This window comes from Saimiri boliviensis, chromosome 15 (assembly GCF_048565385.1).
Source record: "Saimiri boliviensis isolate mSaiBol1 chromosome 15, mSaiBol1.pri, whole genome shotgun sequence".
Lineage (NCBI taxonomy): Eukaryota > Metazoa > Chordata > Mammalia > Primates > Cebidae > Saimiri > Saimiri boliviensis.
The window spans coordinates 32,106,285-32,354,398 of NC_133463.1; the positions used below are offsets into that span (position 1 = coordinate 32,106,285).

Sequence of the window (248,114 nt, forward strand, 5' to 3'; positions counted from 1 at the left end):
AGGGTTGCAACGGGCCTCAGTAATTTTCGTAAAGGCGAATGCGACGGGTTCTAGTTGTGACTCAAAGTTTATCTCCGGTGCTTTCAATTTCCCGGTTCCCATTTCTGAGACTTCCCCGCACCTGGGTCCTCTCCGCAGATGCTCCCGCTGTCCTGCAGGGGGCACGAGCGTCCCGCCCGCTTCCTGGACGATGGCTGCGTGCAGTGAGATCCAGCCTTGCTCCCCTTCTCAGGGCTAGCTCCGGATACACAGAGCCTAGTTAATGCTTTTCATGTCCCCGCTAGAGGCGTTGTTAACCCCATCTTACATTTACCTCCGTTCTGTGATGTTCTTGTATTTTCCATTAACAAATGATTAAGGCCGGGCGCGGTGGCTCAAGCCTGTAATCCCAGCACTTTGGGAGGCCAAGGCGGGTGGATCACGAGGTCAAGAGATTGAGACCATCCTGGTCAACACGGTGAAACCCCGTCTCTACTAAAAATACAAAAAATTAGCTGGGCATGGTGGTGTGTGCCTGTAATCCCAGCTACTCAGGAGGCTGAGGCAGGAGAATTGCTTGAACCCAGGAGGCGGAGGTTGCGGTGAGCCGAGATCGTGCCATTGCACTCCAGCCTGGGTAACAAGAGCGAAACTCCGTCTCAAAAAAAAAAAAAAAAAAAAAAACAAATGATTAAAACTGAAAAAAGGTACACTCACAGATCGTGACCTGATTAAGAGTGCAAGCTCGCCGGGCGCGGTGGCTCAAGCCTGTAATCCCAGCACTTTGGGAGGCCGAGGCGGGTGGATCACGAGGTCGAAAGATCGAGACCATCCTGGTCAACATGGTGAAACCCCGTCTCTACTAAAAATACAAAAAAACTAGCTGGGCGTGGTGGTGCATGCCTGTAATCCCAGCTACTCAGGAGGCTGAGGCAGGAGAATTGCCTGAACCCAGGAGGCGGAGGTTGCGGTGAGCCGAGATCGTGCCATTGCACTCCAGCCTGGGTAACAAGAGCGAAACTCCGTCTCAAAAAAAAAAAAAAAAAAAAAAAAAAAAAGAGTGCAAGCTCTAGAGTTCACCTTCTAATACTTTGGATGGGCTATTTAACCTCTCTGAATCTTAGTTTCTACATTTTTTCTTTTCTTTTTTTTTTTGAGACAGTTCGCTCTTGTTACCCAGGCTGGAGTACAATGGCGCGATCTCGGCTCACCGCAACCTCCGCCCCCTGGGTTCAGGCAATTCTCCTGCCTCAGCCTCCTGAGTAGCTGGGATTACAGGCGTGCGCCACCATGTCCAGCTAATTTTTGTATTTTTAGTAGAGACGGGGTTTCACCATGTTGACCAGGATGGTCTTGATCTCTTGACCTCGTGATCCACCCGCCTCGGCCTCCCAAAGTGCTGGGATTACAGGCTTGAGCCACCGCGCCTGGCCAGTTTCCACATTTGTAAAGCAGGGATAATGCCTGATTTTAGGGTTGATTAAAGAATTGAAGCAGAGCTAAAGGGTAACGCAGGTAAATGAGATAATACAGGTAAGCTGCAGCTGCTGCTGCTTCTAAACGAAGTTCCAAAAAAAAAAAAAGTCGCCCAGGCTGAAGTGCAATGACCCGATCTCGGCTCACCATAACCTCCGCCTCTCGGGTTCCAGTGATTCTCCTGCCTCAGTCTCCCAAGTAGCTGGGATTACAGACATGCACCACCACGCCTAGCTAATTTTTGTGTTTTCAGTAGAGAGGGGGCTTCCCCATGTTGGTCAGGCTGTTCTCAAACAGTGTTACAGCACTGAACTCCCCGTTTCAGAGTGCATACTTAAATACTTGAAGGTTTACAGAGATCTTGAAGGTTTTTAAATCAAATTTAAAGATCCTCTCTTAGAGGGAGTCATAGTTTAAGACTTCAACAACATTGGAGGGGTCTCATGACCTCAAGCTTCCAGCCAGGGACTCTTGTCCCTTTGATGCAGGGCAGGTGAGCCCCAAATTGGAGCTTAGCCCCAGAGAGTTCTTTGCTTTGTCCAGGAAAGAATTCAAGAGTCAGCCAGTGGTAGAAGAGAAGAGCATTATTGAAGCGGCAGTGTTCCGCCTCTGTGACTGCCCCTGCAGAGCACGGCTGCCCCACAGGTAGTGCGCTGACCACAGCAGCTCAGGGCACTTCTACAGGCATATTTATACCTCCTTGTAATTGCATGAAGGTTAAGGGGAAGTTTATGCAGAAATTTCCAGGAAAAGGGTAGTAACTTCTGGGTCATCAGGTCATTACCATGGAATGGGGTGGCAATGCCCAGGTGTTGCCATGGCAATGGTAAACTGACATGGCACAATGTTTTGTTTTTTTTTTTTTGAGACGGAGTTTCGCTCTTGTTACCCAGGCTGGAGTGCAATGGCACGATCTCGGCTCACCGCAACCTCCGCCTCCTGGGTTCAGGCAATTCTCCTGCCTCAGCCTCCTGAGTAGCTGGGATTACAGGCACGTGCCACCATGCCCAGCTAATTTTTTTTGTATTTTTAGTAGAGACGGGGTTTCACCATGTTGACCAGGATGGTCTCGATCTCTCGACCTCGTGATCCACCCGCCTCGGCCTCCCAAAGTGCTGGGATTACCGGCTTGAGCCACCACGCCCGGCCTTTTTTTTTTTTTTTAAGACGGGTTTTCATCATGTTGGTCAGGCTGGTCTTGAAATCCCGACCTCTGGTGATCTGCCCGCCTTGGCCTCCAAAGTGCTTGGATTACAGGCGTGAGCCACCACACCCAGCCTTCTTTTTTTTTTTTTTTTTTTTTCTTTTTTTTCTTCTTTTTTTCTTTTTTTTTTTTTAATTGCATTTTAGGTTTTGGGGTACATATGAAGAACATGCAAGATTGTTGCATAGGTACACACATGGCAGTGTGATTTGCTGCCTTCCTCCCCATCACTTATATCTGGCATTTCTCCCCATGCTATCTCTCCTGTCCCACCCCTGTTTCCCCCCAACAGACCCCAGTGTGCAATGCTCCCCTCCCTGTGTCCATGTGTTCTCATTGTTCAACACCCGCCTATGAGTGAGAACATGCAGTGTTTGATTTTCTGTTCTTGTGTCAGTTTGCTGAGAATGATGGTTTCCAGATTCATCCATGTACCTACAAAGGACACGAACTCATCATTTTTATGGCTGCATAGTATTCAATGGTGTATATGTGCCACATTTTCCCTGTCCAGTCTATCATGGATGGGCATTTGGGTTGGTTCCACGTCTTTGCTATTGTAAACGTGCTGCAATGAACATCCATGGACATGGCACACTGTTAAGCATGTCTTATGGAAAGCTGCTGCCACCCCATCCCTGTTTTAGGGAGTCCTCAATTTGGTCCAGTGTCCAAACCCTGCCTCCAGAGTTACGTTTCACCTCCTACCTCACCTTTGAGCAGTGTGTCCTCAGGGTGGTCTGTCAGAAGACCCTGAAAATCACCAGCTTCTTCTGCTCTGATGCAAAACACATATTCTGTGAAGTCTAGAATCCTAGCTGTGGCCAAGTTTGCTTGCCCAGATCTGGATGACACACCTTTCCCTGTCAGTGTGTGGCAATCCTGGTGTGGGCTGAGTGTTCTTGAAAGGTGTCCCAGAATGTCCAAAAGCCAAGGCTTCTTCAACTTGCTGTGTCTTAGGCTTTCAGAAATAAGAGGCAAAGAAAATATTTACAATTTCTATTTAAAAAGCAATACACTTGGAAAGATACCATCAGGAAAGTGGAATGACAACCCACAGACTGGGAGAAAATATGTGCAAATCATATGTCTGATAAGGGACTCACATCCAGAATATGTAAAGAACTCTTGCAACCCAACAATAAAACAGTGAGTAAAGCATTTGAGTTGGCCAGGTGCGGTGGCTCAGACCTGTAATCCCAGCACTCTAGGAGGCAGAAGTGGGCGGATCACCTGAGGTCAGGAATGCGAGACCAGCCTGGCCAATATGGTAAAACCCCATCTCTATAATTTTTGTATAAAAATACAAAAATTAGCCTGATGTGATGGCAGGCACTATAATCCCAGCTATTTGGGAGCCTGAGGCAGGAAAATTGCTTGAACCCGGGGGACAGATGTATGTATCCAAGGTATGTATCCATGAGAAAGAAGAAACATGTGCCCACACAAAGACTAGAATGTTTAGAGCAGCAGTATCCACAGTAGCCGAAAAGTAGAAACCAAGGTCTACCACCTGGTGAATAGACAAACAAAATGTGACATACTCATTGTAACTGTTTCACATGGCTGCTGTTACAAATTACCACTAACTTGGTGGTTTAAAACAACAGAACCTGGCCAGGTGCAGTGACTTATGCCAGTAATCTGAGCACTTTGGGAGGCTGAGGTGGGAGAGTTCAGGAGTTCAAAACACACCTGGGCAACATAGTGAGACTTCTGTCTCTACAAAAAAAATAAAAATAAAAAATAAGCCAAGCATGGTGGTGTGCGTCTGTAATCCTGGCTCTGCAGGAGACTGGGGTGGGAAGATTGCTTGAGCTCAAGAGGTTGAGGCTGCAGTGAGCAGACTCGCACCACTGCACTCAGGTGGGCAACAACGTGAGACCCTGTCTCAAAAAAATTTAAAAAAATTTAAAAAAGAATGAGAACATGAGAAGAGACTGTGGTCATTCAGGCTCGGGTATTTAGCAGACATTTTCTTGAACAAAGTGAACCTGCCATGTCACTTCATGGAAAGGAACTGATGGCATTTGTGGCCAAAAATAACATCCTTTTTTTTTTTTTTTTTTTTTTAGTCAAAGTTTCGCTCTTGTCACTCAGGCTGGGGTGCAACGGTGTGATCTCCACTCGCTACAACCTCCTCCTCCTGGGTTCAAGCGATTCTCCAGCCTCAGCCTCTTGAGTAGTTGGGAATTACAGGCACACCACCACCACACCTGGCTAATTTTTGTATTTTTAGGAGAGACGGGGTTTTGCCATGTTGCCCAGGCTGGTCTCAAACTCCTAACGTCAGTTGATCTGCCTCCCTCGGCCTCCCAAAGTGCTGGGATTACAGGCATGCGCCACTGCGACTGGCTAACATTCAAATTTTTTTTTTTTTTTTTTTTTTTGAGACAGAGTTTCGCTCTTGTTACCCAGGCTGGAGTGCAATGGCGCGATCTTGGCTCACCGCAACCTCCGTCTCCTGGGTTCAGGCAATTCTCCTGCCTCAGCCTCCTGAGTAGCTGGGATTATAGGCATGCACCACCACGCCCAGCTAATGTTTTGTATTTTTAGTAGAGACGGGGTTTCACCATGTTGACCAGGATGGTCTCGATCTCTTGACCTCGTGATCCACCCGCCTCGGCCTCCCAAAGTGCTGGGATTACAGGCTTGAGCCACCGCGCCCGGCAACATTCAAATTTTTAAGTAAAAATTTGAATTTTAGAAAACTGTAAACTTGGGAGCTTCCCAATACTTGACAAGACCTTTTGGATGACATCAATGGTGATATTAAGAAACCTTGTATATTTAAATGTGTCAACTTTCAGAAGATCATCACAACTTAATAAAGCAATCAATATTTTCCTAATATATAGCTAAAAGATTTATTTAAATTGCAAGACAAGACAAGCATAGTAGCTCATACCTGTAATCCCAACACTTCAGGAGGCTAAGGCGAGATGATCACTTGAGCCAGGAGTTAGAGACCACAGTGAGCTGTGATCATGCTACTGTACTCCAGCCTGGGTGACAGAGCAAGACCCTGTCTCTTAAAAGTAAATCAATAAAAAATTTCAGCCGGGTGAGGTGGCTTACATCTGTAATCCCAGCACTTTGGGAGGCTGAGGAAGGCAGGATAACTTGAGGTCAGGAATTCAAAACCAGCCTGGCCAACATGGTGAAACCCCGTCTCTACTAAAAATACAAAAGTTAGCCAAGGTGTGGCGGTGGGTGCCTGTAATCCCAGCTACTCAGGAAGGCTGAGGCACGAACCCTCCTTGCTTGAACCCAGGAGGTGAAGGTTGTAGTGAGCCGAGATTGAGCCACTGCACTCCAGCCTGGGTGACAGAGCAAGACTCTGACTCAAAAAAAATTTTTTAAAAGACAGATTGATGGATTGTAATGGAATGGAATTTGAAAAGTTAACTGATGATTTCAGATTTCAAATTGAAACTAATCTTTAAAAAACCACCACTTTCTCAGATTGTGGTATAATATTGAAGAAGAAAATCCACAATTATCTGAAAAGATTTTAAATACTTCTTTTTTTAACTAGTCTACATGAGCAATGCCACTCTTCTCATTTTTTTTTTTTTTTTTTTTTTTGAGACGGAGTTTCACTCTTGTTACCCAGGCTGGAGTGCAATGGCGCGATCTCGGCTCACCGCAACCTCTGCCCCCTGGGTTCAGCAATTCTCCTGCCTCAGCCTCCTGAGTAGCTAGGATTACAGGCACGCACCACCATGCCTAGCTAACTTTGTTGACCAGGATGGTCTTGATCTCTTGACCTCGTGATCCACCCGCCTCGGCCTCCCAAAGTGCTGGGATTACAGGCTTGAGCCACCGCGCCCGGCCCACTCTTCTGATTTTTAAAATGAAAGTAGTTCTTTTGTATAAAATTGTATTTGTCCTTATGGAATAGAATTGTTTTCATTTTTATATGATTTTTGTGTTGTTTTAATTATTCCAAAAACTAATGTGGTAAATGTTATAAACAAAGACTCTTTGGGGTGCTTAACAATGTTTCAGTGTAAAGGGGTCCTGAGACTTAAAAGTTTGATAAACTATTTTATTGAAGCACGCACATCAAAATCCTTCTGTGTTTGGCTCTGAGAGAGAAGGAGGAAGGAGGATAGAACGGGGTGGGCTAGGGAGGGGGAGGGGAGAGGTGAATGGGAGAGGGAGTAGAGGTGAGGAGGGGGTCACAGGTACTTCAACTTTATCTGTATTTTTTTTTTTTTTTCTTTTTTGAGATGGAGTCTTGCTCTGTCACCCAGGCTGGAGTACAGTGGTACAATCTCGGCTCACTGTAACCTCTGCCTCCCCAGTTCAATCAATTCTCCTGCCTCAGTTTCTGTAGTAGCTGGGATTACAGGTGCCTACCACACGCCCAGCTAATTTTTATATTTTTAGTAGAGACAGGGATTCACTATGTTGGCCAGGCTGGTATCGAACTCCTGACCTCAAGTGATCCACCCGCCTGGTCCCTGATTCATCCACCTCCCAAAGTGCTGGGATTACAGGCGTGAGCCACCATGCCTGGCCTGTGTTTTTTGAGATGGTCTCTCTCTGTTGCCCAGGGTGGAGTGCTGTGGCATTTAGCTCACTGCATCCTTGACATATTGGGTTCAAGTGATCATTCTGCCTCAGCCTCTTGAGCAGCTGGGACCACAGATGAACACCATCCTCCCAGCTAATTTATTTATTTTTTGCAGACACAGGGTCTTGCTTTGTTGCCCAAGTTGTTCTGGAGCTCCTGGGCTCAAGGGATCCTCCCACCTTGGCCTCCCAAAGTGCCAGGATTACAGGCATAAGCCACTGTGCCCAGCCCTATATTGATGTTTTTAAAGTCCCTGATATCTCCTCAAAACCCATGAAAAATTCTACGGGCTTACAGAAACAAACTATTATGGAACATTTGTTATATACCGTGACCCAAATTAGATCCTTTATACCCTCATTTCCTCATTTGATCTTTCGGCATCCTAGAAAGTAGGCGTTATGAGGCCACCTTACAGCTGAAGAAGCTGAGGATCAGAGAAGTTTTTTCTGTGGATTTACAACTATTTAAAAAACAGGCCAGGTGCGGTGGCTCACACCTATAATCCCAGCATTTGGGAGGCGGAGGTGGTCAGGCATTTGAGACCAGCCTGGCCAATAGGGTGAAAAACCCACCTCTACTAAAAATATAAAAAAATTAGCCGGCCGGGCGCGGTGGCTCAAGCCTGTAATCCCAGCACTTTGGGAGGCCGAGGCGGGTGGATCACGAGGTCGAGAGATCGAGACCATCCCGGTCAACATGGTGAAACCCCGTCTCTACTAAAAATACTAAAAATTAGCTGGGCATGGTGGTGCGTGCCTGTAATCCCAGCTACTCAGGAGGCTGAGGCAGGAGAATTGCTTGAACCCAGGAGGCGGAGGTTGCAGTGAGCCGAGATCGCGCCATTGCACTCCAGCCTGGGTAACAAGAGCGAAACTCCGTCTCAAAAAAAAAAAAAAAAAAAAAAAAAAAAAAATTAGCCAGGCCTGGTGGCGGGCACCTGTAATCCTAACTACTCAGGAGGCTGAGACAGGAGAATCGCTTGAACCCAGGAGGCCAATGTTGCAGTGAGCCGAGATCATGCCCAACTATACTACAGCCTGGGTGACAGAGCAAGACCCTGTCTCAGGGAAAAAAGAAAAAAGAAAAAAAGGAAGTCTCTGCTCTTGTTTGCAGCTGATCTAGGGGCACAATGGTTTTAGCACACACAAAAAAATTGGAATCCATGCATAGTTTTTTCACAATACGTATGTTTCATGAAATTTTTGAAGACCCCTTGTATCTACAATGAAATATTTTTCAGCCTCGAGAAAGAAGAAAATCCTGTGATCTTACAACAGAGATGAACTTTGATGACATGACATTAAGTGAAATAAGCCAGTCACAGACACACACACAAATCAATCAACAAACAAACAGCACACAAATTTGATGGAACTTTTATTATCATTGCACCGAATCTATAGATGAATTTGAGGATACAGTAATGTATTTGAGAATACATTATCTAACAGCAGAATAGAAGCAAATACTCCTTATCTAACAGCAGAATAAGTAGCTTCCTCAAAGTATCCCGGAGAATGAATCTTAGAAGCAGGGTTTGGTCGCTGATTTGAACTTCATTAAATTGAACCACTGCTATGGTCGGAATGTTTGTGTTCCCCCCAAATTCATGTGTTGAGAATTAACCCCCAAGGTTAGGAGGAGGGGCCTTTAGGAAGTGATTAGATCATGAGGGCAAGATCATACGTGGAGGACCTGTGATGTCACTGCACTCCAGCCTGGGTGACAGAGCAAGATTCCATCTCAAAAAAAAAAAAAAGAAAAAAGAAAGAAAGAAAATAATAAAAGTGTCATTGAAAAACATGAAGGATCTAAATAAATGGACAGAAAAATTCTGCTCCTAGAGGGGGAGTCTCATTACTGTATTCTCAAATTTAGCTACAGATTCGGTGCAGTGGTAATAAAAGTTCCATCAAATTTGTATGCTGTTTGTTTATTTATTTACTATTGTTTTAAGACAGAGTCTTGCTCTGTTGCCCAGGCTGGAGTGCAGTGGCATGATCTCAGCCCAGTACAACCTCCGCCTCCCAGGTTCAAGCAATTCTCCTGCCTCAGCCTCCCAAGTAGCAGGGACTAACTACCACGCCCAACTAATTTTTGTATTTTCAGTAGAGATGGGTTTTTACCATGTTTGCCAGGCTAGTATCAAACTCCTGACCTCAAGCCGGGCGCGGTGGCTCACGCCTGTAATCCCAGCACTTTGGGAGGCCGAGGCAGGTGGATCACGAGGTCAAGAGATCGAGACCATCCTGGTCAACATGATGAAACCCCGTCTCTATTAAAAATACAAAAAATTAGCTGGGCATGGTGGCGCGTGCCTGTAATCCCAGCTCCTCAGGAGGCTGAGGCAGGAGAATTGCCTGAACCCAGGAGGCGGAGGTTGCGGTGAGCCGAGATCGCGCCATTGCACTCCAGCCTGGGTAACAAGAGGCAACTCCGTCTCAAAAAAAAAAAAAAAAAAAACTCCTGACCTCAGGTGATCCACCCTCCTTGGCCTCCCAAAGTGCCGGGATTACAGGCAAGAGCCACTGTGCCCAGCCAGGGTTTTTTGTTTGTTTTTAAAAATAGTTGTAAATACATGAAAAAAATTTAAGAACGGTGTAAAGAACTCTCATATACCCTTCACCCAAATGTCTCAGTTGTTAATATTTTACCATACTTCCTCTTACCCTCTCTCCACAACAGCTCCCCACTTCCTTGTATACTGGGTAGGGCTAACTGTCTTAGTCCATTTTGTGCTGCTATGACAAAATACCTGAGACTAGGTAATTTCTAAAGAAAAGAAATTTACTTCTCACATTTCTGGAGGCTAGGAAGTCCGAGATCAAGGTTTGGCCTCTGGTTCTAAGCTGTCAGCTTGTTGCTGTGTCCTACAGAGAGGAGGACTGCTATGTCCTCACATAGCAGAAAGGCAGAAGAGCAAGGGAGAATGAACCACTGCTGCCAGCCCTTTTTAACAGCAGCACTAATCCTCTATGAGGGCAGAGTCCTCAGGACCTAAGCACCTCCCAGAAGGCCTCACCTCTCAAAACTGTTGCATAAGAATAATTAAGTTTCTGGTCAGGTGTGGTGGCTCACGCCTGTAATCCCAGCACTTTAGGAGGCCGAGGTGGGTGGATCACCTGAGGTCAGGAGTTCAAGACCAGCCTGGCCATCATGGTGAAACCCCATCTTTAAAAAATAATAATAATAATTAAGTTTCCAACACATGAATTTTGGAGGGGGCAAAAACATTAAAACCACAGTACCAACTGTGTCCATTTTAAAACTGGAAGTCCTGCATTCTGGTGACTCTCTCAGTGTGGGCACAGGCTAACCCCAGGCACGCCACCTGTGCAATCACACCCCCCACCTCATCCTCAGCTGCTTGGATACCGCATGCTGACATCTCCACATGGAGAAGAAGATGGAAAGGGAAGCTTGTAGTTAATTATCAATTAGTCAAACGGCCTGAAAAATGTCACAAGGCCTGAAAGGTTCTAGAGTGCTTAACTTTAGAGCAAGGAAAAATTCACAAATGCGGTGGTAGCAGATTTAGTAACATCATAGGAATAAGTGAAAACTCTGGCAAACCCTTTTGTAGTGATGATTATGTATTCACAGAGCCCCTGGCAAAGTTCATATGCTGTCTGTGTTTACCAATTACCACCAAGTAGAAATTTATGTTTTATGTTGATCATAAACCACAGTATCTAGTCCTGTTCTCCTCCTTCACGATAGTTTCAAATGTTTGATTTTACACCCTCCCTGCTTCCTTGTTATTCTGGTTGTTTACAGACTCATCCCCTTTGAAATCTGGGTCTCTACAAAGTACAGCAAACTAGATGAGCTACATCAAAAAAATAAAAATTAAAAAGCAGAGACATGGCCGGGCGCAGTGGCTCACGCCTGTAATCCCAGCACTTTGGAAGGCCGAGGTAGGTGGATCACGAGGTCAAGAGATCGAGACCATCCTGGTCAACATAGTGAAACCCCGTCTCTACTTAAAATACAAAAAATTAGCTGGGCATGGTGGTGCGTGCCTGTAATCCCAGCTACTCAGGAGGCTGAGGCAGGAGAATTGCCTGAGCCCAGGAGGCGGAGGTTGCAGTGAGCCGAGATCGTGCCATTGCACTCCAGCCTGGGTAACAAGAGCGAAACTCCATCTCAAAAAAAAAAAAAAAGAAAAGAAAAAAAAGAAAAAGCAGAGACATTACCATTATACAGCCCAAAGATGAAAATTATTTTCAGCAAGGGCCTCTGAAAATCACATAAATAAATAATAAACTTAGGACGAGCACTCTGGCTCATGCCTATAATCCCAGGACTTTGTGGGGGCTGAGGTGGGCGGATCACCTGAGGTCAGCAGTTTGAGACTAGCCTGGCCAACATAGTGAAACTCCATTTCTATTAAAAATTGAAAGGCCAGGCGCGGTGGCTGAAGCCTGTAATCCCAGCACTTTGGGAGGCCGAGGCGGGTGGATCACGAGGTCAAGAGATCGAGACCATCCTGGTCAACATGGTGAAACCCCGTCTCTACTAAAAATACCAAAAAATTAGCTGGGCATAGTGGTACATGCCTGTAATCCAAGCTACTCAGGAGGCTGAGGCAGGAGAATTACCTGAACCCAGGAGGCAGAGGTTTCGGTGAGCCGAGATCACACCATTGCACTCCAGCCTGGGTAACAAGAGCGAAACTCTGTCTCAAAAAAAATAAAAATAAGGCCGGGCGCGGTGGCTCACGCCTATAATCCCAGCACTTTGGGAGGCCGAGGCGGGTGGACCACGAGGTCAAGAGATTGAGACCATCCTGGTCAACATGGTGAAACCCCATCTCTACTAAACATACAAAAAATTAGCCAAGCACCGTGGCACGCGCCTGTAGTCCCAGCTACTCGGGAGGCTGAGGCAGGAGAATTGCCTGAACCCAGGAGGCGGAGGTTGCGGTAAGCCGAGATCGCGCCATTGCACTCCAGCCTGGGTAACAAGAGCGAGACTCCGTCTCAAAAAAAAAATAATAAAAATAAAAATAAAATAAAATAAAATAAAATAATTAGCTGGGCAAGGTGGTGCAGGCCTGTAATCCCAGTTCCTTGGGAGGCTGATGCAGGAGAATCACTTGAACCCAGTAGGTAGAGATTGCAGTGAGCTGAGATTACACCACCACACTCCAGCTTGGGTGACAAAGTAAGATTCCCTCTCGAAACAAACACAAAACTTGAAATCGATTCATTTCTTTGGCATTTCTTTAAAAAAATTAAAAAAAACATGCGGGCCAGTTATGGTGGCTCACACCTGTAATCCCAGCACTTTGGGAGGCCAAGGCAGCGGATCATGAGATCAGGAGTTCAAAATCAGCCTGGCCAACATGGTGAAAACCTGTCTCTACTAAAAATATAAAAGTTAGCTGGGCATGGTGGTGCATGCCTGAAAGCCCAGCTACTTGGGAGGCTGAGGCAGGAGAATTGCTTGAACTGGGACCCAGGAGGCAGAGGTTACAGTGAGCCAAGACTGCACCACTGAACTCCAGCCTGGGCTATAGAGCGAGACCCCATCTCAAATATATACATATGTGTGTGTGTATATATATATGTATATAATACAATTCAGATATAAACGTATAATTTAAAACTTTATTCAATTAAATATTTTTGAGGGAGGAAGAAACTAGCTGATGGATTCTGCTGCCATCTTGTGGCCATTGGGAATAGTGTCCATATCTACAAGTAGTACAGGCTAGCTGGAATCACCTCTTCCTTATACTTCCCAGTATGGAAGAAGGAATATGACGTGAAGCCCGTGATTGGAAGTAACTAATTCTTTGTACAAGCTATCCTGCAACACCTAACTGAATTACATCTTCTTAGGTACTTCCAAAAACAGATCTTTCAAGAGGTAATAAGTCAAGTCCTATCAAACTTGACTTTTCTCTGCGGTCTTCACTACCCCTTTGGGCAGGTAGGCACCCTGCTGTATGCGGCCACGGAGCTGTGCATCCCTGTCATGGCTGTCATCTCACCTCCTTGCAGTTACCTGTTGAACAGTCTCACTTCCCTGGTAGATGCCAAGCTCTTGGAGGTGGGGGTGGAGGTGGGGAGAGCAGGATGGTGGTTATATCGTTTACCTAGCACAGCCTCTAGTACATAGCAGGCACCCAGTAAATATTTGCTAAACAAATAAATTTTTTTTTTTTTGAGACGGAGTTTTACTCTTGTTACCCAGGCTGGAGTGCAATGGCGCGATCTCGGCTCACCGCAACCTCCGCCTCCTGGGTTCAGGCAATTCTCCTGCCTCAGCCTCCTGAGTAGCTGGGATTACAGGCACATGCCACCATGCCCAGCTAATTTTTTGTATTTTTAGTAGAGACGGGGTTTCACCATGTTGACCAGGATGGTCTCGATCTCTTGACCTCGTGATCCACCTGCCTCGGCCTCCCAAAGTGCTGGGATTACAGGCGTGAGCCACCGCCCCTGGCCCACAAATAAATATTTTATTGAGCACAAAGCACCTGCATTTCACGTGTATGCAAATGCTTCTTTATGAACCAGATCTATAAACCTTTATTTAATCTTTGCTTTGTCTAACCTAAAGCATTGTTTTTTGTTTTTTGGTTTTTTTTTGTTTGTTTTTGTTTTTTGTTTTTGTTTTTTTTTTGAGACGGAGTTTCGCCCTTGTTACCCAGGCTGGAGTGCAATGGCGCGATCTCGGCTCACCGCAACCTCCGCCTCCTGGGCTCAGGCAATTCTCCTGCCTCAGCCTCCTGAGTAGCTGGGATTACAGGCACGTGCCACCATGCCCAGCTAATTTTTTGCACTTTTAGTAGAGACGGGGTTTCACCATGTTGACCAGGATGGTCTCGATCTCTCGACCTCGTGATCCACCCGCCTTGGCCTCCCAAAGTGCTGGGATTACAGGCTTGAGCCACCGCGCCCGGCTTTTTTTTTTTTTTTTTTTTTTTTTTTTGAGACGGAGTTTCGCTCTTGTTACCCAGGCTGTAGTGCAATGGCGCAATCTCGGCTCACTGCAACCTCCGCCTCCTGGGTTCAGGCAATTCTCCTGCCTCAGCCTCCTGAGTAGCTGGGATTACAGGCACGTGCCACCATGCCCAGCTGATTTTTTGTATTTTTAATAGAGATGGGGTTTCACCATATTGACCAGGATGGTCTCGATCTCTTGACCTCGTGATCCACCCGCCTCGGCCTCCCAAAGTGCTGGGATTACAGGCTTGAGCCACCGTGCCCGGCCTAACCTAAAGCATTGTTAACCTGTTCTTAAGATATTTATGACTCACTGCTATGTTCTAGGTTTTATAACCAGCAATGAACTTAAAGTTGTTGGGGCTCAGAAGGTGATACCCCAAAATGAAGGCCCCAGAGACACAAGTTTCTCTCTGACCCTCTTCTGCCCTCCTGACTCTGGACGGTCATTCTCTCCTAAGGCTCTCCATAGAAACCAGAACCCCTTTTCCCTGGAGCCAGTCATGAAACCTAATACTATTACTTTAACTTCAACCCCCACCCGCTCTTCTGTGTAAACACTGGTCATAAAAAAGTCTCTGAGCTACTTTGGTTTTGGGGTTTTTTTTGTTTGTTTGCTTGTGGTTTTTTGAGATAGGGTCTCAGTCTGTCACCCAGGCTGGAGTGCAGTGGTGCAATTTCGGCTCACTGCAACCTCCGCCTCCCAGGTTCCAGGGACTGTCCTGCCTCATTCTCCCTAGTAGCTGAGACTACAGGCATGTACCACCACGCTTGGATAATTTTTGCATTTTTAGTAAAGACGGGGTTTCACCATGTTGGCCAGGCTGGTCTTGAACTCCTGAACTCAGGTGATCTGTGCACCTCAGCCTCCCAAAGTGCCCAGCTAGTTTGTTTGATTATAGGTCATAAGACCCCCATTTCAGAGAGGGTCCTGCCCCATCCCCAGAAGGAAGGAATGCTGCCCTGAGAGGCCAAGAAGAATCCAGACAGAGAGGCCTTGCTGGGTGTCCCCACTCAGTCTATTATGGTTAGGTCATACTTTTTTTGTTCAATGACATCTCTACATGGTTGTTCATAATTTGTTGAACCTAAGCATACAATGGACAGGTTCCTCGGTATCTTTGGGTCTTCATTCTGAAGGCTCTCATGTCACAAAAAGCTATGATCTAATAAACTTATATGCCTTTTCTTCTATCTACCTGCCTTCTGTTGGTTTATTTTCAGCGAACCTTCAGAGGACGAAGCGGAAGTTTTGCTTTACCCCTACAAGCTCTTCCAAGCAGCGTCCATGTCTATACATCTGTCTTTGTGTTATCCTTCCAACACGTTGCTGAATGGATAACCGAATGCAGGCCTTATTTACCTAAAGATAGGAACAGGCACGTCCTTATTGCCATGATACAGCCAGAGCAGAGGTCATTCTGCTTTCATCTGGCAACTACCTGCCACCTTCCTTTATAACCCTCTGTGCAGCGATTGCTGTATTTTGGAAGTTGTCCCTTCTAAATCTCACGTTGAATTGTAATCCCCCATGTTGGAGATGGGGCCTGGTGGGAGGTGACTGGATCATGGGGGTCAATTTCTCATGAGTGGTTTAGCACCATCATCTTGGTGCTGTCCTTGCAATACTGAGTGAGTGCTCTTGAGACCTGATTGTTTAAAAGTGTGTGGTACTTGAGGCACAGTGAATCATGCCTGTAATTCCAGCACTTTGGGAGGCCAAGGAGAGTGGATCATTTGAGGTCAAGAGTTGGAGTCCTGGACAACATGGTGAAACCCTGTCTCTACTAAAAATATAAAAATTAGCCAGGTGTGGTGCTGAATGCCTGTAATTCCAGCTACTCAGGAGGCTGAGGCAGGAGAATTGCTTGAACCCAGAAGGCAGTGAGCTGAGACTGCACCACTGCACCCCAGCCTGGATGACAGAGTGAGACTCCATCTTAAAAAAAAGAAAAGAAAAAAAAAAGAAAAAGAAAAAGAAAAACCGTAACTCAATGTGTTGATTTAGAAGTTGCCAGAAACTGACACAAGTCCTTTTTATACTTCTTTGGGAGCCATACCAGCTCGTCTGGAGGCAAGGCTGCAGAGAATAAGGAAGAGCATCTGCACACATTGCTTTCTCCACAAGTTCCTGCAGCAACAAGGACCATCACAGGGCAAAATGCGGCAGGCTGAGGGGTGGCAATTGGCTGCAGTGCCCCATCTGCCCCCAGCCATGGCACACTCCAACTTCTTATTGTTCAGGGGCAGAGTTCTTCCACGTAGCTACACATGCAACCTATACTATGAGAGCAAAATGCGGGGATTAAGGTAAGAGTCTCCAGACTATCCTAAGAAACTAAAAGCCCAGTTGCTAGAATCGCTCGGACCCTGCAGCACCGACTGTAACCAAAGGCCACACCCCTTCTGCCAACGTGTAAGGAGCCCAGCTCTTGGCTCTAACTAGGAATAAAGACTTGCTCTTTTGCTGTCTCCATCTGTGCAGAGAATAGAAGCTGGTCACCCTGCCATACTCTAGCAGTTCAGAGGTTGCTGACTCCCAAGGGAGAGGCGGAGACCGTCCCCTGACCCAAAGGCAGGGAGCCCATTGGCTGGCCAGCAGTCTTGATCACATGAAGTAAAGGCCCAGAGACTAAGGTCAGCTTGTGGGGGGCACTGGGCCCGGAAGAGCACAAGGACTAGGGGCCAGAAGTAGCCAATTATAAGCAGAGGAACTGACTCTGCAGAGAAAACGGAGCCCACCTGTGGAGAAGCAGAGAGAAGAAACCAAGTTTGGCTCCCGTGAGAGTGAGAGAGGAGCTAGCTGTCTGAAGATGTTTTTAGTGCCCATTTCAGGTCTATCTCTGGGCACAGAATTAATGAGATTTTCAGCAGTGTTGTGCCCCCCTGTATTTCTTGTCCTCAGTTTCCTTTTCCTGCCCATGATGGTTTCTGTTCGTTGTAATCCCTAAAACTTGAGTGCACCTCATTGCTGCCCGTTCTGGGTGTGGGTTACATCTCCCGTCCGTGAGGATGCTTTTCCCTGTAGTATCTCAGTTGTCCGTGTCTGCAAGGCACCCACAGTACAGTGCTGCAGCCCACAGTGCACCCTGGGTGAGGCGTCTCAACCACAGAATGGCATTGCCTGAGGACCGTGAAGCCTTCCTTGCTTTTTTTTTTTTTTTTTGAGACGGAGTTTCGCTCTTGTTGCCCAGGCTGGAGTGCAATGGCACGATCTCGGCTCACCGCAACCTCCACTTCCTGGGTTCAAACAATTCTCCTGCCTCAGCCTCCTGAGTAGCTGGGATTACAGGCACACGCCACCATGCCCAGCTAATTTTTTGTATTTTTAGAGAGACAGGGTTTCACTATGTTGACCAGGATGGTCTCGATCTCTTGACCTCGTGATCCACCCGCCTCGGCCTCCCAAAGTGCTGGGATTACAGGCTTGAGCCACCGCGCCCGGCCTCTTCCTTGCTTTCAAGAGGTCAGCTTTCTTACTGTCCCTTGCTCACCGTATTGCTGCCATATGATTTCAGCATCTTAGTGCTGATATAATAAACTCAATTCAATGGTGTCAATATTACAACAATGACATTCCCATCAATATGTACTAGAATGTATTAGAATGCTTAACTTCGATCAAGGAAAAAATTTATCATAGAATTTATGATTCCACCATAGAAAGAGAAAGACATTTCCTTGCTGGTTGGTAAAGTCAACCATGGCCAAGGGTGGTTTATGTCTCATATACAGCCTTTCAGAAGAAATGAAGGGATTTAAAGCTGCGTTACCTAGAGTGTGGAGCGTAATCCAGCAGCATTGCCCCGGGTGTGCTGGGGTCTCTGTAATATGCCAACAGTGCTGCCTTCTCCCTAAATCGACACAGTGAAAAAGACTGAGATACCCTGGTTGTCTAGACCATGCCTTCTCAAAGGGAACAAGATCATCCCCAACGAGGTGAAAACTGCTTCCTGGAAGGGTGCAGAATTCATACTCGCAAACTTGTCTTCTTCTTCCCCTCAAGGCGACTTTTTAGACATTCTTTCTGTAATGGCCTCCTCCAAGAAAATTTAATACTGCAGATATACCGTATATCTATTTATGCACAATTTGAAAATCTGAATTAAAACCTTAAAAGACAATCATACTCTTTTTTGCCTCAATCATTCCATTTCTAGGAACTTATTTTAAAGAGGTTATTATTAATTGAGATGGAGCCTTGCTCTGTCACCGAGGCTGGAGTGCAGTGGCACGATCTCTGATCAATGCAACCTCTGGCCTCTTGGGTTCAAGCAATTCTCATAACTCAGCCACCTGAGTAGCTGGGACTACAGGCACACACCACTGCCAGGCCTAAAGAGGTGATTTTTTTTTTTTTTTTTTGGAGACAAAGTTTCGCCCTTGTTGCCCAGGCTGAAGTGTAATGGCATGATCTCGGCTCACTGAAACCTCCACCTCCCAGGTTCAGGTGCTGGGTGCCTGTAATCCCAGCACCACACCTGGCTAAATTTTGGATTTTTAGTAGAGATGGGGTTTCACCATGTTGGCCAGGCTGGTCTCGAACTCATGACCTCAAGTGATCCACCCACCTTGGCCTCCCAAATTGCTGGGATTCGAAGCATGAGCCACCTCGTCTGGCCGACAGAGCTTTTCCGAACTGAATGTACTCTGCATTGGTAGGTATTATACAACTAAATGGAAGGAGAATTACCTGTTGCAGGACAGTTCTCCGGATGGCCTTGGACTAACCCAGTTCTTTCTTCTTTCTTGCTTATACTTCTCAGTAATAACCAGGTTGGGCTCAGTGGCTCACACACCTGTAATCCCAGAATTTTGGGAGGCTGAGGCAAGAGGATCACTTGAGCCCTGGAGTTTCAGACCAGCCTGGGTGACATTGTGAGATCTCTATCTCTAGAGAAAATAAAAAATTAGCTGGGCATAGTGGTGTGCATCTGTAGCCCCAGCTACGTGGGAGGCTGAGGCAGGTAGGTGGCTTAAGCCCAGGAGTTTGAGGCTGCAGCGAGCCTTCATGCACCACTGCACTCTAGCCTGGGTAACAGAGCAGGATCTTGTCCCCCACCCAAAAAAAAAAAAAAAAAGTTGAATACAGTGGCTCATGCCTATAATCCCAAGACTGGGAAGCTGAGGCGGGCAGATCACAAGGTTAGGAGATGGAGACTAACCTGGCCAACGTGGTGAAACCCCGTCTCTAATAAAAATACAAAATTTAGCAGGACATGCTGGCACACACCTATAATCTCAGGTACTCAGGAGGTTGAGGCAGGAGAATTGCTTGAACCCGGGAGGCGAAGGTTGCAGTGAGCCAAGATCATGCCACTGCACTCCAGTCTGGGCAACAGAGCAAGACTCCCTCTCGGGAAAAAAAAAAAAATCTGTGGAGTGGTGGTCATCTACATAGACCACTGGCATTGGCTCTTGGTATCAATGAGCCACGGGGTTTCTCTGTGTAACTGCACTTTATTGTAGGTTTGTACAGCTGAGACTTTTCTTCTTTTCTTTTCTTTTCTTATTGAGAGAGTGTCTCGCTTCGTCGCCCAGGCTGGAGTGCTGTGGTGCGATCTTGGCTCACTGCAACGTCCGCCTCTTGGGTTCAGGCAATTCTCTTGTCTCAGCCTCCTGAGTAACAGCTGAGACTTTTCTACTTTATTGTGTTTCCTGCAAGTGTTTCCAATGGATGAATTTTAACAAGGTTGGTAAGAGTGGCTAAGAGGGCCTGTAAATCTACATCCAAATGAGAGAAGACGTTACAAATGTGTTAGTAAGACAAAAACAGGGCTCACCTAGGCTTGACATAAAAGAAATTTAAAATACTCATACCAATAGCAATTAAAAGTTCTACTGATTATGCATGTTCCTTAATTGTTTGCTTTAACTGGGGAGGGAAAGTGCAGGAAAAGTTAGGAATTGTTCACTAAGTTCACTTTTTAAATTAAAGGAACACATATTTGCCCTTGTAAAATAACAAATGTGTGAGAAATGTTTACAAGGTTCACTTCCTCCCCCACCCAGCTTCTAAAAATGCTTTTATTAAAACAAGCCAGAGTGAAAAGAAAACAAAACCAAAAACAGTGTTCGGGACATGCAACAACTTGAGATAAGGAGGGACTAGATGAACAGCACAGACTCTCTTCCTGTTCTTTAGAGCAGAATGTCCTACAATACTCCGGCCCAGTGATCACATGCGCCTGGGGCATAAAATCCAGGGCAGACGGCTTTCCAGGGTCCCCCAGCTGTTGTGAAAGGGAGGCACGCACAGACAAGACTTCATCCACCCTGGGCAGCCTTCCTGAGCTTCTGTTATCCTGGCTGCTATGTCAGTAATAGACCTACTGCATGGAACCTGTGTGCATGTGTTCGGTCTTCTCAGACTCTCGCAAGTGACAGAAACTGGTATAACAACTTGTGCAGTGGGTGAGATGGTTAGTTTTCCCCTGTTACTTGGCAGAAGGTTGGTTTGAAAGGTAGGAGCTAGTGGGTAGAAAGAATAGTTGACTGGCATCACTCCAATCCACTGGGTCTCAAAGTATTGTTCCTGAACCAGCAGCATCAGCATTATCGGAGAACCTGCTAGAAATGCACATTTTCAGATACTACCTCAGACCTACTGAATCAGAAATTCTGGGGTCAAAGCCCAACCAGCTGAGGTGCATCAAGCCCTCCAGGTGGTTCCTCGTGCATGCTCATGTTTAGTGCACATTAGAATCACCTGGGGAGCTTTTACAGCTCAGCTGGCTCAGCCACACCCAAAACCAATTAAGTCAGAATCTCAGCAAGTGGAACACGGCTATCAGTATTTTTGTTTTAATTTCCCGGGATTCCATTGTGTAGCCAAAGTACAGAGCCGGTGTTGAGTCTAATTTTATTTTTATTTTATTTTTTGGGTTTTTTTTTGGGTTTTTTTTTTTTTGACATGGAGTTTTGCTCTTGTTACCCAGGCTGGAGTGCAATGGCACGATCTCGGCTCACCGCAACCTCCGCCTCCTGGGTTCAGGCAATTCTCCTGCCTCAGCCTCCCGAGGAGCTGGGATTACAGGCATGCGCCACCATGCCCAGCTAAGTTTTTTTTTTTTTTTTTGTATTTTTAGTAGAGACGGGGTTTCACCATGTTGACCAGGATGGTCTTGATCTCTTGACCTCGTGATCCGCCCGCCTCGGCCTCCCAAAGTGCTGGGATTACAGGCTTGAGCCACCGCGCCCGGTCGATTTTTTTTTTTTTTTTTTTTGAGACAAAGTCTCACTCTGTCACCCAAACTGGAGTGCAAGTGGCACAATCTTGGCTCACTGCGACCACCACCTCCCAGGTTCAAGCGATTCTCTTACTTCAGCCTTCTGAGTAGCTGGGATTACAGGCTCCTGCCACCACGCTGGCTGATGTTTGTGTTTTTAGTAGAGACGGTGTTTCACCTTGTTGGCCAGGCTAGTCTCAGTGATCCGCCTTCCCCAGTCTCCTAAAGTGCTGGGATTATAGGCACAAGTCATCACGCCTGGCCCATTTTATTTTCTGACTCAGGTTTCTTTTCTACTGTCTTTCCTCATTACTAACAGTGGCTAGAAATGAAAACGGAAGTATACTTTTATTATGTGTTTATTGCTTAAATCTGATGTTCAAATATTTATAGTCATATAAAATAAAGGCTTTTGCTACTTTGAAAATTTTATTTCCTTTAGTTGGGTATGGTGTTGTGTGTCTGTTGTCCTAGTTACTCGCAAGGCTGAGGTGGGAAGATTTCTGGAGTCCAGAAGTTAGTGGTTACAGTGAGCTCTAATCATGCCACTGCATTCTGGCCTGGGTGACAGATCAAGACCCCATCTTAAAAAAAAAAAATTATTTCCTCCACAGCAATGTGAATGTACTATATATATATGTATATATATATATATATATATATATATATATACGCACTATATATATATATATTACTCTAGAATATGCTGTAGAAAATGGCCCTTCTGAGCACGGGGCCCTGTGTGGCTGCACAGGTCTCATACCCATGAAGCTGGCCCTGGCTGGGACCCTGCCAGCTGAAGCAAGGGAGATGGCTCTGGGGCTTGGGGCCTGACTCAGAGGCTCTGGTTCGAGGGGCGCCCACATCCTGTCTCTCCCCCAGCGACATCTCCATCCTGCTCCTCCTCAACCTCCACACTTCATCTCCGGGCAACCACTGATCTGCTGTATACCACAATAGGTGAGTTTACATTTTCTAGAACTTTATATAATTTATGTTGTATGTACACTTTGGTTTTTTTCACATAGTACAATTATTTTGAGATTCATTCATGTAGTTATCAATAGTTTATTCTTTTTTATTGAGTGGTATTCCACTATACAGATAAAATACAATTTGTTTATTCTGAACTTATATATTTTTCTGTTTTCTTTTTTTTTTTTTTTTTTTTTTGAGATGGAGTTTCGCTCTTGTTACCCAGGCTGGAGTGCAATGGCGCAATCTCGGCTCACCGCAACCTCCGTCTCCTGGGTTCAGGCAATTCTCCTGCCTCAGCCTCCTGAGTAGCTGGGATTACAGCACGTGCCACCATGCCCAGCTAATTTTTTGTATCTTTAGTAGAGACAGGGTTTCACCATGTTGACCAGGATGGTCTCGATCTCTCGACCTCGTGATCCACCCGCCTCGGCCTCCCAAAGTGCTGGGATTACAGGCTTGAGCCACCGCGCCCGGCTATTTTTCTGTTTTCTGAGTTAAAATGTCTTTTTCTTAGAGAATGGTGTTTTGGGCCAGGCGAGGTGGCTCACAGCTGTAATCCCAGCACTTTGGGAGGCTGAGTTGGGGGCATCATCTGAGGTCGGGAGTTCAAAACCAGCCTGACCAACATGATGAAACCCTGTCTTTACTAAAAACACAAAATTAGCCGGGCGTAGTGTCGCGTGCCTGTAATCCCAGCTACTCGGGAGGCTGAGGCAGGAGAATCGCTTGAACCCAGGAGGTGGAGGTTGTGGTAAGCTGAGATTTCACCATTGCACTCGAGCCTGGGCAACAAGAGCGAAAAATCCATCTCAAAAAAAAAAAAAAAAGAAAGAAAGAAAATGTTGTTTTTAATAAATGATGGTTACCTTTCTTTTTTTTTTTTTTTTTTTTGAGGCGGAGTTTTGCTCTTGTTACCCAGGCTGGAGTGCAATGGCGCGATCTTGGCTCACCACAACCTCCGCCTCCTGGGTTCAGGCAATTCTCCCGCCTCAGCCTCCTGAGTAGCTGGGATTACAGGCACGCGCCACCATACCCAGCTAATGCTTTGTATTTTTAGTAGAGATGGGGTTTCACCACGTTGACCAGGATGGTCTCGATCTCTTGACCTCATGATCCACCCACCTCGGCCTCCCAAAGTGCTGGGATTACAGGCTTGAGCCACCGCGCCCGGCCTCGATGGTTACCTTTCTAGTGTCCTCATGTACCAAAAGAAAAAGGCTGGGCACAGTGCTGGAGCCTGTAATCCTGGCTATCTGGAAGGCTGAGGTGGGCGATCACTTGAGGCCAGGAGTTTAAGAACAGGCTGGGTGACACAGTGAGACCCCCCCAACTCCATCTTTAAAAAAAGTGGTGCGCGCCTATAGTCTCAGCTACCCTGGAGGTTGAGACAGGAGGATTGTTTAAGCCCAGGAGTCTACGGCTGATTGTACCACTGCAGCCTGGGAGATAGAACAAGATCTCACCTCTTAAAAAAATAAACAAAAAGCTGGCAACCTAATGTCGATCCCCCAGATACATATATTTTAGAAATATAAGGATCTGCAAAATCCAGAAGTCTAGAAAGAACTACCCAGTGACTTCCCATTTATAGACTCAGTCTCTTTTTTTCCGGCAAGTGGTGTACGGGAAGGCACATAACCTGGGCCTGGCAAAGCGCTGTACTTTTACTGGGGCTATTATGAGAGATGTTCCCTCCTCTTCTGGAATTTGGAGCTGCCAGCAGACACTTCGCTGTGGTGTGCAGAATGCCTGCTGACCATGATGCCAGGTGAAGGTAACGATCTGAGACGCGGAGGGAGGCACAAGGAGTCATGGTAGCACTCACCGAGTGACCCTCCGGATTCATCCCTTCCTGCACCCATCAACAATTCAGAATTCCCTATTGCAAAAGCAAGCACAATCCTTTTTTGTTCAAGATAATTTGAGCCAACTTTTTGTCACTTGCAACCAAAGGTCCTGACTAGTAAATCTGTTCATATACATCAATGTAGCACTGGTAAGGTAGAAATATACACAGGAGAAAACATGGCTCTTAGAATAGGTTCTCTCATGTGGTGAGGAGGAAAAGCTCTGTACTTTTCTTCCATCACTTTTCGGAAGCTGTAGTGACTCCCATTCCTGTGCTAATTCACCTGTTGCCCTTCACAGAACTATTAAAATCCAGCCTTCAAGTCCTTATCTGAGAACAGTGATACAGGTTACCTCCGATAAGCACATGCCCCAGTAGTCTTATTCCAACATTATGAGGGCGGCTTGGCATAAGGATCCACCACCTCCAGTAACAGAGAAGAGGAAGAAACCAAACTTCTGCTTTGTATTTACGTTTTAACTCTATCAATGGCTTATTTTAACTTGCAGTGGTGTGATGTCAGCTCACTGCAGCCTCAACCTCCTGAAAAGAAACACCTTTCTTTTCAGTACAGCCATCCCAAAACAAAACATGCAAATTCTCAGACGGCAACTGTGTCAAGGCCCAACTCCGGCTGCAGAGCATTCAGGGAGGGTGCATTGGCACTACAACCCCCTTTCCCATGCCAGAAACGTCATGATCATTTACAAACACCAGCATCAGCCGTAAGTCAACGTGCTGTTTGGCTGCAGATGACAACTGTATTTTAAAGGCCAGAGCAGCAAAAAAAGCACCAGAAATAGAGGAAGCTTCCTTCTCAGAAACTCCTACTCATCCTTCAGATGTCAGCCCCAGAGCTCCTTCCTCAGGGACTCTTTCTTATCCCAAAGTCCAAAGTCATATCCCCCCCACCCTCAACCTTTTCTTTTCTTTTCTTTTTTGTTTTTTTGTTTGAGATGGAGTCTCACTCTGTCAGCCAGGCTAGAGTGTAGTGGTGTGATCTTGGCTCACTGCCTCCCTGGTTCAAGCAATTCTCCTTGCCTCAGCCTCCTGAGTAGCTATTACAGGCGCCTGCCACCACGCCTGGCTAATTTTTGTATTTTTAGTAGAGACGCTTTTGCTTTGTTAGCCAGGCTGTTCTCGAACTCCTGACCTCAGGTGGTCCACCCACCTTGGCCTCCCAAAGTGCTGGGTTTACAGGTATGAGCCATTGCACATGGCCAGTCACGTCCCCTGATTACACTTACATAGAATCCTGCATTTACTCCATTACATTAACCCATTTACGCCTAGTGCTCCATTATTGGAATGCTAAGCACATGGGAGTTACTTATATCCTACTGCTCAAGGTCATTGCCAACGTCTGATTGCAAAAATTAAAAATATTGCAACCTCCAGCATAAGTGGGTTAATGATGGTTTTTACTCACATTTTTATTTGTATCATTGGTTTTGTATTCCTCTTCCCTGTCACCTCCCCTTAGATCATGAGCTCCGAACCCAGTTACTTGCAGTCTTTCACTCCCCAGTGTCCCAGCACCCAGGGACACAGCAGGTGCATAGTCATTAAGGAAAAACACACTTTCCTTCCGGCTTTGCTGTTGTCCTAAAAAGGATCTTCCAGCCTTTGACGCATGTGCCTGGCCATGGGTGTGGCCTTGGCATTCACACATTTCTCAATGCCAGTCTTCAGAGTAGTTTTTCATGGGAGAGCAGAACTTTTTGTTTTGCTCTAGCAGCAGTAGTCCTTTTATAAATCAGTTCTCAGCTCCCAACACATCTTTCTTCATGTTCCACGCTTTCCAACTCTGAAACCCACAGGCAAGGCCAAGTGTTTGGAAGACAGGACGTTTGCCACTTCTTGGCACCTTTGCTCCAGACGAGTTTAAGTGCCCATACGTACCCAAGACCCACTTCAGATGGCCAGCAGGCAGCCCCTGGATGCCCTGCAGCCCAGTGTCGCCAGAGCCCACCCTCTGCACCACTCTCAGTGCCAAAGAAGCTCCAAGGACCCATGCCTTGGGCTCCCTCCCTTCACCTTGGTGCCCCCTCCCTTCACCTTGGTGCCCTAGTTTCCTCCCCGCACCATCCTTGAGAAGCATTAGCCTTGAGGGTAGCCTTAGGTTTCAGACAAAATGAGGGCCCCAGGTGAAATGTTTTTGTTCAAGAGCTGTGTTTTGTAGCAAGGCACTTCTCCTTTTATTTTATTTTATTTTTTTGAGACAGAGTTTCGCTCTTGTTACCCAGGCTGGAGTGCAATGGCGCGATCTCGGCTCACCACAACCTCCGCCTCCTGGGTTCAAGCAATTCTCCTGCCTCAGCCTCCCGAGTAGCTGGGATTACAGGCACGCACCACCATGCCCAGCTAATTTTTGTATTTTTAGTAGAGACAGGGTTTCACCTTGTTGACCAGGATGGTCTTGATCTCTTGACCTCGTGATCCACCCGCCTCGGCCTCCCAAAGTGCTGGGATTACAGGCTTGAGCCACCGCGCCCAGCTTATTTTTTATTTATCTATTTATTTTTTTGAGATGAAGTCTTACTCTGTTGCCCAGGCTGGAGTGCAGTGGCATGATCTCTGCTCACTGCAATCTCCGCCTCCTGGGTTCAAGTGATCCTCCTGCCTCTGCCTCCCGAGTAGCTGAGAGTACAGACGTGTGGCACCATGCCCGGCTAACTTTTGTATTTTTAGTAGAGACGAGGTTTTGACATGTTGCCCAGGCTGGTCTCCAACTCCTGACCTCAAATGATCTACCTGTCTTAGCCTCCCAAAGTTCTGGGATTACAGGCGCAAGCCACTGTACCTGGCCTCAAGACACTCCTTTGGTGACAGGCCTGAAGTCTGTGGCTACAGGGCTGTGAGGAGACCCCTGCACCACCTGAAAGCCAACTCAGCCCACAGGCTGGTCAGGATAGAGATGGACAAGGCATCAATGACAAGAAATGTAGGGGAGAAAAAGTAGTATCTTTTCCTCACCCACGGTAAGGGACATGGCCAAGGTTCATAAAACTTTAAGAATGCTAATTTAAGGGAATCATATATTTGCTTCCCACAAACCCCATTGCCCCTGCAGTTCTAGGTACAATAGAGTTGGTCTTGGAGAAGACCACTCAACCAGGAGAGGCTGGGAGAGGGTTGCAATGACGGCCCACCCAAGAGCTGAGAGTTCCCAACCCTTCAGCCAGAGGCAGAGCCCAGCAGAACTGGGACAGGGATGCCTCGCTCCGTTTGTATGTGTAGCTGTGCCCCCAAACTTTCTGTTGCAAAATTCATTTGCATCTGCCCCCATAAAATCAGAAACAAGTATGTAAATATCAGTGCCTCTGAGTGAGACCTAAAGAAAGGGAGACCCTGTGTCTTTAAAAACAAACAAGCTGGGCGCGGTGGCTCAAGCCTGTAATCCCAGCACTTTGGGAGGCCGAGGCGGGTGGATGACGAGGTCAAGAGATCGAAACCATTTTGGTCAACAAGGTGAAACCCCGTCTCTACTAAAAATACAAAAAATTGGCCGGGTGCGGCGGCTCAAGCCTGTAATCCCAGCACTTTGGGAGGCCGAGGCGGGTGGATCACAAGGTCAAGAGATCGAGACCATCCTGGTCAACATGGTGAAACCCCGTCTCTACTAAAAATACAAAAAAGTAGCTGGGCATGGTGGCATATGCCTGTAATCCCAGCTACTCAGGAGGCTGAGGCAGGAGAATTGCATGAACCCAGGAGGCCAAGGTTGCGGTGAGCCGAGATCGTGCCATTGCACTCCAGCCTGGGTAACAAGAGCGAAATTCCGTCTCAAAAAAAAAAAAAAATAAATACAAAAAATTAGCTGGGCATGGTGGCGCGTGGCTGTAATCCCCAGCTACTTGGGAGGCTGAGGCAGGAGAATTGCCTGAACCCAGGAGGCGGAGGTTGCGGTGAGCCGAGATCGTGCCATTGCACTCCAGCCTGGGTAACAAGAGCGAAACTCCGTCTCAAAAAAAAAAAAAACAGCAACAAATTGGGAAAGAATACTTACAAAACACGTATCTGATAAAGGACTTTATATCCAAAATATATAAAGAACTTGTAAAACTCAACAATAAGAAAACAACAAAATAGATACCTCACCAAGGAACCTATACAGAGCAAATATGCATACAAAAAATATGCTCAACATCATGTCATTAGGCAATTGTCAATTAAAGTCACAATGTCACCACACATATTAGAATGCCAATTCAAAACTGATATCATCAAATGCTGACAAGGATATAAAGCAACAGAACTTTCAGTCACTGCTGGAGGGAATGCAAGATGGTGCAGCCATTTTGGAAGAGAGCTTGGCAGTTTCTTATTAAACTAAACTTATTACCATACATCCAGCAATTGCACTGCATGGGGTAGAAAACTTATGTCCACAAAAACCCTGCATGTATTTATGACAGCTAAACTTGGAAGCAACCATGATGTCCCTGAATAAATAAACACCTACATACCCATATGATGGAATGTTATTCAGCAGTAACAAGAAATGAGCCAACAAGCCAGGAAAAGACGTGAAGGAGCCTGAAATGCATATTGCTAGTGAAAGAAGCCAATCTGAAAAGGCTGCATACTGCATGATTCCTAATAGCTGACATTCTGAAAAGGCAAAACCACAGAGACAGTAAAAAGGTCAGTGGTTGCCAGGGATTCCGGGGAAGGGAGGAAGAGATGCATAAGGAGAGCACACAGGATTTGTAGGGCAGTAAAACTGCTTAGTCTCTGATGTTGTGATGGCAGACATGTGCCATTATGCATTTGTCAAAACCCACAGAACAGTACACCACAGAGTGAACCGTATGTAACTACAGTCTTTCATTTATCAATTTGCCTGAATTGTAACAAATGTGCCACACCAGTGCAAGGTGTTGAGCTAGAGGAAACTGTGTATATAGGGGGAGGAGAGGAGGAGTGTATGGAAATTTTCTGTATGTTTTGTTCCATTTTTCTGTAAACCTAAAACTGATCTTTTAAAAAAGACAAAATAAAGACATTCCCAAATAAAGAAACATGGAGGAAATTCATTGCTTATAGATTCACCTTTTAAAAATTACTAAAAGAAAACAAATAAAAAAGAGAAAAAAAAATTACTAAAAGAAGTTCTTGGCCGGGCGTGGTGGCTCAAGCCTGCAATCCCAGCACTTTGGGAGGCCAAGGCGGGTGGATCACGAGGTCGAGAGATCGAGACCATCCTGGTCAACATGGTGAAACCCCGTCTCTACTAAAAATACAAAAAATTAGCTGGGCATGGTGGTGTGTGCCTGTAATCCCAGCTACTCAGGAGGCTGAGGCAGGAGAATTGCCTGAACCCAGGAGGCGGAGGTTGCGGTGAGCCGAGATCGCGCCATTGCACTCCAGCCTGGGTAACAAGAGCGAAACTCCGTCTCCAAAAAAAAAGAAGTTCTTGTGGCTGAAAATAAGTGATCCCAGACAATGATTAGAATTCATTGAAAAAAAAACAAAGAGTATTGATAAAAGTAATTATTTAATTATAAAAGATAATATAGACACATATTGCTTCTCTGAACTGATTTTTAAAAATAACCTAAATAATCTGCATATAATTATATTGTTGAACTTATAGATCCATATAATACATATTTGACATGACAGCACAAAGGAGATAAGTGGAAAGCAAAGCTGTATTGGAGTAAGACAATGACACCCGATTGTATCTTGAATCCATGGGAATAAAAAGAACCAATCATGGTAAATAAATACTATATATATTTTTATAGTTTATATAGACTATATAAATACTATATACTTTTGTTCTCTCAATTTAAGACATAAAATTATCTAAAGTAGTAAGTATATTTATTGTAGGGTTTATAACACATATTCATGTAATATGTATAAAAATAATAGTATCAAAGGGGGAAGAGGGAATAGAGCTTTTTACAACGAATGCTTCTTTATCTCACTGAAATTAAGTTAGTATAAATCTGCTTAGTATGATAGCTGGGTACAGTGGCTCACACGTGTAATTCCAGCACTCTGGGAGGCAGAGGCAGGCAGATCACTGGAGCCCAGGAATTTGAGACCAGCCTGGGCAGCATGGAGAAACCCCATCTCTACAAAAATTATGTGGGTGTGGTGGTGCCTTCCTGTAATCCCAGCTACTTGGGAGGCTGAGGGAGGAGGATGGATTGAATTAAGCCTGGGAGGTGAGAGCTGCAAGTGAGCCACGATCACGCCACTGCACTGCAGCCTGGGCAACAGAGCAATATCCTATCTCAAAACAAGCAAACAAACAAAAGAATTATATGATCAGCCCTAAAGTAACCACTACAAAAAAAAAAAAATTAGAAAGAAAGTAAAATAGCCAACTACATCAAAAACATTAAGTGTGAATGAAGTGCCTGGGAGGTGGAGACTGCAGTTAGCTGGGATTGTGCCACTGCACTCCAGCCTGGTGACAGAGCAACACCTTGTCTCAAAAAAAAAAAAAAAAAGTGAATGAATTAAATAATGCAACCAAGACTAAAAGCATTTGTGCTTCAAGGACACTATCGAAAAAGTTAAGAGAACCACTGAATGGAAGGAAGTATTTCCATATCACATATTTGATCTTACACTTAACATCTCAATAAAAACACCACCCAACTTAAAAATGGGCAAAGAATATGAATAGACATTGCTCCAAAGAAGATATACAGATGGTCAATAAGTACATGAAAAGGTGCTCAACATAATTAGCTATGATGGAAATGCAAATTAAAATTATAGTAAGAAACAGCTGCATTCACTGGGATAGCTATAATCAAGAAAATAGTAACTATTGGCAAGGATGTGGAGAAATCAGAATCCTCATTCCTTGTTGAGGGGAATTGTAAAATGGTGCAGCCATTTTGGAAACCAGTCTGGTGGTTAAAGTTAACCACAGTTACCATATGACCCAGCAATTTAACTCCTAGATATATACCCAAGAGAAACAAACATATGCCTCCCACAAAAACTTGTATACAGGCCGGGTGCGGTGGCTCAAGCCTGTAATCCCAGCACTTTGGGAGGCCAAGGCGGGTGGATCACGAGGTCGAGAGATCGAGACCATCCTGGTCAACATGGTGAAACCCCGTCTCTACTAAAGGTGCAAAAAATTAGCTGGGCATGGTGGCGCACGCCTGTAATCCCAGCTACTCAGGAGGCTGAGGCAGGAGAATTGCCTGAACCCAGGAGGCGGAGGTTGCTGTGAGCTGAGATCGCGCCATTGCACTCCAGCCTGGGTAACAAGAGCGAAACTCCGTCTCAAAAAAAAAAAAAAAAAAAACAAAAAAAACTTGTATACAGATAATCCTATCAGATTATTCAAAATAACTAAAAAGTAGAACACAAATGTCTATCAATTAATGAATGGATAAATAAAATGTGGTACATACAGACAATGGAATGTTATCTGGCATTAAAAGGGAATGAATGATATATGGAAAAACATGGATAAACCTTAAAAAGATGCCAGGTGAAAGAAGCATATTGTATGATTCAATTTATATGAAAAGTCCAAATAAAGAAACAGAAAGTAGATGAGTAGTGGTTGCCTAGGGCTGGGGAGGACAGAATGGCTGGGGTTGACAGCCAGAAGGGTATGAGGTTTGAGTAATAAAAATGTCTTAACATTTTTGAATTGTATATTTTATTTCTATTTATTTAGTTTTTGAGACAGGGTCTCCCTCTGTCATCCAAGCTGGAGTGTGGTGATGTGATCACAGTTCACTGCAACCTCCACCTCCCTGACTCAAGTGATCCTCCTGCCTCAACCTCCCACATAGCTGGGACTACAGGTGTGGGCCACCACGTTCAAATTTTTTGTAGAGATGGAGTTTCTCTGTGTTGCCCAGGCTGGTTTCAACTCCTGGGCTCAAGCAATCTGTCCAATTTAGCCTCCCAAAGTGTTGGGATTAAAGGCATGAGCCACCACACCTGGCTGAATTATACATTTTAAGTGGGTGAACTCTATGGTACATGAATTATATCTCAGTAAAGGTGTCATCAAAAAAGTTCATGTATAAATAAAACTTAAAATTCTGAAAATACTTTATTATGGAAACAAAGTAAACAGGGTAATTAAGCATGAAATAATTTCATTCTTGATAAAAGTATACTGATTATTACAAAATTTGAAGTGTTAGTTTATAACCCACATTTTTTAAAGAATTTGTCTCTGCTGAAATGAACTTTCATCCTTTGCAAAGATGCAACTTTACAGGAGGAACATATTTAATCTAAATACACACTGTCATAGATAAGACTCAGAGGATAGTATATATAAAGCTAACTGTACTCATCTGTATTAAATAGCTATACAAAGCCACTCACTTAAAACATGAAAGAGTTGTTTATGAGACATTTCAAACTATAAGTTTGGAATTCTTGTTCCTTTGTGATACCATTATTCTACTAAATACAGGTAGTGGTTAGAAGTACAGTGTACCTCTTATAGAACAACACATAGGATTAGATATGCCAAGATTAAGATGTTGCACATTTTAGGAAACTTAGAAATAATTCAAAGATGCTTTTATGGTAAACTCAGCAAATTTGGTTCCAAAATGTCTTTTATTATGAAAAACAAGTATAATGTTTAGAAGTTAATGTACAGAAAATAGTTGTCATATATATTCCTTTACAATTTTCACACCTAAGTTTATTTAAAGTGTTAATCCTACACATTAAAAAACAAATAGGAAATTGCTAAATTTTACTTGCAACTTTTTGTACCTATAATTTTGATACACATTGGCAACTAAAACAATTAGTAAATAGCAACAATAGAGACTACATTTTTTTTTAATTGAGCAAATGAAAGGAGAATATACTGAGATGTAAATCAGGAAGTAGTTATTGGCTTTACAAAAAGTTTTTAAATATACAGATTAATTAATAACATATACCCTTTAAATAGCAAAGCATTTAAAATAAATTTACCCCCCCCAAAAAAACGTACATATTTAAAAAAAAACCTGTCAGTTGTATAAAGAGAGGCACTACTTTTATCCATAAAAAGCATAAAAATTTTTTACCGGTTCAAAAATAGAAGCTCAAAACTGATTTCTGAGACACAAAACAATACAATGGCTATTCACAGTGCTCTTCAAGAAATTAAATCTATCTTTTTCAAAGCATGTTTTTCAGTCTCAATTTATAACACACTTGGACTTCCATTTCTGCTTTTCCTTAAATCAATCTGGACTGTGTAGAAGAATGCCATAACATGAAGCTATTAGCAATCTGGGTTAATGTTCTACCAAAAAAACCCTGTCTATATACACAGAAAGTAATGAAGAAAAAAGTTAGTGTTGAAGTACAATGCATACTCCTTAGGTTCTAAAATCTACCAGTTTAACAGAAAGCACCAAGGTACAGATGCCAAAGTTAGAAAAAATACAAAGCAGCTCAGAATCAATATCATATATGTTATTCAAGGTAATTTTATGTTAGATTGTTTGTATGGCATTTGGGAGGCTAAATTAATTTAGGAGGCTAGAAATCCCATTGCTACTTTTAACTAAGATTTGCTTATTACTTTTCTGTGCTTATTGATGAGAAAACATTACTAAAATTTTCTTATGGAAAATGAGGAAACATATAATAATTTTTTGAAAATAAAAAGTAAACTTAGAAATAAATTCAGGCACTTATATCAGTGGGTTTGCAATACCAAGGGCAAAGAACATTTTTTATTTCTTCAAGAAATTCCTTCCACCCAAAATCCATAAACTCTTCTCCTCTCATAGTAGATCTTAATCGTCAAACCTAAGAACCGTTAAGTTACCGAAGTGGAATTACTTGTAGAATTGTGAATCATTTGTTCACTCTACAAATAAGTGAAGAAATAAATTAAATGCTTCCCACTTAAAGTTGTCTAGTACTACTGTTTTAACTGCAGTTAAAACAAAAGCAAATAGGCTGGGCATGGTGGCTCACGCCTGTAATCCTAGCACTTTGGGAGGCCAAAGCAAGTGGATCACAAGGTCAGGAGATGGAGACCATCCTGGCCAACATGGTGAAACCCCGTCTCTACTAAAAATGTAAAAATTAGCCAGGCATGGTAGCGGGCACATATAGTCCCAGCTACTTGGGAGGCTGACGCGGGAGAATTGTTTGAACCTGGGAGGTAGAGGTTGTGGAGGCTGCAGTGAGCTGAGATCACACCACTGCACTCCAACCTGGCGACAGAGAGAGACTCCATCTCAAAAAAAAAAAAAAAAAAAAAATCCCAGAAGCAAATAAACTCATCTGTCATATTCAATATTGTCATTTCCATAATGAAGCTTACTTTTCCTTTTCAAATGATGCTAGATGAAAAATTCATTATTTAAAACATCCCATTAACAATTTTTCCAGATCAATTTTATTTAAGAAATAAGTGGACAGAAAGAAGCAAAAGCAGCTTACTAATATGTCAAACAAAACACAAGCACCAAACCTAATTCAGCACAGGTGATCTTGATATAAATCAATAAAAATTCAAGTAAATATTTCACACTACATAAAAAGTAGGGGGTTCTATTTCCCCTTCAAAATACGGAAGATGATTTTTAAATTACATTGTTTCACATGCTCTCATCACAAGTACTACCATGTAACTATTCACTGTGTGCTTAGGTAACTATGGTAATATTTTCAGAAGTCTTGCAGCAAAATACTAGTGACTCACTACTCAGATGTACACAGTCAACCTGAAGTACACTACCTACAACTACCTTAATATAGTTAAAAAATTAGGTTAAAAAAAAAAGAAAAAAAATTAGGTATAAGAGTGAAATGAAAACCACTGAAACTAATCTATCAGATATATGACATCATCATCAAACAATTCTTCTTTTTTTTTTTTATCATCAAACAATTCTTAAGCTCCAAAAGAGCAAAGCATCCGAGAGTCTAAGAATGCATGTACTTTTACAACATACGTATAACAGAAAATAAAGACAATGGAAAAATGCTCCCTTCTAATGTAGTGTACTTTTACAACGTAACAGAAAATAAAGACAATGGGGAAATGCTCCCTTCTAATGTAGTAATTTAGAGTACCGAAAATGCAAGTTTTGCAGCACTCTAATAAGTAAGAATTATGAAAATCTGTTCACTGAACAGGAGTAAAAGAAAAAATTAAACATGTATCCCACCTTATTAAAATGACACATCTATAGGCTACATCTATCCTGAATCTCGTTATGAGGACGAATTAACTTTTTAAAAGTTTATCTTAATAAATGATTAAAAATATGAAAATACTTAAAGGAACATAGCATTTAGACTGTGAAACTGTGTTGCAAATTTTATTATAACTTTTTCTTGATGTTGAAGACTGCATTAGTTCCATAAATAGCATTGCTGCCGGGCACGGTGGCTCAAGCCTGTAATCCCAGCACTTTGGGAGGCCGAGGCGGGTGGATCACAAGGTCGGGAGATCAAGACCATCCTGGTCAACATGGTGAAACCCCGTCTCTACTGAAGATACAAAAAATTAGCTGGGCATGGTGGCACGTGCTGTAATCCCAGCTACTCAGGAGGCTGAGGCAGGAGAATTGCTTGAACCCAGGAGGCGGAGGTTGCGGTGAGCCGAGATCGCGCCATTGCACTCCAGCCTGGGTAACAAGAGCGAAACTCCGTCTCAAAAAAAATAGCATTGCTTATGTTTTATAATATATCTGTACGCAGAAGCATGTTTAACAGCAACTGCATGTATCTCCAGAAATTGTTGCTCATTTCAGAACACATATTTTTATTCTGATAAGGATTTAATGTTTTACTTAGTACTTCAGTAGAAAACATGTGAACAGATTGTATACCCCATATCAGTATTTAAAAAAAAAAAAAACCCGAACAACATTCTTTTAAATGTCCATTTAAAAAAATATATTATAGGTAACAGTTATTGTTTTATCATGATTAAATTGATATCGAATTAATAGGCATAAGTGAGAAAACTAATCACTTACTATCATTTAAAAATGCAATAACATCATGCATTATGTATTACTAAGTAAGTGCTCACTTATATAAGCAGCAGATGATAACAGTACCATGAAAATTCTAGATATATCTTTATGTATATCCTTGAAAATCACTTTCTTTTATATAATTTCTATTTTAATTTAAATGCCACATATCTTCAGCTAACATTTAAATTACTTTTATTGTAAAACTTTAGTTGTTATACATCATAAAACACCTTCAGAAACTTGCCTGAAGGTAGGAATAATTCCTTCCTCCTACTAAATAATTATATCACATTAAGTATTTATTTATTAAATGCTATGTTTGAGAAATCTATTCTGACCTTGAACATATTCAAATTCAAGATCAATATTGTAATAGAATGAAGATTTTATGGGGAAAATGTTGCAATCAGTAAAAGTGTTAAAGAGCATTTAACAGTAAGGAAGACACCTGTCTGGAATATTGCAGAGTGGTAGATACCACATTTAATCAAAGGACAGTAATGCTTGATATTCTATTTCCCACAGAACTCTGGATCCAGTTAACAGCAGAATGGGGAAAGAAGCAGCAATATTTCAAATGTCCATACTCTGATCTGCAAAAGACACCGACTAGGTAGAAGAAAATTGCATTTTACTTCAGGTAGTCTTTGAAATGAAGGCTCTGTTATTTTTCAAGACTGGAAGGATATCACAGTGTTGATTTTATATACAAAGTAGGATCTATTCCAGTATACTCTAGTGAAATAATTCACATATGGAGAATAGTTAATTTTGACCTCATGACAAAATCGCCCATATTTTGAGTAGGTTAGCTTGTCACCTTCTTCACAAACCATCTATTAAAAGATATAAAACATAATATTAAAAAGCTTATTAAACTTATAGCAGAAATGCAATCAATGTACAAATGACTGTATTTATATGAAAAAACACATTACTGATAAACACTGTCTATACAACATTGTCTATACAACATCTCACTGTTGGCAAACAGAAGCCTCTTCATAAGTGAGTCACCATGCACACTATACTCCTGAACTTCCCATTGACATTGAAAAATCAGTATAAAATGTTTTTTTTAAAAGATTTATTTTAAAATATTTAATCCTAAAATTTAGAACACAATGTTTCCATAATCCATTATCAATGCTGTGAAGAACCTTATCATGAAACCTAACAAGGCTGAGAAATGGACATATTATATTCCCAAATACATTCAAACTCCTGTCTTTTGTAGAATTGACTCACAATTATTGAGTAAGCAAGAAAACTTTTGTGACTTATTGCAGACCTTTACACTTTTATCAAATGACGTTCACTAAGATAGCTTAGTTAGCTTGAAGGATTTTTATTTAAAAAAAAAATTAGGTAATATTTTAATGCCTATGAAAGATTCCAGATAGCCAACTTTAAAAGGATAGATTAGCTTAAGTCCATTCTAGGCATGACGTGAAAGAAGTAAGCTGATCCTCAAAACAGAGCAGAAAGGTGGGTAGCCAGAGCAGAACAGAAAGGCTCCAGATAGCAGATAGTAATATAGTAGCAATTACTGAAACTGTACCAAGGCTTCATACAATTCCATTTTGTCAACAATAAACCAAAGATCACAGCCACTAAGTACCAACAGTGAAATTCAAAATGCATGCAGCATAAAACAGGGTAAGTTTATATTACAAGATTAAGGGGTCATGAAGAAAAGAAAGGTGGAAATCACAAAAACTAATTTCTTAACTCCAAACTGATCTTGGATAAGATAAAAAGCTATGATTATTTAGGAAAAGACAGAAAAAATCTTGGCTGCAACCTGAATAGTATACACATTACCACTTACAATGACTTGCTAAACTTTTCCTATGATCTCTCACTCCCAACTTTCTCAGGAGTCAAGAATTCATTCCAGCCAACACTAAGACTCAGATACACAAACTGCCTTCACTGGAAGGCCATGGCCGGGGGAGAGGGAATACACACACACACACACACACACACACACACACACACACACGCCACTCTTCAGTCTACTTGTAGAAAAGACAGCTTGGTAAAATAGCTGAAATCAATGCAGAAATTAAGATACAGCTAAGTCCTAACAACTAACATGGCTCTTAAGACCCATGTTTTTTGTGGATAATAGGGTCTGTGTTAATTTAGTATGCAATTTTTCTAGATAGACATGAATCAAATTACAAAAAAAAATCCAAACATAAGAATATAACAAGATAACCAGTTGCTCTTTAGATTATAATAAAATAAAATCATCATCAAATCAAATTATGCCATCTTTTATGAATGCTGAAACTTACATAAGTACAAGCAATGAATAAGGAATTCAGGTATTGATATATTATTATATTATTATTATTTTTTGCAAAAATGCCCAGCTTTTCTTTTGTATGTTGAAAAAAATACTTCAAACTACTTTTAATAAGCTCTCGCCGGGTGCGGTGGCTCAAGCCTGTAATCCCAGCACTTTGGGAGGCCGAGGCGGGTGGATCACAAGGTCAAGAGATTGAGACCATCCTGGTCAACATGGTGAAACCCTGTCTCTACTAAAAATACAAAAAAGTAGCTGGGCATGGTGGCACATGCCTGTAATCCAAGCTACTCAGGAGGCTGAGGCAGGAGAATTGCCTGAACCCAGGAGGCGGAGGTTGCGGTGAGCCGAGATCGCGCCATTGCACTCCAGCCTGGGTAACAAGAGCGAAACTCCGTCTCAAAAAAAAAAAAAAAAAAAAAAAGCTCTTCCCATTATTACATAATTCAATTATATTCTTAGTTAAGTTCCAAAAATAAAGTTTAAAGTTTACAAGTTTAAATAAAGTCATTTTTCTAAAACAAAAAAAAATTTCCAAATGGTTACTTACGTGGCCATTTGCAATGTCTAATAAATCTTTAACCCTACAGCCTCTCACGGTTCCCACCTCATTGCAGATAGCATCCTCTACAATTAGGTAATTAGCTTTGTAAGATGTCAGTATTTTATAAATATCCTCAGCAGATCGCTTTGAATAGATTTGGTAGATCTGAAAGAATACAATTAAAATAAATTTTAAAGGACATTTAAAACTTCTGTAAATTGAAACTATACATCAAGCATATACTATGTTCTCAGTACTATTATGAAAAATAAAGATATTTATTTTATAAATATAAATATTCACATATATATTTATCAAAACTCATGTCTTGATTATTTGGTGCTTTTTATTATAATTCTGCTGAACTTCTTAGATAATAAGCTCTGGATCTTATTAGATAATAAAGCTTTTCAGTTTTTCTGAAATGTTAATATTGGATCAACTCTTGTTATCCTTCAAAAAACAATAAAATCTCAAATATTAGGACCAAGTATCATATACAATTTGGCCTGAAAATACTAAGATTTGAAATCTAGAATGAGTTAGATTCCAATCTATTTGCAGAACACCCAGTAGCTGCCTCCTACCTGTCACCGTTGCTGCCGATCTAGTACCTTCAGTTCCCATGTCCACTGACATGCTAGGAATACCCACCCTCAACATTCTGTGGCACACAGAAGGCTAATACACCAAGAGGAAGTATCTCCCTCATTTCATCATTTCACTACACGAAATAAGTTTCAGTAGGAATGGTTCTATCCTATCCAGCCTATACCTATTGATGGTTACTTACAATTTTATTTATTTTTAAGTGTTAAGAAACTAAAACATACTGTTGGGGCATTAAAAAAAAACAAAACAGCCGGGCGTGGTGGCTCAAGCCTGTAATCCCAGCACTTTGGGAGGCCGAGGCGGGTGGATCACAAGGTCGAGAGTTCGAGACCATCCTGGTCAACATAGTGAAACCCCGTTTCTACTAAAAATACAAAAAACTAGCTGGGCGTGGTGGCGCGTGCCTGTAATCCAAGCTACTCAGGAGGCTGAGGCAGGAGAATTGCCTGAACCCAGGAGGCGGAGGTTGCGGTGAGCCGAGATCGCGCCATTGCACTCCAGCCTGGGTAACGAGAGCGAAACTCTGTCTCAAAAAAAAAAAAAAAAAAACAACACAAAAAAACAAAAAAACACTTCTATGCAATTGCAGTAACATTATTGATAGCCTAGAGCACAGTTTCTCAACCTTGGCACTATTCACATTTTAGGCCACATAATTCTTTGTTGGGACAGGAGGGAGGCTGTTCTCTGCAATGTAGATCAGCAACCCTGGTCTCTACCTACAAGATGCCCATGGAACCCCTCCTCCTGTTAGGACATTGCAACAACCAAAAATGTCTCCAGACATTGCCAAATGTCCCCTGGTGGGATAATTGTCCCAGGTTAAATCACTGGCCTAGGGGATTATACAAAGATTAGCCACATATTATTAATTAGAGACTCCACCTAATTTAAATAATATGGTTGGCCAGGTGCAGTGGCTCACACCTGTAATCCCCACACCTGTAATCCCAGGGCTTTGGGAGGCCCAGGCAGGCAGATCACTTGAGGTCAGGAGTTCGAGACCAGCCTGGCCAACACGGCAAAACCCCATCTCTACTAAAAATACAAAAATTAGCCAGGTGTGGTGGCACGTACTGGTAGTCTCAGCTACTTGGGAGTCTGAGGGAGGAGAGTCGCTTAAACCTGAGAGATGGAGGTTGCAGTGAGCCAGAGATCATGCCACTGCATTCCAGCCTTTATGAAATTCTGGAAAATTGAAAAACAGAATATTGGGAACTCAGGTTCAGTCCATCATTGCTTTCAGATATGAAGCTGCCATTTAAATCCATACCATACCAGACTGAGACTCCATTTAAAGAAAAGAAAAAAGAAAAGAAAGAAAGAGGGGGAGAGAGAAAGAGAAAGAGAGAAAAAGAAAAGAAGATAAGAAAGAGAGATAGAAAGAGAGAAAGAAAGAGGGAAGGAAGGAAGGAAGGGAGGGAGGGAAGGGGGAGGGGAGGAAGGGAGGGAAGGAAGGAGCCAGGCGTGGTGGCTCACACCTGTAATACTAGCACTTTGGGAGGCCGAGGCAGGTGGATTGCCTGGGCTTAGGAGTTCAAGACCAGCCTTGGTCATATGGTGAAACCCCATCTCTACTAAAATAAAAAAAAATTAGCCAGGCATGACAGTGTGCACTTATAGTCCAGGCTACTTGGGAGGCTGAGGTGGGAGAATTGTTTGAACCTGGGAGGCTGAGGTTGCAGTAAGCTGAGATTGCACCACTGCACTCTAGCCTGGGTTACAGAGCGAGATTGTCTCCAAAAAAATAAAAAAATAGGCCGGGCACAGCGGCTCAAGCCTGTAATCCCAGCACTTTGGGAGGCCAAGGCGGGTGGATCACGAGGTCAAGTGATCGAGACCATCCTGGTCAACATGGTGAAATCCCGTCTCTACTAAAAATACAAAAAAATTAGCTGGACATGGTGGCACGTGCCTGTAATCCCAGCTACTCAGGAGGCTGAGGCAGGAGAATTGCCTGAACCCAGGAGGCGGAGGTTGAGGTGAGCCGAGATCGCGCCATTGCACTCCAGCCTGGGTAACAAGAGTGAAACTCTGTCTCAAAAAAAAAAAAAATAAATAAAAAATAATAAATAATAAATGATAGTCTCATTTATGAAATTCAGTTTAGACTTTAGTTTAACAATAAATTTACTCATACCTGCTATGTACTATATACCACAGAGAAAAACCGTGGTTACTATTCTCATAGACAAGTTACATAAAACTCTAAAGTGTTTACAATTTAATTAGAACCTAACTAGAATTCTGACCTAATTACAAGTAATTCTGAAATTCTGTATTAGAAAAAGACCAATCAGCCGGGCGCGGTGGCTCAAGCCTGTAATCCCAGTACTTTGGGAGGCCGAGGCGGGTGGATCACGAGGTCGAGAGATCGAGACCATCCTGGTCAACATGGTGAAACCCCGTCTCTACTAAAAATACAAAAAACTAGCTGGGCGTGGTGGCGCATGCCTGTAATCCCAGCTACTCAGGAGGCTGAGGCAGGAGAATTGCCTGAACCCAGGAGGCGGAGGTTGCGGTGAGCCGAGATCACGCCATTGCACTCCAGCCTGGGTAACAAGAGCGAAACTCCGTCTCAAAAAAAAAAAAAAAAAAAAGAAAAAGACCAATCAAAGAAAACAAAGTCACAGAGTTTGCTGTTTTATAACCACAAAAAAATAAAATTCAGGAATATGCTCTCTATATTCTGCCTAAGCAACTCTATCTTTTGGAAGCACAGCAAATACGATATCAGAGATGGCTGCTGTTTCTCAAGGAAATCATTCTCAGGTCCTCCCTTGCCTGCTTCAATCTGTTCTTTCTGCCATGACCATAATTAACTCTCCAAAGCAGATCTAACCATTCCACTGCCAGGCTTACTAAAAGTCATGTCTCTTTTTTTTTTTTTTTTTGAGATGGAGTTTCGCTCTTGTTACCCAGACTGGAGTGCAATGGCACGATCTCGGCTCACCGCAACCTCCGCCTCCTGGGTTCAGGCAATTCTCCTGCCTCAGCCTCCTGAGTAGCTGGGATTACAGGCATGCACCACCATGCCCAGCTAATTTTTTGTATTTTTAGTAGAGACGGGGTTTCACCATGTTGACCAGGTTGGTCTCGATCTCTCGACCTCGTGATCCACCCACCTCGGCCTCCCAAAGTGCTGGGATTACAGGCTTGAGCCACCGCGCCCGGCCCAAAAGTCATGTCTCTTAACTGCCTCAAGGATAAGTCTAAATTTTTCAGCATGACATTCCAGGTCCGTCAGAATTTGGCCTTATTTTATTTTCTAGTTTCAAGGCTACAAATTCCTTGGTTCATGTTACTTTTTTAGCCTGGAATAATATACATTTCTTTTCCAAACAAGTTTCTAATCATCCTTCAAAGCCCAGATCAAGGGACTGGTATGATAACTTCTTCGATTTTTGTAGGCAGAATTGTTTGATTGTTCCTGCTTTTTTACTCTTCTTTGTATCTTGTGTGTGTCCATGGGTATGTGTGTGCATGTAACTACAACTTAATAGTACAGAATAATAACATAATAGCTAACTTTAAAATTTTACTATGTTTCAAGCATTATACATAATCTCATTTAATTCTCCTAAGTAGAAGGTGAGAACTATTTTTCTCACCTAATTTCCAGTTTTAGTAACTTGCTCAGGGTCACAAAGCTAACACACAGCAGAGCTAGCATTTGGGTTCAGGTACTCTAATTCCTGAGTCTGCTTTCTTAATTTCTATATTGCTGTTATTTCTTCCTTAACTTAGAATATGCTTAAAAACTTTATGAAATTCTCTAAAATGGAAAAACAGAATATTGGGAACTCAGGTTCGGTTGATCATTGCTTTCAGGTATGAAGTTACCATTTAAATCCATACAAACATCCAAAATAATATATGATCTAAACTGTAATTAGATATCATTCTAATGTTACACTGAGTCAACAGTCCACTTATTAAAAAAATAAATTTGTGTTTTAAAAGCCGTATTAAAACTTCAGCTAAGAAAAACAGTACAGTACCAAGACATTCATTGACAGTCTTCTTTCAGAAATTTTTTTTTTTTTTTTTTTTTTTTTTTTTTTTGAGACGGAGTTTCGCCCTTGTTACCCAGGCTGGAGTGCAATGACGCGATCTCGGCTCACCGCAACCTCCGCCTCCCGGGGTCAGGCAATTCTCCTGCCTCAGCCTCCTGAGTAGCTGGGATTACAGGCACGCGCCACCATGCCCAGCTAATTTTTTGCACTTTTAGTAGAGACGGGGTTTCACCATGTTGACCAGGATGGTCTCGATCTCTCGACCTCGTGATCCACCCGCCTCGGCCTCCCAAAGTGCTGGGATTACAGGCTTGAGCCACCGTGCCCGGCCCGCCAACTAACATTCTTTTAAAAATACTGTTCTCAATTAAATTTCTGAAAGAAGGCGCCGGGCGCGGTGGCTCAAGCCTGTAATCCCAGCACTTTGGGAGGCCGAGGCGGGTGGATCACGAGGTCGAGAGATTGAGACCATCCTGTTCAACATGGTGAAACCCCATCTCTACTGAAAGAAAATACAAAAAATTAGCTGGGCATGGTGGCGTGTGCCTGTAACCCCAGCTACTCAGGAGGCTGAGGCAGGAGAATTGCCTGAACCCAGGAGGCGGAGGTTGCGGTGAGCCGAGATCGCGCCATTGCATTCCAGCCTGGGTAACAAGAGCAAAACTGTTTCAAAAAAAAAAAAAAAGAATATTAGTTGGCTGTGGTGGTGTACGCCTGTAATCCCAGTTACTCGGGGGCATAGGCAGGAGAATTGCTTGAACCTAGGTAGCGGAGGTTATAGTGAGGCGAGATTGGGCCACTGTACTCCAGCCTGGGTGAATTAAAAGAATGTTAGCTGGCCATGGTGGCGCACGCTTGTAATCCTAGCTACTCAGGAGGCTGAGGTAGGAGAATCACTTGAACCCAGGAAGCAGAGGTTGCAGTGAGCTGACACTGCACCACTGTACTCCAGCCTGGGTGAAGCATTACACATTGGTCCCCTGATACTTTGTGGAAAATTATGTATTTTTCCTAGAAATATATCAATACTGTTCATAAAACAAAACTTAATATTTTAATTTTGCATCTCCTCTTAGTTGGATGTATTAATTATACAGGTTTTTTAAAATGGAAGTTAATTAACTCTTCTAAAATTCTTTGGACTTTTCTAGCTACATAGAAGCATATGTATACTTGCAGACTATGCTAAAATACAAACTGCTGGAAAACAGATCCAAATGTAGAATTCAAAATGTCTTACATTTTCATTTCTCTTGAGAAGATCATCATCATTGTAAAGAGGCAAACTTGTCACCATCCATCCAGTGCACAATTTAATTGCACCCATTAACTGTGGACTCCCGGCAAACACAGCTGCAACTGGAGCTTGCCTTCTGCAAAGAATCATAAAGATTTACACACTGAAAAGGTAAGTATACTATTTAGATCATTGATCTTTATCAACTCTGAAATACCAGACAACTTACAATGTTTATACATTTAAATTTCAATGCCAGTTTTCACTTCATTTATGGATTCATTTAAAAAAATTGGGCACTTAACTATGCCCCAGGCACTTGTACTGAAAATACAGAAACTTTTCTAAAAAGAGGGAGCAGGGGGAAGACAATAAGCAGTAAACATATATATTGGGTGATAATATGATGATTAAAAATACTGAAGAGTAAGGGGATAGAAACAAGAATATATTATTTTAGATAAGGTAGCTAGTTCTTTTTTTTAAATTTAATTTAATTTATTTTTTTAATTAAGATGGGGGTTTCACCATGTTGGCCAGGCTGGTCTTGAACTCCCAACCTCAGGTGACCCACCCACTTTGCCCTCCAAAGTGCTTGGATTACAGGTGTGAGCCACCATGCCCGGACAGGTGGCTAGTTCAGTGGTGACACTATGAATTCTCGACTCCATCTTTTGCAAATATTAACCACCTAGAACCCAACTCCTTCCAAATCCATCTTTCCTCCCACTCCTTCTCTGTCTTTACCCATATGTCTGTCTCCAGACATAACATGTAGGACTTCTCTACTCTGAATCATTATTCAAAGTCCCAGACAGATGCTATTTGCAAGGCAGGAAACCTAAAAGCAGGTCCCAAAGGGTTGATCTAATATATTCACTTATTTATTCACTGTCCGCATTTAACATTATGCTCCCACCTCTATGTGCTAGAGATAGTGCCAGGCTATCGAAATAAAGAGATGGCATATGGCCACTCTCCTCAATAGTGAGGAAACAGATACAAAACACAGTAATTATATGACAGTAACGCACATGTTCAGTATGTAATTGTTTGGGCCTTTGCTATCCTTGAAAATATATGGCAAATCATACAGAGATGCAACTTCCTCTTTTGTTAAGGACAACACAAGGCAGTGTTCCACAATAGCAAACAGAATTCACAAAAAGTATTAGTGGGCAATAGTTAAGGTTGATCTAAAGAAAACTATTTTTATAAAATAGAAGGTATGTTATAGTAACAAGACATTATACTAAACCTATTCTTATTTTTCTTTTTTTTTTTTGAGACGGAGTTTCACTCTTGTTACCCAGCCTGGAGTGCAATGGCGCGATCTCGGCTCACCGCAACCTCCACCTCCTGGGTTCAAGCAATTCTCCTGCCTCAGCCTCCTGAGTAGCTGGGACTACATGGGTGCGCCATCATGCCCAGCTAATTTTTGTATTTTTAGTAGAGACGGGGTTTCACCTTCTTGACCAGGATGGTCTGGATCTCTTGACCTCATGATCCACCCACCTCAGCCTCCCAAAGTACTGGGATTATAGGCGTGAGCCACCGCGCCCGGCCCAACCTATTCTTATTTCTATAAACCTATTTTAAATTTCTAGAAACACTTTTTGTCTTTTTTTCCCATATTTTTCTGGTCTTTTTTGATAGTATTTCAACACTTTTTCATGTTTTCTTGTCTTCTTTTATGTCTTTAATAAATTTCAATGTAGTTATTTCATAGTATCCATCCATGGAACAGACTGGTTACAAAAATAGCCACAATGATTCCTCTCCCTATGGTCATGTTCTTGGAGGGAACTGGTCTTAATCATGTGACTTGCTTTGGCCAATAGGACAACAGTAAGCACTGTATAAGCAGTGACTTAAAACATGCTTGACACTGAGATTTGCCCTCTCTTGCTGCTCTTGGGAATTCTATGAATACCACCTTGTGAACAAGCCCAAGGTAACCTGCTAGATGGTAAGACACAGAGGCCCAAGTCAGTTTGATCCCCCCAGCTGACACTTAGCCAACCCTAGACTTGTGACAGAGGCCATGCCAGAGTATCCAGTCCCAGTGGAACTGGCTCAGACCCAAAGATTCCTCCCCAGCACCCCAACTCTGCTAATTCTCAAGATGATGTGGAATAACAAATGCTTATTGTTTGTAAGCCACAAAGTTTTGTGGCACTCTGTTACATAGCAAATTCTAAACAACACAAATTTTATTATCAGAAATAGCTAGAGGTCTGCTTCTGCTGTTTATCACAAGATGTACTGAACTGTTTATGTGTTTTAAAATTTCAGAGCTTACCTGCATGAAACTTTACTTATGGAATCCTGCATAACATGGGTTGAGGCTGTGTCAACCATTCCAGACCAACCCCAAACTACTTTTAATGCTAATTTCTTAATTGGAGGTTTCTTAGACAAATATAATTTCAAATTACATTAGACAAGTATAATTTAAAACTATAAACCTACATGAATTCAGATCCATTGCTATAAATTGAGAAGGGAGATTTTTTTTTGACCAAGAGATGAAGGTAAGAGAGACATGCTTTCTTATCTTCTTTCCCTACCACTGGGTATTTTACTATTCCACCCTTTCACTAATGTGGTATTTTGCTATTCTATCCTTTCACTGCCAGTGTAGCTTTTTGAGGGTCCCTCAGTTACATATGTGTGTGTTGGGGGAGTTCTCAATTCCAATTCCCTGCTTCCATAAGCCTAAGATCACATCTCCTATCCTGTGTGGGCATTAAAATCTAAAACCCCTGGTTATCAAGACTAGTAATCCATTGCTAATTCACCTCTAACACAGGGCAAAATAAGCATCCTCTTGACTACCTAAATAAAAAGATAAGTGTTCTTTTTTATCCCATATTTCTAAGTGTTTGACAATGGGAGTTTCAAATCTCATATTGATCAATTCTACATTTTCAAGCCCATGGAGATGAGCAGAAAATTAGAATCACAAAGTCCAACCAAAACCTAAATATCCCAAAAACTCCTGAGTTTTATGAGAAAAATTTGGTATTAATTTATTATTAAAGTATTAATTTATTATTTCCCCTGATTTCAGTAGATAGCATGCAGTGATTAACAGCTTAACAACAGTCTTGGGCACTTCAATCCTTACTTTATCCAGGTCATAAGTTCCACTGTGTCTGGGTCATAGAATTCCTGTAGTTCCATTAATTCTGTCATTAATCTTGGGAAAAACTAAAATTCAAAAAAAAAAAAAAAAAAAAAATCCCCAAAAGGTGTATGTCAGTAATTAGAAAGTTTAAAACTGTTCCACAGTATTTCAAAAGACTAATCGACTAACTTAAGGCAAATGATATTACAACATTGTTCACATGGAAAAAATGTCATGATGGATCTCTTTGCTTTCCTTCAATAGCCTGCTTATTTTTCTCAATCCAAATCATCTATTTTATGGTTAATTCACTGTTTTGACTCAATAAATAATTTTATCCTTATCAAACAATGATAAGTTGATCATCAATTGTATCAGGCACACACATACTAAATACATACATACATACATACATAGATTTTCAGGTCCAATAATTTGCAAAATTTAGATCATTTTGCAGATGATAAAGTTTTAGTGACTAAAACTTTAGTCACTAAAACTTTACTAATACCAAAATATTAATTCCTATTTACTCAGCAATTTCCTTTGCCAATTATAGATTGAATTAACACTAGCATTAGACTACAGAAAATTACATCAGGTGGCATTCTAGAAATGTTTTACCTCTACTACAATGTTCTCAATGACAAAAAAATTAAGCATTACTAAGAATATTACATTTTATTTTGTTACGATAGTGCCTCAACATGTTTTCTACCCACACATATAAATTTATCACTACCTTTGTAGATAATATACATTTTGTTAATATAAAAGTCTAACTTTTTTTTACCTCTTTCCATAAGCTGAGACCTATTATAGTGGGCACAGCCATGCTCAGAATAAGAGCCTAAAATATTAAAGCAAAAAGGATTACAGATAAATACATGTCAGAATACACACTGACTCTATGACCAATCATATATCTCTACAGTTATACAAATTTCAAAGAAACTGAAGTGAACATGGAACCTAGTTCACAGAATGAGTTGGGTGAAAACTAAAGAGTTCCAAAGATATTAAGTTGGAAGTAAAGTGAGACATAAACATTACTATAAAAATTTAAGGCAGAACATTAAAAAGGTAATGCTAATAATATTTCAACTAGCAAGTCAATATTTGAAAAATTTGCCAGAAATTTATGTTATACAGATCTTACAAAGGATAGCACATTACCACATGAAAAGCTAACAACAAAAAAGACAATGAATTAACACAAGAAAAATAGCTAATATACATCAGTCCACTAGTCTTTTAAAATAAGAATGCATAAATTCTCCTTGAAATAAGATTGGCAAAACACAACATGACTATTATTAAAGATAATGTATCATCTTCCTGCTATAATAAAACCTGTTCTTCCTATTGTCCCATGTCTTTTAGTGACCCTATGATCCAGTCATACCAACCAAAAACCTAGGAAACATCCAAGGTATCTCCCTCTTCCTCATTTGCCCATACTTAATCAATCCGTGAGACTTACTGATATTCTAACTACTTTTATTCATTCCAATCTGGCATAGTATTAATCGAATGGGCTTTGAACTCAGAAAAACCTGGGTGTGGCTGGGTATGGTCGTTCACACCTATAATCCCAGAATTTAAGGGGTCAAGGTGGGAGGATTGCTTGAGTCCAGGAGTTTGAGACCAGATTGGGCAATATAGTGAGACCCTGTCTCTAAAAAAAATAACTAAAGCAAAATTAAATTAGGCATGGTGGGTATGCCTGAAGTCCCAACTACTTGGGAGGATGCGGCAGGAGGATTGCTTAAGGCCAGTTGTTTAAGTCTGCAGTGAACCATGACTGTGCCACTGCACTCCAGCCTGGGAGAAACAGTGAGACCCTGTCTCAAAAAAAAGAGAAAAGAAAATCTTGGCCATGAATCCTGGTTTCCATACTTATAAGCTCGATAATCTCAAGCAAGTTATTTAACCAATTAAAGCCTTGGTTTCTTTTTATAAAACAGAAAATCTAGGGTTGAATAGCATGTGAAATGCTTCAAATAGTACCTGACACAGTGAGCATTCAATAAATTGAAGCTTCAATTACTTCTATCCACTCTGGCCTCCTCTGTGACTGAAGTCTGTTTCCCGTAGGACTATCCTTCACAGAATTGTAAGAGTGAGCAAATAAAAAATGAAAGTCTGACTCTCTCACTTTCCACGAGGCATACATGTCCCAACACCTTCCCGGTGCCGACAGCATGAGAGGCAGGTCTGCAGCATGACACTCAGGGCCTCCATGGCCTCACCTTCCTTCACTTCTCCAGTCTCATTTCTTGACCACCCCTACCTACCTCACACTTTATGCGCCAAGAAAACGAAATATATTGTGCTTTTTTCCCCCAGTCCCTTTGATTACATCATATTTTTTGCCTACCTCTGTGGCTATTCCTGCTACCATGAATACCCTTTCTTTCACCTTTATTTACTTAATAACGAAATATCTTTTCAATCTCAGATTGGAAAGCCTTATTTCAATACCCCCAACAACAAGAACAAAAAGAATTAAGTAGCCCTTCTCTATGTTCTAATAGCACCCTATGAAAACTTCTTTTTGTTTTTTAGGAGACAGGACAGGAACAGAAGGAAGAGCAGGCAAGCTGGATAAAGTGGAAGGGGAGGGAGCAGCAGAGAGAGGGCCAAATTCTTATTATCTGTTTTTAGGCCCAGAGATTATAATCCACTTGATGAAATTAACTATGCTATAATTATCTTTGTATTCCAAACACCTAGCAGGCGGAATATTCCATTCACATAGAAAATATACCATTGTTCTAAATCAAACCAAGAAAGATTATAAAAATTAATTCTTGATGATCTCCCACATTACTGATTCACTTATATTTTTACCTTCGTTAAGTTGTATGCATTGAAATGCATTACTTTGATAATCATAATTTTTTTTTTTTTTTTTTAGACAGAGCCTTGCTCTGTTGCCCAGGCTGGATTGTACTGGTATGATTTCAGCTCACTGCAACCTCCGACTCTTGGGTTCAAGTGATTCTTGATTCTCAGCCTCTTGCATAGCTGAGACTACAGGCATGTACCACTACACCCAGCAATTTTTTTTTTTTTTTTTAATATTTTAAGTAGAGACAGGGTTTTATCATGTTGGTCAGGCTGGTCTCAAACTCCTGGCCTCAAGTGATCCACCCACTTCTGTCTCCCAAAGTGCTGGGATTACAGGCGTGAGCCACTGTGCCCCGCCCAGAAATTATTTTTAAAAATGTTTTGCACAGGATCAGTTTTTCCTCCTGTAAGTCATAATGTAATTTATTCATGTTATTTTAATAGTTTTAATGTAGTTTTCATTTATTACCATTTGATTTTATATAATTAGAAGAGAAAAAAATACTTAACACAAAATAATAACTCACCAACAATATTGGGTGTACAGTTCTTAATCGAAGCCACTTGAAAAGTGTCATCCAAAGTTCAGGAGAACATACACCAAATGCTGCTAACATGCACACATAAGGAATCCAGATGTACTTCAAGCTAGAAAACACAAAAGGAGTCATATATGAGACATCCTGTGAATATCATTATGACCTAATTTTTCTTCTCTGAGCTTTCCTACCACCCACAAAAATACCAAAATGTTAAGGAACAATAAAAAAGCTTAGCCTCTGATTTTCAGCAACAGATTGTTATCCGGTTTTTTTTAAAATCAAGGAGACTTGGGAACAAATGAGGATAAAATAAAAGCATTAATACTGATGAGGAGGCAGCAAAATTGTATTCTTGGAGAGAGGATAAGCTATTAGAGCATTTCAGAAGGCAATTTGGTGGACTGGGAGCGCCTGTAATCCTAACACTTTGGGAGGTGGAGGCAGGTAGATCACTTGAAGCCAGGCGTTTGGGACCAGCTGGGCAATACAGTGAAACCAACACTACAAAAATTAGCCAGGCATAGTGACACATGCCTGTGGTCCCAGCTACTTGGGAGGCTGAGGCAGGAGGATCACCTAAGCCTGGAAGGCAGAAGTTGCAGTGAGCCAAGATCGCACCACTGTACTCCAGGGCTTGGGCGACAGAGCAAGACTCTCTCTCTCTTTTTTTTTTTTTTTTGAGACGGAGTTTCGCTCTTGTTACCCAGGCTGGAGTGCAATGGCGCGATCTCGGCTCACTGCAACCTCCGCCTCCTGGGTTCAGGCAATTCTCCTGCCTCAACCTCCCGAGTAGCTGGGATTACAGGCACGCCCCACCATGCCCAGCTAATTTTTTGTATTTTTAGTAGAGACGGGGTTTCACTATGTTGACCAGGATGGTCTCGATCTCTTGACCTCGTGATCCACCTGTCTCGGCCTCCCAAAGTGCTGGGATTACAGGCTTGAGCCACCGCACCCGGCAATATCTGTATTTTTAGTAGAGATGGGGTTTCACCATGTTGGCCAGGTTGGTCGCAAACTCCTGACCTTAAGTGATCCACCCACCACAGCCTCCCAAAGTGCTGGGATTACAGGCATGGGCCACCATGCCTGGCCACACACAAGGGTTTTAACTACAGCATTTTGTTTTAATACCAAGAAAATTAAAAAAAAAAATTTTGTGTTCTTCAATAGGTATTCATTACATAATTATTGAAAAACAAAAAAGCAAAATGCAAAACTTCATCTCCAGTGTTACCCTAATTTTTGCTTTTTATTTTTTTAAATGTAGATATATGGCACAAGGAAAAATAACACCTGAGGCTGGCTGCAGTGGCTCACGCCTGTAATCTCAGCACTTTGGGAGGCTAAGATGGGCAGATCACTTAAGTTAGGAGTTTGAGACCGGCCTGGCCAATAAGGTGAAACCCTGTCTACACTAAAAATACAAAAATTTGGTGTGGTGGCTCTCGCCTGTAAACCCAGCACTTTGGGAGGCCGAGGTGGGTGCATCACCTGAGGTCAGGAGTTTGAGACCAGCCTGGCCAACATGGCAAAACCCAATCTCTACTAAAAATGTAAAAAAATTAGCCAGTTGTGGTGGTGCATGCCAGTAATCCCAGTCACTCGGGAGAGACTGAGGCAGGGGGATTGCTTGAACCCCAGGAGGTGGAGGTTGCAGTGAGCTCAGAACATGACACTGCATTTCAGCCTGGGCAACAGCGTGAGGCTCCATCTCAAACAAACAACAAAACAAAAAACAAAATATGGAAAGATACTGCTAACAGTAGTAGTCTCTGAGGAGTAGAAAGGTAGAATGGAGCGATTTTTATTTTTTACTTCTATTTCTCTATTATTAGGGATTGTTATACTCTGCATATAGTACTTTTAAGATTTTTTAAAAATAAAAATTTAAAAATTGAGCTTTTAAATTAAAAGGATTAGAAATCCAGGTGTACAGAAAAAATTAACTTGTATTATTAGAAGAAAATACATTACTTTATGTTGTAGATTATAAAGAAAACAAAAGGAGCCCATCTCTGTAGGAGATGCTAACTGCTAAAAATGGAAAAGAAAAGAGTTTAGAAAAATTAATAGATATCAGTGCTTAGTAAAGATTATCAAGTAAAAATAACATTTCAAGGGACAACTTTTGTAATGAATACTAAGGAGAACAACCAGACTCTTTCATGATATATTCCCTGGTGTCAAACTTAGAAGAGACTGGAAGAATCTGGGGCCAGAGCATAAATGTAAACCACTGTGGTTTTATAAAACAGCAAAAGACCCAAGTTTGCCTGGGTGGGAGCCTTGGGCCATGTGGGATCAGTTCAACCTCTGAAGGGCTGAAGACTAAGGTCAGCCACACAGGTGGTCAATCATGTATATATGACTGAGCCCCAATACAAACCCTAAACACAAAGCATGGGTGAGCTTCCCTGATTGACAGTACTCCGTGTGTACTGTCACACATCGTTCCTGAGAGAAAATCAGGATTCCACTGGGAGAGAACAAATGGTAGTTCTGTGCTTTGGTATTTCCTGGACCTTGTCCTATGGGTGTCTTTGCTCTGCTAATTTTAATATGTATCCTTTCACTGTAACAAACTGTAACTTGACTATAGTAATTTTTCTTCCTATTTCCCCCACAAATAAGACTTTTTATTTGCTACTATTCTAAGTCTGAACTTTAAACAGATTATTGGACTGGTGGTTCATATCCATCAGCTCATTCAACTTTAGCACCTGTCTCGTCCCCAGTGGCTTTTCCAGAACTACTGCCTTCACCATGAAGTTCCATGAGTTTTCCCAATTCAAACTTGGGCTTCTTCAGCATTTTTACTTTTCTAACGAAGACATCATGGAGAGGATAAATAGATTGGCAAGCCTTTTCTATGTCTTTTCTAATGCTGTCTGGAATCAATATATTGACCACTTCTTTCAAGTCATTTGTCTGCACCTCTAGGGTCATGATTTCCACCATCTTCTTCCAGATTTGGCGGACCTGTTGGTGCTGAGCATAAGAGGTCTTCCCTAACTGATTGTTGCATTTTTTAGTAAAACCAACACAGAACAGACGAAGTAAGTAACCATTGGTAGTCTTGACATCAACATGAGCTTCAATCATTGTCTGCCATTTTTTGACCATGGAACACAGTCTGTCACGGGTAAGATCCATGCCATGGAAGTTAATCAGGCAGTTTTTGCCCTGAACATCTTGGGTAATCAGCTTGAATTTCTTAAATGCAACTTCATCATTCTGCAAATCAAAAAGACTAACTTCAGACACTCGACCCTTGAGGCCATCAGATGCAATTTTGGTTCCTTGGGTCCTGGTGACTAGTGTCTTTCCAATATTTTTTACATTGAACATAGCAGGTGCTTTCACATCATACCAATCTTTCTTAGAAAATGGATCAACCACTTTCTTCTTCACTTCCTTTTTGCCGCCTTTTGTAAGGCGCTTGTTCTTGCCAACTGCCATGGTGCTGCTCAGAGAGCCAAAAGGCGACTATAGTAACCTTCCTAAGTTCTGTGAGTCCTTGTTAGTTATTGAGCCTGAGGTGGTTTGGGGGACTCCTAAACTTGCAGTTGGTGACAGAAGTAAGGATGGTCTCAGGAATTTCTGAAAACTGCATTTACCCACCTAGACTGTGTGCTTCTGAGGGAGGGGGATCCTATCATACATTTTTTTTTTTTTTTTTTTTTTTGAGACGGAGTTTCGCCCTTGTTACCCAGGCTGGAGTGCAATGGCGCGATCTCGGCTCACCACAACCTCCGCCTCCCGGGTTCAGGCAATTCTCCTGCCCCAGCCTCCTGAGTAGCTGGGATTACAGGCACACGCCACCATGCCCAGCTCATTTTTTGTATTTTTAGTAGAGACGGGGTTTCACCATGTTGACCAGGATGGTCTCGATCTCTTGACCTCGTGATCCACCCGCCTCGGGTTCCCAAAGTGCTGGGATTACAGGCTTGAGCCACCACGCCCGGCCTATCATACATATTTTTATATTTCCCACTATTACTAAAAGAGTATGAAGAAACTAGGCTGGGTGTGGTGGCTCACTGGTGGCCTGTAATCCCAGCACTTTGGGAGGCTGAGGCAGGTGGATCACAAGGTCAGGAGTTCGAGATCAGCCTGGCCAATATGGTAAAACCCCATCTCTACTAAAAAATACAAAAATTAGCCGGGCGTGGTAGTGTGTGCCTGTAGTCCCAGCTACTTGGGAGGCTGAGGCAGGAGAATCGTTGGAACCTGGGAGGCAGACGTTGCAGTGACACGAGATCACACTAATGTACTCCAGCCTGGTGACAGAGTGAGCCTGCATCTCAAAAAGAAAAAAACCAAAAAAGTGTATGAAAAAACTAAAACCTTCTGCTGAGTTGATGCATTTTAATAAAGTTTATTAACAAGAGGGAATGATTTTCTATAGAAGCAGGAAGTTTAAAAACTAAAGACTTAAAAATAAATAGTGCAAGATGTTTGAAGGTTAAAACTCCCTAAACAATTATTACACAACTTATCATTTGCCATTGAAAGACAATAAAAGAAACGAAGTAAAGGATAAAAGGGAAAACTCCAAAGGCCTCAACAAAGTCTACCACACGCTCACTGTGCTTCAGCCATACTGAGCTCCTCTTCCTCCCACCAACGATGCGCCATGATCCTTCCTGGGCATAAGTTATTCCCTCTACCTGCAGTCCTCTTGCCTCTTTTTTCACCTCGTCCACTCCTACTTACCCTTCAGGTCTCAGGTACTTTTTCCTTCGAGAACCTTTCTGACCTCTTTAAGTCAAATTCTGTTTTCTATGTTCTCACAGCACCATGTACCTCTCCTTCACTTACCAAAGTTGTAATTTTATTTTTGTATGATTAACATCTGTGACTTCCATTAGGCCATAAGTTAAATAAGGTTAGAGACTGTATGTTCTATTATTGCTTACCAAGGTACCTTCAGCACCTAGCATAATACCTAGAACTTGGAATACATTCAATAGTTGTTTGTTTTTTTTAATTTTTTTTTTTTTTTTTTTAAAGACAGGGTTTCACCATATTGGTCAGGCTGGTCTTGAACTCCCAACCTCAGGTGATCTGCCCACCTTGGCCTCCAAAGTGCTTGGATTACAGGTCTGAACCACTGTGCCCGGCCAATAGTTTTTTTTTAACAAATGAATGAAGAAGTAAATGTCAGTTCATTGTACTATAAACACCTTGTAAACTCCAGATAAATTAAGAAAGTATAAGTATATAGGTTTTGAGTTTTTATAAAGTTTTAAAATATATTCTTGGATTTATCTACTTATTACCATTAAAAAGAACAATCTTTGTTTTCTTTTGGCCTTTTTTTTTTTTTTTGAGACAGGGTCTTGCCCTGTTGCTCAGGCTAGAGTACAGAGGCACAATTTCAGCTCATTGCAACCTTGACCTCCCAGGTTCAAGAGCTGCTGCCACCTCAGCCTCCCCAGTACCTGGGACCACAGATGCATGGCACCACACCCAGCTAATTTTTGTATTTTTAGAAGAGATGAAATCTCACCATGTTGGTCACGCTGGTCTCAAACTCCTGACCTCAGGCGATCCACCTGCTTTAGCCTCCCAAAATGCTGGGATTAGAGGTGTAAGCTACCTCGCCTGGCCGACAATCTTTGTAAAAACAAAGGGATCAAATAAAGAACACTTACCCTTCTATAACCATTGCAAGAGAACCCAATAAAATAGTGTGAATTACATGATAAATTATTTCTGGTCTTTCTCCAATTCGTCCATCTTCAAGAGTAACAGTTTCCTTCAGGGACTTACCACTACAAAAAGAAAATCTATTTTTTAATACATTGAAAATATATTTTTGAAAAACCAAAGATACATTGTTTATCATCTTTGAAGGACATACCTAAAGTTTTATATTTCATCATAACAAAAAATATAAGTGATCCTTAAAATTTGAAAGTATGTTCTGGTAGTTAAATACCTATCATATATCTCTTAAGTTGCTGCAAATGGCTTTTAGAACCTGAAGACAACAAACTCTATAAAGACTAAACATGAGCCGGGCGCGGTGGCTCAAGCCTGTAATCCCAGCACTTTGGGAGGCCGAGGCGGGTGGATCACGAGGTCAAGAGATCGAGACCATCCTGGTCAACATGGTGAAACCCCGTCTCTACTAAAAATACAAAAAATTAGCTGGGCATGGTGGCGCGTGCCTGTAATCCCAGCTACTCAGGAGGCTGAGGCAGGAGAATTGCCTGAACCCAGGAGGCAGAGGTTGCAGTGAGCCGAGATCGCGCCATTGCACTCCAGCCTGGGTAATGAGAGCGAAACTCCGTCTCAAAAAAAAAAAAAAAAAAAAAAAAAAAAAGACTAAACATGAATTTTCAGAATAATAATAAACGGCTAGGAGCAGTGACTCATGCCTGTAATCCCAGCACTTTGGGAGGACAAGGTGTGCGGATCACTTGAAGTCAGGAGTTAAAGACCAGCCTGGCCAACATGATGAAACCCCATCTGTACTAAAAATACAAAAATTAGCAGGGTGTAGTGGTGCATGCCTGTAGTCCCAGCTACTTTGGAGGCTGAGGCAGGAGAATCGCTTGAACCAGGGAAGCAGAGATTGCAGTGAGCCGAGATTGTGCCACTGCACTCTAGCCTAGCGACAGCGTAAGACTATCTCAAAAAAAAAAAAAAAAAAAAAAAAAAAAATTTGTAGTTTCTTCTTCCAAGATCAATTATGACTCAACTAGCAATTGCTAATATAGTTAAATCATAATTTGAGTAACTAAATTCTCAAAATGAAACAATTATACACAACTTCTTTTCAAACATGATAAAAACATCAAAGGCCAGTCAAACTTTGTAGATTTTTCTTGCCCCCCCTTTTTTTTTTTAAAGAGATGGGTGTCTCACTATGTTGCCCAGGCTGGTCTTGAACTCCTGGCCTCAAGCAATCCTCCTGTGTCAGCCTCTCAAATTGGTGGAATTATAGGCATGAGCCACTGCACCTGGCCTCAAACTTTATAATTTGAAATTACTTATACTGCTAACTTCATTTAAGTTAAATAGAAGAAATTATTCTTATATTAAGTAAAAATCTGTATAAATTAGTCAATCAGTCTGTAAAACTTTAACTGATTATTTAAATATCAGTTATATATTAAGTCTCTATATTAAATCTGGACATTACCTATTTAGATGTATGATAACTAAGTTTAAATTTTTCTGGTTAACACATCTTTTTTTTTTTTTTTTTTTTTTTTTGAGACGGAGTTTCGCTCCTGTTACCCAGGCTGGAGTGCAATGGCGCGATCTCGGCTCACCGCAACCTCCGCCCCCTGGGTTCAGGCAATTCTCCTGCCTCAGCCTCCTGAGTAGCTGGAATTACAGGCACGTGCCACCATGCCCAGCTAATTTTTTGTATTTTTAGTAGAGACGGGGTTTCACTATGTTGACCAGGATGGTCTCGATCTCTTGACCTCGTGATCCACCCGCCTCGGCCTCCCAAAGTGCTGGGATTACAGGCTTGAGCCACCGCACCCGGCCAACACATCTTTTTTTTCTTTTTTGAGATGGAGTCTTGCTCTGTCGCCCAGGCTGGAGTGCAGTGGCGCCACTGCAACCTCTGCATCCTGGGTTCAAGCAATTCTCCTCCCTCAGTCTCCTGAGGAGCTCGGATTACAGGCGTGTGCCACCACACCCAGCTAATTTTTGTATTTTTAGTAGAGACGGGGTTTCAACATATTGGCCAGGCTTGTCTCGAACTCCTGACTCGTGATCTGCCCGCCTTGGCCTCCCAAAGTGCTGGGATTACAGGCATGAGCCACTGCACCTGGTCAACACATCTTATAATGATACTTTCCATGTCAAAAAAAAAAAAAAAAAAAAGAGAATGGAATTAGAAGCTCTAAAACAAATATTAAAAAATTGAAAAAATATTAAAAATAAATATTTTATATATTTCCATAATGTATGTTAGGAATATGATTGATTCTCATAGTTACTTACTTAATTCTCCTAAAAATAACTTGCAACATAGAAAGTAAACAAATAATCAACACTAGAATATAGAAAGGTAATAAAGAAGACTGTGTCAATCGCAGAAAAAAATCTTGAGATGGTGCCTGCAGGGATTCTTGACAGAGGAGCCAATTCATTGTAAAATTCCTATAGAAGACAAAAAGCATGATATTAAATTCACAGACATTTTAAAGTTCTGAACACAGAAGTATTTTTTTAATATCAGTAAAAACTAAGAAAAAACACATTTCCTACACTCATTTACTTATAACAGCAAGGTACTATCCTTTATAAAATAAGCTAATAGCTGGGTGAGGTGGCTCATGCCTGTAATCTCAGCACTTTGGGAGGCCGAGGGGATCGTATCACGAGGTCAAGAGATCGAGACCATCCTGGCCAACATGATGAAACCCTGTCTCCACTAAAAATATAAAAATTAGCTGGACATGGTGGCATGTGCCTGTAGTCCCAGCTACTCGGGAGGCTGAGGCAGGAGAATTGCTTGAACCTGGGAGGCAGATGTTGCAGTGAGCCAAGATTGCACCGCTGCACTCCAGCCTAGTGACAGAGCGAGACTCTGTCTCAAATTAAAAAAAAAAAAAGATAATAGTATTGTATTAGTAAATGAAGCATGTGCTCTCACCAAAACTGCTCTAATAAATGTAAAACTGCTGCTTTTTATTAGCAAGTAATGTGACTATCTCTAAAGCCCAATATAGTTTTTACGGAATTTTCATTTCTATCTTTATCTAGAAGACAATAAACAATTCAGCCAGCTAACCTCTACAAATGCATTGTCGAATATGGTAGCTATTAGAGACATGCAGTTATTACACAGTTAAAATGCAGCCAATTCAAATTGAGACATACTTTACAATCTACCCAGGATTTCAAAGAAAAAGCAAAATAAGAATTTGAAAAACAAAACATCTTAATAATTTTTACACTGCTTACAAGTATTTTTATATATTAGAGAAAATACATTAAAATTAATTTCACTTGTTTCTTTGTATTTTTTTAAAATATGGCTACTAGAAAATTACAATTACCTAAGTGGTTCACATTATATTATTATTGGATAGACCTACTCTGTAATGGCCAATGTAACTCAACCAGGATCCATTTAAAAAAGAGATATCTACTTATTAAGATAAATCATAAAATTTGAAATGTGAACCTTTTGAGCAGCAATGAATCAGGATAAATATTTTTCCCACCCTAAGTATGATCTACAAGACTCCTGGTTGTATGTATGTTTCTCTGCATCCTCATTTCTCATCCATCTCCAAGCTCCAATCCTGAATCCCTAGCAGTGGGGAAGGATGTTAGAGATGGAGTGATGTTCAGAAATGCTCACTGATGGACTGAGAATGTCTACTTCAAATCACTGCGTTTACAACGAAATGTTAAGGTTTAACAATGTGGCAAACACATTCTATGTGTGTGTGTGTGTGTGTGTGTGTATGTGTTGTTTTTTTTTTTTTTTGAGACGTAGTTTCGCTCTTGTTACCCAGGCTGGAGTGCAATGGACCGATCTCGGCTCACCGCAACCTCCGCCTCCTGGGCTCAGGCAATTCTCCTGCCTCAGCCTCCTGAGTAGCTGGGATTACAGGCACGCACCACCATGCCCAGCTAGTTTTTTTGTATTTTTAGTAGAGACGGGGTTTCACCATGTTGACCAGGATGGTCTCGATCTCTTGACCTCATGATCCACCCGCCTCGGCCTCCCAAAGTGCTGGGATTACAGGCTTGAGCCACCGCGCCCGGCCCGTTTTTTTTTTAAGACAGGGACTCACTGTCGCCCAGGCTGGGGGTGCAGTGGCACGATCTTGGCTTACTACAGCCTCCACCTCCCACTCCCAGGCTCAGGTGGTCCTTTCACCTCAGCACCTGAATAGCTGGTACCACAGATGTGGATCACCACACCCAGCTAAATTTTGTTTGTTTGTTTGTTTTTGTAGAGATGGGGTTTTGCCACAACCCTGGCTGGCTTCAAACTCCTGGACTCAAGTGGTCACGATCCGCCGGGCACGGTGGCTCAAGCCTGTAATCCCAGCACTTTGGGAGGCTGAGGCGGGTGGATCACGAGGTCAAGAGATCAAGACCATCCTGGTCAACATGGTGAAACCCCGTCTCTACTAAAAATACAAAAAGTTAGCTGGGCATGGTGGTGCGTGCCTGTAATCCCAGCTACTCAGGAGGCTGAGGCAGGAGAATTGCCTGAACCCAGGAGGCGGAGGTTGTGGTGAGCCGAGATCACGCCATTGCACTCCAGCCTGGGTAACAAGAGCAAAAAAGCTCCGTCTCAAAAAAAAAAAAAAAAAAAGTGGTCATGATCCACCCACCTCAGCCTCCCAAAGTTCTGGGATTATAGATGTGAGCCACCATGCCCGGCCATTGAGTATTTTTTATCTTTATTGTCTAAGTCGTATAGATTTAAGTAAACTTACTTAATCTAAAACTTACTTAGTCATATTTAGTCCAAATTTTACTTCAAGGAATTTCAGCATGTGCCCATTTTCTTTGTGTGGGACAAACATCTAGAAGAGAAAAATACCAGTTAACAAAGAAATATTAGCTATGCTTAACTGCACATGCTTCTGCCAAACTAGAGACAGAAAACATAGCAAGACTACAAAACAAAAATATGAATAAATAATAAATGGTATGACTATGAAGCAAGGAGATTAACTAACATAAATCAATCACATGACCTTATACTGAAGCATAAACTACAACTACAAAGGGGTAGTAAAAACATTTCTTAGCTGGGCGCGGTGGCTCAAGCCTGTAATCCCAGCACTTTGAGAGGCTGAGTTAGGTGGATCACGAGGTCAAGAGATCAAGACCACCCTTGGTCAACATGGTGAAACCCCGTCTCTACTAAAAATACAAAAAATTAGCTGGGCATGGTGGCGCGTGCCTGTAATCCCAGCTACTCAGGAGGCTGAGGCAGGAGAATTGCCTGAACCCAGGAGGCGGAGGTTGCGGTGAGCCGAGATCGCGCCATTGCACTCCAGCGTGGGTAACAAGAGCGAAACTCCGTCTTAAAAAAAAAAAAAAAATTTCTTTTCTTTTTTTTTTTTTTTTTGAGATGGAGTTTCACTCTTGTTGCCCAGGGTGGAGTGCAATGGCAAGATATCCATTCACTGCAACCTCCACCTCCCAGGTTCAAGCGATTCTCCTGCCTCAGCCTCCCAAGTAGCTGAGATTACAGGCATGCGCCACTATGCCCAGCTAATTTTTTGTATTTTTAGTAGAGATGGGTTTCACCATGTTGGTCAGGCTGGTCTTGAACTCCTGACCTCAGGTGATCAAGAACGTTTCAACCTTATCCCACTAGGTTCAAGTAACTCTCCCACTTTTCTAAACATTTTTCATTTGTCTCACTTTATTCCATATATTGCTTAAGGTTAACTAGGTAATGATGAAATTTTTAACTTAATGAAAACTATGCATTCCCTTTTTCTCTTTGACTATATACAGAAAAGAATCAGAATCCTACTTTCTCACCCAATATGCTAGTTACCATTGTTAACTCAAAATTATACTGTTCAAACTCTATTACTGTGCTATCTCATTATTCTCATTAAAAGTTAGTCCAATATATTTCATTATTCATTTTGTTTTACTATATGAATCTCAGAGAGTTACTTACCTTCATTACAATATTCAATGTTATTGTCAGAGTACACACCAAGTAAAAATTAATCACTTTTATTATTTTAGCTACAAAACTTCCTTTCTTCACATTCAGCTGTGGAGAAAAAAATCATATGAACAAAAAAGTGAGGTGCTAACAAATTAACATTAAAAAGTAATCATAAGAATGGCTGAGCACGGCGGCTCAAGCCTGTAATCCCAGCACTTTAGGAGGCTGAGACAGGTGGATCACTTGAGGTCAGGAGTTCAAGACTAGCCTGGCCAATATGGTGAAGCCCCATCTCCACTAAAAATACAAAAACTAGCTGGGCGTAGTGACACATGCTTGTAATCCCAGCTACTTGGGAGGCTGAGACAGGAGAATCACTTGAACCCAGGAGGCAAAGGTTGCAGTAAGCTGAGATCACACCACTGCACTCCAGCCTAGGCAACAGAGCGAGACTCCATCTCAGGAAAAAAAAAAAAAAAAAAAAAATCAAAATAAGAACAATAAAAAGAAAATTCTAATTACCTGAAGGCACTTAGCAACCATTAAGGCTGCCACTAAACTTAATAAAGGAGATACCAACAAAGCCGGATTTTCAAACTGCAGTAAATATCCCAGAAAGAGAGAAAATACGTAGATTTTATAAACTTCATAAACCTGTCATGACAAAAATAAATGAGAATAAGTTATATTTTATCATACATGTTTTCATTTAGATTTAACTATAATTACACAGTAAATGCTCTACTATAATTTAGGAAAGTATTGTGCAAATGTTCAATTAATATTTTTAATGTTGGCTGGGTGTGATGACTCATGTCTGTAATCCCAGCACTTTGGGAGGCCAAGGTGGGTAGATCACTTGAAGTCAGGAGTTCTTGACCAGCTTGGCCAACATGGTAAAACCCCATCTCCACTTAAAAAAAAAAAAAAAAGTCGGCCGGGCGCAGTGCCTCAAGCCTGTAATACTAGCACTTTGGGAGGCCAAAGCGGGTGGATCACAAGGTCAAGAGATCGAGACCATCCTGGTCAACATGGTGAAACCCCATCTCTACTAAAGATACAAAAATTAGCTGGGCATGGTAGCGTGTGCCTGTAATCCCAGCTACTCAGGAGACTGAGGCAGGAGAATTGCCTGAACCCAGGAGGCGGAGGTTGCGGTGAGCCAAGATTGTGCCATTTCACTCCAGCCTGGGTAACAAGAGCGAAACTCCCGTCTTAAAAAAAAAAAAAAAAATTAGCTGGGCATGGTGGTAGGTGCCTGTAATCCCAGCTATTCAGGAGGCTGAGGCATGAGAATCACTTGAACTCACTTGGTAGGTGGAGGTTGCAGTGAGATAGGATTGCACTACTGCACTCCAGCCTGAGTGACAGAGCAAGACTCTGTCTCAGAAAATATATATACACACACACATATATATACATATATATATATACACACGAACATACATACATATACACATATGTATACATATACATACACAGACATAAATATGTATTTATTTTAATGTTATAGTGTATAATGAATTTATCACTGTTTTCTTAAAACTTTCTGGAAACAACATAAAGAGCTTTAAAATCATCAGTGTCTAAATCAGACTTGAAGAACCCTCTTAATTTCACTTAGTTTGCCCTATTATTAAAATTCATCTATGCAACCTCAAATTACATAAATCAAAAATCATAATTTTTAGCAGCAGCTCCCAAAACCTACCCAGTGAAAATATACTGCCATGAAAGGAACCATTGGAGAAAAGTATTGTTTTTGGTCTAACTAGTGAGCATAACAAAGTTAAATGCAATGTTTTAATAGAATATCTCCCAGAAAGTAGTTATATGCTAAAAAACAGGCCAGGCTCAGTCGCTCACATCTATTAATCCCAGCACATTGGGAGGCAGAGGCAGGAGGATGGCCTGAGCCCAGGAGTTTTAAACCAGCTTGGGCAACATGGCAAAACCCCATCTCTAGGAAAAACAGAAAAATCAGCCAGGGCTGGGTGAGGTGGCTCATGCCTATAATCCCAGCACTGTGGGAGGCCAAGGAGGATGGATCATTTGAGGCCAGGATGTCAAGACCAGCCTGGTCAATGTGGTAAAACCCCGTTTGTACTAAAAATCCAAAAAAAAATTACATGGTGGTGCATGCCTGTAATCCCAGCTACTCAGGAGGTTGAGGCAAGAAAATTGCATCACTGCACTCAGGCTGGGTGACAGCAAGACTGTATCTCAAAAAGAAGAAAGAAAGAAAAATCAGATGGGCATGGTAGCACTCACGTACTTGTAGTCCCAGGTACTAGGAGGCTGAGGTGGGAGGATCACTTAAGCCTGGGAGGTGAAAGTTGCAGTGAGCCATGATTGAGCCACTGCACTCCAGCCTGGGTGACAGAGCAGGACCCTGTCTCCAAAAAAGTAAAAATACATAAAAATAAAATGAAATTAAAAAAACAACAACAGCAGCAAAAAGGAAAAAAATAAAGTCACTAATAGCCAGAGCCACTTGAATAAAAGATACCTCACTCTTACAAGTCTACAAGTTAGAACAGTAGCTACCCTTGGGGGTTGAAGCAATGACTGGGAGAGACAGCATGATGGGGTCTTCTGGGAGTTGGTACTGACCTATTCTCTTTTTTTCTTTTGTTAGAGGTGGAGTGTGCTCACACTGGCCAAGTGATCCTTCCACTTCAGCCCCCACCTCATCTGGCTAATTTTTTGAATTTTTTGTAGAGATAGGGTCTCACTGTGTTGCCCAGGCTGGACTTGAATTCCTGGGCTCAAGCAAGCCTCCCGCTTTGGCCTCCCGAGTAGCTGGGCTCAAGCAATCCTCCTGCTTTGGCCTCCCAAGTAGCTGGGACTACAGGTGTGTGCCACCACAGCTAGCTTATGTTCTATTCTTGATTTGGGCTCTGATTCTATAGATGCATACCAGTTACTAAATAACTCTCTCAACTCCAAACTCCCCTTTCTGTGCCCTGCCTGGAAATGCTGGGCCTGGGACTCTGCAATCTGTATTTCTGCTTTTTCTGTTGGTTCCCTATGAAGCTCTGCCAATAGAAAATGCTAGAGGGAGCGTGCAAGTCTGGAGGAGGAAGGAGCCTGCTCCCTCCTCTTGCTTCCTGATGGTTTGAGGTTTCTGTGATTTCACCTTGGGGATGCTTCTTCACCCCAACATAGCAATTGCTTCCTATGGAAGCACTGAATGCAGCTGCAGTTTTTCCAACACTTGAAGAGCCAGCTTCATTACATCTTCTAGCCCAAGAAACCCAAGACCAGCTAGCCACAGCCACATCCTCAGAGGCCTGGGTCCTAATTCTGAAGGGCTTTACTTTTGAGCAAAGCTGGTATTTCTGAGTTCAAAAGTCTGAGTATCAGCTCTGTGAGGTCCCTAAGTTCTAATAGTTTCGTATTTTTCCCTAGCTAACTGCTTTCTGTAGCTGTGATTTCTATGAAACTTTCAGATTCTTATTATCCTTTCATTTAGCAAGTTAATGACTTTATACTTGGTTAACAATTTATGTTAACTTCTCTTTGTCCAAATAGCTTTTTTTTTAATTTTAATTTTTATTATTATTATTTTTTATTGCATTTTAGGTTTTGGGGTACATGTGAAGAACATGCAAGATTGTTGCATAGGTATACATGTGGCAGTGTGATTTGCTGCCTTCCTCCCCCTCACCCATATCTGGCATTTCTCCCTATGCCATCCCCTGCCAACTCCCCACCCCCCGCTGCCAAATAGCTTAAATGTTGGAACGCACAGGGGTTCTGAACCATATGAGTGTATGGATGAAGAAAAGAGGTTTTAAGATACAATGCTATAAATACATGTAACTGTGAATTTAAAATCATCATTTCAATATGCCATAATACCTTGTCACTTTGCTCCAGGGAGAAGATATCTAGCAGGAACAGAGACACTGCTTGAAGAAACAGGAGATAGTGGCTGTACTCCCACATCATCATAAATGTGTAGGTTGAAGCACTCATCAACAAGTAGCAAAACCTCTAGGGAAAACAAATGAAAGAAACTAAATATCAGTAGCTTTATTATTATAGAAGTCTATGAGACTGTTGCCTCAAAGTTGCAGCTCTGTTACTGGTTCAACTTTAAGTTATATAACTCTTGAAACTTTGTTTTTAAATCTCATAATTATTATTAAATCCTTACAAAAACAACAAGATTTCATATAAGGCACCTGAGAGAAATCAAGCACTTGTCCTTCAATACTCAACATCATATTGAGAATTTCAGGAAAACAAAAGGGAAGAAAAAGAAAATTCAATATAATTTTTATTCCAAAAGAAGTAAAGTAACAACTGTAAGAAAGTGGTGGCATTTACCAGACTTGGCTGGTGAGCTTTTGTTATCGTAGGGCAACTCCTTTTGTTGTGGAAATAACATTTCATTTCCATGGTGCTTCAAGTTTTAATAATTTCATATTTCTCCCTTTGTTCCCCCAGTCCTATCGGTGGTCATTGCTTTCTGTAGTTGTGATCTCTATGACACTTTTAGGCTCTTATTAACCTTTCATTTAGCAAGTTAATGACTTTATACTTGGTTAACAATTGATGTTAACTTCTCTCTGTACAAATAACTTAAATGTTGATACTCATCAGGGTTCAGAACTTATTTTCCTAAGAACTTCATTTAAATAGTCTGTTTATATCTCAGCCTATTCCACAGCCCATGTCTTTGCTTTTCTTATTTCCTGTACACAGAAGTGTTATCTTTCCCCAGTGCCTATACTGTCAACCATATTAAACTTTCAGCTGTTTTCCTCTGCTAAATACTAAACACAAGGGATGTCCTTGACCTTACCGAATATCTGCCTGGCTAAGTCAATTCTATCCTTCCAGATGTCATCTCCCATGTGATCCCTTAGCCAGTTACCAAGTCTGTGACAAATCTCATAACAAATTCAACAACAGCCTCTCCTTCTTCCATGGACCTACTTTTAAATTCTGGATCCTTCCACTGGCTGCAGTGTCAAGTGACCTTGTTAAGAACAGTGAAGGAGAAGGACAATAAAGGTCAGTCAAGAAACCTAAGATAAGAACTGTACTCTTTAAAACTAAGTCTTTCATAATCAGCTAACTATACTCAAGGATAAATTCCAGAGTCAGAAATACCTCAGCCATCAGCAGATAAAAGATTTTTCCAAGGCCGGGCGCGGTGGCTCAAGCCTGTAATCCCAGCACTTTGGGAGACCGAGGCGGGTGGATCACGAGGTCAAGAGATCGAGACCATCCTGGTCAACAAGGTGAAACCCCGTCTCTACTAAAAATACAAAAAATTAGCTGGGCATGGTGGCGTGTGCCTGTAATCCCAGCTACTCAGGAGGCTGAGGCAGGAGAATTGCCTGAACCCAGGAGGCAGAGGTTGCGGTGAGCCGAGATCGCGCCATTGCACTCCAGCCTGGGTAACAAAAGTGAAACTCCGTCTCAAAAAAAAAAAAAGATTTTTCCAGCATCCTGAATAAGATTAAGACCAGAGCCCGGTGCAGTGGCTCAAGCCTATAATCCCAGCACTTTGGGAGGCCAAGGCAGGTGGATCACGAGGTCAAGAGATTGAGACCATCCTGGTCAACATGGTGAAACCCCATCTCTACTAAAAATCCAAAAAAATTAGCTGGGCATGGTGGCGCGTGCCTGTGATCCCAGCTACTCAGGAGGCTGAGGCAGGAGAATTGCCTGAACCCAGGAGGCGGAGGTTGAGGTGAGCCAAGATCATGCCATTGCACTCCAGCCTGGGTAACAAGAGCGAAACTCCGTCTCAAAAAAAAAAAAAAAAAAAGATTAAGACCAGAGAACCAAATGTTAAGAGATGGCAAACTTCCACCTGTTGGTCAAATAACACCCACCGCAAAGATCAGAAGGGCTCTGACAGAACACGTAAGCTTCTGCTCTTCCTGTCACCATAGCTATGCACAGGGCAAGGGTTCTGGAAACCCTCTAATGCGGAACAACCAGAACTAATAACCAGGCTGAACACCATCAACCGCAGAGAAACCAGTTCCAGAAGGCAATAAAGGTCCAAATCTAGACCCACCCTAATTAACGTACTGGGCATTTGGAGATTACTTCTGAGATTCTGGGGGAAAGTTACAATATACTAAAACAAATGGTTAATTCCAAGGGTTTACTCTCCAACTACTCTAAGAACACACAGTAAAAATGTCTTAAAGATAGAACTGTGTGTCAAACACAACCTGGACAATTAGCAAAATTATTCTTTTCCCTGAACATTTTCAAAGTTCTGTGCAGTCTTATCTGCCCCTTACCTTGCTCACAGTGCCTCACAGGGCTTCATTTTCACTGTGCCTGTAGTGTGAACTTTTTTACACATAGGATTTAAGTGATACATCAAATAGGTTTCAGTAATCAACCACAGATGTCTCTGGATGACTCCAGATAACTGCACACAAGATTGATCTGAACTTGCATATCCTGATGCAACAGGGACCACAAGATCTAGCCTCAAGAATAGGAAGCAAAATACAAAATATGTGATTAAAAAAAAGTACATGTCAGCCAGGCATGGTGGCTCATGTCTATAATCTCAGCACTCTGGGAGGCCAAGGCAGGCAGATCACTTGAGGCCAGGAGTTCAAGACCAGGCTGGCCAACATGGTAAACTCCATCTCTACTAAAAGTACAAAAATTAGCCTTGCATGGTGATGTGTGCCTGTAGTCCCAGCTACTAGGGAGGCTGAGGCAGGAGAATCACTTGAACCTGGGAGGTGGAGGTTGCAGTCAGCCGAGACCGTGCCACTGTACTCCAGCCTGAGCAACAGAGCAAGAGACTCCCTCTCAAAGAAAAAGGAAAAAAAATACATGTTGCTAAAATACTACTCAGTGGTGACAAGGAGCAAAGTATTGACACACGTCAATAACTCACAGGGATGTCAAGGGTATTATCAGGCTAAGTGAAAAAAGCTAATCTTAAAAGGTTACATACTACATGATTTGATTCCGTTTATATAACCTTTCTTTCTTCTTTTTCTTTTTTAAGATGGAGTCGCCCTCTGTGGCCCAGGCTGGAGTGCAAGGGTGCAATCTCGGCTCACTGCAACCTCCACCTCCTGGGTTCAAGTCAATCTCTTGCCTCAGTCTCCAGAGTAGTTGGGATTACAGGTGTGCACCACCATGCCTGGCTAATTTTTGTATTTTTAGTAGAGATGGTTTTCACCATGTTGGTCAGGCTGGTCTCGAACTCCTGACATCGTGATCTACCAAACTTGGCAGTACATGTAAAACCAGGTGAAATCTGAAAAAAGTCACTGCCTGAATAAACAGTATTATATCAAAGTCAATTTCTTCACTTTGACAAGGTATCTTGACTATGCAAGATATTACTGGGGAAAGCTGAGTGAGGGGTACATGGGAATTCTCTATACTATTTTTACAACTTACTGTGAATCTTAAACTAATTCAAACTAAAAGAATAGACTTAGAGGGGAGGGAAGGAAGGGAAGTAAACATAACTGAAAGATTAGGCAATTCTACTTCTTAAAAAGTTGAGTTGTTAGCTAAAGACTTAAGAAAACACCCTAGCTAACTTTGTTTTCTTTTCCTCCTGTATATATTTATAGAATCCTTAATATTATTACCTTTTCTTTTTTTTTTGAGACGGAGTCTCACTCTGTCACCAGGCTGGAGAGCAGTGACATGATCTCGGCTTACTGCAACCTCTGCCTCCCGGGTTCCAGTGATTCTCTTGCCTCAGCCTTCCAAGTAGCTGGGACTATAGGCATTTGCCACCATGCCCAGCTAATTTTTGTATTTTTAGTAGAGATGGAGTTTCACTGTGTTGGCCAGGATGGTCTCCATCTCTAAACCTCGAGATCCACCCGCCTCGGCCTCTCAAAGTGCTGGAATTACAGGTGTGAGCCACCGCACCTGGCCTCTTCTTACTCTTTAATATTTTCAAATAGGTATTTTGTTCTGGTTGTGTACTCTTGACTCTATTGATGAGTGACTAGTTTTTTTTTTTTTTTTTTTTTTTTTGAGACGGAGTTTCGCTCTTGTTACCCAAGCTGGAGTGCAATGGCGCCATCTCGGCTCACCGCAACCTCCACCTCCTGGGTTCAGGCAATTCTCCTGCCTCAGCCTTCTGAGTAGCTGGGATTACAGGCACGTGCCACCATGCCCAGCTAATTTTTTGTATCTTTAGTAGAGACGGGGTTTCAACATGTTGACCAGGATGGTCTCGATCTCTTGACCTCGTGATCTACCCGCCTCAGCCTCCCAAAGTGCTGGGATTACAGGCTTGAGCCACCGCGCCCGGCTGGAGTGACTAGTTATAAACATATAATTGATAAATACAATTTTCCCACTTAATATTAAGAGGGAAAATGGAGTGGGGGGTGGGGAGGGATACTGTGGAGTATTTTCAAAGTAGAAAAAAAATAATCATGGTTAAATTTAAAAAGAGAAACAAAGCGTAACCTAAAATAAAATAATAAGCTATTCTTGGATCCTTTCAAAGGTTCTGGGTCCTTGGTAATAATAGTGAACAGGAGGGAAATTATACTTTTCACTGTAGCTTCATTTGCATGAACAGTTTTTTTAACCATGTATATAATATGTATATATTACTTTTTTAATTTAAAAAAGTTAGAATAAAAAATTAGAAAGAACAAATGCATAACATAACATGACAATGAAAAAATATTGAGAAAAGTAATAAAATGGTATAAAAGCACTGTTTACAAAGATTTTCTTTTAAAATAAATAAGAACAATGACTTTATTAAAAGATACTTAAACTTTTTTTTTTAGGCAACATAAAGTTTACTTTAGTTTAAAATAAAGGTAAATATAGCCTGTAATCCCACAACTTTGGGAAGCTGGGGAGAGTAGACTGCTTGAGGCCAGGAGTTCCAGACCAGCCTGGGCAAAATGGCAAAAACCCTGTCTCTACAAAAAATATAAAAATTAGCTGGGCATGGTGGCACATGACTATAGTCCCAGCTACTCAGGAGGCTGAAGTGGGAGGATCACTTGACCCTGGGGGTCAAAAATGTAGTAAGCCTACATCATGCCACTGTACTTCAGCCTGGGTGACAGAGTGAGTCCATGTCTCAAAGAAATAAGCAAAAAGGTAAATATAAAGAAGCTTAGGCAGTTCACTTTGCTATACCAAACTTACCAAACTTTTTTTTTTTGAGATGGACTCTTAACTCTGTTACCCAGACTAGAGTATAGTGGCATGATCTTGGTTCACTGCAATCTCCACCTCTGGGTTTAAGCAATCCTCCCACAGCCTCTCAAGTATCTGGGAGTACAGGTGTGGCCACCACATCTGCTAATTTTTGTATTTTTAGTAGAGACAGGTTTCGCCATGTTGGCCAGGCTGGTCTCAAACTCCTGACCTCAGGTGATCTGCCCGCCTCAGCTTCCCAAAGTACTGGGTAATATTACAGGTGTGAGCCACCATGCCCAGCCTATACCAGACTCTTTTACTTAACAATTGAAGAACTATTCTTCCCTAAGAGACAGCTGTACAATCAAACGAAATATTCAATCATAGGCTCCCTGACTATTACAGAAATACACTCTTGGCCAAGCACAGTGGAATTCCAGCACTTTGGGAAGCCGAGGTGGGCAGGTGATTTGAGGTTAGGGGTTGGAGACCAGCCTGGCCAACACGGTGAAACCCCATCTCTACTAAAAATACAAAAATTAGCCTGGCATGGTGCTGGGCCCCTGTAATCCCAGCTACTTGGGAGGTTGAGGCAGGAGAATTGCTTGAGCCTGGGAGGTGGAGGTTGCAGTGAGCAGAGATTGTGGATGACAGAGTGAGAATTTGTCTAAAACAACAACAAAGAAAAATAAAATATACTCTTTTTTTTTTGAGACGGAGTTTTGCTCTTGTTACCCAGGCTGGAATGCAATGGCGTGATTTCAGCTCACCGCAACCTCTGCCTCCTGGGTTCAGGCAATTCTCCTGCCTCAGCCTCCTGAGTAGCTGGGATTAGAGATTACAGGCACGCGCCACCATGCCCAGCTAATTTTTATATTTTTAGTAGAGATGGGGTTTCACCATGTTGACCAGGATAGTCTCGATCTCCCGACCTCATGATCCACCCGCCTCGGCCTCCCAAAGTGCTGGGATTACAGGCTTGAGCCACTGCGCCCAGCCCGAAAATATACTCTTATTTAGAAAGATCTGTATACAAATACAACATAAAGGAAAATCACAAAGCTGAAATGTCTTCACGTTATTTTACGCAAAAAAAGGAAATGCTAGTTACAAAAATGAAATAATAAAGTTTGGTATACTCATGACATTTGTCACCACTGAAAGGAGAAAAGAATAGTATATTTTTTCAGAGATTTTTCATAAAGGATCCACAAGTACATCCTGTTTCCTGGACAATCAGGTTTAATAAGCTCTGTTCACTTTTTCTAGCCAGGAATTCTTTTTTTTTTTTTTTTTTTTTTGAGACAGAGTCTTGATTTGTCGCCAGGTGCCAGGCTGGAGTGCAGTGGCGGAATCTCGGCTCACTGCAATATCCACCTCCTGGGTCAAGCAATTATCCTGCTTCAGCCTCTGGAGTAGCTGGGACTACAGGCGTGAGCCACCACACCCAGCTAATTTTTTTTTGTTTTTTGTTTTTTGAGTAGAGATGGGGTTTCACCATGTTGGCCAGGATTGGTCTCGCTCTCTTGACCTTGTGATCCACCCGCCTCGGCCTCCCAAAGTGCTGGGATTACAGGCTGAGCCACTGCACCTGGCCTCTAGCCAGGAATTCTTTTTTTCCTTAAAGATGGGTTTCACCATGTTGGTCAGGCTGGTCTTGAACTCCTGACCTCAGGTGATCCATCTGCCTTGGCCTCCAAAGTGCTTGGATTATAGGCATGGGCTACCACGCCCAGCCTAGCCAGGAATTCTTAACCCAAGATAAGAAGACTATCAAAGGACTGTTACAATTTAGTCAATTTCAATATAACTGGTTGCCTCTATAGTCATTTAATGCATTTTAAATCATTATTCTTTTTCTTTTTGGAGACAGGGTCTCATTCTGTCACCCAGGATAGAAGGCAGTGGCACGATCTCAGCTCACTGCAACCTCTGCCTCCCAGGTTCAAATGATCCTCCTGCCTCAGCCTCCTGAGTAGCTGGGATTACAGGCGTGTGCCACCACGCCTAGCTAATTTTTGAATTTTTATTAGAGACGAGGTGTCACGATGTTGGCCAGGCTGGTCTCAAACTCCTGACCCCAAGTGACCTGCTCACCTCAGCTTCCCACAGTGCTGGGATTACAGGCATGAGCCACTGGGCCTGACCTAAAATCATTATTCTGGGCCAGACTCCTAAGGCTTCTTCCAACTGCCAAAAGGGTTGTGGCAATAACAATAATAATAACAACGTAAGAATCTAAACTACCAGAGAAGTCTCCTGAATTTTTTACCAACCTACCTATACTTCATCACAGAATACACGAGAAGAAATAGAATATGCAGTGCTGCCATCCAAGTTAACACTGCTGTCATTTGTGGTTGCTCTTTACATCTTCCTTCATATATCTTTAAATTATGGCAACTGAAGGCCAGCAATGTTCCAGGAGTCCAAGAAGTGATAAAATAATAGTTGGACAGATTTTAAAAATAAGATATTCTTCATATAGTTGTCAAGTAACTGCATTAAAATAATAAAACATCTCCTTCCTCCTAATTTACTGGTTTTTTTTTTTGTGTGTGTGTGTGTGTGTGAGACAGAGTTTCGCTCTTGTTACCCAGGCTGGAGTGCAATGGCGCAATCTTGGCTCACCGCAACCTCCGCCTCCTGGGTTCAAGCAATTCTCCTACCTCAGCCTCCTGAGTAGCTGGGATTACAGGCACGCGCCACCATGCCCAGCTAATTTTTTGTATTTTTAGTAGAGACGGGGTTTCACCATGTTGACCAGGATGGTCTTGATCTCTCGACCTCGTGATCCACCCGCCTCGGCCTCCCAAAGTGCTGGGATTACAGGCTTGAGCCACCGCGCCCGGCTAATTTACTGTTAATCAGATTACAGAGTAATAGTTTTGTAAGAAAACTACTGGCTGGGTGCGGTGGCTCACGCCTGTAAAACCAGTGCTTAGGGACGTCAAGGTGGGAGGATCACGAGGTCAGGAGTTCGAGACCAGCCTAGCCAACTTGGTGAAACTCCATCTCTACTAAAAATACAAAAAGTAGCTGGGTATAGTCAGGGGCATCTGTAATCCCAGCTACTTGGGAGGCTGAGGCAGGATAATCGCTTGAACCCAGAAGGCAGATGTTGTAGTGAGCTGAGATCACAACATTGCACTCTAGCCTGGTGACAGAGCAAGACTGTCTCAGGGGAAAAAAAAGAAAAAAAGAAAACTATACCTTTATTATGTAGTAACCAGGCTTCATTGAATATCATTCAATTCTTACTATGACTAAAACTTATTTGCTATTATATACCACATTTGCAATACAATAGAATTAGCTGCAATGGATAAAACAGATTTGTATCTTACCTCTCCATAAGTATTTAAGTTGCTTTTTAAATAGCCTGTGAGTGCAGCAACTTGGCATGCAAAATATGGTAGTGCCCAGTTTTCTCTTAAAGGAATGGAGTATTCAATTCTTGTTGTATCTACCCTAAAATAAACCACAGATGAACAGTAAAAATAAGACATCATATTTGTGTTATACTATACTTTTCAGAGTACTTTAACACAAATCTCATAGTTCTCCATAACAATCCTATGAGGTAGGCATAGCCAGATTCACCATTGTCTTTCTTTTTTTGAGACAGACTCTTGCACTGTCCCCAGGCTGGAGTGCAATGGTGTGATCCTCTGCTCACTGCAATCTCTGCCTCCCAGGTTCGAACAATTCTCCTCATTCTCCTGCTTAGTCTCCAGAGTAGCTGGGATTACAGGCGCATGCCACCATGTCTGGCTAATTTTTGTATTTTTAGTAGACGGGATTTCACTATGTTGGCCAGGCTGGTCTCAAACTCCTGACCTCAGTTTATCCACCTGCCTCAACCTCCCAAAGTGCTGGGATTACAGGCATAAGCCACCGTGCCCAGCTTAGATCCACCAGTGTCTATACAGCATCTTTGAGAAAATTAATAGTGTCTCACCACACGCCTCCACCCCCACCAAGAAGCTGCAGAGCTACTGTGCACTACTTGATGAACAGATGGGCCTCTGTGAGAGTTTGAAAAAGGCATGCCGCCAGGCGTGGTGACTCACGCCTGTAATCCAGCACTTTGGAGGCCAAGGCAGGTGGATCACCTGAGGTTGGGAGTTCAAGACCAGCCTGACCAACATGGTGAAACCCCATCTTAAAAAAAAAAAAAAAGAAAAAGAAGGCCGGGCGCGGTGGCTCAAGCCTGTAATCCCAGCACTTTGGGAGGCCGAGGCGGGTGGATCACGAGGTCGAGAGATCAAGACCATCCTGGTCAACATGGTGAAACCCCGTCTCTACTAAAAAAATACAAAAAATTAGCTGGGCATGGTGGCACGTGCCTGTAATCCCAGCTACTCAGGAGGCTGAGGCAGGAGAATTGCCTGAACCCAGGAGGCAGAGGTTGCGGTGAGCGGAGATCGCGCCATTGCACTCCAGCCTGGGCAACAAGAGCGAAACTCCGTCTCAAAAAAAAAAAAAAAAAAAAAAAATTCTTTGGCCGGGCGCGGTGGCTCAAGCCTGTAATCCCAGCACTTTGGGAGGCCGAGGCGGGTGGATCACGAGGTCGAGAGATCGAGACCATCCTGGTCAACATGGTGAAACCCCGTCTCTACTAAAAATACAAAAAACTAGCTGGACATGGTGGCGCGTGCCTGTAATCCCAGCTACTTAGGAGGCTGAGGCAGGAGAATTGCCTGAACCCAGGAGGCGGAGGTTGCGGTGAGCCGAGATCGCGCCATTGCACTCCAGCCTGGGTAACAAGAGCAAAACTCCGTCTCAAAAAAAAAAAAAAAAAAAAAAAAAAAAGCATGCCTTCTCTGGGCAGACCCCATGCTAAAGTACACAGCTTGTTGCACAGAGTACCCCGAGTGTCAGCCCCACTCTCCCTTCCCTTAACCAGAAGGTTACCCTGGCTACCCTGGCTACCTTCACTAGCTACCCTTCCCTGGCTACCCTTCACTAGAGCACAATCTGCACCACATAACTAGCAGCCTGACAGATCCCAAGTTCTTATCCCCCTTTACAAAAGGAATATGATGTTCAGAAATGTAGTGTAACTTAATCAAGGCTATCTAGCCAGTAGGTGGCATAACTGGGATTAAAATACTTATCTTCAGATATCTAATTCAATTATCTTTTCAGTCAGCAAGTTCCCCAGAATTAATATCACAGTCTTTTATGTGATATATTTAGAAACTTTTGAAAATTTCCAGAAGCTGGCCAGGCGCGTTGGCTCACACCTGTAATCCCAGCACTTTGGGAAGCTAAGGTGGGTGGATCACGAGGTCAAGAGATCGAGACCATCCTGGTCTACATGGTGAAACCCCGTCTCTACTAAAAATGCAAAAAATTAGCTGGGCATGGTGGCGCGTGCCTGTAATCCCAGCTACTAAGGAGGCTGAGGCGGGAGAATTGCCTGAACCCAGGAGGCGGAGGTTGAGGTGAGCCGAGATCGCGCCATTGCACTCCAGCCTGGGTCACAAGAGTGAAACTCCGTCTCAAAAAAAAAATAAAAAAGAAAATTCCCAGAATCAGAAATACAGTAATGTCAGGCCGAGTGCGGTGGCTCACGCTTGTAATCCCAGCACTTTGGGAGGCCAAGGCAAGTGTATCACCTAAGTTCAGGAGTTCAAGATCAGTCTGGCCAACATGGTGAAACCCCATCTCTAATAACAACACAAAAATTAGCCAGGTGTGGTGGCACACACCTGTAGTATCAGCTACTTGGGAGGCTGAGGCAGGAGAATTGCTTGAACCTGGGAGGCAGAGGTTGCAGTGAGCAGAGGATCGTGCTACTGCACTCCAGCCTGGATGACACAGCAAGACTCCATCTCAAAAAAAATAAATAAAAGGCACAGAAATATAGGAATGTCTTTGTAGGTTCCTCCTAAATTTCTCCTCAGTCAATATTCATTAAGAGTCTATTGTGTCCTGTGCACATCCTCATGCCACAGGGGGACTACCTCTCCAGCAATGACTGAATTTGGCTCTTACATTCAATAGCTATTTTCCACACAAAAATAAAGGTGCTATTGTTTTTTTGAAAATTTATGAAAATTGCTGCTTAACTTTCCTAAGTAATAATGATGGACATGCTTCCACATTAACTTACTTCCCTTAATGGCCAAGTAACACACTCCTGCATGCTGGTATCAGAGTTAGTAATTATATTTCCAATTACACCAATCATGAACCACTGAATTGTTTGCGAATAATCAAAATTACGAATGTTACATCCTCACAGACCAAGAAGATAAAGTTTCAACAGCAGTAAATCCAACTAGGCTTGGCATGTTATCACAGCCAAAGGAAATGAACGCACGCTTCAAAATGCCATGAAAACAAAGGAACGAAACATTTTTGAGGAAACGACTAAGGAGAAATTACATTTTTCCTTATATAATAGGAGCACACATAATAAATCCTAAAAATCACTTTTACTCATCTCTTTTTCTAGTCTCAGACCTCTAAATACTATTAACTTTTTTCTATTCCCTCCCCAATTGCTGGAGTGCAGTGACATGATCCACGGCTCACTGCAGCCTTGACCTCCCAGGCTCAGATGATCCTCCCGCCTCAGTAACCACCCAGTAACTGGGATTACAGGCACGTGCCACCACACACAGCTAATTTTTTGCATTTAGTAGAGCCAGTGTTTCACGACGTTTTCCAGGTTGGTCTCACACTCCTGGGTTCAAACAGTTCACCTGCCTTGGCTTCCCAAAGTGCTGGAGTTACAGGTGTGAGCTACTGTGCCTAGTAGCACAATGTACTTTCTTTTTTTTTTTTTTTTTTTTTTTTTTTGAGACGGAGTTTCGCTCTTGTTACCCAGGCTGGAGTGCAATGGCGCGATCTCGGCTCACCGCAACCTCCGCCTCCTGGGCTCAGGCAATTCTCCTGCCTCAGCCTCCTAAGTAGCTGGGATTACAGGCACGCACCACCATGCCCAGCTAACTTTTTGTATTTTTAGTAGAGACGGGGTTTCACCTTGTTGACCAGGATGGTCTCGATCTCTCGACCTCGTGATCCACCCGCCTCGGCCTCCCAAAGTGCTGGGATTACAGGCTTGAGCCACCGCGCCCGGCCGCACAATGTACTTTCTAATGCCAAGTCATCTACAGCCCTCTCTGTGATTCTTCAAAATTATATTTTGACCTATTTTCTGTTTAGCACAGCAGTTCAGTAGCTAAGCAAAACAAAAGAATTTCCTAGGAAGAAAGCGATAAAAATAGGGTGAAAAATAATTATACTTTAACATTTTTGTTCCTGTTGATATGTATAACAATACTAATCACTAAAAATACAAATCACTAAAAATAATTGAGGATCTCCATTGCCCTACAATTCATTCAAGTATTTGTCCCTTATGTAAATATTTTACAGAATCAAAACTCAGTGAATTTATATTCTGCTTTTTAAACTTAAATGTATTTTGCATGTTCTCCTTTCTTCATACTTACAGTGTTTTGCAAAATATTTTATTACAAAAGCTGTGTTTGTTAAAGAAATATTATAAAATGTATATAAACAAAAAGAAGAAAAACTTATAACACCTATAATATCATCCATTCAGAGGCCAACATTGTTAAATCTTCTGCCATAGCTTAGCTAGTACAGTATGATGAGGAAAAGAAACACAAGGAATCAAATTGAAAAGGAAAGTAAAACTTGTTTTTTTGCAGAAGATACATGTACATAGAAAACCCAAAAGAATCTTAAAAAAATACAAAAACTAATAAATGAATTTAGCGAGGCTATGGGCTACAAGGTTTCTTTTAAGACAGAGTCTTGCTCTGTTGCCCAGGCTGGAGTGCAGTGGCATGATCTCGGCTCATTGCAATTTCCAACACCCTGGTTCAAGTGATTCTCCTGCCTCAGCCTCTGGAGTAGCTGGGACCACAGGCGTGTGCAACCATGCCCAGCTAATTTTCTGTATTTTTAGTAAAGATAAGGTTTCACCATGTTAGCCAGGATGGTCTCGATTTCCTGATCTCATGATCTGCCTGCCTTGGCCTCCCAAAGTGCTGCGATTAGAGACATGAGCTACCATGCCTGGCCTGTTTTTGTTGTTCTGAAACAGAGTTTCACTCTTATTGCGCAGGCTGGAGTGTAACTGCACAATCTCAGCTCACTGCAACCTCTGCCTCCTGGTTCAAGTGGTTCTCTTGACTTGGCCTCCTAAGTAGCTGAGATTACAGGCACGCACCACCATACCCAGCGAATTTTGTATTTTTAGTAGAGACAGGGTTTCACCATGTTGGTCAGGCTAGTCTTGAATTCCTGACCTCAGATGATCTACCCGCCTCGGCCTCCCAAAGTGCTGGGATTACAAGCATGAGCCACTGTACCCGGTTAACTGTGGGATACAGGGTTAATATACACCAATCAATTGTTTTTCTATAAACTATCAATGAATATTAAAATTACCATTTATAACAACATCAAAAAGATGAAATTTCTATGAAAAAATATTTTAAAAGATGGGTAAATCTCTACACTAAAAACGACAAACTTGGGCTGGGTGCAGTGGCTCACACCTATAATCCTAACACTTTGGAAGGCCTAGGTGGGCAAACTGCTTGAGCCCAGGAGTTCAGATCAGCTGGTCAACATGGCAAAACCCTGTCTCTACCAAAAATATGAAAATTAGCCGGGCGTGGTGGCTCCCGTGGTGCCAGCTAGGAAGGAGGGTGAGCGGGAGGATGGTTTGAACCCAGGTCGAGGCTGCAGTGAGCCAAGGTTATGCCACTGCACTCCCACTCCAGCCTGGGTGACAGAGAGAGACCCTTGTCTCAAAAGAAAAAAAGAGGGGCTGGGCATGGTGGCTCAAGCCTGTAATCCCAGTACTTTGGGAGGCCAAGGCGGGTGAATCACGAGGTCAAGAGATCGAGACCATCCTGGTCAACATGGTGAAACCCTGTCTCTACTAAAAATACAAAACATTAGCTGGGCATGGTGGCGCGTGCCTGTAATCCCAGCTACTCAGGAGGCTGAGGCAGGAGAATTGCCTGAACTCAGGAGGCGGAGGTTGCGGTGAGCCGAGATCGCGCCATTGCACTCCAGCCTGGGTAACAAGAGTGAAACTCCGTCTCAAAAAAAAAAAAAAAAAGGCCGGGCACAGTGGCTCACGCCTGTAATTCCAGCACTTTGGGAGGCCGAGGCGGGTGGATCACGAAGTCAAGAGATCAAGACCATCCTGGTCAACATGGTGAAACCCCGTCTCTACTAAAAATACAAAAAATTAGCTGGGCATGGTGGTGCATGCCTGTAATCCCAGCTACTCAGGAGGCTGAGGCAGGAGAATTGCCTGAACCCGGGAGGCGGAGGTTGCAGTGCGCCGAGATTGCGCCATTGCACTCCAGCCTGGGTAACAAGAGCGAAACTCCGTCTCAAAAAAAAAAAAAAGAAAGAAAAAGAAAAAAGAAAGAAAGAAAGAAAAAGAAAAAGATAAAGCTACAAAAATGCTGAGAGAAAGAAATCCTAAATACATGAAGTGACATGTCAGATATATCATGTGTTATATACCACAGAATGGAAGACTCAATATTGTTAACATATCCATTCTCCCCAGTTTAATTTTTTTCATGACGTCTTTATCAAAATTTGAGCAAGTTTTTTTTTTTTTTTTTTCATGGTAAGGACTGCTTTATTGGAGGCAGTTAGTACGAGTCAATAAATATTGATCCCCTAAGAACGGCTCAGTTATTTATCAGATTACTGGTCATAAAGAGCGGAATGAAACTGAACCAAATGATTGCTGTGATGACTGAAGTCAATCCTGCTTCTTGGGAAATGAAGCCACAGCCAGTTGATATATGGCATATGCTGTTCCACCAACTGTAAGAATCATAGTGGCTCTATACAGGATGACATCAACTATCCCACCCTTTAGATACACTGGAATTCCATCGTCCTCCTGGAACAGCTTTTGTTTCTCTGCAACTCTATTTTTAAAATGCATGCGGGAAGTAGTGCTTATTGTCCTCTGCCCAATCTGACGAAGAGCCAGCAGATTCCGCAGCATCTTGGCTCAGTTACTGACCACCAACCGCGACAACTGAACACCAGGAACGAAAAATCCTGAGCAAGTTTTTAAAAAGGAAATTTAAAAGCTGATTCTAAAATTTACATGGAAGAACTAAAGATCTACAATAGCCAAAATAATGTAGACAAAGAAGAACACATTTAGAGTCTTAAACAATCTAATTTTGACTTACAAAAAAGCAACAGTTATCAATAAAGTATGGTATTGGAGTTAGAATATACAAATCAATAGGACAAAATGACCAGTCTAGAAATAAACCCACACATATATATAGTTAGCTTATTTTTACTCAAAGTGCTAAGTAAAAACACTAGTAAGAAGAAAGTCTTGCCAGGCACAGTGGCTCACGCCTGTAATCCCAGCACTTTGGGAGACCAAGGAGGGCTGATTATGAGGTCAAGAGATTGAGACCATCCTGGCCAACATGGTGAAACTCTGTCTCTAACCCTGTCTCTACGTAAAAAAAAAAAAAAAAAGAAAAATTGGCTGGGCATCATGGTGCGCACCTGTAGTCCCAGCTACATGGGAGGCTGAGGCAGGAGAATCAATTGAACCCGGGGTGTAGAAGTTGCAGTGAGCTGAGATCGTGCCACTGCACTCCAGCCTGGGCAACAAGAGCTAAACTCTGTCTCAAAAAAAAAAAAAAAAGAAAAGTCTTTTAAAAAATAATGCTGTAACAACTGGACATGTACATGAAAAAGAAAAGAATCTCAACCATTATCTCACATCATATATAAAAATTAAAATAGATCATATACCTAAATCTAAAAGCCAAAACCATAAAGTTTATTGATGAAAACATAGGAAAACATTACAATGTCTTTCCAGTAAAGAAAGTCTTCATGCCTGTAATCCTAGCATTTTGGGAGGCTGAGGTAGACCGCTTAAGCCCAAGAGTTTGAGACCAGCCTAGGCAACATAGTGAGAACATATCTCCACAAAAAATAGAAAAATTAGGCCGGGCGCGGTGGCTCAAGCCTGTAATCCCAGCACTTTGGGAGGCCGAGGCGGGTGGATCACGAGGTCGAGAGATCGAGACCATCCTGTTCAACATGGTGAAACCCCGTCTCTACTAAAAATACAAAAAATTAGCTGGGCGTGGTGGCGCGTGCCTGTAATCCCAGCTACTCAGGAGGCTGAGGCAAGAGAATTGCCTGAGCCCAGGAGGCGGAGGTTGCGGTGAGCCGAGATCGCGCCATTGCACTCCAGCCTGGGTAACAAGAGCGAAACTCCGTCTCAAAAAAAAAAAAAAAAAGAAAAAAAGAAAAATTAGCCAGGCATGGTGGCACATGTCTGTAGTCCCAGCTACTTGGAAGGCTGCGTGACAGGATCCCTTGAGAATGGGAGGTAAAGACTACAGTGAGCCATGACCACACTACTGCACTCTAGCCTTTCTCAAAAACAAAACAAAACTAACAAACAAACAAAAAACAAAACAAAACAAAAAACCCAGAAAAGAAAAAAAGAAGATTTCTTGGACAGGATACTAGAAGTACTAACCTTAAAAGAAACAGCGAGCCATAGCCTACGAAAAAATATTCACAGTACACATATCAGACAAAAGGCTATTATCTAGAATAATAAAGAACTCTGACAAATAAACAAAAGATAAATCTAAGCTTTAGGGCAAAATACTTAGACATTTCACAAAATACATGAATGACCAATAAACACATGAAAAGGTACTCAATATCAGTAATCAAAAGACAATAATATAGACCACACGGAACTCTCAAACAATTCTGATAGAAAAGTAAAATGGTACAACCACTTTAGAAAACAGTTTGGGCCGGGCGCGGTGGCTCAAGCTTGTAATCCCAGCACTTTGGGAGGCCGAAGCAAGTGGATCACGAGGTCAAGAGATCGAGACCATTCTGGTCAACATGGTGAAACCCCGTCTCTACTAAAAATACAAAAAATTAGCTGGGCATGGTGGCACGTGCCTGTAATCCCAGCTACTAAGGAGGCTGAGGCAGGAGAATTGCCTGAACCCAGGAGGCGGAGGTTGCGGTGAGCCGAGATCGCGCCATTGCACTCCAGCCTGGGTAACAAGAGCGAAACTCCGACTCAAAAAAAAAAAAAAAAAGAAAACAGTTTGGCAGTATACTTATTCACGTATACATTCAAAGAAGATAGGTTTGCATACACACACACACACACACACACACACACATGCAAAAACATGATCACATGTGAGAATCAAATGAAACAAAAGCTGCAAGGAAGTTAGCAGTGCCTAGAACCTAGTAAACATTCAGTATTATAATAAATCTTAGCTCTTTTCTGATTCTCTAACAGTTTTTTACTTACCAATATATTATGAACATCTATCCAAGATATACATGTCAATAAACATACCTCAAGAACATTTAATGATCATGACACACCATCATGTAATTTATAAACTAATTTCCTATTGTTATACACTTATGTTGTTGCCAACTTTGTCTATTACAAATAATTTTTAAAATTTGAATCAGGCCAGGCAATGCGGCACATGCCTGTAATCCCAGCACTTTGGGAGGCCAAGGCACGTGGATCACTTGAGGCCAGGAGTTCAAGACAATCTGGCTAACATGATAAAACCTCATCTCAGCTAAAAATACAAAAATTAGCTGGCTGTGGTGGTGCACGCCTGCAGGCACGAAAATCTCTTGAACCCAGGAGGTGGAGGTTGCAGTGGGCTGAGACTGCACCATTGAATTACAGCCTGGGTGAGAGCAAGACTCTGTCAAAAACAAACAAACATGGAACAATATTTTTATATAGTAATTATTGATTTCATTGTTTAAGCTCATTAATTCATCTAAAATTTATCTTAATATGTGTGCAATGAGGATTCACTTTCCAGATTTGGTTGTCCCAATATCATTTAATGAACATGCCTTCTAAAGCAGCAGCCCCCAACCTTTTTGGCACCAGGGACTGGTTTTGTGGAAGACAATCCAAGGATGAGGGGTGATATGCTTTGGCTGTGTTCCCACCCAAATCTCATCTTGAATGTAGCTCCCACAATTCCCAAGTGCTGTGGGAGGGAGCCGGTAGGAGATAATTGCATCATGGGAGCAGGTCTTTCCTGTGCTATTTTCATGACAGTTAGTAAGTCTTACAAGATCTGATGGTTTTATAAAGAGGAGTTTCTCTGCACGAGCTCTCTTCTTTTGTCTGCCACCATGTGAGATATGCCTTTCACCTTCTGCCAAGATTGTAGGGCCTCCCAGCCACATGGTACTAAGTCCATTAAACCTCTTTCTCTTGTAAATTTCCCAGTCTTGGGCATTTCTTTATCAGCAGTGTGAAAACAGACTAATACTAATGCAGAAGGGTTGGGAGAGATGGTTTGGGGATGAAACTGTTCTACCTCAAATCATCAGGCATTAGATTCTCATAAGGAGCACACAACCTAGATCTCTCATATGCGCAGTTCACAATAGGGTTTGTGCTCCTATGAGAATCTAAGTGTCCAATGATCTGACAAAAGGCAGAGCTCAGGCAGTAATGCAAGCAATGGGGAGTGGCAGTAAATACACATAAAGCTTCAGTCATCGCCACTGTCACCACTGCTACCACCACTCACCTCCTGCTGTGAGGCCAGGTTCCTAACAGGCTTACTGAGAGGTACTGGTCTGTGGCCTGGGAGTTGGGAATCCCTGTTCTAAAGATCACCTATTTTCATATAATATTATCCATAAAACTTTTTTGAAAGTTAACTTTCTAAAAGACCAATAAGAAATTCATATATCATATGGTAGGAAGTGGGGCAGAAGGACCCCAATAACTATTCCATTAGCCCAGGACCAGGAAGCTGAACTCAGTAGTTCCTTCCCAAAGGTTTACCTACCATGCCTATCCAACCCATATATTAGTGCAGTCAATTTTTTTTTTTTTTTTTTTTTGAGACGGAGTTTCGCTCTTCTTAGCCAGGTTGGAGTGCAATGGCGCAATCTCGGCTCACCGCCACCTCCGCCTCCTGGGTTCAGGCAATTCTCCTGCCTCAGCCTCCTGAGTAGCTGGGATTATAGGCACGTGCCACCAATACAGCTCATTTTTTTGTATTTTTTAGTAGAGATGGGGTTTCACCATGTTGACTAGGATGGTCTCGATCTTTTGACCTTGTGATCCACCCACCTCAGCCTCCCAAAGTGCTGGGATTACAGGTGTGAGCCACCGCACCCGGCTGCAGTCAAATTTTTTAAATTCTGCACTAGAAACATAAGGTAGGTGTCTAGAATACAGATGGAAGAATCCTCCAGTGTCTGTTGCACAAACTGAGTAGGAGCTCTGCCAGCCACTCCCTACACCCACAAGTGACATCAGGGACAAGCCCCTCCTTTACCACCTCCCTCAACACCTTTGCTGCTCACTCTCTTCCCCTCACTATGCTTGGTTGGAGTGAGAACCAGAAGGCTAACAGTGGGAGGTGACAAACTCAAATGAAACCCACTTTTTTTCCTGCAGTGGCTGAGTCTAGCAGACTGTAGCACAAACTAACAGTTCCAAAAAGTAATTAGATCAATTTTGGAGTCAACAGACCTGCTGATACATTCACAGGGATCTGCAACTTTTCTTTTAATTTCGTGTTTTCATTTTAATGATGTTTAGAAACATCCTAGTATAAACATTACGCATCACATGGATGACCCCCATGGAACTCTCTACTGCCGAAGGACTTCAGTGCTCAATTTTGTGTGGTGTGTTAACATCTAGCTGGCAACATGTTACCACTTTAATTGGTTTAGGATAATCAGAAAAAAGAAACACAGTCTTTTTCTTTCCTTTTCTTTTTTGAGACAGTCTTGCTCTGTCACCTAGGCTGGAGTGCAGTGGTGTGATCTTGGCTCACTGCAACATCCTTCTCCTGGGTGCAAGCAATTCTCCTGCCTCAGCCTCTCAAGTAGCTGGGATTACAGGCACCCGCCACCACACCTGGCTACATAGTCTTAATAATAAATGATATATTGCCAAATAAAAACTAAACAATTACACAGGCACAGTGGCTCATGCCTGTAATCCCAACACTTTGGGAGGCTAAGGTAGGCAGATGGCTTGAGCCCAGGAGTTAAAGACCAGCCTAAGCAACATGGCAAGACCCTACCTTTACTAAAAAACAAAACAAAAATTAGCAGGGTGTGATGTACACCTGTGGTCCCAGCTACTAGGGATGCTGAAGTAGGAGGATCACCTGAGCCTACGGAGGCTGACGCTGCAGTGAGCTGTGATCACGCCACTGCACTTCAGCCTAAGTGATGGAGTAAGACCATCTCAAAAAAACCAAAACAACAACAACAAAAATCAGTTTTCTGATAACTATCGTAAAAAAATATATATATTGTTTGTAGTAGACCAAACAGCCAAAATAATGAGAACTGAGTCATTCACAGCACCCAGTTGTAGAGGTGTGTCACAGTTGCAGGAACCTGCTGACTTTGTATCTAAAAAAGAAAGAATAACCTGTTGCTGCACTGGTATCACATTTACACTGAGGGTTAGCAATTTGGTTTCAGTAAAATATCACTCTCACAGAAATTAGTATTTTCAAGTAATATTTTACTGGTAAATTAGTTTCAATTTTACAGCATATTTAAGTATAAGGAGCTTTACCTAGGTTTATGTTTTATATTTAAGTAGCCTCGTAATTCAAATTATTTAAGTCAACACATGAATCCATGAGAATGACTTAAGTTTTAAATACATATAACTGAAGTTTGAGAAACATGAAGTTAGATGACATATGTCAAATAGTCTGGCATGTCAGTATGCAATATGTGAAAGCAGAAAACCACCTACACAATGCCAATATAATGGCTGCATATTCCCTGGTACTGATGTATTACAACTAACCTGATCATTCTCATTTTTAAAATATTATTATAGCCGGGCGCAGTGGCTCAAGCCTGTAATCCCAGCACTTTGGGAGGCCGAGGCGGGTGGATCACAAGGTCGAGAGATCGAGACCATCCTGGTCAACATGGTGAAACCCTGTCTCTACTAAAAATACAAAAAACTAGCTGGGCGTGGTGGTGCGTGCCTGTAATCCCAGCTACTTAGGAGGCTGAGGCAGGAGAATTGCCTGAGCCCGGGAGGCGGAGGTTGCGGTGAGCCGAGATCGCGCCATTGCACTCCAGCCTGGGTAACGAGAGCGAAACTCCGTCTCAAAAAAAAAAAGAAAAAGAAAAAAGAAAGCAATCCTTTTATTTTTATCTATTTATTTATTTATTTATTTTTTTGAGATGGAGTTTCGCTCTTGTTACCCAGGCTGGAGTGCAATGGCGCGATCTCGGCTCACCGCAACCTCCGCCGCCTGGGTTCAGGCAATTCTCCTGCCTCAACCTCCTGAGTAGCTGGGATTACAGGCACGCGCCACCACGCCCAGCTAATTTTTTGTATTTTTAGTAGAGATGGGGTTTCACCATGTTGACCGGGATGGTCCAGATCTCTCGACCTCATGATCCACCCGCCTCAGCCTCCCAAAGTGCTGGGATTACAGGCTTGAGCCACCGTGTCCGGCTATTTATTTATTTTGAGATAGACTCTCGCTCTGTCACCCTGGCTGGAGTGCAGTGGCATGATCTCAGCTCACTGCAGCCTTCAACTCTCAAGTTCAAGCAATTCTCCTGCCTCAGCCTCCCAAGTATCTGGGACTACAAGTGCCCGTCACCACATCTGGCTAATTTTTGTATTTTTAGTGGAGATGGGGTTTCCCCATGTTGGCCAGGCTGGTCTTGAACTCCTGACCTCAAGTGATCCACCCACCTCAACCTCCCAAAGTGCTCGGATTACAGGCATGAGCCACCACACCCAGCCAAGAAAGCAATCCTTTCAGAAAGTCTATATTTTAGACACTATAATAATCATTTGCATTAATTATCATTTCATTCATTAATTCATTTATTTTTGAGACAGGGTCTCTCTGTGTCATCCAGGTTGCAGTGTAGTGGTACAGTCAACAGCTCACTGAAGTCTCAGGTTTAACTGATCCTCCTGCCCAACTTCCCCAGTAGCTGGGATTACAGGCACATACCATCAAGCCTGGCTATTTTTTTTTTTTTTTTTTTTTTCAGTAGTGATGATGAGGTCTCACTATGTTGCCCAGACTGGTCTCAAACTCCAGGCCTCATGTGATCTTCCCACCTGGGCCTCCCAAAGTATGAGAATTATAGGTGTGAACCACTGCACCTAGCCCCATTTCACCGTAAAATATAAGACTTTTGGTGGGGCATGGTGGCTCATGCCTGTAATCTCAGCACTTTGGGAGGCCAAGGCGGGCAGATTACCTGAAATCAGGAGTTTGAGACCAGCCTGGCCAACACAGTGAAACCCTGACTCTACCAAAAAATATAAAAGTTAGCCAGGCATGGTGGCATGTGTCTGTAGTTCCAGCTACTGGGGAGGCTGAGGCAGGAGAATTGATTGAACCTAAGAGGCAAGGTTGCAGTGAGCCAAGATCACACCACTGCACTCCAGCCTGGACAACAGAGTAAGACCCTCCCTCAATAATAAAAGTAAAAATATAAATAAATAAAATATAAGACTTTCTAAACCTAGTCTATGAGTACTACTATAACTTTGTCTTTCTAAAAATAAATCCTAATAGAATTCTAGAAAAGTACACAGCAACTCAAAATATTCTCTAACAGGCACTTTCTGATGTAACAAAAAATCATCTTGTCCTCCTAGTTGCCAGACTGGATTTTCTAATTTCATTCTAGACTAAAAGGAACCAAAGCTACAATGAGAAATGGCTATTTACAAATCTTCTGCAGCGAACGTGCAAACCTACTCACCTTATTGGCCCAGAAAACAAGGAAGTTTTCAAAAATTAACAAAGCTAGGCCGGGCGCGGTGGCTCAAGCCTGTAATCCCAGCACTTTGGGAGGCCGAGGCGGGTGGATCACGAGGTCGAGAGATAGAGACCATCCTGGTCAACATGGTGAAACCCCATCTCTACTAAAAATACAAAAAATTAGCTGGGCATGGCGGCACGTGCCTGTAATCCCAGCTACTCAGGAGGCTGAGGCAGGAGAATTGCCTGAACCCAGGAGGCGGAGGTTGCGGTGAGCCGAGATCGCGCCATTGCACTCCAGCCTGGGTAACAAGAGCGAAACTCCGTCTCAAAAAAAAAAAAAAAAAAAAAAAAGTTGTGTCAAAAGAACTCAGGAGCCAGCCTGACAGATACTTCTATTAACCAAAGTTGTGACAATTTGAGCAACAAAAGAACATTGATCATAATGGACTGAATCAATGAAATCAATTAAAATGAATCACTGAATCAATAAAAATCCATAAGTACAGAAAGATACTAGAAAAGAGAACACAAGAAAAAAAGGTTTTTGTCACTATCTGAGAAAGCTATTAAACTCTTATTTACAAATAGGTAAACTGAAATTAAGCATTTGTCCTCACTTTATAATAGTGACTAAATTTGAACGTAACCAGAAAGCCCTGGTTAATGAGGAAAACTTCTGCTTTTGAAGAATGAAGAACGTAGCTAATGAAAATAGAAAAATTTAATTTTATAAACCCTAATAAAATTACTACTTTAAGGCAAAGGTTATAAACTGGTGTTACAACTGTTGGGTAAATGCTTAATAGTAAAAAAGACATTCATTTGGTGCTAAAAAACACCACAAAGATTATTCTCCAGTTATTAGAGAAAAACGTAACTATTCAATGGAGAGATCAGACTGCCATTCTCCCAAATCAGTAGTCAATCTCAGCTTCACTAGGGGCTAAGCAATTAAATATAACTTCTATGGTCACGGAACATGAAAAACATATAATCTACCATATATTTCAACCAGAATTGTTTATCTTGAACCCAACAAGCCTCTACATATAAATTCCAGATTACAGAAACAAAGGAGATAAAGGTAAATGCTAAATGGCACTACAGGATGCAACAAGACTTAGTCTCTCCAATAAGCCATTACCACAGAAACGGGGACTAGGTTAGATTCACAGAGTATTAACGAACCTAACAACCAGATGCACTATGTAGTCCTGGATTAAACCATGGTTTGGATAAATCCACTATATAGAGTATTTTGGGCCAGGCGCGGTGGCTCATGCCTGTAATCCCAACACTTTGGGAGGTCGAGGTGGTCGGATGATGAGGTCAGGAGATCAAGACCATCCTGGCTAACACGGTGAAACCCCATCTTTACTAAAAATACAAAAAATTAGACAGGCCTGGTGGCACGTGCCTGTAGTCCCAGTTACTCGGGAGGCTAAGACGGTAGAGTTATTTGATCCTAGGAGGTAGAGGTCACAGTGAGTTGAGATTGCACTACTGTACTACAGCCAGGGCAACAGAGCAAGATTCCTTCTCAAAACAAAACAAAACAAAACATATATATATATATATATATATACATATATATATATATATACATATATACACGTATATATGTATATATATATATATATAGGGGTCAACCAGGAACACCAAAAACTGGAAAAAGGTTTGGGTATTAGATAAGATAAAAAGTTCCTGAGGCCGGGCGCGGTGGCTCAAGCCTGTAATCCCAGCACTTTGGGAGGCCGAGGCGGGTGGATCACGAGGTCAAGAGATCGAGACCATCCTGGTCAACATGGTGAAACCCCATCTCTACTAAAAATACAAAAAATTAGCTGGGCATGGTGGCGCATGCCTGTAATCCCAGCTACTCAGGAGGCTGAGGCAGGAGAATTGCCTGAACCCAGGAGGCAGAGGTTGCGGTGAGCCGAGATCGTGCCATTGCACTCCAGCCTGGATAACAAGAGTGAAACTCTGCCTCACAAAAAAAAAAAAAAAAAAAAAGTTACTGAAATGGAAAGGCAGTGATTAATACAGAAAGCAGCATAAAAAAACAGTATTGTAAATATATCTGATTTTGGTAAAAAATACATATACAAATACATAGATACATACACACACACATTCACCTAGAACAAGACCCAAAATTCAGATTCTAAGGATTAAGATGAATACAGAAAAGATCCAAAAAAAAATGCTAGTATATTATGTCTCAATTTTTGCATGTAGTGGCATAAAACAACACAAATTTATTATCTGACAAAGGCCAGCAGATTATGGCTGGATGCTCTGCTCAGTATCCTTAAGCTAAAATCAAGGCATCGGCCAGGGCTACAGTTTCCATCAGGGGCTTGTAGTCCTCTTACAATCTCATTGACTATTAGCAGAATTCATTTCCTCCTTGCTTCATGTCTGCAATGGTGCGGAAAATCCTTCTCATACTTCATATCTCTCTGACCTCTCCTTCTACACAGGCTGGAGAAAGCACTTTGCTTTTAAGGGCTCACGTCGTAAGACTAGGCCCACAGGGTAATCTTTCCCATCTGTCAAATGTGCTAGGTAACATATCATAATCATGGGAATGACATCTCATCATATTGATAGGTTCTGGAGATTAGAGTGTGGAATCTTGGGGAGGGGAGGCATTTTCAGAATTCTGACTACTACAGCCACAAAAAGTTTTTAAAAATCAATTAAAACAGCTTTCATACCTGTTAATAATGAACCATGCAACAGTAAGCATTCCTGCTAGCCATGTTCCACTCATAAGCCAACTTGTAACAAATAAAGCAGTAACATATATTCCTTGCAATCCAAAAACAATGCCAATATAGAAATACACTGGCTCAATAATCTCCTATGTGAAAAAAACAGAAAAAGAACAATATAGTAAGATGGCAATAAATCATCTGAGGATTCATGAATACATGAGAAAATAAATATTAGGGTCAAAAGAAAAATACATACATTGCTACCAGTGGCTTGATATAAAATGCTAGCAATAAGTTCCGGATATAGAGACATTTGCTGCACTGCATTTATAGTCTTCAGAGATACAGTTTTGTTATTGTGTGTCAGTTCATAAACACCTAAAGACAGAAAGATTTTTCTCCAGATTATTTACTCTGCTTTACAATAATTAAACAAACATATTCATTACTCATTAAATATTTAATATTGTTATTGGCCGGGCACGGTTGCTCAAGCCTATAATCCTAGCAGTTTGGGAGGCTGAGGTGGGTGGATCACCTGAAGCCAGGAGTTCAAGATCAGCCTGGCCATCATGGTGAAACCCCATCTTAAAAAAACAAATTAAAAAAAAAAAAAAAAATATATATATATATATATATATATATATAGAGAGAGAGAGAGAGAGAGAGAGAGAGAGTTATCAAAAAGATTCCAAATAGAATACCCTATGCTGCATTTTTCCAATTTTTAAAAATTTAGCACAATAAAAAGAAATATCTATATTCTGAGACAAATCCCCATATTGAAATGTCCCAGTATAGTAAAACAGAGGTTACTAGAGGCTGAGAAGAGTAGAGGGGAGGGGAGGATAGGGAGAGTTTGGTGAATAGATACAAAATTACAGCTAGATAGGAAGAATAACTTCTAGTGTTCTGTAGTACTATAGAATCAATATGGTTAACAACAATTTAGTGTATCTTTTCAAAAAGCTGAGAGTTGATTTTGGATGCTCATAACACAAAGAAGTGATATATGTCCATGTGATGGATATGCTAACTACCATGATTTGATCATTACACATTGTGTACAATATCAAAACATCACTTCTCATAAATATGTACAATTATTACATGTCAAGTAAAAATGAAAGGAGGAAGAAAGGTTCTAATAGAGAAGAACAATGTTTTATTTAAGAAAAATATTGTTATTAGGGCTGGGCACTGTGGCTCACGCCTAAAATCCTAGCACTTTGGGAGGCCAAGGCGGGTGGATCATGAGGTCAAGAGATTGAGACCAGCCTGGCCAACATGGTGAAACCCCGTCTCTACTAAGAATACAAAAATTAGCCAGGCATGGTAGTATGTACCTGTAATCCCAGCTTCTCAGGAGGCTGAGGCAGGAGAATTGCTTGAACCCAGGAGGCGGAGGTTGCAGTGAGCCGAGATCACGCCACTGCACTCCAGCCTGGGCAACAGAGCAGGACTCCGTCTCGGAAAAAAAACAAAAAAAAGAAAAATATTGTTATTAAAAATATAACTGTGATTATCATACCTCTTTCAAATGAAGGTGCCTTTAACATATCTTTATAATAGGAGTAATAAATGGCACTGTCACCCTGAAATGTGATTTCCCGTTCAAGCTCCTAAAAGAAAATGAAATGATTATTTAAAATTTAAGTTTTTTTGTTTTTTAAGAGATGGAGTCGCTCTCTGTTACCTAGGCTGGAGTGCAGAGGCACAATCAAGACTCACTGGAACTTCAAATGATCCTCCCACCTCAGCCTACCCAATAGCTAGGACCATAGGTACATAAAGGGCGTATTTTTGTGTTTTTTTTGTTTTTTGTTTTTTTTGAGACAGAGTTTCGCTCTTATTACCCAGGCTGGAGTGCAATGGCATGATCTCGGCTCACTGCAACCTCCGCCTCCTGGGATCAGGCAATTCTCCTGCCTCAGCCTCCTGAGTAGCTGGGATTACAGGCACATGCCACCATGCCCAGCTAATTTTTTTTGTATTTTTAGTAGAGATGGGGTTTCACCATGTTGACCAGGATGGTCTCGATCTCCTGACCTCGTGATCCACCCGCCTCGGCCTCCCAAAGTGCTGGGATTACAGGCGTGAGCCACCGCGCCTGGCTTATTTTTGTTTTAATGAAGGGAGTCTCAACGTTGCCCAGGCTGGATTATTTAAAGTTTTAAATTTTGGCCTCTGGCCCAGTGTGGTGGCTCACACCTGTAATTCCAGCACTTTGGGAGGCCATGGCGGGCAAAACACTTTAGGTCAGGAGTTTGAGACCAGCCTGGTCAACATGGTGAAACCCTGTCTCTACTAAAAATAACAAAATTAGCCAGGCATGATGGTGCACGCCTATAATCCCAGCTACTCGGGAGGCTGGAGAATCGCTTGAACCTGGGAGCCAGAGGTTGCAGTGAGCCCAGATCGCACCACTGAACTCTAGCCTGGGCCACAAAGTGAGACTCTGTCTCAAAAAATAATAATAAAATAAATTTCAGCCTCAAACTTCTGTTTCCCTCCTCACTTTCTACATTAACATGTTAATAATATTTATCCTTTTATTCAAAGACATGTTTGAATTTTCCTTAATTACTAGTGGCCCCATTAATGAGGAACTTAATTTTTTTAAGTAATCTGGCAATAATTTTAATGAAACACTTGAGGCTTAAAATGAATTGTAAATCACAAGCCATCAAATTTAAAGAAAATCTAGAAGGAAAACCTGAAGACATGCCCTAAGAATAGCAAGAATAGTGAAACGGGCAATAACAAATGACAGTTGAAGTGTTAGAAATCCATAAAAAGACAAGTTTAAGGAGAAAGTCATATTTTCTATTACTGTTCCACATCTCTATGTATCCAGAACATCAAGTCTTTAGTCCACTGCAAGAGCAGCAGACACTTAATCAGTGCTCTTCAAATGAACTTCCAGAGGTACAGCAAATCTTAAAATTCCTACAATCAGGCTAATTAGAACTAAGAATATAATAGTAAAAATAACATTAGGAGGCCTTGTCCTTTTTAGACTGAATCAAAATTTTATGAATCTATAATCTTTTAAAATCAAATGAATTATTTTTATGCATATGTATCAAGTAACACAAAAACAAAATATATTATTAGAGTACTTTCCACAAAGTTTTGCATAATATGTATTAAGTAATACAAAAACAAAATATATTATCAGTTAGAGCAATTTTCACAAAGTTTGATCAATAGAACTTCCTAAAATGTTAATAGATGTTAACAAAAAAGAATTCTTCGGTTAAATAAGTTTTGAGAAAGACTGGATGAAGCAAAGTTAAATTATAAGACCTTTCAGAGTTTCAGTATATCTTATACATTGTGAATCTCCAAGAGGAAGGCTTTCCTGATCTATTTTTCCCCACCTTTAGCTTGCTATGATCTGAATGTATATGTCCCCTAAGAAGATATTTGGAAGTGGGATATCTGGGAGGTGATTAGGGTCATGAGGGCAGTTCCCTTGTGAATGGGATTAATGTCCTTATAAAAGAGGCTCCACAGAGATCACTTGCTCCTTCCGCCATGTGAGGATACAGCAAGATGATCTCTGCTATAAACCAGGAAGCAAGCCCTCACCAGATACCAAATCTGCCCATGCCTTGATCTTGGACTTCTCACTCTCCAGAACTGTGAGAAATAAATTTCTGTTGTTTATAAGCCACTCAGCTTATGGTACCTGGTTATAGCAGTCTGAATTAACTAAGAGCTTACTGACCTAAATAAATTACTTAAAATTTTTTTTTATGAATGCAAACATTTGTTTTTAACATTTCAAAGAGCCGGGCGCGGTGGCTCAAGCCTGTAATCCCAGCACTTTGGGAGGCTGAGGCGGGTGGATCACGAGGTCAAGAGATCGAGACCATCCTGGTCAACATGGTGAAACCCCGTCTCTACTAAAAATACAAAAAATTAGCTGGGCATGGTGGTGCGTGCCTGTAATCCCAGCTACTCAGGAGGCTGAGGCAGGAGAATTGCCTGAACCCAGGAGGCGGAGGTTGCGGTGAGCCAAGATCGCGCCATTGCACTCCAGCCTGGGTAACAAGAGCGAAACTCCGTCTCAAAAAAAAAAAAAACATTTCAAAGATGTAAACTCTCAACCAGCGCTTCTCAAATCTACCAGGTATATGAAACATCTGGAGACCTTATTAAAATGTAGATTCTGATTTTAAAGTGGGGTCTGAGAGTCTATGATTCTGAAAAGGCTCTCAGGTTCTGCCAATGCTCCTGGCCCATATACAAAGCTTTGTAAAACAAAGTTCTTGATGAAGGCCTTCCAATTTTCAAAGCTTTGATTATTCTCAGTTCTGCCTACAACATAATCACCTGAAAGTATGTATCCACATATTGATCATAGCCTGTCCCTCTGCCCCTACCTAAGAATCTAAGAGGGAGCTTACCTTTGAAAGCTCCTTAGATGATTCTATCATACATCCATTGTTGAGACCTGCAGTTAGTCAATCTGCATAACATTTTCAGGGAAATAATATATGCTACAGTAATAGCTAAATCAAGACAGACATAGTAATTACTCAGTTAAATGTCTTGATGGCATTAATTAAATGAGTTTAAAACAGTCAGCTTTACTAAAAAATAAGAACAACAAAAAACTCAGTGTAGGCTCACAAATTTAAAAACCCTACAAAGCCAAGAGGACTTTGCAAACAAACTTGTTCCAACGTCAAATTAGGAAATTATGAATACAACTATAGTGACTGAAGAATCTGGAAATATAAATGATTTAAAATCAAACACTAAACACAGTAATATGAGGCAACATTTTAATTAATACTACATGATGCCTGCTAATCACTTTCAACCCCCTCAAAAACATTCAAATCATGTGACCTAAAAATTAAAAGATTTAAATACTGAGACTTCCACAGATTGTTTCTGAAATGTGAACTACCTACCAAAACTATGAAAAGGCTGACTAAACTCCATAAAATGTCACTGTCATCAAAAGTCCCTGATAAATTAATTGCACAAAGGGGAGCATCCTCATAGTTTTATTCTATGAAATATACTATGAAGTATTTTAAGGTTGATACTGTAACTATAATCTCGAAAGAGCATTTTGTTTCTAATAGCCATAAGTAAGACAGCACTTGTCATACTTATCATACATATATTCTGGTTCCCTGGGAAAATAACTTTCATATGCTCAAAATTCATTCTTCTTACCTGCCTGTTGGAAAACCAGAATTTCCGTTCATGGTATGCTGATAAGTAGAGAGCATACATCATACCACTAGTAACTGCTGCAAGACAGCCAATGAAAATCTTTGCAAAGCGTTGAAATAATACATCTGAAAAAAACATATTAAAAGTAATCAAAAGGTAGTATGTACCCTTGATATGATGTAATTAAAAATGGCATTCTACCTCTATGGTCTTTGTCCCCAAAACCCACAACTCAAGTCTAATTGTGAGAAAAGCGTCAGATAAATTCCAATAGAGGGGCATCCTACAAATATATCTTTCAAACTGTGAAGGTCATCAAAAACAAGAGCTTGAGAAAGTATCAAAGGCAAGAGGAGCTTAACAGAGATGACAACTAAGTGTCATGTGGTATCTTGGATGGGATCCTAGGACAGAAAAAAGACATTAGGGGCCAGGCACAGGGACACTTTGGGAGGCCAAGGCAGGTGGATCACTTGAGGTAGGAGTTTGAGACCAGGCTGGCCAACATGGTAAAACTAAAATACAAAAATGAGCTGGGTGTGGTGGCACACACCTGTAATCCCAGCTACTAGGGAGGCTGAGGCACTTGAACCTGGGAGGTGGAGGTTGAAGTAAGCCGAGATAATACCACTGCACTCCAGCCTGGGGACAGAGTAAGATTCCATCTCAAAAAAAAAAAAAAAAAAGGACATTAGGTGAAAACTAAGGAAATCTGAATATCTGAATAACATGATCTTAAGTTAATAATGCATCAATATAGCTTCATTAATTGTTTAACAAATGTACCACACTAATGTAAAATGTTAATAAGGGAAACACCATGTGTGGGAGAAGGTAATACAGGAACTCTGAATATCTGCTCAACTCTTCTGCAAATCTAAAATTATTTTAAAAATTAAAGTCTATATTCTGCAGGAGGAAAAAGTTCTAAGATCTGTGTCACAACATAAATATACTTAATACAGTACACTTAAAAATGGTTAGGATGAGGCTAAGTGTGGTGGCTCTTGCCTATAACCCCAGCACTTCCGGAGGCCGGCAGACTGCTTGAGCTCATAAGTTCGAAACCAGACTGGGTAACACAGTAAAATCATGTCTCATCAAAAAATACAAAAAATTAGCCAGTGTGGTGGTAGGTGCCTGTAATCCCAGCTACTTGAGAGGCTGAAGGAAGAGAATTGCTTTAGCTCAGGAGGCAGAGGTTGCAGTGAGCCAAGATCGCACCCCTGCACTCCATCCTGGGCAACACAGCCAGACCTTGTCTTGAAAAAAAAAAATGTTAGAGAGGGAGTGCTGGTAAAGAAATAAAAATTTTAAAAAATTAAAATGTTAAGATGGTGCAAAAATTAGTCTATTAATATTAAACCATAATCAAAAGGAATGTATATCCCAATACCTAAAAAAAGTACATGTTCATTCAGAAATTTTTTTTCTTTCATGATTTTTTTTTCCTTTATTGAAGACTAACTTACTATAAACCTAAAGCCATTTAAAATGTACAACTCGGCCGGGCGCGGTGGCTCAAGCCTGTAATCCCAGCACTTTGGGAGGCCGAGGCGGGTGGATCACAAGGTCAAGAGATCGAGATCATCCTGGTCAATATGGTGAAACCCCGTCTCTACTAAAAATACAAAAGATTAGCTGGGCACGGTGGCGCGTGCCTGTAATCCCAGCTCCTCGGGAGGCAGAGGCAGGAGAATTGCCTGAACCCAGGAGGCGGAGGTTGCGGTGAGCTGAGATCGCGCCATTGCACTCCAGCCTGGGTAACAAGAGTGAAACTCCGTCTCAAAAAATAAAAAATAAAAAATAAAAAATAAAAAAAAAAATAGGCCGGGCACAATGGCTCAAGCCTGTAATCCCAGCACTTTGGGAGGCCGAGGCGGGTGGATCACGAAGTCAAGAGATTGAGACCATCCTGGTCAACACGGTGAAACCCCGTCTCTACTAAAAAATACAAAATATTAGCTGGGCATGGTGGCCTGTGCCTGTAATCCCAGCTGCTCAGGAGGCTGAGGCAGGAGAATTGCCTGAACCCAGGAGGCGGAGGTTGAGGTGAGCCGAGATCGCGCCATTGCACTCCAGCCTGGGTAACAAGAGCGAAACTCCATCTCAAAAAAATAAATAAATAAAAATAAATAAATAAATAAATGTACAACTCAATAAATTTTGATTATTATGTTTTAAAAGATCACATACAATTGTTACATATGGAAACAAACTACTTCTTTTTTAAATTTTATTTTATTTTTGTAGAGACAGGCTTTTTGCTATGCTGCCCAGGCTGGTCTTGAACCCCTGGTCTCAAGTGATCTTTCCACTTTAGCCTCCTAAATTGCTGAGATTACAGGCATGAGCCACTGCATCCAGACTGTAACAACTTTTTTTTTTTTTTTAATTTGAGACGGAGTTTCATTCTTTTTTTTTTTCTTTTTGAGATGGAGTTTCGCTCTTGTTACCCAGGCTGGAGTGCAATGGCACGATCTCGGCTCACCGCAACCTCCACCTCCTGGGTTCAGGCAATTCTCCTGCCTCAGCCTCCTGAGTAGCTGGGATTACAGGCACACGCCACCAGGCCCAGCTAATGTTTTGTATTTTTAGTAGAGACAGGGTTTCACCATGTTGACCAGGATGGTCTCAATATCTTGACCTCGTGATCCACCCGCCTCAGTCTCCCAAGGTGCTGGGATTACAGGCTTGAGCCACCGTGCCTGGCTTGTAACTACTTCTTAATGAAATAACATAAGACACATTTGGATTTTATATACACAAGGTGAGTCAGTCCTGCTACAGGTATTGAATATAATAAGCATAATAAATAAAATAAGGGACTAAAGGCTTAAAACCCAGTGTTCTGTTACTGAATGACAATAAAAATCAACTTTTTTTTTTTTTAACTGAACTAAAATTTTGGTTATTTTCATAACATTTTATAATACATGATAGTTTGTATAGCATGTTGCAATTGTGTTGTTATGCAAACTAGTATTAAATGGAGTAACTAATTGAATATCAATAAATTAGTAAGAATTATATTCTGCCGGGCGCAGTGGCTCAAGCCTGTAATCCCAGCACTTTGGGAGGCCGAGGCGGGTGGATCACGAGGTCAAGAGATCGAGACCATCCTGGTCAACATGGTGAAACCCCATCTCTACTAAAAATACAAAAAAATTAGCTGGGCATGGTGGTGCGTGCCTGTAATCCCAGCTACTCAGGAAGCTGAGGCAGGAGAATTGCCTGAACCCAGGAGGCGGAGGCTGCGGTGAGCCGAGATCGTGCCATTGCACTCCAGCCTGGGTAACAAGAGTGAAATTCTGTCTCAAAAAAAAAGAAAAAAAAAAAAAAAAGAATTATATTCTAGGCCGGACGCAGTGGCTCATGCCTATAATCCCAGCACTTTGGGACGCCGAGGCTGGTGGATCATAAGGTCAAGAGATCGAGACCATCCTGGTCAACATGGTGAAACCCCGTCTCTACTAAAAATACAAAAAACTAGCTGGGCGTGGTGGCGCATGCCTGTAATCCCAGCTACTCAGGAGGCTGAGGCAGGAGAATTGCCTGAGCCCAGGAGGCGGAGGTTGCGGTGAGCCGAGATCGCGCCATTGCACTCCAGCCTGGGTAACAAGAGCGAAACTCCGTCTCAAAAAAAAAAAAAAAAAAAAAAAAAAAAGAGATCGAGACCATCTTGGTCAACAAGGTGAAACCCCATCTCTACTAAAAATACAAAAATTAGCTGGGCGTGGTGGTGCACGCCTGTAGTCCCAGCTACTTGAGAGGCTGAGGCAGGAATTGCTTGAACCCAGGAGACGGAGGTTGCGGTGAGCCAAGATTGTGCCATTGCACTCCAGTCTGGGTAACGACAGCGAAACTCCGTCTCAAAAAAAAGAAAAAAAGTATATTCTAAATGTTTGAAAAACTATATGCAATAACTCCAATATTAGCATCAATATTATAGAAGTGTGGGGTTTGTTTTGAGACGGAGTTTTGCTCTTGTTGCCCAGGCTAGAGCACAATCATGTAATCTTGGCTCACAGCAACCTCCACCTCCCAGGTTCAAGCAATTCTGTCTCAGCCTCCCAAGTAGCTGGGATTACAGGCATGTACAACCATACCTGGTTAATTTTGTATTTTTAGTAGAGATGGGCCTGGCCAAGATGACCACAGGTGTTCCGTCCCCCTTGACATCCCAAAGGCATTGGTTGCAGGGAGCTGAGGTCGTGCCACTGCACTCCAGCCTGGGTAACAGAGCAAGGCTCTGTATAAAAAAAAAAAAAAAAAATACATACATACATACAAACGGAAATAAATCATAGCTGTAAATACAACTACATTCTGAAATTTGTGAGCCCTTCTAGCTAATAATCAAACAAGGGGGTGGTCTTAGGAACCCCTGACACAAAACAGATAACCTGTCTTTTTAGTTCATAGATCTCTGGATTAGCATGAGTCATAGCTGGCCCTGATGTAGATAAGCCCTTGGGATCAAGATTAAGGCTGTGACTACATAAAGGCAGAGTCTTACTTAGGGTGTGGGCAGAAGTAAATGTATTTTGTCTGAGAGAGGGAAATATTTATGATCACAAGGACAGGGTATGGTAAACTATATTATTATTCACAACTATTTTCTCCTTCCCTGTAAAAAGGTTATACATCTCTGCCCATTACCATGTGACCTGGAACACTTCCCTATAGTCAAAGCATACTTCTCACCCCATCATCTGGATTGACCATATAACTTGCCTGGGCCAACAGAAGGTGCATACAAGTGACAGTGTTTTCCAGGTCAGCAGAACCTTTAAGAGGTATTGCATGATTCTGCCGGTTCTCTTCCTGTGTCACAGAAATATGTTTCCCAAATAGGGGTTGTTCCTTCACAACACATAAAACTACGACAGCCAAATTGGAGACACAACATGTAATATTAGAAATAAATGTTTGTCAGGCCAGGCATGGTGGCTGACGCCTATAATCCAAGCACTTTGGAGGCCAAGGTAGGTGGATCACCTGAGGTCGGGAGTTCAAGACCAGCCTGGCCAACATGGTGAAACCCTGACTTAAAAAAAAAAATAGGCCGGGCGTGGTGGCTCAAGCCTGTAATCCCAGCACTGTGGGAGGCCAAGACGGGTGGATCATGAGGTCAAGAGATCGAGACCATCCTGGTCAACATGGTAAAACCTCGTCTCTACTAAAAATACAAAAAATTAGCTGGGCATGGTGGCGCATGCCTATAATCCCAGCTACTCAGGAGGCTGAGGCAGGAGAATTGCCTGAACCCAGGAGGCGGAGGTTGCAGCGAGCCGAGATCGCACCATTGCACTCCAGCCTGGGTAACAAGAGCAAAACTCCTTCTCAATAAATAAATAAATAAAATTAAAAATAAATTTAAAATTTTTAAAAATTAGAAATAAATAAATAAATAAATAAATTTTTGTCATAAGCCAGTGAGATTTGGGGGTTGTCCTCCAGCAAAACGTAGTGAAACCTGATCATATACTTAATCTCAAAATATGTATATTTAAAATATTAATATATACTTTCTATCATAATTATTTTTGTAGTAGCACAAAAACTCCAAGTCTATCCAACTTACGTTTTGGAGCTCTTTCAGGAATTGGAATGTCATTGATTTCCTCTTCTTTGGCAGATTCCTTTTCTGATGACTTTGGCTTTTTTCTTTGGCGCAGCTCTACAGGTGGTCCTTAAAATATTTAAGACATTATTGCAATGTGTGTATAAAACTGTTCTAATTTGTATGCTGAGTCAATTAACCTTTATTATTCTGAAGCAAAAGTACCACTGAGACCTATTAGTACTAAAGACAACCTTGTTAAAACATAATTATTTTGGCACCCCTGCAAAATTTTCTTTTGTCTAAAAAAAAGACAATTTAGGTTCCACCCCCCACCATCTATGTTTTGACAATCCTTTTAGTAAACCAATGAGCTCTTCTCCCGAGATGATGCTATTTTCCAATTTGGGGGTCAAGGTGTTATTTAGCTCATATTTATAGTTACCTGAAAGTATCAAATGCATAATTGACGGTTTAACTATTTTTTAAAAATCAAAACATAGAATACATTCATCAAAAACTATACTTCTTTTGTTAAATAATCATGAAAGTTCTGCAAATTTCAGTGCTGTGGTATCATCAGCATTGTATAATCTTACAGATTTAAGTATTAGAAAAAAGGCGAGCCGGGCGCGGTGGCTCAAGCCTGTAATCCCAGCACTTTGGGAGGCCGAGGCGGGTGGATCACGAGGTCAAGAGATCGAGAACATCCTGGTCAACATGGTGAAACCCCGTCTCTACTAAAAATACAAAAAAATTAGCTGGGCATGGTGGCACGTGCCTGTAATCCCAGCTACTCAGGAGGCTGAGGCAGGAGAATTGCCTGAACCCAGGAGGCGGAGTTTGCGGTGAGCCGAGATCGCGCCATTGCACTCCAGCCTGGGTAACAAGAGCGAAACTCCGTCTCAAAAAAAAAAAAAAAAGAAAAAAGGCTGAGCCTATAAAGATATATATATGAGAAGCTCTCAGAATAATTTCCTAGGATTAGACTATCTGTCTCTTCTAGCTCCAATTTTAGAAAATGTGATATGTGATGCAGAAGTTATCTCCAAACTAGTAAACTATACTCTAAGTTAAACAGGAATGTACTATGTACAATTTATACTTTTTCTTCCTAGAATTAATCATCTTGTGGGACAGATTACTGTAAGTAGAGAGTGTTCCTCCCAAGTTATAAAGTGGTACAATAATTTATCTTTCTCGGCCGGGCGCGGTGGCTCAAGCCTGTAATCCCAGCACTTTGGGAGGCCGAGGCAGGTGGATCACGAGGTCGAGAGATCGAGACCATCCTGGTCAACATGGTGAAACCCCGTCTCTACTAAAAATACAAAAAATTAGCTGGGCATGGTGGCACGTGCCTGTAATCTCAGCTACTCAGGAGGCTGAGGCAGGAGAATTGCCTGAACCCAGGAGGCGGAGGTTGCGGTGAGCCGAGATCGCGCCATTGCACTCCAGCCTGGGTAACAAGAGCGAAACTCCGTCTCAAAAAAAAAAAAAAAAAAAAAATTTATCTTTCTCATGGAAGTGGAAGACAGTTTTCTCTTTTCTCTTAGTAATAACTTCAGGCTATGAAATGTGAAAATAAATATAGAAGTCAAAGAAGGAGCCAGGTGTGGTGGCTCACGCCTGTCATCCCACCACTTTGGGAGGCCAACGCAGGTGGATCACGAGGTCAGGAGCTGGAAACCACCCTGGCTAACATGGTTGAAACCGTCTCTATTAAAATTACAAAAAATTAGCCAGGCATGGTGGCACGCGCCTGTAGTCCCAGCTCCTCGGGAGGCTGAGGCAGAAGAATCACTTGAACCCAGGAGGTGGAGTTTGCAGTAAACCAAGATCACACTGCACTCCTGCCTCAGCGACAGAGCAAGACTCATCTCAAAAAAAAAAAAAAAAAAAAAAAGTCAAAGAAGGTAAAATGAATCAGCTGCTGCTGATCAGATGGAGGTTCTCCAGCTTTACTGGAAAATGAATAAAATAAACATATTTTAAAATAGCTTCATAACAAACTTGCATGTTCACTAAAATATCTCTAAACACTGGCATAGTGAGAAAAAAAAGCTGTACATTTAGTGGATTCAGACTGATGAGTCTAATGTTTACCCATTTCTTTTCTTTCTTTTTTTTTTTTTTTTGAGACGGAGTTTCACTCTTGTTACCCAGGCTGGAGTGCAATGGCACAATCTCGGCTCACCGCAACCTCCGCCTCCTGGGTTCAGGCAATTCTCCTGCCTCAGCCTCCTGAGTAGCTGGGATTACAGGCACGCGCCACCATGCCCAGCTAATTTTTTGTATTTTTAGTAGAGACGGGGTTTCACCATGTTGACCAGGATGGTCTCGATCTCTTGACCTCATGATCCACCTGCCTTGGCATCCCAAAGTGCTGGGATTACAGGCTTGAGCCACCGCGCCCAGCCCATGTTTACGCATTTCTATACTACCATTAATTCTGTAGTCACGTTAAGTAGTGAAATCAATGAATATATTTTGAAATGACATTATTAGGCTGGGTAGGGTGGCTCACACCTGTAATCCCAGCACTTTGGGAGGCCAAGGTGGATGGAGCACCTGAGGTCAGGAGTTCGAGACCAGCCTGGCCAACATGGTGAAACCCTGTCTCTACTAAAAATACAAAAGTTAGCCAGGCATGGTGGTGTGCTCCTGTAATCCCAGCTACTTGTAAAGCAAGAGAATCATGTGAACCCAGTAGGCAGAGGTTGTAGTGAGTCAAGATCAAGCCACTGCACTCCAGCCTGGGTGACATAGGGAGACTTCATCTCCAAAACAAAACAAAACAAAACATGACATTATTAGAAAAACATACTCCAGACTTTATTTCTGCATATAAATCTAGGTCAATTAGTAAATATTACTATATGTTTTCCTCATTATGTCTCTTTAAACTTCCCCTGCTCTGGGTTAAAGTTAGAAGCAATAAACAAGAATATTTATGCAAAATCAAATAGTCTTCAAAAGCAAATTATTATTTTTAATTTTATTTTAAAAGAATACAAGAGGAAAACATAACCACAAGAAGTTTACTTACTAGGTATATTGCATGATTAATCACATAATAGCATTGGACTTTAAAACATTTAATTGGGTCATTTCAGAAATTAAACTAACAAATCTATTGAGATAGTAAACAAATATACTGTATGTGACCAATGAGCTAGGTAATGGGTTTTTTCCATTAGAGTCTAAAAATACACACTTAAAGATAAATTGGGAGGGGAATAGTCATATAAAACGTGTTCTTGCAAAAAACAATCATTTTCTTTTTTAAGAATGTTCTTATAAAAAAATCATTCAGGCATGGCAGCTCACACCTATATAATCCCAGCACTTTGGGAGGCGGGTGGATCACGAAGTCAAGAGATTGAGACCATCCTGGTCAACATGGTAAAACCCCATCTCTACTAAAAATACAAAAATTAGCTGGGCATGGTGGCACACGCCTGTAGTCCCAGCTACTCGGGAGGCTGAGGCAGGAGAATTGCTTGAACCCAGGAGGCGGAGGTTGCAGTGAGCCAAGATCGCACCATTGCACTCCAGCCTGGGTAACAAGAGTGAAACTCCATCTCAAAAAAAGAAAAAATAGGCCGGGCGCGGTGGCTCAAGCCTGTAATCCCAGCACTTTGGGAGGCCGAGGCGGGTGGATCACGAGGTCAAGAGATCGAGACCATCCTGGTCAACATGGTGAAACCCCGTCTCTACTAAAAATACTGAAAATTAGCTGGGCATGGTGGCGTGTCCCTGTCATCCCAGCTACTCGGGAGGCTGAGGCAGGAGAATTGCCTGAACCCAGGAGGCAGAGGTTGCGGTGAGCCGAGATCGCGCCATTGCACTCCAGCCTGGGCAACAAGAGCGAAACTCTGTCTCAAAAAAATAAAATAAAATAAAAATTCGCTTTGTAAGACTCTAATTAAACATGTTATCTTTGTGCCTATAAATACCTTTTATTTATAAAAGTACAACTTACACAAAAGTTTGCATAGATTTTCAAGTAAATCATGAAGTATACAAATCTCAACAATCATCTCTCAATAATTTATATTAGCAATGATCAAGGACCATACAAACAGGTAATCTATAAAAGACCTACAATATTATATTGTCCCGATTCTAAGATGTCATACATTTGAAGATATTACTTAATAGGTTATTCAAGGGGTTAAAAACAAAACAAAACAAAACACTGTCATATTGAATGCATACACTAATTTTAAAACATATCAATTTTAGTGGCATTGAATTGTAAGACCAAAAAGTACAACTTGAGCCGGGCGCGGTGGCTCACGCCTATAATCCCAGCACTTTGTGGGGCCAAGGAGGGAGGGTGGATCACGAGGTCAAGAGATCGAGACCATCCTGGTCAACATAGTGAAACCCGTCTCTACTTAAAATACAAAAAATTAGCTGGGCGTGGTGGCACATGCCTGTAATCCCAGCTACTCAGGAGGCTGAGGCAGGAGAATTGCCTGAACCCAGGAGGCGGAGGTTGAGGTGAGCCAAGATCGTGCCATTGTACTCCAGCCTGGGTAACAAGATTGAAACTCCATCTCAAAAAAAAAGTACAACTTGATAAATTCAGTATTTATTTTAGCTCATCTCTTCAACCTTATCCCTAAAGATAACTTTTCATATAATTTCATAATGGAAAAACAAAGCCAACATCTCTAGGTGGAAAAATGGCAAAGGTCAAAGAACTAGACAAATGAGATTATTAGTTCTGACAGGAAAGCTCTATGATGTCATTCAAGTTTCCTTTTGACTATCTTTTTTTTTTTTTTTTTTTTTTTTGAGACAGAATTTCACTCTTGTTGCCCAGGCTGGAGTGCAGTGGCTTGGCTCACTGCCAACTGCTGCCTCCCTGGTTCAAGCGATTCTCTTGCCTCAGCCTCCCGACTAGCTGGGGTTACTGGTGCCCACCACAACGTCCAGCTAATTTTTTGTATTTTTAGTAGAGATGGGGTTTCACCACGTTAGCCAGGCTGGTCTCATGATTTCGCCCGCCTTAGCCTCCCAAAGTCCTGGGATTACAAGCATGAGCCACCTCGTCCGGCTGCTCCTTTTCACTATATTTTTAGCATCGTAAAGAAAAAGTCAAACTAAATGAAGGTGATTACACATCAACAACAACAAAAAAAGTCACCTGCTATTTCAGACCTCAGTCCAGTGATCTTCATATGAAATAGTAGGGCTACAAAAAGGCTTTCAAATATCCTTCCAGGCTATACATACCAATGTTAATACTGCTCTACTCAAGGTTGTCACTTCTTTCTTTGCTATAACACTGCTTTCAGAAAGCATAAATATAAACACCCTGCCCCTCTGCTGCATCAAGGAAGACATTTTTTAAAAGACCAGATGCCCAGACTATTTATTTGGACAATTAAGAGAATCCAAGCAAATGTGAATGGTAAGCAAGATGGGTCATGGAAAACACCTGGATACAAGTAAAATATACAGACTGTTTGGTCTAATTTTAACACAGCGAATACAAGATAATAGGAATTTTGTGGGGGAAGCAGAGAGTGGCAAATAAACATAAAACACTCTGAATGCCTGGCACAAAGACAGGTTTGCTATATGTATTATTATTACTAGCATTATAATAAATAAAATTTAATTACTCATCTGCTATTATATCCTTGCATCTAACAGAGTATGAACACAAATATTTAGGGAATTAATGTGTTAAATAAAGCAATATTTTAATAAAGTGCATTAATTGTCCCATATAAGATGTATTTAACTGCTTTTGACTTATATATAATTCTACAACCAAAAATCATTTATCATTTCATTTATTTACTTATTTTTTGAGATGGAGTCTCACTTCGTGGCCCAGGCTGGAGTGCAATGATGTGATTTCGGCTCACTGCAACCTCCGCCTCCTGGATTCAAGTGATTCTTCCACCTCAGCCTCTCAAGTAGCTGGGGGTACACTACACTACACTACTAGTAGTAGCTGGCCACTACACCCGGCTAATTTTTGTTTTTTGAGTTGGAGTCTCGCACTGTCGATAGGTTGGAATGTGATCTCGGCTCAATGCAACCTCCACCTCCTGGATTTAAGCGATTCTCCTGCCTTAGCCTTCCAAGTAGCTGGGACTACAGGAGCGTACCACCACGCCTAGCTAATTTTTCTATTTTTTTTTTTTTTTTTTTTTTAGTAGAGATGGGGTTTCACCATGTTGGTCAGGATGGTCTGGATCCCTTGACCTCGTGATCCGCCCACCTCAGCCACCCAAAGTGCTGGGATACACGCATGAGTTACCGTGCCCAGTCAATTATCGTATTTTTTTTTTTTTTTTTTTTTTTTTGAGACGGAGTTTCGCTCTTGTTACCCGGGCTGGAGTGCAATGGTGCCATCTCGGCTCACCTCAACCTCCGCCTCCTGGGCTCAGGCAATTCTCCTGCCTCAGCCTCCTGAGTAGCTGGGATTACAGGCACGTGCCACCACGCCCAGCTAATTTTTTGTATTTTAAGTAGAGACGGGGTTTCACTATGTTGACGAGGATGGTCTTGATCTCTTCACCTCGTGATCCACCTGCCTCAGCCTCCCAAAGTGCTGGGATTACAGGCTTGAGCCACCGCGCCCGGTTCAATTTTCGTATTTTTAAGAGAGACGGAGTTACACTGTGTTAGCCAGACTGGTCTCGAACTCCTAACCTCAAGTGATCCACTTACCTTGGCCTCCCAAAGTGCTGGAATTACAGACAAGAGCCACCGTGCCCGGCCCATTTAACATTTTATATCACATAAGTAAAACTTACAAAACGGTACAATCTTTTAAAATTGGCTCCACATCATATCTGCTTAAGTACAACCACAGTCTAAAATAATTTTTCATTTTGCTTGATGTATTAAAGACTTTCAGTATTAGCCGGGCGCGGTGGCTCAAGCCTGTAATCCCAGCACTTAGGGAGGCTGAGGCGGGTGGATCACAAGGTCAAGAGAGCGAGACCATCTTGGTCAACATGGTGAAACCCCATCTCTACTAAAAATACAAAAAATTAGCTGGGCATGGTGGCGCATGCCTGTAATCCCAGCTACTCAGGAGGCTGAGGCAGGAGAATTGCCTGAACCCAGGAGGCGGAGGTTGCGGTGAGCCAAGATCATGCCATTGCACTCCAGCCTGGGTAACAAAAGCGAAACTCCATCTCAAAAAAAAAAAAAAAAAAGACTTTCAGTATTGCAGTATTTATTTTTTTATACAGTGTTAACTTTTTAATGCTTTCACTTAATCATGAATGTGCTCATAGGAACATACAAGCTAGAGTATCAATCTATCCCCATAAATTTGCAATGAGTCAGAAAAGAAAAACATATTAAGAAATGTTGCCAGGCCGAGCGCGGTGGCTCACGCCTGTAATCCCAGCACTTTGGGAGGCCGAGGCGGGTGGATCACGAGGTCGAGAGATCGAGACCATCCTGGTCAACATGGTGAAACCCCGTCTCTACTAAAAATATAAAAAATTAGCTGGGCATGGTGGCACATGCCTGTAATCCCAGCTACTCAGGAGGCTGAGGCAGGAGAATTGCCTGAGCCCAGGAGGCGGAGGTTGCGGTGAGCCGAGATCGCGCCATTGCACTCCAGCCTGGGTAACAAGAGCGAAACTCCGTCTCAAAAAAAAAAAAAGACATGTTGCGAATGATAATATACTGTAAATACAGACAGAACCAAGGAAACAAATGGAATTACATTCTGTCCCACTACAAACAGCTTTGGTTTTGAAGCTGTTTTTAGTTAGAATGTCTTAAATTCAGACCAGCTTTAACACTGAAAACTCAAGAGGAGGCAAATATGAATCAAACCTGCATAAGGACAGGTCAGCAAGTCACAGGGCAGTAAACACTTCCTATGCTTAATGTTCAAAAACTGCTTTCCGTGAATTCTTTAAACTCCTTCCTCATACTCTTGGTTCAAAAAGGCCAGCGTCTAAATTAGATCAATTTACTATCAGATCTACAGCTCCACTCATCAGATACAAAGCTGTGTTTTCCACTAGAATGCAAAAATCTAATCGCTTCTCACCATGTATAGTTCCTGAAACTAGTAGGGGTTATCATGAAGTTACTATGCCATGAATATTCCTTGTATTATCACGATCCAGTAAGTTTCAGCTAACTTCCCATTTTTGTCTCATACCTGTCATTTTCTATAAATAAAATACTGCTGAATGAATTAACTATCTTAGCATTGGCCCTGAAGGGGGCATGGAAACCTTTCTTCGGCTCACCCACTTTCACACTCAAAGGCCTCCTGGCCTCAACATCTCCCAAAAAGATGCCTTTGCTCTTTGCCATTCCCCCCTAAACCGTAAGTGAACTTGGCTTTCTTCAGTTTCTGAGTGTTTACCCTTTCCCAATTCACCTTGCCATGTTTATCCCAAATCCCTGCCTCTTTATCCTCGTGGTCAATGTCCCCTCGCCCCCTGTGACCCTGGGTTTGTCAATTTCCACAGCCCTTTACAAAGCGCCTTCCAATGAGCGGCCCTCAGTACCTAAACCTGCATCTCGGAAACCAGACTACGCCCGCGACTTCACCGACAATCTGCTCAGGACCCTCCCTCCCAACCGCCCCCTACACAGCTTTCTCTCTGGCTACGGATTCCCAACTTTCAGCTCTACCTTTGCTTCCCAGTTAGGCCGACAAAACTTCGGAACATTAACTCAGCTCTCCTGAATTTCTCCGCAGCCCTCTCTCGGGCTCCGCGCTCCTCCCCGCCCTCCCCGCGAGGCGTAGGCCGCCAGCAGCTCCAGCCCGAACCTCTGGCGCCCCCGCCCCTCCTTCCCGAGATCACCGGCGGCCGTCGGCGCGCTGGACCCCGGGGCCATCACCTTCTTCCTCCGCCATCGTCTCTGCGGAGGCCGGGGCGCCCTCCGGCTCCCGCGCGGCCCGGAGACTCCCTCCCTCCGCGTAGCCGAACCCCTCGGCCACCCGGAGCCCGCTCCCGGCCACCGCGCCCCCACTTCCTGACCCGCCCCCCTCCGGTGTCGCCGCCAACAGCGTCCCCGCAGGCGGCCAGGGAACTAGAGTGCTGGGAGCGGGGGGCGGCCGGAGCGTTTCGCTGGGGCGCCGGGGCCTGCGCGGGCAGGAAGGAGACTCGATGCCGAGGGCGCCGCCCACGGCAGCAGCTCCCGGCCACCGCCTCCCCTGGGAAGCGAGACTGGTGGGTCTCGCTGCAGCCCCGCCCCTCGTCCTACTCTTCCCAAAAAGTGGGGGCTTGCTTTCCGCCACTTTTGTGACTGCGACTTGGCGAGTCAGAGACGATCATCAGTGACACCTCCCAGGTCCAGCCTCCGTTCCCGCCCATTTTGCACGGAGGAAACTGAGGTCTAGCTTGGTGGAAATCACAGAGCAGGTCAGAGGCAGAACTGGAACCCGGTCCTCCGTAACTGCCATCCCTGCCTGTGTTCTCGCTGGGATTTCAGAGTGCAGCAGCAAAACGTTCTCGGTTGGCGCTTTAGTTTAGTAGCCACTTGACCATTACAAGAAAGCCGTTTCTGCTTGAATTTTACTGTTTTAAAACACCCAAACTGGTTAAACAAATACGTTGCATTTCATGATATTCGGGGGGCGGGGAACAGTAATACTACGGTCTCGGGGAGAGCAGTATGCAGTTTGATACAGATATTCCACAGCAATAGGAAATAATTTTTAATGTGTTAAACTGTGTTTTAACTTTCATTGTATCTAACATTCTTCAACAAACACCGGGATCTTTTCCCCAACAGTACTCAGAAGTAAATTTAGGAAATGACAAAATACTTTTTTTTTTTTTTTTTTTTTTTTTGAGATGGAGTTTCGCTCTTGTTATCCAGGCTGGAGTGCAATGGCGCGATCTCGGCTCACCGCAACCTCCGCCTCCTGGGTTCAGGCAATTCTCCTGCCTCAGCCTCCTGAGTAGCTGGGATTACAGGCACGCGCCACCATGCCCAGCTAATTTTTTGTATTATAGTAGAGACGGGATTTCACCATGTTGACCAGGATGGTCTCGATCTCTTGACCTCGTGATCCACCTGCCTCAGCCTCCCAAAGTGCTGGGATTACAGGCTTGAGCCACCGCGCCCGGCCAAAATACCCATTTTAAATCGGGAGATGCAAGCACGAGAATTCACTGAAGTCATGGGGTAATTATGGACATCCCATTACTAGGAGGCAGTTCTAATAGCACCTTTAAGTAAGGATATTTGGGGAGAAGCTATCAGTTTTCAGTGATGTGCAGAAATAGTTCCAGGAAATTTTTTTTTTTTTTTTTTTTTTTTTTTTTTTTTTTTTTTTTTTTGAGATGGAATCTTGCTCTGCCACCCAGGCCAAAGTGCAGTGGCAAGATCTAGGTTCACTCCAACCTCTATCTCCCAGGTTCAAGCGATTCTCATGCCTTGGCCTCCCCAGTATCTGGGATTACAGGTGCACGACACCACCTAATTTTTGCTGTTTTAATAGAGACAGGATTTCACCATGTTGGCCAGGCTAGTCTCCAACTCCTGGCCTCAAGTTATCCGCCTGCCCTGGCCTCTCAAAGTGCAGGGTTTACACAGGCAAGGCTAAGTTTTTGCATTTTTTTTTTTTTTTTTGAGACGGAGTTTCACTCTTGTTACCCAGGCTGGAGTGCAATGGCGCGATCTCGGCTCACCGCCACCTCCGCCTCCTGGGCTCAGGCAATTCTCCTGCCTCAGCCTCCTGAGTAGCTGGGATTACAGGCACGCACCACCCCACCCAGCTAGTTTTTTGTATTTTTAGTAGAGACGGGGTTTCACCATGTTGACCAGGATGGTCTCGATCTCTCGACCTCGTGATCCACCCGCCTCGGCCTCCCAAAGTGCTGGGATTACAGGTTTGAGCCACCGCGCCCGGCCAGTTTTTGCATTTTTAGTAGAGACGTCGGGGTGTGGTTTCACCATGTTGCCCAGGCTGTTCTTGAACTCCTGACCTCAAGTGATCCGCCCACCTCAGCCTCCCAAAATACTGAGATTACAGGTGTGAGCCACCGCGCTAGGCCTCCAGGAACTCTTTTTATGTTTGGGTCCCTGTAAAGATGTCTTTTGCCTTAAAACAACACTTCACCAGGAATTATAAACAGTGGACCAGAAAAGGCCTGGAGCCAGAGCCGAGATAGAACAGAATACAAGGACCCTGAAAGCCACAGAATATGGCAGGGCCCCTGGACATGGGCAACAGATACTTGAGTATCCTACTTATCAGATCAGCTGGCTGAAAGAGCTGCATCTCTTGGAAAATATACAGTGGCTATTGAGGTTGGCTGTTTTCTGTTTAGATGACTAATTAGATGACTAATGAACTAAATGTTAAGTTTGCCTGGCCTATACAAATAACGGGGCAAAGTAAAATGATAGAAAAAAATAGCTTCTTAGGCAGGGCATGGTGGCTCACGCCTGTAATCCCAACACTTTGGGTGGCCGAAGGGGGTGACCTGAGGTCAGGAGTTTGAGACCAGCCTGGCCAACGTGGTGAAACCCCGTCTCTACTAACAATACAAAAATTAGCTGGGCATGGTGGTACACCTGTAATCCCAGCTAATTGAGAGACTAGGGCAGTAGAATTGCTTGAACTTGGGAAGTGGAGGTTGCAGTGAGCCAAGATTGTGCCAGTGCATTCTAGCCTGGGCAACAGAGTGAGACTCTGTCTCAAAAATAAATAAATGCATAAAAATAGCTACTTAAAATAATGGAAATATAAAATAAGATAGCAATAATTATTCCCTAGTAGAAGCATTCTTCTCTTGAACCCTAAAAACCCATGTAAGAATAATGAGTGGAGTATGTTATTCTCAAACCGGTGTAATCTTACTGTGAGAAAAATAGGTGGTTGTTATTCAAAATGTATACTTCATTCAAAAAGAATAGAAGCTGAACTGCTCAAGACATTGCCTTGCAGCAGGCATTACAGCTGAGTTTTCAGTAGGTAATTTTGTAATTCCTAAGGCCAGCTGCTTCCAAATAGCTAGTGGACACAGGATCATAAGATGATTTCAGACGATATTCTGATTGTTTTACCATTACAAAACCGTGGGCTGCTAGTTTCTTATCCAAGATGTGAAGGAGCATTTCATTACCTTTGCCTCACCCTGACCAATCCTAAACAATCCACATTTTCCCAAATTGTCTTTTATTTATGAGCTATTCAAAGAGCAATATGATTTTCTGCCATTTTTAGATGTTTGAGAACCTCTTCACTATGCAGTGGATTTTTTTTTTTTTTTTTTTTTTTTTTGAGACGGAGTTTCGCTCTTGTTACCCAGGCTGGAGTGCAATGGCACGATCTCGGCTCACCGCAACCTCCGCCTCCTGGGTTCAGGCAATTCTCCTGCCTCAGCCTCCTGAGTAGCTGGGATTACAGGCACGTGCCACCATGCCCAGCTAATTTTTTGTATTTTTTTTAGTAGAGACGGGGTTTCACTATGTTGACCAGGATGGTCTTGATCTCTTGACCTCGTGATCCACCCACCTCGGCCTCCCAAAGTGCTGGGATTACAGGCTTGAGCCACCGCGCCTGGCCCTGCAGTGGATATTTTAAGGACATAATGCAAATGTAGTTTAGGAGGTTTTTATGGTAAACTGAGTAAGAAAATAAAGGCCTGGTATGAGGCAATGAAAATAAAAATGTTCAAAGAGAATGAATTTCAAAAGATGCTGGAAATAAAATCTACAGGGCCTGATGACAAATTGGATGTGATAAATGATAAGTTGAAGATGATTTCTGATGGTTCCATCTTGAAATTAATCATGTGCTTTCTGTGTGCCAAGGACAATGTGCTGCCAAGATATGAGAAAAATACAAAAGGCCGTAAAACTTCTCTACTTGAAACAACAACAACAACAAATACATGCAGTCTATTTTAAAAACATTCTTCTGAGACTGGTTGAGGTGACTCATGCCTGTAATCCCAGCTCTTTGGGAGGCCAAAATTGGCAGATCACAGGAGTTCAAGACCAGCCTGGGCAACATGACGAAACCCCATCTCTACAAAAAACACAAGAATTAGCTGGGCATGGTGCGTGCGCCTGCAGTCCCAGCTGCTCAGGAGGCTGCGGCAGGAGAATTGCTTGAACCCAGGGGGCGGAGGTTGCAGTGAGCCCAGATCACCCCACTGCACTCCAACCTAGGCAACAGAATGAGACTCCATCTCACTCTGGAAAAAAGCATTCTATTTAAATATTCTTGAATTGGATATATTAGACATCTTAGGACATCTTCTCTCCTCCCCTCTTTTTCCCTCCACTCCCCTCCCTTCTCCTCCTCTCCTCTCCTCTCTTCTTTTTTCTTTTCTTTTTTGAGACAGCGTCTCACTTTGTTGCCAAGACTGGAGTGTAGAGGTGCAATCATGGCTCACTGTAGTCTCAACTTCCCAGGCTCAGGTGATCCTCCCACCTTAGCCTCCCAAGTAGCTGGGACTACAGACACACGCCACCACACCTAGCTAATTTTTCTCGGTGTATGTGTGTGTGTATATATATATGTATATATATATATATTTTTTCCTGAATATATACATTCTGTGTGTGTATATATATAAAATACACATACTACTCTGTGCTGCTGGTAAACAAATGAGCTGTATTTATGCAATGTTAGGAAAAGGGCCAGAGTAGATGAAGGAGCAACTAGGAGAGTACTAACTACATCGACCAATCTTCAAGACTTCCTTTCTCTTCCAGATCCCTTCTTTTATGTTCTGTGAACTCTTGAGCAGGTTTTTCTTAAGCTTTAATATCCCAATGTATAAAATACTGCTACTAGTACCTACCTTATATGGCATGCTTTTTTTTTTTTTTTTTTTTTTTTTGAGACGGGTGTCTCACTTTGTCACCCAGGCAGCTGCCTTGGAGGCTGAGGCAGGAGAATTGCTTGAACCTGGGAGGCGGAGGTTACAGTGAGCCAAAATTGCACCACTTCACTGCAGCCTGGGTGACAGACTGAGACTTTGTCTCAAAACCACCACCACCACCACCAACAAAACCCACAAAAATTAGCTGGGATGGTGGCACATGCCTGTAGCCTCCCAGCTACTTGGGATGCTGGGGTGGGAGAATCACCTGAGCCTGGGAAATTGAGGCTACAGTGAGCCATGATTGTACCACTGCACTCTGTACTTCAGCCTAGGCAACAGAGCTAGACCTCCCCCCACCAAAAAAAGAAAAAAGAAAAAGGAATGCCACAAAAGCTACCATGGCAAAACTGGATGAGTCTGTAATGTTACCCAACACGCTGTTGGTGTTGTTGTAAACAAATAAGGATAAGATTCTTGGGCCGGGCGCGGTGGCTCAAGCCTGTAATCCCAGCACCTTGGGAGGCCGAGGCGGGTGGATCACGAGGTCAAGAGATCGAGACCATCCTGGTCAACATGGTGAAACCCCGTCTCTACTAAAAATACAAAAAATTAGCTGGGCATGGTGGCACGTGCCTGTAATCCCAGCTACTCAGGAGGCTGAGGCAGGAGAATTGCCTGAACCCAGGAGGCGGAGGTTGCGGTGAGCCGAGATGGCGCCATTGCACTCCAGCCTGGGTAACAAGAGCGAAACTCCGTCTCAAAAAAAAAAAAAAAAAGATTCTTGCCAATAGACTTAATGTGTGTAGTGAGCCTATTAACCACCCTCAGAGCCAAGATAGCCTTCTGAAATGTGTGAAGAAAAAGAAGGAAGCCGAGGAAAAGGGTACCTGGGTTCAACTGAAGAGCTAGCCTGCTCCACGCAGACCAGCACAGTGTGAGAACCAATGGAAAGGAGCCTGGGCTGCTGGAACCGATGTGAAATAGTGGGACCTCTAGACTGCTAAGAAAAATACATGGAGGCCGGGCGCGGTGGCTCAAGCCTGTAATCCCAGCACTTTGGGAGCCCGAGGCGGGTGGATCACGAAGTCAAGAGATCGAGACCATCCTGGTCAACAAGGTGAAACCCCGTCTCTACTAAAAATACAAAAAATTAGCTGGGCATGGTGGCGCGTGCCTGTAATCCCAGCTACTCAGGAGGTTGAGGCAGGAGAATTGCCTGAACCCAGGAGGCGGAGGTTGCGGTGAGCTGAGATCGCGCCATTGCACTCCAGCCTGGGTAACAAGAGTGAAACTCCGTCTCAAAAAAAAAAAAAAAAAAGAAAAATACATGGATATTTATGTTCATTCTGCTGGGCGCTGTGGCTCACGCCTGTAATCCCAGCTCTTAGGGAGGCAGAGGCGGGAGGATAGCTTGAGCCCAGGAGTTTGAGACCTGCTTGGGCAGTATAGCGAGACCCCGTTCTCCACAAAAAGGAAAAAAACAAAAAGACAAAAAATAATGATAATAAAAAATAAGTGTAATGTTCATTCTATCTACTTTGGTATAAGTTCCCCCCTTCCCGGCCCCTGAGAGCTGGAGGATGCAGGGAGAGGAAGACTATACACATAAGGTAGAACTTTAAGGTTCTTCCATGTATCCCAGTCCTCCTTTCCCTCATTCTCCCTTCCTTCCCCATCGCTCTTGCTCCACTTCTTTCTGCCAGTTTTCTTCTCTGCATGAAGACAACAGCTGTGTGCTATACCAAGATGAATAACACTAGCTTTGCCCAGACAACTTTGATTCTACTAAAGGCAGGTAACAGCTTGAACATTAACTACCTACGAGATAATACGGCAAGGAAAAACTTGGATGAGAACTCCAGCTTGTCTAGAGAACGTTGCCATATGTGCTGGCAAAGACCAAAAGTATCAATATTAAATGGCTTCATTTTTGTTTTGGAGATGGAGTTTCATTCTTGTTGCCCAGGCTGGAGTGCAGTGGTGTGATCTTGGCTCACTGCAACTTCCACCTCCCGGGTTCAAGTGAATCTCCTGCATCAGCCTCCCGAATAGCTGGGATTACAGGCATGCGCCACCACGACCACCTAATCTTTTTGTTCTTTTAGTAGAGACAGGGTTTCTCCATGTTTGTCAGGCTGGTCTCAAACTCCTGACCTCAGGTGACTCGCCCACCTTGGCCTCCCAAAGTGCTGGAATTATAGGTATGAGCCACCATGCCCAGCCAAATGTTTTTTTTTGTTTGTTTTTTTGAGAGACAGGGTTTCACCATGTTGGCCAGGTTGGTCTCGATCTCTTGACTTCGTGATCCACCCGCCTTGGGCTCCCAAAGTGTTGGAATTACAGGCGTGAGCCACCACACCCAGACAGATGGCTTCATTTTTATAAGGTAATGTTGGTAAGGACCAGGACTGGAAAACTTCCCTGGCTTAACTAAGCTAAGCTACACTCAATGATATGTTTATGAAGAACATACTGGGTGAACAGAAGTGCAGATATTTGATGTAAATGTTACGAAGTAAAAAAAAGTGCTGGACATTAAGGAAAATATAGATTCAGCATAATCCCTGCTCTTGGGGTTATAATCTAATTTTAGAACTGATACACTAACAAGAGTTTGTATGTCAAGTGATACTGTTAATATATGTGGCTATAAAATGTTCGAAGTTAGGCTAGACTTTGCCTGATTTTTAAAGAATGGGTAGAATATGTGACTATTCTAAGAATTTCAAAGTTTCACCGGGCGCGGTGGCTCAAGCCTGTAATCCCAGCACTTTGGGAGGCCGAGGCGGGTGGATCACGAGGTCGAGAGATCGAGACCATCCTGGTCAACATGGTGAAACCCCGTCTCTACTAAAAATACAAAAAACTAGCTGGGCAATGGTGGCGCATGCCTGTAATCCCAGCTACTCAGGAGGCTGAGGCAGAATTGCCTGAGCCCAGGAGGTGGAGGTTGCGGTGAGCTGAGATGGCGCCATTGCACTCCAGCCTGGGTAACAAGAGCGAAACTCCGTCTCAAAAAAAAAAAAAAAAAAAAAAAAAAAGAATTTCAAAGTTTCAATGATTTGTGCTCTAAGGATAGCTGTTTGACCATTATCTTGAGTACATCTATTATTTTTTGAGACAAGAGTCTTGCTCTGCTGCCCAGGCTGGAATACAGTGACCTAATCTCAGCTCACTGCAACCTTCACCTCCTGGGTTCAAGTGATTCTTCTGCCTCAGCCTCCCGAGAAGCTGAGATTACAGGTGTGCACCACCATGCCTGGCTAGGTTTTTTTGGATTTTTAGTGGAGATGAGATTTCGCTATGTTGGCCAGGCTGGTCTCAAACTCTTGATCTCAAGTGATGCGTCCACCTCAGCCTCCCAAAATGTTGGGATTACAGGTATGAGCCACTGTGCCTGGCCATCTTGAATACATTTATCACTGATAGCTTTTATATGTAAGTTTAGAGAAAAACCCTACCACCACCCCAAGAAGAGATGGCTTATTTATGTGCTTCTACCAGTACCATAATTCTAATCACAAAACAAAAATCACAAACATTGAGATTAAACAGGCATGTTTTATTATCAAATGTTAACTCTACAAAAACTCAGTAGTAATGTAGTAAGCATTACTGCCTATCTTAAGTCTTTCAGAGCTTTGGACACACAATGTCTTAAGGCATCAAGTATACAGAAATTTCTTTTCGATCTTAAGTGCCAGTTATCACCAATTTTCACATAAACCTTTTTTTTTTTTTTCCTATTGCAGTTAAAGGGCCATTGCCAGTCAGCTGAAGAGGGAAATGTTTGCTTCTCCCTTTAAGGTGTTACTCAAAGTAATGCAAAGAAAATAAAAATAGCAGCCACATAAATCTCTATGGCATTGCATTCAAGCAAAGGACAATATAAGTAACTTAAAGAAATATCCACATTCAATGCACTTAATGAAATCCTGTTTTCTTTGGAGTTACATGAGGCAGCAGTACTAGCTAGCTAGTGTCTAATATTGCACTTTTGTAGCATAAACACAGCTAAACACAGTGTTAAACACTGACAGCATTAGTACTTGTTCTAACTGCATCAGTGTTTACCTCTCAGTCTAGCATGCTGACTATAGTCCTATGCTTTAAAAGGTTATAATTATTTGACAGTTAAGGCATTAGAGAAAAAGATTTAAGGCTCTCATAATATATACAAGCATTCACTTCTGTTCAGTTAGTATACTGTTTTCTAGAATACACGGTTCACATAGTCTCACTTCTGTGATATTAAAAACTATGGAATTTCTCTTATTAAAGTCCAAACCATCAATGACAAAAGTACAATATAAAATAATGCATATGAAGCCACAATATTCAGTTACAGTTCAAACTAGAAATTACTAAACACATGTAGCTGCTTCATTTTTGGTTTTGCATTTTGGCCCCTAGTTCATTATTTACAACTGATACCTGCTGAGAAAAAGATCCACACTTTTAAACTGTGTTTTGTGGAGGGTGCACCATTTTTTCTAAAGTATCTTAAGGTGTTTTAAAATTATTTAACTATAAGATCATCATGGCCAAAAGACTTAGAAAATAACAATTTTACTCTTTTTCCTAAGCTTATGATTTTAGTATTCCAAGACCTTATGCTTGAATTACTTAGCAAGAGGGCATGATTATGCAGAAGACAGGAAAATAGAGAGAAAGGAGTGGGAATATACAAAAGCTTCCTTAACAGAGTTCATGGTGGAGATGGTTGACACTGGTGGAGTTTTTATCCAAGACTTAAAACTTAGGAAACACCTACGATGCCACTTTAGCTGGAAATAATAGAGACGTCTGATTTCAAATTCACATTTTAAATGCCTATTTGCAATCGGCAAAGAGCCAGGTATGCTGCATGCTGTTTGCTGTAAGGATTTGGCTTCACTGGTTCAAATTTTTTCACTCCACCAAAAGATAAGGCACAGGCCTGCTCGTCCAATCAAGTTTGCTGAAAATACTGCAGCCTGAGTGTAGACAAACTTCCCCTGAATTTGCTAGAAGTTTTCTTGCATCTGGCAGTTTCAAGATCCCCATACATCTTTCAAACACTGGAAAAAAACAAATGAATAAAAGGAAATGTTATAGTCTCTAAATGTCACTCTTAGCAGTCACAAAAACGATTTTAAATTCTACAAGGATAAAAAAAGCTTTAAGATGACCCAAGCTGTTATTTCACACAGACATAGTTGGCATTTACACGGCAAGGGCTTGGGGAGTATAGCACTAGCCCAGAGAGTTTCCATGGTTTATGCAGTTGCTGGCATTCAGCACCACCCCTACCCTTTGTAGTATTATGTGTTTAGTTTACCATGCATGGTTTCCAACTCCCTGCTTGGCTCAGCTCCTTTCTGGAGAGAATATTTCACTCATTCCTTAGAGGTTCAATATTATTACCAAAATAAACAAAACCATTTAGACAAAATTTTAAAGTTAAATTCTAGTATAAGAAATCCCACAGGAGGCTGAGGCAGGAGAATTGCCTGAACCCAGGAGGCAGAGGTTGCGGTGAGCCAAGGTCACGCCATTGCACTCCAGCCTGGGTAACAAGAGAGAAACTCCGTCTCAAAAAAAAAAAAAAAAAAGAAAAGAAATAAATTCCAGGCCGGGTGTGGTGGCTCATGCCTGTAATCTCCAGCACTGTGGGAGCCTGAGGTGGGCGGATCACAAGGTCAGGAGTTCAAGACCAGCCTGGCCAACATGGCGAAAGCCCATCTCTGCTAAAAATAGAAATATTAGCTGGGCATGGTGGAGTGTGCCTGTAATCCCAGCTACTAGGGAGGCTGAGGCAGGAGAACTGCTTGACTTGGGAGGCGGAGGTTGCGCCACTGCACTCCAGCCCAGCCTACAGAGCGAGACTCTGTCTCCAGAAAAAAAAAAAAAAATCCAAATAATTTCTAGGACACTTAATAAGTAGCAATAAGGGGCTGGGTATGGTGGCTCATGCCTGTAATCCCAGCACTTTGGGAGGCTGAAGCAGGAGGATGAGGATCACCTGAGGTCAGGAATCTGAGACCAGCCTGGCCAACATGGTGAAACCCCGTCTTTACTAAAAATACAAAAATTATGGCTGGGTGGGTGGCTCACACCTGTAATCCCAGCATTTTAGGAAGCTGAGGCAGGCGGATCACAAGGTCAGGAGTTCGAGTCCAGCCTGACCAACATGGTGAAACCCCCTCTCTACGAATACAAAAATTAGTTGGATGTAGTAGTGTCTGCCTATAATCCCAGTTACTCAGGAGGCTGAGGCAGGAGAATCTCTTGAACCCAGGAGGCAAAGGCTGTGGTGAGCTGAGATCATGCCACTGCACTCCAGCCTGGGTGACAGAGCAAGACTGCATGTCAAAAAACAAAACAAAACAAAACAAAACAAACAAAAACTAGCTGGGCATGGTGGCAGGCGCCTATAGTCCCAGCTACTCGGTAGGCTAAGGCAGGAGAATTGCTTGAACCTAGGAGGTGGAGGTTGCAGTGAGCCAAGATCGTGCCATTGCACTCTAGCCTAGGTAACAGAGCAAGACTCCCTCTTTCAAAAAAAAAAAAAGCAGTAAGGCATGACATAACAGCAAACATATGGGCTCTTTGTGTCCGTTACTGATGATTAGCAGCTTTATATGTGTCATATATCAATTTATTTCATCCCCACATATACACATACAACCTTTTATGTTAGCTTTTTGTTCCCATTTTAGAGAAGGAAAAACTGAAGCAGAATGATTTAGTAATAGGCAGATGCACTATTTGAACTAATACTGATTAGTTCCACTATGCTATTTTACTTATATACCACACAACCTTAACATGAAACTCTTAGTAGGCATTACATATTTATTTTTTTTGAAAGAGGGTGCAGTTCCATCACCTACAATGGAATATGGAGTGATGTGGTGCAATCACAGTTCACTGCTGTTTTTTTTTTTTCTTTTTTTTTGAGACGGAATTTCACTCTCGTTACCCAGGCTGGAGTGCAATGGGATTATAGGCATGCACCACGATACCCAGCAAATTTTTTGTATTTTTAGTAGAGATGGGGTTTCACCATGTTGACCAGGATGGTCTCGATCTCTTGACCTTGTGATCCACCCGCCTCGGCCTACCAAAGTGCTGGGATTACAGGCTTGAGCCACCGTGCCCGGCTTTTTTTTTTTTTTTTTTTTAAAGACAGTTTCGCTCTTGTTACCCAGGCTGGAGTGCAGTGGCGCGATCTTGGCTCACCGCAGCCTCCGCCTCCTGGGTTCAAGCAATTCTGCCTCAGCCTCCCAAGTAGCTGGGACTACAGGCGCGGGCCACCATGCCCAGCTAATTTTTGTATTTTTAGTAGAGACGGGGTTTCACCTTGTTGACCAGAATGGTCTCGATCTCTTGACTTCATGATCCACCCGCCTCGGCCTCCCAAAGTGCTGGGATTATAGGCTTGAGCCACCGCGCCCGGCCTGAAGTTTGTTTTTTTTTAAGAGCTGGGTTGTCACATCGTGGCCCAGGCTGTAGTGCAGTGGTGTGATCAGAGCTCGATGCTGCCTCAAATTCCTGGGCTCCAGGTATCCTCCACCTCAGCCTCCTGAACAACTGAGCCCACAGGCATACCAGTATACACAGCTAATTTTCAAATTGTTTGCAAAGACAGATTCTCACCATCTTGACCAGGCTGGTCTCAAACTCCAAGCCTTGAGCAATCCTCCTGCCTTGACCTCTCAAAGTGCTGAGATTATAGGTGCTTCGGACAGCACCTGGCCCTAGGGTAAATTATCATTACTTTTTTTTAAAGAGATGGGGTCTCCCTACGTTGTCCAGGCTAGTCTCGATCTCAGCCTCAAGTGATCCTCTTGCCTGGCATTCTAAAGTGCTGGGATAACATGTGTGAGCCACCCCCACGCCATTATGCATACTTTGACATGCAAATGAAAAACAGGAATGTGTTTGCTTTAATAACACAGAGTCTACAAATGGTACAGACTTAAAATCAGGTATATAAAAAACACAGATATACTAGTTAGGATGCATCTTTTAAATGTGGTTTCCAAAGTGACCACAATTTGAGACTCAGCTTAAAACACCACACACTGAAAGGCTTCTCCTTTGATACTAAATGCAGATAAGAAAAATCAATGACCCAACACTATTGATCAATATCTACTTTACCCTTCTTTTGGCAGTAGCACCTGAATTTAAAACAACTGCCTATCACCCAATCTCAAGCCCCTAAGAGGCAGTTTTACCACTAAGCCAAACAAGTGGCCCAGGCATGGCCAGTTAGAGTCCTGCATATCCCAGGGCACTGTGGTTTCAGGGATGGATGTAAACCAGGTCAGTGAAAGGCCAGTGTTGCTAGGAGTATCTCACGGAGAGAGCCTGGATGAGCAAACCCCTGAATCCAGCTACATCAGTCAACCCTAGGACTGTCAGTTATTAGAGTCAATGAGCACCACCTTCTTCATTCCTAGCACATTTATACCAGGAAATAGCATCTTTGCATATGCTGAAAATTAAACCTTAATATTCTGATAAAATGTAGAAATGATGGGAAAAGTTAAATATTTAGCCTTTCCGCACTGCTTTTTAATCCCAGTGGTATCCAATGGAGTTTGAATGTATAACAATGAAATCGCAGACTCCTAACTGCTAGCAAAAAATAAAAATTAAAATTAAAAAAAAAATCAATCTTAGAAGGATATAGAGAAAATATTTCCTCTTTCCATTAAGCTATAGAAAACAGTTATAAAGATAGTTGAGAATTACAACTGCAGACATTTACAAATCGGCCTTCCTTTTTAAATAAGATCTGTGTTAAAACATGTTTCATTGGCCAGGTGCGGTGGCTCAAGCCTGTAATCCCAGCACTTTGGGAGGCCGAGGCGGGTGAATCACGAGGTTAAGAGATCGAGACCATCCTGGTCAACATGGTGAAACCCCGTCTTTACTAAAAATACAAAAAAAAGATTAGCTGGGCATGGTGGCACGTGCCTGTAATCCCAGCTACTCAGGAGGCTGAGGCAGGAGAATTGCCTAACCCAGGAGGCGGAGGTTGCAGTGAGCCGAGATGGCGCCATTGCACTCCAGCCTGGGTAATGAGCGAAACTCTGTCTCAAAAAAAAAAAAAAAAAAAAAAAGTTTTATTTTGTTATACACTGCCATTAAAGTATTACATACAAAGATGTCTTGGGCCGGGCGCGGTGGCTCAAGCCTGTAATCCCAGCACTTTGGGAGGCTGAGGCGGGCAGATCACGAGGTCGAGAGATCAAGACCATCCTGGTCAACATGGTGAAACCCCGTCTCTACTAAAAATACAAAAAATTAGCTGGGCGTGGTGGCACGTGCCTGTAATCCTAGCTACTCAGGAGGCTGAGGCAGGAGAATTGCCTGAACCCAGGAGGCGGAGGTTGCGGTGAGCCGAGATCATGCCATTGCACTCCAGCCTGGGTAACAAGAGCGAAACTCTATCTCAAAAAAAACCAAAAAAACACAAAGATGTCTTTAAAGATAATCTGGATTTCATCACTGGTGCTATATGCTACAGAATGAACCTATAATCCCTTAAAAACCCTGCAATTCTGCAGTCAGGCATGGTGGAGAGCAGTTGTAATCTCAGCTACTGGGGAGGCTGAGGTGAAAGGATCACTTGAGTCCAGGAATTCAAGATCAGCTTGGGCAACAAAGTGATACCGTCATGTCTCAAAATAAACCAACAAAAAACAACAACAAAAAAACCCCTGACTAGTTGTAGTATTTTATTTTCTTCTAGTAGCTTTGACATGTTTTCGGAAAAGTCATTTATGATTTTTCCTTGTTAGGCCAGAGAAGCATTTTCTCCCTTATGTGTAAGATAAAATAAAACCCGTAACTCAAGATTCTTCATTTTTTTGAGACCAAGTTTTGCTTTTGTTGCCCAGGAGTGCAGTGGTGCAATCTCGGCTCACTGCAACCTCCGCTCCCCAGGTTTAAGCAATTCTCCCGTCTTAGCTTCCTGAGTAGCTGGGATCACAGGTGCCCACCACTACACCAGGCTAATTTTTCTATTTTTTAGTAGAGATGGGGTTTCACCATGTTGGCCAAGCTGGTCCTGAACTCCCACCCTCAGGCAATCCACCAGCTTTGGCCTCCCTAAGTGCTGGTATTACAGGCATAAGCCACTGTGCCTGGCCTCAGATTCTTTAATTAGAGTTTGATAGTCTTTTTCTCATTGAAACCAACAACATAGCTGTTCTTACCCACAAAAATATTACTACTACTACTACTAGTGATTCAGAGGGATAGTTAGTGTGTGTCGGCTGGGCTGATGGCACAAGGCAAGAGAAGGCAGAATAGTGTGTGTTTGTTATCTTTACCTGATCCTACAGCCAGCCATGAGATCACTCTTGACATATTTTTTAAAAATACTGTTAGTTTCCCGTGACTGCTGTTACCATATATCGGGTGTGGCATAAAATAAGTATTCATTTTCTAACAATTCTGGAGGCCAGAAGTGAGAAACCAGTGTCGGCGGGGCTGCCCATTCTCTGGTGCCTCCAGGGAGCAGTCAGGTCCTTGCCTCTTCCAGCTGCTGGTAGCTGGGAACAGTCTTGGGCTGAGTAAACAGCTCTCTCATCTCTGCCTCCTTGGTCACATTGCTGCCTTGCTGAAGTGCAATGGTACAATCTTGGCTCACTGCAACCTCTGCCTCCTGGGTTCAAACGAATCTCCTGCCTCAGCCTCCCAAGTAGCTGGGATTACAGGCACCCACCAACACACCCAGTTAATTTTTGTGTTTGTAGTAGAGATGGGGTTTCACCATGTTGGCCAGGCTAGTCTCAAACTCTTGACCTCATGATCCACCCGCCTCAGCCTCCCAAAGCGCTGGGATTACAGGCATGAGCCACTGCCTCTTTCTTATAGGAATACAAGTGACTGTATCTAGGGACCACCCAGATAATTCATGATCTACTTTTCCTATCAAAGATCTTCTTGCAGCTTTTTCCATAGAAGGTAAGAGTCACAGGTTCTAGGGATCAAAGGAGACACATATCTTGGGGGTCACCATGCAGCCTACTGGAAGCACTCTGCCATGCTACTGTTTGGTTAACAGAAAAGAGTAATCAGAGTGAAGGCAGAAGGCCTGAATCTTTTTGTCAGCTTGATCATTAGCTGTATGACTTGTGCAAGTTGCCTAACCTTGCTGGGTTTCATTTCCTTATCTGTCAAATGGGCCCATGGGTACCTGCACCCTGATGCCTCCTTGCAGAGTTATGGTGGGTCTCAAATGAAACTGTGGATATAAGTACTTATAAGAACATGCAGCGCTCGATTATGATGATGAATTTTATATTGGTAAGGAGGCAGTGAAAAAATATATATATAACCATACAAGGTTAAGGGGAAAGAAACAAGGTCCAAAACTGCATGAGGTATACAGCAAAGAGAATGAAAGGGAATATTTATCATGCTTGCTGCCGGGTGGTAGGATTGTTAGTGACTTCTTTATACCTGTCTCTCTGTTCCAAATTCTTTGCAATGAGCACCCAATACTTTTATAATCCTGTCTCCTAGAGTTGGTAAGATAATTAAATGAGATTAATTATGCAAAGTATTTCACACAGTGATCTATGCTTTTCGTTTTTGTTTTGAGATAGGGTCTTGCTCTTTGTCACCCAGGCTGGAGTGCAGTGGTGCAATCATGGCTCACTGCAGCCTTGAGCTCCTGGGCTCAACTGATCCCTCTACCTCGGCCTCCTGAGTAGCTGGGACTACAGGTAAATGCCACCACACCTAAGTAATTTTTTGTATTTTTTGTAGTGACAGGGTTTCTCCATATGCCTAGGCTGGTCTCAAATTTCTAGGGCTCAAGTGATCTGCCCACCTCTGTCTCCCAAGGTGCTGGGAGATTCCAGGCATAACCCACTGCTTTCAGCCAGATCTGCATTTTTAAAAATTTGTAATATAAAGGCACATTAACTTGAATTTATTATGATGAGAAGATGCAGATATCTGGATTTGAACACAGCACCTGATCTGTTATTCTGTCATGACTCCAAATATATAAACATAGGGTAGAAAACTAGAGGTCATGAGTAATGGTCCATAGTCAATTTAGGACACTTCTGGTGCAATGTCAAAAGCTTCCATTTCTATTTTTTTTTTTTTTTTTTTTGAGACCGAGTTTCGCTCTTGTTACCCAGGCTGGAGTACAACGGCGCAATCTCGGCTCACCGCAACCTCCGCCTCCTGGGCTCAGGCAATTCTCCTGCCTCAGCCTCCTAAGTAGCTGGGATTACAGGCACGTGCCACCACACCCAGCTAGTTTTTGTATTTTTTTTTTTTTTTTTTTTTTTTTGAGACGGAGTTTCGCTCTTGTTACCCAGGCTGGAGTGCAATGGTGCGATCTCGGCTCACTGCAACCTCCGCCTCCTGGGCTCAGGCAATTCTCCTGTCTCGGCCTCCTGAGTAGCTGGGATTACAGGCACGTGCCACCATGCCCAGCTAATTTTTTGTATTTTTAGTAGAGACGGGGTTTCACTATGTTGACCAGGATGGTCTCGATCTCTTGACCTCGTGATCCACCCGCCTCGGCCTCCCAAAGTGCTGGGATTACAGGCTTGAGCCACCGCGCCCGGCTCAAAAGCTTCCATTTCTAATCCAATATACTCATTAAAAAATATAGACTGTGTTAATCAAGTTCACAGACAACATTGTATTGAATAATGAACACGTGGAAAGAAATTATCAACCCAAGGCCGGGCGCGGTGGCTCAAGCCTGTAATCCCAGCACTTTGGGAGCCCGAGGCAGGTGGATCATGAGGTCGAGAGATCGAGACCATCCTGGTCAACATGGTGAAACCCCGTCTCTACTAAAAAATACAAAAATTAGCTGGGCATGGTGGCGCGTGCCTGTAATCCCAGCTACTCAGGAGGCCGAGGCAGGAGAATTGCCTGAACCCAGGAGGCGGAGGTTGCGGTGAGCCGAGATCGTGCCATTGCACTCCAGCCTGGGTAACAAGAGCGAAACTCCGTCTCCAAAAAAAAAAAAAAAAAAAAAATTATCAACCCAAAAGGATATCAACAGACTAGAACAATGTGTTCTGAGCACAAAGACAAAGACTAGAGAGCACCCATTATCACCAAAAACCATCCATATGTGACACTCTTTGGTAGGACCATGATATCCTGAAACCTCACTCAAAAAGATCTGAAAAAAATCTTCACTTCCGACTTAGAACTGGGGTTTCTACACTTAAGAGCAAAAGGCTAAGATGCAATTTTTTTTTTTTCTCTCAATGATGACAGAGTATTGGCAACCTCATTTACAATTTAGAATCAACATAGTTAAAGACAACAGGGTCCTCAGCCATGAAAATGTTAACCAAATTGGAAAATGACATGCCAGCAAGCCAACTTCAGCAAACTCAACAATAAAAAATGATGAAAAAAGGAATATTAATTCCTGAACATATCCCTATATCTCCTGAGTAGGGGCAAAGAATGCTAGTATCCTTTAAGAAAAGATGGTAGGCCAGGCATGTTGGCTCATGTCTATAATTCCAGCACTTTGGGAGGTGAAGTGGGTTGATAATGAGGTCAGGAAATTGAGACCATTCTAGCTAATGTGGTGAAACCTGGTCTTTACTAAAAATACAAAAAATTAGCCAGGCGTGGTGGCATGCACCTGTAGTCCCAGCTACTTAGGAGGCTGAGGCAGGAGAATCGCTTGAAGCCGGGAGGTGGAGGCTGCAGTGAGCCAAGATCACACCACTGTACTCCAGCCTGGGCAATGGAGCGAGACTGTCTCAAAAAAAAGAAAAGAGAAGATTGTGGATTAATCTTCTCTGGGTAGAAACTGGATTCAAAACACTAATCTAGAAGACTATTTTAAAAGAAACTTATCAAGGTTCCTTTCCTCTACGTTTAGTTCTAGAAAAGGAAAAAGACATGCAACAAAAACCTTCTGCTCATTTTGGATTAAAGCACATTTAAATGTATGCCCAAATCTACTTAAACACAAGCTAAGTGAAATAAACCAGTTACTGAAGGACAATCAGTCTGCTTGGGAATGACTACCTAGAACAGTCACATTCATAGAGACAGAGTAGAATGGTGGTTACCATAGGCTGTGGAGGAGGAGGAATAGAGAATTCTTGTTTCATGTATATGGAGTGTTAGCCTGAGAAAACGTTAGTTCCGGAGCTGCATGGCGGTACCTGGTTGCATGACAATGTGAATGTACACTTAATGCTACTGAACGGACACTGTAAAATTGTTAAGTTTTGTGGTGTACATTTTACAACAATTAAAAAAAAAAAAAGGAAACAGGAAAGAATGTACCCAATCTAAAAGAATCAGTACATGACTCAGTGATTCTACTCCTGGGTATACACCCAAGAGAACTGAAAACAGATACTCAAATAATTATACACGAATGCCCACATCAGCACCATTCACAGTAGCCAGAAAGTGGAACTGATTAAAATGTCCATCAGTGGATAAATAAAATGCGGCACGTCCAACAGTGAAATATTATTCAGTCATAAAAACAAATGAAGCATTAACATGTGCTACAAGGGTAAACCCTATTAAAAAAAAAAAAAAAAAGACATGAGCTCATAAATGGACCAGAAAAAAAAAAAAAGGACAAACATAGAAAAAGTCACATGTATGATTCCATTTATATGAAATATCCAGAATAGCCAAATTCATAGAGACAGAAAGCATATTAGTTGCCAGGAGCTATTGGGAGAGAAAATGGAGTGACAAAAATGTTTTAGAACTAAATTGAGGTAGTAGTCGCATCATTTTGTGAATATACTAAAAATCACTGAGTTGTAAATGAGTTTAAAATGGTTACATAATTTTTACCTCAATTAAAAAAAAAAATACCCAACTCGTACTCCACATGAGATACAGTGAATGAATTTCCAAAGGGAAAAGTTTTCCCTTGGCTCACGATAACATACAACTCTCATCCATGAATGTTGCTTAGATTATATGTACCTACATGACAAACTTAATTCTAGTCTCCATTCCTTCCAGGATATCTGATATTTTACATTACACTAAAGAAAAGAAGGACTCTCTCAGTTGATTGCTAAATGCCTTCAGAATCTTGATGTCTATTTGTTTGGCCCTTTATAATTTAACTTGTACATCATAAAGCCTTACCTTCTTTTCTGAGGATGGTCTAACTGCTGGGGCCCTTAAATACAAACCCATTCTTTGGGTAGAGTCCTGGCCTGGTCATTTGTGTGTATAAGTCCATCCTCGGTTGCATACTAAAATGCAAGTTAAAACAAACAGGATCAAAAGACAGACAAACTGTCACTATGGATGGTTAATATTTCAACTAAATAGATCTACCAACAATAGTATAGGACATCTAGACAGGAGGAAACAAGTAAACACTGGTACAAGCCATATACGCATCTACTAACCCAAATCTTCTTAACATGTTTAAATACAATGAAAATCCCTTCTAGGATAGGCGTTAGATTGAAAACATGGATTACACACACACACACACACACACACACACACACACACACACACACACCCAGCATACCACAAGAACTTAGGAGACCAATTTCTTCAGATCTTGCATAGTACTGTTTCTATGCTACTGCAAGTATGATTAAATATCAAATATTTGAGCACTAGTTATTTGCAAGACATTGTACAATAAGCTCAATACCCAGTATCTCCAAACAACGCAGTAAATTTTAGATACCATTTGATGTATTTGTAATATCAATCTAATTCAATAAGGCAGCAAGTAAAACTGTTAGTAGTGAGAGGTCCAAAGAAACAATGAATAAAGTCAGCATTTTGAAGAGAAACAAAAACTAGCATTTATTGAAAATGTAAAAGACATTGACAGTAAAGGGTTGTGCAAAGAGCCAATGAAAATATTAAGGGCCTTATGTAAGGATACCTGAGAGTCCATTCAGTGTGAAAGGCCATCATCTAAAACGTACACACAGGTTTCTTTAAGGACCAGAATGATATCCTCATTACCAAGTATTTTCATGGTAGTTTGTCTTTGTAAATCCTTGGTCTTTCTGGCTTTACCTCCACCCCAGATGAAGTATGGAAGACACAAACTTGAGGTAGTTTGTTTTTTTGAGACAGAATCTTGCTCTGTCACCCAGGCTGGAATGCAATGTCGCATTCTCAGCTCACTGCAACTTCTACCGCCTGGGTTCAAGCGCTTCTCCTGCCTCAGTTACCTGACTAGCTGGGACTACAGGAGTGTGTTGCCGTGGCTGGCTAGTTTTTGTATTTTTAGTAGAGATGGGGTTTCACCATGTTGCATGTTGGCCACGCTGGTATTGAACTCCTGGCCTCAGGTGAGCCACTGGGCCTGGACTAGACTAGTTTTATGTAAGAAATTTAGTTAAAGGTTGGGGGAAAATACATTAAAAATTACATTTAAAGATAATTTATAAAATTATATATGACATTATTACATCAGGATTATTATTATTATTATTTTGAGACAGTCTTTTTTTTTTTGAGATGGAGTTTCACTCTTGTTACCCAGGCTGGAGTGCAATGGCACGATCTCGGCTCACCACAACCTCTGCCTCCTGGGTTCAGGCAATTCTCCTGCCTCAGCCTCCTGAGTAGCTGGGATTACAGGCACGTGCCACCATGCCCAGCTAATTTTTTGTATTTATAGTAGAGACGGGGTTTCACCATGTTGACCAGGATGGTCTCGATCTCTTGACCTCGTAATCCACCTGCCTCGGCCTCCCAAAGTGCTGGGATTACAGGCTTGAGCCACCGCGCCCAGCCGAGACAGAGTATTAATCTGTCACCCAGGCTAGAATGCAGTGGTGCTATCTTGCCTCACGGCAACCTCCTCCCCCGCGTTCAAGTGATTCTCCTGCCTTGGCTTCTGGAGTAGCTGGGATTACAGGCGCATGCTACTGTGCCCAGCTAATTTTGGTATTTTAGTAGAGACAGGGGTTTCACCCTGTTGGCCAGGCTGGTTTTGAACTCATGACCTCGTGATCCACCTGCCTTAGCCTCCCAAAGTGCTGGGATTACAGGAATGAGCCACTGTGTGCCCAGCCTAAGACATGTATTTTTAAGGGACAGAATCAGAGACCATCAAATTTCTTCAGCTTCAGAATAGATAGAAAAGAGAAAAAGACCGGCCGGGCGCGGTGGCTCAAGCCTGTAATCCCAGCACTTTGGGAGGCCGAGGCGGGCGGATCACAAGGTCAAGAGATTGAGACCATCTTGGTCCACATGGTGAAACCCCATCTCTACTAAGAATACAAAAAATTAGCTGGGCATGGTGGCGCGTGCCTGTAATCCCAGCTACTCAGGAGGCTGAGGCAGGAGAATTGCCTGAACCCAGGAGGCGGAGGTTGCAGTGAGCCGAGATCTCGCCATTGCACTCCAGCCTGGGTAACAAGAGTGAAACTCCATCTCAAAAAAAAAAAAAAAAAAAAAAAAGAAAAGAGAAAAAGAGGTTGGCGTGGTGGCTGCAGTGAGCCGAGACTGCACCACTGGACTCTAGTTTGGGCAACAGAGTGAGACACTGTCTCAAAAAAAAAGAAAAAAAGAAATTTTATTTATTCAACCAATTATTGCCTGGCTATTTGCTTAGTTATGTAGTTGTTATATAATTATATAAAATAACTAGAAATAAAATTAAAACCTCCCATTAAGTTGGCAGCAGCAATATGTGCTAGGTGAACACAGATTACACTTAAATGAACAAGGTTTTAGAAAATGTTATCCATTGATTTTACCATCTTGGTTGCCAAATCAAAAGAAGCTGGAACCCCATAGTGAATTTAACTGAGAACAGGAAACAAGAAGGCATGGACTCTTCAAGACAGTAGAAAATAGTCATTTTATGTAAGAATGATATGAAATTGGGTTAGGTATAAAGATTTTTTAGTGCATGTATTATGACTGCCTTAATGATCAAATTACTGAAGAAGATATGAGAATAATTTGACAGGTTAAATTAGATAACTGAAGTTCCTATATAATCCTAACTCATTGATCCAGTCAGTAAATTCCAAGCACTTCAGAAATGAAGGCCAAATGCCTTGAGATGAAATATTGAAATAATATGCACAATCTTTATGTTTCTGGTTATATCAGACAACTCTATTCCAACCTTGAAGTTATTACAAAGAAAAACTGCCACAGACTGAAGTTATGTTATTTCAGTTTTGAGGAATGTGAATCTTTTGGTCAGAAACATAGAAACAATCCTTACTGCATGGTTGTGGTAAAATAAATAAATAAATACTCACAAATGCCAGCCATGACACTTTTTTTTGGGGCGGGGGAGGGAGATGGAGTCTCGCTCTGTTACCCAGGCTAGAGGGCAGTGACATGATCTTGGCTCACTGCAACCTCTTCCTTCTGGGTTCAAGTGATTCTCCTGCCTCAGCCTTCCGAGTAGCTGGGATTAAAGGCGCCCACCACCATGCCTGGCTAATTTTTGCATTTTTAGTAGAGATGGGGTTTCACCATCTTGGCCAGTCTGGTCATGAACTCCTGACCTTGTGATCCACCTGCCTCGGCCTCCCAAAGTGCTGAGATTACAGGTGTGAGCCACCGCACCCGGCCCAGTTTTTATATATTTAGTAGAGATGGGGTTTCACTATGGTGGCCAAGCTGGTCTTGAACTCCTGACTTCAAGTGATCTCCCCACATCAGCTTCCCAAAGTGCTGGGATTATAGGCGTGAGGCACCATGCCCAGCTGACACTCTTAATAATAGAGAACAATTTACGTTAATCTCATTACTAATTTATACATAAGGCTAGCTAATTCTATTCAGTGTGAATGTAAAAGTTAGTCAAACAAAAAACAGATTAATTCAGCTGACCACTAAAAACTTTCTTAACTTGGAAAACAATGGAAAAAACAAAATACACAAGTCAAAATGTTTTCTCCGTAAGAATAAGCAACCTTTTTTTTTTTTTGAGACGGAGTTTTGCTCTTGTTACCCAGGCTGGAGTGCAATGGCGTGATCTCGGCTCACCACAACCTCCGCCTCCTGGGTTCAGGCAATTCTCCTGCCTCAGCCTCCTGAGTAGCTGGGATTACAGGCACTTGCCACCATGCCCAGCTAATGTTTTGTATTTTTTTTTTTTTTTTTGAGACGGAGTTTCGCTTTTGTTACCCAGGCTGGAGTGCAATGGCGCGATCTCGGCTCACCGCAACCTCCGCCTCCTGGGTTCAGGCAATTCTCCTGCCTCAGCCTCCTGAGTGGCTGGAATTACAGGCACGAGCCACCATGCCCAGCTAATTTTTTATATTTTTAGTAGAGACGGGGTTTCACCATGTTGACTAGGATGGTCTCGATCTCTCGACCTCGTGATCCACCCGCCTTGGCCTCCCAAAGTGCTGGGATTACAGGCTTGAGCCACCGTGCCCGGCCTTTTTTTGTATTTTTCTTAGAGACGGGGTTTCACCATGTTGACCAGGATGGTCTCGATCTCCTGACCTCGTGATCCTCCCACCTCGGCCTCCCAAAGTGCTGGGATTACAGGCTTGAGCCACAGTGCCTGGCCTTTTTTTTTTTTTTTAAGAGGGGTTTCACCATGTTGGTCAGGCTGGTCTTGAACTCCCAACCTCAGGTGATTCGCCCACCTCGGCCTCCAAAGTGCTTAGATTACAGGCGTGAGCCACCACGCCTGGCCAAGAATAAGCAACCTCTTCAATAAGCTTTCAGTAAAATCTTCCTTTTATAATCTAATGAATCAGACAGGAAGTTTAACTTTTTAATCCCTCTCGAAGCCTTCTGAAGACAGCAAAATTGCTCAGGGAAGAGTATCTGCTGACTTCCACTTTCCTTCAGTCCTTCACTATCAGCCATAGATTTTGTCAGAAAGTGTCCTTTGTATGTTTAAAAGTCCCTGAGAAAAGGACAGTAACTTGGTAGGTTTGGGTCAGTAGCATCACCCCGGAGGTAATTTTAGTTGAGACCACAGTCCTCCATGACTCATTGATGCCAAGCTCATAAACCCATTCTAATTATCAAATAGCCTCTACAGACACAACACTTGTAATGCTGCCCTGAAAATGCTCAAGGACTATTTTAGAATGTGACTATTATCTTGAAAACAGCTTCTCAACTCTGAAGATTCAAGCAATGTTCAGATCCAGGAGGAAGAGGACAATTTTTACGATTAGTATGATAAAAAACAAGTTACTTATTTTTTAGACATTGGCAGAAAGAAGGAATTTAAGACTTAGGTAATAATGTGACTTGAAGAAAGAAAGGTATCTGCTTAGAAGAGATGGCAATGTTCACTGTTAAAGAATCCTAACTAAAAATCATCTCTTTCTTTAGCCTAAGTGAGAGAACAGCTGATGGACACAGAATGGGGTAGAAAAAAAACTGCTAAGAGCAAACATCAGCGTCACAAGAATAAATACCAGATCATTTTATGAAAGGCCTGCCAAATACCTGACAGCTCATTCTTAGGTGTTACCACCTAAAGACTCATGAGTCTCCTAGGAGTTAGGCAGTTTTTTTCCTTCAGGTTATACAGAGGCCTCTGAGTATGTTTTAAATACTCACCTTTAAAATCCATGTTTAAGTACTACTTATTGGTTTAGTCAGGGATTTGACACTTGACATTGCGTAAAACCCCTTAGCCAATCCTATTCTAAATGAACACTCATACTGCCGTATGCCCTAAAGAGCTTTCCCAAAGTAGTAGCTCACTTTTCAAAAAATAACCAACAGATTAAGTTGGAAGACTTAAGATGATATGGAAAAGCCTTAGTTTTTGACAAAGGGATGAGTCTGAATTTGGTCCCCAACAGTGACTCCAGATCTATTTGTTTCCATAAGCAAATCCATTAACATATACACACACGAGTTTCATAGAATCCGTTTCTTTCCTGGCTGGATTCTTTAGGCAAATCAACTTAAGTAATAAGGGCACTGAGGATTATTCTCCTTCAAGCTACTGACCTGGTAACCTTGGAAGAAGTTAAGAATTTCCTTAACTCCAGTATTGTAGGCCAGGCCCTGCATTCTGACCACCGTGCCAGGCTGTGGAGGGACACCGCTAAGATTAGCAGCTGTAGGGAAGTAGCCAAGACTATTAGGCGAACCTGGGGGGCTAAAGGGAGAGAAAGAACAGTGAACCAACAGGAACAGACAATGTTGAATACTTACTGTTAAAACATTAGTTACTTAAGAAAACAGAATTTCTCAAGGTGACCTTTCTTATACTTCTCAGAGCTGTCTTTCCTAAGACAGGTGAGAACACCATAGCAGTTCTGTCTCACATTTCCACGAAAGCCAAAAGTTGAAAGGCAGTGAGATTACTGCAGAATTATACACAGGGCTTCCTCACATCCCTGACATTCTTAAGAGGAGAGGAAGGACAGAAGTAAGCCTCACCATCAACTCCACCACAAAGCACCACTTCCAAGGCCCAGCTCACTGATGATTCACCAGCTAGCTACCAGGAACACGAAGGCATGAAGAGGCACGCATACAAAGAACTAATGGAAACCACAGCCACGGAGACGGAAAGTATCCGAAGTGATTGCACCAAAGGATAGACTGTACTACCCACATATATGAGCATGGGAACAGCACAACAGTACGACAGCAAATCAAAGTATGATAGTGCCCGTAAGTTATATTTTCCTGCCTTTGAAAAAATGGGAGTGGGAGGAGTTGGAAAGAATACATAAAAATTAAATCACCATTAACGCAAGGGAGAAAGTTGAAGAATGGGTCTTCTAGTGTATCTACAACCATAACCTCCGGGGAACACAAGCCAAGTGAACACCCAACTTGATGTGACAACTTGAGTCATTACCATATTACGCAATTAGTTTCACCCTGTTCCCACCCAGTCTGTTTTCTACCTCAATTGGTGGCCATTAAAAATTACTTTTATTACATAATTCATATAATATATAGTTTACTATAATTAAAAACCATAATTTAAAATATATAGGGAATTTTTTAAGTCAGTAGCTTAAAGAGTAATATAGATACATAACTTTGGATTATTAACCTTTATTCATCTTTCAGAGTTAGTAATTGTACCATTTCAAAGATAATTAAACACATAAAGAAGGGACCAAAAGTCGCCGGGCACGGTGGCTCAAGCCTGTAATCCCAGCACTTTGGGAGGCCGAGGCGGGTGGATCACGAGGTCAAGAGATCGAGACCATCCTGGTCAATATGGTGAAACCCTGTCTCTACTAAAAATACAAAAAATCAGCTGGGCATGGTGGCGCGTGCCTGTAATCCCAGCTACTCAGGAGGCTGAGGCAGGAGAATTGCCTGAACCCAGGAGGCGAAGGTTGCAGTGAGCCGAGATCGCGCCATTGCACTCCAGCCTGGGTAACGAGCGAAACTCCGTCTCAAAAAAAAAAAAGGGACCAAAAGTCTTTGAAATTATCTATCATACATAATCCTAACAGATAGTTTAACAGGATAGAGTCAGATGTGCCTCCAGTCCCAGACTGTCTCTAATTAGCACAATAACCTCAAGCAAGTCACTTAATTCCTTTATTTGCTAACTGGGGGTGATCAGCACTTTCCTAGTTTCACAGGACTGCTTGTCAGCTTCAGTGACTTAACATATCAAATTACTTCATAAACCATAAAAATGCTGTGACATTACTTTACTCTTGCTATTTCCATCAGCATCATATTTCATAATTTAAAAAATAATGGGAGACTGAAACTATTACTTGACATTAAGTTGCTTTTAACCTTTTATGCTGATAAAGCAGTCAATGGTCTTTAACTAATTTGCAAGTAAGAATCACCATGGGAGTTTTTTTGTTTTTTTTTTTTTAAACAACGCTCTAGTATGAGATACTACCCCAACAAATTAAAAATTAGAAACTCAAGAGAACCAAACCCAGACATTGACATACACATATTTTAAAGGCTGCCAAGCGATCCCAATGTAAGATTTCAAATCAATTTATGGGCAACTGTGAGACTAGAGAAAGAAGAAATGCTGAACTTTTGGTCTGAGTAGGACATTAGCCCCTCTTCAGCCACACCGCTTCATTTTTACAGAGGCAGAAACAGAAACTAAGAGTTAAATAATTTCTCAACGGGTCATATAAGTCAGCTCTTGCCAAACTATAAGAATCACCCAAACTCTTTACTTCTGATTCACTGCTTTCCTCCTATACAACTAGCATTCACTCAAAGACGGTGTTTGCTCAGGCAGATATGCAGTCTCATTTGCGAAGACCGTCAGGATTTCTGCATATATTCTATTACTAGTGACTTAGACTTTTCCAGACTAGGTATAAACGGTCATTTCCACAGCATACAACTTACTTTCACAGCTTTGTCCTGCCACATTCTATTCCGTTTGCCTAAAGATCTTTCATAAATTAAGCCTGAGGTCTCTAGTACTCTCAAAATATAATCAAGATAAAAACAGCCAAAGTAAACATTGGACCACTAGAAATTTAAGGTTATAAATGACAATTATATTCTGCATCTAAGGTACCATCTATTTTGATGAAGCTTAAATACGACACAATTTGGATTTTACCCTTATTTTTCACAACGATGATTACCTGCTGTATACAAGGAACCATAAGAAAAAATTAAAAAGTCATATATCTACCTGACAAGACACGAGAGTAAGAATTTTCCATCAACCTAAATTCTAGGCTGGGAGCAGTGGCTTATGCCTATAATCCTAGCACTTTGGGAGGCCAAGGTGGGCAGATCACTTGAGGCCAGGGGTTCAAGGCCAGCCTAGGCAACATGGTAAAATCCCATCTCCACTAAAAATTAAAAAAAAAAAAAAAACTTAGCCAGGAATGGTGGCTTATGCTTGTAATCCCAGCACTCTGGGAGGCCAAGGCAGACAATCACTGAAGGCCAGGAATTCGAGACCAGCCTGGCCAACATAGTAAAATCTTGTCTCTCGTAAAACTACAGAAAAAATTTAGCCAGGCATGGTGGCACATGCCTGTGATTTCAGCTGCTTCAGAGCCTGAAGCATGAGAATCACTTGAACCCAGGAGGCAGAGGTTGCAGTGAGCCAAATCTGCTGCACTCCAGCCTGGGTAACAAAGTGAGACTCTGTCTGAAAACAAAAAAAACCCCTGAAATTCTAAATTTAAAGGTCTTTTATGGATTACAGAAATAATAATCAGTAAAAATAATTTACATTATAAAAATGACAAGATAAAGACAAATATGAACTTCTATGTAGAAAAATCAAAAAGAATTTACTAAAAAACTACTAGAATAAGCCAGTTCAACACAAGTTTACATAAGATCAACATACAAGATAAATCCCATTCCTATACACTACGATAAACCAAAAATAAAACAATTTCATTCACTATAGGACACTGAAAACTAGAGAATATTGTTAAGAAAAAAAAAAAGATCATTTAAATAAATGGAAGACAGCCAATGTTCATGAGAAAGACTGTTTTTTTGGAGACTGAGTCTTGCTGTTGCCCAGGCTGGAGTGCAGTGGTACAATCTCAGCTCACTACAACCTCCGCCTCCTAGGTTCAAGCAATTCTTGTGTCTCAGCCTCTCAAGTACCAGGGATTATAAGCAAGTGCCACCATATCCGGCTAATTTTTGTATTTTTAGTAGAAACAGGGTTTTACCATGTTGGCCAGGCTGGTTTCAAACTCCTGGCTTTAAGTGATCTGCCTGCCTTGGCCTCCCAAAGTGTTGAGATTACAGGCATGAGCCACCACGCCTGGCCAAGACTTTATATTGCTAAAATGGCCATATCACCAAATTGATCTATAGATGCAATGCAATAGCTGTCAAAATTCCAGCTGTCTTTTGTACAGAAATGAACAAAACTAAACCTACGTTGTATATGGAAGTAAAAAGGATCCAGAATAGTCAACAACAAAACAAGTAGGAGGACCTTTTCTTCCAATTGAAAACTTACTACAAAGCTACAGCAAGCACTACAGGATAGTACTAGCATAAGGAGAGACATATGGAACCAAGGAACAGAATGGAGAGAACAGAAATAAAACTTACGATCAATTGGTTTTTTGTCGGTTGAGACATTTTATTTGTATGTATTATATCCCCAAGAAGATGAATCCCAGAGTTTTCCCTCCTGTGTGTTTTCATCTTGCTTCTTCATGGTCTGTGATGCCAGCCAAAGTTGTCAGTATAATGAAACCAAACTGATGACATGGAAGCAGATTATTCTGCCACTTTTCTAAACCTTCTGTTGCATATGAAATCTGAGGCTTGTCATACTTGTTTAACTTGAAATTGTTGTGAGGTTCACAACAAATTCCCCACCTCTGTCATCTCAATGACTTCAAATTCACCCTTGTAACCATGCTTCATCATCAGTCAGAAACTAGACAGTAACATTGGGGTACAGCCTTCTAAGAATCTGAGGTGTGCCTCTCATTTTGACATTGTTAATGCTCTTAAGAGCATCGGTCAGGACATTCATGTGCACCACTACGGTGGCACAAAAAGAGATGGTCATAGATTTTTTTTTTTTTTTTTTTTTTTTGAGACGGAGTTTCGCTCTTGTTGCCCAGGCTGGAGTGCAATGGCGCGATCTCGGCTCACCGCAACCTCCGCCTCCTGGGTTCAGGCAATTCTCCTGCCTCAGCCTCCTGAGTAGCTGGGATTACAGGCACCCGCCACCAATGCCCAGCTAATTTTTAGTATTTTTAGTAGAGACGGGGTTTCACCATGTTGACCAGGATGGTCTCGATCTCTCGACCTCGTGATCCACCCGCCTCGGCCTCCCAAAGTGCTGGGATTACAGGCTTGAGCCACCGCGCCCGGCCGGTCATAGATTTTTGATAAGAGTTATTAGAACACAATTTGATTGTGGAAAGAGGTGTTTTCAATAAATGGTGCTGGAACAATGAAATATCCACACATAAAAGGATGACTTTTTTTCTAAAGGGATGATTTTAGACCCCTACCTCACACCATACAAAAAAATTAAATTGAATTATACCTAACTCTAAGTGCTAAAACTACAAAATACTTACAAAACATAGTAGTAAATCTTTTTTTTTTTTGAGACGGAGTTTCGCTCTTGTTACCCAGGCTGGAGCGCAATGGCACAATCTCGGCTCACCGCAACCTCCGCCTCCTGGGCTCAGGCAATTCTCTTGCCTCAGCCTCCTGAGTAGCTGGGATTACAGGCATGCGCCACCATGCCCAGCTAATTTTTTGTATTTTTAGTAGAGACGGGGTTTCACCATGTTGACCAGGATGGTCTCGATCTCTTGACCTCGTGATCCACCTACCTCGGTCTCCGAGGTAGTGCTGGGATTACAGGCTTGAGCCACCGTGCCCGGCTAGTAGTATATCTTTGTGACCTTGGTTTAGATATCACACCAAAGTATAAAGGAATAAATTAACTATCAAAATTTAAAACTTCTAGACTTTAAAGAGTACTATTGTTAAGTAAATGAAAAGACAACCTACAGGATGAGAGAAAATACTGTAAATGCTATCTTGTAAGATCTCATATTTAGAATAAATGAAAAACATTTATAAGTGAAAATAATCCAATTTAAAAATGTGCAAAGCAATTTGAGTAGACATTTCTCCAAAGATGTGCAAATAGCTAAGAATCACATGAAAAGATTCTCCAAACCAGTGCTCATTAAAGAAATGCAAATCAAAACCACAATGAGATAGCAAACTCACACCCAAGAAAATGGGTAAAATAAGACAATAAGAATTGGAAATGATTTACAGAAATTAGATCTTCACATATTGTTAGTAGGAATATCAAATGATGAAGCCACTTTGGAAAACAGCTTGGCAGTTTCTTGAAAGCTAAACAGTTACTTTATTATTCAGCGATTCCACTTTTAGGTATATACCCAAGAAAACTGAGAACTTATGTCCACACAGAAACATGAATGCAAATGTTTGAAGTAGTGTTATTTTTAATAGCCAAAAAGTGTCAACAACTCTAAATACCCACCAACCAATGAATGGATAAACTAAATGTGGTATGGCTCTAGAATGGATTATTTCACCATCAAAGGGATGATATATATCACAATATGAATGAAACTGAAACATTATCTAGAACAGGAAAACCTATAGAAATTGAAAATGGATTGACAGTTGTTTAGGGATGGAGAGTGGGGTCAGCGAAGAGATGGAGGACAAGTAAATGGGAGTTTCTAACTAATGGGCCTAAGGCTTCTTTAAGGAGTGGCATAATATTCTAAAATTAGACTATTACATGATTATCTAAAGATTATATTATAAAATTATTCTACAATCGTAAATTTTGGAACTCTGTAAATACACTAAAAACCACTGAACAGGGAAGGTGGGATGCTTTGATGGCTGGGCCTGTGGTGGCGGCTGAGGCAGCGGCTGCGCTGGTGGCCACCCTGCTCCTGTTGCGGTGTGAGGACCCGGGGCCAGGGGCTGGCCCTAGCATGGCCGAAACACAAGCACTGTCGAAGCTTCGGAAAGACTTCAGGATGCAGAATAAAGCCATCTTTATTTTGGGCGCCAGTGGAGAAACTGGCAGAGTGCTCTTAAAGGAAATCCTGGAGCAGGCCCTGTTTTACAAAGCCACGCTTACTGGGAGGAGGAAGCTCACCTTCGAGGAGGAAGCTTAGAAAAATGTGAATCAAGAGCCGGGCGCGGTGGCTCAAGCCTGTAATCCCAGCACTTTGGGAGGCCGAGGCGGGTGGATCACGAGGTCGAGAGATCGAGACCATCCTGGTCAACATGGTGAAACCCCGTCTCTACTAAAAGTGCAAAAAACTAGCTGGGCATGGTGGCACGTGCCTGTAATCCCAGCTACTCAGGAGGCTGAGGCAGGAGAATTGCCTGAGCCCAGGAGGCGGAGGTTGCGGTGAGCCGAGACCGCTCCATTGCACTCCAGCCTGGGTAACAAGGGCGAAACTCCGTCTCAAAAAAAAAAAAGTGAATCAAGAAGTGGTGGACTTTGAAAAGTTGGATGACTACGCTTCTGCCTTTCAAGGTCATGATGTTGGATTCTGTTGCCTGGGTACCACCAGAGTGAAAGCCAGGCAGAAGGATTTGTTCGGGTTGACCGAAATTATATGCTGAGGTCTGCAGAGCTGGCAAAAGCTGGAGGGTGCAAACATTTCAACTTGGTATCCTCTAAAGGAGCTGATAAGTCAAGCAGTTTTTTTTTGTTTTGTTTTTTTTTTTTTTTTGTTGAGATGGAGTTTTGCTCTTGTTACCCAGGCTGGAGTGCAATGGCGCGATCTCGGCTCACCGCAACCTCCGCCTCCTGGGTTCAGGCAATTCTCCTGCCTCAGCCTCCTGAGTAGCTGGGATTACAGGCACACGCCACCATGCCCAGCTAATTTTTTGTATTTTTAGTAGAGACGGGGTTTCACCATGTTGACCAAGGATGGTCTTGATCTCTTGACCTCGTGATCCACCCGCCTCGGCCTCCCAAAGTGCTGGGATTACAGGCTTGAGCCACCGCGCCCGGCGGCAAGCAGTTTTTTATATCTACAAGTTGAGGGAGAAGTCGAAGCCAGGGCTGAAGAATTAAAATTTGATCGTTACTCTGTATTTAGGCCTGGAGTTCTGTTATGTGAGAGGCAAGAATCTCACCCAGGTGAATGGTTCATTAGAAAGTTCTTTGGCTCCTTGCCAGCATCTTGGGCTAGTGGGCATGCTGTGCCTGTGGTGACTGTGGTTAGAGCGATGCTCAACAATGCAGTGAGACCAAGCGACAGGAGGTGGAACTGCTGGAGAACGAGGCCATCCACGATCTGGGGAAAGCGGATGGCGCTGTCAAGCCGTGACCACACTGGAGTAATGGTTTTTACTGTCAACTTTAACACCCACCACCAAATTGGTAATTTCAGGCTCTAAAAAAAGTCAGCACGTTTTAACTTTGTTGTTTTACTATTTTCAGGCATCCGTTCCAATCAAGAAAGGTTGGTGCTCTGCATCAGTGGTTCAGAGCCTGTTATACATATAGATCACCCAGGGAGCTTTGGAAAAGTAAAGATTTGTAAGCCCTATCTCAAAAAACAAAAACAAAAACAACAAAAAACCATTGAACATCTAAAATAGGTAAATTTCATCAAAGTATCTCAAAGCTGTAATAAAATCGTGGATATTGGCTTTATGGCAGTAGTTTAGAGAAAAGTAAGGATTAAAATGCAATTTTCTAACCACATGCCAAATAAGAATAAGGAGTCCATAAAAAAGAGCTATGCCAGCCAGTAACTCATCTGAAGTTATGGTCAATAATGTCACTATTTTAGATTCTTAACCTCCATTATACCTTTACACATTTCCAATTCTTAAGTGCCAGTATTTATTAACATATCATATATACATGGTGTCAATAATGCAACTTCTACTCAAAAGATATAAAAGTTCAAAAATTGACAGGACCACAAAAGAACCAAAGGGTTAGGGACAACAAAGCAAGTCAATGTAACAGTGTATTCAAAGGTCCTACAGTGCTGGAGACTGTATCACATCAGGTAAACTAACAAGGAGATGGTCCTTGAGCTGAATAAGCAGCCTTGTTAGGGTTGCCTGAAGGAAGAGCTGAAGGGATATAAGGAAATGAAGGGAAAGAAAATAATATTAGAGGGGCTTTTCCAAAGGCTTGTATCCAAAAACTGCTAGAGCATCACAGTTGCAAAGACATTAATTACTTAGGACCACAGCCAAGGCTCCTTCAGTAAGCTGCACCAAGATCATGTTAGGAAATTGCTGAATGAAACATATGAGCTAATATAGCACAAAGTTGTTGAAGACTTCCTCCACGGCAGCACTTAATATCCTCTGTACATATATAGGTAACATAGGCCAGCCTTGGTGGCTCACTTGAGGTCAGGAGTTTGAGACCAGCCTGACCAACATGGCAAAACCCTGTCTCTACTACAAATACAAAATTAGCCGAGGTAGCGGGCACCTGTACTCAGGAGACTGAGGCAGGAGAATTGCTTGAATCCAGTGGGTGGAGGCTGCAGTGAGATCTTACCTCTGCACTCCAGTCTAGGCAACAGAGGGAGACTGTCTCAAACAAATAAAACAAACTAAATATGTGAAGTTTTTTTCCCCAAACACAATGTAAAGAAAAATTGCATTTCCCTGATAAGTTATGACATCTTTTCCTTTAGAATTAGGCATTTTTCACGGCCGGGCGCAGTGGCTCAAGCCTGTAATCTCAGCACTTTGGGAGGCCGAGGCAGGTGGATCACGAGGTCGAGAGATGGAGACCATCCTGGTCAACATGGTAAAACCCTGTCTCTACTAAAAATACAAAAAATTAGCTGGGCATGGTGGCACGTGCCTGTAATCCCAGCTACTCAGGAGGCTGAGGCAGGAGAATTGCTTGAACCCAGGAGGCGGAGGTTGCAGTGAGCCGAGATCACGCCATTGCACTCCAGCCTGGGTAACAAGAGCAAAACGCCATCTCAAAAAAAAAAAAAAAAAGGAATTTTTCCATTTAATCTTCCTTTGGTTTGACTACCTGCTCCTAGTCCATTGCTTTGTTTCTGTTGTTGTTGCTTTTTTTTGAGACTCTGTTTCCCTCTGTTGCCCAGGCTGGGTTGCAGTGGCACAATCTTGGCTCACTGCAACCTCCACCTCCTGGGTTCAAGCAATTCTCGTGCCTCAGCCTCCCTAATAACTGGAATTATAGGTGCAAGCCATGACACCCAGCTAATTTTTGTATTTTTAGTACAGACAGGGCTCTACCATGTTGGCCAGGCTGGTCTCGAACTCCTAACCTCAGGTGATCCACCCACCTCGGCCTCCCAAAGTGCTGGGATTACAAGTGTGAGCCACTGCGCCCTGGGATTACAAGTGTGAGCCACTGCGCCCTGCTGAAAGTAGTCTTATTGCTCAGTTGAAAGTACAAAATAACACAGCTGATCCTCTTATAGGTTTAGGAAAAATGACCTTTTAAAAAGCAGTATTTTTATTTAAAATCTAGGTTAGGAAGCAAGTAAAATCCACTGTGATCCACCGACATTTGGGCACTTTGGCAATGTAATGGAAAGCAATTTTCAGATAGGAACATTCACAAAACTTACTATTTTTGAGTATTTTTTTGGTTACCGTATTTATTTATTTAGAGACAGAGTTTCACTTTGTCACCCAGGCTGGAGTGCAGTGGCGCGATCTCTGCTCACTGTAATCTCTGCCTCCTGGGTTCAAGTGATTCTCCTGCCTCAGCCTCCTGGGTAGGTGGAATTATAGGCAAGCACCACCACGCCTGGCTAATTTTTGTACTTTTAATAGAGACGGGCGTTTCCCATGTTGGCCAGGATGGTCTTGAACTCCTGACCTCAAGTGATCCACCTGCCTTGGCCTCCTCCCAAAGTGCTGGGATTACAGGTGTGAGCCACCGCGCCCGGCCCACTATTACTATTATTCCTAGCATCACTTCATTGGAAGCTAAATTCTTGTTTGCATTTGTAATACTAAATATTTAACTTGTAAGAAAACTTTTAAATCAAGAATTCTTTTTTTATTCTTGGTCCTATCAGAACACTTGCAACAAGAAAATTAGCAAGTAAACTGATTGCCATATGTTACCATTTGGATAAACTAGGCAAAGTGTACAAGGGACCTCTATGTATTATTTGTTACAACTGCATGCGAATCTGTACCTATCTCAACACAAATTTCAACTAAAAAAGTAAACTAGAATAAGAAGGGCAAGTTTAAAATAGGAAAAATGTAAGCATCTCTCAGAGGCTTGATATTCTTCTGGTTCAACTACAAGAATTCCAGGATAGAACACAATTAACACTATACAACAAACCAAACCGAAGATTGAAAACACATACATATTCGTTTGTTGGGTTATAACAAAAGCTGATTTTACAACAAATGATTATCCCAAGAAAGAAAATGGTTATTCCTCACCATAGAGCTTTTATATGAGCATGCACAGTTTATTTCTGACTACATTACTCATCTAAAAAAGTAAAACTGCGCCGGGCACGGTGGCTCAAGCCTGTAATCCCAGCACTTTGGGAGGCTGAGGCGGGTGGATCACGAGGTCAAGAGATCGAGACCATCCTGGTCAACATGGTGAAACCCCGTCTCTACTAAAGATATAAAAAATTAGCTGGGCATGGTGGCACGTGCCTGTAATCCCAGCTACTCAGGAGGCTGAGGCAGGAGAATTGCTTGAACCCAGGAGGCGGAGGTTGCGGTAAGCCGAGATCGTGCCATTGCACTCCAGCCTGGATAACAAGAGCGAAATTCTGTCTCAAAAAAAAAAAAAAAAAAAAAAAAGAAGTAGTAAAACTTCATGTGCCTCCTTTGTTAGCTCAAAATGTTGTTACTTGGCTGGGTGTGGTGGTTCACACCTATAATCCCAGCACATTGGGTGGCTGAGGTGGGAAGATTGCTTGAGCTCAGTACTTTGAGATCAGCCTGAGCAACAAAGTGAGACCTCGTCTCTACAAAGTCAACAATCTAGCGGAGGGCAGTGGTGCATGCCTGTAATCTCAGCTACTTGGGAGGCTGAGGCGGGAGGACTGCTTGAGTCTGGGAGATCAAGGCTGCAGTCAGCCATGGTAGTGCCACGGCACGCCACCCTGGGTGACAGAGCCATGCTACATCTCAAAAAACAAAAACAAAAACAAAATGATGTTACTTGTAATTTATGGTGTCATATGAAAGGCATGTCATTGTGTCTGTGAAGAATCAGCATGTCTCTCACCTATGCAACAGCTTTGATGCAAAGAAGCATATTCTCTTCTGAGAAAAACGAGAGGTCAGAAGAAAAGGTAGGGCTTGATGTAATGCAAGAGAAAAGATGTGATATAAGTGATTTTGTACTGATAATCAGAGAGGACAAGAATAGAAAGCCCTTCTAATTCTTTTCTGCCTGAGGGTAAGGTAGGGGTCACTGGTTAATTCAAACCATCCTCTGAGGGAGAGAAGGGGATGAAAATCCCATAGAGTAAACAAAACCATGTGAGGGATACATACCCTCATTTTACCTGCTCTTCAAGATGCTGTGGTGACAGCCTTGCTTAAGTTTACTTTTTTTGAGATGGAGTCTTGCTCTGTTGCCCAGGCTGGAGTGCAGTGGTGCAATCTCAGCTCACTGCAACCTCCACCTCCCAGGTTCAAGTGATTCTTCCGCCTCAGCCTCATGAGTAGCTGGGACTACAGGCATGCGCTACCACACCTGGCTAATTTTTGTACTCTTAGTAGAGACAGGGTTTCACCATATTGGCTACGCTGGTCTCTAATTTCTGACCTTGTAATCTGCCCGCCTAGGCATCTCAAAGTGCTGGGATTACAGGTGTGGGCCACGGCGCCTGGATCATTTATTTTTATTATTTATTTTTTTGAGATGGAGTCTCACTCTGATGCCTAGGCTGGAGTGCTGTGGCAGGATCCTGGCTTACTGCAGCCTCCGCCCCCCCAGTTCAAGCAATTCTCCTGCCTAAGCCTCCCTAACAGCTGGGATTATAGATATCCACCAAAAACGCCCAGCTGATTTTTGTATTTTTCAGTAGGTACAGTTTCATCATCTTTGCCAGGCTGGTCTCAAATTCCTGACCTCAAGTGATCTGCCCATCTTGGCCTCCTAAAGTGCTGGGATTACAGGCATGAGCCACCCTGCCCAGCCAGTTTTTTATTTTTTGTGGAGATGGGGTCTCACTTTGAGAGTCAGGCTGGTGTCTAACTCCTGGCTTCCAGTGATCCTCCCACCTTAGCTTCCCGAAGTGCTGAGATTACAGGCATGACCCATCACTTACGGCTTTTTTTAAATGGAGGAAATTTTAAAATAAAGAAAAACACAAGAGCTTTTGATTAATAATATCTCTAGAATATGCTGTTCCCACTTATCAGAGTAGAGGCCAAATCATACTTGAGCATTTACATAACAAAGGTTTTTAATAGCCTCAAACACACGATAGTTATTAAGATTAGAAATTGTTTATAAAAATTATAAAATATCTTTGGCATATGCTTTTTTAATTATATCAGATTTGCAGCATAAAGAAGAGCATATAATTCCCATGTTTGAATACTTTCATGTTGTTATATGGGTAATTTCACTAAAAGTGGGGAAATGTAAAATAAAACAACACTCTAGGGGATTGGAAGTATTAGCTTAAGTATAATGCACATGACCTTCAATTTTAAAATTCCACCTCTATAAAACTGTCCTACAGATATATAAGCATGTCCCCTGTAACCCTAGCACTTTGGGAGGCCGAAGCAGGAGGATCACTTGAGCCCAGGAGTTTGAGACCAGCCTGGGCAAAACCCATCTATAGTGGGGGTAAAAAAGAGAGGGAGAAGGGGAGAGGGCGGGAGGGGGAGAGGGGGAAAGGGGAAGAGGGGAAGAGGGGAAGGGGGGAGAGGGGGACAGGGGGAAAGGGGGAGAGGGAGAGAGGGAGAAAATCAAGTGTTTAAACATCAACATGAGTTTTAATAGAGAAAAATTAAAAGTACCAAGGTCTACAAATAAAGAAACTTAAATTTCAATATTTTTTACTCTTTGGACGTTATAAGGAAGTGACAAGAATGAGGAAAATATACACAGAAGTCACTGACACATTTTTCAGTTTTAAAAAAAGAACAAGGAACAACTAGATAATATATGTTAAGATGCCACATTATTTGGAAGCACACGTATATGTATTACTAAACTGTTAATAATGATTACTTCTAAACTCAGAGGTGCATAAAGTGGGAGTCTTTTACACACTATACTCCCATACTTAGACTTAATAATGGACACATTACAAATTTTAAAAGTACTGGTAGAAAAAAAAAAATTAACCTACAGATCCAGATCCAAAATTATAGGAGCTATTAAGCCATAAGTTTGAGTTCCTTCTGCCTTTGGGGCTTCAAGATTCATGGTCTCATTTCCAAGAAACTCCTTCCTGTACCACTGCTCAGATGGCAGGTAGTGATGGAAGCAGCTATTCTACAATTATACTATAGGTACAAGAACTCTGGCAGACATTCAGAGGCACAAAGGATTCCGTTCCTGACATTCTGATGACGTAAGCCATTATCACAGGGTCCAGAGAGGATGGCAGACTGGGGTTGGGCTAAGTGTCTGACATAGTATCCCATCATGAACAGTTACGCGTGCTTCTCATCCTTTTTAAACCTTCAAAAGAGAGTTAGCTGACAATTGTCACAGCCTTTTTCTTATTTTTCTTCTCCAGTAGAAGAATATTTTCAATAGCATTAACGTTTTTAAAAACTCCTAACAAAATTTAAAAAACTTAATTAAAAGTGGCTACGAACTTGCCTGTTACTATGAGACCCCCGCAACTCTCTTCCTCCCTAGTGGTAAACTCTATATTGGACAGAGAAGAAAAATACAATGCAACATAACTGTAGGATCAGACAGGTTAGGTCCAAGACACTTACTAAAAGCCTCACTTACATGTTCATGTATGCACTCAAAATATTTCGTCTAAATAGCTTGGGAAGAAACTAACACTGCGGTCTCCCAACTCCCAGACTGACAATATTCTGTCCACTATACTATAGTATGCTATGTCCCAGAAATTGAACACAGCTAAAAAGACAGACTTAAAATATAGAGACTCAAAGAAAACACTAAATAATCTAATTCTGGATTGGTTTATAGATTTGTTTAAAGGTTTAGAAAAAAAAGAATATAAGCCCTTATAGCAACAGTTTTTATTCACTGTGCAGTGACATGAATTCATGTATACCATTGCTCTTGTTATGAATTTTCCTGTTTTATGATTCATTCATCTGATACTGCCACCCTACTACAGTGATTACAGCACTACTCACTTAGGGTCCTATGACAGGAGGAGTGAGAAAGGAAAGCTGTACATATAGGTGATCTAAAAGATTATGCTGTCAGCATACAGCTAAAAACTAAACTTCTTTTGCTTTGTCTTGAAACAAACTTCTTGGTCAGAGATATGACCAGAGGCTGTGGGCTGCCATGCTAACCTTCAACATGGCAGACAACACTGTTTTGTGAGCTCAGGCACTGGCTATCAAAGGCGTCCTTTGTTTCTGCCCCTGGTTTCCACTTCTCTCAGAGCCTTACCTGGGATAGTACGCTGTGTAGTTCATGAAGAGCTGAGTGCCTGCTGGGTAGTACGCTGTGGAGGGCTGCAGTGCTCGTGGATTCAGAATCACAGAGGGTTGATAAATAGCTTCTGTAGGAATAACTGCAGCAGGAGCTGGAAATGTGTAGGAGGGAGGAGACAGGCCTGGATAAGCAAAGAGAGAGCGTTTGAGCCATGTTTGTAACGGTCGACATGTGCGTGCTAGCGCTAAAACCAGTGTCACTGTTCCATCTACACATTTTAAAGAAAGAGACCACAGTTCTTTATGCCATCCCAAGCAGTTTCTTTTTGATTATATAATTAACACATAGAAGTAATCCCGAACACCACCACCTGCCAACCTAAAAAAGAGTTCTTAGCCTGAAATTCGGAAAAACGAACATCAAGTGGATTTTCATGTCTCCTCAACCGTTTCACAATACCGTGTTTTCCCTCATGCTGAGTGCCAGTTACTACAAACCAACTCTCAGAGCAAAGAAACATGGAACTGACATTTAGAATAAGTTTCAAACTAGAGGCTACTAGGTATTTTAAATTTCAAATTATGCTTCTACTCCATCTTGTTATCTACCCGCCAGTACAGCATCAAATGAAAAGTGTTGTGATAAACCTCTCTTGGCCACAACCGTGTCCTAGATCAAAGCATAGACTGTGCCAGAAGGAACTGACTGAAAAGGAATGAGTAGATCAACTCTGCATTATTCTCACCTAAAGGCAACCCACATGCTGGGCTTGGAGGCTAATTTTTATTTTCAGACCTTTAAAAAGAAAACAATGCAACCTGGGAAATAGTCCCCAAAGAAATGGTGCCTAAGTTTTCCAGGGAGTCAACTCATAAAAAGCTGGCCCAGATTAAATTAAAAATTGGGCCCTAACTCCTTTGTCTTTTGGTCATCCAGTGTCTTCCAGGTTTGGAAACAGAAGACCAGTGGGTGATCACTAGCTTTCACTTGCGGGATGAATACAACTATCTGGGCCATCTATACCCAATAGAAGAGTTAGGTTGCAATGCTGAATGAATATGGGTTCCCTGACTTTAAGCTTCATACCTAGAATCACCATATTCTGCAAACAGCAGAGGCCCAAGGGGTAACTTTTTCCCATGAAAATCTCCAAGCTGACTTCAAATTGTCTTTTACTTTTTATTTTTTTTTTTGAGATGGAGTTTCGCTCTTGTTACCCAGGGTGGAGTGCAATGGCGCGATCTCGGCTCACCGCAACCTCCGCCTCCTGGGTTCAGGCAATTCTCCTGCCTCAGCCTCCTGAGTAGCTGGGATTACAGGCACGCACCACCACGCCCAGCTAATTTTTTGTATTTTTAGTAGAGACAGGGTTTCACCATGTTGACCAGGATGGTCTTGATCTCTTGACCTCGTGATCCACCCGCCTCAGCTTCCCAAAGTGCTGGGATTACAGGCGTGAGCCACCGCGCCCGGCCAAATTGTCTTTTATTCATACATTCCCATGGAGATGAATAAGACAGCAAGCTAAACATGGGCATATAGACCAAAGACAAACATACTGATCTCATATTTAACTTGGGTGCCTCTTCCATACTCATCAAAAACTGTGCTAAATGTTAGTTAAACTTTTAAACTGTAATCCCTGGACTTGAAGAACCAAAAGAAAGACCACCAAAATGAGGCACCTAAGTCTTACAGAAAGTTATACAGCCTGTGCTCATATTCGGATTTCAAAATTATCAAGCAATTCATTACAGGAGAGTGACTCATACCAATAAGACAAACGCACATAGTAGGTAGTCTGTTCAGCTTCAAAACAAAGAAAGGTAGAAATTTTTGATAATCAAGTGGATTGGGTTGAGATAAGATATTTTAAGTATTCTTCAAACAAAAGGCTAGCTTTTCTTTTTTTTTTTTTTGGAGACAGAATCTTCCTCTGTCACCCAGGCTGGAGTGCAGTGGCATGATTTCAGCTCACTGCAACCTTTGCCTCCCACATTCAAGCAATTCTCCTGCCTCAGTAGCTGTGATTACAGGCACACCACCACTCTTGGCTAATTTTTTGTATTTTTAGTAGAGATGGGGTTTCACCTTGTTGGCCAGGCTGGTCTCAAACTCCTGACCTCAGGTGATCTACCTGCCTCTGCCTCCTAAAGTGATGGATTACAGGCATAAGCCACTGTGCCCAGTCAAGGATAGCTGCTCTTATATATCTAAAGGAGAGTAGCATATATGCACAGACTACGAACATGAAGTTAATCATAAAATGTTCCTTCTTAATAAAGTAAGGTAACAAACTTTAAAATATCAAAAAGACTTTGGTAACTTTTTTTTTTTTTTTTTTGGTCAAATTTAACAAGAAACTCTTCAGTGGGGAATGATAACTACTTAACTGCTTTAGTACTTGAGATTAGATTTAAAAAAAAAATATCCAATTTCTGGGCCAGGCACAGTGGCTCACACCTGTAATCCTAGCACTTTGGGAGGCCGAGGCAGGCGGATCATGAGGTCAGGAGTTTGAGACCAGCCTGGCCAACATAGTGAAACCCCATCTCTACTAAAAATACAAAATTAGTTGGGCGTGGTGGCACGAACCTGTAGTCCCAGCTACTCTGGAGGCTGAGGCAGGAGAATCACTTGAACCTGGGAGGTCAAGGTTGCAGTGAGCCAAGATCGTGCCACTGTACTCTAGCCTGGGCAACAGAGTGAGATTCCATCTTTTTTTTTTTTTTTTAAGCAATTTCTGTAAGTTTTATGGGTATTGTATAACTAACTAGGCAACCACCTAAAGTGTATTGGCATAAAAAAAAAAAGTCCAATAGAACAGGTATTAGTTATGTAAAAATTGAAATTTTGTTTAAAAACTAAACTCTTCTACTAAAAAGAAAATGGCTAAATGTTTGTCATCATTTTTGTTAAGTATTAAAGGTAATCAAAGGTATAGAATTATATTCTTACGTGAATTTTCTTTTGGAGATATATAAGATCTCTTAACCCAATTATAAATTTCCAAAATTTCATACTCATTAATGATTAAGATATTCACCAACAGCAAGCAGCAGGTAAATGAAATATTAGCATTTAGAAATTCAAAAGAAATAAAAGGATTAAGCCCCACTGAATGTTCTACAAATAATACTTTAGCAAACAAAGTTATTAGTATAGGTCCATCTTATCAGAAAGTGAGGTGCCCAAACCCCGACTTCATTGGAATCGAGCATATAATCCAGTTTACTTTCTTAGAACTTCATGCCAAATACTGTATACTTTAAACATACCCAACAGGCCTAAGAAGGTATATCTTACTTAAAGGAGAAATTGTGTGAAAGACTCAAATTTTAACATCAGATCCCTGTATGTTCCTCATTCACTAATTACAACTTGGTCTCTAGACTACAGGGCTTATTCCCCTCAAACAGGATTCCAGATGGCTTGCACCCAGGTGCCAATGAGCAAGAGCATGGCTTGAAATTAAGCACTGATCCTGTGATCCAATGGAAACTTTGGCTAATTCATTTATGCATTTATTTTTATTTTTTGGCTAACTTGCTCATTCCAGACATGCTGGAGAGCAATAGAAATGCTCAACAATGTTCAAAAAATTCCTGATGCTCAAAACGTTAAATGCAACATGTGCATCACACTGCCCTTCTTAAAGGTCAGTATGTTTTAAAAAAGAAAAAGAATCCAGCCATACTTATTTATAAATGCATACTAAAATATCTATATAGCCAGGTTGCCTCTCAGAGTCAGTGCTTATCTGGAGCACACTAAGCTTCAGAAATTAAGTGCTTATCATTGGAAAAGCAGGAATATAATTTGAAAGGAAGTTTTTGTAGCATCTCTAATTATGGGTGTCCACAACCAAGGTCTTAAATGATTACCACATATTACCGATTACAGATGGGAGAGCCTTACATAACCATCTCACCTGCCTCAGAAAGAACCAGGGGCACAGAAAGTTATGAAAGCAGCTTAAGCACCTACCAGCATATAGCGTAGAGTAGCGCCAAGACCCAAGAAAAACTTACATGGTAACTTACATGGCGGTGGGGATAAGCCATTTCGATTTAAAGTGCCCCCCATTAACACAAAGTTCATCTCCTCAGCTGAACACTGAAAGACTTCAACATATCTGTCCTTCATGGTTTTTTTATGACACTTCTGTGCAGCCATAAATGCTCTGTCCGCAGACTTCATCTGGATAAAGGCATCTCCTGACGGGCGGCCCTGAGTGTGTGGGGGAAGAATGAAAACAAAAGGAGACTGTCTCCTTCAACAAGGAAATGGTTGCTTACAAAACATGCAAAGTAACAATCACCCACAATACAGACATTTTAGCCATAAAATCCGGGTGACGGTGTGATCTGCTGAAACCTGAACTAACATTTAATCACCTGATCACCAGAATGGCCAACAAAACCTTTTTAAGAAACAGTTTTGAGAGCTTATAGCTGAAAATGAGGCTTTTTCATTTCTGTTAATTAGTATCAGATGTACAAGGTCTTAAAAGGGTCTCCTTATGACTGTGTTTTCAAAATATATGATGGTATATTAGTTTTTCTTCTCTTCTAAAAAATTTAATTAAATCTCATTCGATTGAGAAAAGCCAGTAACAGAACCAGCACTGGAGCTTTAGGTACCCTCCTACAGGAAACTGAACAAACCAGCGTTCTCTCTCGGCTCTCAGTTCCGGTCCCTCACTGACATGGCATATCCCTTTCACTCTTTCCTCATCTCCGAGGCCTAGATTGGAACGTGGCCTGGGAGCAAGGAATTTGGCAACTGCAAGGCCCAGTAATGGTTGTATCATCAGCTTTGCTTGGGAGCCCTTCTCTCACCTCCTTTCTGACAGCACCACCTTGGTCAAACAGGTGCTACTAATAAACACTTTCTATTGGTAATAGCTTGCTAAAATCTCCTACTTCAAAGCAAACCTGTAGATTTCTGTTTCACAGAGCTAAAACACCTAGTTTTATGGAGCATGAGGGGAGAAAAAGACACAATCAGCTTATAGGACTCCTTTCTTATTTTACGGTTTTTTCAAAAAGTCTCTTAAGGACTGTGAAATTATACCATGCAAGTTACCATTAGAGTTACCATACCAGGGAAACTAGCAACAAACCCAGTCCAAGATGGAAACCTAATATCTTTAAGGCAGCTAAGAGCATGTCCATCATCTGAGAACCTTTTCCCAAGTGTAATCACAATAGGTCACATGGGTCAAAGAGAGACAAATCTGTCTACTGCTGTTAATCAAAGAGTAATGGCCCTGGGTTATTAGGAGTGGTGACTCAGTAAAGAAACCAAATAATTCCCTGGTCATGCTTAAATGTGGGCAATTTTATTTAAAGTGAAGCATGCCGAGAGGCTCAGATAAAAGTTGTATAATATTAATATTGACTGAAGATTTAGAATGAGCATGCGCTGACGTAGAAAACTGGTATAGAAGGCAAGGGCTCAGGATGTTTTCGGATTCCTCGTATCCAATGGTATATGCTTTCTAGTGAGACAAGATTACGGTTATGAAAGTGAACAAATCGCCAAGTGAAAAGAAAATGTGAGAAATTAGCAATTCAGGGAAAAAAAATCAGTATTTTCAATATAAGCCTATATTCAACCCTTAATCCTCAGAAAGCATTTTCAAAAATTAATACAGCTTTGCATTTAATAAAGAGTTCTAAAGTTTCAATTAGAACGACCTGGCTTATGGGTTTGTAGAATTTTATCCTGCTTATGACAGCACAAAATACTGTTAAATTTTCCAGCAAATATAATTTTCTTTAACCAGAAAACAGGTGACAATAATCCAGGAAATACTTTATATTTGTATACTGAAGAATTCAGTTAGATTTTGATGCAGGCTTCTCAGCAATTCTTTCACTAATACATTTGAGAGCCTATTATGACCCACACATACTGTTCTTTATAGGTGGTGTGAATATTAAGTCCTCACTGACTTTGCTTCCTACTGAATGCAATTTGATATCTAACATGTATATATTAAACATGACACAAGCCATTTCTAAACAGTCTATGGATACAAAATATTCTGGAACACAGATATACTTGTTTGTTAAAATATCATCCACGATTGTTGTAATACCATAGCAGAGCTGCCAAGCTGAATAGCTGCAGTAAGAAAAATTGTATCAAGACTGATAATATATGTGATGCCTACTTGATGCTATTGATAATGTGATGGATCTATGCGATGAAGGAATCAAAGCTGAATTTGAATTATTATACTAATGACAGTATTACTTTCAGTTCATTCTGAAGACTTCTTATATTTACAGTTAAGTTTTTCCTTAAATACTCAGTATGTAACTGAGGACTATGTACCTTTTCTTTTTCCTTCTCTTTAGCCAAATGTCACTACACAGTGACTATGTGCTTTTTAATTAGATGTAAGTAATTTATCTAAGACTAATTTTATCTATCAAACAGTAATATCTAACATTAGTCTTTGATAATGAGAAAAAGGGAGTAAGTTTTCCACTAAGTGTCTTTCTTACCTGGTGATTCAAAACCATGTGAACCCCATGAGTACGAATATCTGTGGCGAACTCCCCCAGGAAATCCAGGATGTCCTCAATTGTGGCTGCATAGGGAAGACCTCGAAGACGTATACAGTCTCTAACATTTGTAGGGGGCACAAATTGCTGAGGTAGTACTGGAATAATGGGAGGGGTTGGAAGTGGAATGAGAGGGGCCGAGGAGAATCGATTCAGCACCTGTACTCAAAGCAAAACAGAAGTGATTTAGAGCTATGCTACTCCCCTGCTTTCTGCAGATCAGCAATGGCATCACTGGGAAGCTCGTGAGAAATGCAGTGTCCAGCTCCACCCCAAACCTAATAAATATGAATCTTCATTTGAACTAAATCTTCAAGTGATTCAGAAGTACATGCAAGTTTGAGAAGTAATGATGGAGAAAGGGATTCATGCATTTCAGCAGGGAAAGCATGATACTCATTTTTTGTCAAATACATGATGGGGTGTACACCACAGACAGCACAAAACACTTAAACACTTAGTGTCTACCTGGAACAATGTATCACTATCTACCGAGGGACCAGTATCCCTAAAATCTGCTGCTTTTTTACAATTCTGGACATATCAGTATATGTGAACTTTGGTAGCAATTCATTAGATATAATTTCACTAAATACGTGGTATTCCCCTCACTACCTTCATACTCCACCTCCAAACCCAAGAAATAGAGAATGATCCAGTAAAGGAATCACAGGGCAAACAATGACTTTGGATATTAAAATATAATGCTAAATAACAGCACAAGACAGAATGGCTGGATATAAAGAACTGGAAAGAATCATTTGGTGACCATAAAGATGAATAGTAATTTAGTTTCCAAGTGAATTTGAGACAGTGGTAGGACAGAAGATCTTGAATATCTTCTAGATTCATGGAATTCAGCTATCTTGGACATGGATGATGATAGGTCAGGTGGATTTTGGACAAAAGACTGCCCTTAGGCAACACTTATAAGGCTCTTGTCCACTTTTGTCTTAGAGCATGCCAACTAGTTCATAATACTAGAAGTCCTTAGGCAAATGCCGTCTGTGGTGTCTGCAGGTTTTATGAGCAATTTAATCACTGTAGCCTTTAAGATCCCATAAACTGACAATACAGAAAAATCAATAACCCCTCCCCAAAACATGCACTAACTTCCCCATTCACACCCTGCTCAGTTGCTATCTGAGGAAGAGGGGACAAAAATCAAACAGCACCACCAGAGAGATGCCATGAGAGATAGGAAGACATTAATAATAAAAAATTATACAAACAATCCAGACACAGCAAAAGCATTAGAAGAACAAGAACAGAAAATTAGTGTAAGGACAGACAATCTCAGGACAGGAAATGGGGAAGAATCTCATAATAGCTGCCACTTAAGAGGTGCTTAAATATTTATTGAATAAAATGATGAACACAGTGGAAGAATCTATGACTAGTTCAAAACTTGTTAAATAAATCAGGAGAGATGGAGAAGTAGAGAGAATCTACACCCAAAAGCAACTCATAGTAGAATCATAGAGAGGCAGCCTACGCTATTGCCAAACCAACACACAGTAGCCCAGACCCTGGGGTAGCTTATTCTATGCCACAATTTCATAAAATAAACTCTTCTTCCAAGTAAAGATTTGAAACAAAATCTTGAGTTTTTTCTCTGGGTTTGGGAAGAATGTGTTGTGCGCTGTTTGAAACCTCAAGCACATTTTAGAGATTCAGAACCTATAACATTTCCAAAAAGGTATAGATTTAATTTTTTTTTGTTGAAGATGGAGTCTTGCTCTGTCACCCAGCCTGGAGTGCAGTGGCGCAATCCTGACTCACTGCAACCTCCGCCTCCTGGGTTCAAGTGATTTTCCGGTCTTAGTCTCCCACAGAGCTGGGACTACAGGCGCACGCCGCCATGCCCGGCTAATGTTTTTGTATTTTTAGTAGAGACAGGGTTTTACTGTGTTGCTCAGGCTGGTTTTGAACTCCCTAGCTCAGGCAATCCACCCGCCTTGGTCTCCTGAAGGGCTAGGATTACAGGTATGAGCCACCGCGCCTGGCCAGATTTAAGTTTTAAACTGTAAGGATGCAACTAGTTTAGGGTTCAAGAGCACCAGTACAATGGAACACAAAAATAATTTAGAATTCCACCTATACTTTTTTAAGTCTAAAAATTATTTTGGCATTCTAGTAGGTAAAGAAGTTCTTAACATTGCACAATTATTTAAAATCACAACATACAATGGGATGCAGAAGCTACCCAAAACTCTGAAGAACTCACAGAAATAACAAAGTATCCTAAATATGTACAAAGCAGATCTAAGGAATCATTTGAATCACTGTTCTACAATGGAACACACATAGAATAAGTTGGAAAAGCTATGTAGAGATCAAGTTGGAAAAGCAGTCTATACCATTTCTGCTACAAAGGCAAACTGACCCTGAAGACATGTTCAGCTAGCAAATCAATAGTTGAAAAGCTTGAGATTCGATAAATGGTTTCATGCCTGGATCTTAGTACATTTTGGGGAAATGATTGCCTCATTCTATGCCTCAAAAATGCTGAAAGTGGCTAGGAGTAGTGGCTCACGCCTGTAATCCCAGCACTTTGGGAGGTTGAAGTGGGCGGATCACCTGAGATCAGGAGTTTGAGACCAGCCTGGTTAACATGGCAAAACTCCGTCTCTACTATAAATTCAAAAATTAGCTGGGTGTGGTGGTGGCCACCTGTAATCCCAACTACTCAGGAGGCTGAGGCAGGAGAATTGCTTGAACTGGAGAGGCAGAAGTTGCAGTCAGCTGAGATTGCACTACTGCACTCCTGCCTGGGTGACAGAGCGAGAGTATCTCAAAAACGAACAAACAAACAAACAAACAAACAAACAAACAATGCTGAAAGCTAGCAAAAACAGAACAGAGCTCACCAGCAGGGTATGAAACTGATGAAGCCTTTTGGGAAATAACATTTAGCAACCCATTAAAAATCTTAAAAGTTCACACTCTATATCCAATGCTATAGAAATCAAATTGATGAAAGTTTTATGAGCATTTTACATAGAAATTTCTTACGATAGAGGAAAAAAAAGCAATATAAGTGTACACTAGAGGAATTTCTGAAGTATGCACTTCCAAGAGATATTTAAAGATGACATGGGTAAGCTTTCAAGATATAGCTTTAAAACAGAATACAACAATCCAGCTATAGCAGTATCTCATTTCTGTAAAAATATAGTATGTTTTCTGTGTGCGTACAGGATAACAGCAGCTATCTCTTGATTATAGAATCAAGACTACTTTCATGCAGTTAAACTTTCAGTATTTTACCAGTTTTATTTTAAAATGAGTAATGTAGGATTGTTTTCAGAGATAAAGAACAGAAATTAATGCAAAGGTAGAACATACTCAGTTTTTAGAAACCAACCTGCTGAACTTCAGCTGCTGTGCTCCTGAAGAGTTCAATGTATCTTTTACCCAACAGGTCTTTATGCTTCCTCAACGCGTTCTGTGCATATTCCTCACAAGCAAAGAGGACAAAAGCATCCCCTGTTGGCCTACCATCTGGGTAGGTGACAAAGAGGATGCCTTCCTTCCCCCCAGTAATAGGGCAATGCTGTCCAAAGAAGGCCACCACTTCTTCAGCTGTGGCTGTGAAAGGGAGCCCCCGCATGCGGACAATGACTTGATTTTCCTTGGAGAGAAACTGGGCTACCTCATTGGAAGTACCTAGGGAAAACAAATATTAGGAAGCAGGAAGAGAAATAGTTAAGACATCAACGTCACTGATTTTAAAGTGATGAAAGTCCTGCCAATGTCTTGAGTTCATAATTAAGACCCACTCCTAATGAATTCAAAATAACATCCTAGAAATCAGAATTTTCTCCTCCCAAGTTTGAAATTCTTCCTCCTTTTCATAAAACGTCCTCTTTAATTTAGGAAGCCGGCAAGACAAATTACGGGCCAATCACTAGTAAGTCATGGTGTTAAAGGCACAGGTCCTCGAGCCAGAATGCCTGGGTCCAGTCTCGGCTTTATTGCTGACTAGGGCATGATCTTGGTCAAGCTCAACTCCGTGCCTTAGTTTTCTTGTCCGTAAGATTGACATCATAAATTATGAGAATTAAGTAGGGTAATAAATATAAAGTACTCCGCGGGTTAAAAAAAAAAATCTTGCCGGGCGCAGTGACTCAAGCCTGTAATCCCAGCACTTTGGGAGGCCGAGGCGGGTGGATCACGAGGTCAAGAGATCGAGACCATCCTGGTCAACATGGTGAAACCCCGTCTCTACTAAAAATACAAAAAACTAGCTGGGCGTGGTGGCGCGTGCCTGTAATCCCAACTACTCAGGAGGCTGAGGCAGGAGAATAGCCTGAACCCAGGAGGCGGAGGTTGCGGTGAGCCGAGATCGCGCCATTGCACTCCAGCCTGGGTAACAAGAGCGAAACTCCATCTCAAAAAAAAAAAAAAATCTTTTTCAGATTACTACCCCCACCCAACCCCTGCAAGAAAACCATCTGCAAGTAACTCAATTACTTTTTATTAATAAAGGTTCAAACACTCTTGAGTATAAATAGTATGAGGCTGGGCATGGTGGATCACGCCTACAATCCCAGGACTTTGGGAGGCTGAGGTGGGCAGATCACCTGAGGTCGGGAGTTCAAGACCAGTCTGACCAACATGGAAAAACACCATCTCTACTAAAAATACAAAATTAGCTAGGTGTGGTGGCACATGCCTGTAATACCAGCTACTGGGGAGGCTAAGGCAGGAGAATCGCTTGAACCTGGGCAGCGGAGGTTGCAGTGAGCCGACCTTTTGCCATTGCACTCCTGCCTGGGCAAGAAGAGTGCAACTCCATCTCAAAAAAAAAGAAAGAAAGAAAGAAAGAAAAAGAAGAGTATAATGAATATATGGGGTACCTACTTTCAATATTGGTCAACATTCTCCCCAACATAAAACGTTTTGTACGGTGTTGTCATAGAGCTATGACATATCTTTCAAAGATACATGCGTATCTTTGAAACTCATATACTAGTAGCATTTTCCCTAATAGCAAATTCTTTTTTCCTTTCTTTTTTTTTTGGACAAAGTTTCACTCCGTCTCCTAGACTGAAAAGCAGTAGCATGATCTCGGCTCGCTGCAACCTCTGCCACACAGGTTCAAGTGATTCTCCTGCCTCAGCCTTCCGGAGTAGTTGGGATTACATGCACACACCACCACGCCTGGCTGATTTTCGTATTTTTAGTAGAGATGGGGTTTCGCCATGTTGGCCAGGCCGTTCTGGAACTCTTGACCTCAAGTGATCTGCCTGCCTTGGCCTCCCAAATGCTGGGACTATAGGCACGGCACCCAACTCCTAATAGCAAATTCTTTTCACATTGTTTACATACAATGAAATCCCAGAAACAATATAAACATTAATTGACTTTGCCATCTCCAAGTTGTAAGATGTCTATCGTGAAACGCAGGATTTAGGTAAAACCATAGCAACTCCAAATATATTTGACCCCGGACAACATCAGACATTGCTTGGGAACACTGGAAATGCTCTTAAAGTTAAAACCCTAAATTTTGAAGCCTTCAAATTTATCTAAAAGATGAAGTGGAACACAAATATACCAGAAAATTGTGTTAACAGGATGCTGTTACTGTAAGTTCTATAGCTACGAAATTTTCACCCGGGCTACAGAATGCTGGAATACAAATGTTCTCTTATATAGTGAAAGTCATCTTCAAATCATTTGGCAACAGGTGTCAGAAGGCTGTTGAAAAGGTCCACAATTCTTTGATTCAGCTATCCTGCTTTTAGAGATTTATCCTAGTAAGTGGCACATACAGAGATTTAAAAATATTCACTATAACATATATTAAAGTCAGAAGTTGAAAATATGTTCTAAATGTTCAACAGGGATATTTTATTTATTACAGACAAAATCTTGCTATGTTGCTCAGGCTATTCTCAAACATGCCAAGGCTCAAGCAATCCTCCCGAAAGCTGGAATTACAGGCATAAGCCATGTGCCCGGCTCCAACAGGGATGTTTTAAAACATTATGGTACATATAACACTATGTAGCAATTAACATTTAAGAAAATTGAGTAATGTAGGATGTTCATAATACATTAAAAAGAAATTACAAAACAGTATGAACAAGCAGTAGAAACTTACAAAGTAGATACACATGTAGAAAAAAAATCAGACAAAAAAACCACAGTGAATGTTTTATGCATCTGTTACTTTCAGGTTTTAAAGTCATTAATCACTAAATAACTGGATAAAAACCGTATATGTTCTACCCTTTCTAACCATATTACTGTAAATACTATGCATTCAAAAATACTGTGAGACCCAGAACTACCATATTTCTGGTCACTCATGTGTTAAGTTTAGAGAAAAATTAGAAGCACATATGCAACAATCCCAGGTATTGCAGCATAGTTGTTTGAAAGCAGTTTTCTGAGTCATTTCAAAAATAACCTTTCCTGGCCGGGTGCAGTGGCTCACACCTGTAATCCCAGCATTTTGGGAGGCTGAGGCAGGAGGATCCATTTGAAGTCAGGGGTTTCAGACCAGCCTGGCCAACATAGTGAAAACCTGTCTCTATTAAAAATACAAAAAGTTGGCCAGGTTCGGTAGCTCACACCTGTAATCCCAGCACTTTGGGAGGCCGAGGTGGCAGATTACCTGAAGTCAGGAGTTCAACACCAGCCTGACCAACATGGAGAAACCCCATCTTTACTAAAAATACAGAATTAGCTGGGCATGGTGGCACATGCCTGTAATCCCAGCTACTCAGGAAGCTGAGGCAGGAGAATCGCTTGAACCCAGGTGGCAGTGGTTGTGGTAAGCCAAGACTGTGCCATTGCACGCCAGACTTGGCAACAAAAGCGGAACTCCAAAAAAAAAAAAAACCCAAAAAAGTAGCCAGGAATGGTGGCCCATACCTGTAAGCCCAGCCACTTGGGAGGCAGAGAAATAAGAATTGCTTGAGCCTAGGCCGGGCGTGGTGGCTCAAGCCTGTAATTCCAGCACTTTGGGAGGCCGAGGCGGGTGGATCACGAGGTCGAGAGATCGAGACCATCCTGGTCAACATGGTAAAACCCCGTCTCTACTAAAAATACAAAAAATTAGCTGGGCATGGTGGCGCGTGCCTGTAATCCCAGCTACTCAGGAGGCTGAGGCAGGAGAATTGCCTGAACCCAGGAGGCAGAGGTTGCGGTGAGCCAAGATCGCGCCATTGCATTCCAGCCTGGGTAACAAGAGCGAAACTCCGTCTCAAAAAAAAAAAAAAAAAAAAAGAATTGCTTGAGCCTGCGAGGTGGTGGTTGCAATGAGCCAAGGTTGTGCCACTGCACTCCAGTCTGGGCAACAGAACAAAACTCTATCTCCAAAAAAAAAAAAAAAAAAACCCACAAAAACTATCCTTTCTGTATACATACAACTGTCAGCTTTTCATCTTCGTATAGTACTATTTTTTTCTTTTTTTGAGATGGAGTTTCACTCTTGTTACCCAGGCTGGAGTGCAATGGCACGATCTCGGCTCACCGCAACCTCCGCCTCCTGGGTTCAGGCAATTCTCCTGCCTCAGCCTCCTGATAGCTGGGATTACAGGCATGCACTATCATGCCCAGCTAATTTTTTGTATTTTTAGTAGAGACGGGGTTTCACCATGTTGACCAGGATGGTCTCGATCTCTTGACCTTGTGATCCACCCGCCTCTGCCTCCCAAAATGCTGGGATTATAGGCATGAGCCAACGCGCCCGGCTGTATAGTACTATTTTTAATGGCTATTTAACTATAGGAGGTTGGCTCAAGCCTTAGGACAAGTGCTACACATTAAGCTCAGTGTTATTATTGGAAGCTTCCCACTCTGGGGGAAAAAAAAATCTATTTTCTATGTTCTATTAACTAAAGTCACATTATATAAAAGGCACTTACCACCAGCAATTTTAAGAAAATCTTCACCTGTTGCTTTGTAAACCTGAGAAAAGACAGAGAAGTTAATGTTTCTGGCCTTCTGTCTATGTTAATTCTCAGTCGAGATGTCCAGGTGCTCAGATCGTGAGGACATACCTCAATATAGCGGGTCCCCATGTGATGTTTGTGCCTCTGTAGTGCAAGGTCTCGGTGCTCCTCACTTACAAACCTAACCAGAGCTTCTCCGTTCCTTCGACCCTGAGCATTCAGACAAAGTGCTGCACCTCCCCTTTGAGAGTAATAAAACAGATGGCAGGTAGAAAAAAAAATACCGTGAGGAAAAAAAATGATAGAAAATCCATTATCCCTTTGGGATTGTTAAGTAAAATAGAGATTGAAGAAAACCAACTTGGCAATATTGAGTCCTTTGAAGAATCTTGCAATATCTTGATCTGAAGACTGCCATGGTAAACCTCTCGCCCTTACTACGGTGTTATCATCAATAAGTTCCATCTTGCTGCTGTGGATGAAGCAAAACTTCAGGTTGCATGATAAGCACTAGCAAGTCAGGAACCTATTACCCTCCTGAAAGACAACCGCCCAGTTACATATGATGTATTATTTGGTGTTCAGACACACTAGCAATACTACTTGATTTTCCTTATAACCTCAAAACTTATGTGACTACAGCTTAAAGTACTGTTTAGGTGGTTCATTATAGAAAGATGGCTGCCTGTGCAGGCCCAACACAGCTAGCTCACTCAGTAAACCATCTGTCTATCAAAGCTGAGGAAGGCATGGTGACTCACACCTGTAACCTCAGCACTTTGGGAGGCTGAGGCAGGCAGATCACCTGAGGTCAGGAGTTTGAGACCAGCCTGGCCAACATGGTGAAACCTTGTCTCAACTAAAAACACATAAATTAGCTGGGCCATGGTGGTGCACACTTGTAATCCCAGTTACTCGGGTGGCTGAGGCAGGAGAATCGCTTGAAGTTGGGACGTGGAGGCTGCAGTGAGCCAAGATTGCACCACTGCACTACAGTCCAGGCAACATTTCCTTAGCATTTTTTTTTTTTTTGAGACTCCATCTCCAAAAAAAAAAAAAAAAAAAAAAAAATGCTGAGGAAATGTTTGCTTGGCCCCCTCATGTCCTGAAAGTTCCTAGAACCCTAAAAGATAGGTTTGAATTCACTCTCGAATCTAGCCAGTATACACGTGGGGTTTAAATCTAGTTTAGCAGCCAAATTTAGGATCAGAATAAAGCTGACAACCCACATCAGGAATGTGTGTGTATGGTAGGATGTCTGCCATTAAAATATCCCCCAGATCAAACCAGGGAGCCATCCCAGAAAATGACCAGAAATGCCTGGGAGTGTCCACACCTTAATGACTCATTTGCAAATCACCTATGATATATTTTGATACCTCTTAAAGTCTTATCCCTCCCATGTCCACATTTCCAGTTCTCCTAGGACATTTTCTTAATGAGTCACTCTCTTCATAACTAAATAGGCCTCAGAGTCTCTTTCTATGGGCAAAGCTGTCAGGAGTTTCTATTCACTTCAGACACCAGGCAAACACTCAATTCATTAAAGTGATTTACAAACAAACAGGTCTACTTGTGATCACTAATGGATACCACTTCATACTTCTCCCCAACTTTTGCCTTTGCTTTAAAGAAGAAACCTACATAGCCAAGCACGGTGGCTCACACCTGTTATCCCAGCACTTTGGGAGGTTGAGGTGGGCAGATCGCATGAGGCCAGGAGTTAGAGACCAGCCTGGTCAACATGGCAAAACCCTATTTCTACTAAAAATACAAAACTTAGCCAGGTGTGGTGGTGCCACATCTGTCAGCTACTGGGGAGGCTGAGGCACAAGAATCGCTTGAACCCGGGGGGTAGAAGTTGCAGTGAGCCGAGATCACATTGTGACATTCCAGCCTGGGCAACAGAATAAGACTGTCTCAAAAATAAATAAACATGTACTTATAGAACATACATAAAATTATCTCAGTAAAAACTGTGAACTCTATTAGAGCCTACAATTTCTCGTTTGGAAGCGTTCCAAGTACAAGACTGGATAGTTTTGCAGAGACCAAATTAATAATCACGGATGTGAGCATATAATATGCTTGAGGTCAGTGTGGCTAAAGATGCCAATAAGCCATTAGATTTTAATCCCAATACCCAAGCTTGAAGTAATACGGCTTTCTTTTGTAGATGACCTAATAGCAAGAAAGGATAGCTAAAAGGATTAGTAAAGTTTCTAAAATATAACAAGAATTAAGTGACACAATAGGAACAAAAACAAGTTGAAAAGCTCAAATCAACAGTACTCGAGCACTTACCAAGTCCCACTTTCAAATTTGTAATTCACTCTCTCTGGGTCTGAAAACCTGTGATCTAAAAATGAGAACATACAAGTCACTGTTTTAGCCATTAGGGAGACAAAGCTGCAGGAGGAACTTTGAGTATAGGTAAGAGAAAAATAGTGCAAATTCTAGGACTGCACTGATATAAAAGCAATACTTACTATAAGGCTCTGAAATCATTGCTAAAATTATATTCCCCATATCTTCAACTTGAGAGGCTCCGTATCGAGAGACTGAACTATTCTTCCCAAAATTTAAATCTGTGAGATTAAGTTAAGGAAACACTTGGGAAAGATAAAATCAGGTTACTTCTAAACCAAAGTTAAACTTATGCCAAGCCAAGGGGGAAAATGGATCTAGTCAAGCCTCCTTTAGAAATCTTAGAATGGCTGCCTCCCATTAGTCAGGGCTTCATTCAACTTAGTCTCCAACTGCCTTTTTGGGTAAAAGAGCCAAATCAATCCAGTCCCGAGATATTACCAGGAATACAACTTTTGTTTACCGAGTGGCAGCAAATGCATAAACACTGAGCATTTAATTTCAATTCAGAAAGTATGCAACAAATTGGAATCTTTCATCCTTTGAATCTTTACAGCACACACAAGGCAATGACCATGCCAACTTAAAGATAGGATGACATTATCAACACTGCAAGATATTAAATGGCTTTTTTGGCCTAATGTTTGAAATGGACACCACAGATTATTGATGTGACATTACTGCCACAATGCCACTTTTGCTTAGAACGTCCATTCTAGAACACTTTTGGAGTCCTACAGGATAACCCACATTTGATGACAGCAAATGCTAGTTCTAGAGAGCAAATTTTGGAAACAGTTCAAGCACTCAAAGGCAACACAGGCCTATGTGGTTCTTTACCAAAAGTATACTCTTTGAAACACAGCTCAAACTTGGTTTGAGGGCGAAACCAGGAATTCACATGAAGTTTTATGAATCTCTCTTAAATAAGGATGTATTTCCATCAAATAGAGGAATACCTTGAAATTATGGTGGGCTTGGTTCTAGACCATGGCATTATAGTGAATATATAATAAAGCAAGTCACACAATTTTGGGGGTTTCCCACTACATATAAAAGTTATGCTTAGACTATACTGTATTCTATTAAGTATTCAGACAAGATCAGGAGCATTCAGGGTGGTACGGCCGTAGACTCTGTTAAGTATTCAACAGCATTATGTCTTTTAAAAAAAAAAACGTACATGCCTTAATTCAAAAATACTTTGTTGCAGACGGGCACAGTGGCTCATGCCTGTAATCTGAGCACTTTGGGAGTCCAAGGCAGCAGGATCACTTGAAGCCACAAGTTTGAGACCAAGCTTGGCCAATATGATAAAACCCTGGCTCTACTAAAAATACAAAAATAAGCCAGGCATGGTTGTGCATGCCTGTAATCCCAGCTACTCAGGAGGCTGAAGCAAGAGAATCTCTTGAACCCAGAGGTTGCAATGAGTCTGAGATCATGCCACTATACTCCAGCCTAGGCAAAAGCTAGACTCTGTCTCCCCCCCAAAAAAAAAAACTTTCTGGCTAAAACGTATTAGTCACCTGAGCGTTTTGCTGGTAGAGGATCATACTTGATGCTAATGGCTGCTGATGGATCAGGATGATGGTTGTTAAACATTAGGGTAGCTGTGTCAATTTCTGAAAATAAGACAGCAACAAAGTTTGCCACAGCAACTGACTCTTCCTTTCATGAAAGATTCCTTGGTAGCGTGTGATGCTGTTTGAGGGCTCGGGCAGAGTTTACTTAGTGTAATTCTTTTTTTTTTTTTCTGAGACAGAGTATCGCTCCGTCACCCAGGCTGGAGTGCAGTGGCGTGATCTCAGCTCACTGCAAACTCCTGCCTCAGCCTCCTGAGTAGCTGGGATTACAGGCATGTGCCACCATACCCAGCTAATTTTGATTTCTGTTGGTTTTTATTATTTTTTTTTAATAGAGACAGGGTTTCACCATGTTGGCCAGGCTGGTCTCAAACTCCTGACCTCAAGTGATCTACCCACATTGGCCTTCCAAAATGCTGGGATTACAGGCATGAACCACTGCGCCCGGGAAATTTAGAGTAATTCTTCAGAACACTAGGATTTTTAGAATGGTTAATGAGCAGTGGCTTCAACTTAAAGTCACCACCTACATTAGCCTATAACAAGAAATCAGCCTTTGAAGCAAAGCATTGATTTATCCTGTCTAGCTGTATTAGTCCAGGATGGCATCATCTTCTAACAGAAGGCTGTTTCCAGTATGCTGAAAATCTGTTTAATGTAGCCACCTTCATCCATTAGCTAGATCTCCGGGTAACTCACCGCAACTTCTCCATAAGCACTTCCTGCTTCACTTTGAATTATTATGTCATAGAGATGACTTCATTCCTTGAATCTCATGAACCAACCTCTGCTAGCTTTTCTTCTGTACCTTCCTCACTTCTCTCAGCCTTCATAGAACTGAAGAGACTTAGAGCCTCGCTCTAGATTGTGCTTCTGCTTAAGGCAATGTTGTCGCTGCTTTGATGTACCCAGGCCACTCAAACTTTCTCCATATTGCAGCAATAAGTATATTCCACTGCTTTCCTCTCTCGTATAAATGACAAGTGGTACCCAGCCTTCTCATCTTTGCTCAGGTAACACCCTATGTTTTGCTTTCTTATCATTCATGTATTCACATTAGAATATTCAAGCAATTTTCCTTTGCACAACTTGGCAAATCATTGGGTGCAAAAGGCCTGGCTTTTGGCCTAACTTAGCTTTTGACATGCCTTCCTAAGCTTGGTCATGTCTAGCGTTTGATTTAAAGTAAGAGATATATAACTCTTACTTTCACTTGAATGCTTAGATGCTATTGTAGGGTTATTAAATGGGTTAATTTCAGGGAATAGGGAGTCCCAAACAAAGGGAGAGAGATGGGGTAACCACCAGTTGGCGGAGCAGCCAGAATACACACAGCATTGACTGATTAAGTTTGCCATCTGGTATGGGCCTGGTTTATGGTGACCCAAAACAATTAAACAGTAACAAAGACCACTGACTACAGATTGCCACAACAGAATAATAATGAAAAAGTCTGAAATGTGACACAGAGACGAGTACGCACATGTTGTTGGCAAAATGGTGTTAATAGACTTGCTGAATGTGGAAATGCTACAGATCTTTCGTTTTTTTTTTAAACAAAACAAAACTGGCCAGACATGGTGGCTCATGCCTGTGATCCCAGCACTTCAGGAGGCCAAGGTGAAAGGAGCGCTTGAACCCAGGAGTTTGAGATGAGCCTGAGAAACATAGCGAGTCCCCATCTCTACAAAATAAAAATTTAGCCTGTCATTGCAGCTACCCAGGAGGCTGAGGAAGGAGGACTGCTTGAGCCCGGGAGGTTGAGGAGCACACCACTGCACTCTAGCCTGGGTGACAGAGCAAGGTCCCGTTTCAAAAATAAAAATAAAAAAAGACAAAATGAAACAACTGTGAAGCACGATAAAGTGAAGCACACTAAAACAAGGAGAGCCCTGATGCGGCCCACATAACCTCATACTGACCTCCTAGCCCTTTATAGCAAAAGGTTATTAACCTCTGACCTATTACAGAAGAATGGAGATTGCAAAAAGATGGCCAAATACAAAGGATGCCACAGGAATGTCTGCAACCGATCTCAGAATATAGGAAAAATTTAAATTTGAAAGAATAGGAGCATTCAAATTAAGCGTTCCTGTCATCTATTAATGGCAGAATTACCTAGCCTTTTCAACACTGTTCAGGTACCAACCCATAAGAAATGCACTCTTAACTTAATCCCCTAACCAAAATGGGCCATGAGTGACCCACCACAACTGTTCTAGGTCACAACCATCAATTTAAGAATTCATTAGGCCGGGCGCGGTGGCTCAAGCCTGTAATCCCAGCACTTTGGGAGGCCGAGGCGGGTGGATCACGAGGTCGAGAGATCGCGACCATCCTGGTCAACATGGTGAAACCCCGTCTCTACTAAAAATACAAAAAATTAGCTGGGCATGGTGGTGTGTGCCTGTAATCCCAGCTACTCAGGAGGCGGAGGCAGGAGAATTGCCTGAACTCAGGAGGCGGAGGCTGCGGTGAGCCGAGATCGCGCCATTGCACTCCAGCCTGGGTAACAAGAGCGAAACTCTGTCTCAAAAAAAAAAAAAAAAAAAAGAATTCATTAGATACTATTCCTATGTTAGGCTATCTTCTTGACGGTCTTAACCTTTCTCAGGTGTAGGTCCCTATCTTCCTCTGATCTCTTTCCATCTGTCACCGTCTCTACAGCTTCCAAGAATCTACTGACTTAAATGGTGGCGTTCAGTGGACACCATTTTGTGCCAATCACTCCCTATTTCTTTCAATTCTCATAATAACCCTGCCAGATAGATTATAGCAAAACCAGACAGTGGTAGAAACTAGGATTTAGTGAGGCTGGGCACGGCAGCTCAGGCCTGTAATCCCACTACTTTGGGAGGCCGAGACAGGTGGATCACTTGGACGTCAGGAGTTCCAGATCAGCCTAGTTAACATGGTGAAACCCTGTTTCTAATAAAAATACAAAAATTAGCCGAATGTGGTGGCAGGTACCTGTAATCCCAGCTACTCAGGAGGCTGATGCACAAGAATTGCTTGAACCTGGGAGGCAGAGGTTGCAGTGACCCGAGACTGTGTCCACTGCACTCCAGCCTGGGTGACAGAGCAAGACTCCATCTCAAAAAAACAAAACACTGAGATTTAGTGATGTTCAGTAGCTCACTCAGTCACCTGGCTGATAGGTAATAGAGGTGGGATTAGATGACAGCTCTGATTTAACTACTGAGCAGTACTTTGTGAGAAGCTTTAAAATTCATAGATAAAAGTCAACTGAAGACGACAGAGATCAAAAGTAAAAATGTAAAGTATTCCTGCCTGGTTAAAAATAGATTTGCATCTGAAGAATCATTTTAATAAACTCTACTTTTTAACTAAGAATATGTTCTTGACATTTGGCTACCTTGGTGCCACATAACACGTCCCAACATGTCTCCCTTTGAGCCGTCACACACCAGGATCAGCAGCACTAAGCTGCTAATAACTTGTAAAAGTCACCCAACCTCCTGCATGCCCAAACCATCTACAGAGAGAGAGAGAGAGAGAGAGAGAGAGAGAGAGACAGACAGACAGACAGACACACACACACACACACAAACACACACACACACACACACACACACACACCCTGCACCTCAATAGGCCAGTTTCTTCTATCTATAATCCTTAGCATCATTGAAAAGGAGTAATAGAAGAATGAGGAAAAAGTTTTAGTACCCATTATTTCCCCTGTCAATGTATAAGTATATATTAACTTGCTCCACAGTCTGATCTTGGGGGAAGGAAAGATGAGTCTGTGCCTCTTGATTTATGGCTCCTTGTGCAACTTACTCATTCTGCCCTTGAGGCAGCCGCAAGAGTACAAACAGGCTCAGCCAGCTTTACAAATTAGAAATGCCTCAAGGAAGTGAGGAAGGGTACAGGTAGAGGCAGTGGGAACAAAACTCATCATTTCAGGCACCAATTGAGCAAGTACTACTTTACATGCAACTTAGAGGAGTCTAGAGAGACTTGGTCTATATAGCAACAGGAGGGACACTTTCCTTATGACCACTGCTGGTGAGACAGGCTTGAGGATTTAACCTACACTTACATTAGCTGAAGAGAGAATTCAGAGAAATTTTATTACCTGCTGAGACAGGCTTCAGGATTTAACCCACACTTAACATTAGCTGAAGAGAGCATTCAGTGAGAAATTTTATTATCTGCTGAGACAGGCTTGAGGATTTAACCCACACTTACATTAGCTGAAGACAGACTTCAGAGAGAAATTTAAGTTTATCAATAGCAGCTTATCTACTTTAAAAAGTTGTCTTTCCCAGCTACCTAAAAATGGACACATCTGGTTTGGGAACCCCCAATTTTTACTTGTAAATAATACCTTTTCAAACTAAGTTTTTAATAAGGTAATACATTCACTCTGGCAAGTTTAATATTTTATAATTACTCCAATTCAAAGTTTCATCTGAAAGTCATTTTTCCCTGCCATAGAACCCTCATAAGACATTTGTTATTTCCATTCCTATTGTTTACTTCTATGTATTGTATAGTAACACAATTTCATGTTGTCAGACTTATAACACCTATGCTAGCGAACAAACGAATAGCTGATGAAACACAGCAAGAGAAAAGAGAAAAGTTGATTAGTCTTCCATCTAAGAACTGAATTTTCTAAAACCATGTGATAGAAAGAGATGTTGTTACCCTTAAAAAGTTGCTTTTTTTTTTTTTTTTTTTCCTGAGACTGGGGTCCTGCTATGCTGCCTAGGCTGGAGAGCAGTGTCTATTCATAGGCGCAATCCCACTATTGATCAGTGCATGAGTTTTAACCTGCTGTTTCTGGGACAGTTCACCCCACCTTAGGCAGCCCTCCATTCTGCTCCCAGAGATCGTCATATTGATGATGAAGTTAATGTGGAAAGCAGCTAGGCATACTGCACTACAGGCCAGAACTCCTGGGGTCCTGCTTCAGCCTCTGGAGTAGCTGGGATTACAAGAGTGTGCCACCAAACCCAGCTGGTTGCACAATTTTATTTATTTTTTTGAGACAGGGTCTGATTCTGTCACCCAGGCTGGAGGGCAGTGGTGTGATCTCTGCTCACTGCAACCTCCGCTCCCCAGGTTTAAATGATTTTCCTACCTCAACTTCCTGAGAAGCTGGAATTACAGATGCACGCTACCATGCCTGGCTAATTTTGGTGTTTTTTGTAGAGACAGGGTTTTGCCATGATGGCCAGGCTGGTCTCAAACTCCTGGGCTCAAGTGACCTGCCCACCTCAGCCTCACCAAATTCTGGGATTATAGGCCTGAGCCACCATGCCCGGTCTGGTTGCACAATTTGAAATGTAAATTCTACATATAATCTGATATATTTTAAAGTGAGCTTTGAAAGAAACAAAAAATGTTACCATAAGAAAATATAACGAGAAGTCGAGACAACCAAAGCTATTTAACACCAGCAATAAAATGCTGGAGAAAAAAGCCTAAAACCTAGGTATGACCTGAGAGGAGTGAATAACATAAAAATTTAAAAAACGAAAACAAAAACAGAGAGCAGCCAGTTGTGGTGGCTCACACCTGTAATCCCAGTACTTTGGGAGGCCAAGGCGGGCTGATAACTTGATGCCAGGAGTTCAAGACCAGCCTGGTCAACATGGTGAAACCGTGTCTCTACTAAAACAAAACAAAACAAAACAAAACCAAAACCAAAAACAAACAAACAAAAAACCCCACAAAAATTAGCTGGGCATAGCAACGCACATCTTGTCATCCCAGCTACCTGGGAGCCTGAGGCATGAGAAACCTCTGAACCAAGGAGGCGGAAGTTGCAATGAGCTGAGATCACGCCACTGTAGCCCAGCATGGGTGACAGGGTAAGACTCCGTAACAAAACAAAAAACAGAAAACCTCACAGAGACAGATACACAACATACCTAAAACCCTAGTTTTGTCTTCTCCCAACCAGCTTTCTCAGGTTGAATACAGCCTTAGTTTTAAACCTTAATTCGAGGTTTATTTTTTTGAGGCAGGATCTTCAGGCTTGAAAATGCAGTGATGTGATTAACTATGGCCTTGACATCCCAGGCATAAGTGATCCTCCCATTTCAGCCTTCCAAGTAGCTGGGACCACAGGAATGTGCTTCCATATGTAGCTAAGTTTTAGATTTCTTTTTTGTAGAGACAAGGTCTCCCTACGTCGCCTAGGCTGGTCTTGGATCCTCTTGCCTTAGCTTCTCAAAGTGCTGGGATTACAGGCATGAGCCACTGCACCCAGACTCTTACTCTTAAAGGGTAAAAAATAAGATCATTATCTAACAAACACTACTTCTTGGAGATATCATTGTACTGAAGAGTCATGCAGAAGGATTTCCAACAAACCTAGCAAGTCAATTATACCCTAGAAGAAATAAGACATAGGTAGGATCTCATTCAACAAAGGAGATGACAAACTACATTAGAAAAAGACATTTATATGGGATAAACAAATTAGGAAAAGGACACTCCTTGATAACAAGTCTTGAAGTTTTTTACAACAAAAGGATTACCTTGGAATTTCCAAACTCAAATTTTAGAAATAAAATAGGTTATTTTATTTTTTTGAAGCAGAGTCTTGCTCTGTCACCCAGGCTGGAGTGCAGTGGTGTGATCATAGCTCACTGCAACCTCCTCTGCCCAGGTTCAAGGGATTCTCCTGAGTAGCTGGGATTACAGGTACCTGCCACCACACCCAGCTAATACTTGTATTTTTAGTAGACAGGGTTTTGCCATGTTGGCCAGGGTGGTCTCTAACTCCTGACCTCAGGTGATCTACCCACGCTGGCATCCCAAAGTGTTGGATTACAGGTGTGAGCCACTGTGGTAGGCCAAAATATTTTATAATTAAAACAAACCACACATAATTAATATCAGCCTGAGGGCTGGCAAGGAATATGTAATATTTCTAGTCACTTCAGTTACTGCAGATGACAGGCCAGTGTCCTTGCTGATTTGGCTCATGACACTCCAGTGTGATGCCAGAGATAATTCCTTCCCCCTACAGCTAACAAGGTCAACTACTGGCTCAGCTTAACTGTATACTTGATGAAATATATGCATTAAAATCCCTTTAATACGCAGAAAAGTACCAAGGAGGAGTTGGAGTTTCCCTTCACTTTTACAGCAGGGAAGTGAAAGTCTGTATAATTATAAAGGCCCAGCTCATTTCACTGTTAGAATAAACTCCTAACCTTCAAGTTTACCTGTACTAACAAGTGGCTGATTCTTTGAAAGGTTTTTATCTAGTTTCATGTAAGGTTAAAAAACCTGTATGTGTAAAATAGTTTATATATGGTTTTGAATCAATAAGTGCTTTTCAAAGTCCCTTGGCAGCTGTTTTGCCTGTTCCGAGACACCTGACAACCTGGTAGGGTCTACACGATCAGTCAGCATTGCAGAGTGTGGGGCAGGCCAGCCACCAGCTAAGTGGCAGCACACGCTATCTCATTATTTCTTATACAATAGTCTTACCCATTTTAAGATGGGGAACTGAGGCTGAAGAGTGAAATAAATTGCCTCCAGTGCTTATGTTCTTAACCACTCTATTATTATCCCCAATTGTAACTTCTAGGAAAAATAGGCTAACGTCACAAACTGATAATAGAGCCCATATATGTGCATACACACACAAATCCTTTACCCCCCCAAAGAACTGAGGAAACATACATACCCTAAGAACTTTTGGATGGGCAGGCATGAGCAGTTTAGTGATTTTTTTTTCCCCGATAATGGAAATCTGCCCCAGTGAAATAGCAATTGTAATCACGTCAAACAGCACATATGAATGCAATACCCTATCATGGAATACATATTTTCTAAAATTAATTCTACTGCTGGATGGTTTGGTATGTGCCGAGGAAACACAGGATAATATTAATTTAAAAGGGAGACAACCTATTTGAGGTGGTCAACATGCCTCAAATAATCATCTACATCCTAAAATATTTCATCTTCTGGCCAGGCGCGGTGGCTCACGTCTGTAGTCCCAGCACTTCGGGAGGCTGAGCTGGGCGGATCACAAGGTCAGGAGTTTGAGACCAGCCTGCCAACATAGTGACACTCTATCTCTATTAAAAATACAAAAATTACCTGGGCGTGGTGGCACATGCCTGTAGTTTCAGCTACTCAAGAGGCTGAGGCAGGGGAATCCCTTGAACTCAGGAGGCAGAGGTTGCAGTGAGTCAAGATCATGCCACTGCATTCCAGCCTGAGCGACAGAGTGAGACTCTGCCTCAAAAAAATAAAAAATAGCCAGGCGCGGTGGCTCAAGCCTGTAATCCCAGCACTTTGGGAGGCCGAGGCGGGTGGATCACGAGGTCGAGAGATCGAGACCATCCTGGTTAACATGGTGAAACCCCGTCTCTACTAAAAATACAAAAAATTAGCTGGGCATGGTGGCTCGGGCCTGTAATCTCAGCTACTCAGGAGGCTGAGGCAGGAGAATTGCTTGAACCTGGGAGGCAGAGGTTGCGGTGAACCGAGATCATGCCATTGCACTCCAGCCTGGGTAACAAGAGCGAAACTCTGCCTCAAAAAAAAAATAAATAAATAAAAATAAAAAAATAAAAATAAAAAATAAAAAATAAAAAATTTTATCTTCTGTATTGTTGGATGCTAGAGCATTTAACTTAAAGACAAAGCCTCTAAATCTCAGTTTCCCTAGTGATAAAATGGGGATGAAAGCTCCCCAATGAGCCGTTCATGGCGTATGCAGTAGTCAATTAATACGTTTCTTTCACCTGTCCTCCTTACTATACTTTCAGAAAAATAAGATCTTACTAAATGCTTGGCAAAGGGAAGTAAATACAATATTAGAAGTCTTGATTACTGAGAATAAGTAAGTTCATGACAAACAGCTAACAAAAAGCGGTTAAGAAATCAGGAGGAAGTAATTCCATCCAACATTAGTGGGAAAAAATGAGTTTTTAAAAACATGGATAAAAGAACCCATTTACACAAATGTCCTTTCAAGCAGGAGACAACTAGTATTAATTTCCCTAAGGGATCTCAGATAATTTCTTTAAAAAAAAAAAAAAAGAAAGAAAGAAAAGAAAAATCACAGAAGTCCCAATCCCTATTATACCCTCATCACCCTGACTTAAGTAAAAAGCTTACAAAATGCAATCCACAGTTTACCTGCTAGATGAGGTCTTCGCATCACTGAATTCAAAAGCAGACAACAATGCAACTGGAGTAACTCAAAGACCTAACACCAACATCAGAAATATGTTTTAGGGCCGAGCGCGGTGGCTCATGCCTGTAATCCCAACACTTTAGGAGGCCAAGGAGGGCAGATCACCTGAGGTCAGGAGTTTGAGACCAGCCTGGCCAACATGGTGAAACCCCATCTCTACTAAAAACACAAAAATTAGCTGGGCATGGTGGCACATGCCTGTAATCTTAGCTACTTAGGAGACTGAGACAGGAGAATTGCTTGAATCCAGGAGGCAGAGGTTGCAGTGAGCTGAGATTGTGCCATTGTACTCCAGCCTGGGTGAGACAGAGCAAGACGCTGTCTCCATAAAAACAACAACAAAAAGTGTTTTAGAAGAAATACAGAGACAAAAGAAGGAAAGACGTGCCAAAAATAAGAACCAGAACTACATTCAAGAAATTCCTGGCTGGACATGGTGGCTCACGCCTGTAAACCCAGCACTTTGGGAAGCTGAGGTGGGTGGATCACCTGAGGTCAGGAGTTCAAGACCAACCTGGCCAATATGGTGAAATCCCATCCCTACTAAAAACACAAAAATTAGCCAGGTGAGGTGGAGGGCTCCTATAGTCCCAGCTCCTTGGGAGGCTGAGGCAGGAAAATCACTTGAATCCAGGAGGTGGAAGTTGCAGTGAGCCGAGATTGCGTCACTGCACTCCAGCCTGGGCAACAGAGTAAAACTGTCTCAAAAAAAAAAAGAAAAAGAAAAAATTCCTAAACTTTTTCACTTGTATAGCACCTCACTCACAAAGCTTTCATTACGGAGTACCGAAGATTAAAGTTCGGCTTGGCAGACATAAGTAACTCCCAGCAAAGCAAAGCTGCTGTGTGGCAGGGTATTCTCAGCTTAGATTTTGTGACTCTACAACTCGGGTTTTAATCTCCTCTTCCATTAGAAATTGACAGCAGTGGCCCAGCATGGTAGTGCATGCCTGTAGTCCCAACTACCTGAGCCCAGGGCCCAGGAGTTTGAGGTTACAGTGAGCCAATGATAGCATGATAGCACCAATGCACTCCAGCCTGAGTGAAAGTGAGACTTTGTCTCAAAAAGAAAAAAAAAAAAAGTGATCACACTGTAATTTTCTTTCATATTCCACAAATGCCTTGAAATACTGCATATTATTCAAGTTCCATATATACATATTTTTAAATGCAAGGCCTCATTGCTTTCCCTCTTTGTTCCCTGGAAAGTCTCCCCTAAACACAAAAATTGCAGTGAGATATAAAAAAAATGACACTCTTCCCATATGATGCAGTAATCATACTCCTTGGTACTTACCCAAATGAATCAGAAACCTATGGCCACATGAAAACCTGCACATGATGTTTATACAGCATTATTCATATTCGCAAGAACTTGGAAGCAAACAAGATGTACTTCTGTAGGTGAATAAACAAACCATTGTACATCCAAACAATGGAATTAAATGCTAAAAAGGAACTATAAAGCCACAAAAAGACATGGAATCTCAAAGTGGCTAAAAAGACAATCTGAAAAGATTACATACTACATGATTCCAATTATATGACCTCCTGGAAAAGGCAAGAGTAGAGAGACAGTAAAAAGATTGGTGTTAGGCCGGGCGCGGTGGCTCAAGCTTGTAATCCCAGCACTTTGGGAGGCCGAGGCGGGTGGATCACGAGGTCGAGAGATCGAGACCATCCTGGTCAACATGGTGAAACCCCGTCTCTACTAAAAATACAAAAAATTAGCTGGGCATGGTGGCGCGTGCCTGTAATCCCAGCTACTCAGGAGGCTGAGGCAGGAGAATTGCCTGAACCCAGGAGGCGGAGGTTGCGGTGAGCCGAGATCGCGCCATTGCACTCCAGCCTGGGTAACAAGAGCGAAACTCCGTCTCAAAAAAAAAAAAAAAAAAAGATTGGTGTTGTCAGAGGTTAAGGGACAGAAAGGAATGATTGGCCAAAGTACAGAGGGTTCTTAAGTCAATACAAGTATTCTGTTAGAGCCGGGTGCGGTGGCTCAAGCCTGTAATCCCAGCACTTTGGGAGGCCGAGGCGGGTGGATCACGAGGTCAAGAGATCGAGACCATCCTGGTCAACAAGGTGAAACCCCGTCTCTACTAAAAATACAAAAAGTTAGCTGGGCATGGTGGTGCATGCCTGTAATCCCAGCTACTCAGGAGGCTGAGGCAGGAGAATTGCCTGAACCCAGGAGGCGGGGGTTGCAGTGAGCCGAGATCGCGCCATTGCACTCCAGCCTGGGTAACAAGAGCGACACTCCGTCTCAAAAAAAAAAAAAAAAAAAAAAAAAACAACTATTCTGTTAGAAATAAAAGACTTTAAGGTAGCCGGTAAACAAAACAAAACAAAAAACCAAAAACACAATTCTAGACTATGCTATTACTACAATGTATTCTGATACTATAATGGTAGATAGATGTCATTACAAATTTGTTGAAATCCATAGAATATACAAGACCAAAAGTAAGCCCCAATATAAACTATGAATTTTCAGTAATAATGACAAGTCAATGTAGGCTCATTAGCTGTAACAAATGCCCCATTCCGGTATAGCACATCAACAGTGAGGGGTCAGGGGGAAAGGAGGAGAGGAAGGGAGGGAGGGGATGAGAGAAAGAGGGAGAGAGAACCAGGGTTCTACAGGAACACTATACTTTCTGCTTAGTGGGGTACAGCATGTTGACAATAGGGGAGTGAGAGAGAGAGTATGTATGTATGTGTGCAATAAGGGTTATATAGGAATACTCTATACTTTCTGCTCAATTTTGCACTGAGCCTAAAACTGGTCTAAAAAATCAAGTTGGGGCCAGGTGAGATGGCTCACGCCTATAATCCCAACACTTTAGGACGCTGATGAGTGGATAACCTGAGGTCAGGAGTTGGAGACCAGGCTGGCCAACATAGCGAAACCCCACCTCTACTAATAATACAAGAATTAGCTGGGTGTGGTGGTGGGCACCTGTAATCCCAGCTACTTGGAAGCCTGGGGTGAGACAATCACTTGAACCCAAGAGGCAAAGGTTGCAGTGAGCCGAGATCGTCACTGCACCCCAGTCTGGGAAACAGAGGGAGACTCCGTCTCAAACAAAGAAATAATAATGAAAAGTTGAGATTACAGGTACTGCAGGTGTACCTGTAGTCTGAACTGCTCAGGAGGCTGAGGCAGGAGAACCGCTTGAGCTCAGGAGTCTGAGACCAAGCTGGGTAACACAGCATGACTGAATCAAAAAAAAAAAAAAAAAAAGTCTTCTAATTAAAAAGTGAATGAGGCTAGGATACGGTGGCACACACCTATAATCCCTGCACTTTGGGAGGCCAAGGCAGGAGGATGGCTTCAGGCCAGGAGCTTGAGAGCAGCCTGGGCAATATATGAAGACCCATCTCTAAAAATGATTTTTTTTTTTTTTTTTTTTTTTTTGGTTTTACATTGTTACCTAGGCTGGAGTGCACTGGCATGATCTGGGCTCACTGCAACCTCTGCCTCTTGGGTTCAAGTTATTCTTCCTGCTTCAGCCTCCCGAGTAGCTGGGATTACAGATGCGTGCCATCATGCCTGGCTAATTTTTGTATTTTTAGTAGAGACCAGGTTTCACCATGTTGGTCAGGCTGATCTTGAACTCCTGACCTCAAGTGATTCACCCGCCTCAGCCTCCCAAAGTGCTGGGATTGTAGGCATGAGCTGCCATGCCCAGTCAAAAATGAAGTTTTTGTTAAAAACTCTGGGCCGGGCGCAGTGGCTCATGCCTGTAATCCCAGGACTATGTGAGGTTGAGGTGGGTAGATCATGAGGTCAGGAGTTCGAGACCACCCTGGCCAACATGGTAAAACCTGTCTCTACTAAAAATACAAAAATTAGCTGGGCATGGTGGCAGGTGTTGTAATCTCAGCTCAAGAGGCTGAGGAAGAATCACTTGAATCCAGGAAGCAGAGGTTGTACTAAGCCAAGACCATGCCATTGCATTCCAGCCTGGGCAACAGAGCAAAACTCTGTCTCAAAAAAGAAAAAAAAAAAAAGAAAAAAAATTTAAATTTACTTGGATGTAAAGTTAATAAAACATGCTTCCAATACACTTAGAATACTGTGACGTCACTGAGGGTACAAACTGATGTTTCTGTATCCTCATTTAAAGCAACCAATCAAGGATACAAATATTTCACAACAACAAAAGAAACACTTCAACCTACACATTTTCTTGTCTGCTCTTCTCCAGGTGTTTACAGAACCCTGTCTTCCTCCCTCACTGGTTTACCAGGTGAAACAGGTAATCCCTCAAGAGCAAATGACCCTCTGTCCACTTGGCAAAACCATCAAGAATGTTTAATGACTAAATTTCTGAGTTGAGCATCACTTCCATATTAGCAAGGAAAATGTTTAGTGCTCTGAAAGAACAGAACAATTCTTCAATTCAGACATTGTAGAAATACTTTGCATATATAAGCACAAGTTGGTATTCAGATTTGACATAATTGCTTTTGGCCTCAGAAATTGATCTGGTAGCCTAGACAGGGAAATAAGTATTCCTCTGAATAGCAGTCATAAAATAACTGACCACAGCAGTAATGTACACAAAAACTGTTGCTAAGAAAGCTTACTAGCATTTCTAAATTATTAAATGAGAAAGACATGTACGAGTATCATGTTAAATGTTACAACATTTGAGAATAAAATCTACTTTTTTTGAGACAGGGTCTTGCTGTTACCCAGGCTGGAGTGCAGTGGCACAATCACGACTCACTGCAGCCTCAACCTCCTGGGCTCAAGCAATCGTTGCACCTCAGCCTCCTAAGTAGCTGGGACTACAGTCTTGTGCAACCATGTTTGGCTAATTTTTAATTTTTTTGTTGACATAGTGTCTCCCGATATCGCCCAACATAACAATCTTTAATATACTTCCTTTCCTGCTGAAGCTATCTTTTTCGCTTTTTAAAATATTTTCATTTTACTTTTCGTAGAGATGGGTTCTCGCAATAATGCCCAGGCTGGTGTCAGCATTCCTGATCTCAAGCCATCCTTCCTCCTTAGACTCCCAAAGTCCTGGTATTACAGACAGAAGCTACCGCATCCAGCCAAAGTCATCTTTTTCTATTTCTTTTTTTTTTTTTTTTTTTGAGATGGAGTTTTGCTCTTGTTACCCAGGCTGGAGTGCAATGGCGCAATCTCGGCTCACGGCAACCTCCGCCTCCTGGGTTCAAGCAATTCTCCTGCCTCAGCCTCCTGAGTAGCTGGGATTACAGGCACATGCCATCAGGCCCAGCTAATTTTTTGTATTTTTAGTAGAGACGGGGTTTCACCATGTTGACCAGGATGGTCTCGATCTTTTGACCTTGTGATCCGCCCGCCTCGGCCTCCCAAAGTGCTGGGATTACAGGCGTGAGCCACCGCACCCGGCCTTCCCAACACTACTGGCGATGCTAAGCCAAAATTCCAGCTAAATGACTCCAGGAAGGAGGCGAATAAAAATGGATTTGACCAGTCTACAAGAAGTTATGAAAAACATACAGCAAACTTCAATCAGGAAAAGAAATTGAAGTAGCACAAAAACCAGGCTTTAGTTCCTAAAAATGAATGAGAAAGTTTGAGAATAAGCATCTGCAACCCACAAGTTACTGAAGGTAACTTAGTTTTAACTTCATGATGACTCTCACAGTGGCTTTTGGGAAGCCACCTCAGGTGACAATTACTCAATTTTACATCTGATATGTTAGCACCTGCCGGCTTATTAGTTAGCACTTTAAAGATGTGTTAAGTGTGTGGATGTTAAGATGATGGTTCATTCATGATTATAGATCTGTAATTATAAAATTACTTTCATAATATATCATATATTAAATATATTATTTTCGGAACTAAAGAATATGGGGGACAATCCAGACCCCATTTTATCATCTCCAAAGATGTTTTTTTATAATCAGCATAATCTTGTATGTATTTGAAAAACTCAGGGAAAGCTAAAGGTGGGGACCAGTAAACAGCAGTTTGAAAAGGGGATATACTCACTAATTTAAAAAATTATTTGACTTCATTCCAAAGAAGCCAAAATAAACCCTAAAACCACAGTAACCAAGAAAAAGTGGTCTTAGAATCTGCACTAAAGAAAGGCTACATGCTCTTTTTCCAGCACACACACACACACACACACCCATTCCATAATCTGAAACTGAATCCTATTTTACATGTGATCACCTCACACACACACACAAAACAACGGTCTCCAAATCCATCCAACCATTTGATTAACTACTTTCAAAGATATCTATAATTGTGTTACTAGTTTCTCAGCAGAGTAGAAAAATTTCGGACAAGCCAATTTTATCCATATGCTGACAAAGTTTAAAACGTTTGAGTTTTTTGAATTACCATTTTTTTGGAGCTATCTTTTCAAATGATTCTTGGATAATGATTTAAAGGATACACTCTGTCATTGCTGCAACGTCCAGTTTGTCAATATCAGGTGAACCAGGGCAACACTTCTTGAATTCTTTTCGAAGATCAAAAAAGGAATAGAAGCATTCAGGTAATAGTACATTCTGAGGAAGGACAAAGTAGATACTGTTAACTAGGTGAATTTGGTTCAACATTTCTCTCATAATTAGAAACCTGAAACTTGAATATAAGCACATTTTACTTTGGAAAAAAATTTAAGAGTGGCTTTATTTTTAAAAGCCGGTCCTGTTTCTGTATTAGATCCTATGTACAAGACTCAAGAAAAAAAATTCCTCTTAAGGCAGTGGATTACAATGTTTTTGTTCCAGTATGCATTCCATTTGACACAATTGTGAAGCTGTGATACATTTGGGCTGTTATACTTCATTATTTTCTGGCTGGTAATATTTTTGTTTTTGTTTTTGTTTTTTTTTTTTGAGACGGAGTTTCGCTCTTGTTACCCAGGCTGGAGTGCAATGGCGCGATCTCGGCTCACCGCAACCTCCGCCTCCTGGGTTCAGGCAATTCTCCTTCCTCAGCCTCCTGAGTAGCTGGGATTATAGGCACGCGCCACCATGCCCAGCTAATTTTTTGTATTTTTAGTAGAGACGGGGTTTCACCTTGTTGACCAGGTTGGTCTCGATCTCTCGACCTTGTGATCCACCCGCCTCGGCCTCCCAAAGTGCTGGGATTACAGGCTTGAGCCACCGCGCCCGGCCTTTCTGGCTGGTAATATTACTCTTTTTTCCAGCCACAACCCTTTTAGAACATCTGTATTTTCAGGCAGCACTAGCATCCCTCTCAGTTTTCATACAGATGTGGAATTAGGTTGTAAAACCAGGTAATTCTAACTATTGGGTTCTAATAATGCGTATTTTCAGTAATAGGTGAGATTAGAATAGCAAATTCCTGATTAACTGAAAAGGCTTATTTTTGAGCCAAATAGTAGTCTCCCACATTAGCCTTCTTGACCAATATTGTAGCTACACCTGTGAACTCAAATTAGACTTCAAAGAAAAACAAACTCACAAATCCCAAAGGCAAAGGAGAAATCATTACCTGCTGTTTCTTAGCTACTGGTACCACTTACTGTGGGCTACTAAGCAAAACTTAACTGTATGGACAAATATTACACTATTATTATTTTAACAAAATAACCCAGAATTGGATAACTTTTTTTTTTTTGGAGACAGAGTTTCACTCTTGTTACCCAGGCTGGAATGCAATGGTGCTACCTCGGCTCACCGCAACCTCCGCCTCCTGGGTTCAGGCAATTCTCCTGCCTCAGCCTCCTGAGTAGCTGGGATTACAGGCATGTGCCACCATGCACAGTTAATGTTTTGTATTTTTAGTAGAGATGGGGTTTCACCATGTTGACCAGGATGGTCTCGATTTCTTGACCTCGTGATCCACCCGCCTCAGCCTCCCAAAGTGCTGGGATTACAGGCGTTAGCCCCACGCCCGGCTTGGATAACTTTTAATTTTTCTCTGGATGTTTTCCTCCACCTAAAGCAGTCCACCTAAATAATGAAAACAGCTGTTTTCCTCTGACCCAACAGGGAAAAGATTAAGTCTTGTCCTCTCATGTGAGTTTGGGAGGGAAAAAGGATGTAGCAACTAGTCTACCATTTATTATTTTCAAAAATTCTTCCCCTTTTATCAAATAATTACTAGGACTCCTATAAAAGGACTGATTTTCTAAAGATGTAAGAACTTGAGTTTCTCCTTTCAAACTTTCAAAATTGTCATAATACATTAAACGAAATGAAATCTGTGCCTATTTGCCTATATCATAATTTGTCAGTCTATATCCTTCATTGTAAGCCTTGCCTCATACAGGTACCTAAATATATTCTACTTCCAGCTTTTCAAGCTGAGTGCCTGCCTACCACATTAAAAAGTTACAGCTCAAACTAATTTAAGTTGTTAAGAGAAAGTGTATTAGCAATGATTGGCTACACTGGGTGGGTTGTCTCTGCTGTTCCTTTTTCCATAGCTCCTCAGTATTTATCCTAGGGAGAGAAATCACTTTTTGCTATAGCAAGACTGTATATCTCTCACTCTGTAGCCCTCTCAATATCAGAAAAATTAGCAAAGGTAAAAGATAAAGCTGACCCTTTTGTTTTGATGCAACAATCAGTTTCGAACACTTACTTAAAATCAGACAAAGTGAAGTGTGCTATGATTGTGGTTTCACTAGATATAAGGCTGTCTTATTTAAGTAGCCTTTTTAATGAAATTAGAAATACAACTTAAAAGGTTTAAGTCTGTTTTCCTTCCTTTCTAGGAGACAGCATTTTCAACACCAATGGAGATGTTATGACATACTAAAAATAGTTCTTTCCTCTCTATTTGTAGTTATTTTAAATGTCGAAAATTCACACTCCATATTAGCTTTGGAAAAGGGAGTGTCGTGCATCTTGAAAACTGGATGTAAACGAGACTATTTTAAGTCACCAAAGAGTATCTTTGTATAACACCAAATTTACCATTTTAATAATTTTTAAAGAGAATGGTTCAGTAAAACATTAAGTACATTAACATATTTTGCAACCATAACCACCATCCATTTCCAGAGCTTTTTCATCTTCCCAAACTGAAATTCTGTACTCATTAAATAACTCCCATATGCACCCTTTTAAAAACAGAGAAACTTAAATAAACCAAACATTTTTTAAAAACCTCCAGTCACTCCAAAAGTCTAACCATTTTTTCCAGAAGCCAGCCTTCTTACCTTCTTGGAAGCCTCAGGATGCAGGATTTGCCTGATATGAAGCTGTCCATCAGTACAGAGACAGAAGGAAGTACCTACTCCAATATTCAGTTCATTGCTCACTGACTGGTTAAACTGCAAGGACAAGAGACACACACGGATGAAACTGATGCACGATTTACAAACTCTGCCAAGCAGCTCCCTTTGGTGATAGCCAGAGAAAACCACCATAAGGGCCCTGATGGGGGACACCGGTGCTGGTGCAACCTTGGAAAGACAGACTCCTTTCCCACAAACCGACTAGCTTCCTCGAGGTAGAGAAACTTTCCAACCGATCGGCAGTTTGCACCCAGGAGAAACTTGTCAATGCATTCTCCTTTCTGTTTTTACGAAAAAAATCATTCTAGACTTAAGTCAGATGTCTCTTTTCATCAGCAGGTTGCCTTCAGGTTACATCATTCCCTAGTGTTACTTCTTATATGTTTGGATGTGCCAGGCCTAAGAAAGATAACCAGTTTCTAATAAATAAATTCGGGTATTGGGTATACGGATCTGGAAAGTCTTGGATGAATACACCCCAGAAAGGACGGCTTTCTCCTATAATTCAAAGCTCGTGCTCTAGGAGCAGAGGTCGTGAGAGCAGGGCATTCGTCTGTGCACAGGTGTTTAGCGTCCCGCCCTACCTGATCCGGCACCCGTCAGCACCCTGGAACAGCCGGTTTTTAGGTCACCTCAGTCCTAATAAGGGGATTCCATCAGTTCCGCAGTGACCCAACGGGCAGCCCTGCACGTTCGGACCTGAAAAACCTCCCTGGCAATGTGACCAAGGCCACTAAAGAAAGAATGATGGGACCGAGCCTTTCTCTGGGAGTTCAAAAGCCTGAAACCAGGCAGGCACCTTCAGGTTCCAACCTAAACTGTGCTAATTCTTGGACACCCGCAGGGCCCGCCTGCAAGTCTACACCACAGCGCCCCCTGCTCGAAGGCCGTAGACCCAAACCCAGCAGGCGACCTGCGCGCCTGGGGTCCGGACCTGGAGATGGGGGCGCTAGGATTCAAACTCCGCTCGTCAATCAACTGGCAAAATGGAGCTGACTCACTGCCGACAGAAACTACTCAGGAAGCAACTCGAAAACTAGTGAATGTCGGTCCCAAACCCCGGGGACTGGGAGGTGAAGACAAGCAGCGACCCCCGCCCAATCGGTGCGCCCCGGCCCTCAGGCTGGACTGCCACCCACCCGGCCGGGCGTGTCGCCACCGTGCTCCGGGAACACGCGTGGGCCCGGAGAGGGCGTAGGGTGCGGTGGGGCTGGGCCCTGGGCTGGGGTGGGCGGCGTGGCCCGGGGCTGTCACCTGTCGGAGGGCTTGGTCCAGCTGCGACGCCGAGGACAGGCTTTCGACGTCTATTTTAGTTTCTTCTTTGCAGTCGTCCGTCAGTTCCAACTGATCCGGTCTAACTAGTACTTCGTGCAACTGTCCCACCTCCGAGGGGAGAGAAGCAGGGGTCAGTTTCCCTCCTCTCTCGCTCCCCTGCTGGGGCGGCCGCGCCTCTCTAGGGGTCCGGACGCAGAATCTAAGCTCTCGACTCGCCAACGGCTCCAGCGGCCGACGCGTTCCTGCCCCCCGCCCCACCCCCACCCGATAGGTCGGAAAGGCCCTGAAAGTGGACCCGGGGCCTCCGAGACCCCACCTCGTCCTGGCGGGGCGTCCCCCGACCGGCAAAGAACCTGGCTCGGTAGCGCTGGCCTCCCCACCTGAGCCAGCCTGCGGAGGACTGAAATGGCTTCAAGGCGGTTGGCCAACAAGCTTGGTTTTACTCCGGCTTCCCTAGGCCTCGGGTCCAAACTCAACAAGTGGGCAAACGAGAGCATGTTTATCTACCTCCAGCCCCCTCCCCGCCCAAACCTCTACCGCAGACTTCTTGCCCCACCCCTTGCATCTAGACAAAAACGTGGAGAAATACCTTCTTGTTGGCCAGATCCACGACTTTCCAGAACAGCAGGATCAGCTCCTTCTCATCCGAGCCTAGCTTGGCCCCGGTGGCCCCAGCAGTGATCCCAAAAAGCACCACCAAGTAATCCGGAGAGGCCGTCATGACGATAGGTGGGGAGGGGGAGAAGGGGGGTCGGGAGGCGGATAGGTGGGGTGGAAGTGAGAACGAAAAAACCTGTGCTAAACCCTCGTCTAAGAGAAAAAGAAAGAGCGCCCACCCCCCCCGCCCCGCTGCTGCTGGTGCAAAAGGCGGTAACCAACCACCCAAGCCCACACCTGGCCGGCGCTCCACACCCAGGGCAGGAAGGGAGGTGGGAAGGAGGGGGCAGGAGGCCTGCCCTTTTTGTATTCAATTGCCCGGGCGTCTATGCAAAAAGCCTGGAGCAAGGCTGCACCCCCGGGAGGCACGCAATGGCTGAAAGCTTTTCTGTTTTGGGATGTGGCTCTACCTGCCCGCCCCTTCCCCCTCCCCCAAGTGGTGCAGGTAAGAGACACCTGGCGGCGCCGGCCCATTGGCTCCTTCAAACCACGACGTGGCAGCGGTGGGGGAGGAGGCCGCTTGGGGAGGTGGAGGAAGGGGTGGGAGACAATAGCAGGATGAATGGAGAGGCGAGGGCGAGGGAGGAGGAGGGGAAGGGAGGGGCGGGGAAAAGGCGGTCGCCACCCCGAGGGTAGCCGAGGCCAGACGGGAAAAGGGCTCTGAGAGGTAAAGGGCCCGGAGTCGCTGGGGGGAGGGGTTCCCGCTGGAGGTAACCGAGAGGTGCGGGGGGCTTGGAGAAGACCGGCTGCGGGGAACGAAGCTGAAGGTTCTGAAGCGCGAAGCGAAAAGGCCAGGTGCAGGGAGGCGAAAGGAGGCCAGAGGTGAGGCCCGGGGCGCAGAGTTGCCCAGGGCGCGGAGCCCGCGGAGAGCGAACCGCGGAGGGAGGGACCGGTCAACCGCAGCCGGGCGGTGGCAGGGGCAACTGGCGATCCCCGGAAAAGCCGCTCCTGGGCCAACACACCTTTCAGTGCAAACAGCAGGAAAAATCCTGCTGGCCCTCCCCTTCTCCGGGCCGGAGCCCTGTTGCGCTCTCGTCCCAAACCCGCAGCTCTGCTAGCTTTCCGGAGAGGAACCCCCGCGCACTGCAGAGCCGGACGCCCGGGGCTGGACGCCCAGGTACCGAGTCACGCCCTAGGACGCAGTTACTCACCGCGCGCAAAGCAGCTGGGGACCCCGCAAGGAAATTAAGGCACAACGGAGCCTGCTCCTTTTTATCTCAACTCTAAATGCTATGTCTGGTTTGGTCCTGGCTGTTAGTTCGAGGCTGGAACATCCTCCAGGGCTGGGGCCCATTTCGTTTTATTTGCTTGGGCCCCAAATAAAAACCATTTATCCGCATGCCTAATAAAAGTTTTCTTAAATCGGGCCAAGCAGGCTTTTTCCCAGGTTCTGCGCTCTGACCCCATTCCCTCTGCTCAAGCTTTTGGCATTGTACCTGGAGTGTGCTGACTTGACCAAGCTCCCAGACAACCTCCCTGCTCTACCTCAGCTTGGTGTGCCCAGAGGCTCGCGCCCCCACCATCGCCCCCAGCCACCAGGTCGGTGGCAGTATGTTGTTGGGTCTTGTTGACATTTTAAAGAGAACGGCGCTAGAGGTGCGGTTTCCTCGGGCTTTGTATTTCAAAGCGATTTGTTCTTGGGAACAGAAATTCGTCTGAAGTATTACTAATTCGGCTCCAGTGTCCAGCCCCGTTCCTAGTCATGATATGAAATGGGCGACCATGCACCTATCCTTGCAGGATCCACTCCGGGTACAAATCCTGTAACCTTTCAGGACGCTTGTCAGGGGAAACTGGAGGTCCGGCTTTCCCAATGGGGGTTCAGACTCCGGGAGTGGGGAGAGCAGCCCGAGGCCCGCGCTGCCTCTTTTCCCGGTAGGAGAAAGTGCAGGCGGAGGCGGGGCCTCCCGCTCTGCAGGTGGCAGCTCGAGTCCCCTGAGAGCAGGGGAGGCCAGGGTCCCACACTCGCAGCGCCGCGACGGCGCACGGGACCTCCCTCATCTGCTTGAGTTCCAGAGGCGGGTGCTTCCCTGTCCTGGGCTTCAGAGTGTGGAGTTATATATCGGTTGCTGCTGAGCTTGCAGCAGTCTCCCTCCTTGGAGCTCGGATAACTCCGAGCCACCCGCCCAGGCCCTCCGGCTTCGCGGGGGCAGGCACTGGGGGCGGAACGAAGCAGGGAGGGACCTGGAAAAAACACCCAGATTGCATTGCAGTGGGCGAGGCCGCCTGGAGAAGCCGGTTCCCGCTAGCCACCTCCCCGTGCGGCTCTCGGTGCGCGGTTCCCAGGTGCTCTGCTCTGCCCGGCCCAGGAGGTGCCGCCTCTCAGGGACGCGGATCCCGGTGCGTGGCCCCCGCGGGGTGTTCCAGGTAGCGCACGGCGGTCCGGAGGCTCGGCGCCAAGTGGGCGACTGTTGCTGAAAAAGTGGTTGGAACATTTGGGGAAGCCGGACCCCGCCTGTTCTTTCTAGGGCTTTGGAGTTTGGATTAATCATTTGTGTAGCCCGTTTGGATAAACCGAAGACTATTAAATCAGCGCGTTTACCAGGGATTCCGCAACAGTATCCAAACTAGAATCTTGAGTGTTGGAGTTGCCCATATTCACACAGACTTGGCTTCTTCCTAACTTATGGCTAGTGTTCCATTATTGAAATGCTATGCTTGTGGGAGTTACTTACATCCTGCTGCTCAAGGTCATCGCCAAGGTTTGATATTTCACACACACACTCTCTCACACACACACACACAAATAATAAATTGCAACTTCCATCGTAAATGGGTTAAGGAAGTCTAATCCCTGGTTTCTGGGTTGTTTGTTTGTTTGTTTGTTTTTGTTTTTAATTTAAAAGTGAGTCCAGTCGGGCTCGGTGGCTCACGCTGTAATCCCGGGACTTTGGGAGGCCGATGCAAGCGAATCACAAGGTCAGAAGTTTGACACCAGCCTGACCAACATGGTAACCCCGTCTCTACTAAAAATGCAAAAATTAGCCAGGCTTAGTGGCTCCGCCTGTAATCCCATCTACTCAGGAGGCTGGGGCAGGAGAATCGCTTGAACCCTGGAGGCGGAGGTTGCAGTGAGCCAAGATGGCGCCACTGCACTGTAGCCTGGGTGACAAAGGGAGACTCCATCTCCAAAAAAGGTTAATCTTTCCAACTAGATTTTCAAAGGTGAGGATTTTTTTTTTTTTTTAAATGTTCTCGAATTTATTCCCAGGGCTTGGAACTGAGCCTGATATATACTAAGCACTCAACAAATATTTGTTGAATTACTGTAATGAGTAACACCCATTTTTGCAGCGCTTTGTCTTCTGAGCCTAGGGCAGAGTTCATTGCTGAAGAGGTGAGATTGTCAAAATGGGGGAGTCTGCGGGTAATTTAAGACTTTAAAGAGTGGGTGCCGATTCTTCAACAAACTTACTTTTGTTAAATTAGGTGGAGAGTTGGAATATATGTAATTCGAGCCAATTAGTTCCAAATAAAAAATGTTTTACTGTCAATCACTCCCATCTACAAATCTAATTCAGTAAGGATAATCAGTGTAAGGCGGCTGGAAGGAACCTTGAGGAGAAAGGTTTATTAAAGTATTTGCTCAGGACCACACCTAAAACTCTCAAAACTTTGAGATTCTGGTTTTTTGTTGTGTTTTGTTTTTAAGCACCAGAGACCCAACTTGAAGAATAGGTTATAAAATAACTGGCTTGTACTCTTACACACATTAAAGCCATCAAAGACAAAGACTGAAGAAGAACTTTTGGCTGTTAAAGGAGTTTTAAGAGACATGATTCTGAACCAGAAAAACTAAAAAAAAAAAGGTCTGGTAGATTAAATAATAGTATGATATCCCTGTTAATTTTCCATTTTTGTAATATTACTGTGGTTGGGTAAGAGTGTCTTTGGGGGAAGTATCTACTGAAGTATTTAGGGATAAAGAGGAATCATGTCTATAACTTACTCTCAAAAGCTTCAGACATAATATATATACAGAGAAAATGATAAAGCAAATGTAATAAAATGTTAACATTGGGGAACCTGTATAAGGGAATTATTTATACTTTGTAACTTTTCTGTAAGTCTAAAATTATTTCAGATTAAAAGAAAATTTAAGCATCAGAGTATCTTGCTGCTACTGCCTTGCTGGTGGTTCACAAGGCTCTGTGTCATGACTTTCTTTTCTGTTAACTTAACTACCTGTACTGTAGAATTAACCCATTTTCTTTGTTTTTGCTTTAGTGAATGAAAGAAGGTGAAAAAAAAGGTCACCATTTTCTGTATGGTAATCCTTTCCCATACTTTAAGGTTGCTCTTAACTAACCTTTCCTAGAGTAGTAACTCCAAACTCTTTAAAGTTTTCATTGTGAATCTTACTTTCCTGCTCTTTAATCATCTTCATTCCCTCCTTCGACCCTTTTTCTCATCACTTTTAGAGAGCAGTTCTCGAACTGGACAGAATACAAATGTGTATGCTGGGGCTTGACCTTTGCACAGTGGTATCTATATGTCATAATCTTTTTTTTTTTTTTTTGAAATTTAATTATCTTTATTCTAAAGATAGAAGTAAAAATGTGAAGCCAGGTGCGATGGCTCACTCCTGTAATCCCAGCACTTTGGGAGGCCTAGGCAGGCAGATCACCTGAGGTCAAGAGTTGGAGACCAGCCTGGCCAACATGGTGAAACCTCATCTCTACTTAAAATACAAAAAAAAAAAAAAAAAAAAAAAAAATCTAGGCGTGGTGGTGTGCACCTGTAGTTCCAGCTACTTGAGGAGGCTGAGGCAAGAGAATCATTTGAACCCAGGAGGCAGAGGTTGCAGTGAACCAAAATTGTGGCACTGCACTCCAGCCTGGGTGACAGAGGGAGACTCCATCTCCAAAAAAAAAAAAAGTGAACAGATATATTGAAATAAAATTCATAAAACATGAATATATTAAAAACCAGAGGCTGGGCGCGGTGGCTCAAGCCTGTAATCCCAGCACTTTGGGAGGCTGAGGTGGGTGGATCACGAGGTCAAGAGATCGAGACCATCCTGGTCAACATGGTGAAACCCCGTCTCTACTAAAGATACAAAAAATTAGCTGGGCATGGTGGCGCGTGCCTGTAATCCCAGCTACTTAGGAGGCTGAGGCAGGAGAATTGCTTGAACCCAGGAGGCGGAGGTTGTGGTGAGCCGAGATCAAGCCATTGCACTCCAGCCTAGGTAACAAGAGCAAAACTCCGTCTCAAAAAAAAAAAACAAAAACAAAAACCAGAAAGTATGCCTTTCAAGTTAAGAATTGAGGACCTATGTGTCAAGAATACTTTGCACAGTTTATACTATTGCAGTATTTGAATTTACTCCTTGTACATGTGTAACTTTTTTAAAAATGAGAAATACTGTACAAGTGTAAGTATTTTTACTATAAATCTTTATTTCCATAAAATGATAAGAGTGTGGTTGATAGATCTTATTATATAGCTATGATATCCCTTGAATTTGTTTACCTGGTAACAGTAGCTCATGTCTGTAAATCCTTTGGAACTCTTAAAATGATTTTATATACATTACCTAATTTATAAGATTACTTCAGCTTTTCTTATTTCCTTAATACGTGATTATCATTTGAACTGCAGTGTTTTTTTTCTCCATCATGTCACATACACAAAATAGGAAACCACTAGTTGTAAATTTCTTTAGCAGTTCTTAATGGAATTTGTTTAATAGTTTAGTACTTTTCTTTCTTAAGTATTGTACCATGCTGTAATGGAATTGTAAGACTCATGCTTTCAGAACAGAGCCTTCTATTACTCGTGTGTTTATCCTGCTGGCCATATGACCATGTAAAGTTCCACGATATATGTCATAATCTTATTACTTGCAATGCAGTTCCCCTTGTAAGACTACACAGCAGCACAACACACTGACTCCAGGTTCATTTGAGATCTCTAGCTCTTTCTTAGTGTTCTTAGTTGCACATACTTAGTTGTTCTCTTGTACTTCTAAGAAAATCTTGCAGGCTGGGTGTGGTGGCTCATACCTATAATCCCAGCACTTTGGGAGGCTAAGGTGGGCAGATTATTTGAGGTCAGGAGTTCAAGACCAGGCTGGCCAATGTGGTGAAACCTCGTCTCTACTAAAAATACAAAAATTAGCTGGGGGTGGTTGCGGACGCCTGTAATTCCAGCTACTCAGGAGGCTGAGGAATGATAATCACTTGAACCTGGGTGGCAGAGGTTGCAGTGAACCTAGATCAGGCCACTGCACTCTAGTCTGGGCACCAGAGCGAGACTCCATCTCAAAAAAACAAAATCTACAGTGAATCAAATATGAGAAAATGTTCTCAAATTGTATAGTGGTAATGCTTGCACAAATCTAAATGTACTAAAAACCACTGAATTGTATACTTTGAAAGGGTGAATATTATGAAATATGAATTATATTTTAATTTTTTTTTTTTTTTTTTTTTTTTTTTTTTTTTTTTTTGAGACAGAGTTTCGCTCTTGTTACCCAGGCTGGAGTGCAATGGCGCGATCTCGGCTCACTGCAACCTCCACCTCCTGGGTTCAGGCAATTCTCCTGCCTCAGCCTCCTGAGTGGCTGGGATTACAGGCACGTGCCACCATGCCCAGCTAATTTTTTGTATTTATAGTAGAGACGGGGTTTCACCATGTTGACCAGGATGGTCTCGATCTCTTGACCTTGTGATCCACCCGCCTCGGCCTCCCAAAGTGCTGGGATTACAAGCTTGAGCCACCGCGCCCGGCCTCTATATTTTAATTTTTAAAAAGCAAATCAAAATAGAAACCAAAAGCCACTGATATTTCTTACTTATTCATACTAGATGCCTTTGTAAAGATGCTCTTTATGTGCAAAGTATTCTTTTAATTTATACTGCCTGGACAAGTCCAGCCTCTGAAGTGAAGAGGTAAGGAGAAGTGATGGCCAAGATAAATTATGATTTCCATTACTCTGTGCATTACACATTTAAACAAATTACTGGCCTGAACCTTTATTATAGTGATTATTACAGACCAAGAGAAAAAGTATGGGTTTAATAGTTGGCCCTGCCATTTGCTACCTTGCAGCCTTGGGCATGTACCTTAACCTCACAAGGACTCAGTTTCTACCTGTAAAGATGGAGATGTTGTTGATGTGCACTTCACAGGTTTTAAGGGGAGAGATTTTGTGTAGAAAAGCTTCCCTAAGGAAAACACACCTGAGAACCAGGAAGTTTACTACTGCAGAGGAATCTCCAAATGAGGAATGGTCTTTTGAGACAACCACAAAGGCTGATGATTCTCTAGCCTTAGCGTAGACAAAAGACACAATTGAGGCATTTGAGCAGGACTTTACTGACTGCTGTGTCAGAGGGAAATACACAGAAAAATACAGATAGGGAAATGTGCCATTAATCTGCACAGCATACTTATAAGATCCACCTGATCTTTGGGGATCACAGAGCTGATCCCATTTAACTGGGCATCCAGGTAAAAGAGATGCCACCAGGAGAATTCCTCCCTCCTTACTCCTGGCCTTTTGCCATCAAGGTATCAGTTACCCACCCTCCCCTTACCCAGGAGTGTGTCCCTGCCTCTTCCAAAACCCAGAGAGAGGAAAGCACAGCTGCACGCCTTATCTTTTAAGTCAAGGTGGGGTTGACAGGGGTGGATGTTTAAAGAAGGAAAGGAAGTATCGTTTCTCTTATTCCCTAAGGCCCTGTGTATCCCTGTAGTCTGCCTACTCACCTACCCATTTGGCCAAAAAAGGGCCAATTTTATTATTCTGTCAAAATGTAACCCAAAGACCAGGAAATAGTTGTCACCCTGTTTTATATCTGTTTGAAGTGTCTGAAATGGCTGGGTGTGGTGGCTCACACCTGTAATCCCAACACTTTGGGAAGCCAAGGAGGGCAGATCACCTGAGGTCAGGAGTTTAAGACCAGCCTGGCCAACATGGTGAAACCCCATCTCTACTAAAAATACAAAAATTAGCCAGGCAGGCATACACCTGTAGTCTCACCTACGCTGGAGGCTGAGGCAGGAGAATCTCTTGAACCTGGGAGGCAGAGGTTGCAGTGAGCTGGGATTGCACCACTGCATTCCAGCCTGGGCAACAGCAAGACTCCCATCTCAAAAAGAAAAAAAAAAAAAAAAAAGTGTGAAATGTTGTTAAAGTGAGATAGTATACTTGGCAGAAACTGCTGTTTGGAAACAGTGAAGATAATTGTTATGATAAGCCTATATCCCATCATAACATGAATGACATGAATGGCATGACATGAATGCATGTCAGTGCATTCTTACCTATAAACTTGCAAGTGACATTAAGTCTGTACAAACTGTCAGACCTTGTGGGTATAGTCATTTATTTAACAAATACCTATCAGCACCATACTATGTGCCAGGCAAGGTTTTCGGCATTGGAAATACAAAATGGTCCTTGCCGTTATTGCGTAGGGAGACAACTAGTCACAAAAACAAAGGTATCTTTACAAATAGTGGTGAGTGTTCTAAAGATTCACCATGCTCTGCGATTGCACAACAGAGGGATGTAAACTCCACTAGAGAGGCAAGAAAGGGTTCACTGAGAAGTAACACTTGTTTGCAATCCACAAGTAGGCGTGAAATAACCAGAGAGGTAGGAGCAGGTAGGGAAGAAGCAAAGAGCCTTCTCAGCAGCAGTGTGTGCAAAGATCAGTGGTGGGAGGGCACGTGGCAGAAAACGAGGCAAAACGCCCAGGGATGGAAGATGCTGGAGGGGGTGAGAACCTGGAAGTCGCTCTTGACTTCTCCCTGTGTCCCATTGGTCACCAAGTCCCAGAAAATTGTCCCCAGTGATATACATTTCCCAGAACTGTGGAATCTTTTACCCAAGTTGCTACAACTGTCCTACACAGTATGCACTAACCTTTCCCAAGTATACAGTGGTTCTTAGATTTTAATTTTTAATTTTACAAAGAGAGACTTTTTTTAAAAAATTACCATTTACTGTCCATTTCATAAAAGAAATGCTATTTTTAACACACACGCACACACAAGATTAATTTGAGGCCGGGCATGGTGGCTCACACCTGTAATCCCAGCACTTTGGAAGACTGAGGTGGGTGAATTGCTTGCACTCAGGGGTTGGAGACCAGCCTGCAGAATATGGAGAATCCCCGTCTCTACAAAACATACAAGAATTGGCCAGGTGCAGTGGATCACACTGTCAGGAGTTCGAGACCATCCTGGTTAACATGGTAAAACCCCGTTTCTATGAAAGATACAAAAAAAATTAGTTGGGTGTGATGGCAGGTGCCTGTAGTCCCAGCTACTCGAGAGCCTGAGGCAGGAGAGTCGCTTGAACCCAGGTGGCAGAGGCTGCAGTGAGCTGAGATCTTGCCACTGCACTCCAGCCTGGGTGACAGAGCGAGACTCTGTCTTAAAAAAAAAAAAAAAAAAAAAAAAGCCAGATGTGGCAGCACATACCTGTAGTCCCAGCTACTAGGGAGGATGAGTTGAGGAGATTACTTGAACCCAGGAGGTGGAGGCTGCAGTCAGCTGTGATCATGCCACTGTAATCCAGCCTGGGCAACAGAGTGAGACGCTGTCTCAAAAAAAAAAAAAAAAAAAAAAAAAATGTTGGGGTTTTATCACGACTACCTTAATTTCCTCTGAAAATTACCAACACATTGATTTTCCTAGAGTTCATTTCTGTTTTTCAAATTATAAAAATCAAAATATAAGTCAATATAGTTCTACACGGTTTATAATGAAAATTGTAGTTTGATACCTCTCCTCTCCCCAAACTGATTCTTGCTTCCCAGAGAGAGTTATTACTCACTTTCAGTTGTTATTCTTGTATTTACCGCCTCATTTGTAAATAATGCACTAACACCTGTAATCCCACCACTTTGCGAGGCTAAGGCAGGTGGATCAGTTAAGATCAGGAGTTCAAGACCAATCTGGCCAACATGATGAAACCCTGTCTCTACTAAAAATACAAAAACTAGTCGGGTGTGGTGGCAGGTGCCTGTAATCCCAACTATGCAGGAGGCTGAGGCAGGAGAATCACTTGAACCTGGGAGGCAAAGGTTTCAGTGAGCTGAGATTGTGCCACTGCACTCCAGCCTGGGCAACAGAGTGAGACTTTGCTTCCAAAAAAAAAAAGCAAATCTTTTTTTAAACTTTAAAAGCCTACTTTAACCTTGTTATCTCCTTTTCAAATGGAGTTATGTAGTAAAATATATGCCCTTGGCTGGATGCGATGGATCACACCTGTAATCTCAGCACTTTGGGAGTCCAAGATGGATGGATCACGAGGTCAAGAATTCAAGACCAGCCTGGCCAAAATGGTGAAACCCTGTCTCTATTAAAAATACAAAAATGGGCCGGGCGCGGTGGCTCAAGCCTGTAATCTCAGCACTTTGGGAGGCTGAGGCGGGCGGATCATGAGGTCAAGAGATCGAGACCATCCTGGTCAACATGGTGAAACCCCGTCTCTACTAAAAATACAAAAAATTAGCTGGGCATGGTGGCGCGTGCCTGTAATCCCAGCTACTCAGGAGGCTGAGGCAGGAGAATTGCCTGAACCCAGGAGGCGGAGGTTGCGGTGAGCCGAGATTGCGCCATTGCACTCCAGCCTGGGTAACAAGAGCGAAACTCTGTCTCAAAAAAAAAAATACAAAAATACAAAAATTAGCTGGGAGGCTGAGGCAGAGAACTGCTTGAACCTGGAAGATGGAGATTGCAATGAGGTTGGGTGACAGAGCAAGGCTCGGTCTCATATATATATATAAAATATATAAATATGTAGGCCAGGCGCGGTGGCTCAAGCCTGTAATCCCAGCACTTTGGGAGGCCGAGGCGGGTGGATCACAAGGTCGAGAGATCGAGACCAACCTGGTCAACATGGTGAAACCCCGTCTCTACTAAAAATACAAAAAATTAGCTGGGCATGGTGGCGCGTGCCTGTAATCCCAGCTACTCAGGAGGCTGAGGCAGGAGAACTGCCTGAACCCAGGAGGCGGAGGTTGCGGTGAGCCGAGATCGCGCCATTGCACTCCAGCCTGGGTAACAAGAGCGAAACTCCGTCTCAAAAAAAAAAAAAAAAAAAAAAAATATATATATATATAAAAATATATGTGTGTGTGTGTGTGTGTATATATATATATATATATATATATATATATATATATTCTTTAGCTCAAATCTCAACCTATCTGTGAAGCTTCCCACAGAGAAGCCCTCAGTGATTACCACCTTAGATAGACTATATTACTTACAATAAATGCTACTCTGCATTATTTCTTTCAAGTAGGCAATGACTTTCTTTTCTTAAAATTCTAGACTCCACCAATTAACAGTCATGTTTCTCATTGCCTGTTTCATGCCCACGATTAAATTCTTCTCTTTATGTATACAAGCATTAGAGCTTGCTCCTGGCCGGGTGTGGTGGCTCACGCCTGTAATCCCAGCACATTGGGAGGCCGAGGCAGGTGGATCACAAGGTCAAGAGATCGAGACCATCCTGGTCAACATGGTGAAACCCCGTCTCTACTAAAAATACCAAAAAAAAATTAGCTGGGCATGGTGGCACATGCCTGTAATCCCAGCTACTCAGGAGGTTGAGGCAGGAGAATTGCCTGAACCCAGGAGGCGGAGGTTGCGGTGAGCCGAGATTGCGCCATTGCACTCCAGCCTGGGTAACAAGAGCGAAAACTCCATCTCAAAAAAAAAAAAGAACTTGCTCCTGCTTAGAACTTAGTGGAAAAGGGATTTGCCTGGGGTCTCCATCAATTCTGTTGACCTCAGAGGAAAGAGCAAACACTTCCGAAATCACAGAACTGCTCCCAGTAATAGCGCATCCCCTTCTTGTCTAAATGTGTATCCTTACTTTAGCTAGTTGAGAAAGTATCTGATTTTAACCAGAATTTATTTCTGCAAAGAATATTTTAAGTCAGGTCAACACTCTAGAGGGCAATATAATAAGCCATTGTACTGATGCTCTCTGAGGAGTGGGCCCATGGAGTTATTGGGAATCAGCAGAAAGGAGGAGATTCTTACATATCAAAAAAAGTAAGATTGCTTTTATTTGTTGAGCAGACACTGTGTACCAAGCACCATTCTAAACCCTTATCTCATTTAATTCTCACAACCAAATGAAGCAGAGGTACTGTATTTTGCCCCACGTACAATGGAGAAAATCAGGTTAAAAATAACTTGGTCAGGCTGGGCACGGTGGCTCATGCCTATCCTAGCACTTTGGGAGGCTGAGGCGGGTGGATCACCTGAGGTCAGGAGTTTGAGACCAGGCTGGCCAATATAAAGAAACCCCATCTCTACTAAAAATACAAAAATTAGCTTGGTGTGGTGGCACATGCCTATAGTCCCATCCAGTCGGGAGGCTAAGGAAGAAGAATTGCTTGAACCCGGGAGGTGGAGGTTGCAGTGAGCAGAGATCATGCCACTGCACTCCAGCCTGTGTGACAGAAGCAAGACTCCATCTCAAAAAAATAAAAATAAGCCGGGCGCGGTGGCTCAAGCCTGTAATCCCAGCACTTTGGGAGGCCGAGGCGGGTGGATCACGAGGTCGAGAGTTCGAGACCATCCTGGTCGACATGGTGAAACCCCGTCTCTACTAAAAAAATACAAAAAATCAGCTGGGCATGGTGGCATGTGCCTGTAATCCCAGCTACTCAGGAGGCTGAGGCAGGAGAATTGCCTGAACCCAGGAGGCGGAGGTTGTGGTGAGCCGAGATTGCGCCATTGCACTCCAGCCTGGGTAACAAGAGCGAAACTCCGTCTCAAAATAAATAAATAAATAAATAAATAAATAAATAAATAAAAATAAAAAAATAATAACTTGGTTAGCCTGGTCAACATAGTGAAACTCAGTCTCTACCAAAAATAAAAACACTTAGCAAGATATGGTGATGCATGCCTGTAGTTCCAGCTATTCAGGAGGTTGAGATAAGAGGATCGCTTGAGCCCAGGAACTTGAGACTTCATTAAGCCATGATTGCACTACTGCACTCCAGCCTGGGCAACAGGATGAGGCCCCAACGCAAAAGAAAAGAAAAAAAAAATGGCGTAGATGCTAACAGAACTGGGATTCCTAGCTAGGGAGTCTGACTCCAAAGGCTGTGCTTTTTAGCCAACATGCCATGCTGAATATGAACCCCTTATATACTTCAGAAAATCTTACTTATAGGCTGGGCGCAGTGACTCATACCTGTAATCCCAGCACTTTGGGAGGCCAAGGAGGGTGGATCATGAAGTCAGGAGTTCAAGACCAGCCTGGCCAAGATGGTGAAACCCCATCTCTACTAAAAATACGAATTAAAAAAAAAAAAAGCCGGGCATGGTGGTGGGCGCCTGTAATCCCAGCTACTTGGGAGGCTGAGACAGAGAATTGCTTGAACTCAGGAGGCGGAGGTTGCAATGAATGGAGATAGCACCACTACACTCCAGCCTGGGCAACAGCACGAGACTCCATCTCAAAAAAGAAAAGAAAATCTTACTTAAAAATAAGACATACTCTGACAAAGTAAAACCCTTCCCTGTGAAAACCTGACTACAACATATGCACATGATCAATAATAAGCCACAAAAGTGAAAGTACAGTGTCTAATATTTTAATAATATAACATCTTAAATTCTATAACCTGTATGTTATCCCCTCAGATTGTTTATAAGATAGCCATGAATTATGAAGAACACTTGAAACATTAAGTGACAATCTACAGTAAGTATACAGAGCATGTTCGAATACATATTAAATATGTCATCAAACATATATATATATATATATATATATATATATATATTTGGAAGAAACTGGTATTTTATTTCAACTCCTTCATTTCGCAAGAGGCGAAAGAAGTTAAGTGACTTGCCCAACGAAGGTGACACAGTGAATTAGTGGCAGGACTGTACTCAAAGCTCAGGTCCCCTGGCTCCCAAATCAGTGCTCTTTCCCTGTCGTGTCCATGGCTACCCAGACAGTGTGCTCCCTCTGGAACATGCTGTTCTCCTTTTTTTTTTTGAGACAGATTATTGCTCTTGTTGCCCAGGCTGGAGCGCAATGGCACAATCTTGGCTCACTGCAACCTCTGCCTCCTGGGTTCAAGTGATTCTCCTGCCTCAGCCTCCTGAGTAACTAGGATTACAGGTGTGAGCCACCTCACCTGGCTAATTTTGTAGTTTTAGTAGAGATTGGGTTTCTCCATGTTGGTCAGGCTAGTCTCAAACTCCCAACCTCAGGTGATTTGCCTGCCTTGGCCTCCCAAAGTGCTGGGATTACAAACTTGAGACATTGTGCCCGGCTGAATATGCTGTTTTCTACATGGATGTGGAGATGTTAGTGTAGCTGGTTTTGCTTAAAATTAGTTATCTTGTTAAGGTTTTGGCAGGGAAAGGATATTCTTGGTTGACAGATCTTGTTCCTTGCAGCTTAGGTGATGGAAATGGGACTTCGATGGTCATTCTGATGCTGTCACCTCTTCTTGACACCCTGAAGTACTATGATTTTGGAGACTGGCACATGAGAATTCAGAAGAGTCTGGAGAAGAGGGGCCGGAGGTAGAGAGTGGCATTTGGACAAGACTTTTTTTTTTCTTTTTGAGATAGAGTCTCACTCCATCACCCAGGTTGGAGTGCAGTGGCACGATCTCAGCTCACTGCCCCCTCTGCCTCCTGGGTTCAAGCAATTCTTGTGCCTTAGCCTCCTGAGTAGGTGGAATTACAGACATGGACTAATTCCCATGCCTGGCTAATTTTTGTATTTTTAGTAGAAATGGAGTTTCGTCTTGTTGGCCAGGCTGATCTCAAACTCCTGACCTCAAGTGATCTGCCTGCCTCCACCTCCCAAAGTGTGAGTCACCGCACTGGCCGAGACATTCTTAAAAAAAAAATTCAAAAACACGGGGTGAGGTGGCACATACCTGTAATCTCAACACTTTGGGAGGCTGAGGCTGGAGGATCGCTTGAGCTCAAGGAGTGCAAGACCAGCCTGGGCAACATAGTGAGACATCTCTATAAAAAATTCAAAAATTTGGGCCAGGCGCAGGGGTGGCTCACGCCTGTAATCCCAGCACTTTGGGAGGCCAAGGCAGGTGGATCATGAGGTCGAGAGATCGAGACCATCCTGGTCAACATGATGAAACCCCGTCTCTACTAAAAATACAAAAATTAGCTGGGCATGGTGACGCATGCCTGTAGTCCCAGCTACTCGGGAGGCTGAGGCAGGAGAATTGCCTGAACCCAGGAGGCGGAGGTTGCGGTGAGCCGAGATCGCGCCATTGCACTCCAGCGTGGGTAACAAGAGCGAAACTCTGTCTCAAAAAAAAAAAAAAAAAAAAAAAAAAAAAATTCCCGGGGCTTGGTGCCATGCAACTGTGGTCCCAGCTACTCAGGAGGCTGAGGTGGGAGGATTGCCTGAGCCTGGGAGGCAGAGGCTGCAGTGAACTGAGATTGCACTACTGCACTCTAGACTGGGCAACGGAGCCAGACTCTGTCTCAAAAAATAAAGAAGTTGAACCTCTGCCTCATACCACACAGAAAAAAGTGAATTAAATATAAATGTCCATTACAAACCAGGCTATTGATAAAAATTAAAAATAAATAAAATGTGCTTGGCTAGGGTAAGGACAACGCATAGTAAAAGAAACAAAAATAAATAAATAAAATGATGAACCAAAATGTAAGAGTTAAATCTATAAAATGGGAAAAATGAAGTACATCTTCATGATTTTGTATTAGGTAATGGTTTCTTAAATGCAACCCAGAAGAACAAGCAACAAAGGGAAAAAAAAGGATGAATTGAACTTCATCAAAATTCAAAGCTTTAGTGCATCAAAGAACATGATCAAGAAAATGGAAAGACATCCCACAGAATGGGAGGAAATATTTGTAAATCATATATCCCATAAGGGTCTAGTATCCAGAACATACAAACAATTTTTATAACTGAAAAATGAAAGTTCTACTTGCTGTAGATCTTGGGGGAAAAGAAAAGAAAAAAGAAAAACAAAAGACAAATCACCCAATCAAAAAATGGGCAAAGGCCAGGCACGGTGGCTCACGCCCGTAATCCCAGCACTTTGGGAGGCCAAGGCGGGTGGATCATGAAGTCAAGAGATAGAGACCATGCTGGCCAACATGGTGAAACCCTGTCTCTATTAAAAAGTACAAAAATTAGCTTGTCATGATGGCATACGCCTGTAATCCCAGCTACTCAGGAGTCTGAGGCAGGAGAATTGCTTGACCTGGGGAGGCAGAGGTTGCAGTGAGCCAAGATTGCACCACTGCACTCCAGCTTGGCGACTGAGCGAGACTCCGTCTCAACAACAACAACAAAATGGGCAAAATATTTGAATGGCATTTCTTTAAGAAATGTATGCCAGTCGCAGTGGCTCATGCCTATAATCCCAGCACTTTGGGAGACTGAGGTGGGTGGATTGCTGGAATCCAGGAGTTTGGGACCAGCCTGGACAACATGGTGAAACCCCATCTCTACAAAAATTAGCCGGATGTGGTGGTGTTCACCTGTGGTCCCAGCTACTTGGGAGGCTGAGGTGGGAGGATGGCTTCAGCCCAGAAGGTCGAGGCTGCAGTGAGCTGAGATGGTGTGACTGCATTCCAGCCAGGGCAACAGAGTGATACCTTGTCTCAAAAAAAAAAAAAAAAACAAATAAACATACATACACATAGATAATAAGTACATGAAAAAATGCCCCCAAGGTAATATCATTTTTATCTACACTAAACTGGCTATAAATAAAAAGGCAGACATGTTTGGGCACCGTGGCTCACACCTGTAATCCTAGCACTTTGGGAGGCTGAGGCGGGCAGATCACGAGGTCAGGAGATCAAGACCATCCTGGCCAACATGGTGAAACCCCCATCTCTACTAAAAATACAAAAATGAGCCGGGTGTGTTGATGGGTGCCTGTAATCCCAGCTACACAGGAGATTGAGGCAGGAGAATTGCTTGAATCAGGGAGACAGTGGTTGCAGTGAACTGAGATGGCACCACTGCACTCCAGCCTGGCAACAGAGCAGGACTCCATCTCAAAAAAAAAAAAAAAAAAAAAAAAAAAAAAAAAAAAAGGCAGACCCAAGTATTGGCAATATATGGAGAAATCAAATCAGAACCCTCATTCATTCTTGGAGGGATTGTAAAATGGTCCAGCCACTTTGGGAAACAGCCTGACAGTTCCTCGAAAGGTTAAACAAAGAATTACAGTATGACTCAGCAATTCCAGTCCTAGGTATATATCCAACAAATGTGAAGCCATACGTCCACAGAAAACCTTGTACATAAGTATTCATGGCAGTATTATTCATAACAGCCAAAAAGGAGAGGATCGCTTGAGCACAGGAAGTGGAGGTGGCGGTGAACCAGGATGGCAGCACTGCACTCCAGCCTGGGTGACAGAGTGGGATCTTGTCTCAAAAAGAAAAAAAAAAAAAAAATTAGCCAGAAAGCGGAAACAATCCAAATGTCCACTAACTGATAAAAGGCTAAAGAAAATGTAGTACATTCCTACAAAAGAATATTAGTCATCTATAAAAGAGTAAAGAAGTACTGATACATGCTACAATCTGGATTAACCTTGAGAACTTTATGCTTAGTGAAAGAAACGAGTCACAAAGACCGCATGTCATATAAGTCCATTTATATGAAATGTTCAGAATAGGCAAATCCACAGACACAGAAAATAGATGCATGGTTGCCAGGGGCTGGAAGGAAAGGAAGAATGGGGAATTTCTGCTAATGAATCCAGGGTTTCTTTTTGGGGCGATGACATGTTCTAAAATTAGATAGTGGTGTTGAGTTTACAACTCTGATATACTAAAAACCACTGAGGTGTACACTGTACAAGGATCAATTTTATGGTGTGTGAATAATACGTCAATAAAGCTGTTATAAAAAAGAACTTATATAGCATTAAAATTATGTCTTTATATGTATTTCTTCCTCCTACTAGATTTAGACTACAGGTTAGGCAGCAAATACTAACAAGAAAGAGAGAAAAAAAAGAATAAAAATAATGACAGAAGAAGAAGAAAAAAAAAACTAAAACCAAAAAATAGAATTAGACTATGAGTTTTCTTCATCCTTACACATGGTAGCTACTCAACGAACATAAATACTTGATGATCCAGTAATTAATTCATTGATCTAATCTTTGAAAGAAGTCAATGTCTTACATTGACAGGCAGTTGGAAGGAAAGATGATTCTCTGCAAAGGCAGCGGCTGAACACAGAGAAGGAAGAGCAATAGCACAAGCAGCCAGCAGTTCTTGACTGGCTAAGAGACGCAGGGAAGGAAGCAGTATAGATAAAGTTTGTTAAGGGTTGTACTACCTACTAAATTTGCTCCATATTTAATTGTTGTTAAATATTGCTAATTTATAGTGTTTGGCTGACTAAAAATATTTTCATTGAAAATGACAATTCAGTCTCTTTCCCCTGCACTTTTTCCTGTCTCCTTAGTGTAATCAAAAGCTACAAGCAAGGCTGGGCACTGTGGCTCACACCTGTAATCCCAGCATTCTGGGAGGCCGAGGCAGGCGGATCACTTTAGGTCAGGAGTTTGAGACCAGCCTGGCCAACATAGAGAAACCCCATCTCAAATTAGCCAAAGTGGTGGCGTGTGCCTGTAGTCTCAGCTACTCAGGAGGCTGAGGCAGGCGAATCACTTGAACCGAAGAGGCGCGGTTGCAGTGAGCCGAGATTGTGCCACTGCACCACTCCAGCCTGGGTGACAGAGCAAGACTCCATCTTAAAAAAAAAAAAAAAAGAAAGAAAAGAAAAAAAAGGCTGCAAGTGAGATTGTGCCAATTGGAAGAAAACAAGAAGTAAAAGTTCCATCTCTGCTGGGCCCCAGCCAGCTCTGCCCAACCCCTCCTCTCCCCTAGGCCTCCTGAGCTAGAAACCCATGGCAATCCTCCTGTACCATTTACCCAGGTACTTTGCCCTAATTTCACACTGTTTGAAGCCAGAAACTTGCTGTTTACGCCTACCTTCCCAGAGTCCTTCATTCTTTCATTCATTGAACAAACATTTGTCAGGCACCTGCTTTTTGCCAGGGATTATGGGAGGCACAGACTATAGCAGCAAGTAAGTAAATTTTGCTGTCATTATATGTCACAGTATTTTTTTTTTTTTTTTGAGACGGGGTTTCGCTCTTGTTACCCAGGCTGGAGTGCAATGGCGCGATCTCGGCTCACCGCAACCTCTGCCTCCTGGGTTCAGGCAATTCTCCTGCCTCAGCCTCTGGAGTACGTGGGATTACAGGCACGCGCCACCATGCCCAGCTAATTTTTTGCACCTTTAGTAGAGACGGGGTTTCACCATGTTGACCAGGATGGTCTCGATCTCTTGACCTCGTGATCCACCCGCCTCGGCCTCCCAAAGTGCTGGGATTACAGGCTTGAGCCACCGCACCCAGTCATATGTCACAGTATTAAACGTTGAGTTGAGGCATTTCTGTTTGGCTATTAGTAGCATCTTTTTAGAAAGAGCCTCAAAACCCTCTCTAGTGGACTTCTTGTGAGAACACTACCTTGTATTTAACTAGAACTATTCAAGGATTTCACAAGCAAAATTCAATTTGATACTCAAATCTATTTCTTTAAAAAAGAAGGGAGGGCAGGTATTACCTTCATTTTGCAGATGAGACCGATGAGATTTGGATGGGTTAAATGATTATTTCAAGTTCACACAGCTAGTAAACAGCAAAGCCTGCTTGGGAACCCAGCTGCGACTTCTAATTGATTGCTTTTCCTCTTACCCCTTATGGAGACCAAAAGGTCTGACTCAGGGGCAGCTGCCTCTGTCTGTGTGTAAACAATAAGGCAGCAAAGGACTGTTGGGTTTGCTCTTTTTAAATTTTTAATAAACCATCACTGTGTTTATTATCAATTTAATAAACAAGCAACCATCAAGAAGCAAAGCAATGAACCCAGCAGATAGGGACGTTGTGAAATAGGTTTCTGTGAGACTGGTAAGTGCACAGCTAATAAGAACAGAAATCATACTTTATTTATTTTTTTGAGACAGAGTTTCGCTCTTGTTACCCAGGCTGGAGTGCAATGGCGCGATCTCGGCTCACCGCAACCTCCGCCTCCTGGGTTCAGGCAATTCTCCTGCCTCAGCCTCCTGAGTAGCTGGGATTACAGGCACATGCCACCATGCCCAGCTAATTTTTTGTATTTTTAGTAGAGATGGGGTTTCACCATGTTGACCAGGATGGTCTCGATCTCTTGACCTCGTGATCCACCCGCCTTGGCATCCCAAAGTGCTGGGATTACAGGCTTGAGCCACCGCGCCTGGCCCAGAAATCATATTTTTAGGAAAGGATGTAATTCCTGACTGGTAGAGGCCACCGAGAGCTCGAAACTGGAGATCCTTCTCATTTACCTCAGCTGTGGGACTCTGTGTGAATGATTTCCAAACTCAGTTCAACAGGTGTTGAATCAATGGCCTACAGAGTGTCCTGTGCACTCAGAATTATAAACAAGAATGAGGCTTACCTCAGATTTCAGAGCTCCCAGCTTGCATTAGGAAAATGAATAATTAAAACACAATGTGTGCTGCTTAAACTCAGGAGTTTGAGATCAATCTGGGTAACATAGTGAGAAACTCTCTACAAAAAACAAACGCCTCTGGAGGCTAAGGTAGGAGGATGGCTTGAGCCCAGGAGAGGTCGAGACTGCAGTGAGCCTGGGTGTTGGTGCCTGGGTGAGAGAGCAAGAACCCATCTCAAAAACAAAACAAAACACCCAAAAAATCCTCACCACACACAACAAAATAAAACCAATGTAGGCATGGCAGCCTATGCCTATAATCTTAGCTCTTTGGGTGGCCAAGGTGGGTGGATCACTTGAGCCCTGGTGTTTGAGATCAGCTTGGGCAACATGGTGAGACTCTGTCTTGACAAAAAGTAAAAAATTAGCCGGACCTGGTGATGCATGCCTGTACTCCCAGCTACTTGGGATGCTGAAGCGAGAGGATCACTTGAGCCCATGAGGTCAAGGCTGCAGTAAGCCATGATCGTGCCACTGTACTCCAGCCTGGGCAACAGAGTAAGACCCTGTCTCAAAAAAAAACCTCAAAAACAGGCCAGGCGTGCTGGCTCAAGCCTGTAATCCCAGCACTTTGGGAGGCCGAGGCGGGTGGATCACGAGGTCGAGAGATCGAGACCATCCTGGTCAACATGGTGAAACCCTGTCTCTACTACAAATACAAAAAATTAGCTGGGCATGGTGGCACATGCCTGTAATCCCAGCTACTCAGGAGGCTGAGGCAGGAGAATTGCCTGAACCCAGGAGGCGGAGGTTTCGGTGAGCCGAGATCGCGCCATTGCACTCCAGCCTGGGTAACAAGAGCGAAACTCCGTCTCAAAACAAAAACAAAAACAAAAACAAAAACCTCAAAAACAAAAAACAATACATCTCATAATGGGCAAGTGCTCTAACGACGCAGAAGTTTTTCTAAAAAATAAGGTGAGGAAGCACTTATGTGTGGTAAACGTTACTTAATTCTACGTCTGAAATCATAAATCTTTCAATCTCTAAGCTTTTCAGCTTCCTTAATAAAAGAAATAACATTTGTTTGAACACTTATGCAGTAGACATTATGCTAACCGTTTTATGGATAGTGTATCTGATCGAATCTTCACAACAACCTTATTATTTTTTTTCATTTTACAGATCAGGAATCTGAGGCTCAGGGAGTTAAATGATTTGCTCTAGGTCCCACAGCCGAGAATATGACAGAGCCAGTTTGGGCTCCTAAGTGTATCCTCTTAATCATGACCCTGTATGCCTCTTCTTCTCTTAATGCAGTGTTCTCTGATCTTACCGAGACATCCAGACCTTGGCCTCTGTTTTCTCCAGTGTCTCAGCCATCACCTTTCCTTCCCTCTCTATTCTCCTGCCATGACAGACCACTCACAGGTACCCCGTGGTGTGTGGCATGGCATCTCTTTACTTTTGCACACATGTTCCCACTACCTGGATGAGCCAAATCATAGAGCCACCAAACCCATTTGCAAATCTGGCCAAATCAGGCTAAGGGAAAGATGAAAATGAGCCATAACGGTATAGCGTATATTTGTAACCTTGGCCAGGTGTGGTGGCTCATGCCTGTAACCCCAGCTACCTGGAAGGCCGAGACAGAAGAATCGCTTGAACAATTCATTAAGGAGACCTGAAAGCTCGGCGGTTGTCTTTCAGAGTTCAGATAGAGAATCTGGGTATGGGGCCCATAGAATTGAGGTGTTTTTTTTTTGTTTTTTGTTTTTGTTTTTTTTTTTTTTTTGAGACGGAGTTTCGCTCTTGTTGCCCAGGCTGGAGTGCAATGGCGCGATCTCGGCTCACCGCAACCTCCGCCTCCTGGGTTCAGGCAATTCTCCTGCCTCAGCCTCCTGAGTAGCTGGGATTACAGGCACGCACCACCATGCCCAGCTAATTTTTTGTATTTTTAGTAGAGACGGGGTTTCACCATGTTGACCAGGTTGGTCTCGATGTCTCGACCTCGTGATCCACCCGCCTCGGCCTCCCAAAGTGCTGGGATTACAGGCTTGAGCCACCGCGCCCGGCGAGGTTTTTTTTTTTTTGAGACGGAGTCTTGCTCTGTCACCCAGGTTGGAGTGCGGTGGTGCAATCTCTGCTCACTGCAACCTCCGCCTCAGGGTTCATATGATTCTCTTGCCTCAGCCTCCTGATTAGCAGGGATTACAGGTGCCCACCACCACACCTGGCTGATTTTTTTGTATTTTTAGTAGAAACAGGGTTTCACCATGTTGGCCATGCTGATCTTGAACTCCTGACCTTAGGTGATCCACCTGCCTTGGTCTCCTAAAGTGCTGGGATTACAGGAATGAACCACCATGACTGACAGTAAATTGATTTTTAACCACCCTTCTGGATGATTCTGACGCATGTTTCTCAAGCCTTCAGAAGTCTGCAGAACTAAATTAGAATCACCTGGAGAGTTTTTGAAACTCCCCATGCCCAGCCTGCAGTCATATCTATTAAATCAAAACCTGGCGGGGAGCCCAGGCCCCAGTGTTTTTCAGAGCACCCCCAGGTGATTCCAATGTGCACCCAAGCTAGAGAACCACTGGTTAAGCTCAAGCTAATGTAATTTAATAGCTATTTTTTTAATCTCCGTCTCCTGGGTTCAAGCAATTCTCCTGTCTCAGCCTCCCGAGTAACTGGGACTACAAGCACGTGCCACCATGCCCAGCTAATTTTTGTATTTTTAGTAGAGACAGGGTTTCACCATGTTGACCAGGATGGTCTTGATCTCTTGACCTCGTGATCCACCCGCCTCGGCCTCCCTAAGTGCTGGGTTATAGGCGTAAGCCACCACACCCGGCCAATAGCTATCTTTTATAAAACACTTAAAATGTGCCAAACATTGAACTTCCTTATTTGTATTTCCATATAGGACTTTCGTATGATTCTTCCCATTCTACAGAAATTAATATTGAGGTTTAGCAATGTTTTGCATCTTGCCCATAGGCACTGAGTTAGCAAAGTCAGTATTCAAATTCAAGAGTTTCTGACTCAAAGTCTGGGCCACAGCTCACTCGCTGTTGATAATACAGATTCTTAGAGCCATCGTTAAGGTATGAGCAAGAACGGTCAGGGACATTGTGAGCCCAGAGGCTTCAGAGGCTCAGCAGGTGCCAAAAAGAAGCATTCAGCTCTCCTGGTAGGAGAGGTCAGGATCAAAACCCAGACAAACCTGCCTTTACTGCTACCTCTGCCCAAGGCCCTCCTTTGTGACTTACCCTTCTTGAGCCTCAGTTTTCTGATATAAAATGGAGATAACAATACTTACTTTGTGGAATTGCTGTGAAAAGTAAATGAGATAATACCCATGGAAGTGTCTGGCATGCACTAAGCACACAATAAATGTTTGTATATCCCCAGCCAACAATAAATTCCAATCCCACTTTAGCAAAGCTGGTGAGGGCCTAAGGGTTGTTGTTGGTGGGGATTGCTGTGAGAATGAAACTTGGGAGTAGTAACTTCTCTGTTCATCGGTGTTTTCTAGTAGTTGACTCTATTTCTATTTTCTATTCTTAATTCAGTCCCTAGTGAGAACCAATACTTCCTTCTCTCCCTGCCGCTGTTTGAATCAGCCCCACCCAAGCCTTTGCTTAGATGCATGAAATGAATCACCTCCCTTTTCTACTTTGACAGTCTTTCTGCCAAATCCCTCCTCCACCTCTCCTGATTAGGTCAGATCTGTCTTCCTCGCCTCACTAACCATCTCCTCTTGTGGTCCATCACCTACAGGTCTTGCCTACCCTTAAGGCCTAGGTAAAATTACAGGGTTGGCCTGCACAGCCTTGGGTTGATGGCAGATGTTGTGGTAATAACTTCCTGGATTATATGATCATTATGTCTACTGAATTTTTTTTTTGAGACCCTGTCTCAAAAATAAAAATAAACTCCCAGCCTCCAGGAAAGGCTCCAAATAAAATGACCCTCTAACTTCTCATTCTCCACCTAGATTAACCAGCCCCTTTTCCAGCATCCCACCACTCCTAGCTAGAAAGGCTTGTTTCTCCAGACTCAGACAAAACTTAAAGGGACTTTAGAGAGGGGATTTTATTTTATTTTTTTTTATTTGAGAAGGGGGGTCTCACTCTGTTGCCCAGGCTAGAGTACAGTTGTGCGATCTCAGTTCACTGCAACCTCCCCCTCCCAAGTTCAAGTGATTCTTGTGCCTCAGCCTACCAAGTAGCTGGGATTACAGGCATATATATATTTATTAGAGACACGGTCTTGCTATGTTATTCAGGCTGGTCTTGAATTCCTGGGTCCCAGTGATCCTCCTACCTCAGCCTCCCAAAGTGATGGAATTACAGGCATGAGTCACCAGGCCCAGGCTATTTTTGTCAGTATTTTATTTTATTTTATTTTATTTGAGACGAAATCATGCCCTGATGCCCAGGCTAGAGTGCAATGGTGCAATCTTGGTTCACTGAAACCTCCGCCTCCTGGGTTCAAGCAAGTCTTCTGCCTCAGCCTCTCAAGTAGCTGGGATTACAGGCACACACCACCATGCCCGGCTAATTTTTGTATTTTTAGTAGAGATGGGTTTCACCATGTTGGCCAGGCTGGTCTTGAACTCCTGACCTTGTGATCCACCTGCCTTGGCCTCCCAAAGTGCTGGGATTACAGGCATGAGCCATTGTGCCCAGCCCTTTTGTTAGTATTTTAAAATTGTGTATTGGCCGGGACTGTGCGCTTGTGATCCCAGCACTTTGGAAGGCTGGGGTGGGAGGATCACTTGAGCTCAGGATTTCCAGATAAGCCTAAACAACATAGTGAGATCTCATTTCTTAAAAAAATAAAATAAAATAAAAGTATCCTGGTGCAGTGGCTCATGCATATAATCCCAATACTTTGGGAGGCTGAAGTAGGCAGATAGATCATTTGAGGTCAGGAGTTTGAGACCAGCCTGGCAAACATGTTGAAACTCTGGTTCTACTAAAAATACAAAAATAGGCTAGGCGTGGTGGCTCCCACCTGTAATCTCAGCACTTTGGAAGGCTGAGGTAGGTGGATCACCTGAGCTCAGGGGTTCAAGACCAGCCTGGCCAATATGGCAAAACCCTATCTTTACTAAAAATATAAGAATTAGCTGGGCATGGTGGCATGTGCCTGTAGTTCCAGCTACTTGGGAGGCTGAGTCAGGAGAATTACTTGAACCTGGAAAGCGGAGGTTGCAGTGAGCCGAGGTCGCACCACTGCACTCCAGCCTGGGTGATAGAGCGAGACTCCATCTCAAACAGCAACAACAACAAAAATCCAAAATACGAAAATTAGCCAAGGGTTGTGTGGTGGTACGTGCCTGTAATCCTAGCTACTTCAAGAGGCTGAAGGAGGAGAATCGCTTGAACCCAGGAGGCAGAGGTTGCAGTGAGTCAAGATTGAGCCACCACACTCCAGCCTGGAAGAGAGAGTGAGGCTCCATCTCTAAATAAATAAATTAATTAAATGGAATGAAATAAAAAAGATTGTGTATTAACGAAAATGTGATCATAGTAGGAACATACAGCAAAAAGAAGAAAAGGGGCTAGGTGCTGCGGCTCAGGCCTGTAACCCCAGCACTTTGGGAGGCTGAGGCAGCCGGATTTCTTTCCCTCCCTCCCTCTGTTTCCTGTTGTTTTTTTGTTTTTTTGTTTTTTGTTTTTTTTTGACAGACTCTTGCCCTGTCACCCAGGCTGGAGCAGAGTAGCACAATCTCAGCTCACTGCAGCCTCCGCCTCCCAGGTTCAATCAGTTTCCTGTCTCAGCCTCCTGAGTAGCTGGGATTACAGGTGCTCACCACCATGCCCAGCTAATTTTTGTATTTTTAGTGGAGACGGGGTTTCACCATGTTGGCCAGACTGATCTCAAACTCCTGACCTTGTGATCTGCCTACCTCAGCCTCCCAAATTGCTGGGATTACAGGCGTGAGCCACTGCACCCAGCCAGCAGCCAGATTTCCTGTGCTCAGGAGTAAGAGACCAGCTTGGGTAACATAGTGAAACCTCAGCTCTATACAAATACAAAAATTAGCTGTGCTAATGTGGTGGCATGTGCCTGTAGTCCCAGCTACTTGGGAAACCTAGGAGGGAGGATCTCTTGAGTCTGGGAGGTAGAGGTTGCAGTGAGCTATGATCCGCCACTGCACTCAGCCTGGGTGACAGAGTAAGACCCAGTCTCAAAGAAAAAAAAATTTTTTTTTTTTTAAAAAGAGACAGAAAAGAAGTCGGGGAGAGAAGCAACCAAAAGTATGTGATAAAAGAAGGAAAGGGGCAAAAAAGTCTGAGGTGTGGCTGTATAAGCGTTGTGTATCAGCCTTGTTGGTCAAAGGCCACCCTTAGCATCTGGTTCTGTCGCAACCATGATCATGTGGAGAACATCCCCATCCCCACCATCAACCCCAATTGCCCCACCCCACAGACATAAGGCACTAGTACTCTTCACTCCTTTCCCTCCCCCTGCTTTATTTTTTATTTTTTTTCTGGGATAGAGTCTTCCTCTGTCGCCCAGGCTGGAGTGCAGTGGTGTGATCGTGGCTCACTGCAACCTCCCAGGTTCAAGTGATTCTCATGCCCGGCTAATTTTTTTTTTTTTTTTTTTTTTGAGACGGAGTTTTGCTCTTGCTGACAAGGCTGGAGTGCAAAGGTGTGATCTTGGCTCACCACAACCTCTGCCTTTCGGGTTCAGGTGATTCTCCTGCCTCAGCCTCCAGAGTAGTTGGGATTACAGGCATGTGCTGTCATGCCTGACTAATTTTTTTTTTTTTTTTTTTTTTTTTTTTTTTTTTGAGGCGGAGTTTCGCTCTTGTTACCCAGGCTGGAGTGCAATGGCGCGATCTTGGCTCACCGCAACCTCCGCCTCCTGGGTTCAGGCAATTCTCCTGCCTCAGCCTCCTGAGTAGCTGGGATTACAGGCACGAGCCACCATGCCCAGCTAATTTTTTGTATTTTTAGTAGAGACAGGGTTTCACCATGTTGACCAGGATGGTCTCGATCTCTCGACCTCGTGATCCACCCGCCTCGGCCTCCCAAAGTGCTGGGATTACAGGCTTGAGCCACCGCGCCTGGCCTAATTTTGTATTTTTAGTAGAGACGAGGTTTCTCCATGTTGGTCAGGCTGGTCTTGAACTCCTGACCTCAGGTGATCCACCCGCCTCGTCCTCCCAAAGTGTTGAAATTATAATAGTGAGCCCCCATGCCTAGACAAATTTTTGTATTTTTAGTAGAGATGGGGTTTCACTACGTTGGCTAGGCTGGTCTCAAACTCCTGACCTCAAGTGATCCACATGCCTCAGCCTCCCAAAGTGCTGAAATTACAGGCATGAGCCACCGTGCCCAGCCTACCTTCCTTTAATGCTGTCCCCTACCAATAGCTGAGTACAAAAGAGTCAGGGAAAACTCAGGGTGTGTCTGTGTTGGAATAGTTGGTTCAGAAATATAAAAATGTTGCAATGCAGCCGGGCGCAGTGGCTCACGCCTGTAATCCCAGGACTTTGGGAGGCTGAGGCGGGTGGATCACGAGGTCAAGAGATCGAGACCATCCTGGTCAACATGGTGAAACCCCATCTCTACTAAAAATACAAAAAATTAGCTGGGCATGGTGGTGAGTGCCTGTAATCCCAGCTACTCAGGAGGCCGAGGCAGGAGAATTGCCTGAACCCAGGAGGCAGAGGTTGCAGTGAGCCAAAATCGTGCCATTGCACTCCAGCCTGGGTAACAAGAGCGAAACTCTGTCTCAAAAAAAAAAAAAAAAAAGTTGCAATGCTCAGTGCAGAATTTAGGTTCCACTGACTCTCAAGATAGGAGACACTCTTCAGGGTTTATTTTGGGGAACAGGTTGCTTGACTGATTTAATTAAACCTTCCAGGGTCAAATATACATATATTCTACTTCTAACTCACTCACTCAAAGCACACTGAGTCAACCTGGGAACTCTAAGAGCAAGGTGGATCTTTTTTCATTACCCTTTTGTATTAGCTTGTTTTCATGCTGCTGATAAAGACATACCTGGGACTGGAAAAAAAAAAAAAAAAAAGAGGTTTAATTGGATTTACAGTTCCACCTGGCTGGAGAGGCCTCAGAATCATGGCGTGAGGTGAAAGGCACTTCTTACATGGTGGTGGCAAGAGAAAATGAGAAAGAAGCAAAAGGGGAAACCCTCCATAAACCCATCAGATCTCCTGAGACTTATTCACTATCATGATGATAGCACAGGAAAGACCAGCCCCCCATGATTCAGTACCTCCTACTGGGTCCCTCCCACAATATGTGGGAATTCTGGGAGATACAATTCAAGTTGAGATTTTCGTGGGGACACAGCTAAACCATATCACCGTTTGAGAAATTTATAATGCACAGGCAAGAACCAGGAGTCAGAGATACAACCTGACTTACTCGTTTCTTAAATAGAAATTTTTTATTGAGATAATTACAGATTCATATGCATTTGTAAGAAATTATACATGCGCCGGGTGCGGTGGCTCAAGCCTGTAATCCCAGCACTTTGGGAGGCCGAGGCGGGTGGATCACGAGGTCGAGAGATCGAGACCATCCTGGTCAACATGGTGAAACCCCGTCTCTACTAAAAGTGCAAAAAATTAGCTGGGCATGGTGGCGTGTGCCTGTAATCCCAGCTACTCAGGAGGCTGAGGCAGGAGAATTGCCTGAGCCCAGGAGGCGGAGGTTGCGGTGAGCCGAGATCACACCATTGCACTCCAGCCTGGGTAACAAGGGCGAAACTCCGTCTCAAAAAAAAAAAAAAAAAAAAAAAAAAAAAAAGAAGTTATACAAAGAAATACAGTGTATTTTTTATACAGGTTTCCCCAGTGGTAACATTTTGCAAAACTCTAGTACAGTATCATAACAGGATGTTAATATTTATATAATCCATTATTTAGACTTCTCCAGTTTTATTTGTACTCATTTGTGTGTCTGTGTTTATTTAGATCTATGCACTTTTGTCACAAGTGAAGGTTCGTGTATCCATCAAGTCCAGATACTGAGCAGTTCCATCACTACAAAGATTCTTTGTGCTGCCCTATTGTAACCACATGTAGCTCTCTCCTGCCCCACCTCCTCCCCCCAATACCTGGCAACCACATTCAAGTTCTAAAATTTTGACACTTCAAAAATTATGTGTGTGTATATATATAACATAGAGTATGGAACCTTTTGGCATTGGCTTTTTCTATTCAGCATAATTTCCTGGAGAGTCATCCAAATTGCTGCATGTATAGATAGCTTGTTGCATTTCATTGCTGAGTTCATTTGTGTTTTTTCTTTTTTCTTTTTCTTTTTTTTTTTTTTTGAGACAGGGTCTCACTCTGTTGCCCAGGCTGGAGTGCAGTGGGCAGCAGAAACCTGGGCCAGAGAAATCCTCCCACCTCAGCCCTCCATGAGTAGTTAGGACTATGGGTGTGTGCCACCACACCTGGCTAATTTTTGTATTTTTAGTAGAGATGAGATTATGCCATGTTGCCCAGGCTGGTCTCTGGGCTCCTGAGCTGAAACCATCCTCCCACCTCAGCCTCCCAAAGTGTTGGGATTACAGGTGTGAGCCACCATGCCCAGTCCTCATTCACTTTTTTATTCTGTGATTGTAAACAATTCCTTTTGGAGTTTGTGCTTTTCTACTTGTAGGGCCTTTGAAATCACCTTAACCCACCTAAGCCTCCATTTATTCAGCTGTTTGTTGTTGTTTTTTTTTTTTTTGTTTTTGAGACGAAGTTTTGCTTTGTCTCCCGGCTGGAGTGCAGTGGTGCAGTCTTGGTTCACTGCCACCTCCACCTCCTGGTTTCAAGTGATTCTCCTGCCTCAGCCACCCAAGTAGCTGGGACTACAGGCATGCACCACCGTGCCTGGCTAATTTTTGTATTTTTAGTGGAAACGGAGTTTCACCATATTGGCCAGGCTGGTCTCAAACTCTTGACCTGAAGTGATCCACCCGCCTCAGCCTCCCAAAGTGCTGGGATTACAGGTGTGAGCCACCACGCCTGGCCATTGTTGTTGTTTCAATGATGGGAAATTGACAATAGTATAGATTTCCCCAGGATTGGTATGAAGATCAAATGAAATGATCAGCATAATGACGCGTGGTGAACTGTGCAGTGATGTATGTAGACATGCAGACTGTTATGATAATGGCCTCATTGTTGGTTCTCCCATAAAGGAAGCTCCTGTTTTAAATTTGTTTTCCCTGTTTCTTCCAGACATACCAAATTACACCTATTTTGGGATGTTTTTCCAGCAGCTAAACCTGGGGGAATAGGGATTTGATTTTCAGTTCTCTCCTGAGGAAACTGCTTTCGTGCCCCAGGGAGAGAGAGAGGAGGGGAGAGAGAAAGCCTGAAGCTTTCAGGGCTCTTCTCAATTATTCTCAAATCCATTCTGATTTCAGGATACTTGAAAGTCTATGTGCAATTTGCAGAACAGCATCCAAAGTGATCAAAACAACTCCACTATTACATAGAAAAACCAATTTCTATGGCAGAAAGAAAAATCCCTCTAATTCTATGTGTGAAGCCTAAAATCACATTCACAAACACACATATCCATGAAAAAGAGCAGCATGTCTAAGTGTGGTTGTCTGTTTCTGAGTTATTCTGTAAATATTCACTTTACATCCTACTAGGCCTCACTAGAAGACAAGTGATAATAAGCTCTAAAGATTGAAGAAAAAATTTAGAGGAGATAAGCTTAAAATCAGAAAATTCTACTTATTAATCTATTTTTTCTTTTCTCAGACAAGGAGAAGATACTGGTGGGAATGTTTCTGCCCAATTATTATTATTATTATTTTGAGACCGAGTCTCACTCTTTTGCCCTGGCTGAAGTGCAGTGGCGCAATCTGGGCTCACCGCAACCTCTGCCCACCCCCCCGGTTGAAGCGATTCTCCTGCCTCAGCCTCCCAAGTAGCTGGGATTATAGGCATGCACCACCACGCCTAGCTAATTTTTTGTATTTTTATTAGAGATAGGGTTTCACCATGTCAACCAGGCTGGTCTCAAACTCCTGATCTCAGGTGATCTGCCTGCCTCGGTCTCCCAAACTGTTGTGATTACAGGCAAGAGCCAGTGCACCTGACTTTTTTTAAAAAATAGAAACAGGGTGTTACCATTTTAACCAGGCTGGTCTGGAACTCCTGAGCTCAAGCAATCCACCTGCCTCAGCTTCCCAAAGTGTTGGAATTACAGGCATGAGCCACCACGCCTGGCCCCAGTTCATCTTCTACTCGAATTCAGCTAAACCACAATTATCTGAGAATTCCAATATAGATTCCAATGTCCTCTCTTACTAATTTAATATATTCGGAATAGGACCAGGACACTGTTTTTGTTTGTTTGTTTGTTTCAAAGTTCAGTGGGTCATTCTCCTATTGGCCAGGTTGGAAACCTCTCCTATTTGAAATTTGTCTTCAGTGCCCCCTGATGGACTTTTCTTGACATATCCGGGTATTCCTCTTTCCTGTAAAATCTGTCCTTACGGAAGTTTTCCTTTCTATCAAAACCTGGTTCCACTGGGTTTTCAACTTCCTTCCTCCCCTGGAACCACCCTTCTGAAGGTCATGCTTACTTCTCTCTCTCCTCTTAACAGCTCAGCAGCGTTTGACTTTGTTGACCATATCCTCTTGACCTGAAATACCTTCAACCCCTGTTTCTGAAATGTTAGACTCTCCTCTCTCAAATTCTTTTTTTCTCAGCTCCTTTACGGTCCCCACCTCCCCAGCCTCACTCTTCAGGGTCCTGGATCCTGGAGCTCTGCCTGGGCTCTCTTCTGCTTTGACTGCACTCTGTTCTAGGTGCTCTTGTTTAGGTAGCTGGCTTTAAATCCGGCGTCCCCAAACTTTTTACACAGGGGGCCAGTTTACTGTCCCTCAGACCGTTGGAGGACCGCCACATACTGTGCTCCTCTCACTGACCACCAATGAAAGAGGTGCGCCTTCCTGAAGTGCGGCGGGGGGCCGGATGAATGGCCTCGGGGGGCCGCATGCGGACGCCTGACTCCCTATGCTAAGAGCATTTACAGTTCTACCTCTTCCAGAGCTGCCTGCTTGACATCTCCCTTGGATATCTACGCAGCATCTCAAGTTCAACAAGTTCAAAATAGAACCCTTGGCTAGGTACGGTGGCTCCTGGCAAAGTGCTACAATCCCAGCACTTGGGGATGCTGAAGCAAGTGCGTTGCTTGAGCCCAGGAGTTCGAGACCAGCCCTGGCAACATTGCAAAACCCCATCTCTACTAAAAGTAACAAAATTAGCAGTCATTTTGGCACACACCTATAGTCACAGTTACTTAGGGGGCTGAGATGGAAGGATTGCTTGAGCCCGGGAGGTCAAGACTGCAGTCAACCCTCATCCCACCACTGCACTCGTGCCTGGGTAATAGAGTGAGAACCTGTCTCAAGAAAAAAAAAAAAAAAGGCACATACACATACACACACACACACACACACACACACACATGACAACAACAACAAAAAACCCCACAACAACAAAAATAAAACTTTTTTTTTAAGAGATGGGATTTTGCTTTATACTCCAGGCTGGTCTTGAGCTCCTGGGCTCAAGCAATCCTCCCTCCTTGGCTTCCCAAAGTGCTGGGATTACAGATGTGAGCCACCAGGCCCAGCCCAAAAATAGAACTCTTGTTTCCCCCACCAACACCACCAGCCTGGTTCCACAGTCTTCCTCGTTTAATTGAACAGCGCCACCATCCAGGCAATTGTTGAGTAAAATGTAGGTCTTCCACTTCTCACCATGTTTCTGCTACTTCTCAAGTCCATGCCACTGACCTCTTTCATCAAAATGATTGAAATTGTTCCCTAATTGGTTTCTCTGCTTCCATTCTTGCCTCCTTAGAGCTGAGGCTCCACTGAGCACTATTTAAAACATAGCCTGGGTGTGGTGGCTCACACCTGTAATGCCAGCACTTTGGAAGGCCAAAGAGGGAGGATTGCCTGAAGCCAGGAGTTCAAAACCAGCCTGGGCAACAAAGCAAGACCCTGTCTCTACAAATAATTAGCAGGGTGTAGTGGCACGTGTCTGTAGTCCCAGCTACTCAGGAGGCTGAGGTGGGAGGATTGCTTGAGCCCGAGAGATGGAGGCTGCAGGGAACCGTGACTGTGCCACTGCACTTCAGGCTGAGTGGGCAGAGCAACACCCTGTCTCTTAAAAAAGGAACAAATAATATAAATGAGGTTAGACCACTCTTTTGTTTAAAATCCTCTAATAACTTTTCATAACAAATATAATAAGATACAGACCCTTATTTTGTTTTTGTTTTTTATTTTAAATTAAAAAAAAATTCTTTTCATAGAGACGAGGTCTTGCTATGGTTGCCCAGGCTGGTCTTGAACTCCTGGGCTCAAGTGATCCTCCAGCCTCAGCCTCCCAAAGTGCTGAGATTACAGGTATGAGCCATGGTGCCCAGCCCAACCCAGCCCTTTATTTTGAAGCCTGCAAAGTCTAAACAATGTATCCCTGAGCCCCCCCCCCGCCCCCAGCAGTGCTGGCCCCTCTTCCCACAGATCATTGCATTGCAGGCCACGTAGCATTTCAAGGCTGTTGAGCTTTGGCCCAAGCAGCATCACCCTTCCTAAGAGAGACTTTTCCTGAGCTTCTAATCTGAAAAGTCCTCTAACCAACAAGAAAGACTCTCTCTTTCTTGTCACCTGGTTTATTTTCTCTATTGCCCTTTCACTATCCAAGAATTTTTTTTTATTTTTGGAGATGGAGTTTCACTCTTGTTGCCCAGGCTGGCGTGCAATGGTGTGATCTTGGCTCACCACAACTTCTGCCTCCTGGGTTCAAGTGATTCTCCTGCCTCAGCCTCCTGAGTAGCCCGAGTAGCTGAGATTACAGGTGTGCACCACCACGCCTAGGTAATTTTTGTATTTTTAGTAGAGACAGGGTTTCTCCATGTTGGTCAGGCTGGTCTCGAACTCCTGACCTCAGGTGATCTGCCCGCTTCAGCCTCCCAAAGTGTTGGGATTACAGGCGTGAGATTTTTCACTTACCTATTTATTTGTTTGCTTGTTTATTGCTGGTCTAGCCCTACTAGTATCAAACCCCATCTCCACAAAGCAGATGCTCTAGTAACATGTATTTAATAAACCACTCGTTCACACCACAGCGGCAACAGCTCCAAGTATTCCGTTTTTCTTGGGCATTTCATTTTTTTTTTTTTTTTTTTTTTTTTTTTGAGACAGAGTTTCGCTCTTGTTACCCAGGCTGGAGTGCAATGGCACGATCTCGGCTCACCGCAACCTCCACCTCCTGGGTTCAGGCAATTCTCCTGCCTCAGCCTCCTGAGTAGCTGGGATTACAGGCACGTGCCACCATGCCCAGCTAATTTTTTGTATTTTTAGTAGAGACGGGGTTTCACTATGTTGACCGGGATGGTCTCGATCTCTTGACCTCGTGATCCACCCGCCTCGGCCTCCCAAAGTGCTGGGATTACAGGCTTGAGCCACCACGCCCAGCCGGGCATTTCATTTTAACTGGGATCAAAGCTTTAAGGTTAGGAAAGTGCAGGCTGGCATAATTTTAAACACCAGTTTACTGACAGGAGAATTTCTCCACCACTCCCCTGAAAAATCATACCTCCATTTCTAGAGGCCACCCCCATTTTCTGTCCGTACTTGCTTCTGGGCTCCCTCCAACTTTCCTGGGAGGATCCCTCCGTAGACTGTTCTTCACTGGGTGGACTCACCCGGCTCTCTCTAGGAGATGTGTAAGCGTCCAGGCTTACAGATCCTATTCTACAGTAGCCACACCTTGAATATCCCTGTCAGAGGCAAAGTCAGGGGCGAGGGTGGGGAGGCTGCGGGGGAAGTGGGAGGGGGCCTGAGTTTCTCTCCTGCGGCAGCTCAGCAGTTTTCAGTAGCCTGTTGCCACCTCAGCGTTATGCTCCTGGTCTGTCCACACCCTTATTCCGCCTACCAGCTGTGCCCAGCCCTTGTTTCCCCTACGTTTTCTGGCCCGTACTTTTTCTCGCTTTTTAGTTGGCGAAATGCCTAATTCAACCTCCAGCGTCTCCATTTCTGGAAACATTTCACAGTTGCTGCTGCCACAATTCTGCCCTCTAGTAGCTGAAACGGGAAAGGCACGTGTCTGAGCCAGGCGCGATGGCGCATGCGCATCATCTCAACTAATCCGGAGGCTGAGGCGGGAGGATGGCTTGAGCCCAGGAGGTCGAGGCTGCAGTGAGCTGAGACCATGTCACTGCACTCCAGAATGGACAACCAGAGTGAGGACCTGTCTCTAATAATAATAAATAAATTGTTTAATTAAGTTAATAAAGAACCACACATCTCTGACTGGAAAGCCGGCACTCCATCCTTGGCTACCCTTTCAAGAACTTAAATGGTGGACTGTCTCTTAAGGGAGTTCAGGAGAACTGGCTTTCTCAGTACCATGGTGAAAGCGAGGTATTTCTGCACTCAAGGGACACTCACCACCCACCCTCTCAACAGGATGTTCTTTTCCTTTCTCCATAGCTTGCGTTCATCACAGATACTCCTAGGGACAGATTGAATTTTTTTTTGGGAGATAGTCTTGTTCTGTTGCCCAGGCTGGAGTGCAGTGGCGTGACCCTGGCTCACTGCAACCTCTGCCTCCTAGGTTCAAGCAATTCTCCTGCCTCAGCCTATGGAGTAGCTGGGATTACAGGCACCCACCACCATGCTGGGCTAATTTTTGTAGTTCTAGTAGAGATGGGGTTTCACCATGTTGGCCAGGCTGGTCTTGAACTCCTGACCTCAGGTGATTCACCCACCTAGGTCTCCCAAAGTGTTGGGATTACAGGTGTGAGCCACCTGTGCCTGGCCCCAGATTGAAAATTTGATACCCCTTTTAATTAACAGCTATTCTGTAAATGTTCAACATTTGCTTAGTGAGGGTGAAGAGAAACTAGTTTTCTTTTTCTTTTCTTTTTTTTTTTTTTTTGAGACGGAGTTTCGCTCTTGTTATCCAGGCTGGAGTGCAATGGCGCGATCTCAGCTCACCGCAACCTCCATCTCCTGGGTTCCAGCAATTCTCCTGCCTCAGCCTCCCGAGTAGCTGGGACTACAGGCGTGCACCACCATGCCCAGCTAATTTTTTGTATTTTTAGTAGAGACGGGGTTTCACCATGTTGACCAGGATGGTCTCGATCTCTCGACCTCGTGATCCACCCGCCTCGGCCTCCCAAAGTGCTGGGATTACAGGCTTGAACCACCGTGCCCGGCTAGAAACTAGTTTTCTATTAATAAAAATGATTCAAACTAAGGGATTTATAATGTAATTTTCCAAGCCCCCAAACTTCCTGGAATTATAAAATTTTTGCCATCCAGAGTTAACTACTATTCTGAGTACTATTAGCATAAATAAGATTTACCTGATGAACTTCATATAAATGGAATCATGTAATATGTGTTTTTTTTGTGTGTTTGGCTTCTTTCATTTAGCATGTTTTTGAGATTTATCCACCTGGTTGTATGTAATAGTTCTTTTTACTGATGATTAGCATTCTACTGTATGGATATACCACAATTTGCTTATTCATTTTCATATGGATGGACATTTAGACAGTTTCCAGATTTTTTTCAGGCTGTTGTGAATAAAGCTACTATAAACATTTGTGTGCAACTCTTTTTATAGATGTATGTTTTATTTTGTCTTGGGAAATTACTTGAGTAGAATTGCTAGGTCATAGGGCACACATTTAAGTTCATTAGGAATTGCCAGTTTCCTGAAGTGGTTGTATTGTTTTACATTTTGGGAGACATGTTAAACGGGTTTTGATTGTTTGTTTTGGGTTTGTTTTTGTTTTGTTTTGTTTTGTTTTGTTTTTGAGATGGAGTTGCTCTGTTGTCTTGGCTGGAGTGCAGTGGCATAATCTCAGCTCACTGCAATGTCCACCTTCTGGGTTCAAGCGATTCTCCTGCCTCAGCCTCCTGAATAGCTAGGATTACAGGTATCTACCACCATGCCTAGCTACTTTTTGTATTTTAGTAGAGGCAGAGTTTCACCATGTTGGCCAGTCTGATCTCAAACTCCTAGCCTCCAGTGATCCAACCACCTTCGGCCTCTCAAAATGCTGGAATTACAGGCATGAGCCACCAGGCCTGGCCTAAGCTATTTAATGCATTTAAACACACACAGACACACACACACACACACACACACACACACACACACACGGTGACTAGTCTTATACTCTGCTTTAGTCACTATGAAAATGTCACTGATTGTGACCACCAGACTCTGGGAAACTGTTAGCTGGAAAGCTTTGGGGTTGGAGGTTCAACTCATAGTTATATTCTAGTTTGTACATTCAGGTCAAAACATTTCTCACTAGAGATTAGACAGTTCTAGCAAGGCATGGCTTATTTCCTTTACAAATGCTGTGTACCTTTTGCCCATTCTGTAGAGTCAAGTGGAAACCTGACTTAACTGGTGCAATATTTCGGGTTTATTCTAGGCTGGGCGTGGAGGCTCACACCTGTAATCCCAGCATTTTTGGAGACTGAGGCAGGCAGATTGCTTGGACCCAGGAGTTCAAGACCAGAATCATGTTCTCTAAAAATATATATGAAAAATTAGCTGAGCATGGTGGTTCATCCTTGTGGTCCTAGCTACTCAGGAGGCTGAGGTGGGAGGATCACTTGAGCCCAGAAGGTTGAGACTGCAGTAAGCCGTGATCCTACCACTGCACTCCAGCCTGGACCACAGAGTGAGACTCTGTCTCAAAAACAATTTTTTTATTCTAGTGATTTTTCAAAAATATTATTTGCAGCCAGGTATGGTGGCTGATGCCTGTAGTCCCAGCACTTTGGGAGGCTGAGGCAGGCAGATCACGAGGTCAGGAGTTCGAGACCAGCTTGGCCAACATGGTGAAACCCCGTCTCTACTAAAAGTACAAAAATTAGCCAGGCATGCTGTCATGCACCTGTAATCCCAGCTACTTGGGAGGCTGAAGCAAAAGAAGCACTTGAACCTGGGAGGTGGAGGTTGCAGTGAGCTGAGATTGTGATATTGTACTCCAGCCTGGGGTGACAAAGCAAGACTCCATCTAAAAAAAAAATAATTTACCAATTTCTGCTTGGTAAATTCAGGGCCTAATGAGTGTGTTTCTGTTATTGTTCTTGTTTTAAAAGAAAGGGATGGAGATACCTTTACTGTATCACCTAAAATCCAATTTAAAAAAAAATTTTTTTTTGAGACAGTTTCACTCTTGTTGCCCAGGATGGAGTGCAATTGTGCGATCTCGGCTCACCGCAACCTCCGCCTCCCAGGTTCAATATTCTCCTGCCTCAGCCTCTGGAGTAGCTGGGATTACAGGCATGCACCACCACAACCAGCTAATTTTGTATTTTTAATAGAGACTGAGTTTCTCCATATTGGTCAGGCTGGTCTCGAACTCCCAACCTCAGGTGATCTGCCTGCCTTGGCCTCCCAAAGTGCTGGGATTACAGGCGTGAGCCACTGTGCCCGGCCCTAATTTTTAATTTTTAAAACATAACACAAATATAGAAATAAGGAAAACACTTCGCCTCGTATAATTTATTAAGTTGTATATTCATTTTCTTCTTTCTTTCTACATGAAACAAGACAATATCTTGCCAGTCACTCCAGAAGCCATTCATATACTCATATACCTATCCCAAACACAAGTCCCCTCACCACAGAAACTATCTGCTATCCTGACTTTTTTTTTTTCTTTTTTTTTTTTTTGAGACAGAGTTTCGCTCTTGTTACCCAGGCTGGAGTGCAGGGGCACTATCTTGGCTCACTGCAACCTCCGCCTCCTGGGTTCAGGCAATTCTCCTGCCTCAGCCTCCTGAGTAGCTGGGATTATAGGCACATGCCACCATGCCCAGCTAATTTTTTGTATTTTTAGTAGAGACGGGGTTTCACCATGTTGACCAGGATGGTCTCGATCTCTTGACCTTGTGATCCACCCGCCTTGGACTCCCAAAGTGCTGGGATTACAGGCTTGAGCCACCGCGCCCGGCCTGCAATTTTTTTTTTTGAGACAGTCTTTCTCTGTCGCCAGGCTGGAGTGCAGTGGCGAGATCTCAGCTCACTGCAACCTCCACCTCCTGGGTTCAAGAGATTCTCCACCTCAGCTTCCCAAGTAGCTGGGACTACAGGCGTGTGCCACCACGCCCAGCTAATTTTTGTATTTTTAGGAAAGATGGGGTTTCACCATGTTGACGAGGATGGTCTTGATCTCTTGACCTTGAGATCTGCCCGCCTCAGTCTTCCAAAGTGCTGGGATTACAAGCATGTGCCACTGTGCCCAGCCTGATTGCAACCTTATAATATAGTTTGTTTATCATTATTCTCTGCCCACTGTACTTCCTGCAAATTGATAATGGAATCTAGAGTTGTTGTTTTTTTAAATCAGGTTCAGGATTGACTTTGTTGAAAGGAAGACTCCTTCGAAGGTGTTCTCTTCTTCATCTAGAAGCACATCATGTCTACTTGGCTCTTTGTGTTGCTAGCCTCCATCGTAGCACAACTTATCACAGGCTGGAAAATGATGATATGCCAATTCTATCAATCCTTTTTCATTTATTGTTAGAATGCTTCCATAAGAAGAAACTTCCCCTCATCAGCTACTTGAATACTCCATGGCATATTCATGGGAAAGGCAAGATAAATTATTGAGTCTTTCCTTTTATTTACCAGTTTTCAAAATATAGAGTTGATTCCCAAGCATCCTGCCATAAAGACTGAATTTTTCCTTGATATCATTATGAACATATGGACTTAAACATCTTTTTAAAAATGTGGCCCAAGCTGGAGTGCAGTGGTTCAATTTTGGCTCACTGCAACCTCTGCCTCCTGGGTTCAAATGATTCTCCTGCTTTAGCCTCCCAAGTAGCTGGGATTACAGGCACCTGCCACCACATCTGGCTAATTTTTTGATTTTTAGTTGAGATAGGGTTTCACCATGTTGACCAGGCAGGTTCTGAACTCCTGACCTCAAGTGATCCACCTGCCTCAGCCTCCCAAACTGTTGGGATTTCAGGTGAAGCCACCGTGCCTGGCCACATTTTTATTTTTATTTTTATTTATTTATTTATTTATTTTTATTTTTTATTATTATTTTTTTTTTGAGACGGAGTTTCGCCCTTGTTACCCAGGCTGGAGTGCAATGGCGCGATCTCGGCTCACCGCAACCTCCGCCTCCTGGGTTCAGGCAATTCTCCTGCCTCAGCCTCCTGAGTAGCTGGGATTACAGGCACGCACCACCATGCCCAGCTAATTTTTTGTATTGTTGGTAGAGACGGGGTTTCACCATGTTGACCAGGATGGTCTCGATCTCTCGACCTCGTGATCCACCCGCCTCGGCCTCCCAAAGTGCTGGGATTACAGGCTTGAGCCACCGCGCCCAGCACATTTTTATTTTTATTGATAGTTGTTTCATCTATGACCAATGGCAACGTCTTCAAATTAACTACCAAGTCCCTTTTTAAAGAAGGTTTATTTTAGGTTCAGTGGAACATGTGCAGGTTTATTATATAGGTAAACTACATGTCACAGGTGTTTGGCATACAGATAACTATGTAATAAGCGTAGTACCAGGTAGATATTCTTTCTGATCCTCTCCCTGCCCCATCCTCCACCCTCAAGAAGACCCTAGTTTCTGTTGTTACCCTCCTATCACCCATGTGTTCTTGTTGTTTAGCTCCCACTTACAAGTGAGAGCATGTGGTATTTGGTTTTCTGTGCCTGTTTTACTTTGCTTAGGATAATGGCCTCCAGTCTATCCTATTGCTGCAAAGCACATGATCTCATTATTTTTTGTGGCTGCATAGTAGTCCATGATGTAATATATGTACTACATTTTCTTTATCCAGTCTACCATTGATCCCAAATCCTTTAACATTATTCTACACATTTTTTGTTTCCTTTTTTTTTTTTTTTTGAAACAGAGTCTTGTTCTGTCACCAGGTGCCAGGCTGGAGTGCAGTGGCTCAATCTCAGCTCACTGCAACCTCCACCTCCTGGGTTCAAGCAATTCTCCTGCCTCAGCCTCCCAAGTAGCTGGGATTACAGGCACGCACCACCATGCCCAGCTAATTTTTGTATTTTTTAGTAGAGACGGGGTTTCACCATGTTGGCCAGGATGGTCTTGATCTCTTGACCTCATGATCCACCCGCGTTGGCCTCCCAAAGTGCTGGGATGATAGGCATGAGCCACCGTGCCCGGCCTGTTTTGTTTCTTTTTAATTCGACAGTCTTGCTATATTGACCAGGCTTGTTTCAAACTCCTGGCCTCAAGTGATCCTCCTGCCTCAGTCTTCCAAAGTCCTGGGATTATAGGCATGAGCCATCACAACTGGTGTCTATGTTTTTGGTAGATTTTTTTCCCCCTTCTCTGGTATGACATGATTCATCTTTTTTTTTTTTTTGAGACGGAGTTTCACTCTTGTTACCCAGGCTGGAGTGCAATGGCGCCATCTCGGCTCACTGCAACCTCCGCCTCCTGGGTTCAGGCAATTCTCCTGCCTCAGCCTCCTGAGTAGCTGGGATTACAGGCACGCGCCACCATGCCCAGCTAATTTTTGTATTTTTAGTAGAGACGGGGTTTCACCATGTTGACCAGGATGGTCTCGATCTCTTGACCTTGTGATCCACCCGCCTCGGCCTCCCAAAGTGCTGGGATTACAGGCTTGAGCCACCACGCCCGGCTGTTGTGTCATTCTTATGCCTTTGCATCCTCTTAGCTTAGCTCCCACTTATGAGTGAGAACATAATGATGTTTGGTTTTCCATTCCTGAGTTACTTCACTTAGAATAATAGTCTCCAGTCTCATCCAGATGGCTGCAAATGCCATTAATTCATGGCTGAGTAGTATTCTGTCATATATATACACACCACAGTTTCTTTATCGACTTGATTGATGGGCATTTGGGCTGGTTCCACATTTTTGCAACTGCAAGTTCTGCTGCTATAAACATGTATGTACCAGTATTGGTTTTTTTTGGGTGGGTAACGGAGTTTTGCTCTTGTTACCCAGGCTGGAGTGCAATGGCATGATCGCAGCTCACTGCAACCTCCGCCTCCTGGGTTCAGGCAATTCTCCTGCCTCAGCCTCCTGAGTCGCTGGGATTACAGGCATGCGCCACCATGCCCAGCTAATTTTTTGTATTTTTAGTAGAGACGGGGTTTCACCATGTTGACCAGGATAGTCTCGATCTCTTGACCTCATGATCCACCCGCCTCGGCCTCCCAAAGTGCTGGGATTACAGGCTTGAGCCACCGTGCCCAGCCCAGTATTGTTTTTGAATAATGACTTCTTTTCCTCTAGGTAGATACCCAGTAATGGGATTACTGGGTCAAATGGTAGTACTACTTTTAGTTCTTTAAGGAATCTCCACACTGTTTTCCATAGTGGTTGTACTAGTTTACATTCCCATCAGCAGTGTAAAAGGGTTCCCTTTTGACCCCATCCCTGCCAACATCTATTATTTTTTTATCTTTTGATTGTGGCCATTCCTGCAGGAGTGAGGTGTTATTGCATTGTGGTTTTGATTTGCATTTCCTGATCATTAGTGATGTTGAACATTTTTTCATATGTTTGTTGGCCATTTGTATATCTTCTTTTGAGAATTGGCTATTAATGTCCTTAACCCAATTTTTGATGGGATTGTTTGTTTTTTTCTTGCTAATTTGTTTGAGTTCATTGTAGATTCTGGATATTAGTCCTTTGTCAGATGTATAGATTGTGAAGATTTTCTCTCACTCTGGGTTCCAAGACCACAGTTTGGATGTTAGAGTTGTTCATTGCTATTGGATTGGTCATTGTTTCTTTTTCTTTTCTTTTCTTTTCTTTTCTTTTCTTTTCTTTTCTTTTCTTTTCTTTTCTTTTTAGACAGAATTTCACTCTGTCACCCAGGTTGGAGTGCAGTGGCATGATCTTGGCTCACTGTATCCTCTGCCTCCCAGGTTCAAGTGATTCTCTAGCCTCAGTCTCCCAAATACTGCTGGGACTACAGATGCGCACCACTGTGCCTGGCTAATTTTTGTATTTTTAGTAGAGAAGGGGTTTCACCATGTTGGCCAGGCTGGTCTCGAATTCCTAACCTCAAGTCATCCACCTCGGCCTTCCAACCTTCCAAAGTGCTGGAATTACAGGCATGAGCCCCCATGCCCAGCCTCTTTTTTCTTTTTAATAAACTACATCTTGAGTCATACTGATACTTTCATTCTAGTTCTCAAGGACACTGGAGATAACAGAATATCACATAATTTCTCATTTACTTTATATCTCTTTATTGTTATAAAACTCAGGTGTGTTGATGTATAACTGACATAAAATATACCATTTCAGGTGTACCATTTGTCAAGGTTTTGTGACTGTGTGTGGTCCTGCAACCATCATCACAATAAAAATATAAAACATTGCCAGCCAGCCTGGCATGGTGGCTTATGCCTGTAATCCCAGCACTTTGAGAGGCCAAGGTGGAAGAATTACTTTACCTGAGGAGTTTGAGACCAGCCTGGGCCATGTAGAGAGACCCCTTCTTTTTTTTGAGATGGGAGTCTTGCTCTGTCACCCAGGCTGGAATGCAGTGGTGCGATCTTGGCTCACTGCAACCTCCACCTCCTGGGTTCTCTGCCTCCCAAGTAGCTGGGACTACAGGTACATGCCACCATGCCTGGCTAATTTTTGTATTTTTAGTAGAGGTAGGGTTGCACCGTGTCGCCCAGGCTGGTTTTGAACTTCTGACCTCAAGTGATCCGCCCACCTTGGCCTCCCAAAGTGTTGGGATTATAGGCGCGAGGCACCGCAACCACTGGGAGACTCCTTCTTTACAAAAAATTTAAAACGTATTAATTAGGCATGGTGACGCATACCTGTGTCATGGTCCCAGCTACTCTCGAGGTTGAGGTGGAAGGATCTCTTGGACTCTGGAGGTTGAGGATGCAGTGAGCTGTGATCATGCCACTGTACTCCAGCCTAGGCAACAGAGGAAGGAAGGACGGAAGGAAGGAAGGAAGGAAGGAAGAAAGGGGGAAGGGGGGAAGGGGAAAGGTTAAAAGGGGGAAGGGGGTAAGAGGAAGGAGAAGGGAAGGGAGATGGGGAAGAAGGGAAAGGGGAAGAGAGAAAGAGATAAAAGGAAACAAAGAAAGAAAGAGAGAGAAGGGAGGGAGGGGGGAAGGAAGGAAGGAAAAAACCGTTGCCGGCCCAGACTCAATGTGGGAGGGAAAGGGAATGGCACAAATAGTGGGAGGTGTGGTTCACTGGAGACTTGCTACACATCAGATTTCTATTTTAGACTCTCTTCGTTCTTTCTCATTCTACATACTCTCCCAGGCAATTTCATTTGCTTCCATTCCTCTAATTATTGGCTTACACTGACTCCTACATCCATATCTCCTGGGCTCTAGACCGACCTGACTGCAGACATAACCCCTTGGAGGTGCTACATTATCTTTCCAAACCTGCCCCTTCCGTCACCTTAGTTAGTGCCAATTATCCAGTGATTTAGCCTTTATCTAATACTGTGCTACCTCTTCCTCAGTTCCCACAGCCAAGAGATTTCACGTCTGTCAATTACCTTTTGAATATCTCTGGAATCAGTCCTTCTAACTACATTTTTTTAAAGTTAATGCCTGTGTTTGTTATCTGTCATTTCTCTTCTAAACAACTTTTTTGTTTCTGTGGTGTCTTTTTTTTTTTTTTTTTTTTTTTTTTTTTTTTTTTTTTTTTTTGGTTGAGTCTTGCTTTGTAGCCCAGGCTGGAGTACCATGGTGCAATCCTGGCTCACTGCAACCTCCACCTCCTGGGTTCAAGTGATTCTTCTGCCTCAGCCTCCCAAGTAGCTGTCATTACAGGTGTGTGCCACCACACCCAGCTAATTTTTGTATTTTTATTAGATATGGGGTTTCACCTTGTTGGTCAGGCTGGTCTCAAATTCCTGACCTCAGGTGATCTGCCCACTTCGATCTCCCAAAATGCTGGGGTTACAGGCATGAGCCACTGTAACTGAAAATGCCTCTGTGGCATTTTCTTTATTACAATCTAACGCTTTTCTCTTCTTTACTCCTTTCCTCCTGCTTACACTTCTTCCTTTTCATCTCTTTCTTTCTTCTTTCTTTCTCTTTCTTTTTTTCCTTCTTTCTTTCTCCTCCCTCCCTCCTTCCCTTCCTTCCTTCCTTCCTTTCTCAATAATCTACAGTTATATAACTAAATGTAAATCAGGTCTACAATTCTGCTACCTAAAATTATTTTTAGGCCAGGTGGGGTGGCTCACGCCTGTAATCCTAGCACTTTGGGAGGCCAAGGCGGACAGATCACCTGAGGTCAGGGGTTTGTGACCAGCCTGACCAACATGGCAAAACCCCATCTCTACTAAAAATACAAAAATTAGCCATGTGTGGTGGTGTATGCCTGTAGTCCTAGCTACTCCAGAGGCTGAGACAGAAGAATCGCTTGAACCCAGGAGGTAGAGGTTATAGTGAGCTGAGATAGCACCATTGTACTCCAGCCTGGGCAACAGAGTCTCAAAAACAATTATTATTATTATTATTATTATCATCATTATTATTATTTTGAAAGATGAGGTTTCACCATGACGGCCAGGCTGGTCTTGAATTCCTGACCTCAGGTGATCCACCCACCTCTGCCTCCCAAAGTGCTAGGATTACAGGCTTGAGCCACCGTGCCTGGATAAAAAATTATTTTTAATTAATCAATTAAGTTTTTGAGAACATCAACTATACTACTTAGATAGTAAACACTTAATAAATATTTAACATGTGAATCAATGAATGAATACTAAAAGTTTTTATTTCCTACCGTACTAAATTACAGCCATTCATGGATGCTTCAAATAACCTCTTCTCGTGGGCTGAATGTTTGTTCTCCCCTAAATTCATACGTGGAAACTTAATCCCTGGTGTGATAGTATTAGGGATGGGCCATTGGGAGGTAATTAGGTTGAGGGCTTCACCCTCATAAATGAGATGAGTGCCCTTACAAAAGAGGCTGGAGAGAGCTTGTTTGCCCCTTCTGCCATGCGAGGACACAGCAACAAGAGGCTGTCTATGAGGAACGCGCTCTCACCAGATACCAAATCCGCCAGTGTCTTGATCTTGGACTTTCAAACGTCCGAATTGTGAGTAATCAGTTCTGTGGTTATTAAATTACCTGGTCTAGTATATTTTGTTTTAGCAGCCCAAGTGAAGTAAGACATCTCCCATTTCCCAGGCTTTTTGTTTGCATGGATTGCAACTTCCATTTTGAATGATTCTTTCTGTTTTTGTTGGCCTGGAAATGTGCTTGTTTTCTAAGATGCACTTTAAATGAAACAACCTCACTGAAAACCTTCTATCTTCTCCCTTCCTCATCTGGTTTTTTTTTTTTTTTTTTTTTTTTGAGAGGGAGTTTTGCTCTTGTTGGCCAGGCAGGAGTGCATGATCTTGGCTTACTGCAACCTCTGCCTCCCAGTTTCAAGCTATTCTCCTGCCTCAGCCTCTGGAGTAGCTGGGATTACAGGCATGCGCCACCACACTCAGCTAATTTTGTATTTTTTTAATAGAGACAAGGTTTTTCCATGTTGGTCAGGCTGGTCTCGAACTCCTGACCTCAGGTGATCCACCCACCTCAGACTCCCAAAGTGCTGTAATTGCAGGTGTGAGCCACTGCGCCCAGACGTGTGTGTCATTTTAAATGTTGTATAAACAATATCATCTCAGCACTGACTCAGATGAATATTCGTCTTACTCAGTCACCTGTATTATGTCCCGGAGCACACCACAGTTTCCCTGAAGGTCTCCAGAGACGTCCAGTTAGTCATGCCAAGACATGAAATGACATTAGTTTGAGAGAGTGGCATAAGGGGTCAGAGTTCTTTTAAAAAATATTCATTTTTATTTAAAAAAAAACTTTCACTGGGCACAGTGGCTCATGCCTGTAATCCCAGCACTTTGGGAGGCCAAGGCGGGCAGATCACCTGAGGTCGGGAGTTTGAGACCAGTTTGACCAACATGGAGAAACCCTGTTGCTACTAAAAATACAAAATTAGCTGGGCTCGATGGCGCATTCCTGCAATCCAGCTACTCAGGAGGCTGAGGCAGGAGAATGCTTGAACTCGGGAGGCGGAGGTTGTGGTCAGCCAAGCTTGTACCACGGCACTCCAGCCTGAGCAACAAGAGCGAAACTCCGTCTAAAAAAAATTTTTTTCCCCAAGAGAATTTAAAATGTTTTTCTCAGGAAGAATATTAATATTTTTCACAAGGGTTGTTTTCAATTTTAAAATCTCTTTTTAGACCACCAAGCCCCAATGTAAAATTGAAGAAATGCCTCATTAGAAATAGGAGTTAATTGCCGGGCACGGTGGCTCAAGCCTGTAATCCCAGCACTTTGGGAGGCCGAGGCAGGTGGATCATGAGGTCAAGAGATCGAGACCATCCTGGTCAACATGGTGAAACCCCGTCTCTACTAAAAATACAAAAAATTAGCTGGGCATGGTGGCGTGTGCCTGTAATTCCAGCTACTCAGGAGGTTGAGGCAGGAGAACTGCCTGAACCCAGGAGGAGGAGGTTGCAGTGAGCCGAGATCGCATCATTGCACTCCAATCTGGGTAACAAGAGCAAAACTCCATCTCAAAAAAAAAAAAAAAAAAAAGAAAGAAAAAAAAAGAAATAAGAGTTAATTTTAGCAACAATAAGCAAAAAAAAAAAAAAAAAAAGTACAATTTTTACATTTTTAAATTTGAAGCTTAGAAGTTAATTACTAAGAGTTAAGGCCAGGGCCAGGCATGATGGCTCCCGCCTGTAATCCTAGCACTCTGGGTGGCCAAGGTGGCAGATCAGCTGAGATCAGGAGTTCGAGACTAGCCTGGCCAACATAGTGAAACCCCATCTCTACTAAAAATAAAAAACTTAGCCAGGTGTGATGATGTGCACCTATAATCCCAGCTACTCAGGAGGCTGAGTCAGGAGAATTGTTTGAACCCAGGAGGCGGAGGTTACAGTGAGCCAAGATCGCGCCACTGCACTCCAGCCTGGGTGACAGAGCGAGACTCCATCTCAAAAAACAAAAAAGTTAAGGCCAGGTGAGGTGGTTCATGGCTGTAATCCCAGCACTTTGGGAGGCCGAGGAGGGCAGATTGCTTGAGGTCAGGAGTTTGACACCAGTCTGGGCAATATGGTGAAACACTGTCTCTCCAAAAAATTAAAAAATTTAGCTGTGCATGGTAGCATGCACCTGTTGTCCCAGCTGCTCAGGAGTCTGAGGTGGGAGGATTGCCTAAGCCCGGGAGGTGGAGGTTGCAGTTAGCTCACGTCACACCACTACACTCCAGCCTGGGTGACAGAGTGAGACCCTGTCTCAAAAAAAAAAAAAAAAAAGTTAAAGTTTTCTAATAAGATCTAACAATTCTAGCAAAGCTTAGAAATTGGAAATTTTATTTTTTATTTTAAAAATTAAAGACTTTTGTTGATCCACAAAATGCTTCACAGGGCAGAATGGCACACAAGAAATGCCAGTTTGGTAATTGCCTGTTTGCACACACCCAGACACCTATGTTCAAAAGTTAGAGAAAGGCATTTCATGGTAGAGACCTGAATAATTTTGTGATTATGTAATGCTGAAGTTAATTTCAGAAATCACTTCAAGCAAGGTGGGGATTAGCAAAGTAACCCAGAAAGATCAAAATGCAAGAGTCATGTCCAGATATGTTTTCAACACTCAAATCAGAAGCTTTGACTTTTACCCTGTCCTTCTTTCTAGCTGCCAAACTGGCTTTTCTGGCAGGCTTTGTTCGGATGAGTGACAGTGGTGATATTTCCATTTGGGCAAAACGTTCTTTGAATTTTAGGTCTCTCGTTCCCACCCCTTAACTCTTTAATACTTTTTCTTTCCTTTCTTTTCTTCTTCCTTTCCTTTCCTTTTCCTTTTTCTTTCAATTCCTTTCCCTTCTTTCTTCCTTTCCTTTCCCCTTTCCTTTCTTTTCTGTCTCTTGTTCCCACCTCTTAATTCTTTAATACTTTTTTCCTTCTTTTATTTCCTTCTCCCTTCCCCTCTCCTCCCCTCCCCTCTCCTCCTCTCCCTTCCCCTTCCTGACAGAATCTCACTCTGTCATCCAGGCTGGATCTCACTCTGTTACAGCACACTGCAGCCTCAACCTTCTTGGCTTAAGTGATCCTCTCAGTTCAGCCTCCTGAGTAGTTGGGACTACAGGCTCATGCCACCATGCTTGGCTATTGTTTAAATTTTTCTTTGTAGAGATAGGGGTCCCCCTGTGTTGCCCAGGCTGGTCTCGAACTCCTGGGCACAAGCAATCCCCATGCCTTGGCCTTCCAAAGTGCTGGGGCTATAGGCGTGAGCCACCATGCCTGGCCTCATCTCTTTCTTTCGTCCTTTGGCTCTGCTTGGTTTCTTCCGACTCTGTGCTTGCCCTCCCCAGCCTCTCCCTTGGAACTCTTTCTGCCCTCACTGTCATGCTTTCCCATGGCCCTCTAGTTTCATGCCCATTTTTTGAGACGGAGTTTCGCTCTTGTTACCCAGGCTGGAGTGCAATGGCGCGATCTCGGCTCACCGCAACCTCCGCCTCCTGGGTTCAGGCAATTCTCCTGCCTCAGCCTCCTGAGTAGCTGGGATTACAGGCACGTGCCACCATGCCCAGCTAATTTTTTGTATTTTTAGTAGAGACGGGGTTTCACCATGTTGACCAGGATGGTCTCGATCTCTTGACCTCGTGATCCACCCGCCTCGGCCTCCCAAAGTGCTGGGATTACAGGCTTGAGCCACCGCGCCCGGCCCTCATGCCCATTTTTCTATGTAAAGTGTTTAGGAGGTGTCCTGGGTTGGGAAAGGAAAACAGAAATTTTGGATTTCAACTGCTCTGGATCAAATATTCATTTGTGTGGCAAATTTTTTTTTTTTTTTTGAGACGGAGTTTCGCTCTTGTTACCCAGGCTGGAGTGCAATGGCACAATCTCGGCTCACCGCAACCTCCGCCTCCTGGGTTCAGGCAATTCTCCTGCCTTAGCCTCCTGAGTAGCTGGGATTACAGGCACGCACCACCATGCCCAGCTAATTTTTTGTATTTTTAGTAGAGACGGGGTTTCACCATATTGACCAGGTTGGTCTCGATCTCTCAACCTTGTGATCCACCCGCCTCGGCCTCCCAAAGTGCTGGGATTACAGGCTTGAGCCACCACGCCCGGCCTTTTTTTTTTTGAGATGGAGTCTTCTTCTGTTTCTCAGGATGGAGTGCAATGGCACAATTTCAGCTCACTGCAACCTCTGCCTCCTGGGTTCAAGTAAGTCTCCTACCTCAGCCTCCCAAGTAGCTGAGATTACAGGCACACATCACCACGCCTGGCTAATTTTTGTATTTTTAGTAGAGAAGGGGTTTTACCATGTTGCCCAGGTTGGTCTTGAACTCCTGATCTCAGGTGATCTACCCACTTTGGCCTCCCAAAGTGTTGGGATTATTTTTATTTTTATTTTTTTTGAGGAAGAGTCTCATTCTCTCACCCAGGATGGAGTGCAGTGATGTGACCTTGGTTCACTGCAACCTCTGCCTTCCAGGTTCAAGTGATTCTCCTGCCTCAGTTTTCTGAGTAGCTGGGATTACAGGCACCTGCCACCATGCCTGGCTAATTTTTGTATATTTAGTAGAGATGGGGTTTCACTCCATTTTGGCTAGGCTGGTCTTCAACTCCTGACCTCAGTGATCCACCCACCTTGGCCTCCCAAAGTGTTGGGATTATAGGTGTGAACCACTGCACCTGGCCGGGATGACTATTTTTTTTTTAAAAAAAGAAAAATAACAAGTGTTGACAAAGTTGTAGAGAAAGACGGATCTCTCATGCACTGCTGTAGGGATGTAAAATGATGCAGTGACTGTGAAGAACAGTTTGGCGGTTCCTCAAAAAGTTAAGCATAGAATTACCACAAGACCAGCAACTTCTCTCCTAGGTATATACCACAAAAAATTAAACACTGGGACTTGAACAGATACGTGTACATCAATGCTCATAGCACCATTATTCATAATAGCCAAAAGTGTGAAAGCAACCCATGTTCATTTACAGGTGTAGGGATAAACAAAATGTGGCATATGCATACAATGGAATATTATTCAGCCGTAAAAAGGAATGAAATTCTGATACATGCTACAACATGGATGGACCTTGGAAACCTTATACTAAATGAAAGAAGCCAGAGACAAAAGAACAAATATTGTAAGATTCCACTTACGTGAGGTACCTGGAGTAGTCGAATTCATAAAAACACAAAGTAGAATGTGATTACCAGGGTAGGAGAAATGGGAAGTTGTTGTTTAATGGGTACAGAGTTTCTGTTTGGAATCATGAAAAATTCTGGAGGTGGACAATGATACTGGTTGTACAATGTTTGAATGTACTTATTTAATGTCACTAAATTGTATGTGTAAAAATGATTGAAAGTTTCCAGCTGAGGAACAAAAAGAAAAAAAATGATTGAAAGTTCTGTTGGATAAAAGGTTGTAAAAAGAAAAAAAAATTTTGGTAATGATTGCAAGGATAAGTTTTATGTTGTGTTACTTTAACGCACGCATTGGGGCACGCATGCACACACACACACACGCACACACACACATAATGTAGGGGGTTTGTTGCCAGTCCAGACTTGGTTCCACTAAAGCTTCTTCTGGCCAGATGTGATGGCTCATAACTGTAATCTCATTGCTTTGGGAGGCCAAGGCAGGAGGATCACTAAGGCCAGGAGTTTGAGACCAGGCTGGGTAACATAGCAAGACCCCCATCGCTACAAATAATTTCTTTTTTTTTTCTTTAGAGATAAGATCTCACTCTGTCACTCAGGCTGAAATGCAGTGATGTGATCGTGGCTCATTGTAGCCTCACTCTCCTGGGTCAAGCAGTCCTCCTGCCTCAGCCCCGAGTAGCTGGCACTACAGGCACACAACCACCATGCCTGGGTGATTTTTAAACAATTTTTTGTAGAGACAGGGTCTTACTTTGTTGCTCAGGTTGGTCTCAATCTCCTGGCCTCAAGTGATCCTCCCACCTTGGCTGCTCAAAGTGCTGAGATTACAAGCCACTGCACTTAGCCTACAAATAATCTTTTTAAAAAATTAGCTGGGCATGGTGGCACACACCTGTATTCCTAGCTACTCCAGAGGCCGAGGCGGGAGGCTGGCTCCAGCCCCAGAGTTCAAAGTTAGAGTGAACTATCGTCGACCACTTCACTCCAGCCTGGATGACAGAGTAACGTCCTGTCTCTAAAAAAATAAAATAGAATGTCTTCTAACGAGAGCCAACTTTGGGCTTTCTGAACCAATTCTGTGTCTACCCTAATTCTAGGACGCATAGGAGACTGAATCTGTCTTCTCTGACTTCTGCCTGAAATGGGAATTCCTGTCAAGTGGAGCAGTTCCTGGAAAGCTCTGCTTTATAAGAGCCAGAACCTAGGAGAAAGCCCGCCACTGTGTATTGTAACTGTTCATGACATGGTACTTTCTAGAGTTATCATATTGGAGAACATTGAATTAAATTTTTTTTTTTTTTTGAGACGGAATTTTGCTCTTGTTACCCAGGCTGGAGTGCAATGGCACGATCTCGGCTCACCGCAACCTCCGCCTCCTGGGTTCAGGCAATTCTCCTGCCTCAGCCTCCTGAGTAGCTGGGATTACAGGCACGCGCCACCATGCCCAAGCGAATATTTTGTATTTTTAGTAGAGACGGGGTTTCACCATGTTGACCAGGATGGTCTTGATCTCTCGACCTCGTGATCCACCCGCCTCAGCCTCCCAAAGTGCTGGGATTACAGGCTTGAACCACCGCTCCCGGCCAAAAAAAATTTTTTATTACCAAAAACACCTGTTTACTATTTTAAAAAATGTAGAAAATAAAGGCAATCAGGAAATAAACATCACCTATAATCTATAATTCTATCACCCGAAGAAAAATCACTTTAACGTTTTGGTGTATATCCTTTCAATTAATTCTAGTTACATAATGATGTATGTATATAAAACTTCCTTTAACAGTTTATCATTTATCATCAAAATATCTTTTGTTAGGAAAGATTTATTTATAATGATGATTATTATTTTTTGAGATGGAGTCTCACTCTGTTGCACAGGCTATATTTACTTTATTTTGAGACGGAGTCTTGTTCTTGTTGCCCAGGTTGGAGTGCAGTAGTGTGATCTCAGCTCACTGCAACCCCCGCCTCCTGGGTTCGTGTGATTCTCCTGCCTCAGGTTCTCAAGTAGCTGGGACTACAGGCATGCACCACCACGCCTGGATAATTTTTGTATTTTTAGTAGAGATGGGGTTTCACCATGCTGGCCAGGCTGCTCTCAAACTCCTGGGCTCAAGTGATCTACCCGAGTTGGACTCCCAAAGTGTTGGGATTACAGGCATGAACCAATGTGCCCAACCATTTTTATGAGGAAAGATTTGAATGAAACTTTTGATTATTGAGTTAAATTTGTTTTATCAAGAGGTTTTTTTTGGGGGGGCTTTAAGTAAACTTTTTTATTTCATAATACTTTTAGAATGACAAAATTCTAAACATTGCAATAAATAGTATGGAGAGTTTCTATATCTCCTTCACCCAGCTTCCTCTAATGTTAACATCTTACATAGCCATGACTCATTTATTAAAATAAAAAATTTATATCGGTGCATTCCTAAATTGCAAACTTTATTTGAGTTTTACTAGTTTTTCTATTAACCTCTTTTTTCTGTTCCAGGATTCAACATAGGATACCACATTGCACTTAAGACAAATATTTTTTGGGATATCCAATACTTTCAGGATATTGTACGGTGTGTAAAAATAAAGAAGCTGTAGCCCTGCTTCCAATGAGTTCTCAGTCTCCTAAGAGGTGATATGGGTATATAACCCCAACAGTGCACGGCAAATGACAGGAGCAAAGTGCTAGAGTGAGTCCGTTCAGGAGGCTGGAAGCGCTTAGTGAAGGAAGTGGGCTGGGCTTCGACATACGGAAGTAGGAAGATCAGAGTTTTTCAGGGATTGTAAATTCAGTGTGTCTACAGCACAGACTACATCATCATTTCTCAGGTCTGACTGTGAGTCAAATCCATCTCTGTGGCTTTAAAAAAATTCAGATGTCTGAGCTGCAATCCCCTACCTTCTAAATCTGAACTGCAGAAGGCTGGGCTGAAGAACATTTTAGTTTGTTTAAGAACCTGATGTGCAGCCAGGATTGAGAACCACAGAAATATAGAGAAAAACATTTGTCAAAATACATATTGCCAGCCAGGCGTGATGGCTCATGTCTATAATCCCAGCACCTTGGGGGCCCGAGGTGGGAGGACTGTTTGAGCCCAGGAGTTCAAGACCAGTCTGGGCAGCATAACAAGACAACATCTCTATTTAAAAAACAAATACCGTATGTGTGTCTATATTATATATATATTCCCAAATTGGGCATTCAGGGCATTGATAAATTAATAACAATGTGTTTTATTTTGCCCTAGACCATCAGAGTTACTATTTAGTTACTTAGTATGACAGACTAAGAAATAGCAAATTAGTTGCTTTTCCCTTTCTTCTTTTTTTCTGATCTTTCCCCAATGTGATGACTGTGAAATAGACTGACCTAACACAAGACTCAGGAGAAGAGCAAAAGAGTTATACATTGACAAAAATGATTGTTTTTATTATTATAAATGTAGAGATAAAATACATATCATGTATTATTACTTTGATTTGAACATTAAATGCCATTGGATATAACACATATATTGTGGTACTTGCAACTGATGTCTGTTAAAAATGTGAATCTGGCCGGGCGCGGTGGCTCAAGCCTGTAATCCCAGCACTTTGGGAGGCCGAGGCGGGTGGATCATGAGGTCAAGAGATCAAGACCATCCTGGTCAACATGGTGAAACCCCGTCTCTACTAAAAATACAAAAAATTACCTGGGCATGGTGGCACATGCCTGTAATCCAAGCTACTCAGGAGGCTGAGGCAGGAGAATTGCCTGAACCCAGGAGGCAGAGGTTGCGGTGAGCCGAGATCGCGCCATTGCACTCCAGCTTGGGTAACAAGAGCGAAACTCCGTCTCAAAAAAAAAAAAAAAAGTGAATCTGGCCAGGCGAGGTGGCTCTTACAGGGCGATGTGTAATCCCAGCACTTTAGGAGGCTGAGGCGGGAGGATCACTTGAGCTCAGGAGTTTGAGACCAGCCTGGCCAACATGGTGAAACCCTTTCTCTACTAAAAATACAAAAAGACTAGCCAGATGTGGTGGCACATGCTTGTAATCCCAGCTACTCAGAAGGCTGAGACAGGAGAACCACTTGACTAAGCCTGGGAGTTGGAGGTTGCAGTGAGCCTAGATTGTGCCACTGTACTCCAGCCTGGGCAACAGAGTGAGACTCCATCTTAAAAAAAAAAAAAAGTGGATCTGGAATTTTAAAATGCATTGTTAATTCTGAGAAAGTTTCCACAATAAT

At 42.8% G+C, this 248,114-nt stretch overlaps 4 protein-coding genes and 1 pseudogene across 13 annotated transcripts; 1 reads left to right on the forward strand and 4 right to left on the reverse strand.

Moving 5' to 3' along the window:
- Nucleotides 1-34,599: 34,599 nt before the first annotated feature.
- Nucleotides 34,600-112,565, reverse strand: DPY19L4 (dpy-19 like 4). Of its 4 annotated transcripts, none has more exons than XM_074386848.1 (20): nt 112,416-112,565; nt 103,587-103,694; nt 98,553-98,664; nt 98,000-98,124; nt 94,332-94,422; nt 93,057-93,178; nt 92,801-92,946; nt 75,588-75,711; nt 66,967-67,101; nt 63,625-63,756; nt 63,109-63,207; nt 61,917-61,990; nt 59,439-59,597; nt 57,125-57,244; nt 51,450-51,570; nt 48,863-48,919; nt 48,070-48,152; nt 44,943-45,075; nt 39,081-39,239; nt 34,600-37,052 (listed from the first exon to the last, which is right to left on the reverse strand). In XM_074386848.1, the coding sequence occupies exons 2-20, from the start codon at nt 103,617-103,619 to the stop codon at nt 36,888-36,890; spliced, it is 2,190 nt and encodes a 729-aa protein (XP_074242949.1). In that variant the 5' UTR covers nt 103,620-103,694; nt 112,416-112,565; the 3' UTR covers nt 34,600-36,887. The 4 variants fall into 4 exon arrangements, with proteins under 4 accessions (XP_074242949.1, XP_074242950.1, XP_039320572.1 ...); XM_074386849.1 differs by lacking the exon at nt 112,416-112,565 and adding an exon at nt 112,206-112,333; XM_039464638.2 differs by lacking the exon at nt 98,553-98,664.
- On the reverse strand, nt 51,577-57,117 carry LOC101037324 (small ribosomal subunit protein eS1-like). Its single transcript, XM_074386850.1, has one exon. It carries the CDS (start codon nt 54,924-54,926, stop codon nt 54,171-54,173), a length of 756 nt encoding a protein of 251 aa, XP_074242951.1. The 5' UTR covers nt 54,927-57,117; the 3' UTR covers nt 51,577-54,170.
- On the reverse strand, nt 81,852-82,351 carry LOC104653005 (cytochrome c oxidase subunit 7A2, mitochondrial). Its single transcript, XM_010349390.3, has one exon. It carries the CDS (start codon nt 82,271-82,273, stop codon nt 82,022-82,024), a length of 252 nt encoding a protein of 83 aa, XP_010347692.1. The 5' UTR covers nt 82,274-82,351; the 3' UTR covers nt 81,852-82,021.
- An 8,346-nt stretch (nt 112,566-120,911) lies between the features above and the next one.
- ESRP1 (epithelial splicing regulatory protein 1) lies at nt 120,912-192,451 on the reverse strand. Of its 7 annotated transcripts, none has more exons than XM_010349395.3 (16): nt 192,088-192,451; nt 191,478-191,606; nt 190,146-190,259; nt 187,401-187,515; nt 170,322-170,420; nt 170,137-170,191; nt 168,194-168,304; nt 167,941-168,073; nt 167,806-167,848; nt 163,290-163,591; nt 159,863-160,081; nt 157,376-157,574; nt 153,360-153,525; nt 138,296-138,446; nt 132,503-132,612; nt 120,912-122,430 (listed from the first exon to the last, which is right to left on the reverse strand). In XM_010349395.3, exons 1-15 carry the CDS (start codon nt 192,217-192,219, stop codon nt 132,538-132,540), a joined length of 2,043 nt encoding a protein of 680 aa, XP_010347697.1. In that variant the 5' UTR covers nt 192,220-192,451; the 3' UTR covers nt 120,912-122,430; nt 132,503-132,537. The 7 variants fall into 7 exon arrangements, with proteins under 7 accessions (XP_010347697.1, XP_003938806.1, XP_010347694.1 ...); XM_003938757.4 differs by having other exon boundaries at nt 157,388-157,574; nt 192,088-192,365; XM_010349392.3 differs by lacking the exon at nt 132,503-132,612 and having other exon boundaries at nt 157,388-157,574; nt 192,088-192,365.
- Nucleotides 144,655-146,167, forward strand: LOC120362269 (oxidoreductase HTATIP2-like; annotated as a pseudogene).
- Nucleotides 192,452-248,114: the final 55,663 nt, after the last annotated feature.

Coding starts and splice junctions, on each gene's coding strand:
- LOC101037324 (XM_074386850.1), bottom strand. CDS start 54,926: ATGGCAGTTGGCAAGAACAAGCGCCTTACAAAAGGCGGCAAAAAGGAA.
- LOC104653005 (XM_010349390.3), bottom strand. CDS start 82,273: ATGCTGCGGAATCTGCTGGCTCTTCGTCAGATTGGGCAGAGGACAATA.
- DPY19L4 (XM_074386848.1), bottom strand. CDS start 103,619: ATGACATTCCAATTCCTGAAAGAGCTCCAAAAC. Junction 59,598..61,916: donor TTTGGACTAAATATGACTAA/GTAAGTTTTAGA, acceptor TGTCTTCTATAG/GAATTTTACAATGAATTGGC. Junction 37,053..39,080: donor TAGACATTGCAAATGGCCAC/GTAAGTAACCAT, acceptor ATCTTTTAATAG/ATGGTTTGTGAAGAAGGTGA.
- ESRP1 (XM_010349395.3), bottom strand. CDS start 192,219: ATGACGGCCTCTCCGGATTACTTGGTGGTGCTTTTTGGGATCACTGCT. Junction 190,260..191,477: donor TGGACCAAGCCCTCCGACAG/GTGACAGCCCCG, acceptor TTGTCCTTGCAG/TTTAACCAGTCAGTGAGCAA. Junction 153,526..157,375: donor ACCGCCATGTAAGTTACCAT/GTAAGTTTTTCT, acceptor TTGCTTATCCAG/GCCTGTCTCCTCCCTCCTAC.